The sequence below is a fragment of the Atractosteus spatula genome, chromosome 20, assembly GCF_055471065.1.
Source record: "Atractosteus spatula isolate fAtrSpa1 chromosome 20, fAtrSpa1.hap1, whole genome shotgun sequence".
Classification (NCBI taxonomy): Eukaryota; Metazoa; Chordata; class Actinopteri; order Semionotiformes; family Lepisosteidae; genus Atractosteus; species Atractosteus spatula.
The window spans coordinates 9,346,272-9,634,629 of record NC_142725.1 but is presented as its reverse complement, the minus strand read 5'-3'; the positions used below and the strand labels follow the sequence as shown (position 1 = coordinate 9,634,629).

The window sequence follows — 288,358 nt, the reverse complement described above, 5'->3', positions numbered from 1 at the left end:
ATGAAAAGCTTTACATCAAAACAAAATGAAAAAAAGCCTGTAGATTAGAGCACAAGGACTCAATCCAAGACAACTACTGATCTCCCACTGCTGAGCATATATTGATTGATTGCTTTTTAAGGCATAGCCACCTGTAGCTAGCTCTGTGTGCAGCTAGTTCCCACTTGCTGTAATATAATTACTCCAGCAGATCATTAGAAATATCAGGATAACTTTTATTGCTCTGCAAATTAAGCTCTTGCTCTTAATGTGTGGTTCTTAAGTGAAGTGATGTGTTCGAAGCCAGATAAATGTGGTGCCACTGTACAGTACATACAATTTCTGGATGTTCGTCCATCAGTGTTGCTGTTGCGTTTCTTGAATAGGAACCTTTGGAAATCCCAAATCCTCTGCTCTCCTGAACAATTCTCTTGCAAACCAGTAAACTGAAGTTGTGAATAAAGAAAGATATGGTGGCACAGGAGAGCAATGCTTTAAAAAAACATGCCTCAGCTGAGAAACTGTTTGGAAGTCATTGTGTGAATTCTGATCATGGTTGCAATGGCTAATTCTGTACAACAGCAAAATGTGCCACCAAAGCCTGAGGAAAAGTGCAAAGACCATGATCTTAAATGATTCCTGTCATGTTTCTTTTACTGTACATATTTTCTATCTGAAACACTGCAGTTCTTATGTCTTTAATGTTAGTAAAAGAACCTGTGAGATATATTTATTATCACATAGTAACTTTATAAATACATTTATAAATAAGTAAATTTTAAAAACACTAAACGAATTTCCATAGCAGTCAATGCTAAATGCAGCTGAATCTGCAAGCTACATTTACATTTCTTGCTTGAACTGCTTCTATCCAGCTATGCACAGCTATGGTACCAAATAGCACAAAATCTGGCATTCAAAGTCACTTACTCACAAAGCACTAAGAAGCTATTGCACAGCTATTTCTTTAACTTTGAGAAAAATGGGTTTGTGCACTCACTGAGCATAACATTCTTAACCCCTCTCAACAGTGTAAGCAACAAGAATACCTTGAAAGGCAGGAGTCACGCACAGTATTCCACAGCATTTTGAAATATGTGAGGCTAGTGCTATCCTGAGGTCCCAACAGGATGGCTTTCGGTTGAGGTTATAACGAAGGCAATGGTGTAATAGGCTGAACTGTGCATTCCACTGGGTTCACCAGCTTCCAATGGGAGTGCAGTTCTTCATGCGTCTCAGGGTATCCCACACTATGTCTGAAACTGAGCCCATTGTTTAATACTGGGACCCCTGTTGTTTTGGCAAGTAAGTGTGGCCTGCCTTTTTTGAATAAGACGGTCATTCATAAAAAGGTTTTTGGCATTTTTAATAAGAAAATTAATTGAGTTGGTTCCAGTTGTTGTTTTTTTTTCCCTAAATGAAATATTTTTTTTATTTTTAAGGATACCAATGTTACTCCCCTGCTTTTATCGTATGGCTTTGTGGTCTTTTGTGAAAAACTGCTATTCAAAATACAGTTAGTTCCTAATTTATGTAGGAGATGCTCTTCTGAAAACGCCTTGTAAATCAAAAATGGAAAAATGTAAAACTAATTCCCTATTGGAATGCATGTCAATAGAAAGATCGTCTTCCAGGTTCACATCCAACCAGGGGGTTTGACTCCCAGGTAAAAACTATTCACACAACTTTATTCATGTAATATGTTTTTTTATAGTTATTTAATATAAATAAAATGTGTTTTATTTATTGAATGTTCATGTTGCTGATCTTGTCTTGTTTCTTTTTTTTAGTAAAAACCCTATCTTTTTTTAATAGATTTTATTTTACATTTTATAAAATACATAGATAAGGTTCTGAGAAGGATTTCACCTATTGCTTTTCAAGGTAGGCTCCAGATTCTCCCATGACCCATTAAATGAAATTAGAAAATGGATAGAGGGACAAAGCCAAGATACCCACTAAGACAATAAAGACATAGTATGGATTTATTATACAAACATGAGACAATAAGAGATGAAGAAAACTGTTCAAGACATGGTATTCATCCCAGTGCATCGCTGTGTGAGTAGACTGCCTATTTTCTTGAACTCTCCCATAAGACAGTGGCTGCTGACCATAGCCAAGAAAATTCAAGTCAGAACTAATTCAAGAACTAAGTTCTGAGGGATGTGAAACCAAAAATGTGTAAGTTAAGTGCAGGTAAATTGTGAACCGCCTGCACTAAATGTAAATAGGGTGAATAAGAGTGTTTTTAAAACAACATCAAAACAGGATGCCATTTATAAATCTGACATAAGCTATATCTATTATGAGATTAAATTATTAGTTAAAATCCACAACAGCCCTTAGTTTGGCCTCAAGCGCTAAACATTAATTAAGCAAGAGAATATAACTTGGCAAACTGCCTCTAAAAATCCCCACTGATTGGCTTTCATTCAGACAAATTATAAATGCATTTAAATAATAGTTAATACATTACATACAATATTTTAATATTCAACCTCATAAAGTCCATACCAACACCACACGGGGCCAGATCTCGGCCTGGTTTCTGTAGTGTTAGAGCACATGATCCTCCCTGGACAGGACAGCAGTCCATCACAGAGTTACCCCCCAGCTGTGCTGCTCCCCACTTTCACAGTTGGGGAACAGTACCTCACTCAAGGCAGGACAGCAGAGCCCACGGCAGGGACTCGAACCTACAACCTGACAGTTATGAGTCCAAAGGCTTCACCACATTTGTATGTCTCTCTCAATACCTTAATGTGTATTAACTAAATATCTAATATTTAAATGATTACTGTTATTACAGTAGTTATCCCTTTGGCCATGTCCCATGACTCAATTCCTAAGCTCTGCAGGTCTTTTTTTGGCCCATGAAGGGCCCTCTGGGAATTCAAATGATCACTGGGGTGGAACTGTAACACAAGAAATGCACAAAACTACATAAATCACAATGTATGTGACAAAAGTACGGAGAAGGAACTACAGTACACCAGCCCTTCGCTTTAGGGTGCCAATTTGAAGTAGCCTGTTGTATAAAATAATTGGGTCACTAAGGTAGATATTAATTTTGCTTAATATACTATAGTAAGTAAGTTCATACTGTTCTGACTTTGACAGTCAGTAGCATATTGTGAACCTCTAAGCATCCACTAACCAAATAAGTCCCACAGTTTACAGATAAACTTAACAAAGCACTAGGCCTTTTTTCAGTAATTTGCAATGAAAATGGGAATGCATTGCTTTCCTGAAGTAAATTAATTTAGAAAATGGCCTTATTTCTGTCTCCTTGTTTGTATTAAAAAGGATCTCTGCTCTTGGTGTGATAACTCCATTTCTCCTGTGTATCTGTTACACCTCTGATGACTGCAGATACACATTTGTCAATGTGCATCAATGAAGCCTCTGCGGTTTTAACCTATTGATTATCCAGGATATTGTATACGAAGTTCAGTCATTTGCTCAAATTTTGTTTACCAATAGTTTTTTTTGTATGAATCCAAAAGTATGAGTCAGAATAATCATAGGGCATGCAGTAAACATAGGTTTCTATACCATTTGATGTTTGAGGGACTGATTTATTCACAATGTATTTGCTTCTTGTTTCACATTCTGCTGTGTGGAATGCACATTGAACCTATTATTTTATTTCTGCTGAAGTTGCTGCTACTGTATATGATCATTTCATGCTTTTGCTCAGTGAAAACTATGTTTTGAAAAGACTTATACAAGCTGCATAAGGGGAAGAACAATTACGCATGAAAAGGTATGGCAGTGTTGTGCAATCCTGTGTGTGAAATGTGTTACTGTTTGTGCACTACAGGGCAACCATCTTTCTGGAAAACAGTTCACAAGGCAAACAGCTGGCTCAGCTAGAAACAGCCATGGAAACTGAGCAAAACATTTTTCCACCAGCAAAACCGTCTGAATGGGGTGGATTTGTCTATAAGTTCACTGAATGGCTAAGTTTCTCAGGTCCTACACTGCAAATGGCAACAGCCTACTGATGAGTCAGACATGGGGCAAAATATGACCCCACTCCAGAAACAACAGCCGTGAAAAAGACAGGGTGACAAATCATGTTAGGTGAAATTGACTATCTGTTATCCATGGCAGTTCTGCACAGTAATACTGCAATGTGCCATTTGCTGTATGTTTATAGGTTTGTTTCATACTTTACTGGGTGCAGGAGGGAGGGCGATAAACTGAACTATCCTGTACAAAGTACTGCATGTCAGACAAACAATGAAGGGAACTATGAAAATCTGTGGCAAGTCATGAAAATTGCTGTCCATCAATGATTTCCAATCACCATGACAGAGCTGGAGAAAGTTTGCAACAGAGAATAAATGACAAATCGTGACCCATCGTGACAAAAATGACCCATTGTGCAACACTGGTAGAGACATTTCCAAAATGACTCACAGCTGTAATTACTGCCAAAGATCCTTTCACCACACTTTGCTCAGGGGGATGAATACTTAAATGAAATCAGTGTAATTAAAATGAGCCATTGATTTTTTTGCAGTTTATTGCTAACATTTAGTTTCTTTGAGACATGAAAGTGTTCAGTTTGTGTGAGTGAAGATTTTCTTAATAAGAGGGTAAAGATCAACTGTATTTCCTCTGCACCTTTCCCTTTACTGAGTGTACCATTTTGGACCATAAGGCTCAGCAGTTTTTTTGTAATAATTTTGGGAAATTTAGGAGGGTTACTGTTGAAATATCTCTGGAGTATGAACAATGTAAAGATACATTATGTACTTGATTGGTGCAGGGTTTATCTTCTTGTGTTGTCGGTTTACATATCATCACTGATTAGCCACTGAAGAGACCATCCTGCCTGGTTGTGGTCTAATGCACTTTCCAAAGTCCTTGTCAGAATTGAATATACTATTACTTAGAGCAAGCATCTTTGGGAACAGCTTTAGATGTATTCCTTGGTTCTATAGTCTTTATGTACTGTATTTACTTAAATAACTAATTGCTGTTTGCTGTATTCCAATAAATCATTTCTGCTTGTTTTCACTCTGTCCTCTACACAATTTTCCTTCCTTTGGTGTGTGCATTCAAGTTGTGATTAAAATTCACTTGAAAAAATGTGTAGACGTCATTTGGAATTCAACAAAATGCACCATTATTGGAAAGACATATGCAATGACTTACTAAACAAAATCTTAAACACATAAAAGTAATAGTCACATAGTTATTTGAATTTGTAATAGGAACATCAATTTTAAGGAAAAACTATTTTAGCTGTTTCTTTAGTTAGTTCAGTTCTAATTGAGTCGGAGGTTTACACAAGCTTCTGTTATTCTCCTTTTAGAAAAGTTAGTATATGATCGTCATCAGAACACTGCTACGTTTTGGCCAATGTAGTCTCTATTTCCAGTGGTTCAGAAACATATCTTAAAAAATAACCATGTGCCTCTGTCCTATTGTCTCTGCATGTCAAGTCCCTGTTAGGTATATACTGTACATGGAGTGTGACATGGGGAATGGTTATCTTTATTTTGTATTTTATTGTGCTTGCAAGAATAAAAATAAAAAAATGTAAAGAATGAAACTCTTACCCAAGTTTACTGCCTCATGGCAGATGTTCTGAAACCTTAGGTATTATAATAACAAAAAGTGAATATAACATTTTTAAAAACTGTAAAGAGGACTTAAATGCTAAATATCACTCATTGCATTTTATACAGAGAAACATTTCTAGAGTGGACCAGCTTACATTGGTACTCTTTCAGGATGTAGTAATCAAATTATTTTTGTTTACTGAGTAATCAACACTGATGAGGGTATTTTGTATGCTTCTAAATGTAGACATTGGGAATTTGCTTAGGGGCATTAAAAAATCAATGAATAATGTAGGTACCAATGGTCATTTGCTGCAGGTTAATGCATTTCCATATACTGTATTTGTGAGTGTTTGGTGAAGATATAAAATTATTGATAACTTCCAACAAATGCTGCCTTCTACAAGAATGAATGATTCTCTCCCATTTAATGCTAAGAAATTAATTTAATGTTGAAAGAATGCACTTTCATCAGAGCATGACTTAAAAAAACCCAGTGTGCTTGTTTCTGTACCTGTGTCATATTTTCAGACAGTATCTACTATCCATTAATCTTTCTGAAAATATTTTTTTCCTACATGCTGCATCATTAATGGTTTAAGTTGTTGATTGTAATGTATCATCTTCTATCCAGAATGGTGGTAAATATTTTCGATGGTGTTGGCCTTGTATGATGTATGCAATCCACTTCTTTATGTGCTCATACAAAGTACCTTTTATATATCCAAGCAGACCATCAGTTTAACTTGTTCAGAAACTCTCCTGTATTGTGTTTATCACTAGCGGAACAAAAAAAAAAGAAAAATGAACTCTAAATGCCTCAGAACCTAGAGGAAGAGGTCCCTCATATGATGAGAAGACTTAATTAAATCCCTTTATTATTGTTAATATCACCAGGCTAGTGAAAGAAAATGACTTGTTTTCAGGATGCTCATAGTGCAACACTGTCTCTAACTCAATGTTGCCATGAGCACATTTCCTTGACCTCCCTGTGGTCTGCCTAGAGGCATAACACTGGTGGGATTCAATCTGCCATTACTTAGCACCTTTGCCATGCAGCTGTGAGGTTCTGGGACTGATGTCATAGTAACCTTCTCATCAAGTGTATCTGCTGTTTCTGTAAAATTCACCCAGTTGTCTCTTAGTTTGGATAATATCCCCTACATGGTAAATAAAGAATCTTCTAATAAGAGCTTTTACTTTGCATTTGATTTTCTTTGCCCTGAATGTATTGTCTTATGCTAAGCCTAATGTTTCTAGGATAGACTCAGCTACCTTCACCAGGAATAAAGAACTTTTCTGATAATGGAAGATTACTGTTTACAGTATTTGGTTGATGCCCTTGTACAAGGCTTTTAAGTATGATGATAAAATCTAATGAATTATAAATGCAAGGAAGACCAGATTCAATTCTATGTGCAGTATGATCAGCAAAATTACTGACCAGAAAAGGGAAGGGTCTATATGTGTAATATGCAAACAGAATTTATGTACTCCAAAAAACAGTGTATTTCAGATGCTTTGGTGGCTGGTTCTGTCACACACACTTTCATTCATTGTATCACTTTTATCACTAAGGTACAGTATGCTGGATTATTTGTAATCAAATGTATTATTTGTATTTAAAGCTTGTAAGACAGTTTAATCGCGTTTACTGTAATCTTTTTTTGCATTTCCAATGGCCCACCATTCAGTGTAAACTTTGAGAGGGAGAACTAAACTAGTCATTGTAGCAATAATAAATTACTCAATTTTTTAGTAAGCAAAGTTGTTATTGTAACGCAACGGGGTACAGGGAAGGGCGCCACCTGAACCCCTTTGCGTTACATTGGTGTCAGAAGCGGGGTGGGATAGCCCTTCTCCGGGGACGGCGAGTTAAGCGGGGGAGAGTGTAACGCTTACGGCCGACAGGTACTGTGTAAGAGCCGGCGTACCAGAGCAGGTGACGTCACCGCCCTTCCCTGTGATAGCAGGACTACAGCTACTGGGCTGTAGAGAGATCTCTCTTTAGCTCACCGGGCTGGGTCCCTGTTGAGTGACGCGGGAGTCCCGGGTTTGAGCCCCCGATGGTGCGGGGCCGACCTAATGCAGCAAGGGCGCCCACCTGAACCCCGTTGCGTTACATTATACTGTATGACTGTAATGGTTTGAAGAATTTAGATTTGATGACACTAATTAAATGTATATACATGATGACTGTATTAATGGAGCTTACAGCAGACGTTTAGGAGAAAGGTCCAATACTAGTCTTGCCCACATTTGCTCTCTTATGTATCAATCCTTCCCTCTGGACTTCTCTTTGCACATTTCTTTCACATTCCTACCAGCACATTATCTACACTCTTGTAGCTGCTCCCTGGCTCATTCCTCACCAGGAAATAGTGAGGAGGGGAGTTCATCCTTGCAGCTAAGTGGACATTCCCTCAGCTAGGTAAGTCAGGCCAAATTCTCTCTACATATTTCATCCCTCCATCACATTTATTAGGATCTAACTGAACTATTGTAAGAGGAGTTTAGAAATTCCACTGGAATGGTCCCATGAATGGTACGGTATTGCTTTGTATCTGTATTCTGCTGAGTTGCTGCAGCACCTACAATACTTAGAATAAGCAGCTTAGATGAATGAAAGAATAGCAAATCCACAACATGTTTTTTATATTTGACTGCAGCCAGACTGGCTTGTTTAAACCAGGTCTATTCATTTACAACGATACAATAACACTGAAAAAAAGACTAGTTTGAGAGCAATTTTAGTTGTGAAGTATTGCATTCTACCGGTTACCAGCCAATTGTGTTTTGGATATTAAAAAAGCAATCTTTTTGAGTTTTCTGTTCCCTATTTTTATATAAAAGAAACTACAGACAACAAATAAAGATTTCGTTTTTTTAAACAATACATCTAACTGTGAGGAAACAGACATATATAAATTGAATGCATTTTAGTGCACAGCACTGGCATTTTACTGTTTTTAATGCTCACTGAAGCTGTCATCTGTGAGGGGGAATGGAGCTTTAATGATTAATCACAGTGTGGCCCATGGGGTTCACTAATAAACAGTGTAGCAGGTGAAAAGCAAATGTCTGAGAACAATATGCAATTATGACTCCAGCACAACTGTAGTACATCAAAACTACTGTGAAATCTTTATTAATAAACGAATAATGGTGGCACGTGTTTTCTCAGTGGTAGCATTTTTAATATTAAACCTTATGCTTTTATCCAGTATTTTTGTACTTCATGATTTATAACCGGTCAGAGTTTGGCTCAGTTAAAATAGTAGTTTACTGTAGCAGAATAAGCAGTCGTACAATTTGTGTGTCAAGTGGAGACCTGAAAACATTTCTTTTAAACATGAAATTAATGTCTAACAGTAAACTTTATTGCAATGGTCTAAGGCTTGCTAGAAATCCTCTTTTAAGGTATTTTGGTGTGAGATAAATTGTTTCCCAACTTCTAACTATTTTGCAACAACAGTATTAGTATCTGAAACGCATTTGTGTGCAATTGCCAGTGTTATGACAGCAATTTGGACAAGAATTCTTTGAATTCCTAAAGCAGACTTTCACCTGAGACGTAACCTTGTAGTCATTGCAGTGATGCTAAAATTAAACATACAGTGCATGTCAATTATTATAACTATTAAAGACGTATGTGAAAATCAGTGATGATCACAGCACAAGGTTATGTGTCAGGATCTTCAGAGGAGAAGAGAACACAGTAAAGTCCCATGAAACTGAAGGATTCACCTTCAGAGACAAACATCGAACCTCTAAACCAACATAACGATTTACTTGAATATTTAAGAATTGGTTTAAAGCTTAAAGCTTATTTTCCATAGTGTTTCTATACAAAGTTTTTTTTAAAGCATAAAATGTCATTCCTAGTAATATACCTAGAAATGCATAACTTTCGCAGGAAACTAAAAATCTGATGTTTCCAAAATCCAAATTTCCTTAATACATTTTAAATCTGTATACCTTTCTGCATTTCAAAAGAAAACAATCTTTCTGTGATATGACACTACTCTTCACTGTCCTAGTTGAGACCGGATAGTAGGTTTTTTAATGAAGTTTTTAATTGCTTTTAAAATATGACCTACTTTTCCTATATGATCAAAGAAAAATGCAGGCAAACCAGAAACAATTAAGATGTGTTATAACACAAAGTACAGTGTCTCATTGTGCTAAAGAGCTCTGAAGATGATTAGAATCAAACTCTTATTCTTAATGTGCAATTTCAAAGACACTTCTGAATGCACCAAGTTGAGCAATCAAAAGAATTTTGTTGCCGAGAAGGGACCATAAACATTAACAAACCACTTCCCTGAAGCTGCTGCTTCTAAACTGTATTGGCTTCTTTAGAATAATTTTTAAAAACTGAAGAGGCCCTTAGGCAACAAACATTTTTGAATAGGGAATGAATAATCAAACATGATAAAGTAAGGAAAGGAACGTAAAATTGTTTGAGCTATTCCAGTATACTATTATTTTTTATCATAAAAATGGGCAGCATGGTGGAGCAGTGGTTAGCATTGCTTCCTCGCAGTGCTGGGTGTCACGCCCGACATCCCTCCATAGAGGGCGCTCCACTGCTCTCCTGATTGTCCGTGTGATTAAGCTCCCCAGGTGTACCCTTTTAGCGTTATTATTTAAAGACCAGCTCCTCCAGTCCTCGGCGCTCATCATTAGGGTAAGATGTCGCGAGGCCCGCCTAGCACCAGGAAACCCTACGTCCGTCTCCTGAGGGCATAGGCCTCATCCCCGACACCTCCCGCTTCCTGAGCCCAGGGTCTGGAGGATCTCGCCCCGTCACCCTTGGACCTCCATGTTTTGTCTGTCCGTGTGCTCCCCCCTCCCGGGGATTTTAACTTTGTCGCGTCCCAGGATGGATTCCTGGTTGATGGACTCTCGGACTGTGCTTTGACCTGCCCTTGGACCCGTTTGGATTTGGATGCCGTTTTGTCTTCCCCGTACACTGTCTCACGGATTGTCACTATTATTTTTGTGCACTATTAAACCCCTGTGTGTTCCCTTTTACCACGCCTCCTGTTTTCTCCAGCTCTTACCGCATTGCATAGGGTCTTCTACAAGATCTGACACGGATTTCAGTCCGTGTTCCTGACACTGGGGACTATCTGCGTGGAGTTTGTTTGTAATATATCCCTGTATCTGCACGGGTTTCCTGCAGGTGCACTGGTTTCCTCACACAGTCCAAAAACCGGTAGGGCAATAGGCTTCTGGAAAAACTGGGCCTGGCCGCGAGTTCTGGCGATTAACTGGCGTCCCATCTAGAGTGTATCCTACATTCTGCCCAACGCTTCCTAGGATATGCAACTGTGACCCTGAATTAGATACGCGTTTACTAAAAAGTGTTGTGATTATAATGTGATGTTACGAAAACACCAACTTCTGCCATTGTTTTGGCTGGGGGTGCAGTAACTTGGGCTGCCATTAGGTCAAAATATTTGAGGATTAATTTCAAGAGCTCAGAGAACAGTAAACAGATCACCTGTTATGGATAATTACATGATTGGTAGTTTTAATGGAATATTGGACCTTATATAAACAAACCATTGTGTTTTTACTCTTCACCTTTTCTCAGGATTCGATTGAGCAGGTCTAGTATCAGTTGAACTGACCACTATGAATGTGTGTTGGTTGTAAGACCAGTGTAATTAGGTTGTACAAGCCACAGTTTGAGATTTTTGTGTCTGTTTTAGTTTTAATGTAGAGTTTATGGTCTCAATAACAAAGCAAGAAGCCCTGGAAGGTGAATCAGAAAAAGCCACGGAACATCAGTCATTTCTCGTGTTCTGCTGTAAATGGCCAGAATATCCTGGCAGTGGCCATTGTGTACTTTCAATGTCTAAACTTCAGGTAACACTGTTTTCTATTGTAACGAACACGTATTCATTATACTGTTTCCTGCAGATGTTGTTTGCAGTTAGTCCACCAGAAGTGGATACGTGGGACGGAGGGCACTATAAGAGAGATAAGACAAGATCACTTTATTGGCCATATACAATTTCTTGCATTAGGAATTTGTCTGTCCACGTACCCCAGCTTGCTCTCCATGAGACACACAGACAATGGAGTAGGATTCCTCTGCCTGCCACGGGATTTGAACCAGCCTTCCAGCCACAGGCACAGATCCTTAGCCCCAGAGACACCGCTCCGCCCCATCACCTATCCCTATTACCCATTTTCGGCGGCACAAACACATAATTTCACTACACTTATCCATTTTTCCCCAGTAATATTAGTTGGCTTACAGCAGGTGCACACGCAGATGACTAGGTTTTCATGCATTCATACACGCAACAGACTGCAGTACATGCATCCCACTTCTTGTTCACTCCCTACCCCTTTTATCCACAAGACATATTTCTTTTTATTTTATTTATCTGTTTGTGTAGGGGGTGCCTCTGTCTTTTCTTTCTGCGTTTGCTTATCGGATGTGTTTATGACTTGCGATTCTGTCTTCCTAGTCAAGGACAAGCAGAGCTGTGGCCATTCAGGCTGGTTTTATCGTGCCCGAATCAGTCACACATGCGCATTACCCTTAAGTATGGGACAAACCATGTGAAAGGTATGGTTAAACTGCACAATGTTTAAAAAAAGTTAAAATGAACTAGTAATAAAAACTAGTAGAAAAGGTAGTAAAATGGAAGGAGCACATATTGTTAATACCTATGTTAGTGAACTGTGTGTTATAATATCTTTATGATATACCCACAGTATGTGTTAATCGTTTTTGAACCTTTTTTATTATGGTCAAATCGGGAGGGGCCAAACGGAGCCAGAGTGGGTGTGTGTTATGTTGTAGTTTTGCCTGTGTAGTGCAGTGATGGTTTGTCTTATTTGTCATTGGACTGTATAGAGTTTTTGTGGTTATTTTACACAAATGATTTTTTTAGTATCAAGCATAAAAACCTTGCACTAAAATGCTTCCCCTTTTGGAGAAGGAGTGAAGGACCCACATAGGCAACATTACCTCACACTATGAATGAGCTTGACATTTTATGTGTTTCCCTACAACAGAAACCACTCAGGAATGAGGAGAAGCCCTGAACCATGGCAGGGTTTATCTGTACACTGATCACTCCAGGGGGCCAGAGATCTCTGCTGATTTAAATCTAAGAAGGAATTAGGATTTTTGTAGTTGCTGGAACAATATCAACGCCAATTTAGGAAGGAAAGAGTTACTCTGCCAATCTCTGAGATGCTTATCTTTCCACTACAGTAGCTGCAGAACATTGAAAAATCTGATTTCCCAAGATGCTGTAGATGTGTGAGGTTGTATATTTAGTCCCAATTTGACCCCCGTGGTTGATTCCTTTGACTTGGGGTCAATCCAGATCGTTAGAAGCAAAAACCTTTTTGTGCTTGTCCTGGTGTTGATTTACAAATCTCCCCGAGAGGCCTGAATATTTACTTTACCAGAAGTTGACTTAAATCTAAACATAATTGGATTCAGGAATTGGTTTTGTGTTTGTTTGCTTTCTTTTTTCCATTTTGTTTTAATCCAGCTCTTTCTCCCTGATAATGCTGCTGCAGCCGTAAACCAGGCTTTAATTTTGAAATCTACCACTTACAGCGATACGGGCATTTGTCTTCTTTATTGTTTAATTCGAATTTACAATGTTTTCAGATAACTCTTTTTTAGATAAGTAAACCTACTGTACCTAGTGTAGCTTTTTTGTTATCAAGAATAGTACATGGAATGTTTGACCGATGGTAAAACTTGTGAATCAATTTTAAACTAATAATAGAGGGGGCTGTATACGCAGTAGAAGTACAAGTAAACCAAACTATCTGGAATCGGACACTCAAAGTGCATAATAGACTAAGCTATGAAAATAGAATCTAAATGCACAAAGCTGCAACATTAAGAAGAGCTAGTGATTTGTGAATAGGGTTCAACCTTATAGCATGTGCCAAAGAAGTTTAACAATCTCAGACCCATTCCCTGTGTACTTTTAAGAAGTTTTTTTACTTTTTATCTCTTGGTAATATCCTAATAATGCTTTTAACATATTAATAACTCTGCAAGAAAAATTACTTATCAAATATTTGTGCAAAGCTGGCTCTGGTTATGTAACTACATTCTCCTCGTTGAAGGTAATTAATTTAGAGTTTATGGGATCTGCCTTACTTTTGCAATATATTGAATAGTTTTAACACAACCTTTTTTGACATTTATTTTAAATTAGTGAAAGAATGAAGCATCCTGTTTGCCTTTCTTGATATTTCTTTATATGATATTATCTAGATGCTAAGTATACTTTAGCCCTTATGTCCTGTTGTATATTATTGTGCACATTTGCTTTTTTACCATTTGCTTTCTAATTATACAACTGTGGTTCAATTTTGTCCTGTACAATATATATATTTACCAACACTGATTTTTATTTGTCATCTATCAGCACAGTTCTGAATCATGTTTGAATTTTCATCATCAGCATGTTTGACTAATTTGTTACTGACAAATGACATTGTTTCTGTTATGAGGAAGAGCAATGGTCCCAGGTGGTCCCAGGTGGTTAGCATTGCTGTCCTGTACTGCTGAGGCCCCGGGGTCAATTCCAGACTTGGGGTGCTATCTGGAGTTTGTGTTCTACATGTCTTTGTGGGGGTTTCCTCTAGGTGCTGCAGTTTTCTCCCAGAATCCAAAGGTATACTGGTAGGTTAATTGGCTTCTGGGAAAATTGGTTCTGGTGTGTATGTGTCTCTCAGCTCTGCAATGGACTGGAGTCCCATTCAGGGTGTGCCCTGCATTGTGTCCATTGCTTGGGTTATGCTCTGGCTCCCCTGCAACCCTGGAAAGGAAGACGGGGTTATAAAATGGAGGAGTGGTCCAAACATTGAGCCTTGCGGCACTCCACTTCAGACATTGCTAAACAAAGTCACAGCCCTTCTTACTATTATTCGGTTATCATTTTTTTCCTACTAAAACCCTGGAAAAACTAATTTAGTGATTAACAAACTGACTTGTCCCTCATTTCCTCAGCTAAAAACAGAATTTGCCTACTCAGATTTTCTGTAATTTTTCTGATAAAAAAATTAAGATGGTCTGCATATGCATATTATTATGTAAGCGTGTTAATTACTGTAGTTAACTGACAACACACTTGTGACATAAAGCCAAAAGATCACTCCAGGTCCAGATATGTAGTGTATTCCTAGATGATATCTGTGACAGCAGTCATCTCACTCCCAAACATTCTAGTGCACGAAGATTCCAAACCCAGTTTGCTGGTTGTCAAAAGCAGAGACACAAAAAAAGTATCTATCTACAGTATACTGTATATAAAACTCTTTAGTTATAAACAATATAACTACTAAGGCATATTTAAAAAAGAAAATGTGAATATAGAGCAAAAGCTATATAACTAAGAAAGAAAACAAATCTTTAAAGCCTCATAAGAGAATGAGGGTTATAATGTGGAATAGCAAGGTAATGGAAATATAGACCTCTATAGAACAGAATGCAAGAACATAGAGCACAAAGCATTGTAGTTGTATTGGTTATGCAAGCTTCACTTAATCACTTTACCATTTTGGACTCTGTGTACTTTCTAGCTCCTTGATAATGTCTCAAGACAGTCAAACAACGTTTCAGGTGTCAGACCCTTCCACTCTTTCTGTATCTCTAGTAACTTCTAAAACAAGAGCATTAAAAAGGCTGGACCTTTGTCCCTTGGTTAAAAATAGTGTTCAAGGGAATGTTTCCAGGTCTGAGTTCTACTTAATTTCAGTTCTATATCTACCATACCAGAATTTGCCTGTTTTTTGTGCATTTGCTTGCTTTGCCAACTAAGCTGGAATGCCACTTAAGCTAAATAGCTAAAAGCAGGTAAATAGCCTGGAACAGACATTTGCGAGCTAAAGGCAAACCCCTGCCACACAGTATAAACAGTGGTACAACACAATACTTTCCCAGCATCCACCGATATCCTATTATTGCCCTTAAAGCAGCTGCATGGCTTGTTTCATCTTTTATTATGAGGTTCAGATAACCTTATCCTTATGACCAAGCTGTTGCCTCTCAGCCAGCCAGCTTGAACCCAAGCCAAAGTTCTTACTTACTAAACCTCTCACTGCTAGGGTTAGCTTGAAAGCACCGAATCTTTATTTAATGTGAAATCCGAGTTCTTTACCAACAATATATTCTGCATGTCTCAAACAAGTGTATGAAGAAAAAATAATTTAACACCACTGCCTTATAAATTTAACTAATTCTCATACACAGTTAATGACTCAGAATAGCACAAACTCATCCCTGTAATAATGGAAAACCCTATTTGCTTAAGGAGTTCAGGATGTTTGTTATAAGATGCGAATATTCTTTTATCCTTTTTTTCCCTCAAGAGCCATCCACTGTAATGCATCATGATTCGACCGCAGCTTGTTTTTTTGTTTTCTACAACACCAATTTTACAGGCTCATCTTTGAAATGTTAGCAAGCAGGGGATTCACTTATACTGTAGATCTTGATGGTTACCGACATTGATGTTTGTGAGTTTAACACAAAAGTGTCATCTTTACCCCTTAAACAGTGGGAAAATGCAATCATCAAAGAGTGACTGTACTCCCCACCTTATAAATTGAAAGCAGCTGGTTGCCAAGTCTTTTTAAATACAAACGTTTGTGGAAAAATCTGGTGTTTGAAAAGTAATGATTGGATTAGCCTACATTTGTAAAGACAGTTGACATCTTTTGCATTTTTTTTCTTTTCATTGAGCTGCCTATTAATTTGTAGACTGAAAGGTGCTGTGTGAATGTTCCTCCTTCCCTAGAGCCTTTATACAGTACATGACATCTTTGGGCCTCATCCATAAAAAAAAAAAACGTTTGTAGCTTTAAGTGTAAAGTGAGTAATAGTACTAAGGGTGATTGCATTCATTATTGAGAATGTGTGGAACGCAGGGAAGATCGAATGTATCATTTCTGCCTCAATCTTACTTCTTAACAGATGCCATTTTGTCATAAATTTCCGTATCATTTTCCAACATGAAAACACGAGGACCCAATTTTTCATGCAAATGCCTAGGGGGTGGACAGATTAGCATTAATTTTTAATTGTGAACGTGGTGTCAAAAAGGGAAAGCAGATCCAAGAGGAGTCTCTGGTTGGAGCTTGAGAATAGAACATTTTAAACAAAATGTCGCAAAGATCGTTTTATAGAACCTTACTACCAAAGGCTTTTTTATACCCATATTTTTATATTTCCTGTTGAGGAATTATAAGCATTAGTTAAAGATCTGATTTATTTTGCTCCCGAATTACCTGCAGCAAGTCTAGAATACTGCGGGGGAACATTCTGTTTAAATTCTCAAGGTGTGATTCTCTCTTCATGCAACTGTTCTGTTTATTCACAGTACCTGTCATTTTCTCCTGGTTTCTTCCTGTCTCTTCCCGGGTGGAAAGAGGTGCATATGCATTAAAAGAGCTAATTAAATGATGCAAATGTATGCTCCTCCACAATGATAAGAAATCCAGAAATTCCCTAGGTCATTCGAAAAAGAGAATGTGTTACATGCACTAACTTTGTCATGGCCCAGTGAGACTTGTGTAAAATATTTAACAGGTATTAATGTGTGAATGTTAAAGCTGATCTGCCTGATGCATTCTATTTTTTGAAAGTCAGATCTCACCTCTGTGCTGGACTAAACAATACGTTTTCATCAAGGCACGGATTAAATTTTCAAGAACTGCTTCATGTATTTCTTATACTTGTCAATATAACTAGTTAGCTGGAGGTGTGATCCTATTCTCCATAATACATTTTATGTAACAAATGTCAATGTTTTCAGCAAACCAGCCTGCATCAAGGACAAATATGTGTGGCTAACCAAAGATTCATTATATAAAAGAGTTCCCTAACCATCGACATTCCAAAGTCCCCTTCTTTTTCAATCAGAAGAACAATTATTAAATGAATAATAAATCTGGTTTTATAAGTATCAATTAAGAGTTGTACTGTACATCAAACAACCAAACAACAAACATTATCCATAATAGATTATTCCTTTAGTAATATAGTAAAATCAGTATTAAAGTTAAGTCAATCGTACTAATGTTTTATGTATTTGTCCTCACAACTGAATATTTCAAATACATCACAGGAAAACTGAATTAAGCACCACCTAGGTGGGAATGTCTTGTGTTAACAATAGTATGTTCATTCTTTCTGCTTTTTGGGTGATTTTTGTCTGGTTTTTTATTCATATTATTTTTTTTTCTATTTTTTTCTGTCCATTAGCTTTTAAACATCCCTTGAGGTAATTCTTTCCATAGTTAGAAATGTATTACTTCTTTAATAAAATATGTGTTACACTTGCATAAGAGGTTATTTTTTTATTAATAACCGTTTGGATGAAATTGCTTTTTAAGCAGTCTTGTTATGTGGCTTTGTAACTATACCTACATAATACAAGTTACAATGACTGTTATTTTAAGAATAACATTAAATTAGTTGATGCTAATTTAAAAAAAAATGTAAGCTAAAGTTGTAACTTTAACAAATGCTTTATTTTTAAAATGCAGTCCTTTTCTGACACTGACTTATTAAACCAAATAGATGATGGGTAGGTATGAGACAATTTTGATTTTCCTATCAGGCCAAACTTGTGCCCAAAAAGAACAGAGCCACTCTGAGTGTAACAGAGCTCCATAGCTCTCATCTTATTCCTGTTTTAAATACAGCAATGCCCTGACATGACTGATTCTTTTGTACTGCAGTAAATCTAGACAATTTCAATGGTGTGGATCAAACTGTGTTACTTTTCGCACCCATGAAAACGTCACTTTTGCTCCTTATTCCCAAAGCTGAGCAACATCCTAGAGAAACAAAATTAATATCTGAGTGTAAAGCTGAAAAAATAAAGATTCCATAAGCTACAGCCTCTCCTCCAACTAAATATATGAAATAAGTACAACCCTCTAAACTATATTTGCTTACTTTTCTCTCACATGAGGCAGTCCAGATTGATTCCCCAATTCTGCATGTTGTGTTGACACAGTAGATGAAGACTACCTGAAGCATTTTTCTGTTAGTACAATGATGGATGGACATTATTCCCATGGAGGACCCACGATCGCTAAAGGTCCTCTTTTTATTTAAATCCAGCAGGAAATGACAGCATTTCAAGCCAGGATCAGAGAAAAAAAAATAGCTGTGATTCACAAATAGCAGGTACAGCCACACAGGGTTTTTCGAATGATTAATGATGCTTTTTCCTAATGAATGCAATGTAAAGCTATTGCATTCTGCACAGTAGCCACAGAGGAAACTGCAAGCATTACAAGTTGCCACAAAAAGAGAAGTCTGCCTTCTCTTGTGTTATTATATTAAACCTGCTGTTCAGCTAAGGGGAGTTGTGACTCCATTAGGACCGTCCATCACCTCTTGTAATTAGATGAGCATTTCTGCTCAGCATCACCTAGGAAATCCACTTTTTATTATCTCCCTGTTCATCTCATTACAGATTTGGCACGCAGATGTAGAGATGGGGAAGGTGTGCTTCGCATTTCTTTAAATAGGAATTCAATTCACGCTGGATACCTTTAATTAGAAACTGAAACACTAAGGTATTAATTTCACAACACAGTGTCAGAAATGAAGCAAATATTTGTGGGTTTTTTTTCCTTTTGAAACGTGCACGCCTGCTCGGCGACCACCCCGTCTCCTCGCTTAGGTGTCGGCTGAAGTAGAAATGGAAAAAAAAAAAACATCACCACCTCTACGTGCTCTGTATTTCACTGTGCACTGCCAGCTTTGCTACCTGTGATTGTGTGACTTACTACTGTTGCATCCGTTTAGATTTTGGGTATCACTGTCATTAAGAAACAATTCTACCAAAGTTAACTTGAGATTTTTGAAAACATGAGATGAAACCTGTGCAGGGAGGAAATAAAACTACACTTTGTGTTCTTGCAGCTAAGCTTTGCAGCACAATAATGTCAAAGTGCACGAAACCGTCTTGTAAGTCCATAAGGGCTTGCATTGCCATTTCACTTAGCGGCACATAAATATGGCTACCCAGTATGCTTAAAAATAGCTTTGAGAATCTTAGATCACATCAAGTATTTTCCTTTCTACAAGTCAGCTTGCCATTAAGAATTCTATGCCATGACTGGATTAGTAAGAACCATGACACTTCTTGAAATCGTTACACCATACATGCAATTTTTTCATTTTCTTTCAGAAATTTGAGACTTTTCTCATTCCTCATGTGTACAGAAATCTGAGATTGAAGACAGATCAAGATGGAAATCAAAGAGATGGCTGTGTAGATTTTTTTTATTCTTCGACCGGCACAGGGTATTGAAAACCAAAGGCTTCCAACCTGATTTTTAAAGTTCCTAAAAGGAGATCTGAATGTATCACGTCACTTCTTAAAATATGAAGATTTACAGAATGTTTGTTTTTCCAAACATTGTTCCATTTTTCCACAGCTTGTGGTTCTGGAAAAGGATGCACATCCCTTTTAATTTAATCAGGAATCATATTTAAAAACAGTTTACTTGTAATTCATCTGGAAGCTAGATTTAAAAGTGCAATCAGCACAAGAGAATGGCAAAACTGATCAATGTTCTGCAATATTGTTAAGACTAGTCAAAGACGTGTCACTAATACTGAAATATTATTAGCACTCATATAACAAAATTATATGAGTGCACTAATATCAAAAGGTGGGTATGAGCATTTTTTTTGTAATATGATCTTTGCTTTATGTTAAGTTTTCATTATTCTTGTAGTAATGAACTGAAGAAAGCAACCAGGATAACCTTATTCAAGTATTAATTGTATAGAAAGCCAAATTAAATATTATTGTTTTACATTTAAAAAAAATAGATACTGTATCTTCAATGCACATTGTATTGGGGAGCTCCTGAGTGGGTCAAAATGTTATGATAGGTTAAGCATTGAGACCCAGATATCACATGACTCCTGGGTCATTTTACTACCTAGGCTTAATCAGGCTCATCCAAAGCATTTTGAGAATTGTGAAGTAGAGGAAACAAATAATGCAGAAGCATAATTTCTTTTTACCATTGCAATTATTAAGGGTTTTACATGAAAGTCTAAAATGCAGCAGATGTAGATGAGTCTTGATTTCAAACTGCTGTCACAGACGTAGCACCTGTCCATACTGTACAAGGACAAAACCTTCTACTCCAGACGTGAAATCCTCTGTTGTGGGAGAAAACGTGTTGAGAGACCAAGGTGGTAGTCTCTCATTTTCAATGTGAGTACATCTCACTGGAGAAACAGTGCAGCCTACTGTACATACTGTAACTACAGTAGCTTAAATAAAATTTGATTCTTGCAGTGCTGCAATCAGACACAATTTAGAAAAAGTAATTTCTGATTAGTCAGCCATGGCTCTCTTCTTGTAGGTTCTGGAAAAACAGTTACTGTTGCTACTTCCCAAAGACCTGCAGCATTGCAGTGACATCAGTGAAAGACATGCCTGTCCTCCACTCAGCACAAACTCTCTTTTTAGGCACAGTGGAGCTTGCAGCTTGTCACAAAATGAATAGCACAGTGTGTGGGCAGGCTGCAGGAGCACATTGAGTTTTTCAACTTCATTCTCCTTGTGCAGTTTAAGAAGTGTTACCATGCCAGCCAGTTTCCAAAAGCTCTGTTAAAAACACCACGTAGACATACTGTAAGCATCAAGCTAAATTTATGATCACGGTCTGTGTGTCCAATTCACAATAAAAGCTTATAGTATAACATGCTACCCAATATCAATATTTGTTTTAGTATAATTATCTCTATTTTATTTTACTGTGCACATTACTGTAGTTAATGGCTGGATAGTGATCTCTTAGTCTTACATTAAAAACTATGTGAACCTTTGCCAGATTGCACCCAATTTCTCTTTTTCATGCTCTTAAGATGACTTATTAAAAGCGGAATGCCCTGGGCATTTCAGAAATAAGAATAAAGAGCAGGAGAGCTTTGCAAAACAATCAATTCCCTCACAATGAGACTAAAACATGCTCTTGGCTAGAGACACTCAAGCATTGGGTAGCTGATCAAAAGAGATAGGTCTGTAATGAAGATTCCATGTCAGGAAGAGAGCTGCAGGCCTCCCCTTGGCCAACAGAATAGTTCCTTAGAGAAGACAAAACTGACATAGATCCAAACTCACAAGGCGCTCGTATCCTACTATCACACAACAGGGGATGCAAGGACCAAAAATATTCTGGCACCTACAGGTAGGTCAATGTAAACAGATAGGAGGAACCGTTCCTATTGTAAAGTACGGTAATTGCAGGCTTACAACAGAGTAGGCCATGAGAGATGTACAGAATTGTAGCCTCAAGATTCTTGCCATCTTATCCCTCTCATATTTTGTAATAAGACCTAACGAGTTTCACTGCCTATAACTGAATAAGAAAGTTTAAAACATATACCCCATAATTATACCTACAGTATCTTATGCTTTTTCATTTTAAAAAGTAATGAGAATGAGATTGGATTTCTCAAAATGGGACTTATTTGGGTGTATTGAGGAGGAAAGTTTGTTTAAACCCTGCTGTTTTAACTTGTGATCCCACTGTTCTTTGACTATACTGTAAATATATGGAACAGGGAAAAAAGGAACCAATTAAACTGAGATCAGGGGTAAAGCAGAAGCCGTATGCACAAGCTGTTCCTGCTGTATATAGAGCCACTCTGTTCTTCAACTGAGGTCTGTTGGAGCTCCCTCAGGGAAAGCAATTTGGCAGGTTGGCCTTGTAAAAACAAATAAGTGCCAGAGCAGAACTGTCTTATAACAGACACCGAATCAAGTGAGCGGATGGAAGTCTTCTTGTCCATGTCCCAAAAACTGTAAATGTCTACCCAGTATATTTGGGGAAATTTGATTTCCTATTTGTGTAACTCAAGGTTTGAGACATCTCTCGATTAGTGATCCGTGGTTTGAAATAGGAGAATAATTCCCAGTTATTCTGCAATCTGTTTAAGAGCGATTTAGCCCTAGGAAAGATCCTTTTATTCCATAAAGCACACCTTCCCTCTTCATTTCTTCTTCACAGTATCTCTACTGCCAGGCAGAGTTCTGTGTTGTTCTATGCCTGCAGTGGGCAGGACTCTGGTACACACAGGACTGTAGCTGTGTATTTATTGAAAATATCACTTCACTACCACGCTGTGGCAGAGAAACCTAGGGAAGGCGGGCTGTGTGACACTCAGTATTCTCCGACTATATGAAACATGGGCAGCTCTCCCTGCCCCTGCTGGCATTCGATTTCGGTCGCTCGTGGGCTCAGAGTACACACAGCACCATAGAGCCAATTCCCCTGTGCCAGAAGACTAGATCCTCTGCACTATATGAATCCTGTTACATACTGTATGGGTGGTAAAATGATATGATTTTTATAATGTGGTGCAGCAGGCTTTATTTCAGGGATCTTCCCAGTTTGATAACCAGACAGCACTGCTCAGCAGCCAACCAGACAACTACCAATCACCCAACCTCAAACTAACACCATGAGGCCCCTTGGACACTCAAACATTTCATTCATCACACCCATGTAAGATTGTGCCCTTTTAACTCATCACCGATAATCTCATTAATTAACTAAGTACTACCCGCTGTGTACATCAAGTAATAGAAACCTGAACAACCTCTAGTGGCAGGTGAGCTGTTAAACAGTTCCCTCAAACACCAGCCTGCCACAGTTCCTTTCTGGCTCATTGGTTAGTTATAATAATGTGCAGTTTAGAGTATGTTTGAATATCATATCAGTGGAGATGAGAAGAGCGGTATAGACTGTTGTTTCTGATTGCAGCACAGCAAGAATCTAATTTTGAAGTGAGTTATGTACGCTGCACTGTTTTTTTTTTTTCAGTGAGATGTGTCACCAGATTGACACTGAGGGATTACTGCTGTGGTCTCTCAACAGATTTCAGATGTACAGTACCTGCATTCCCCTTTGTTTCCTATAATTAACGATTCCCAAAATGTTTACATTTAGAATGATCCTGGTTAGGGTGGATTCCTTATAAATTACAGAAATAATGTGTAGACTCTGCAGGAAATAAGCCTTGCAATGGGAATCTGTAATCCATTGCATTGGTTTTCCACAAAGCCCTCCACTTACAAGTTGATTTTATTCCTGCTGATATGCTCTTTAATCATTTACTGTAGCTGCTTGTAAAATATCAGTATCATGAAATTACCTGCAGACAATTTTTCACCTTTATCACCATTGTCCCAACATCTATTGGAAGAATTGGAAGCTGAAATACTGTATATTACAAGGAGTGTGAATAGCTTGGAGCCCTAGCAGGATCCTAGAAAGTTTTCTAAGCTTTTTGAGAATTCAGTTAAATGGAACGTTCTGCCTTTTCCCTTTTTGTTTCGATGTTCACTTGTTCCATCAGCTTTCACACCAGGAAAACACACATACAAACTCCTGAATTCCCATCGGCCTCTTCCTCTTTCTACTGAGGTTTTGAAGATATCGCATTTGGTTAAGACAGAGGGTTTTAAAATACCTGTGATGTTCATATTTTTTATATGTTTCACTGCCATGTTGTTCAAGTTTCTTTTTCCCTCCAAGATGAATATAGATAATACTGTTAGAAAGGCAGCACCGCTGCAGCTGGAGCAGTTAGGCATCCTGTGTGTTCCTGAGAGGGTAAAGGAAGCTATGGGCTTGAATTTTGTATAAGTTCTGTTTACAAGCTCTGCAGCTACAAACTGTCATTTTAAAGTGAAGCAAACCCTAAATAATACCGAAAGTTAAAATATAACTGAGTTTTGCAGGTCAAATGAAAGGCAAACAAGCTGTTGTCAGCTGAGATGACAAACAATGTGAATGTAAATGTCTACTGTAGCTGGATAAAGGCTAGATGCCTCAATGCCTTCACTGGAGGATTGTTTTCCTGAAACCTATGCATTTCTTAATCCTATAGCATCTTCACAAAGTTTGCACTCTCATTTTTTTTTTGGTTTTGCTAAGTATATAAGGCATATAATCCATTCTGTGACTTGTCAAAGAATAGGACAAATGATTCAAATAGTGGGGTAAAACACAAACAAATTTCTTCATAAATATTTCACATCAGTTTACTAAGATCCTAGATACAGTATAAGGGAATTATTGAAATTCTAATAATAGAAAAGCTGTATGCACTGCTGTCAACAAAAGTGACATTGATTATTATTTAATTACCTTTCACAGAGTCCATTACAGGTAATGGATATACGCACTCACCCTCATTAAGGAACTAAAAAAAGCTGAACCTCTTCAGACATTTATTTATAAAATTGGTTTAAAAGAGCTGCTCCCCTCACATTGGTTGTTTAAAATTCAATGCTCAAACTCCATTAGGATTCATCGCTACAGCAGCGAATATTTGCACCCTCATACTGTAATTCCAAGAGCATTCTGTAGAGTAGAAACACATTTAAAGGACAGACGCATGTGAACTGTAACTGAAAGAGAGAGTTGAGCTGCAGTGAGGTTCCCTGTTCCCTGTTGAGTGATGCCGGAGGCCCGGGTTAGTTCCCCCAGCTGGTAGGGAATTATTTTTAATTATTATTAATAATATCTTCCGTGTCACATTAGCATTGGAATGTTCTTTTTTTAAGTGTAAAAAGAGGCGATACACAACGTGTCTCCTCTGTAACTCTTCAGTTTACAGAGAAATTCCACCACAACATTGTCCAATAATACTCTTCTTGTGTCTAATTTTTAGTTTAGGAGGATTTTAGCTACAGTACATGAATATAATTATATCGTTATTAAGCTCTTTACATACACAATTCCATATTATATTTCGTATTAATCAAATTCTAAAAATGTCCATATAGTGTCCATAATATTTGCTATTTTAGTTTTTTCAAGGAAATGTGTATTTGTTAAAAGAAAACTCATGGTGACAGCTGGGTTTGAAGACCCAACCTCAGGCATGTAAGACACATGCCTAACCCATTACGCCACAGATGTAATCACGTGTGAAGGTGTGAAACTGATGGATACATTTCCAAAGAAAGTGTGCTACTGTGATCATTTAAGCTACAGTATATGAATATAATTATATTCTTTAGATACGCGATTCCATATAATATTCCCTATTAATCAAATTCTAAAAAGTATGCTTTTGTTTACTGCGATAACGAGCATATTCACAGAAAAGGTTAAAACATTATAACTTTTTACAAAGTATATAGACTTAATATAGTCAGAAGGAGCACGTAAAAACTTTTTCAAAATAACTACAGTATGTAACTGAATGCAAGACGTTGATGCTTAAAATATTTAGGAAGAAAGTGGAATACTGGTGTGTATTTTTTATTTAAACTACCAATACCAGCCATGTACAGTTTACATAATACAGTATGTTTATATTCCTAAATGAATATCGTTTATGACCTTCAGACGCGTTATACTCCTCTTCTTTTAGCTACTAAAATTTCCCTTTAGTTGTAAGATTCCATATAAATATTCAATACTAAGCGGATTAAAACATGCACAGTAAAGACATTAAATTATTAAATCGTTTCGCTAACAACCAATGCACCACGAGTGCCCCTTTCGGTCATTTTGGCCAGCCAAATCACGCAGAACAGGGTTATACCATGCATTTTGAATGGCTGCATCTGTAGCTCCCTTTTCCACCCTTTGCAAAAAACATTGGGAATATTGGTTTTATTTTGGGTATTCTGAGTACTGAGATATTGATATCACTTTCAACCACAGCAATTGGAAAATACAGGCCCAGAAGCATTTAAATACCTGTATGCTCAGAAAGGACTACATTTTTGCAACACACTTTTAAGGTGACCATACAGTATGTCTCACTTAGGAAAGTTTAGTTACAGTACACAAGAAATAGACTGTACCCCTTCTATATATAAAGGGTGCAGGTATTTTATGAGACCTGGGCTTGTATTTGTATCAGATAAAGAAATAAATGGAAAAGTTATGATAAAACAAAAGAAAAAATAAATATAAACTATGTACTAGCACACAAATTCTCAGCAAATTGTTTAGCCATCTGACATGGGTGAAATTATTCATTTTCTCATACAAAACTATGAGCCAACTACATCACATTCAAAGTTTCAAATGTATGCAGCTTAAGACTACCTAAGTAGTAATGCACTTTGAGGACACATTTCAGCATTAGCTGTGCATTAAATCTTCAGAAAAATGCTCAGGTTTATGACACAAGTGAGGATTTAGACCATACCCAGATTTCACAGTATGCAAGAAAACCATTTCCATCATCTTAGATTTCAGAAAAATAATAATATAGCATAAATGACTGTTTATGGACTAATTGTGCTTGCAAAAATGTTAATAGTAAATTACTAACATACAAGATGCATGGATTCCTCTGATTTTAACAAACTCCAGCAGTTAGAGCAAGAGCATAGCAACTCTGTAAATACAACTAGGTATGCTATTTGAGATAGCAAACTATTTAAGGGAATATATCCACTGAGTTATAGTAGAAAAATAATGGCTTTAGGTCATGCACAAACATACTGTATGAACTCAAATTGTTGAGTTCATAAGGAGTTCATATAATATTATAGAAAACAGCAGGTGTTTTGCAGCACCCAAATACTTGTTGAAATAAAAATTGCAGTTTTTAATAAATTTTTGTATATTTCATGAACTTGAATTGTTCAATTCTGTAAATTTGAGTAAAACAGTACAAAAAAAGTTGAAAATTGACCCAAGGAATTGTGTAATGTAGTACCCCAAAGCCACCATCACTTAAATTAAACAGAACGTTGGAATGTCCCTTGCACCAGTTACAGTATAAGCCTTTTACAGTGTTAAAAATATTATACCCCATTTGTTTTCTCTGTACACAGGAAGATATCTCAAGCATACAGTACCTATTAACATCACATACGAAAAGTTTTATTTGGTTTATTGTCTATTGATACATTAATATAAAGTCAACAGGTTACTCTCTCAGATGCCAGGGCAGAAGAGGAAAGAAGAAAAAAGTAATATCCAGCTGCAGTCCCTATCTGATTGCTTATTTATTGTTAGGATCTCATATCTACATATCACAATTGTTAATTTATGAAATAGTTCAATAGTGGAACAATGGTCATGCTCTGAAGCAGCTTACATAAATATTAAACTGTAGTCCTATAAAAGATTAAAATGATTTAAACTATTTACAAGGATCACTAGTCCTCAATATTGGCATAATTCTTTTCACTCATCTTCTGTAATTATTTTTCAGATTAGGAATGTCTTGATATTATTTTATCACCTTGTACTCTTCAGGCATACATAACAAAACATTTGCAGTTTAACTTATTTTCACATCAAATTTTGATGAAGGTACAGTAGTACCAATGAGAGAAGCCTTTGTAAATTAAATAGCACATTATCTAGTTATTACAAAGGTTAACAACATCATAAACTTCTCATTTTAGACACTTTACAGTAGGTGCATCATTTTATCTATCTGTATGTACTGCCTTATAAATGTGACATTTCTGTCACTAAATATTCTTGAATCAAGATTTTATCAAGCATTTTAATAAAATCTTGGGCTTTTTCCTTAATTTAGTCCCCTATTTCGGGAACAGGGAATAGCAGTCCTCAGCAGGAGCTGCAATTGAATGTAATTTTATTACACAGCTGGGGAATATCTAGTAGCTGTTCTTTCTTAGAAATTGGAACTAGCCTACTAATTATTTAAGTCCTAAAGTGTTAAGGATTATCCACAGTTATCCCTCTATCTTTTGTTCAAGATCACAGTCTTGAAGATAAATACTGGAACAGCAGTGTTTGAACAATTTCTGTTTGATTCTTTCTATGCATTGGAAAGTGGAAATCCAAGATCCTGGGGGCGGGGGAGGAAGCAACACACCATTCTCAATTCTTGATTATAATCAAGGATTTACCATAATTTTTCCCCACATAGCACTAAAAAGGTCTGTACTACCTTTATTCTGTACCATCCATATGTATGCATTGTTTTCCCCACAAGCCACTAGATCTACAGTAACTCTTCATTTCAGTATTTAACTCAACTAATTCGACATCACGCAATTCGCTAAGCACTTTAACAGAGCCAGGGACTAGAGTATTCAATTACAGTAACTGCATCAACTCATCTCAATTTTCATTAAAAAAAAAACTCAGTTCAACTTCTCTTTAGTTTTTCAGCAAGCACCAGATCTTCACTAACAACCAGTAACTTTTCTAGTCCCCATCTGATCCAATTTGGTCAGCGATGCCTGATCAACATTAACCAACATTAACCAGCTGTGCTGGTTTGTTGTTTTTTCACTCATCTCACACTCTGAGACTGCATGCACAGGGCTCACCCTGTGCCACCTAGACTCTTCTCTCCTAGCTGTGAGGAAAAAGTACACTGCCACCCAGCCAAGAAATACTGCACTCTTCCAGGTACTAATACCTCTGGTCAGACCTACTTCAGATGGCTAACCTTACCACAAAGAACCTACCACAAAGCCTACTTGGCCAGCACCTAAGAAGCCTAGTCACAGACTGAAACCGTTCCCCACCAAAATGTTCATATAACTCTCTGAATTAGCCCAGAGGTGTGGCTAATTCCACACTCAGCCTATCCTGTTCCTCACATGGAATATCATTCTTTCTGAGTCCTATAATTGTAAAGTTATTTTGATTTTATCATTCTCTTTTGTGTGCGATTTTGTTGGCATGTTAGTGATAAAGTAAAGGTTTGAAAAAAGTCAGAAATCAAAATAAACAAAATGCAAGTGTAATATCTCTATCTTGTGTGGTTATGAAGCTACTAAAGTTTAAAAAATGAAAGTCGAGCGAATATCAAACTACAGGCTTACTTTACTGCAATTGTTTTAACTACATGTCCCATGAACATTTGCAAGGCTCAAATTAAAAACAATAAACAACATATGATTGAACAAGCATAAGTTATATAATTACTTATAAATCACCCAGGCTGGGCAGGTCTTGCAGGACCTAAGGAGATGGAACTGTGGATTTCTGGAAGGAGTAAATTTTGTATTTATCTTCTAAATTGATCCATTGATGTGTTGTTTTTTGTCAATAGACTGCAGGAACAAATGCTGAGACACTTTAAAAAAGGTCAACAGACAATATTTCTTTAGAAACCCAGCTTCTTTCAGATAGACAAACTATTTTTACACTTTTCAGAAGTGTTAGTGACAAGTGGAACTTGGTTTGGCAACATCAGTATTTTTAATTGTAATGCATGTGACACACCCCCTCCACTGTAAATTTACACTACCCCCATATGAGAGACACCTCTGTTCCCCAGGTGTAAACTTTTCAAACCTGTACTAAACCGTTCTGTGGCTTGTTGCATCCCTACAGATTGTTATTCTGATTCAGGCAATCAATTTGTGAACTGTAAACATTGCTAGCCTTCCTGAAATTCAAAAGCGAATGAAAGTTAGTAAACTAGTCATGTTTGAAGATCATACCAATTTAGAAGGATTAGCCATTACTGTAGGAACAGGAAATGAAATTAAAGATTTTGATGAAATTCACATCTGGGCAAACAGCTGGCAAGTGATGTTTCATGTAGATAAGTGCAGGGGTTTGCATGTGGGTAGTAAAAACAGGAATTACAAATACTTAATGGTAAACTCAGTAGGAAGAGGATACTTATGAAAAAGACTGAATTTAAAGAAATAAGTGAAACTGTTTTGTGGCAGTAATTTAAAATAATAATGTTATTCTATGTTCAGCATTTTTTATTCATATTGTATTATTTTTGAAACACTTCTGGTTTGTTCTATTTCACTTCCTCTAAAAGCAATCATAATAACTGTTATGATTTTTTTGTTGTTTACATCTAATATTTATATATAATCCTTGATGCATGAAGAAGTACAGACCAAAAGCTTTTCTGCACTGCTTTGGAGCAGTTTGAAACTATTTATATTGTCTTTATAATGCCACGTTTAGGTGAAATGGAAATGGTCATTTAACACTAATGGTCTATAAAACGCCAGCTATAGAGAAACAAACCTAAAGCTCTTTCCAAACACCACATTTTTCACTCAGTTGTGCTGCATTTATATGTTCCTTGTTCTCCCTCCCACTTCCTGGTTCCCCGGTATGAGCGTCTATGTGTGCTGTACTACCAATCAAGACTTTTTGCTGGCTTTTTAAACCCCAGTTCATTTCACACAATGCATTGTACTGTAGATATCTGATGAATTCTAACAAAAAAATATGTTCTTCTCCGTTTAATAACTGATACGCCCACAATACAAAGGGATGTCGCACAATTGGGTGAAATGCTTCCGTAAACTGGGTAGGTACTAATTGATTCCAGTGCATTGCATTTGGTTGATAATTAATCAAAATGTAATATTTAATTAAATTGTTTGTCACTAGTACAGTATGCATACAGTCCGATTGATGCAGGAAACCAAACACGAATGGGTTAATAAATATTTATTGCTGCACGCAGCTACTGTAATTTAATAATGCACTGCGCCACCTGCAAGTTTTACAGAATAGTGCATCAGATTATTTAAAAATAATAAAAACAAAATGATGTGATACTGTCTGGGACACCACAGTACCTATAGCGGTATACTGACTAACCCCCGTACATTCTAGATGGCTGCATCTGTACCTCATATGGGGCCGAAAATATGCAGTAAATCCCTGGGTTATTTTTTGGAATATCGACATATTCTGTATTGCTGCTTTACTGATTTTAAATTAAAGGGAATTCTCTAAGGGAGTGCTTCCTGGCTCCAATAGGATGCTTTGAGATAGTTTACTTGAAGTCATCTTTATATTACAAATTGATTCATTTTAATCAGTCCATTTAGTGCTTTAGAGTAGCCTCTCTAAACCGATTTAATACTTTAATTGCTGAAAGTGTAAAATATGCCTTGGCAGCACCACAACGGAGCTCATTAAAAATCCTACAGACTTGGAAGTATATAGCGAGACTCATCAAACATCTGGCAATGGAACAAAGCAGATCCATATTCTAATGCTTCTGTCCACACCTTATTCTATATTAACATCATGGTACAGCAATACCTACAGATATAAAATCTTCAACAAAATAATAAAAGATAAGCAATGAGGGACATACTGTAATTTTCACAGGTATGTAGATCCTTTTGATGATTTAACAGAGGATCAAATATTGTTTCTGCAGCATTTTATAGGACTTTTTCCCCAAAAAGCTGCTTTTCTACAAGAAATGAAAAATTGATTTCTGGAAAGCACTCCATCATCCCAATCTGAAACAAACTAGTAACCTTCTGTATCATATAGAAAACGGATCCTGATTGAAGCTCATACCTGACATGATGTATACGTTCTCAGACCTTGAAGGACATGGGATTTCTTCATATACTGTACCATCCCAGGCTAACCTTGAGTCAGCTGATTGAATTATTTTCTTAAGAGGACCATAATAACACTTCTACAGTCACAAAAAAAGTTGTTGTTGCCTTAAAGATGGTAAGTGCAAGAACAATTTTGCCCCTTGACAATAAATTCAACAGAACAAAAAGTGTATTATAAAGGTTTTGAAAATTTGAATTAGCACTGGTATGCTTCAGTACACCTTGATTATCTACTATTGTGATACTGCTATTAAGATTACAAAAAGCAGTCTTAGCTGCACTCTGATTAGGAAGGTTACAATTTAAACAGTAAACTTATGCTCCTGTTATAACATTTGTGTTCTGTTGTGTGAAAGCAAAAGTTAACTGGACTGTCAAGGGATTTTATATTACCTAAGACTAGAATACCCACACTAAATCTATTTACATTTTTACTTCAGGAAGCTAATCATCCAGAAAACACGCTTCCACGTCACAGATAAATCAAACCATAGTCCCTAGTCTGGTACGGGGAAACTTCAGCATTTCAAAGACCCCCTCTGATTTTTTAATGAGGGGGTATGCTGTTTAATGACATTGAATCCAGGACTCAATCCCTCAATCCTTATTTTGTTTCCAAATCCCAGACAAATGCCTCCTCAAAATGTGTGAGCTAAGGCAGGCAGCTGCTCTTTTCACCAGCCAAGATGGCTGCTGCTCCCCAGGACTTCCTGGAGTGATTTAAAATAATAGCTCAATTAATGGAGAGGAAATGAGGAAAGAACAGGGGAAGGTGAGAAAGACCTAAAGGAGCTCAGTTCTGATTGACTGTGTTTAATAAAACCGATGATCTGGCCTGAAGCCCTGTTTCCACTCCACACAGATTGATGTCAGTCCCTTATCGCCTGTGGGCTCGAGCTGCACCAGAGTCTTTGTACTGCCAGGTTTCCTGCGAGATTCACAGCCCGGCTGCATCTTTCCATTAACTCTGCCTGGAGTGCAGCTGGGTCTTAGGCCTGGGGAAAAAGGTTAAGTGGAAGTTTCTAGGGGATGGGATCGAGTTTGATGAAATTTCTTGCTCCCATTTGCAAGCCAGTGTCTCCTGAGTACATGCATGTTAAGTGGGAATAGAAGAATCCTTTAGAGGCCTTTACTAAGTCCTCAGACATTTTTTTCTTTTTTGACTTCACTGTTTTAGTCACTCGGGCAATTTTATCAAATTAAGAAAACAGTTGGACAGTTAAAATAATAGGTTGTCTGACAAAAGTCTAGGGCAGCACAGTGGTGCAGTGATTAGTATCGCTGCCTATTGCTGCAGCACGGGGCCCTGGGTTCAACTATGGACCTGGGGTGCTATCTGGAGTTTTTGTGTTTGCTTATGTCTCCTCCAGGTGCTCACGTTTCCCCCCATTGTCCAAAGACATGCCAGGACTGTAGGTTAATTGGCTTCTGGAAAAACTGGCCCTGGTGTGAGTGTGTGTCTGCCCTGGTGCCCCATCCTGGTTGTATCCTGCCTTGCACATGTTGCTTGCTGAATAGGCTCTGGCTCTCCTGTGATCCTGTATTGCATAAAGAGGTTATAAAATGGACTGATAAAATACTATTTTTATGTAAAAACTTTTGCCTAAAGGATTTTTACTGCCATGTGACAATATGAACATTTCAGGTAAAGGGAAAAAAAGAAAAGGCAACATTTCATTATTATCACTTCATATATGTTAGTGATAGAGATAATAGAGTGATAATAGACAGTAGATTCACAAATAGCTACTGTGTATCACCCTACAACTGACTACAGGCAGCCCACTAAAGCTAAGCATGTGTGACAACTGCCAGTATCTGGATGGGAGACTCCTGGGAAAACTAAGGCTGCTGCTGGAAGAGATGTTAGTGGGGCCAGCAGGGGGTGCTCATCTTGCAGTCTGTGCGGATCCCAATGCCCCAGTATAGTGATGGGGACACTATACTGTAAAAAAACGCTGTCTTGCAGATGAGATATAAAACCAAGGTTCTGACTCTCCATGGTCATTAAAAATCCCAGGGCATTTCTTGAAAACAGTAGGGGTTAACCCCGCTGTTTTGGCAATTGTCTGTAAGGCAGCTGAATTAGAGCTCACACTATGTCACATCACAAGGGGTTCCACTGCTGGCTTCTCAAAAGATTATATACCAGGTCTTCATTCCCATGTGCTCTTCCAGATGTTATAGCTGCAAATTGTCAGTGGGGTTGACAGTCTACCATACCGCATTGGGGGGTATGAAGTTGAAAACAGGATTTCCAAAGTTAAAATTTCAACTCAGGGATTTTTCCCCTCTCTGACAGTCCGTTTCATCTTTGAGCTTATCCGTATCAGAAACAAGCTTATTCATCAGATTTGGCTGAACTGTCTCTCTCATTGGTAACATCCAAACACACATACTGAGCAGCAGGCAGAAGAAATGTATTCACTGTCTAAACAGAAAAACTTTAACAAACATAAACTTATTTCCCTGGTATCCTTCAAGAAATGTCCTAAGCTATAGCTAAAGCATACAGATGAGCAAGGTTAGAAGACTGTTCTACAAGCAGTTTTTTACACTGATAAACCAGCAATTGCACAAAAAAGTAAATTCACTTCCACCTCCTTCAACTGCGTGGTAGGATAAAATTAATAATTTAATCAGAATGAAACAGAAGTCATTTAAATGCCAGAGAGTCTCTATTAAGCTGGTGTAGATCCCTGGCCAGCATCTTGGTCTAAAGATGGAGAAGGACAGGCATTACGATGTCTGAGCAAGCAGCTTTTATCTGCATCTGCCTTAGCACTACCTTTACACCCGGAGTCGAAAAAAAACAAACAAATAATTGCTTCTTAACCAGAGCCTGCAGAGGGAAGAAATGCATTGCTTTGTAGTTACTGTTTAAATGTAAAATTAGTTCATTTATGGTTTGTCAGTAGTTTAATTTGTAGCCATTTCGATTACTGTATGCATGTGCACATTGAAAGGATAACCACTGAAAACCTGGATGGAAATCTGAGTACACTCATTCCAGACAGCGTAGTTCATTCAGCTTCAGCTGCGGATCAGGAGATGTAGCAGTTAACCACAGGTTTTATTATTCCTTGGGTAAATGTAGTTTAACCTGCTGCACTGCTAGAGCACCAAAAGCATATATTAACTTAACACAGTGAAAAAGTAGTAGTAAAAGGTGAAAAAAAAGCTCTTAATTTATGCTTCGGTGGCATTTTTACAGTGGCCCTCCCTATTCCCAAATTTCATCTGTATCCTATAACTGAAACCAGCCAGCATTAGGCCTTGGAGCCAAACACAGAGAGAGAAAGTGCCAGGACTTTTAAAATGTACTTTTGCTTTCCCCATACTGTGAAACTCCTGAGCTTATTGGTTTTATTCTTGGGAGAAATTCTTGGCCTTTGATCCCAGGACCTTGTGGGTGAAAGGATGGAGCTGTAAGCACAGCGCTTTGCTCTGACACCCTTATTAGGAAACATAAATGATTTATCAGTTCCTGCCTCACTGCAGGAAATGTTTATTAATTCATGCCCATGCATATTCAACCCACCATTAGTTGTGTGTTTCCCTTTCCATCTTCATTAAAAGGTTAATACGAGTATATGAAAGTTCATCGGCAAAGTATCATTTAATGCCATGGCACATACGGCATATTTTGTAATAAGCTTAATATGGCCCAGTATAAGTAGCTTTGGTGGTCGACATTTCACTTCTAGAGATCATAAGCACCAATCAAATCTATTGAAGCATGACCTGAAATCTGTTCAACCGAACCTGTGACTACTAATATTTTAAAGAGGAAATCTCACTTTTCTCTATCATTAAACATTTGATTTCCTTATTTATGAGCAAAATGTTGGAGACATGAAGAGGAAAAGAGGAACAGGAGTGATACTGTACATGAAGAAGCAAGATATGTTATACTGAGGAAGTTAACATACTGTAATTCTTCCAGCAGTTAGTATACATTGAGTGGAAAATGTATAAAACGGTACCCATTCATGAAGAGAATGACAAAGCAAGCTAAGTAATTAATTCTAGATAAATAAGTCTGTAGATCTATACATTTACAATAACCTGTTAGAGCTGAGGATTAGTACAGAACTAGAGGATCTGTTTGGCAATAAGATGATAGGTTACCATCTACATGGAAAGGTTTAGATAATATTTTTTTAGGTAAAAAGTTTAAAGATTGCTTTACTATCTCGCTTGACGTCTTTGAACAAGTTACTGCAGTAAAGGACACAACCCTGGTAGAAATTAAAGTCAATACTTTTCTTTGAAGTATTTGGATTGTGAACGGGATAGAGAACAGTGCAGAAAAGGGGTGAATGCTCAGATTGGTGTGATATTATTAGTAGAGTAATGTGACAATATATATTAGCTCTGCCCTTCCCAATTTAAATTAATCATCTAGATTCTGGGATATTTAGTAAAGGTGTCAAGAATGGATGGGTGATATATTCAGAGCATTAATCTACTAGAGAACACATATGCTAGGCAGACCAAATGGCCTTTTCTCATTCATGACTTTTCTTATGTAGATGTACTTTAATCAAAGAAAGTTATGAGGCAGCAGTGCTAACTACCACTCTGCTCATCTAACTTATGTACTGTATCTAAAATGTAACAGCAGCACATCAGGTTGTAGCAACTTTAAATATATCATGCTATGGAAGGCAGCTATTGATAGCTTCAATAACATCTCTGGAAATGGTTGTGACTGGGTTATAAAATATTATAGTGTCCGGAAAGGCATCTCTTGTATAACTGACTGCATGAAGGCAGTCAATTCAGTTCTAAATATCGCTTGTCAGATTGAAATATCACACATAAACCTACGAATCACCTTTCAAATTGCCAAACTATAATTTATCCTTTCACTTTGTTTTCTTCATGCGAGGTGTGGTGCTGGGGGGAAATGGAGAAGCCTACTTTAACATGTGCGACGTATCTCTGTAATGTATAACTTTCTATGCAGAGTAAAGAATTGGAAAGGTAATTATTTGTAATTTCTTTTAATTTGCAGAGATTGGCTTTTTACATTTTGTGACACCAGCAAAAAGAGGAGAGAAAATGAAAAATACAGAAAAGAAATCCCTGCCTCCTGTTAAAATAAAAGTAATAAAAAAACCTCCAGTAGGTGTTTTGAAAATAAGAAACCCATTAAGTAAACACTTCTTAACTACACAAGACAATATGAGGCATAATTAGAATTATACAGCAAATGCATAGTTGAACTTTTTGAATGCTGAAAGGCCTGACTATGGTTACAAATGGCACTAAATGAATCCTTGCATCAGACTCATTCTCTTTTTGCACAGCTTTTCCTTTCTTTTCATTTTACCTCTGTAGAGGGCAATTAAGTTTCCATCTTCATCTGAAAACATTAGGCATTACAAAAAAATACAGGCCTTGTAATTTCAAATTGCCCTACCACCAAATATGGAACTGTTCAATGTTCCCAACAGAAGAAATACTGTAGGAGCCAATATTTCCACTGGATTGCATTAGAGTCATCAGCCATGTTTGCACACTACAATCCTGCAAGTTTATAGGCACTTGTGACATTATCCTAACTGACTCTATCTAGCCCATCCAGGTCCAATGTCTTTCAACCAATTGTGCTCTATTGTCTGCAGATTACTCAGTCATAGTTGGCTAATGACAAAAGCCAAGCTAAAGTCAGCAAAGTCTGGACCACAGCTTACCTTGCCGAAGAGTTATGAGTTTGCAGAAGAGTTATAATTTGTTTAAGAGGAGTGGCACTCTGACACCACCTCACATCAGCAGACACAGGAAAAACTGACCGAAACAAAACTGCCCAGCTCTAGCAATGCTTGGCAATTGAGTGCCACCACCTGGGAAATAATGGTCACAGTCAGCTAATGACTTTGAGCAAACCTGAAGCAGAGTTGATTGGCCAGCAGTGCCCAGTCTGAATGAGCACCTCCACAGATAAGGCCACTGAGGATCCCCTAAATTTAACATTACACAAACTAGTGACAAAGGATAAAGATAATTGTTAGAAGAACAAGACAAGATTATCAGATTAATCATAATTTGTAAGTTGTCCTTTAAACTACAGTAGGTAAATACAAATTGTTAAGAAAAGGATCAGATCATTCTTTCAAGCCTGAGATAAAGGCAATATATAGTGTTATATTGCTACTCTCTATCCATGAGTGCTTAATTCTTCTCTGATTTTTGTGATTATGCTCTTGTCAAGTGAGAAAACCACTTTATCTTTCTAAGAACAGGGTCTTGGTATTCTGTGTACAAATCAAGAATGTAGAAATCAGGTGGAAACAGGAATCTACTCTACCTAGTCAATGAGAACTGTCACAGAAAGAAAATCATTCCTTTCAATAGAAAAGGGGTTTTATTGCACATAAATCATGTAAACCATTTCCTTGAACAAAACCCAGAGTTTGTGGTAGCATATTATTTGCCTTACGTTTCTATTCTGAGAGCTGACATTGAAGAATATCAAAATCCAGATGGATCTGAACTAGCTGATTGTATTTGCTTTAAGTCTTTTATATGGATTCTCTCTGGAGAACACACATTTATCCAGAACATTTGAAAAAAACTCTAAGACATCCTATTAATACATTTCTTCTGTGAGCCAGGAGACAGCGCTTTCCTGAGTTTGTTTTTTTTTAATTATAAAAAACGATGAACTTTGAAAAGAGCTTTAAATTAGAAAAAATATTTGCTTGTGCCTTTGTTTCCTTTTGGCTGCTTTTTCCAGACGAATATAAATGAAGGTGCTATTTGCATACCAGCATCTAATACATGCAATTCCACTTCACACTTGGAGAACTTGCTTAAAGATTTATTTGGCAGAAATTAGCTACTGATTTGATTCAATAAAGAAAATCAGCAAGAGACTAGAATCAAATGCATTTAGTTTGGAAAGAAATTCACAAATACATAATGTTCAACAAGGAGAACTCCAAAATTAGGTATTGACATACTGTATACATTTTAAAATTAATATTATATGCTATTCATTAATACATTTCCTTTAGTAAGTAATGTTTATTATACTGCACAACAATTATATATTCTCAAAGTCTGTCGATTCATCTAAGTGATTAATCATATTATGCACACAAATACAGTACATATTTCTGTGAGACCATGTACTCACATACAGTACATACTGTATACATCTTATATATAACCTGTTTTATTAGGTGTGTATAAATATATTACATATGCAATCACATATAGGATATATACTCTATGTACTGTATATAGAGATAGGTGAGATAATTAGTATATAGGACTATTTTGTCCTGAATATATGTTGTTTTGGTTATCATTTTTAATGTAATTTAACAAACCTAGCAGAACCAAATTGTCAAATCCCCTGACAAAGAGGAGTAAGCTTTCTACAAAAAAACTTGTTTTTAAACCTTCCAAAAGTGAAATTATAAAAAGAAACATCCTGTGTATTCTATGGTGAGATGAAATGCTTGGCTGTAGGATCAGATGAATGACACGTATTCTCATAGACAGAGGTGAAAAGGCAAAACCACTATCACACACAACTTTCCTGAGAGATAGTCTTTATTATCCCCAAGGGGTAATTTGTTTTGCACAGATGTGTCCATATGTATTCTTCTCATGATTACAACCCCATCCTTGTTCTTTTACACTTTAAAAAGTACACTTACAGTCTGTCACCCACAGCTTTCTGTCCTTAAAATAGAAATCCTTCTTTTTTGTTTTAAAGATTGACTCATGGGTTTTTCAACTGCTGTGAAGCAGCTTAATACTTATTGATAGCTATGCTGACTGACCGATTTCCACTGGCTCTCCATACCAATAACAACAACTGTGACAAATAATTGCACAGTTTGCTCTCCAAAGAAAAGTCACAGTAACATGGCTTACCAACATTCCATCAAGCAGGCACCAACCAGCTTGACCTTTAGATTTTGTTAGAGGTGTTAAATCATTCACTCTCATAGCAGTTTATGAAATAAGGTTAAATCTAACAATAGTTAAACACATTTCATATTTGGTTAGATAATGTTAAAATGATACTGTCTAGTTCCACATTAAAAAGAATATCTAATGTTCTGGCTCAGACTCTGATGAAGCCCTTCGTTCCAGACTACATCCCAGCATGAGCAATGGAAAAAAAGACAGTTTTGAGTGTGTACAACCTAGCACTATTAATCAGGGGCTGGCATTTAATCAGCATAGCCTTGGCTAATTAGAATGTTCTAATGACAAAGATGCTAAATTTTTAATTTACTGGCATTTTCATTGAATACAAAACTGGGGCAAGGACATGAGATTGTTATTGAAATTATGTGACAGCAGTTTCTTTAGCGGCCATGAGATTGAGCCGCTAAAGAACGGAAACATACTGCTGGGGCCAAGGCTGAGCCAAGGAAAACCAAGATGGAAGCACAGGAGAGGATAAATAGCCAGTGAAGCAGCAGGCAGACGTCCTCCTCACGGCGTCTCTAACGGTCCTCCTCCTGCTGAGAGACTGTTGTTAAAAGGGCAAAAGGTTGGCCCAACAAACAGCATCCAGAGGCCTCCCAGGGCAGGCTCAATTACTATGACAAGATTGGTCAGGTCGGCTCTCTGGAGCTTTGCAAAGTCAGTCGCCAGCAAGATTCTGTCTCGGGCAGCCCATTGTGAGCAAAGCCAGCCTCGTGATCAATAGTCTCTCTCTGGCACAAGCCAGACTGTGGGTACTCCTTTCATTCAGGCTTCAGACTCATGAAGTTCTAATTTTTCCCCCATTCTTATGATTTCTTTTTTATCTGTAGGGACTCAATGCATTTAAATAGGATATTTAAGTAGACTGCTTGTTCAGGTCTGCAGTCTGCTCTCCAGTAGCATCAGAGACTAACGCACAGACATTTTCACTTCTTAGATATAGTACAGTAGCACATGTGAAGAGCTGGTCTGAGGCATCAGAACACCAGAATTTTTTTTTTAAATACTGTGGCTATCTTTAAATTGTGTTTAAAGGTATACAATTTAGCTATATAATCTACTGTAGCTATGTTTTCTACTGTACCTTTCCTTTAAGATTCAAAGGGCTCATATAACCCGTGAAACATGAAACGATGTTTTATATAGTTTTATATAGATCTACATACTAATTGGAAATGTTCTTGTATTTTCTGGTATCCAGTTATAGGATTTTCCAGTAATGTAGCTTTTGAAGCACATGAAAACACTATCACCAGCATCATACAAGATAACACAAAGGCTAAAGTAATGTTCAGCCTGAGGAAATATATTGACATACATAAAGACAATATACCCCTCCCCAAGAAATTCAATTAACATTTGCAACATCTAACAAAGCGTTTAGATATTTTATGAATACATTTCGTTTGTGCATTAATACTCCGAATATTTCCAACAGAGCTGTGGTGTGATAGTAAGGGTCGTGGGTTTGATTGTGGCCTTGGGCTTTTTTCTGTGAGGAGCATGAGAATGATCTCTCCCTGCTCACATGACTTTTGAGGCAGCTGCTCCAGTGTCCTCCCAAGTCCTAAAGACATGCAGGTTTTATTAATTGGCTTTATCTTCATGAGGAATGTAGCTTGTTATACCACCTCATTATGCAGACACAAGCAGAGAATTGTTGGTGCCTCTCTTCTCTACTGATCAAACAATATTTTTTCTCTTCTTTGATACCTTGTAAAAATATGTAAGAGATAATATTTTTAAAAAAGCATACCACCAAAATACCTGAAAAACTCAAAAAGATATATTTTTACTGAAATATATATTTTTTCTCTAGCAAGGCAGCCAGCTGAAGGCCTGAGGTTTTAAACATTTGTGGGCAGGGCATTGCTGAGAAAGGAACATGCGAAATGGATTTTCAAGCCAGAGGTACTGTACTGTAGCAAACAGCATTCACCACCTATTAAAAACACAAATAAGGTGTTGACTTTCCACACTAACCATAACCAACCGGCTCTATAATCTTCCACACACCAAGATTCCTTAGTTTGTGATTTCAAGCTTCACACCACTAGTAAAGTGCAGGTCAGTTGTATTAAGAAAGACTAATTAAGCCCATAAATTCAGCCTGACCTTTCAACACAGTGTGACGGTCTGAACATCATTTTCCATTAACCAGCCAGCTCAAAGTGCTGGCCTCCCTATTAACTGTGTGCCACTCTGCCTCCTTATGTAAAATTAATCTGTAAACTCGTCTTCATTTTCAAAAACACTCAGGAGAAAATAAGATAGAGGGGGTTTCTTAGCTCAGAAATATTAAAATGCCAAAAAATCTGTGAACAGAATTTTTGTCCTTGCCCCTTGACTGCACCCTTCACCTCCATCTTGGGTTCAACAAAGTTTTTCATCTCTTGGTTAACTGTTTGGTTTGCCCTTCTGCATTGTATGTTTTCTAAGACAAACAGCAACCCTGTTTTCTAATGAGAACTTACGTTGTCTGGCATTTTCTGCTGTTCTCTCACTTTTGGTATTTGGCTATGTCAAAGTTCAATAAATTTAAGAAAGAAAACTACCACAGGAACCAAAGAAAATTGAGTTTATTATTCCTGACAAATGTTTTTTTTGTTCTTTGCAGTGTGATATAACATGTCTTAAGGTGTCAGGATTTTGAAGAGGATCCTAAAATTAACAGTAACTTTGAACTGTTTCATACCTTTGGTTGTTGTATACAAAGAATGGCCAGTTCTAAAGTTAAAATTAACCAAGCTATCATGTACTTCGTCCTTCGAAAAGAAGTTTGAGCGAGAAAAGCCTCGCATCAGGTGTTCACGACTACATGAAAAACATCACAGAAACCTGCACCTATAATGTATTGGAAAGGCTGAAGGTCATTAATACACCAACCAAAAGTCCTTTGGCAAAAAGATCAAAGGTGGCAGAAATTGACACCGCAAACTTAGCGATTTTGGAAGCGATACAAAATCTTACAAAACGTTTCGACTCTCAGTCCGTGAAGCTCCTAAATTTACATGACCAAACGAAAAATAACACCACGATTGTGGTTTCACTGTCCAGATCCCTTGAGCTCACTGCTGCGGAACTGAAAGACTAAATCGAAAATCTCAGATTTAGAAAAAAACGACTCCACCTACTTCAAAATGAAAACAGAGATTTAGAGAAAATATGTTTGGAACAGGAGAGATATAAACGTGGATGGGGTTTACGGCTAAAAGAAGAGAACTCTGAAAACACCAGGGAAAAGGTGATGGAGATACCAAGTTGGATTGCTCCAGAGTACTCTACAAAATTTCCAGTGGTGGACACAGGTTATTGGATCAGAAGAAGAGAGGACTACAAACAACGATAAGTCATTGTTCAATTCAGTATGCGTTTTTATCGTGATGTGGTATGGAAAGTCACAAAAAAGTCTGCAGTTTGCAAGGAGCTGGGCATTTGTTTTGTTGAGGACTTAACTAAATTAGACAGCGAAGCCAGAGCTAAACACTGGCCACAGGTGGAGCAGGCGAGGAGGAAAGGTGAGGCCCTACTTCTGTGGCCCTGTAGCTTATATCATTGGCCGCCCCGTTTCGGCTAAAGAATAATGTTACTCTCTTCATTATCGAATTTTATATAACTGAGGATGGTAAAAAAAAAGAGTCGGGGACACTTAATTCCGCTTTATTCTACTACCTTGTTATTTTAGGTGTACTTTTTTTTTGTTCTTTACTATTCAAATGGTTCTATGTTCTTTGTTCTTCATCCTAATGGAAACTCAATTATCTTTTATGTCCTTAACGTTAGGGGTTTACAAAATGCTATTAAACGTAAAGCCATGTTCCTGTTTGGCAAAGAATTAATCATAGATGACGTAACTATATCTTACCACAGACAAATTCTATTCAAAACTTTACAAATCGGAGTTCTCAGAAAATTTATCTGAGCTCTTTAACAAAATTGAGACAAAAGTACCAAAAATAACCACAGAATTCAGAGCTAGGTGTGATTCAGATTTAACAATTGAAAAAGTTGATCTGGCATTTAAGAGGATAGCTAAGGGCAAGGCTCCAGGCACAGACAGATTAACTGTTGAATTGTATTAATTCTTTTGGAAAGACTTAAGAGACTTTCTATACCAGACCTTTTTGGAGTGCATATCCAATAATACTTTGTCTATTACTATGAGACAAGGTGTCATTACATTAATCCCTAAAACAGGTAAAAATGTAAAATATTTTGACTACTGGAGGCCAATCTCATTCTTAAATATAGATTACAAGATTTTCCCACGTCTGTGCAAACAGATAAAAAAATGGATTATCGCAAGTAATAAGTGAGAATCAATCAGGATTTATAAAAGGAAGGAACAGCCATAATAATATACGTTTAGTGTTGGACTTATTAGATTATTGAAACTTAATATCGGATGACAGTTTAATATTATTCTTAGATTTCTACAAGGCTTTTGACAGACTGGAACATCCGTTTAATTGCTCAAAACTTACAAAATGTTGGTTTTGGTTCTAAATTTATTACAGTAATTCAATTACTATATAATAACATTAACAGTTCGGTTTCTCTCAGTAATGGAACGACACCATGATTCCTCATCAATCGGGGGGTTATTATTTATATTGGCTGCAGAAACATTAGCAATCCTAATCAAAAACAGTAACATCAAGCCATTGAATGCCATGGGCACTCCTATTATTATTGGCCAAATGGCAGATGATACAACATTATTTAAAAAAAAAAGATAAGGTATCATTGACAATTGAAACTATTAAAACATTTTCAAATGTTTCAGGATTATCTTTAAACATTATAAAATGTGAAATAATGGTGATTAAATCGTATGAAGAGGGTGGTACCAATATGATAGATTTTGATATCATGAATGGTACCCTAAAGATAAAATGGTTGCGTTCCTTTATGAAGGATACAGACAGCTTTTGGTTTGCTATTCCTTAGATTTAATGGGAGAATTAGGAGTCATTGACCTCCTGTTGAGATGTGATTGTGATATAAGCAAGCTCCCAATAAGACTATCGGTTTTCATCAACAAGTACTGCAACTGGTGCATCTATTAGAACAGTGGTTCTCAAACTGTGGTACTGAGCGCCGCCAGCTGGTACGCCACATGACCTTGGAACCTTGTTGTCTGCACTGAAAAATCGGGATGGGTTTTCATATTTTCTATTTTAAGATGTGTCGAATATGCAGCCTACATACTACGATACAGCGCGCGCTAATACTTGAGTGGACACAGAGCTACAATGTAATTCTATACCATTCTATAGGAATGCGTGCTATGAACGTAAATAACCAATTGTATTTAAAAAAAACTTATCTCCAGCAAATAGAGAGGTAGGAGAATGTGCGTGATTTTGGAACAATGCCAATGTTGCAAACACAGGAATGCATAGAAATGCGTGCTAGGAACGCTGGTAATCTTGTGAGCAAGGGAAAGCGTGATAGATAACAGAAAAATAATTAAGAACTGTTCTAGGTTAATTTGAGAAAAATGCACCGAGCGTCTCTGTGTTTCGCCCCCATGCGCATGAAATAAAAACTTCTTTTAACTTCTGAGACAGATTCCTGAAACAGAAACGGGGGAAAATGTGAGCTTGAGGATTGCTAAAGCAGGTAAGCCCCACAATATTTTTGAACCTTATTTACCGTTGGCAAAAGAGTTGACACGTATTATGTATGGAGAAAAAGCTGCTAAACAGCTCGACTTCCTGCACCCTCTGAAAGACACACTCATAGAATTATTGAAATGGTGGATGATATCAAAAGTACACTGATAGAGCGCATTAAGATGAGCAGATGCTTTTCACTGCAATTAGATGAGTCTGTTGTCGATTTGGCCAATTCGCTTGTTTACGTTAGATACGAGTTTGAGAGTACGTCCCATGAGGACTTTCTGTTCTGTAAACCGCTACCAACAGGAACTACAGGAAAGCACATATTTCAGCTTCTGAATGAATTTATCGAAGAGAATGGCATCGACTGGATAAAATGCGTCAGAGTTTGTACAGACGGTGCTAGAGCGATGACAAGCCGAAACAGCAGTGTAGTTGCATGAATTAGAGGGGTTGCTCCAGAAATGAATGGACGCATTGCAACATCCACCGCGAGACCTTTGCCATCAAGAAAATGCCTGAGGATTTAAAATCTGTTAGACTCTGTTGTGAATTGTATCAAGGCTCGAAAAACGAATTCACATCTGCTTTGCTCGACTAAACTGGCTCACCCCTCTCACTGAAATGGTGCTTTTTTATTATTTATTTTTATTTGTTGTTGTTCCTGTTTTTTTTTTCTGTAAAGCGCTTTGAGAAGCCACCTTTAAAGGTGCTATATCAAAGAAAGTTTATTATTATAATATTTATTATATGTGTGCGTGAGTGTGTGTGCACATGTGCGCTCATGTTGGTCATTGAGAATTTCTGGGGTTCCTATGAGAAGATGACTTGTAGGTGGAACTTGGATGCTTTGAGTTGATCAGGAGTGGTACTTGGTCCAAAAAGTTTGAGAACCACCGTATTAGAAGATATTGGAGATGTCTATGAAAATGCTGACTTATTCTTCTCTATCCGTAGTAATATCATTCCCCGACTACTAGAGATCAAAACTGGAACTTACAGTATAATATCTTGAAAAAAAAGTGCAATAATATACATCCATACTATTATGGCTGAGAGATTCTTCCCAGCTATCAAGGATAAAGTCATTTTAAATTATATGGATGAGGATTCTCTCATCTCTGCTAGAACCAAATACATTATTCTCCCCACGCCACCAAAAACCAAGGATATTCATATATCCCTCTAAGGACTTTCTGAGAAAACGGTTCAACTTTGACTGTAACACCTGAACCTTCTGTGAAGCAGATATTGAAACAACTGAACACATCTTTTTCTTATGTCACCATTCAACAACTTTCTGGCACTCTGTTTGTTCTTCGCTATACAATAGTAATAATCATGTACACCTGACTTTGAAAGATATTGTTCTTGATGTCTCGAATCCAGACAAAGAAGTCCATATAATGGTAAATGTTATTCTCTTGTTTGCAAAATTTTACATACACATGTGTAAAGTAAAAAAGAATCCTATAAGCTTTAAAGAATTTTCTAACTCATTCAAGCTATACTCTAAATCACTGAAAATATTGAAAAATAAGCCTGGCGAGTTGGTCTACAAAAGTATTTTCGCATATAAACTTATTTAATGTAACCCCTAACACCACATAACCTCTGTACTATGGACAAAGTGTTTTTTGTTTCCCCCCCCATTTCATTCACGTGCTGCTACCTTGTTGTGTCACATTGAGACATCTGTATATTTGTATGTATATATCCCTATTTGTTGTATTTTCCCTTTTTGTATTTAAATAAAAAAAATAAAAAGATGGAAAAAAAATAAAGCACCCCAGACTGTCACATTACCCCCCAGCTGGGATCTCAGGTGTGTCTTTCAATCTACTGCAAAAAAAACTAGTCTCACAAAGGTCTCTTCCTTTAGTTACTATTCAGACTACTAGTATGGGATAAGCTTCTAGCTTCTACTAAGGTCAGCAACAATTAGACCCAGCTCCACCTTTGGAAGCCTTAGCTTGCTTTCAACTCTCCATCTCTTTATTCTTTTATTTTTCCCCCTTTCCACAGCCACTTGAATCAGTGATTCAAATCTTGCAAACAAAAGATAAAGGGCTGTGCTTGCCATGTCCTTTTATACCTTGAGAGGCAAGCTAATCACCAACAGCTGAGCCTCATCACACAGGAATCCAACTAATCAGTGCTGCCTTTTGCTGCCTGAAAATGTAGTTTCCTCATTAGAAGCAGAAACTACAAACTTAAGCAGGCAAGGTTAAAGTGGGTAGAGGCTGCTTTAAAACTCTTGGTCAAAATATATTTCATCTATAGCCCTGCTCCACACTCTGAATTATCTTTAATGCAAGACTTGCTGCTCTCAACACACATGGTATGAAGTCTACCTAAATGTCCAGCAAACTGCAGTGTGTGACTTAGAATGTGTTCAATAAGCAGAGTCCTTTTGAAGTGCTACTTTCTACATAGAACACTTCAGAAAACAAAATAATTTATGAGCTGCCTTGGGGCATAGTGTGCTAACTATATATATACAGTACTGTATAAACAATATGAACTTATAATCTGTGCCTGGAATGGCTTGCAATTGTTTATTTTACATTGAGTTTTTTTATATTTCAGTTGTAGTACCTTGTAATAGTCCTGGTTTAGGAAGAAGGAGCCCTATAGAAGAAAGCTCTGCTCTTGAACAGTATGAGGAAAATGTGTTTGTTACTTAAGGACATGATTGTGTATTAATCAATATGCTATTTTCTAAGTAATACATGATTTGCAATCTGGATATCAGTGCTTGTATAGTAGTTATGGGTCCAAATTGTCTATTTTCTTAGTGTAGTTACTAAATTCTACACTTGCCATTCTGTTTGTGTGTAATGTGAATATAATGTTAAATTATTCACAAAAGAATTATGTTTTACATAATGACTATCAGATGATTTGATGATTGACATTGGTATTCCAGTATGAGCCGTGGAAGATGTGCACTGACTCTTTAAAGTGACTAGAGAAGTGAATGACACTGAAGCCATCTTACAGTAGTTAACATGCTGTGGAGGTAATGTCAGTTGGCCATTGCCGAATAATGACTTGCTGGTTTTTGTCGATGATCAGAGAGTCAGATGAGATGGTTGATTAGGAAGAAGGGAATAGTATGCAAAAAAAGATTTGTAAGGGCTGATGATGAAATTGGACTTGTAATGAACAAGAATACCTTGACCTGACTGATCAGTCTTGCCTGTTTAAAGGGGAACTGCAGTCTCAATTTCTCAGTCGGGCTATTAAATCTTGGTAACAAAATAAATTAATTGCTGGTATCGCAGACTTTTACAAATTCCAACTAAGCACAAAATCGTGACCTTTGTGAAAGAACTGGATAGTCACCGTGTTGTCAAGAAGCCCTGGTCCAGCAATGGGCGAGAGTGAGAGTTCACACGAATTGCGACATGAAGTGGCCCTTCCTGCTCACTAGTCACTGTAACGACTAATGCACTGTGATGTACGAATAGATACATGTTGTACAGCAGACATTTCACCGCAGAAATGTTCCAACATGATTTTGCATGCAGTTGTATTTGTTGGCAAAACCATCTCAAAGTCAAGAGCAATATTTCTATTGGATTTAAGGAGATGTACTCACATGCCTGCTTGTTTACAATGTAATAGGGCTGCTCCACATCACATTTTCTGAATCACAGAATAAGGTGCTACACATACCTGGAAACGTTGTCTATTTTGTGACGTAAATTTTTACAACTGACGTAACTAAGGCAACTAAGGTAAGCTGCTGCAACACACAGTGTGAGAGGGCTGTCTGTCTCAGACTGCAACACATCCGAGATGCAAGAGAGATACTTGAAGGCAATACTTGAGTGTGACACTTATATGCAAAGGAAAATGGGTGCAAGAATAGGATCTAACCTTCCCGATGAACCTGTATTATAAATTCCATTTACAGGCGACATTATTGGAGCCCACAGATCATCAAGAATAATATGGCCGAATGCCAGGAATAATTATCAAACATAGCTCAGAATACTGACCACTGTGCAGCAACAGGATGTTCTGAAACAATCTTGTGTTTGATATGCAAACATGTTCCCATTTTAATGGTACAGACATTGTTCTGTCTATGTCATGAAGCTTTCACAAAATAACAAAACAGGAAAAAAAATAGGTTCAGTGTGCTTTTATTTGCTTCTTAAAAAATCTGAATTTTAAACCCAAAAAGATAAGAACATGCAAAGATTTTCCTTGAGGTCTCTAAACATAAGGAATGCTTTGCTTGTATTTGCCTTGCATTGTGGTTTTTCTTCTGGTCTACTATAGGTTTTAATGTGAAAAGATGGCCGTGCACAAGATCCTTGATTACTGCAGTTTTCTGCCAATGGTTGTGCAGGGATTTTTCAAGGATTCAAAAGAAAAGTCATCATTTTCCATCCAACTGATATACTGGGTGTATTATCCTACAGATAACACCATTAATTATTATTTAAAACATATAGCTGCTTCTCCAAAATGACTTAACATGACATTATAGAAGAAGTTAATTAAAGTTTTAGAAGGTGCATGCACTTCTATGAATTTAATGACAAAATCATTAATAATACTGCCTTGGATTAATTCTTCAGAACACATTTGCATTCCAAAGTACCTTGTGACAACTCAAAAATGAGCACCTTATCTATCACCACAGTGAGGCATTTTCTTCTTGTTATCTACAGTATTATTGGAGAAGTTAGTTTTAGTTCATTTTAAACCCACTAATGGATGGGACTATGAGTTTCATTATGAGGTGTTTCGCATCCTGGGAAGCAGCACAAATCTCAAAAGCATGTACTGTATCTATAAACCAGCTTCAATTACTGTTATAAGAACAGAGTAAATCTAAGGGCACTCGGAGACTGCACAGCAACAGCGGGAGGGATAAACAACAAAAACTACTTTACATAACTATACATTTTCAATACCCATAAGTGTAATGTTTCCAAAAATTCCCTGTAATCATAAAATACATACCAACAGGATTGCTACAATTGACATTACTGCTTTGTATTGGCACTGGCTGTGTATGCTTGCTGTTATTCTTTTTCTTACTACAGTGTTTTATTTTTTCATTGCCACCTGATACCAGAAAGTATTTGGTCAATACAATTTGAATAAAATTCCTCTCTGGCTGTCAAGAGTCAGCGCACACACACTGATTACTGGGGTGTATTGACTCCATGCCAGTGTGTGACAAAGAGTTGTAAGGCACTCATTTATTCCTATAGTTCAAAATCAACAAAAGGACATCAGTATTCTCCTTTGTGTCAGCCCTTCTGGCAGAAGATGCTGCTCTCTTGCTCCTTGAGCTGCTCCTCTCCTGCTCACTGAATCTCACTCTGGGTAACAAGACTCATGCCATTTCCCCTGAGCTCTCGGGCCACACTCTGCAGAACCATACTCTGGAATTCACTTTTAGAATTGTGCACAAAGGTTCGGATGTTCCAGGACCCTAAATTGAATGTATTGTGTTGGACTACAGCACAGGTGAACTCACTGGCCATGGCTATCCAGACAGGAAAAGGTGAAATATACTACGCTACTGTATATAATATACTCTGTGTCAGGTGAGCAGAGAGGGTCCTAATGAGGGAGGCTCAGTTCCAATTAGAGCTGCAAAGATTTCAGCACTATAACATTGCCCTCTGGGGGAAACCGACTCAACTGGCTAACAACACAGCCCACATTTAAACCATCAGTCATGGACTTTCCTGACCCAACCTGTGCTACGTGTGAATGTTGAGCAACCCAAGAGCCCTCTAGAAAATTCTTTGTCAACAACCTTTGGTGTTCTGAATCATGAATCTTAATGTTCAGATTAAGTTTTATGTTAGTGTAATAACAGAGGAGATGATAGTTCCAAGACATTGTTGATAACCTTCTATTCTATAACCAATATTCTAGAGTTTTCTGTTGAAAATGCCATGTGAAGAACAGATACTAGCTTCTATTGTAAAAACATATACTCAGAGTGTCATGATCGTAAACCCCTCCTCTTAAGGACACTCCAGCCCTTCCTTGTTCAGTACTCATTCCCTGCACCTGCCCCCCGTCCTATAAAAGCCGGGCGCTCACTCTGTTCCTGGCTCTGCATTGGTTCCCGTACCAGGCGAGTCCGGGACCTGGAAGCACCTGGTCCCATCAGGGTTTTAAAGTTCCTGTTCCTGCCGGTTCCGACCCGGTTCCAGTTTTAAATCTGTTTCCGGATTTTGCCTTCTCTCAGATTCAGTTTTGGACAGTTTGCCTCAGTCACACCTTCCCCGGACACCAGCGCGCTATGGACACGCCCCTTGTTTTCATTCCCGACTCCTGCATGCCTTTTTCCCGTGTTTTCCTCGCTCTACCACAGATTGTGTTGTCTGCATAGGGTCCGGAAAGAACGCTTTCGTGACACAGAGTGACATACTGTAAACTGTATATATTTCATATGGAAAGACCGTTGGATTCTATGATTTCTTAGCTACTAGATTTATACACACTCAGGCTGAGATATATACAGTAACTTAACTGCATTAAACCTAGTGAGCACAGTATGCCTTTAATTAATGTCTACCATATAGTTAATTCCCTAGGGTAAAACATACTGTATTTGCATACTAAATGATATCAGTATACTATATCTACATTTTTTTAACAACAGGATATTGAAACAGAAAAAAAATGTTTTTTAATTTAATCAATAATAAGAAAAAAAGTCCTGTACATTGTATACTCCACATGATTGCTATCAGCATGATTCAACGATGAATCTCAGGGAGAGAATTTGCCTGGAAAACGAAACTGTCTGCATCAACAATCAACAAGATACGATACAGGTACTGTACTGATAAAAACAAACTTGCTGTCTGAGAAACAAGCCAAGTTGCTGTCTTCTGTTGGCCAGACACCTGATGTAGATGCACAGAGAGACAGAGTGTTTTAATAACTAATGAATACCATTTTGCTTTTGACGGATCTGATGAATAACAACATGTGTGATGACATCATGGTGATAATTGTGTTGAATTGTGTAAGTTAACCATTTGAGTGTTGGGTGTGTGGTGATTTGAGGAGGAATCTTCTTTAATACTAAAATGTCGATTAAGGGCAACCTTACTGTTCAGCGATTCAAAGTCCTAGAATCTTTATTGTTCCTGCAAGTCAATCTGGAAATGAGGAGTTTCCATTAAAACAAGACCACACAGTGAGGATTACAGTGGTTCAACTTCAAGAAAATAATGCTGTGGTCTTGCTGTGGCCAGGTTTTTCTTCTGACCTGAGTCCAACAGAACGTCTGTGATACCAGCTACACAATACCGTCTATAGGAGACGACTGTAATCATCCAGCCTTTAATAGCTGACTATAGCTGTTATTAGGTCGTACTGTATATAGATTTTCAGCACAATGAAGATATGAGGCATTCTGCCACAGGAAACCTGGCATAATAGCCTATGGCTGTCAATCTAGAACCTGTTCAGATCTATTCATCAGCACTGTCAGGATGCATTAATGCTCAGAATAATCATACCCCATACAAAATTTGTAATGTTTTAATTTCGACAGTGTGTGACATTCCATTCTCAAAACATATGAATCTCAGATATGTTTTTCTTCATCTCTTCTGTGATTGTTTTCAGTTCAGATTCTGAGATAACTTTAAATGAGATTTCCTCAGGCTATCCAAGCTAAGCAGTCTAATTAGCCTCTTAATTTCACATTAAGTATAAATATAGGCCTCATCCAGTACAGTACTCACCAAAGGCATCTATTCGTAATTCGATTAGAGCTAAAAGAGGATGATGTTCTGCCAACTGGTCTTCTCCACTAGAGCTGATCACTTTCCCCAGAGGAATCCCTCCCTCTCTTATTTAGCTGGATGCTGCTTTTGTCACCGAAAATTTGACTTGACAGCTCTGGCTTTTCCAATGCTGGGGCTACAATTCACATAGGATAGCCACAAGGAAACATTAATATACCTGTGAATTCTCTCCACTCTGTCTGCTTGGGTTTGCTGAAAGTAACTACTATCAACTGCACAGTTCGTCCTTTTCACCTGCAGCTGTGCACCTGAGCTGTGGTTGTATCTGTCTTCTGCTGAATATATTTTTTCTCTTTTATCCTTATGTGGTGGCATCCTGTGTATGTGTTTGTTTTTTCTAAGAAAAGTTTCTAAGAAAACTACTTTCCACGTTTTTTCACTTTACAGTACACACAGTGTAAAGTAGTCATCATATCTTCTGGTGTTTTAAGCAGCTTGCCCTTGTTCTATTTTATTTGTTCTATTTAGACTGCCTACAGGATCCTCAGTGTTTTATATACATATATATTTATATATAAAGACTGAGTTTACTCCTTCCAGTCTTCCCTGGTCTCTTCTCCTGTAGATACCTTCTGTCTCACACTCTCCCGGTCTTTTAGAAATGAGGCAATGGAGTTGTCATTCCCAGACAAGCTCTCAGCTCTTCACTAGGAATTATAGTTTTCAATCCAAATTACTCTTTGGCACCTAGTTGCTTTTCACTTATTACTCCTTTCTACTCTTCACTCCTTCGTCTTCCTTTCAGAACTCTTCTCCTGGCTGATCCTGTTTTGCTAGGGTCACTTTTCTAGAAAAATCCCTGCCATCCCTGACATGGCAACAGCCTGTTCTCTCTCACTTATCTGTCTGCAGCTCTTATGCCACAGTGTGTAGTTGTGCTCTAATGCCTGTTGTCAGCTCTGGGCCTGTAAGCCATCAATGTTCCTCTGCAACCTACTTTTTTTCCCCACCAGGTTTGGCAGACAGGCTCCCCACACAGCCTGCCTCTCCAGGACCTGTGATTAACCTCAATACAGCATTCGCTGGATGCACTTCCTGTCAGTTTAGCTTGCCCAGCTCCACAGGCCTGTTAGAAAGCCCAGTCCATTTCTATCAAGAGCGTCTAGCCTCAATCTCCACGATTCCCAGCTGCAGCCTTGACAAAAACTGAATATCTTTCTGTCCACCATTTACTCAGACTTGTGGCTAATTTCACAGTGAGCCCATCCCAAAGGCTCTTTCCCTCCTTTGGAGTTCCATTCTCTACAACTGCTCTAAATTTAATCAGCTCAGCTTTGTCTCATTCTGTAACAAATTTCAATAACATGGTGGCCATCTTGGCTCAAGGCCTTATCATTGAATGTAGGTTTTGAGCCAAGATGGTGACTTCCTCACAGAGCCACCATTCACTACCAGACATCACAAAGACAAAACTAATTAGAATGTTTTTTTTTATATTCCTTGCAGTAAATGTTTTAAACAGATTAATGAAACAGTGTAAAAATATTTTTTGTTGCTGTTTTACTGTTGTCCATAATGTTCAATGCATAATAATAAAACACCTGAAAGAAACAAAAGGCAATTTTTCTCCAAAGTAATAGTAAAACATATTCAAGGTAAGTATATTAATTTAACAAAAATCAGTATAATAATCTTATAGTACTTCATTCATAGTTAACACTGCCCAGATCTCTACACAACATAAATGAAATAAATTTATGCAGAATATTAAAGGGATCTGATAGATATTTGAATATCTAGACCATTTTGCACATGAAGTGGCTCTCATGAATGCTAACTGAGATGATTCAGTACAATTTACAGTCATATCTCCAACACATTCATGTAAACCTTTTAAATAAACTGAATCCATTCATGAACACAGCCAGGCCCATCCATCCATCCATTGCAAAAAACATAAAAAAGGAAACAAAAAAGGACCCACAAGCAGCAAATGGATGCCCCTCAGTGAACCACGGCCCCAAAACAGACGTTTATTGATTCCTGGATGCACACTGACAAGTCCGAGGACTCCATCACAAACAAAGACGCCCTGCTTCAAGGGAGCGAGACTGGGGAGAGGATTGAATCACAGGGCCGTAATTGAAATCAGTCTGTCTTTCTCCAGGCTGTCGCTTCTGATCCTTAACCGGATAATCTTAACATACTCCTGGTGTCTCTGCTGTTCCATCGCCTATAGCTTTCAGGCTCTCTTGAAACCTGTTGAAGCTGTTCCACTTGTGTCCACTGTAGGCCCCCTGCCAGGCCAGATATTGAATCATATCATAGCACTGCATTGCGCTCTGCAAAAATCCCTCATTGCCATGTGATAGATGGGATAATAGGGCTGCATGACACATTTCAGATTGGTTTAAATACTTGTGCGGGTAAGCTTTTCACTTTGAGGTGCCTGAATAAAGCGAAAGTATATCTTCCTGTGCTTTACCGGATGAGTTACGGAATATAATTGAAACTGAAACCCGACAAGCCCTAGCTAAAGAAAGAAAAAAAAAAGAGTGGAAATTATATTTTTGAAACAAAGCATACAGTAGTTCATATCATAGATCTGGAAAGATCTTTTTTAAGATTCTTTTGTGTTTCAGATTGTAGAAAAACACAAGCCGCCAGCTTTAGTACATCAGGCCTCAGAGTATACAATATACAGTACATTAATAGCAACAGTTAATGTTACTGTATAGCTCCAGATATTACAGTACATTCAGTTGTGGTCTCTCTTGTAATTTATAATTATTTCACTTTTGGATATGAACTGATGGCTGAAGAAAAAAATAGAAAAACTCTGAAGAAATTTAAAAAACTCAAGTAGTAGTCATGAAATATCTTGAAAGGCAATTTTAAAAGCCCCGTGGTCAGAAATAGTATAGTAGCATATCAACCTGTAGATTCGTTATTAGATATCTTTGCTAAGTGTCAGATAACGCAACTAAAAAATATCTGTGATTTTTTAAGCAAATATTATGGAAGATGGAACTAAGCATTTATTTGACACCTAAATAAAGGCACAAAAACTGCCTACTGTAATTGTGCTGTATAGAAACTTAAAATATTTTCTTAAAATGTGTATAATCTTAATTTTTGTGATTTTTTTTCTGGAAAGGTCCTATTACAATTAAATCAGCAGTCAAGAGATATAGAAAGTGATAATTTAATTAACAGTCTCACAACCTAAAGTGTCAATATCAACACTTGATATGGACGGCTGCAAAGATTGTTGCATTCATTCCCAAACAGGCAATATGATAAAAGCTCCTTTAAAAGACACTCAGTCATACTCAGACACACATCATTATCTTTATAGCCCATAACGTATTAATTTCTAATCGTTACCACTTCACATCCAAAAGCATTTTTAATTATTGATCTCTTCCTGTAAGTGCTGCTGTAAATTTTCTTTTTCGACTAAAATATCACTGTCATGATTCATGTCTCCCCATTAGCCAGTGACATTGTTGTCTTGGTGATAAGAGAGACAAATTGGTCTGCTCTTCAGGAAAAGAATAAGTGGAATCTTGTGACACTGGCTTGGTTAGTATATTCTGTATGCTCTGTGGTGCAGTTGACTTGAGTGCAGTCTGGACTATAGTGGTCAGTTTATTTGACTAATACTAGGTCCTGGTAGCAGTGTGGAAAGAAAGGAAAACATGACAGATAAACACTGCTATTGCTACAGCTGGTGAAATTTTGCACACATTTTACTCAAATCATGTAAGTTCATTTATAGAATGTATTGATGTCCGCTTGGGTAAAAGCAAACAGAACCTAGCAACTTTTTAAATCTCTAGAATCACTAATAAATGGTTCTAGTGCATCACCATACGATGGTAAGTTTCAGAAGTGCTAGGTTAATGGCTGTGGAAAATGTACCAAAATCCCTGTTCTTATCCATATGACATCAGCAAAGCAGAGTTGATCTTGAGCAAATAATCCATTACAGAACATCCTGGAATGTACTGTTGGGCTTTAAATAAAAAAAAATCACCTCTCACAGAAGCACACTTTTGTATGGTCTTTCCTAAACATTTTGTATGATATTTACCATCAATCTTTGCATTCTTTGTTTACATCATATTAACTGTCATTGTTTTTAATTGCTTTGATGCAAACTACTTAATGACACATCACCAGCATGATTCCCCTGCTGTGTGACTTCTGAGGCACGAAGAGGAGCTACAACAGATTGCACTGATCTCTAGATAAATCCTTGTTATCACTGCTATTTTCTTTTCATCCAGCAACAGAGAGAATAACGTGTAGTGAGAGCCAGAGTAAAACAGTGCCTTTTCAGTCGCTTCTCTGTGTCCTTGCAATTTATGGCATCCATCTGCTTGAGAAAGGATGTGCGGAGTTCCTGCAAAGGCCAAAAGTGGTTCAGTCAGGATCTGTGTCTGTCCTGGCCTGTTTGTTTGGACTGTCTGCATTACTCTAGTTCTAGTGCAACTAACTGCTTCCCACCATTCACAACAGCAGCAGGTCTCTGTCCATTCCAAAGTGAATCTGTCTATATCTCTCCTGGTTTATAGTCATTCATACTGACACTAAGTAATAGGCAATCTCTAGCTGAATCCTGTATAATTTGGTTCCACACATCTTTGTGGAGCCCACAATTAGTTTATCAGCGTGCTTGGAAGTGGTTGATTTCTTCCAAGAAGAATTGTGCTAAAAAATACACTGCTTTTACATATTGTTTCGCATGTGACATGCACCACCATACAAACCAATTCAAAGGTGAACATGTTTATGATTTCCAGCTTCCAAATCACTTAATCACAAAACCCCCATTTCCAGAATTCTACAGCCCCAATCAACACAGCACTGGTTAAAAAAATGACCTGCTCGCTTACTATCTACATTATTCATTTTCTTTTAAGGCACCTGAAGCGAGGGGTGAGCAGTGCATACTTTTAAACGCCAATTTGTAACTTAATTAATTTTTTTCTGTACAACGTCCCTTGATTGTGTGAATAATAGAATAAAAATTTGTATTGTGGATGGGCCGCGATCTTCAGATTGCAGCATTGTGTGCTCAACACACTTGAAAAGTAACAGCCCTGTAATTGAATGTAATTGATGTACTTTAATTTGTACAATTTCTTATCTATTATAACTCCCCAAAATGAGGGAACATTTCTGTGAAAGTGGAGTGTGACAGGAATTTATGGCAAAAACGGCATGCTTGATGTTTCGTATACAGCACCCACTGAAACAGCACAGTTTGAGCTTTAAAACCTGAGAAGCTTAGATGCAGGACCTGCAGGAGATAGAAAGGGTCAGAGGGACGTCCAGCATTGTTACCTTCCCTATGTCAGCTTTCATTTCCTGGGCCTGACCTTTCAGTCTAAATCCTTTGATACATTGTCATTAAAGCGGTTTTCAGTTCCTATTGAAAATCCATAAGACCTCTTATTGTTAGTACTGCACAGCACTTCACTGTAGAAAAAAATAAACCCTTATGACGGATCCGATCTTTTTTTTTTTCCTCACAGTGGAAAAGCACCATGATCCAAGTTGATGGTAAAAAATAATGATGTATCTAATCAAAAAATCTAACAATATTCCCTCATTTTTAATATATTGCCAAATCGTTGCTTGCTCTTTCTGGTAGGATTCTAAAGCTGCAGCATTATTGATGATTTACACTCTCCTTCTGAATTGACAAACGCATATGCTTTACAAATGTATATTGACTTTCCTACCTGCCTCTACCAGGTGCACCTTAACATTAACAGGTCTAAACTCTCATTAAACTCCAATGCAGCCATTCTCTAAATTATTCATAGAGTGACGTATTTGTCATTTGACAACATCATTGTGCAGTCTCACAGACCTTGATGGGCACCCCTTTTTTTCAAGCTTTAAAATGTAATTTCAGGTGTAGCTCAAATTAAGAAATGTTTTCATTTGATGGGAGAAATTTTAAAAATACTATGTTTGCGAGACGATGTGTGGGTCAATTTCCAGTGTCCCTGGGACTGGGCTTTACTTACTAGAAGTAGGAAAGGCCCCTTCCACTGTTTAAGATCGCCTGAACGTTCACGACCAGTATTCAAACAGTTTAGCCAATGCGGCCTGTGATAAATTGGAAGATATTGCCATTAACCATGCAATTAAAGCAAATCAGAGAACAATTGGTTCAATTTGTTTTGCTGCCCCATCACTCCCTTTCATTGCTGGGCTTCACAGATACTCATTGCTGGGTAATTATGATAAGCGGAAGAAGAAGACAGCGAGAAATTCTTCTACATTATTTCAGAGGTAAATGGATAAGGCATGTTTCCCTCCCGGCTGCACAGTATTCGGGCACATCAGACGCATTAAAGAAAAGAATCGAGCTGCCCATGAAGGCTACACATTTCCCCCCATAATCTCATTACTGCAAATAACCTTTCGAGCTGCTTCCAACAGCGACAAGGGGGGGGGACAAAGAGTGCCCGCTGCAAAGAGCAAAAAGCAAAAATTACTTATGCCTTTGTGATTTCAATGAATAAAAGCAGGAACCGTTGATTTACATATAAAGCACTTTTCGTGCCTGCTACTGTTCCACAGCTGTAGCCTGAAATCCGCTATGCCTGGCTAATGCTCATTTAGGTGTTGTACACACAAGGCTTAGGCTCTCTTGCTTACTCTGCAATTAAGCACAGTCAGCTCATGCTTTCCTTCCCCTTTGTTCTCATCGCGTGCTGAAGGCATAAATGGCAGCGCTCTGCGTTTGACTGGCACCCAGGCCGACACCAAGGAGAGGCCTGCCCCTCTTGACTGAAGATTTTGAGACCCAGGCAGCCCCTCCACGCACTGTAGGATCCTTCCTGCCTGGAGCTGTTCGAAAACTGGGGGATGTTCAACATGGTTTTAGTCTTTCATTGTGAGGATGACTACCAAAAAAGGACAGAACATAAAAGAATACTAGTCATTATGGTAAAGGGCACTGAAAGAGCAGCTGAGCCTGTGTTGTTTTAGTCTGAATCTAATTACATCAGCACCTAACATTGCATGAGAGATTTTTCCCACTATGTGAAGCTTAGAGCTTACAGTATATTGTAACTGTTTTGCCCTTGGTGAGGAGGAAGGGTTGTCAGCATATTTTTCCCATTTGTGAAAAAATGGCAATGAATTACGTGATTTCTCCTTCTCCGGTAAATCTGCCTCCCTTGTTAAACATCTGATTTTAAAAGCTAGAGCACAGGCTACATTTCATTTTCCTTGTTCACTCTACCTTCCTCCAGAAATGCCAGGAGAATTTTGATTGGGTCCATTAAAATGGGTTTGATTCTTGACTCCAGGGTTTGATTCTTGAATCTTGATCCTCATAAGGAAGGGAGCTCTCCATTTTTACTTTGTCCATCCAAGAGACTTTGGCGTCTCTCTGCCCTGCAATCATAACTGATGGTTTGGATGGATGGAAGGGTAGATATTTTTGTGAATTAGGGTCAGGTCCAAGAGTGGCAGACACAGTGAATCATGGGCATGGATATTAGCTTATCATCCAATGTACAGATCTGTTTTACAACTTCTGATTCTCCTTTTTTTTTACAAAGAATCTGATGGGTACTCATCCCTTTAACAGTAAAGTCCATCTTGGAAGAATTGGAAGCTGCATTATACCACTCCTGCACTACTGTACCTACAGCAGGCAACTCTTCCAATCTGAGCAGCTGGACAAACAGGAAGGGTGTTAGGGATGACACTGAGGCTCTAATAGTGACTTTTATAATGTATAACATTCTAAAGTATGTCTGTAATGACAGTATCCTGGTTCCTACACAGCACTGGCCTATATGAGCAAGTGGCAAGAAAGAAGCCTTTACTGAAAATGAATAATTTTAAATCTCATGTGAGATAGACTGCAGACATGTGACAGAAGCTTTTCTAACTGTATGAGACAAAATGGAACTTTGTGGTCTAAATGCAAACCTCTACATCTGACACAGGTGCAATACAGCACATCACCCAGTCAGCAGCAGTCACCACCTGTCATCACAGGGATTGGGATTCTTGTGAGCACAGAGGGAAAAAATTGCTGGTGCAAAGTTCAAACGAATTCTAGAGCAAAACCTGGCTGATATACCCCAAAATCTTAAAACCATGTTAAAAATAATTTGAATTTCAGGTGGAAAATGACCTAAAGAATTGGAAGGATAAAGCCACACTACATCAATCTGACAAGAAGGGAGTAAGTGGCCTTGAGTGTCCCAGTCTTGCCTTAAATCCAACAGGAAATTGATGGTGAGGCTTACAGTCTATCAGCTATCCCCAGACCTTGTCTCAGATGGAAAAAGTTTCCCTGGATGATTGGGGAAAAAAAGGTAGAACACATTATGCTAAACTGATACTGACCTATCCAAAAGCACTAACAGCAGAAATTGCTTTTAAAGGTGCTTCCACCAAAAACTAACTTACAAAGTAGTTCAGGTGGGTAGCTGCGTCAGCATGCGTAGGCTGCAAAGGAACAAGTAATAGGTTTATTCCATGCTGAAAAAAGAAGAAAGAAAACACAACGTTTCGGCCGTGGAGCCTTCTTCAGGTGTGAGGACTAACTTACAAAGTTGAATATGTATGAATATAATTTCAATGTCCTTTTGTATAGTATAATTTGCTGACATTTGCCTTCCTTCAGATATAAGAGGGTTCAGTTCGATCATTACGATGCATACATCACTTGAATTTTTGTACACAGTATGTACATGATACTACTGGCAAGAGGTGAATACTTTTGCATGGTATGCAAAACAGTATGCATTGACTGCAAGTCACTGTTAGCATTCAGACAGCTGCTTCATTGTTATTTGGGCTCATTAGTGTGTCATAGATATTTACTTATGATCATAAGTGCCCTAATTTACAGTTAAATCATTATGGCTAACTGCTTTTGTTCTATTTAGGTTGTAAGATACAACCTAAGCATACTGCTGTGATGGTATAATCATTTTCCAGGGTCTTGTTCTAAAGTGGACAGAACACACTGAAAGTGTGTTAATGTTTTCACTTTCCAGTAGCAGCTGATGTTAAGTGTGATGCTGTCGCATGTTGACCTGGTCTAAACTGTCTGTACCCTTTTGGTTTCCAAGCCTCCTTCACTAAAGCTGCATCAAAGGCAAATGTCCCCAAGCAGGAATGACATGAGACTGGGGAAGAGATGATTGAAAAACAGGAAGCAGGGAAGTTAAATGGACTGGGTGAATTCGACAGGCAGAGGACAGATGGATAAATAAAGACGGGAATAGATGGAATGATAAGGTCAGGTTAGTGCTGCAAGAAAAAAAGATGTTAGTGCATATAGAATTGTACACTTCAAAAATAATTTCCTCTTTTTCTTTGTCTCAATTAACTGAATTTCTCTTTTATGGTGTTCAATTAACAGTAACGAGACACTGGGTTTTTTCCCCTAAGTAATATCTGCCCCTCCTTTTCACCCTTGTCCAAGAATGATGACTAAAAGTATAAATTACAGATTTTAATGTCCCTTTTTATGTCTCAGTGATGTTTTTTTCCACCAGTTTTCAAAAAGAAATTAATTACTGTACTTCCCTTCAGTTTTTTTTTTGTGAACAGACATAAGAAAAAAGCCTCAATGATATTTTAGCATAATGCTTTCTCCATTCAGCTCTTTTGACCTTATTCAGTTGCCAAAGAACATTCAGGACGAATTAATTTCTCATCCACAAAAGAAAAGTATACAGTATGTAGACATTTCAAGATAATGTACTTTTTTTCAAGGAAAGAAAACACATTTTTAAATGTTAGGAGTGTTCTGATGAACAACATTGCATTTACATGCTACTCCTGCCAGATCAACAGGGTCACCCATATCATCATATCATTAAAGAAAACAACACAGAAGATGATGGACATACTGTATCAGCTCTTGCAAAACCTTTTAATGAACTTAAAAAAAAATCTAAAGTTTAAACCTGTTGCTCTTGTGGTACACTCTCCTAATGTTTTTGTGTCATCAACTAAAATGACAGACATCACTTTTCTGCAATGCATTTACAGTATTTGGTGAGATATTAAGAGTTTACGTGCATAATAATGGCATTTGATCCTGATCGGTATGAGCTCCCCAAGAGTGACATTTGTCTAATCTAGTAGTGTTTATACTGCCATTTGTGATCAGGATTAAATGCTGCTGATGTATTTTATCCTGATCAGATATGGTTTCGTAAATGCACTTATTACCATGTCCTGTGGAAATAGATATTTATGTGTAGCTGTAACAGGGCTTATGCAGTAAAATAAGATTGTTAATATCATACTTAATATCTCCCTTAGGTCAACAAATCTGCCATTCCTTTTGTCTTTGACAGGGTCTTAAATCACGTTCCAGCTGTATAAATACATATGTTTCTGGTGGATATACATATGTTTCTCATTTATTAATGCTACAAAATAATGTGGTGCTTTATTATATGACAACATTTTCTATGTTTGCAGCAATAATGTTAAAATGGAACCACACAAAAATAAATATGAATAAGTCAGTGTATTCATAACCAAGGTTCATCAAGGTGACAGAAGAATTTGCAACTTTCAGTTTCTCATATATATTCACATCTTCAAAATAACAGAAACAAATTGTTCTCATAATGCATTCCTTGACCACAGTGACAGCTTTTTTATGGCTTTCATTTTAGTAACATTGTGAGGTCAGTCTCCACAGTAAAACTGAAGGCAGGTTTCTGCTAATACGCGATTTGCATTGTTGTTTTATAAAAAGCAGTTTTGTTCACAGTTGACGCATTGCAGATGCATTACTTGCAATATGACATCCTGATTTACATTATAGAAGAGTAGATTGTGATTTGTTAAAAAATGCAGAGATATTAGTAAACCATTGATTAGAGTGATCCAATATGTTTAATTTTCTCCCGTTTTTATTGTCGCTTCCAAAATACAGGTGTATTTGAGAGAAACTGTTTTTCTGTCATGAAAGGTTCAAATCATTCTAAATAAGATGTCTGTAAATGTTATCTACAATCCGTGTTACCGCAGGTTATCCAAATTTATACAGATTTCATATACCTTAATAGAATGTTTGTTATTTTCTTTCAGAGCATTCAGGTTGCTTAAAGTTTTGAATAGAATTGCAGCATTTTTGCTTACTTCAGCCTTATCTGAGCTTGTACTGAAGATATTTTACCAGTTTGGGAAGAATCATATTCATGCATAATTTATCTTGTTCTTCAATCCGATGCTCACTGGAGATTTGAATGGGGGGGAAAAACATTTCCAGCTAGGACACTCTCACTGAGAGTTTAGCTCTGTGCAGATTTTAAAGTTTTAACTACAACTGTTTTTGACCCTTTGTTACAGTATGTAGAGTTTCACTAGAGTTCGCAAATTGAATATTGCACCCTTGCTCTCTATTTCTTTAATTGTGTATATATCATCCTTCAGGATGTTTAATTGCTTAATAGCCGCATGACATATTTTGAAATGATACAAAATGAGAGCTGTCACAGCATTTTAGTCAATCATAGTGAAAAAATATTGCTTGAAGTGCAGTCACATTGAACCTCACATAATAACATTGCTAACTATCAGTCCTTGTATAGGGTAGCCTGTGAGGGTGTGTAATATTAGCAAATATGCACATGTGAATGTAGAGATTGGTTTTAGCTGTGTTCAGCCACTTTACCTGTTTAAGAGCTAGGGAGTGATCCTGGTTAACTCAGGGGAGTCAAACCACTGGCCTGGGTTGTTCCCAGAAAGTGAAACATCTTGACCCCAGAAGGGGTAGGTTCCAGCAGCTACTCCGGAGGGGGACTGCCAATTAACAGATGTTTCAGTTGGCCTGTTATAAGTGGGTGAGAGGGAATGGGGCCGTCTGGGTGAGCAGTCTGTGTGAACTGTTTGAGAGTTTCCAAGAGAGTACCAGCCTCGTTCTGTTTTTGCCTCGGCTTGCCAGTAAAACAGGAAGATGGGAAAAGGGGAAAAGAGCAGGACAGGCCAAACGAAGAGGATTGTGATTAGGTGCTTGCCACTGTTGCTTAAATGTTGTGTGCAGAAAATGCAGGTGGGAGAAAAGGAACCCACAGTGCACAAATAACGAGTCTAAAACTCCAGTCAACCAGTTAAAAACAAACAGAGCTGCTCTGATCATGGTTTAATTTAAAGATCTTGTTACGCCATGACCCTCTTCCTACCACAAGCCTTCTTAAAGTAGGCAAGACCTCCCTACAAATCTGATACAAAGTAAAATATTTTACTACTAACAGTACATTCTTTTTTTTTGATTGAAAAATGATCAATCAAAAATGATGAAAAATGATTCTTTTTTTTTTATGAATCAGTGGTGGCGGCGGCCATCTTCTATGCTGTGGTGTGCTGGGGCAGCAGCATCATGACAAAAGATGCAAATAGGCTCAATAAACCCATCAAGAAGGCTGGCACTGTGCTGGGGATGAGCCTTGACCCCATGGAGGTGGTGGCTGAGAGGAGAATGCTGACCAAGCTCACAGCCATCATGAACGACACCTCTCATCTGCTTCAGGAGACTGTTACTGGGCAGCGGAGCACATTTAGCAATAGACTGCTCCAGCTACGGTGTTCAAGGGAACATTTCCGCAGGTCTTTCCTCCCGGCAGCTGTCAGGGTGTATAACGCTGCCCTAGGCTAGGACTTTTAGCCCTTCATTTGCTCCTCTATGGACAGCATGTTTACTCCATTGTACTTTTTGGACAATCAGTCTGTATAAACCTATGCACATTTTGCACATATTTTATTGTTTTTACAGTGACTATGATCAGCACATTTTGCACACACCTATGTATTTATTTTTATTTATCTTGTTTGTCTTTTGTTTTATAACTATTCTGATGTCTGTTTTGCTTGTCTTGGGCTGGACTGCTGTAACACATCAATTTCCCTACAGGATTAATAAAGTATTATCTATCTATCTTCTTATAAGACATATATTCAGAGAGAAAAGAAATATGGCTACATAACACCCTCTGCTGACGTTCTGTAATGTAGGAAAACTAGGGCTCCAACATTGTTCATATTTTGCAGTCTCTCTTATGCTTCAACACACATTGCAAAACGTCACCTGACATTGGAAGCACTTTTGGACAGAATAAAAGTGCAATGCTCAGTTTCTATGAAATACTGGATGTCTTAGCAGATCAGTGCACTGTCTGAAGAATGTTTAAGGGGAATTGTTCTAATGTACATTCACCTTTATGAAAGGTCAGAAATGTACTTCTTGACCTTTGACGTTCTTGCTGACCTTTGCAATTGCAATTGCAAACAAAACATTTTTGGAACTGTTGGGTTTAAATGCTTTCAATAGCACAAAGCTGACTTAAATGTTTCATTGACATGGAGCAGACGAGAAAAAGAAGATGTTTAGCCGATTGTTGTTGTTTTTTACATCACAGCAGAGATGTACTGTAGCAGGAAAAAGGCGAATGCACAGTTTTATACATGGTACAGAAAAGAATATTAGGACCAAATAGATCAGTTGTCACACCGAGACGTTCATGCTGTTTACAATATTATTTATTGGTTAGTTTCAGGATGACATACTCCCCATTAAACAGTCACTATCACTATTGCATCTGGGCCTAGCTAGTCAGGCCTCGTGCATCAGTTATCAAGCTGTGAAAGGAAATCACTTCTCTCCAAGGGCGTGCTGCAGGTGGAGAAACTATAACTGAAATCCTAGCCTCTGGGCACTTCAAAAAATGTCATCAAGCATGAAAGTCCACAGGACACAGTCTTTGTTGAGCTAATGCTGTAGTTCAGAGATGACCAGTCAAGGTTCAAAAAGAGTTTTATGGGTCACTCTCACGTCAGATTTTAAACATGTGGAACAATTTTGTTTGGATCATGGAAGTAGGGGATTTGTTCAATTTAATATTTTTGAGGAGATCTGAAAGTAAAACACTAACAACCTGTAGTTCTCAGGGACCACAAGTGGATATTGCTAATTTAATTGAACCAATTAGCTTAGTAAATTGATCTAACTTTAAGGCATTACAACTTGATGACTTATAACTTTACACTTGGAATGTGGTTCTACAGGGGAGCAACCAATGTGTATAATAAGTATAGTAGGTGCTGATCATGGAAGAATCATTACAAATAAAAAAAAGTATTTAAAATATTAAATTAAAATGTAAGAAAACTAAAAAAATAAGACAACACCCTTCTTGCAAGTCTATTGAGAAATGACAGACATAATCATGTAGTATACATAAGACTGCCATTTCCCTATTCCAGTAGTTTAATTTCCTCCTACATAAGGTCTTTCCATTATGTAGCAGAGCTGAGGAACAACATAACCTTGGCAAGCATTGCCTCCTTTAATGAAGAATGTCCAATCAGGCCCAAATTTGTCTACAGGCTGCGATTAACGAGGCTTAACTGATAAAAGTGATGATGCCCTTGCTACACTAATAGATACACATTTATTTTGGAACTATCACCCAACAGTGCATTTATTATCTCAGTTATTTCAGTCTGTAAAACAGACAAAGCAACCATTCATTTAATACATACCGTATAGTGTAGCACCTATGATCTAAACACAAACAGCAGTGTATATGTTTCTCCTGCTATATCTACAGCATCAGGTCAAAAGTGAGAAACACTAACCCACACAAAGCTTGTCATGCATCCTGTCTAACCAATCAATTAAACACTACCTGTTAAGGCAATGGTCTAAAACTCCTGAACAACTCCCTAAATAAGTGCAAAGTTGCATTTGAGATTGTTAGCTGTGGACGATATAAGGATAAAGGGGAGACATTTTTCCAGCTGGGGATTTTATTGTGTCTGGATTCCCTAACATAATAAAGGCTTATCTGAGAATTTAATGAGATCTTTAATTGAACAACACATGTATTGCTCATTAAAAGGACACATGGGGGATAGATTTTGCAGTCCTTGCGTCCTGTGGGTTTTACACTGCATTCACTAAGCTGGCTCTTTGATTCCAGTTTATTGATATGCTGAGGTCTGTACACAGGAGATAGCTGGAGCAGGGAAGTAATTGCCCATTTGATTTCAAGACACAGTAGAAGATAAAGTTTTTTCGCCTGTCTTAATTTTAGCACAAATGAGATTTCAATGCGTCTCTGCTACCAACTTCAAATTTCATATGTGGAATGAATGGTTTAGGGAGGAGGGGGGGCATGGACTGACCTGTTAAGGACAGGAAATGCAGGATTTTATCACTGGGTTTAAAGGACATTAATTGGGATAATACCTGACTTTCCTTCTTAAGTAGTTTAAGCACAAAAGATACCAGTTTAAAAACATTGTTCCATGATTCTTTGGGTCATTTCTGTATTATCTTAAGTTTAGGGAACACATTTTATACAGTAAAGTAATGCAGACAGCATCTTTTTAAACCCCAAAGGCATTTTTCCTTTTAAAATCACATAGTCACCAATCAATATGTACTCTATACACATGCACACTGTAAATCATACTTCATACCCAGTGCCCACCTGTGTTAAAAAGTGCTTCTTAGATGTATTTTCTCCTATCAAACATCCCTTCCACATGGAAGGTAATGTATTGGCTTGTGTCAGAGCAGAAATCGCAAGGAAATATCGAAGTTGTTCACTGTGGCTGGCTGCAGTCCTGGCCTGAGTAGCCACTTGGGCTAGGTGCCCTCTTGCCAGGAGGCCTGATTAAATGATGATAGGCCAGCATGAGACCATGACTCATTGCCTTGCGCTCAGTTCTTGGGAAATCATGCAATCCTTTGGCCAGGAGGTGCCTCCTGCCTCTGTAAAAGCCAACTGAGAATGCTGTCAGCTCAGTTTTGTTAAAGACCGTCTGATGCCGCATTTCCAGCATGTCATTAGGCCAACCTGAAGTATGTTTTTTTTTTTTTACTGTTTTCTGTTTGAGTTACTATGCTATTTGACTCTAATTTTATCTGTCATATTATTCTTAAAATACCAGTGTTTTGCTTATTTTGGTTTAAATGATGGATGCTGGTCTGCTTTGCCCCTGCCGAGATTCAATCACAGTCACTTGTGGGCTCATGGAATACATAGTCCAACACCTTAGACTGCAGCACACTAGATTACACTAGAAGACCAGGACTTTGTTGCAGAGGAATTCTGCATGTATATTGTGTAGGTTTCAATAGGGTGACATCACCCCTTTGAAGCATGCTCAGTGCCACCGAGCCCTGTTGCTTTTTAATTCATATGGAATAAAACACTTACGAATGAAGTGTACTGAAAGGGTTATGGAGTGTGTGGTCACAATCTGGCTTAACATGCTTGGCTGAGGGCTGACCTCCTGGCCAGGGGACGAGGAGGCTGGGACCCCACTGCAGAGCGAGGGGTGACCAAGGGGCAGCTGCAGAGGTGGAGATGGGGTGGAGCTGGGATGCAAAAACACACAGTATATGTGAGGGAGTGAAGGGGATCACAAACAGTATTAATAGTGCTTCAGGAGTGGAAATGTCAGGATTGATTGCTAATTACCGACATCCGAGTCTGGTTGAACTTGGTTGTTGTCATCCCTCCCAAACCTTCGTTCTAAACTCCATTACGAGCTTCCCATGCCGTCTTGACAGGACTAGCCCCTCTCTGTTTATGACACTCAAAAGGCATCTTTTGATAAGGATGTATTTGCATGGTCATATATCATACACAGTATGCAGGGGGCAGCAGATCTCTAAAGGGACACGTATCTGGTGAGAATACCCTCATCTCCATCCACACAAATGCATGTCAAAACTATGTTTTCAAAACAGGAGTTAAGAAAGACATTGACCTGAAGAATTCAGTTTTCCCCTCTTTTGTATAAGGCTAAAGGAATTTGTTCAGTTTGTTCTTCTATGTTATGTGTATGTTCTCCCGCACAGTGTGTCTTTCTCTCCTCTGTCACCCTGAAGGTGTTTATCTTAGTATTGCCTGGGTCTTCAGTCTCAGTCTCCAGGATGATCGTCCTGTGCTTTCAATCATACCAATTTCATCAAGATGTGTTGGGAATTGGTGTTGTGGGACGGAGACTAGATCTCTCCAATATATGAAGGTAAGCCCATTGCACCAAAAATGTGAATTTAATACTAAACAGAGTACCATTTAAAGATGCAAGCAGTTGTAAAGTAAATTGAATCCTTTTTTAAATGTAAGCTATCCAAAACAGAATCCTGTCCAAAATAGCCATTTACTTGGGGATTACTGGAATTGTTTAAACACTAGAAGCTCTTTCTTTCCTTGCTAATTATATCCTTCTGTTTCAACTGCTACACTGTCAGAGGAGTGACTGTCATGGCACCAGAGCACTGTCCAGAATGGAGCACTAAAATTGCTAGTGAGAATGAGAGATAAATAGCCACGTGAACAAAGGCATTTGAGGAGCAGGCTGTGTTTCATTCTAATTAAAAGATAACGAACACTGTGTTGAATATGATTTGTCTGACTATCTAATGTATGTAAGCTGCAGAGAGAAACTGATAACGGCAGAGAATGGTCCATTAGCACGGTAAACTTGACATTACAGCATGGCTTGTTTGGTATAAAGCATTATTTATGCATTATTAGATTTAAATTCCACCACAGTGCACCTCACTTCTAGCGAACTCGAAACGCAATGGAAAAATGTAGCCACTCCGTAAAACAAATAGGTAATGAATATTCATAGTGACTCTGATAACCAATGCATCTCAAAAACCCATGGGGCTTGTCATGCTGGCTAAATCAGGTAAAAATCCCTGCCTGAGCAGTCAAGTTTATATTTAATCATTCTTTCGGTGACAGATTTTGCAAAAGCAGAAAGAGGAGAATTACAGTAATTGCACTAATTACCAGCTTTGACACCTTGTCTGCACTTGCTTCTCAGATCTGATGAATTCTGAGGCCGAGTCAATAAAATTTCCTGGATTTCACTTCTGTGTGCGCCTCAGAACGCTGGGGTCTTGAAAAATAAATAACGGAAGTGCGAGCCTTAAAAAGCCATCAGGGTATGAATTTTTAATGTTAATCTTAATGCTGAATCTAGGGGATTAATCTCATTAACACTATCCCCTACCTGTGGACAAGGCCCATTGCATAATTATCCAAGGCAACAGATAAGCACCGCAATCCATTATCTTAATGCATGTTTGTGGAATGCTGGGGTGTTCTTATTCCGTTTTGATATCAGATGCAAAGTGTAAAATCTTTTATTTTCTTTGTACAGGAGGCCAAGGATTATTTCATGATATAAGCATGCATACTGGGACATGTGACCTTGATATTTTTAATTATATTGTGTTTTTAATAATTTAGGCACACTTGATTAAACAAATATTTATTAATAATGACAATACAAACACTACACTACACACAACATAATCATACATACGTTACTCTACGTGTACATTATGTACAGACAAGGTGTTCCAGAGGCCAGGTGTTACAGTACACATTCTATCTAAACTCTTCTTAGTCACTTATAGCTGTAACAATATGATCAATTGCACTCATGAAAAAATTATCAGCAATACATTTCCTAAATCTCTATTTTCTCAAGCCAAAATAAATTGTGCACACCCCTCTCTGTGAGCCTCTGCCTAGAAAGATGGCGGTGACTGTTCTTCACTGTTTTCGCACAACATGTCCACACTTCTAGTCTGTCATCTGTCCAGATCTTTATTCAAGAATCATCTCTCCTGTATGCTGTCTGCATGTCTTTTGAAGATGTTCAGTGCAGTTCTTCTCGATTCCATTGGTACACATCCTGCAACTGCTATTCTCCTTTCAGCAGCGCTGTCAAAAACATTCTTAGATCTTGTTAAAGATCTCTTCATGTGTTATTCAAACTCTCCAAGTTGCCTTTAAAGGTTGCAGTTGTAGCTTCTGTAGCATCATACAGTAGCTCAGATGCATTTATCCTTTGGTGTGTTACCTGGCCCAAGGTTCACCTTTCATCTGTAAAACTTAGTAGAGAACACATAGCCCACAAAGTATGACTCCATCATACTTTTCTAAGTTTCAAGTCTTTTTGTCCCCTCTCTTAAGTTTTTTGAACACCTGCACCTGTTATAATAATAAAGAGCACTGGTTTAATGCTCTACATTTGTAGCTGGAAGGTTGGGGGTCCATAGCAGGGCAGGGCACTGAATTTGTGCTCTTGAGCAAGATGCTTCATTCAGCTCGCTTCAGTAGATTGTTAAATGGGAGCAAATGTAAATTATCAGCAAAGTACAGTAAGTATTAAAGTAGGTGGGTCTTCAATTTGTCACATTTCCCTCCTTTATGTAGATTGACTTCCTATTTATTGTTAACTTAAGGCCTACGCCTACTACATTGCAACATCCCATATTTTTTGCATTGCTTCTTTTCCAGTTTGTCAGCATATTCTTTATATCTTCCTCAATTTCAGCTATCAGGCTAGTGCAGCAGGTTTGTCTAATTTCTGTGATGAAACTGCCAAGTATTTCTACTCCTCTAAGATCTTTTAGTGTCCCCGGTAGCAGGCATTCACTACATACTGTAGATCGAACAGTATAGATGGTAGTGTGTGCCCTTGTCTTCCTTGTCTCTTGACTCTAATCTTTCTTCACATTCCATCACTTAACTCACAACAGCTTGTGGGTTTTGATATAGATCTGCAAATAGGCAGATTTCAACGGATGGTGGTACAGCCTCTTCTATTAATTGCAATACTGTTTCATGGTTAATTCTTTCTTTATTGTTAATCTACAAAATGGAGAAAGGATCATATCCTTTCTCTTCTTTTTTTTAATTCACTCATAAAACAAGTGCATCAATAAAACATTCCATATTTGTTTTCCTTTGGAATTTCCAAACTAATTTCTGAAGATCTTTTCTGTTGCTACGTATCGGTACCTTTTTTTTTTTTTACTCCATCTTCATTTTTTTCTTTTCCAGAGTAGGTCAGTCCCATTGCACGTTTACCGGATAGAGTTAAAACACATTACTGTTTTCCTTCAGTATCAAATTTTGCTTTTTATTTCAGATCTCCCAGCTTAAATTACCCCCTTGGCAATCCATCCTTGGGGATGGATAAGGTGTTTTGAATTGAACTGAATTTTGAACTGAATTAACAGTCCTCTTCCTAATCCATTCCTACAATTTACATGCGGTAATACCTAACAATGTATATACTGCTTCACATTTAACTCTATGTTGCTCTGTGAGGAAATGCAATAGTTTATATACTGGTAATATATGGTGGGAATATGAATGTGTCATTTATTTAAGAAATAGAAGTATGCAGAGTTTTCTTTCTTATGGCCATTGTTAAAACAGTCACGAGAAAGAGAACAACAATCCTTTTTTTCCCCTCACACAGAAAATGAAGTAAAAGCAGCAACTTTGGTGATTTTCTGACAAGCAAAGAGAAAAACGTCTTTGGCAGGAGAGACAAACAGCTGGTGTATTGGCACCCATTTGTTCCACGAACATCCCTGACAACCGATATATCACATCCCCATCCTGATGTGTTCCGTGGCGCTGATTTTAACTGACTGAACAGATAATCATTCTTTCACAGAGCGGGCCAAGCTTGGAAGGAGTCTTCCGCACAGAGTGAGAGAGTCCCACAGGCTGGGAAAGTGAGAGCCAATGTTTCACACACAGGCGTTCACCGTTGATAACCCACTTTGCAAAAATGTATTTACAGCACACTTGGGCCTAAATGACAGGCGGACACCATCAAGCATGACTAACTTGATGTGCAGAGCTAACATAGCCTGCTGAGTGGCTAGCAATAAAAGAAAATCAGGACTAGCATAGAAACTGAAGGGTAACTTTGGCACCACCTCGCTGTGTGCATCAGCTTGCATTAGCACAAATGCTGTCCTTAAAATTATTGTTTGACACAGAGCTGGCAAACTAGCAGTTAGATTTGGGCTATGTTTTTTGCCCATAAAAGGCTGGTTTTACAGTTTCACAATTTCACAGCTGGACTTTCATGGAAATACAAGGCCATTGTTTTTTTTTTTAATGGTTTATGAGACACTCAAATATCATAACCTTAGATGGGCCCTTTTTACATTTTGTTTCTCCTTTTTTTCTTTTTTCCCCCTTTTATTTTATGATCTCTTGCTTTTCTGCTTTCTTTTCACTGGTTCTTTTTTGCTATATCTTGTTTAGTTTTCCTGTCTTTCTTCATGAGGACAAAAGCCTATCCTGACAGTTGAAAAAAGCTTTGCAACTCAGATGCTCAAAAACATTCTCTAAATTTAATTTTTCAGTGTAATCACTCTCAACCCTCCCAAGCAGCAATTTCCTGGTTGAAAAACTATTACCAACTGCTCCAGTAATCACTCAGCAGTCAGCTTCAAGGAAACCCATCTTCAACCTGTAAGCAATGTGGCACTGGTTTCATATTTTGCAACAGATGATAGTTACTGTCTGTCAGACAACTGTTTCAACCCACAGTCGCTATGCTTCTCTTGTGTTGTGATTTGGAGCATTGTTCTGCTCAACAGAACACCATGTGTCAACAACTCCCCTTGACTTTTGCAGATGGCTTTATAGCAAGGCCAACATATCAGCATAGTATTGGCTGACGATCAAAAAATGCCGTTCAAATTTTTTGAAAACATGATACACATTATCAGAGGGTTAGAGCTGAAATTCTAGCATGGCATGTGGTGTTGTTTAGTGAGTAATTTCAGATTGAACCTTCCACTAGCTTTCTCTTCAAAAAGTACCAAATCAAAATTAGCTTTCAGCTAGAAAAACAAGAGGTGGCTAAGTTTCAGACAGTATTTGCCCACAACCTGAGCACCTAAAATAATGCTTCCAGCATGTTGACACAACACATTATGAACATTGAAAGTTCCACACTCTTGTAATTCCAAACTATTTTATTTCCAGCAGCTTACTGCTTAATATCCATAAATGCCTCAGTGACAAAATTAATAAGATCTCAGACTTTCATACTGTAAGCAAAAGGCAGAGGCTCTCCCTCATAAAAAGGAATTCCCAGCTTCCATAAAATTCCAGAAAGTTCATTGAGCTAAAGTTAATGAGCTATTGAACCCTCTTCTTTCAGCATATGATGCTTTATAACTGGTACTGCCATCAGCCCAAGGGTTAACTTGAAGTGCCACTCGCTCAACACATGGATTGGCTCACTTCACAGCACAGAACATAATGCTTCAGATGCCTTTCCTAGTTGTTCAATGTAATTAATTTAAAAGAGTCCTACTTATCTCTTCAATTCACATGCATAATTGCAAAGAATGTGAGGAAAGTCAAAAAGTGCCATCTGACAGATTGAAGTTCCCCATTCTGAGCTCAAGAATCTGCTGCCAAGAAGATAATTAAACCCAAAACATCTGTAACATCTGTGTCTTTTTTACACATGATGTGACTCCAGGTGTTCACATACAACATGATGCAGCAAACAATTCCATGTTTCTTACTGTCATTGTTTCCTTTTTATTTCAGATTGCTGTAAGACATAACTGTATATGTCTGTATACTGACAAACATTAATTACCACTTATGATGTTTTGTAAATTTTCATTTGTATAGCTAGTATCAGTAAGCCACTTTCCTTAAACTCTTTTGAAAGCTGTCATAGGCCAGACATTTTGCCAGACGCACAGGGCACAAGGCATAACTGAGAGCCCACAAGTGCCACAGTCACACCTGGCAAACACTTGTGCAAACAAGTTCAAGATCAATACCTTATTGCCATAACAACTAGTTGCATAGAATTAGATTTGGAATTGGATCAAATTAAAAGCCTTACAATAAAAATTACCAACATGAAGCCAATAATAAACAGCATCCATCCAACACATCTTTACGTACCATCCTAAACACACACCAGTAATAAAATAAACAGTGAGACCTGATAAACAAAGATGACAAGATGCAAACAGATATACAGATATCAAGACTATAATCAAACCCAGGGTCCTGGAGCCCAGAGGGCACAATTCTAACCCCTTAACCACACTTTTACAAGCGTCACTGCCCAAAAAGACTGATGTGTAGGGCCTGTCAGAGGGGTGGCAGCAGTGCCATTTGATTGGGTCTTTACAAGATGAGGGCCTCAGATTTTAAAGAAAAAAAATATGATTTGTTTATTTTAAAAACTAGTTTCCCCCACAATTTTAAAGCCTAACAATTTATTCAGCTTTAGATCTAATTAATGAATGTATGTTGCTCAATTTGTTACTTTCCAGGTTAGCCTTACAAAACGTATATGCCAATTCAATCATTTCACTTGAAGAGGATGTTAGCGGCCTGACGTCAGGAACTAAAGACTAGCATGTGGTCATGCAATCATAGGTTGACACAAAAGTTTGATGTACATAAAAATTCAGCATCTAATAAACAAGCTAAATAAATTGACATGAAGAAACTGAGCGTCAGCTGCCGATACAATGAAGAAATGATTTGAACGTGGTGCAAGTATAACAGCCTAAATGACAGCTTAAAACCAATAACATCATTCTTTACAGAAAAGACTCCTGAACCAAAATACAGTGTTGTCAATACCTCTGACAACAAAACTCTTGAGACAGAAAGGAATGATGCTTCAGTTGTAGAGCTACAGGATCAGACAGTCTTTAGACTGGACATAGAAACTGCAACAGGTGCAGTACACACTGCCATTCCTTTAGAATACTTTGCCTGATTCCCAAACAAAACAGGAAGAAGAACAATGGATACAATTCTTGTTGAATCAAAAACAGTAGCCCAAAATACTGGCAATCATCTGAAATTCAACCAGTCGCAGCTTTCCAACTCAATCAGATGCTGAAAAATATAAATGTATAGAGTTAATGTATTCTTTGTTATAATTGACTCCATCCATCAAATCAGGTCTTGTACCTGATATGAGTCACCGAAACAGATTTGTGCCTCTTTGGCTTCCTTTTCAGAGAATTAAGCAATGAAAATCCACAATCAGTGGTGAGGCAGTTTCAGGAAACTATGGAGGTTTCAGGAAGCTATGTAAGATAAGATAAGATCACTTTATTGGCTGTATACTGTACAATTTCTTGTATTAGGAATTTGTCTTTTCGCATACCCCAACTTGCTCTCCATGAGACACACAGACAGGGAGAGAAGCTTGGGGTCAGAGCGCAGGGTCAGCCATTTATACAGCACCCCTGGAGCAGCTGGGGTTAAGGGCCTTTCTCAGGGGCCCAACAAAGTAGGATTCCTCTGCCAGCCATGGGATACGAACCTGCAACCTTCCAGCCATACTGTAGGTGCAGATCCTTACCCACAGAGCCACCTCACTGCTATGTAGACATAACTGATGAACTGGCCTTCCTCAAGGAGATACTGTATATCCCATAAACTTTAAATCAAAAAGAACTCCACAGAGAAATCCTGGACACTCTTCCGTTTTTCCTAATTTTGCAATTGTTATGTATTTTTGTTAGCCTGTCTGCGTCTGTGGCTTTGGGTGAACACGATTTGTTATTGCATGTACTTTCCAAGGTCTTGCCTAGGGACCCCAAAAAGCTAGGGCCAGCCCTGCATTAAAATATTTCAAATAGTTCCATCAGTCTTTATAGGGTGTCATCTTGCACTGGATAACATTAATATGGCTACAAATTAGCTGTCAACCACAAACTGCTCTTTTCCATTTTTTAAAATAAATACACTTTAACTTTGGTGGTATCAAAAGGCTTCAAAAGCCTCAAATATTTTATTACATCAGCATGTAGTTTTCTCACATCTTTGTTTCAAAATGAGTAGTGTGGCGACAATTTTCAGCCTCATCTACAAATATCTTGTCTGTCAGGGGAATGTGTACCTTGTGCTGTGTGTGCGCGCGTGCTCAGTGATAACCCAGGCTGTATCTATGTTAAACAGGTAGAGCTCATGCAGGGTCATTCACTCAGGCAGGTTACGGCCTACAGCAAATCAGATGTGTTGCTTAGAAACCGAGGATATCTTTGCCGAGCCATTTGTTATCTTGAGCGTTGTTCTAGGGAGAATGGATGATTAACAGCATTTTGACATCCATCACCAATAGTTGTTTGTTTTGTGTTTTTTTGTCTCAGCCAGCCCTTTTCACCCTTGAGATTAAGAACAGAATGTCATTGCTGAAGGTCAAAACTACATGCGCCTCCGATTTGTTTTCAGCTACAAGATAGGAAACCATATGGTTGACATTCAATGTGGCAATGTTAGTGCTCAGAGTAGTAGAAGCAGGCCTGGTGTTCATGCCATTCTTTTGAAATATGTGTTGCACCTACAGGAATCAGTTTCCAGTTAAATGTCTCATTTGTTAAAATCAATGTCATGTGGGTACTAGAGAACAATTTTCTTCACAAGTCATTACCAATGTATGGAATGGAGTAGGCAGCCAAGCTGTGAAGATGGAAACAATACTGTAGTTCTAAATTAAGCATGATTGTGATAGACTCACCCATACCTTGTATATATTTCATTCATTTTGTATTCTGCCATCATGGTGTACAAACAATCACCCCCATAAAAGCTCTTCGGAGCACATAACTGAAATGACAACAGCTGTGACCATGCTAACCCTAACCATCATCTTCAAAGTGTCAAAATGGAGACCGTTAATCATTTTGGTTTCTTTCAGCAATGATTTTCTGTTGCATTTTACATAGAAAAGTCACGGGTAAAAAAATAAAAAAATAAAAATACTCCATAAAACATGTACTCTCTCTTGGTTTGCTAAGTCTCTATTTGAATGTTGCTGCATAATTACTACATTATCCCTTCTTAGCTGCAATACAAGACATTATAGCCCCATGCACAATTCTTTATATGGGACATATGCAAATGACACAACTTGGTACTCCAAATTACTCCAGGAATTTTCTCCATGATGCCAGATCTGACTTTAAACGTCAGATATTTTTGGAAGAAGGTTTATGTTGCACAATTGATTTTATCAGTAAAACTGACAGTTTACTGGCAGGTTTCTGGACTCGCCTTTCTGAGGTGACTGCCTGGCCCAGAGCAACCACTAAGAGCCATCTTGTGCTATGGCAGAATTAGGAAACCAAATCCTGTCTCATTTCCATGATTTTCATAAAAAAGTCATGCCAAGGGGAATCACAGGGCCAACACTGTGCTACAGTGTAATTGAAATGTGATAAAGTAGACTGAAAATGTGATTTTTTTTTTTACTTGTACAGTACATTTTCCCAGTTTGTGAATTTACAATTGTGGTTATTTACATCATAATCACATACAGTACAATTATTAAGGGTTTGGAATTGATAGTGAACTTCATCACACTTTTGCAGCTGTAAATTGCAATGGCACCTCATATCGCATGTAAGCTTCATTTAAATCATGTTGCTACATGATTGCAAGCAGAATGTGGACCAAAGGCAAGACTGCATGCAGAGTTTTAATTGTTTCACCACGTATAATAGGTCAGCACTACAGAAACAAATTATGGAGTGTGGGGACAGTAGTGTTTGTTATTCTTTACTCTAGTCCCCCTGCATCTCTTGTATAAATATATCCAATAAGACATTTATGAGAACGTTGTCTGACAAGTATAACAATATTTCAACACATCATCCTTTTACATATAGTACAAGATTAGGCAAGTAACACAGATCCCATCTTCAGTTATACAGCCTTCCTAGTTAAAAAGTAGCACTTGTATACTTGAGAAAACGTCATCATGATCATCATTATGTACATTAGTGTAATGCAAGGTGAATTATATCTTATAAAGTTCAGACAGGTACAGTATTTCATATTGTTAACTAATACCAAATATACTAATTAGCCAACATTACCTCATGACTGGAGGCACAGGCAACATTAAAGAGAATTTCAAATATTCTTCTCTTTAAACACTTTTAAAGAGTTTATGAGTTAAAAACTAAATTAAGAGGACCCCGATGAAGATGGTAATTAGAAGATTGGGTTTCCTGCTGTGACATTCATTTGAAAGCTATGTGATGTGTTCAGTAGCAGACACTGATAAAAGCAAATTATCTCCTAACAATCAGAAACTTAAGTCATCACAAAGATTTGCTGTCACCATTTGTTTCCTCCAAACAGATTTCTTAACTGTGCCAATTTTTACACCGTACTGGGGCACTAGGAACTGTATCTCAGTATTTAAACAAAGGGATATACTGTAAATCCCTTGCCTCCACAACGAGGTATGTAGAGTATAACACCACATACAAACAATAAAAAAGGCTTTAATCCATAACACAGCTTCAGACTGGTTCAGATTGCGCTGGTTTAAGCTGATAAAGTGGCTTTTCTCCTCAATCATCTTTGATACTGAAACAACAAAGAGAATAGCAAAGGAAAAGGCAGGGAACACAACCTTGCAATTAAATGAAATCATCAGGTTGTGCAATGGACAGAAACCTGGAATCTACCTCAAATTAACCTTTCCATATGAAATGCCACTGAATCCAGGTATTACAGTGAATAGGAATGAACAATACCGTCCTACTGTATCATTATCCACAGTGCCTCTGTATGTCAGTGGTTCCAATCAATCAGTAGTGTAATTACCAGGAAACAGCACTGTGCTGCTTGGTGTTGTAATTTCAATTTAACTCGATACATATATGTCTGAGAAATTAACATATGAGACAGGATTGTGCAATCTCTGGAGTTAATACACATAGTCATTAGAAACTGAACAATATTTGTTGACAGAAGACTGAGCAAACCTTTGTTCCTTAAAAAGGGTTCTTTTCTCAGTTGTGAACAGCATTATGTAAAAATGCTGAAATTTGTCAGATTTAATACAGTTGATGTAGGGTTGCAAAAACCAGATTATATGCTTTATTGGGAGTCCAGTGGTTACACCCTTGTGGCTGACCGGTAACAGAAGTATCTGTTATATACTGTCATATATTATCATGCACATCACTGTATATCACCTCAATCTTTATTTACTTTTTGAAAACAGTAATTTTTAGTCACTCCACTATTCCCAAAATATTTATTCACTGAGTGCAAGAGATAAACTACGGTGCAACAATATTAAAGTAGTACTGTATGTTGACTAAAAATGTAAAGAATGAATTGTAATGGGACAGCCATAGGATATCATTGAAATGTACTCATTTTTGCTTCACCACCCTTAAACCAAAAGAACAGGAAAGGTTGTTGTTCAGTGACTTTGTATGATGCATAAACATTACTCAAGGACCACAAATCACAAAATAAGACTGTGCATCAAGAAACAGGCCTTGCATTTTATCTTTGAAGAGACATGTGCTATTTGTCTGGAATACCCGTCACGTTAAAAAATAGATACATTGATATTTGTCTTTGCTAGTTAAAGACACATGTTCACCATGATCTCAAGAGCATCAGACTGATGCCCTGAAAGGCTTATTTCTACCATAGACCTCAATTTAATTTCTGTCATTAGATTCATTAAACATATTTCCCACTGCTTTCTAGGATTTGCAGTATTTCAAAGAGTAATGCATTTTATTCTTATTTCTTTCTATATAAATGGAATAATTAATTATGTATTATTATATTATACCCACTATATTTGCCAACTGTGTCTTTACATCTATATGTCCAGATGAAGTGCACCGCCCATTAAGTTATTCATCTTTGGACACATTGCAAATTCTATAGCTGTTGTACAGTATGTACAGGAGCATCAGTGATCAATGTACAGGAGCACCAGCACTGATCAGAGGGAAGCATGCCCATTGCTAATGTCACAGTAGGTACTCCGGAAGTCACAGGCATTACTCACTGGGAATAAAGAGAGCTTTGGCCAACTAATAGTAACCGATGGCGATGCTGAGCCAGCAGTGATTCACAATCACTGAATGCCATTCACAGTCGGCTAGTGACACGACACTAGCCATTCACAGTCGGCTAGTGACACGACATTAGCCATTCACAGTCGGCTAGTGACACGACAAGGTTCAAATTTGCAAAATCTGGACAGCTACTGAGTGAGCCACTCGTGCATCTTTACTGTATCTTTGGAAAGCTTGAAAAATGATGGACATGTCCAATTGGTCAATGTATTAGATCAATCAAATAACTGAGTGATTACATTAGAACTACAGTACAATGTTAAGGATGGAATGAAGCACCCCTAGGTCTGAATCCTTCCTACTTAAGGACAAAGCTGCACATCTGGTTCTGTCATGAACAGCAATGCAGCAGATTGGCCAGGGTCAGTGTCTTTAGAACAGTTTCAGCTACAGTGTGCTAAGTGTGGAAGTCACTCTGCAAATAGACAAAGGTCATCAACTCTGAAAATCCAGCTCCAGAAAATGTGTTGTAATAAAGAATAATCCTGAAAAATGTTGGTCGGCCTTCTGACAAGGGCTTTGGGAGGATTCTTTTTATTTCCATGTTGTCCCTTGGGAAAAAGGGATGTCTACTTAGGAGATTATTGGACGAAAATCTGTCCTGAATTAAACCTTAAATATGACAAGGGAGTGACAGTTCATTTAGATCATGAAAATCGCTGCTGGGATATTGTGCAGGAGTGCCAGACTGCCGAGTTAATGCTGTTTCTGGTATCTCTTGACAAGAGGCCTTCTGGGATGCAGAATTTTGAAATGGGCTGTGAAGCGGGAGTTCGGTTAGTGAATGAAAATTTATATAACATACATATATAAAACTCCTTATTATCTGAAACAGAAAAGGCGCTTTCATCCGTTTTATTTCTAAGGCCCATTGTATAATCATTGAAGTCACTGCTTTTTCCATCTGTCTGTCATTCCCATAAATCAGGACACTAAAAAAAGGAAAGCTTAGCAAAACCCAGCCAACTGGATATTTCTTTAAATATAAATGATATTTTACCCTGTAAAGAAAACAAAACAGATTTAGTTTTCTGTAATAATGTACTGTACATATACATTACATTTTTTCATAATGACCAGGTATTTTATATAAATTAAATCATAACATAGCTTATGTAAGGAAAGGAGTTTGGGGAATTCTGTGGACATATTCATAGGAAAGAACTTAAAGAGCACTTGCAAACTAGGCTCAAGGGAAATTACTATATTTTGAAACTATTTCCGTTTTTATTGTGAGCTGCTGTTCTTGTTTTGCTAACATTTTTATATAAATTGTATTTTTTCCTCCCAATGGTTGCTTTCAGACTCATTCACATTCATATACTCAAATCCCCGGTGAGCACCGAGCCAAAGGAATTCTACAGGCATATGTTCTTAACCTTCAGAAATTCCATCAGAACACAGTGGGCATTTTCAGCATCATTATGGTCTGCCTTAGAAGCATAATAATATAGGAGTGAGAAAAAGGATATGAAGTATGCATATGAAAATAAGCTGTCACAACACCAACGGGTATCAGTGTTTCCATCTTATGAGCAGAACATTTCAAAAAACCTTAAGAAATGTGAACCAGATAGTTGTTCCTTTTTCTATTTCTGTACAATATAACAGGACATGAGATGCAAGTCCCTTCTTCAGATAGACAAGTTTATCTGAACAATTGCCTGACTCCTTAGTTGTAACAAGACACTTTCAAAAGATTAATAGACCAATTTATCCGTTACACACAGTCTCAACTATTCTAACTTTCAAACCTGACAAAACTCCAAATTTCTGTCTAGACAATGCTTTCTGGTTGACTTTATGAACCTTCCACTGATCTTTTAGCCATGTTGGAAATACCTTTTGTTTCTTGTTTGTCAATAGTGCTGCATCTGCCTTTAATAGATCTGACAGGTCACCCCTGCTTAAAGTGACTCATAGGTCAATGGTAAAGTACTTCCCAAATCCTATAGAACATATTGTGGTTAAAGGTCAGATGCCCTCAAGGAGCTGTATTTAAAAAATCTAATACAAAGTGAGCTCTTATATCCTCTATGTTCTGTCCTAGTACAAAGTCTCTTCTCAGCAAAGGTGCTTTGTAGAAGTAATTATTTGGATTTTTTTTTATATTTAATTTAAGGAAAATATACTGTCGGCTTTGACTTTGACTGTCGGGATGACTTTGGTTGGCTTTGTTGGTTTGTGTTCGTCTCTTTCTACTTTTGTTTGTTTGTGTGCTTATCCTTGTTTTGCCACTACCTTGCCCTAACGTGTTATATGTTCAACCTTTGTGTTCTTTTGTACCCTGTTCCTGATGACTACTCTCTATTTCCCTTATTTGTATTTCTAGTTCACTTGTGTATTTGTGTGAACTTTTGTGTATAGGGTTAGCTTAGGTTGTTGGGTACATTCTACACACTTACTGTAGTTGATTTTGTATTAGTAATGCTAGTTAGTACAGGTGAGTGCTGTTTGTCTTGTATGGTTTTGGGTAGTCAGTGAAGGTTAGCTAGGGCATTTGAAGATGCCGAAGACCACGTGTTTTGGGTTTTCTTTTGTAGCTAGGTCAGCTTCCCTCACTTTCTTAGCCAGTTCTATTTTGTTTGTTTTCTTTACTTTGGCACCACTCTTGTTCCTTTTCACTGTGTGTTATTGTGTCCTATTACGTACCAGTCACTTATTCACCTTAAAATAATCACTTTTGCCCCAACCCTTGTTGACATGCTTCCTAGTCCCTCACCAGAACCCACCTGCATCCAATATCTTAATTATTACACCCCTTTACCCCTAGACACGGGGTCGTAACACACTGTAATGGATTTGTCTAAAAGTGTTTGTTTTGTAATTCAGCAGTAATATTGTCTGTATTGCATTGCTGTTTGTTCATAATTTGGTAGTGACCGTGAATTATATAAATGTAATATACAGTATAGAGCAATATGATGTTATGATTTTCCCCGTAATTGTGGCATCTTTTGATGCAACAACCTTCTGTTATGTTATAATAAACATGCATCAGATACTGCATGTACAGTAGATGACAATGTAAGCATTCTGTTGGTTTGTATTTCATGTTTATAGTTAATAAGTTCAATTAGCAAGCTGTATTACCAGTTTAAGAATTAAGAACATTAGTGCAATTAGCGCAGTGCTGTGCAAGCATAATTGAAAGATGTAGGTGAAAGCTGAGAGATCACAGGTGTAGGTCCTGAAAGGAGGTATGAAATACATAGATTGTTGCCTGAACTTAGGAGCAATCACAGAGAATGAGCTCTGGAAGAGCGAGCATAAAGCCATCACAAAGGTTACTAATAAGAGGAGGACATTTGGTCCTTTTAACCCTATTTGGCAGTTAGTAGCTTCTTGATCAAAGGAACTCATCCAGCATTTCTTCCTTGAAAGAAATAGCTTCTAAAACATGGCGGAGTAGCAGAGTTTGAAAACTAGCAAAACACAGAGCAAAAAAACAGAGCAGGACCCATAAGTGGGAGAGACAGAGGATTAAAGAAGAGATAAGGGGAAGGGAGAGAGAAGAGACCGAAGACTAGGCAAAAGCAGGGTGGTTAAGACAATGACCAGGGCTTTGGATCAGCTGCATGAAGCAATAGGGAGATAAATAGAGGTTTTGGTGTAACACAGACACATGAGAAAAGACCGCGTGAAAAATTCGGGAAATGTTAGAGTTGGTGGGAAGCATTAGAAAGGAGTTACAATAATTTAGGCGGGGGGGGGGATCATGGCTTCGACTAGCAGTTGTGCGGAGAGATGGTAAATAAAGGGGAAGAATTTGAGAATACTGATGAACAAGAAGCAATAGCAAGAAGTTAAAAAATGTGTCTGAAGTAGGAAGGAGTAAAAAGACATACCTTACTAATCAATAATGATGCCTGAAGAAGCTGATATACAGTATCTGAATTGAAGCAGCAGGAGAAAAGAGATCTTTACCTTCGAGACGCGTATTAATACTTCATTACCAAAAAACTGTTTGTTGAATGCAAGTAAATGACTAGTACATACCATATAGCATAAACCTTGTCTGTGAATCATTTAGGGTGTATGTTAGTTATTTATTAGTTATAAGAGCTAATAAGTGCCTAGAGCTTTATACAGGATTTGTCTCTCTGTTATGTGCTATTACTATATTTATCCATCCATTTTTAACTGCTTCTTCCAAAGTAGGGTCACAGACCACCTTGATCCTACTGTATCTCAGTAAGGTACATGCTCAAGGCAGGGAACACCCTGAACGGTATGCATTGCCATCACAGGGCAGACACAGACAAAAACACGTACACATTCACACCTAGGCCAATTTTCTCAGAAGCCCAGAAGAATGTGGAAGGAAACTGGAGCACCCAGAGGAAACACCCAGGAGAACAGACAAATTCCATGCAATTAGCACCCCAGGCCCAAAATTCAACCCATGGGTAAGCACTAGGAGGCAGCAACGCTGACCACTGCACCGCCAAGCCATCCATGTGCTGTTATGTCTTTCATCATGAACTAACGCATGGCTTACTTTTAACTGCTTAATGAAAATTTAACTGCAAAACAAGTTTGAACAGTAATATTGTAGTTCATCTAAAGAAACTGACACATTTCAAATAGCAGCATACAAACTGAAATAGTCTGCAATCCTCTGGTACATTTTCAGTCAAAATAGCTGCATTGCATCTTATATGTTTCCAGCTATTTCTTAGTTTGTGCTCCCAGCACCTGCTGTCTTTGAACAGTACCAAATAAGAAAGGGTAGCTCTGACTTTCCTAAGTTACACAGAAAGTTGTAGATCTCCTTGAAGTAGCGTAATGTTGAACCAATAAAACTTTTATCAAGGAAGAGCAACCAAGCAACCAAACACTTTTAAAAACAAGTTTCACGTATCTACCAATGGATTTAAGAAAATGTTAATACCATCTGCTCCCTTTGGCATGCAACTACCAACTAAAACTTCTTAGATGTTCCCACAAAGACCGCTTCTGACAAACAAACAGTATGAAGTATGTATGTAAAATACTTGTGCAAAAAAACCCAGCAACTTCTATTATATGAGAAAGAAAAATATTCTCACTGGATGTGGAGTTCTACAGTATATGAGTGAGGTTTCGAATAGTTAATAGTTAGCTCTACTTTCTAGTCAATTCAAATCACAAAGAGCATAATACCTGCTGAGGAGCTAGTGTTGTCCACAGAGCCTTGTTGCCAATTCAGCATGGCTACATTGTGTAACAGCAGTTTGGCTCTGAAACGTATGTAGCAGTAAAAAGATGTGCATTGATTTGACCCCAACTGAATTCCTTATTGAGGGGCTAACTGATCCAGATATGCTCCAGAGGACTGTGAGGGCTATGTCTATTGATTTATAAGCACAGTTTGAGTCAGTCACAGTCTCTCTTAATCCCACCTTTGCCAGAGGTAAAGTTATAATCACTGTCTGATGGATGAAGCCATGCTTGAAGCTCAATGTTGCTCATTTGGAGTTGTATCTTTTAAAGCCCTATTGTAATCATTATAAATCAGATTGGTGCTTTTATTAGGTTACCCAGCTAAAAAAGGAAGATGCAACTACATTATACTGTATATTCTGGTGTTTAGAACCTTCTTTTCAGTATGTATTCAGAAGAAGACACTTTTGTACAGAAGGGACTTCATATTTGATTTTCTGAGAGATTATTTAACCCATAATAAAAAGGCTATATACTGTATATTCACAGGCATTAAAAAGACAACAAATTGCATTGGTTCGAATACTCATTTCTTGCAGTTTTATGTATCGTGTAACTGGTTTGTATCAGATGAGTATTTCTGAAGAAAAATCACATGTACTCGGAATTTCACAGGGGTTGGTATAAAGAGTCTGCATATGTGTACTGAACATGAAGAGGTTGTGCAAGCTGCAAAGGAGCTGGTAAGCTGGTAAGGTGTAATTCAATATTGCAAAAACTGAAGGAAAACACAGTCCCTGCTTGGTTCAAGCCATGAGGGAGAAAGACTGAGGAGGAATAAGAAATAAAGGGGTGGGCAAGGGGAACAAGAAAGAACGTGGCAGCTGAGAAGGAGTGTCAAAATGAAGGGAAATGTACAGTAGGAGATCCTGGGCTTGCAGGGGAGATCCTCAGGGATCTACAGTATGATGAAGAGTGTCCTAAAGACTGGACTCCTCTTGACCTTGATGAAGGAGGCACACTGGTCACACAAGTCAGTGCTTCATGATATAAGGGCTTTTAACTGCATACAGCAGTTCTGTAAATTGCTATTATGGCATCAAAACCCTAAATATGATAACTAAGTTGCTTTCCCAAACAAACAATTAAGTGTGTTCGACAATTGGGTGTGAAGAGGGAACAGAATTTTCCAATACATTGGAGGAAAAAATAGAAACGACTTGGAGTAAAGAGGCCAAATTGAATAAATCGCTTACAAAAAAAACATCCACCATCAGCAAATTTACATCCTAGTGAGATGCCTGTCCTGGAAGAACAGAGGTCAAGGGACCACACAAGGGGATGCCAGTCCAGCACAAGGCCACAGGGACACCGGGAGAACATGCAGACTCCACCCCTGAGGCCTTAATTGAAACCAGGGCCCTGTTAGAGTGATGAAGCACCTCTAAAACAACAGTTCCCGTAGTAGTAATAATAAAACTTAATTTTATACACCCACACCATTGCATTTCTTTTCAATATGGAATAAACCTTTACTCGTTTCTATTATTTCTATGCTGTGTATGCATTAATTGGGTACTTTACTAATAAGCAGTGAAACTACAAAATCCTAATTGAAAAATGAATACATTTTCATTCCATTGGTTGGCCTGTATTCTATGCCGATATTAATCTATTTTCTGCAGTTCTAACGATAAACGCCTTGAAAAGAAAATAAAGTATGCAGTGTACAAAACAGTTTTACTAGTCTTCTCTCTCAATTAGAGCTGCACTTAATTTGACTTTTTTTTCCTTCGAATTAATGGAATCTGAATTCTGTGTCCGACTCCATTTTCCTTCCCTTTTTGGCATTTTTGTAATTAAATTCTGTCCTTGGCTACAGGATTACTGTTGTGAGTTAGACAACGTTACCCAAAGTCCGCTGCTTCAGCTGCTTTATCAGTCAAAGGTGTAATTTCTTTTTTTTTTCACTTTCAGCTCAAAATGACTGGTTTGGCAGATATTAGCTCCTTCAGCACTCCCCCGTCTCTCCTGGCAGATAAAATTATAGTGAAAATTGGATGTGGTCACTGAGAGACAAGCAGACTGAGAAATCGGAATTATTCCTCATTTGTATGTAATTTAAATTCTTTCCATCGGTTTTGAAAAATGCCAGTTTTGTCCGTAATAAGAAGATTAAAAGCGTGTATAATTTTGTCAGGCTACTGCGGGAACCATGGACAGCGAGCTCTGTTCTGTGGCCTGTCAGCTCAAAGTCTGCACGTCACAATTAAAATCTGTCACCACACTTTGCAACCAGTGCAGCAGGGCTCCTTTCAAGACTATTGGTTCAGCTTCATCCACCTTATCTCTTATCCCTTTAGCCAATGCTATACACAGTACATTGTCCCAGTGGCATTGTACAGCAGGCTGATCTTTGAGTGGACTGTTAACCTGCAGACTTGCCACTAGAGGGAGTTATGTCCTCTGTTATATGTAAATAGGCACAGCGGGTGAAATTTATGAATCATATTAATGAGATTATTGGTGGTGGTTGATTTCACTTTCTGACAGGAGGTGTAATTTCCAATTATACCAAATTTCCCCCTGGCCTTTACCAATCACGGCCTCCTAATAATCCCCACCTATGAATTGGCTTCATCACTCTGTTCTCCTCCCCACTGATAGCTGGTGTGTGGTGAGTGTTCTGGTGCACTATGGCTGCCATCGCATCATCCAGTTGAGGCTGCACATTGGCGATAGTGGAGGGGAGTCCCCATTACCTGTAAAGTGCTTTGAGTGGAGTGTCCAGAAAAGCGCTATATAAATGTGAGGAATTATTAATTAGTAATGTTCAGTAACATCAACGGTTTCCATAGTGTTAGTTGATGGTTGGGAGTTCAGGTCCCTTGAGCAATCTTATTTAAGGGGTAACAAGATAAGTGTTGGGTGATCTCTAATTCTTTAAAGATTTTGGTTGCGAGGATTTGTCATCAGCTATGACCCAGTTCAGGGCTCAATATTGATCTACAACCAAGTTAGCCAGATCTTGACAGATCTAGAAACCTAAGCAATGCTGGGTCTGGTCAGTACTGCAATGGGGGAGCACCAAGGAAAAACAGGTTGCTGCTCTATAGGATGTTGGTAGAGCAGTAGATGTCACTCTTTCCTCTGTGTCAGAATTTCTACACCACGGCCACAGTATACTGACAAAGGATACTGTAGGACATTCTTTCTCTTGAATGACAAGACAAACCAAACCAAGAGTCCTGACTCTGTGGTCATTAAAGATTGCATGACAATGTTTGTAAGAGCAGGGGTGTTAACCCCGGTCTTTGCTACACTCCACGTTGGGAGTGTCACAAAGTGATGACATTTCTCACTTCACCTGATCTGCCTTGTAGTTTGGACACAGGTGCAGAAAGGCTGAACACTGCACTCAATTGTGGATGAAGTGGGTCTCGTCTATTTGCTCTATGACAGCAATTACTATTACACAAGTTCAAAGCTGGCATATGGAGTACTGAGAACAGCAATAGCACTGCCTGTGAAAGTTTCTTAAAAGACGTTAAAGAGTGCTCTACCCTTCTCTGTCCCAGATTCACTGCAGTCAGTAACACATGCCTTCACCTGTCCTGAAAAAATTTAATTTATTGCCAGTCTCAGTCCCATTGATTTCTGGGGCCTTTAGTTTCTTGCAAAGCTGTACTTTGTGAGGTCTGTCCTTTCAAAGCAACCTAGCCTATCAGTGAAGGCTTCCTCCTTACTAGAATTAATTTTGTGTTCTTGTCCAAAACTGCATGATTCTCATTCTTCTTTCTTTATGACTCATCCAATCATCCAAAATCATATGTGTTTGATCCTTTTAAATGTTTTTTTTCCTTTTATAAACATCTCAAGCTCCTATTCAGCTTACTCTATAAATTATATTTTTATTGTACTGTAATCTGAGCCTTGCATTTGGACTATATGTTTTGTTGTCGCTGACTGGTTGAGAGAGAAAAAAAGCATCTTTAATCTTTTCTGAAATGTTACCAGTCAGCCTCTATTAATGTCCTTTCAATTTTTTTACAAGCCACACGGATTAAAAAAATCAATTTCCTGGAACTCAGTTTTTTTAAAAATTGAAAAAAAGATGCATTACAATAAAAATAAGAAGAAATCTAAATTCCAATGCATATTTCATGTTTTTATTGACTGGCAGTATAATCAAATAACACAGCAGGAATTATCAAGTGTTTTCTCCCTCATCTTAACAGTCTGTTAATATTATCTGAGTCAGGCATTACAGCTCATTTATGATCCTCTGCTGATGCTCTGACCACATGGTAATGAAGATGTGTGTGTTACAGGAATGTGCTCAGTACCAATTCTCATCATCACACTTGTCCTTTGTTGATGGGTGAGTGACAGATCTCTAACAATGGTAAAAAGAAAACAAATAAAAAAATGACATTATAGGAAAGAGAAACATTTACTGCCCTGTGTTGATTTTACCCAGTACAGATGGCATTTAATTGAATTGCTTCAGTGGTTTTGTTTCTCTTATTAGGATTAAGAAAAATATCCTTTGGCTTTCCTTTTTTAAGAAAAATGTTTTTTTAGAGTGACTTAAGAAAAACTGTTGACCCGTCTTTTAAGTTGAATATATTGTGACAATATTGAATAGGAGAACAGTAGAAAAACATTTGAAAGACACTGAAAATGCCTTTGAAAATGGCCAAGTTGATCTTTAACAAGTTGAAGGGATACTGTAGCTTACCACCCAGAAGCTGCCTAGGTCAGGCTTTTCTTCCAAAATGTGCAAGAAAGGAGAAAGATGGCAAGGAATAATGGCTACTTTGAACAAGGTATAGAGTTCATTGGTTGAGAAGTGACAGGACAGTGTTCACAAACCAACATCCTATCACTCCACAAAGCAGATGTTCATGACAGAGTGATCAAAAGACAGAGAAAAAACATCTCAAACGTCACATGGAGTTTTCAACAAAGCATCTAAGTGATACTGCAAACATGTGACAAAATGTTTGTGGTCAGACAAGACAAAACTGAACCTTTTTGAATACAATGCAAAGCATTATGTTATGTAAAAATACCACACGCACACATCACCCAATCGACACCTTATTCTAATCATCACGTATATTGGTGATAACATTATCTTATGGTGCTGCTTCCTGTTAGCAGGAACAGGGAAGCTCATCAGGAATAAGAGAAAAATACACAGATCAATGTGCTGGCTCAGAGGTAAACCTGCTAAAAATAAGGTGAAAATTCGCCATTCAGCAGGACATTGACCCAAAAAACAAAACTGTACTGAACTGTTAAACTATACAGTTTAACAAGAAAGTAAGTGAATGTTCTAGAGTGGACCAGTAAAAGTGCTGAACTGAATTCAGACAATTTCTGTCCATCTATGAACCCCAGCCAACTAATTTGAAGCTATGTGATCACAAGGCATACACAGACATGCACACACCCTCAAAACCAAATTTTCCCAAAAACCAATGAACCCACCAGTATGTCTTTAAACTGTGAGAACTTACACATACAGCATAGCACCCCAGGAATTGAACCCAGAACCCCAGCACTGTAAAGTTGTGATTCTAATCACTGTGCTATCCATAAGTACTCCTAATTTAGTTTTGGATTTTTCTTTGCAGTGTTTCTGGCATTTAACTTCTTTCACCACTAAAAACACATGTTCAAAATATTCACATTAAGAACTGCACACATTTGTAATGAAGCAAAATGGGACATCATTAGACAGGTGGGAATACTTTTGCAAAGCACTGTATGAAAAAACAAGGTGCTGTTGTGTTTGCTTTCTCTCTGTGGATGTATACATACTGTAGGTATGTATTCTTTAGTGATAGACTATATAAATTGTAAAAGGAAAGTTTAGGAGGACGTCATACCTTCATCCTGCCCATTTGCACCTGCCAACATGTACAGTAAATGGCACTTACTCGCTTCAGCAATTCATTTTGAATTCCTCCCTTGTCCACATCTTTGTACTTACAGAAGCTCAACTCTCATTAAATGGGGGGGTTTGACAGTTGTCATTCTACTCAGGCAACCGATCAATGCCAATAAAAGCTCACCATTTAAATGGCACCTCATCTCTGCCTTTAATTAAGGTTTTCCGAGCTACTGAATTGCTATTAGGGCAGGTAACATTCACCTGGTTAGCCAAGCTGGAACCTGGCAGCAGTGATCTCTTGGGTGGGCTTGGTCATGAAGGGCATACTATGGACCTTGCATGACATACTCATGCAAACAAGTCCCAGGGAGAGTAGTGCTTAATACAGGAGATAGAATAGGTTATGCAATTTGAATATCAGCAGATACATGTAGGAGTATAGAATTAGACTGGGCTGCAAGTAGTCAACGCAGGAGGCTTTTTCAAAGTGAAAGCCTCATACTGTATTAAACACATTCCTTACTAAATTCAAAGTGCAAGAAAGGTACAGGCACTGCTCCAGTGATTGACATACCAGGAAAGTGCATAGGCCAAATTATTTTATAAATGCACAGTAAGACATGCTGTAATCTTTGCACTCCTTTAGTAGTTTCCTCCAGCTTTATTGACTTACTTTCTGAAACGTTTTCAGCAGATTCTGCTTTGCAGGAATAAACCTTGAGTCCATCCCAATTGAAGCCGGCTGTGGAGTTGCTTTTGATTATATTTAACGCCAGCTCTGTCATTCTTGCACAAGTCTTTAATTAAGAAGTGGAAAAACAACACAGAAAATGGATGGCTCTTAGACAAGCGGAGCAGAAGTGCATGTAGTGTTCTCACAGGAGTGTAAAGGTGTGTAATGTGTATGGTCAAAGGTCTGGTGGCCTTACAGTAGTTTAGTCCACTGACGGAGGAAAGGTGGAGTTCCTTAGTGCTGTTACCTCACAGCTCCAGGGTTGCGGTCTAGTCTTGGGATCCACAGTGGTATTTGTAGGTTCTCACTGTGTTTTCATGGGTCTGCTGGTTTTCTTCCACAAAAACATGAGGATTTGATTTGCTTGGCCTTTCAGTTCTGTCCCTTTCTCTGTGATTGTGCAATGGACTGGAATCCTATCCAGACGTGTGCAGCCTGCTATGCCCTCATCTGGATAAGCAGCTTTATGCTTGTGGATTATTCCACTTAGAATATGCACATCCTGTAGTCTCCAGTTCTTTTCCAGATTGGGAGACATGCTGCTGAGAAAGCTGCATTAGCCTCCAAGGTGTGACTATAGAGAGTGAGCATTTAGCTGTTCTTGTGTCAGACCGACATCAAAATTGTAAGAAGTGGACATGCCCGCCCTTCTTTATATTGTGTACAGTATGTGCACTGCTGTTGTTTGTGTATTGAAAATCAACAGTAAGTAATTCTGTGTTATATGTGTATATCAAGTGTTTGATCAGTTCTGTAGAAGGGAAGACGAGCACTTTATCAGATTGCAAATAGTATAGTATCTGGATTGATTATAAAATTTGGCTTGTCTGCTAGTACTGAATCTGCAAAGCAGAATTTCATATTCCGTCACAGAGCATTTTTCCTGAGGACAGTGAGATGTTGTGTATTGTACTACAAAATGAAAATCAGAGCAGTATGTACGATGTTAATCGATATTTTTCAACCCGCGGAATCAGGGCTTTTGTTATGTAAAAATACTGCCTAACAGAAAAAAAAATCTGCATTTAGTTTGTTCCACACATGAAGAAAAAAGCTTTGTTGTGCATGTCAGCAAAATGTATTCTATTCTATCCATTTTGTTAAGATTCAAGGAAATAATGTACAGTAGTAAAGACCCACACCATGGACCAACCTGTTTCACAGTTGATCAGACACACACATGACTTAGTAAAAATAACTAAAGTTGTCTTCATCCTTTGTTTCCTGTCTTTATCGTAACTCAACTCCTTTATAACTATTTCTGGTACTCAAAGCAATTGAACCGCTATGCTTGTGAGGAAGTGCAGGAAACCTACAGAAGTAAGGGAACCTACAGAAAGTAGATAAACTTAATTCAAAACAAGTGCAGCTGCTTCTGTTTTCAGCCTATTTTAAGGCCATGATGGTTTTTTTACTCATAGAAGGAATGCCGCACTTCTTAAATGCACCAAGGTGTGTATTTTCTGCCTTGCAGTTGTGTTTTATAGTAGTTTTTTCTAATTAAATATATTACAGCATTAACATAAGATGTCGCATTGCATCTGGACGATTATTTTTTCTTAATGTGTTATTTTATTATTGCTTCTCTTATTAGCCTACTTCCTAGTTATTTGTTACAAATTCCACCAAATCCAATATAGAGAATTTGAATTAAGGTGCTGCCCTAAAGGCACGAGCGATCTAAGGACATACAGCCATAATAGGCAAAGGGAGCAAGAACTACAAAATAAGGAGAGAATGCTCTGTAGACAGAGGAATGGAGATATTAAAAATACACAAGTGTTTTAAAGGGATTCAAACACAGCTGGCGGGGTATTTTATCTTCTAATAATTAACTAGTTTAAGAGCTCATTATCCTGCACCAAGTTTTTTTTTTTCCTACAGTGATGAGGAGAAATTGCTATAGTTGAAGAGGGAAGAAAAAGCCAGGGGCCAAATCCTGATTAATCACGTGGGTCTCAGGGCAAGGACTTTGATAGTGTAATTCAAGTCATTTGTGAGTGGCATGCTGCAGAGCATAAGCCAGGAGACTGTGGGCTCTCTGTGCCAGTGAGCAGGCATGAGCACCAGACCAATTCTTAAGCGGATCTGGTGCTGGCAGCCTGCAGAATTGGCTGCATCAGAAGCATTGTCCCAAGAAGGAGGCTCTGTGATCTACACGGATTGCAGCTGCTAATGTTGTAGTCAGCCTGTCAGTCAGTCAGGGCTGCTGTTTGGCTTGCAATACACGTCTTTTATACACCCCCACTCCCTTGTCAACAGTACAGCAGCAGCTTTTCCTCCAAAAGTAGCACACCGACAGTGATCTGGAAAATCAGCCATATAATATTTCACCTCAGCATGCATACCAAACATCACGCCCCCTGCAGACTTTGAATTTTATGTACGCTTTCACATCTCTCCTTTTTAATTATCTCACTAGGTTATTCTAATATTGCTTTTAAGAGATCTCTTTATTGGCCATATACAATTTCTTGTATTAGGAGTTTGTCTTTTCACAGACCCCAGCTTGCTCTCCATGAGACACACAGACAGAGAGAGAAGCTGGGGGTGAGAGCACAGGGTCAGCCATTTATACAGCACCCCTGGAGCAGCTGGGGTGAAGGGCCTTGCTCAGGGGAGTAGGAGTAGGATTCCTCTGCCGGCCACGGGATTCAAACCAGCAACCTTCCAGCTACAGGCACAGATCCTTAGCCACAGAGCCACCACTCTGCCCGACGCATTGATTTTGACTATTTTATATAATACAAATAGTCATAGCATTCATTCTTTAATTTTTTTTTTTGGTCCAGTGCTTGTAGCATATTTATAATGTGACAAAGACATTCAGGTGAGTAGCTGTGTCAGCATGCGTAGGCTGCAAAGGAACAAGTAATAGGTTTATTCCATTCTGAAAAGAGAAGAAAGAAAACACAACGTTGTGTTTTCTTTCTTCTCTTTTCAGCATGGAATAAGCCTTTGAAGACACAAACAATACCTTTAATTTTACTTCACACTTGTGGAGAACCTAAGTGTAATTCTGCCCTCATTATTAATAGAAATGTTGGACAACTTAGTTCAAGATCTTGATGTACATGAATTGTAATTGATTCACAGCTATACTAAACAGAGTTAGTGATGTGAGCAGTGTGGGAATTGTGGTCAGTGACAATACACATTAAAAACATCTTCTCTTTCACTCTCCTCGAATAATGCACCTCTGTTCTGACCTGAACATCACAGTTCCTTGTTCCTCCATCCCATGTTTGAAGCACTATGCCAAGATGTGTTGATTCTGTGGCAAGGATGATCCTATTCTCTTGTTAACTTGCTGAGAACCCTACCTTACAAAGGTAAACAGTCCAAAAGACTATATTGTTCAAACAACTTCTCTCTTACATTCAAGTAATTGTACAGTATAAGCTTTCCTAGTTTTATCAATGTAGACCATAATGCCTCATATACTGTACTGTTTCAAAAGTCTGAAACTCTTCATTAATAATATATTGGTGCTTCTAGTGCACATCACTTAGAGCAAAATAATCCACAATTCTTGTGTTTTCTTAAAAACAGCATTAGAGAGTTCAGTTGAAGAGTAGGGAACAGTGCAAAGAGACATCATTAAAGCTTCTGCTGGGCATGGTGATTTCTTATTTAAATGTATTCAAACTACATTTGTACACAGACCATTATGCAGACCTACTGCTGTAGAACAGTGTCTACATTAGTGCTTCACTGGCACTGTGATATGGGCTTCATTAACAAACCCTGGGATAACTACACTAACAGGCTCTCACAGAGATACAAACACAAGCTTGGAGCACTGATATGTGTCCTAAATATAGAGCTGTCAGCATCACGTCTTTCATCACAGTTAAGCATAATGTTATTCTAAATTAAACCATGAAATGACATATTTCTGCGTTCGTTAAGGTGCTTTGCTAGAGACTGCTGAATTCCCTGGAGACTTTTTTAACAAAGGAGTAAGTAAATGTAATTGTACATGTGAAATCATCTGTTTATTAAACTTATTACATTCCATAAAAACATTTCTTCCAATTAAGCACTGACCCAACAGGGACCTATATCAATCAAATTAAATACAATATTTTTTTTAAAATGCCCTGTTAATAAGATGGGATTGTGAAGATCTAAAATGCATTTGTATCATTAAATAAACAATGCTTTATTCACCTGAAATTTATAGGAAGAACAAAACAAAAACATTTTTTTTTTCATTTCATACCCTTAGGTAACGTATCATGTATAATTCTATCTTGATTCTGAAGCTGTGAAAATAATGAAAGCTAAGCATTTCAAAAATATGACACACTGTACTGTATATTGCCAGTTCAGCCCATTCTGTTTGGCTCATGTCTGTGCTTTATTGAGTACAGTACAGCTGTTTTTTTAATGCAACGTAATCAATAATTATCTTCAATAATGTGTTTTTTTAATTGACAATGTGTCAATTTGTTAGGTGTTGAATATATCGGCCACCAAGAAGACCTTGGTATTGTTGATGTAGTGACAGTGGTGGTGACGATGCCCTGTAAGTTAATATACTTAGATAATCAGCCAGTTATCTCCCGTTTGTACAAAAGGGAAGATTAGCAGGAGATGCCATTGAACCTTGGACTAGTCCTGTCACCCTGGTCAAACACCTCAGTTCAAATTTTTAACAAAAGCCTTATGATGGCAATATATATATTGACTATATTCAGCATATACTGTATAATGAATGTAAGGCTCTCTTTCATAGAAAATTGGCTTCAGTGCTTTGGTCAGATCCTAATAAATGCCATATACAGTATACATGTATAATAAGAGCTTGTTTGGCACAACTGGCCTAGATGATGAAATGGGATCCAAATTAGAAAGATGAGGTTGATCCACCCTCCCCTTGTTTCCACAAGGAAAGAGCTGTGGAGCAGCAGCAAGGATGGAGGTGATGTGGCAGGAGGGGAGGTAAGAGCAATGCACAGGGAAAAGCTAAGGAGACAAGATATATTGACATTGGAGTGCGGAAGTGGATGAGATTAGGATCTGACCTTCCTCCAGTTGACTGGCTGAAGTTCATATTAGCATTTAGTTCATTTCCATTAAAAGTTGTTTTAGCACAATATACTGTGTGCATACTTTGGAAAGACAGACAGTATGTCTACTGAAATGGATTTTCCATGTTATATTTATTTTAAATAAAACACAAAAAACAAATGCCTATACTCTTTTCCGTACCTGTCTATCAAGAATCTTTCCTGCATAGTAAAGAACAGATCCCATTGCTGTGAGATTCTGAATCTAGGTTGAGCCACCTATTAACTGTTGCCTGGAATCTGTAATGCTGAGATGAAATGACCTGAGATTGGATCAGAATGAGTCACATAGGCCCTAAGATCACCAAGGGCTCCTGAGGTTTACTGAAAACTATATGACTCCTCCAGCTAATACTTAAGCTCCTAGTAGCCATTTTCAGACTAGAATGTGAGAAAGTAAATCTGTCACAAGACATGTGTCTGCAGGTGCATAAATACAGTATGTGTTCATACCCTCAGTTCTTATTTGGATTGCTGCAGTGTATAAGGGTAAGTCTACTATGAAGAAGATTGGGTCCGAAGCATACTTTTGTAGGAAAAAGCTAGCAGTTTTTCAGCTTGTATGCTCGATATAATCATCATCCATCCATTTTCTCATTTCCTAACCTCTTTATCCAAGTGAGCTGGCGGAGCCTATCCAGGTACGCAGTGGGTGCAAGGTGGGTGCAAGGTGGGGCACACCCAAAATACCTCACAGGACACAGACACACTCGTACACACTCACATCAGGGCCAAATTTTCCCAGAAGCCAATTACCTGACCGATGTCTTTGGACTGTGGGAGGACACCGTAGCAACTGGAGGAAACTCAGACAAACATGGGGAGAAAATAAGCTCTACGCAGACAGCACCCCAACTACGAAATTGATCTAAAACTCCCAGTACATGAGACAGCAATGCCAACTGCTGAACAACAATGATTCATGATGATTTTGGCAATCCAAAAAGCGTAATAGCTGTATTTGTTTTGTCTTTCTTGGAAATTCCTTGAAATTGCATATTTCTGCCGTGTTCAGGTGTTGGTGCCTTCTTCTAGAGCTGACACTAATCTTTTAATAATGCTACAGTTTATGATTCTGCATTCAGCATTAGATCAATGCTAACATGTACCCTGGATCTCTGCAGTCATCCTGAATAGGAATTAATTGACCACATATCATTCCCACAGTGAAGTTCACCCATAGTTGCTTTTACCTATTATGAGATGTTCACTGAAGATCCGCCAAACCTAATTGGGTGCTTAAAAAGTTATTAACTTCTGAACTAAACCACTCGTCAGCTTTTTAGCATTTAATGTGTAATCCGAGACCAGTCTCAAATAATGTTCCTGCTAATGACAACTATAGGGATTTCAATTAAATTATGCTCCTTTTTGAATATGAAGACCCTGTGCTTCAAATGAAAAAAGTAGTTAGTAGTTAGTTGCTCAGCCAAACATGGATATTTGAATTGCAAGTTAATATAAATGATGCTGGGTGTAATTAGAGCTTTGTGTGTAGTCATTGCTAGTCAATAGGTGCCTTAGGCTGTTTTATAGTTTGCTTTGTCTACCTGTAAAACCTTCGGCAGTGTGTGTATTATTATGTAAATTGAACTTAATAATGTTGGTGGCTGAAGAGGATTTTTATATTAAATACTTTTCTTTTAATTAAGATGGGTGACATGGTGGCACAGTGGTTAGCATTGCTGTCTTACGGTGGTGTGGCCCTGGGCTCTATTTCAGAGGTGGGGTGCTGTCTGTGTGGTGTTCGGATGTTCTGTCCAGGTTCATGTGGGTTTCTGCCTGGTGCTGTCCAGGATGTTCCTTGCCTTGCACCTCTTACTTCCCGGGATAGACTCCAGCACCCCTGTGACCCTGAACTGGATAAAGCACTTAGGAAATGGATGGATGTGAGGATATTAGTGGGGATCATTGGTGGAGAGTGAGGGGAAGAAGGAACCACACAGACTAGTAATGTTTGCTGTTTTTTTTGTCTTCTCCAGTTTTGATCCAGGCGATACAGAAGACCAAGGCTCACCAGTAAAACATGTTTAAAGGGAAATTGGTGGGGACATGGAATGTAAGAGCTGGGAGCACAGCGGGAACGTAAACATTGATAACAAAATACAGGTACTGTAGTAGATTAGATGTAGTGTGAAGGTGGCAGCATGACAATCACACAAAGCAATTCAAACTGAGATGTCAGTGCACAGTGAAGACAGGAAGCGAATGGAGAGGGCTGAATTTCCTTACAAAAGGACTTAGAAGGTGGCCTGTTGAGGAGTAGATCAGATGCCTGCAATGGGCACATGTCATCACACATGTTGGTGTGTGCCTTTGTAGTGAGATTTTGTTAAAATGCAGTTATTTTCTTAAGGTATTCAATTCATCGATCCACTATCTAGTGCAAGTTCATCCAGTGATATTGGGAAAACAAGTAAACATGGGTGCCTGAATGATAGCCAAATTGGAGGATTTTTATGTTGTACAGTCGATCTAAAACAAAATGAAATGTCACTGGAATCAGTTTACTCATCTGTAGTGCCTAATTAAAAAGTCCAAACAATTTGCTCTGGAAACAACATACTGTTCTGTACTGTATATCATCAAAGGGCCATTAGATTTCTCACTTTAATCGACCTCCTCACACTGTTGCTGAAATTGTACGATAGGAAAAAGAGAGATTCTGCTCCTCGGTTAACAGCTTCAGAAAACAATGTAGAAAATATAACGTGCGACTACCTTGGAAAAGTAGAGGGGATGCACCGAGGGTAGGAGGTGGTATGGAGGGATTGGTACGGGTCTCACTGATGTATTAAAAGCTCAAATCATGCTTGCTTCAGAGCAGATAAGGCTTGTAGCCCAACAGAACCAGGATGGGCTTAAACAGTCCCACGCCGACTTTCATTTCACACTTCAATAAACCCAAAGACAAGACGAGAACAAAGACCTCAACAACAAAAGGCAGCGCTTTGTTTTGATTCATCTACCAAATAGATAGTAATAATGACTGCAATGATGCCCATTCACTGTAGACAAGCAGGGGTGGTGGCAGAGTAAGTGGATGGTGGAGCGGAATTAATCTGCAAACCCAGCACGATATCCCAGAAAGCAGAAGAGCAGAATGCCTGCTTAGGCTGTGATAACATTTCAGGCCTGCCCCAGGGTCTCCATCCCCCTGCCCCTGGGCACCAGTCGGGTGACACGGAGCTCTCTTCACGGGAATTTGCCAGCTTGTGATAAGATGGCCTGTATATGAGAACAGAGCAGGTATTAACCTGCCTTCCCATTACAAAGGAGCTCTGTGACATCACAGAGGGAACGGGAGAGAGAGGGAAATGGAAGCCGGGCATTTTCTGGAGAAGATGATAAGCATCCTATTCAGACGGAGCAACAGAAAGGGCAGAATCTATAGCTCAGGCAGATGATGAGAGTCCATCAAGACACAATGACAAGGTGGCATTTGTTTCATCTGTGGTGCTTTAACAAGTATCTAAGGTGGACTCTTTCTACTCATACTTTCACAGTGAAGACTTCATGTTTTAGAAGAATAATTTATTCTGACCCCCGCTACATTTCTCTGGAATAACTCCAAATTAGTAACTTCAGAATAATTTGAAACACCGACTGTTAAAGGTTTTTGATCATTAGTTCCAAAAACTAATTGCCATCCTTTCGCATAAATAATGGGAAGCTTTCTTTGATATTTGATTTCGAAATCATTATTTTAATTCCTTCAAGTTGCTTTCGGGGTGTTTTTTTTTCTAAGACCAAAAATCCTCTGTTTTTTTTTTTGATTCCCAAGAGTGATAAAACATTAGATGCTTCAAAAAGAAAAGACAAGAAAATCAAGGGGAAAGAACAGATCGATAGATTAAAGTGATGATGCGGAGATAGATAAAGAAATGAAGATGGAGACATAAACAGTGACAGACACCCAGCCCATTAGATTAAAAAACAGAGATAAGCACGGGGAATAGAGTGATGATTTGTCTCCGATAATCTCAGGCGTACTTGAAGGCCAACCTGGCTATGCAAAATTAAGCCAATGGAAAAAATAAAGGAATAATAGAAAAATCTATGCTCTCCAGCTTCATGAAATATTGCATGGTAATAATTTACCATGGTAATGTGACAAAGATTATTGTGCTACTTGTTCTTCACTGAATCATTACCCTCGGGAGCAATACTCTTGGATAATGTCCTATTATTTTTCTTGAAGTGGCAGCTGCAATGGAAGTCCTTTTAAAATTGATCAGCCATCTTTTTTGCTTCTCAACGAGTGAGCACTATCCTATGGGCCTTGGCCTGAAGATTAAAACAAGGCACAGTAAGAACTAAGTGAACAGCCATAATGCACTTCAGTACTGGGTGAGGTGAGTGCTCTACTACATACAGAATGTAAGTAATTCAATCAAAAGAAGTGCTGAAAAATAGTATGGTTCTTCCCATGCACATTTTGGATGTACAAAAAAAACTTCACCTGATGGAGAGATTGAACATTTTTTTTTTTTGCTGTACACTGGATGTTTGATGTACTGGCAGTGCCTTCATCAGTTCCATCAGAAATGTTATCTACTGTATACCTACAGTAGTAGAAAAAAGGGGAAACTTTGCAAAAGTCGGCAACAATGAGGACACCTTGTTTGTTTTGTAGCCAGTAGTTCATCAATCTGAGGATATCATTGAGCCTTAGAAGAACAGAAATGTGTTTGACGAGGTAATGACATCAGCTTCATAAACATGGCTGGGTTGCTTGGCCAGACCCCCACCAAGATTTCCGGGTTTCAGTTGCAGCATCGAGGTTTAACAGGATTACGAACATTTTTCCCAGTGAAATGTTAGCAACATCCCATCTTAAATGAAAGGGTATCTGAAGCATGTAGAATCCACCCAAGCAATCCTTATCTTTGTGCTCTTTTTGTCACTTGGATATTTTTTTATAATCCATTTCTAATCTACTGTATAAGCGACAGTAGCTCTATCCCCTGTCCCGCTATGCAAAAAATCTATCCACCTCTTCTCTCCCCATATGTAGCAGGGCTCGTGCACTGAGCCAGTTACAGAGACGTGATGTCACCCCCCTCTGAAATATTTCTTGTTTGAAAGTGTAACCGAAAAAAAGCTGTTGAACATTTTGGTATCTTTAAGATTAAGAATTTCACATTTTACCATGGTTTAACTACAGTTTGACCATGGCTTTTCTATGACATGCTATGCATTATGCTTTGCTTTTGATTTTTGTCCATGTACACACCTTCCTACAAGCAGGTCACCTCCACTGGTATATTTTCAATTGACTGTGGTATGAAATTCAGCTGCTTATGTGAGTTTATCAATTACAGGGAGTGAGAGGATTTCTAGCTCATCCAGAAACCATTGTGATGCTGCTCATGCTATTTTCCCCTCTATGCATACAGATGTTTCCTCTACATTAGAAATAATAAGAAGGTCGGGAGAATTGTCTTTTCTGCCCCTTTGATGCTGAAAGACTTAGCATGACAGATTCGCCGTAAACATGCTTAGAGCTCATCAGAAGATGATTTACAGAAATCAAGACCATCATCAACGTCTTCAGCTCCTGAGACTTCCTCTCTCCCACTTAGCTGTCAATAATCCAGCCCTGAAACTTCTCTGACTGACAGCCTCCTACAGATGCTCTCTGTCAAAACTCCTTCAAAGACTTATTACAGTATGAAAAAAATTAGGCACGGCTTTTAATTATTGACTTAGTTTATAAATAACCCAAGACAGATTGAGCCTTTTGCATTTATAAATACTGTACATAATATAATAACAAACCATCAAATGAAAGCAATCAATTTTCTAGAAACTGCATAGATAAAGATCTCAGACCATTTTGACCGGAGTCATGCTACACATGTACTGTACAAGATCAACTGTATAAAAATTATAACTGCAGTGTTCCCGGTTTCTGTTGGTAAGCTGATAATTTCAATTTATAGAAATTGTATAGAAACTGCATAGAAAACAGTGCAAACTAGTGTTTGTTCAAAAAGACCTACAGTATAACATAATAGGAGAGCTAATAATGTAGGTACAAAATTGAGATTTATTTCATTTTTTTAACGTAGGAAATACAACCATGTGATTGTGTGGCAGCAGTTCACCCCAGACTTGTTAATTTACAGCCCTCTACTCTGGGATACATAAATATCTTTTGCAATAGAAGAGATGGTGACAGGAACGCAGTGTCTCATTTAAAACCACCCTTTCCTGTCAACTTGTAATGTGGAGGCGTATATCACACTGGCCTCCTGCACTCCGGGATGCTGGAGAAGAGATTGCTGGGTTATCTGAGTGTAATACAATGTCCCAGTCCCTATGAGGAGAATATAAAACAAGACAAATACAGTATCCATCACCTCGAAATTGGTGGGCTTTAATGTACTGTATGTAGTGCAAACAAAGTTGGAGCCCAAATGGCATAAAAAGGATCTGGAACCTTGTTGAGATTCCAGAGATCAGGATCCTATTTTATCCATCTATTTTCTAACCACTTATCTAGTACAGGGTCACAGCAGAAGCCAGACCCTATCCCAGCAAGCAATGGGCATAAGGCAGGCTACACCCTGGATGGGACACCAGTTCATTGCTGGGCACACACAGACACAAACACACACAGTCACATCAGGGTAAAATTTTGCAGAACCTACCAGCATGTATTTGGATTAGGGTAGGAACCCAGAGCACCTGCCAGTAACCAACACAAGCCCCAGCACAGGGAGTCCATATAAACTCCATGCAGACAACACCCCAGGAATTGAACCTGGGGTCATAGCACTGTAAGGCAGCAATACTAACCACTGTGCTACCATGTCACCCAGATCATTTTTCATTCTAAATATACATTAACCCCATTGGTTCAGATTTTGTTCCCCATCAGAAGGAAAAAGTGCATCTCTGTATAAAGATACCTCAGATATTTGCTATTCTGAAGTGTTTCCTTTTTCTCTGTAGCCCTGCTGCCCCATCCAGTGAGGAGAGAAATCCTGTGCTCTCAGTCCACCTTGTGCCCAGTGTTTCTGGGATGGTCCTCGGCCTTCTGTAACCCAAATCAGGATATATCCCAAAAGTCCCCAATATCCGATTAATTTATTGGCAAGATACTGTACGTACTTGTTGCAAAACTAGAAAAGTCTGTGGTAGCACTGAATGGGGCTCCCTTGGACATTGTCAAGCAAATATGTTAGCTTGCACAGCTCATTCCTGACTCTTCAGCCTCTTAGAACTAAACAGATTCTTCTTAATGTTTCTGACTTTGTAACTTTTTTGAAGCCTTTGTAATGGATTTTCATGCATTTTGTGGTGAAAAAAAGAGAGATGTACAGTATATAGAAATCTTTTTATTTTAAAAACTGTTTGAAACTAAAGATGTTATACTTGACATTAATAAGGCAAGGTGACAAAGACAGAAAAAGAACAAACTAAATGAGTTTAAAGAAAGGACAAGGGAGGAGAGAAAGGAGAAAAAGAAATTTTCTAAATTCTAATGCTTCTTTTCTACCTGGTGTTTAAACAGACATTAACAGTTTTAATATTTTATCATGTTAAATGTCAGTGGAGCTGAAGATGTACTTTACAGTATGTCCCATATTGTCCCTGAATCTTAAAAATAGTGCATATTGAGAAAATAGTTGTTCAAAGCTGATATGAAAACAAATGGAATATAATCTGTATTTTCTGGATCCATCTCAAGCTATGAGGCTCTATAGAGACATTCTGAATAGGTCATTAGTGTAAAGAATATCCCAGATTAGTCTGAGAGGTTTTTCAGTGCTGAGGTAATCACCTACTATCTACAGGGTAAAGTGCTGTGGTTTTTCAGCCTATGACAGCCACAGCCTTCTGTTGCCGTAAGAGGAGTTTCTTAAATGTCACATTAATACACGACTGATGATTCTAATAGTACAGGGCACAAAAAAAGAGAACATACTGTACATGGTGGAATAGGTGTGAGTGAAAATTGTGATCACCAATGCAATGTCTGTCATCATGTTTGTGACAGATTGACAGAGATTGTGCTTGCTTCACTTGAGGAAGAGAAGGTGGGGATCAAGCCAGTGGTTTGTGATGTCTGCTTGTGGGTTCCCTTGAGAATATCCGTCGAATAAGTCTCAGTGAGCATTACCTTCCTAACCTATGAGAAAACCATGTCAAATACGTAGCTTTCATTTGGTGTCACGCCCGACATCCCTTCCTAGAGGGCGCTCCACTACTCCTATTATTGTTCCTGTGATTAAGCTCCCCAGGTGTACCTTCTTAGGTGTATTATTTAAAGACTAGCTCCTCCAATCCTCAGGGCTAATCATTAGGGTAAGGATGTCACGAGGCCCGCCTAGCACTAGTAAACCCTACGTCCATCTCCTGAGGGCACAGGCCTCATTCCCAACACCTCCCGCTTCCTGAGCCCGGGGTCTGGAGGATCTCGCCCCGTTACCCTTGGACCTCCATGTTCTGCCTGTCCGTGTGTTCCCCCCTCCCGGGGATTTTAATCTAGGATGGATCACTCGCCGCTGGACTCCTGGACTGAGCCCTGACCCGCCTTTGGACCTGTTTGGATTTGGATGCCATTCTTTGTCTCCCCTGTTCACTGTCTCACGGACTGTCACTATTATTTTGTGCACTATTAAACCCCTGTGTGTTTCCTTTTACCATACCTCCTGTCTTCTCCAGCTCTTACCGCATCGCATAGGGTCTACTACAAGACCCGACATGGATCCCAGTCCGTATCCATAACATTTGGTCGCTGTTGCAGTTGGAACTGGTCTGTGCAGCCATTGTTTCTCACTTCAGATGTGCTTGAAAAACTGCTTTTAATGCTACCAATAGATCACTTAAATATGCTTTTCAGAAAGACAAATTAGACTCCTTTGCATGGTAGCATAGAAGCATATTGAAGTTTCTTCAGGCTCTTGTATAAATTGCAATGGTGAAGCGGAAAAGCAATATATCTCAGTTTGTAACACCCCAAGGAACCACATAGTATATACATACTGTACATGTACATAAAGTAACAATTTTAAATTGGTCTTGGCTTTTGGAAAACATTCATGATGTGAAAAAGAACATTCATTTGGTCTTCCATGCTTTCAAATTCAACAAGTTAACTTTGCTTTCCTTTTAGGCTCTGTGTCGTCTACCTAATGTTGGTCACTAAAATTCCACCTCACCCTGCTGCTACCAGCAACAACATTGTACCCAGCTCTAGAGCTCCTGCAAAGTAGTGGGAAAGGTCTTCTAAACGCAGTGTTCATAATTGTAATGGGAATGACCTTGAGTTGCACACAGCACAATAAGCTGTGCAGTAATTGCCGCAGTCCTTGTTGTTTAGAGGAGTATAAAAAAGAAACACTGTACTGGGCAAAAACTACAAAGCCAGCACTTCAAGTTAAAAGGCTGTTTAGTGTTAGGTGCTCTATAATTGATAAGGTGTGGAGGGTTTGTATGCAAGTCATCAAAAAAGGCTGAAAGCTTTAAAATTAACAATCACAAGGACTTGCTAACCCATAAAAAGAGCTTTCAACTGGTTGATGAAAGGCTGATTTAAGCAGATCAATAGAGTTAAGGCAGCTCTGCCAATGTACACAAATACCTTAGCTTTATTATCAACTGCAGGTAGATGCTTAAATGTTCTTCAGTGGTACATTCTAAGCCTTGAAAGAATGTGCACTTATCTATTTTAAAGCGAATTCTGCTGAAGATCACTTTTTGCCTTACCGGTAGATAGAGCCAAATACTGAACTGTAGACTAAATGTAAAGAACTGCAAAATATTTTTTACTGAGCTGCACCCAAATCAGCAGCAGGACAACAAACTAATCAGTTAAATGCATTGACACATTTTGAAATTTGGGGCAACAGTTTCATGCCCAAAGTGCATGTGAGAGAGAGTATGGAAATCTCATTCTTTTCAGACATCTGAAAGATACAGTTTTAGCAACCTTGCAAAGCTGATGCTAAATAAAGAAGTCGCACGGGACACGTAGACGATAGAACCGCTTGGCGTTACAGCAAATTGGAGGGCTCTCTGTCAAGTTTTTCACCTGTGATTGCAGAAAAAAAAACAGCTGTGTAGATCAAGGTAGCTCCAGTGTTCCACTGCAATGGCCTAGAAAAGAGGCAATGCTTGTGCATTAATATCAAACAAAAGCCCCTGTGGAAGAGGTGAATAGATCTAACATCAGCCACTTCCTTGCCAATGATGACCAATCTAAGTGAGCAAATGCACAATCAAAATCTACCCCCCAACACCCACCTTCCTTTGTCTAGTAGCTGTTCCCTTTGTAAAACCCCCTTCATGTAGGCAGGCAGTGCTGAGGGATTCGTTAGTGACTGCCCCTCATGAAGAAGCTTGGGTAGTGCTTTCTCTGAGCCCAGAAATCTAAAAATCTAAAACCGAAAAGGGATTTTTTTGATAATGTTGGCAAACTCCTTTCCCACTGGGAAGCCAACATGATAAAACTGGAGATGGCTGTTTTTCCTCTTATTTCTTCCCCCATCTCTCTCTGTCATTGCCAGAGCTCTCTTTTTAGCCTAGTCCCAGAGAGGCAGTGCACACGGAGCTGAGAACGTTGAAACAGGGCCTCGCAGTGTGTGCATTGAATAGGAATGGCTTTCTCAGTCTCTGTGTGAAAATACAGATATTACATCTGAAAATACATCGTCATGAGGAGGATAAACTAATGCTTTATCTTGCGACTAAATGTTCATAAATAGTGAAGGAATTGTACTCCCAGCTTGAAAGCAAAGTTTTATGCCCGAGATAAAATTTTGTTTATTCCTACACCTATTATTATCTCTTTAATTGCCTGACAAAGAGGAAGAAGACCTCTTTTTTATGAGGTGGCCTTTACCATTAGAACTGAATTAAGACCAGGAACAGTATTTCCTTTGAATAACAATTTTAATCTTTAAAAATGTATTTCATGTAGACATCTCAAAGTGCTAACTGCATATACAATTGTATTTCAAAACCTTGTCAGTATTATACATAATTTCCATTCAGACGGCTCTTAGAGCACATAAAATATTTTTAGCTTAGATTTAAAACTGCTGATGAAGTCACAATTTCCTATATAACTAAGGACAGCATTCCGCAGTCTTGGTGCAGAGCAGTAGATTGCACACTCATTCCAAGCAGCCCAGAGTCTAGGTAACGTAAACTGCACGGCAAAGTGTTGTGACTAAGGAGGTGCTAGACTTTAAGAACCTTTAAAGTGCAAGTAATTTAAATTTGGAAATTATCTGTGAATTCCACAGGGAGCCAGTGCTGAGATGCTTTATAGTTGTACTGAGTTCTTCACATACTATAGCCAGGTGATAACACCCTTAAACACACCAGTACACACTGCAGTAGTGAAGCCTAGAAAAGATAATGTTGTGTTTACTGCACCCCTAGGGTGTGAAGCAGGTAGAAAGAGGCAGTGAACCGAGAAACACTTAGAGCTCCCAGAATTCAGAAAACATACCGTAGATTAACCTAGTCTTGACTGTGGCCAGTAGCACCAGCCAACGCTGAGAATCCTGATCCCAGTACATGACACCCTACAAAAAATGACTGGATGAGATCCTCACATTGAAACCTTCCTTATGGATTCAAATGAGGCATGTCATTGTATTAGACAATAAAGATTTTGTGACTTACAGTATCTTAGTATCTGTCTCTAACAACCTACCCGAATTTTATCTCAATGTCACACATTAATGTTTTCATGGATTTGACTTCCACACAGCAGATGTCCAGACAAGCACTAATCCACCTCCCTGTACATGATGCTCGCAGTGTGTGGTGCATCACGCTAGCAAGGAATCCGGGCTCTTCCATCAGATTCTCTTGTCACAGTTAAATGCATTCTTCAGAATTTGTAGTGTAGATCAAAAGTTCTCACAGCAGGGGTGTCTACTAACCCACACAGCTGTCTTTATTCTCCCTTCAGATGCAGTTTAACTTCATTGTAACAGCCTCCCACCATTGCAGAGTGCCTGTAAATGTCAGACTCTTTAATTTACTACACACATCTTGGGAGGGAGAAGGAAGTTCCATCCAGAGGCAGGCAGTCCAGAATCTCAAAGCACTGGGCAGCTCAAACATGCAGTTCCACTCAGCATTCCATTACAGTAAAGCACAAATAGTTCAGATCCACTGAAGCCACAAATGACCAAAACCACACTGTAACACATACAGTATGACCAAGAAAGCGCATCAAAATGAAAAATGAACAATAGGACAATAGTCTATAGGGATTTTCAAAAGGTTATTTGCACTAGAACAATTTGCTCAAAGTTTTCAGATTAAAAAAAAAGTTTTCTAACACATAATCCCAGAACAATACATTTAATACAGTTTGTTTTTTATTAAACTGAAATTTTCAAATTTAGTCTGGGAAGTAATGGAGAAAATCTGTCCTCCTTTAACATATTTCTAAACCATTAAGTGTCCTTTTAGAGATTCTTTGCAGAGTCCTTTTTTACAACACAATTGTGTTATACTTAAAGACAAGGAAGGGCTTGCTTTCTCATGTGTTTTTTTTCCAGAATGTGCACTGCACATAAATCAGAAGCCGAACTCCTGTTCTGTTATAAATGGAATAATCCAGTTAGCTCTGCACTCCTCATGAATCTTCTTTACCAAGAAACAGGAAAGGAAAGACAAAAAGGAAAGTGGGAAAGATTTATCAAGGATCTGGCACCAGTTTAATTTGTGCAATCCCTTTCAAGAAATGAAAAATATATACACGTATTGCTGCATCATGGTGTGACATGCTAAGATCTTCAATCTTAGATACCCCTTTCACACTAGAACATTACTTTAAAATGTTGGGGTTTTTTTCTATGTTAACACTTTGATTTTACCAGTACAGTCACATTCTGATGCAGTGGCCAGTTTGTCGTGGGTTATTCGATTAGTCCCAAATAACTGTAGAATAAGACTTATCAAAGGAGAGGACTTGGTAGAGAGGAACACATTCTACAGTTTCTTGTAATAGGGCATAAATGTTCATGTAAATGACTGTAGGTCAGTAGCAGTAAAACTTGCCCTGTGCTTACCACAGCATTTCAGGTATTTAATATGTATTGTGGCATGGCATGCCAGGATCTTTAATCTGTTTGCTGTGATCTAAAATCTGTTTACTTGGCGACATCCAATGGATAATCCAATAACAGCCCCTGCCAAGAGCTCAAATTTAGCCCTTGAACTCACTGGTTAGAATCCAGGCCTCAGTAATTTTGCTGCTATGTCTATAAGACAGTCTCAGTGACTGTATAGCAGGCTGCTGGGGGTGGAGAAGGGTTTCTCTGTTCACCAAACAATAACTTGACCATCAAATGTACAAGAATATGAAGCAGTCAGCCAAGCACAGGACCCAGTGAAATCTAAAATGTATGTGCATACTGTTCGTATTTTCCTTAATTCATACATTGAGGTATGCATTTTTTCCCCATCTTAAGGATGACCAATTAGGATTTAACACCATGAGGGCTGTTTCAAATGGATTTTGCCTAAGCATGTCCCAGGAGACTGTAGTCATTTATTATTCATTGAGAATTTTCTCCAGAAACTACATTTGCAGGTACATTTTTATCCACTCAAACTTTGCTGAAGTTAATTAGGCAGTACTCGCTAGGCACAGTGAGAAAGATGTTTTATTCCTAGGAAAACAAAGGCAAAAACCAATATGATCCCAAAAAGCCATGTACAGTATTTGCATGTTCATTCCTGTGTGAGCTCAGTGGGAAGAAAGATTTTTTCAGTGTTTCAGAACAATGCATTTTCAAACAAAACTTTCTTCAGCAAAATCTGTGAGATTTGATTAAAGAGCAAGTGTACTGTAGCAACTCTTGCAGTGTCTAATGAAAGAGTATTATGGTGATATCAACACCTAGCCCTCTTAAGAGCATTCAGACTCCCTGCTCACACTGACCTGCACTTCTTGAACCTGTACTAGGCTATACAAATTGGGAGGCATTTTCCAAGTCCATCATAAGATGCATACTCACACTTAAACACATGGGGGCAAATTAGACCCAAACAACAGGTAGAAAGTAGAAACTGGCACATTTCTCTTTGCTCAAAGCTGTGTTGAGTTATGTTTTTATTGGTAAACGGACATCAATGTTAAGAATACATTCAGCTTTCTACAAGGAGTAAATTCCTGAAACGCTTTACAGCTGAACGTCAGCCATCTTGCTGCAAAGTTGGAGCAAACCCAGACTAATCAGAAGTACGAAAGAGATACACATACAGGAAGTTAACTTTTTTGGTTATTTCAGAGAATTCTTCCATTTCAACCCTGTGTTTTAAAGATTTTCTCTAAAAGTGTATTGGAAGTTTGTTTCTGCAAGGCTCCTCGAGGCCTGCTCCTTTGTTCTAGAGAAATGAAGTGACACGCAGGAAAAGTGCCTGGGGCCCCAAACCCAAAGTCCCTCTGCCTCGGTCTTTTCCTACCAGGTGAGATGAAGGAAGACACAAATCCTGCGCCGCTCAGCGTCCGTTAGGCAATGAAACAATTTTGCAGCTCACAAAACAGCCGCGCCATGTATTATTTTCATCACTTTGCAGGGCTGAGCTATCAGATCCAAAGTGAGACCTGCTCTTTTCCACTGTGGTGCTGTCAGCAGTGTCTCTAGATTAAAAACCAATGCTGATAATCTCTGAGCACAACACATCAGGCTGCAGTGCTGAAGCCTGTTCTGTTACGATACTGTACTTTTCCCTAGTTATACATTGGCTGGCATTAGAATTAGCACCTTGAGTCTGAAGCTAGAGCATTCGCAGACTCACACATAAACAGCAATATTAAGCTTTCTTGCTTGACAATTTTTGTTGTGTACTCTTTTGTAAACTTTGTCTGACTTTTAAAAATTGAAATAATTCGTGGAAGAAAGCTGTTTTGTTGACAACCGTTGCTGGCACTTGCCAATTACTTAATTAAATAATCTAAAAAAAAGATGCTAGAAGATGTGATTGACATCATTAATATGAAAAATGTTTGCCACAGTACCATTTCAAAGCTCTTTTGTAGTTCAATGAATGGCCCTTCACTTTCCATCCTTGTTAATTGTATGGCTCTGTGGGAATATCAAAAGGGAAAACGTTAATTTTTTTCTGTGACTTAAATAGGTTTTCGGACTTTGCCAAGACAAGCTCCTGCTCTCCACAGTTATGGTCTTTAACAGTGAGCAAAAAAACAAAAGAATTGTTTCAGGTAGCAAGAGGCCTTTTAGCTCAGCTCCCTCTTCCCCATGTTAGTTGATAGGTTATTCAAAACCAACATTAAAGCTCTTTTTGAGATACCTGCTGTGCCTCAGCAACCATAGTTGCTTGATAGTTTGTTCGCCCCACAATCTTTTGTGAAACAAATGTCTCCTGTTCTAAACAAAATTAGTTACACAAAGAGGTGAGGTGTGGTTTTGGTTTTGTTGAGTCTCAGGTAATGTAATGTTTGGTAGGTTTTAGTTCAGCCTTAAGCTGTATTTGAATTACACGTGTCACTATCATTTGAAATGCCCACAATACCCTCAATCTAGCAGTCTTCATTCTTCATGGGGTTTGAATGATTTCTGCCTCCTTACAATGCCAGTAATACATTAGTAAAAAAAAACAAATCTTCCATTCCAGTTGTTGTTCTTCTGGCCTTTATCACCAAAGAGGCTGTAGTTTACACAGGCACATGCTACTCAGCTGTTGGCCAGCTGCCCTTTTCAATTAAGAACTTGCCTCCATGTTTATGCAATCGGGATAATGAAAAGACTTTCTATCTCGTCAGTATAATTGTTTGTCTTGCCATATCTTAAGAAAAAGGATGTCTTTGTACAGGAAGACTGCAATTTGTGAATCTGCAATCATTGTTTAAATTCTGCACCTTTTTATGTTAAAGCATACAGTCTGTATTCCAACATATTATCCCTGTGCTCCTAATGATCCTCAGAACCATTGACAAAAATCAATATACAGTATGCCTCAGTTCTTTACATTTCTTATCCCGGTCTGTTCTTTGCAAGCTACTGAAATTGAGGACTGCACTGGTAAAAAAAAATCCTTAGACTTATTACTGTTGTCCTTTTAAAATCTGCCTCTGTAGAAATGACCGAACAAAACAAATCGATTTGTTTAATGCGTTCCGTTTGTAGTGCTTTCATTGCATGAAAGACATTTGGTCACCAGCATCATGCATCTGTTTCAATTTCCCGATATCTGAAAATGGTTACAACTGATCTTGGGGCCAGAATCGTATTTGTGTGTGATAAGACACATACTTGCTCTTGAGGACACTCATGAAGACTTCTTTCTTCATGTGTTTAAACTATATGTCTTATATAAAAGAATGAGTAATAGGTTTATCCCATGCTGAAAAGAGAAGAAAGAAAACAACATTTCGGCTGTGGAGTCTTCTTTGGGTTTAAGCAATATTACATCAAAATTATTTCTCACGTTAAGTACTTGTATCCCTTCAAATGGGATCTCATCTTACCCACCTGCTTTGCTATTATATCGTGTAAAAAGCATTCTAAACAGAAGATGCAGTGAAAGTCACCCATCCTCTGAAAGTCCTGTAAGGAATGAAAGGAAGCAAATTAATTAGCAACCATTTTTGAGAGCAAGGTTTTATTGATCTCAGTTTCGAGTTGGCCCTGGGGGAGAGAGGGGAGGGGAGAAGATGAAGCTTTCTGAATTGATCCTTCGACATTTCCCTCATCTTGGAAAGAGCAGACAAGTAGCTCGTTCTCGTGTGCAGCAGCGGAAAGCCAGAAATTCTGAATAGTCTTCAGGGGGAGTTTTGAGGAAATTCTAATTACGTTTCTCACGTCAAAGAGCGAGGGCCTAAACAGCTCAATTAAGACCCACTCGGCTTTCTCATGTGGCGTCTGTAACATTGCTTTTGGGATTGCGACTGCTAATGAAATCAGATCGAGCGCCAAGCTGTAAATGCCCCATTCTCCTGCCCCACTGATCTATGAACTGCTGCCAATTGAGTTAAATAAGGCTACAACACATGGACATTTCAAAGTAAAGCTTCTCCATTGTAGCATAATCCCTCATTGTAGCCCCCTGAACACCAGTCTGCTTCCTACAGCATTTCTCATGTAAAAAAAACAATTTCACCTTTTATTCTCAAGCAGGGAGAGAGTGTTCTGTTGAGAGCCATTTCATTTTTAAAATCTTGATGTGTTTTTGGAGGACTTTTCTTCATTTCGTTTGGCTGAGTTTATCATCATTCTAGCTACTCCTGTATTATTTTCTGAACTGCTTGCCGTTTTACTGCTTGAGTATCCACTTTTGGTTTTACTATGTCAGCTGTACAGCCCTTGACATAATGAAATGTTACTAAAAGATGAACAGCTGTTTTTGCTGCTCACAGATACTGTATATTAATCTGCAAAATTGCGGTGATGTTTGAGGAAAGGAAAGTTTATAATGAAGGCTAATTAGATCCATTTATTTCTGTATATATATGAACTGCATATCTAAGGTTTTACAGTAGATTGAAAATCATGTCTGTACTACATATCTGTGTATAAATACATGACAGTTTTTATGTTGTACACAAGGTTTAAAGGATTAAAAATAAGTAATTTCATTTTTTTTTCAGAAAAAGGTTCCACTGATTAGAAAAAAATGTAACCACAGTACAGTAAAATTATCTTTTTAATACTGTCATTAAAGGTTCCATAGATACAGTATCACTATATTTCCATGTCTGTCAATAAAGTTACCTACAGTAGGTGTAAAGTATATTTTGGTGGTGTAGTAAAGTATATGTATTGTACTATTCAATTATTTTTATTCAGCTTAAGGCATTGCAGAAGCAATATTGTCATCCCTGTTTTCCCCATCAGTGCGTGTCAAAGTAAATATTTCTCCATAATCCCCTGAGGAATGCGAGTTTCTCTGCAGATTTTCTACTCACGCAGAGCTTCTTTAAGATTGCCCAGAGAGTTTTGTAATGGTTCTGAACCAGGATGCTGTTTCAGATGCAACCAGCAATCCTCTCAGTATCTGAGACCAAACACATTTCAGGTAAAGCACTGTTGGACTCACCCACTGTGCTACGTGTGCCCTCTGGCCTTTTCAGAATGAGCCAAATAGATGCCATCTTCTGGCCTTAAATATGTTGCATTGCAGTAGAAATCAGGGCAGAATAGGAAAAACAAACTTCTTACAGCATTTGCTCCAAGTGATTTTCTTTCTTACAAAGCATTTCCCTTTAGTCTTCATGGCTCTTCGGAAATGTGTTTTGTAGAACTGTTGTGCAATATTGTGAATTTAAGATTGTTTAAGCTAATAAGCAGGCAAGTCTTAATTAGCATACCTCATGTGGAAAAGAAGATAGTTACAACTGGATTTAATCTTATTTTATGTTTAAATATTTTATTAATATTGATTTTATATTTTATTTATATACTGTATAGTGTAATATCAGTAACCTAATAATTCTTATCCCTTCACTACAAGAAAAATGTTGTTGCTCTAGAAGCAGTTCAAAGAAAAGAAAAAGACAATTCCTGGTCTTTAGGGAATGTCCTACTCGAACAAACTAAAGGCACTTAAATCTTTTTAGCCAAGAACATAGAGGATTATAACTGGCTTTCAAATTGACTAAGACAGCTCAGTGGACATCTTCAAGATAAAAAGCAACATAAGAAATGTGATCCCATAAGAAAAGGGTAGATGGAATTCTTAGATCTGAGCTACTAGCTACCAAATGACCAAGACCCATTCAGAAAAAAGCTGAGTGGTCTCATATGGGTTTTTTTTTTTACAATTTCTTATTTTTTAGTCTGAGTTCCAAAAGGAAAGCATTGTAAAATGAAAAAGAGCATCATACGTGCAATTAAGAGGACCCAGCTCTGATTAAGCTTTTGCATAAGATTGTTATTATCACAAAATCATGGCTCTTCCCCCAGAGTCAATGACAAAAGTAATATTGCAAGCGGTGTGTTCTGACATTTTCAAGATTGCCATTTTCGAATTGGAAATTCAAGGCTGAAAGCCTATTACATTTTGACTTGGTGTTGGCCTGTTATTCACTGATGTAATGGACATTTTGTGCGATGTGATAAATGAAAATGAAGTCCTGCGGCCTTGTATTAGAGCTATAGAAGGATGTATTTTTAAATAGAGTTCTACCAATTCTTTTTGCCCAGCTTTGCCAAACCTTGTGAATTACTTCTTAGATGCCTCAGACGGCCACTCATGTTAGATGACTAAAACACTTGAACTCCATTACCCATTAAAATTGCTGAAGGCTGAAATATTTTATTCCATGAAGACTTGAATAGTGTTTTCATGAACAGACTGACAAATCCCTAAGTACTTTGACGTCAAAGTGAACAGTATCAACAGCACAGTGAACAGTACCAAAGCCCTTCAGGAAGGCTCGAACTATGAGTGATATAATTGTCTGAAAATAAATAAGTATTATAAGGTGCGTAATATTGCTTATGGATAAAAGTGTTAAAAAGTGTTAAAAGGCATCTGCCTTTTTCAGACTCTGAACATCCAGTTATATTGCAAGAAATTCTTTTTCATTTTTGACATGTATGGTCACAGGCTTTTCTGTTTGGTACCATTTTGCAGTACTGTACCTATATGATTTTTGTAGAGCAGTTTTTTTTGTTTACTTTACTTAAAACATGCTCTCTGTTCAAAATGGATTCTACACCTAAATGCTGAATTATTGTGCACGTTAAAGACAGGAAAGTGAATTGAAGGGAGAAAAATGGTGAGAAATACTAACTACGTGAGGTGAAGCAAAGCTTTCTATAATTAATGAAATGACTTTTAGAGCTTTTCGCTCCAGCGCAACAATGTCTCCACTATTTCTGGCTTCAAATAAGTTCCAGCTGATGTTTAATGTGCAAAAATAATAAAACGTTTATTTAATTTCCATTTTCATTGTCTAACAGGTCTCTTAAGGTATTTTCTATTTCACTTTTTAGCCCAAATACTAAAAGCAAAGTGGAGCAGACCAGAAAGCATTGAAATTCATCCGGCGCGTGTTGATCGTGAAGCTGTTGCCCGAATTTGACCTTCACCACAGTAGGGAAAGAAGTACCATTTCAGATGAGCAGGTTCTTGAGCTAATTTCAAGTTTGATTGGAGAGATCTTCTATAAGGAACATTCTATGCTACGACTATTCTTCATTCATGCTCTTTTCTGTCACTGCATGCCTTTTTGTTCTGTGATATTAGTTTTCTATATATAATTTCATAAAATTCAAGGCTTTGTTGAGATGTGAGCTGTGAGATATTCTGTTTCAATGCTCCAAGGCTTTCTGATATAAAGATGAAGCACCTATGCCCAATGTCCAAAGCTATTATGAACACAGCATAAATCCCTGAGAGCAGAGAGCAATCTTTAGAATCCCATGGGCAGCAAAATAATGAAGAGGAAAGTACTTCTCAGGTAGTTTTTGACTTTGTTCTGTGAATCCAGAAGAATTTAATGAGACTGAAGACGTCTTTCAAGAATCATGTTCCCAGGAGCTGAATTTTAACAAAAGTTGGAGAATCTTGATGAGAGTAGGCTGTGATCCTTTCAACAAAAGGAAAAGAAAAGCACTGCATGACACAATCCAGGTCTTCCCTTTTTTCATTATGAGCATTAATGAAGTAGCTGCTCATTAAGTCTAAAATCTGGAGTTTTTCCTCACCCATTCACTGATCTGACTATTTCTCATTGATCCCATTAATCTTTGTCCTAAACAGTCCTATTTCCCATGGTTGAAGAGCTCTGGGTTGGCTTCAGGAATTAGTTATTTGGAGTTTGCCAGATTTTATGTTCTTTGGATGAACTAAATCAACAGTATTCTTTATTGTTAAAAAAAAAACAATACTGCTTTTCCAAGACAAATGTTGAATTATGCACTTTTTTTTTTAAATGACAAGCCTGGAAGGAATTATGTTTTTTTAAAGAGTAATTTAATAAAATGTGCAATTTAGCCTCACCTTTTTAGATGTGTCAAATGTTGTGGTCTCATATTCAAGAGTAACCAAAGAAAGTTTAATATGAAGCAGTATTTGTCACACCCCAGCGGTAAGTATAATTTCTAGACAGATAGAGGAGTTAATTTACCATACTGTATGTACATACACAATTGGATTTTTATTTGCGCCGATCTCTCAGAGAATGCACAGTACAGAAGACAATACAGTACAACATAACGTCTCACAATGTAGGAAGTACATTACAAAATGAAGTAATGTAATTAGTACATAACATAAGTACATTAGTACAAAATTAGCCAATAATAGTGACAGTTCTGTACTGTAAGCATTGTTGGAACAAGCTACACAGCCATATTTTCGAAGCAGATATACTGACTCCTTTCGAAAAAATAGGTCAATTAACTCCTAGCAACCTAATGAGCCAAATGGCTGCTTTTGTTTGTAACCCTTTGCACGTTATGTTCTTCGGTATTTCTTTTGGAGACCTGGCAACCAATTCTCAAACACCTGTAATTTTAATGTCAGCCATTAGCACTTGAAGATAAATGCATTAGACTGGCCTCTAACTCTACTCCAACTACCTTTGATCCACAAAGATAATCAGCTGTTACAACCTTTGTAGAAGTCCAAGTTTTAATAATTGGAAAATTGTGAAAATGACATTTTCTGACCATTTAACGGTTCTTACTTTAGCATTTGTATCTTAATAAAGATATAATTTAATATAAATCTATGCTTAATTGTCTTGCTTTTTAAATTCCCAAATGGAAACATTCAAGTGTGAACTTCACATTGGCATTGCAATTCAAACACAAGCAAGGGGAATTCAGGGTATGTAAACAACTTTTTAAACAAGACAGAACTGGGACTGGGGAAACTCATCAGATAACGTATTTGACTTAACGAGACCTAAAAGGCAACTTCCAACTGTCCTTACTCAGTAACCCAGATATCTATAGACAGGTGACTTTAAATCAATTTTTATCCACCTTAGTGAACTCTTATGAACATAGTTACCAATTAAATGCTATAAAGAAGCCACTTACAGTGACTTGGCCTATCTGATCACCAATTAGCATTCAGATTGTGTGCTTCACATCACTGCCCTGAGAGAGTCAGATCACGCACTGCAGAGCTCTCTGACAGAGTGAGGTAGACTCTGGGAATTGTGAAAAACTCGAAAGGGTTCAGAAAACAGGTTTAATTGGAATTAGAAATATGAAAGCCAGGCTGGGCAGATATTATTAATATTTTTTTGGTCAGTCACTTAAGTCTATGTGATCAGAGCAGAGGTGATCACTATTGTCTGCAAACATTTAGTAGTACATAATCTGATTGGGAAAGAAACAGTGAAAAGTGGTATTGTTCAGTGTAACAAAAAAGTTGTCAGTGACAAGCAAATTAGTTTAGCTATTTTGTTAGTGATGAGTTAAGTGTAATTTTATAGCATATTTTATTTTTTTCATAATACCCCTATTATGGTTTTTATGATAATGATGATATACAGTATAGTTTAATAGTTTCTTCACTTCATAATTTTCATACACTGCAAACAAATAGTTTTATCATTCTAGAAATAAAAATGAATCCTTGGGGACTGTAATCAGCAAGCTTTTGTTTTATAAAGATGTCAGGGTATTGATGGAAGTGTCCTCTACTGTATGCAGGCTTCACAGCTATGCAGGTGAGTCATTCAACAAGCCTTGCTTAATATACATACAGCAGCTGCCTTCGAAGGTTTGCCTGGCAGAGCTCACACTAGGTCAACTGGTGCAGGAATAGCTCTGTCCGATCAAGACAATCAAAGGCACACTGCTCTCAAGAGACACTGAGCTTTTCTTCCACGCATTGCACCACATGGGATCTTCAAAAGCAGCTTTTCATTCTCAAAACTTACGTACACAAGAAACTGCCAGTGTTCTTCTGCAAGGTGGGGTAGGTTTTGTGTTATTTCTCCTATAACATTTTTAATAATGTGAAATGGAATTAACTATTGGCTTGATTTGGTGAATTTGAAGATTTTTCCTTTGGTCTTGACCTCCTAATGCCCACCCTACTTTAGGAGTACTGTAGGAGTCCTATAGGGTAAATGTGTTTTGAGTCCATGATACATCATATGCCAAAAGCGACCGCAATTCCCAATTGTCAGAGCACAAATTTTTGCTGCCTGCCCTTTCTTTCTTACACCAGAAGAAGGCCCCACAGCCAAAAAGTTGTTTCCTTTCTTCCCTTTTCAGCATGGAATAAACCTATTACTTGTTCCTTTGCAGCCTATGCATGCTGACACAGCTACCCACCTGAACTGCTGAAGTACAGTAGGGTGGGCATTAGGAGGTCTGCTTAGCAATCCCCTAGACTTGCCAGGTTTCTGCGAATGTGCAGCAATGTCAATGAGTGACACACTGCTACCCCACCCTCACAGACTGTCCTGTAAGGCTTTGTGAAGCTTGCACATGAAGACATGTATGGTTAGATAAGATAAGATCACTTTATTAGTCATGTACAATTTCTTGCATTAGGAATTTGTCTTTTCGCATACCCCAGCTTGCTCTCCATGAGACACACAGGCACACAGATAGGGAGAGAGAAGCTGGGGGTCAGAGCACAGGGTCACCCATTTATACGGCACCACTGGAGCAGCTGGGGTAAAGGCCCTTGCTCAGGGGCCCAATGGAGTAGGATTCCTCTGCTGGCCACAGGATTTGAACCAGCAACAGGCACAGATCCTTAGCCACAGAGCCACTGCTCTGCCCATAATTGAGGTTATGGCAAGGCGGTGTTTCTGAGCCAATCGTCAGCACATTTGCATTCCCCTCACAGCAAAAAAAAAAAAGGCATTTAATCAGTAATTCCAAACTAATGGTGTATGTAATCAAAATAAATATTTTACAAACACAAAAAGAATTACAGTGTGCCCATTTTTAGCACAATCAATTGATTTATACTGTAAGGACTCAGACAGTCTTCATCTACTGTGAATCCTCCTTCTCTGCTGGTAAATAAAGAGGAGGGAAGAAGCCATCCTTCCAGTGTTCCTCTCAAGCGCCAGTTCTTCATTTAAGGACAGCAAACAAACGAACGATCTGCCTAATGAATTAGCGCTGGAGCAGCTTCCGCATTTCCAAATGCAAACAACCTTTTACTGTTCAATCATCTTTAATAGCAATTACGTGCCACAGGTGCGGGCTGTAAAGCGTGCAGAATATTCCCTAATGTTAATATTTAAAAAATCAATTAATTTATCAACGCCACTCTAGTTATAAGCATCTGTTTACGCCAATTTCCACCTCTATCAATACCAACTATATTTTATGACATTAATCTGCTAATGACAATGTCACTTGCAAAGGGACATGCTGATTATCTGGAGCCCTGAAGATTGGTATTTGTGTTTAGCATGCCAGGCAGCAAAGGGAGTTCTTTTGAATGACCTTTACAAGTCATGCATTTCCTTTTCCAATCCAATTAGTTCGGTTGTACAGTGTTTGCTTTTCCAATCGAACCATTTTGCACAGTCCGTAATTAATTCAATTTGATAAAATGGCCGAGGTCACATCCACACCAGGTTATTGAGCAGAGCCCGTTTTCAAATTAATTAGGTGCCTTGAAACCTTTTCATTTCATGTGCAGAGACAAATAAAAGGTCTGGCCGCACTGCCAAACTTCATGGGCACTTAACTCCCAACTTTCTGAATAAACAAGGGATGCACATAGAATCATGTTGTGTGCTTTCGCAGAGAGGAACTGACTGAAAAAACATACTGTGGCACTGCAGAGGCTGAAGCCAGATTCCAGAGATGCAGAAATCAGCTGATTGAAGTTGCTGCTCAGCCCTGTGATGTCCCAGCATGTCTTTTAAAGTCTGTCATTTTAGAGCTGTACAGTAGTAATCAGGAAACTAGTCTGCCATAGTGGTTTTAACTTCTGTCTTCCTTCATTCTTACATTAGAAGAGAACAGAAAAGAAGTTTGCTTCAAAGTCTGTCATCCATCTATTTTCTAACCACTTTGTCCAGTACAGTATTGTGGGAAAACTGGAGCCTACCCCAGGAAGCAACAAGAACAAGGCGGGATACACCCTGGACAGGACCCCAGTCCATCACAGGGCACACACAAACACAGACACACTCACACCAGGGCCATTTTTCCCCAGAAGCCAGTAAGCTTACCACTACGTCTTGGGACTGTGGCATCGTGCAATCCTCCTCAACATCTTAATGCAGATAACACTTCAACAGTCCAGACACGCAACGGAAAAAATGCAGAATGTCCAATGAAAACAAGTAATATGAATGTTGCGAGCAGATACAATTTTGAGAAATTTATGACAGAAATAGATATAAATGGCAGTTTATTATTAATACTATTTTAACAAATTAATGTTTACTTTGTTTTTTTTTTCTGTGAATAATCCATAACTTTAAATTAAAAGAACAAAAATAGAGCCAACCTCGGATTCAGAAAGTCTTTGAAATGCTTTATATCTGTTATGTTCCCACAGTTTGTCTTTTTATACTGTGGGATATGGTTCAGACAGACTTTGCAGTCTGTAGGGGCCACACAGCATGTCAGTACTTTTTTACCATTACAGGAATGACGTGTCTTTGATGTTGCTGCGAAGCTGCAAATGTACTTGAATACACAAACACATCACTGCAGCCCTTCGGAGAGTCACACTTATTTTCTATGTATGAAACAATAACCCAGTGAGAGCAGGCCTATGGCAGGCAGCAATCACACTGTTACCTGCTGTTCCACTGCATGAAAACTGCTAATCTCCTAAAGCTGATATTAAGTTTAAACATAAATTTATCATCTGATGCTGCAAAATGCATTTACAATTCGTAAATGACATTTAGTGACACACATGATTACAGACAGCAGTTTTTGCTTTTTTTTGTTTTCTCTGTGTTCACAGTTGTAGAGGTCACTAGATCACAGATTTTTATTTAAGGTGATTGTCTTTTTTGTCATTTAAGCTCCCCAGCTATATAGTACATAATCAACACCCAGATCCTTAATACCACGCAGTATATCGGCAGTTCAGTGTGGTGATTTCTGCTCAGCTGAATACAATGGCTGTCTTCTTTTCCAAAGCCCAGACTACCAGTCAAGAGCTCGAACAGAAAAAAGCATTTTTTGCTCCTAAGGGATGAATTAGTAAAAAAATAAAATAAGGTACAACAATGGTTCTCAAATGCTTCTGGGCAGAGGGACCTTTTCTTTTGAAAGTTGTCACTTTCAGCAGGGGGAAAAAAAGTTATATTTAGAATCTTGACATTAACAACTGATCATTAAATACTCATCTGTATTGCCGCACTGCTTCAGTAATTCCGGACATCTAAATAACACATACATTGCTGCTCTGTGCACTTCAGCATAGCTTGTCCAGCTATCTCATTTTAGTTTTATAGAACATGTTCTTCCATTTCCATTGCAGAAGCAGGAAGACTAATTGTTTTAATAACATGTCAGTGTAATGAGGACTGAAGATCCTGTCAGACAAATACTCCATTTACGCTCCCCCGGCCACGATTTTACTGGCCTCTTTGTTACTTTTGTTTCCCCACAGAGATTTGAAGGCTTTTACACCAGAAGGTCGAAAGATGATCTGAACCTCTGATGTCTGAGACCCCAGTACACAATCACAAGCTAATTTATCAAACAGGTTGTTCATTTTAAAATCCTTCCATGGCTTGTATTCTGTCTCACTGTTTCTATGCTGTACATGAAACTCTTTTTCTTGTTATCTTTCCCCACCCCACTCATTCCTCTTAGTCCTGCTCACTTCCTTTTTCCTTTATACACCCAAGACTCCCAACAAGATCCGTTGTGTATTTTACTCAATGAGCTCTGAGAGCAGAAGTAACCTCTTGTTTTTCCATTGTAGCCTGCAGACAGATGCAGACTCTAGAGTGCCCTCACTCCAGCCTTAGCAACACATTTTCCCAAGTCTTTTGTCTGATCCCTTGCAACAGAAACACCGCAGCAGCCCAGGTGGCACAGTGGTTAGTACTTCTTGCCTCGCAGCTCTTGGGCACTGGGTTCAATTACAGGCCTGGGGTGCTATCTGTGTGGAGTTTGCATGTTCTCCCATGGGTTTCCTCCAGGTGCTCCAGTTTCCTTCACAGTCGGAAAATACGGGTAGGTTAATTGGCTTCTGGGAAAAGTGGCCCTGGCGTGAGCGTTTGTGGGTTTGTGTCTGGTCTTCCATCCAGGGTATATCAATGCCTTGCACTCGTTGCTTGCCAGGATAGACTCCAGCAGCACTGTGACCCTGAATTGGATGAAGTGGTTTAAAAATGTATGGATGGATGAGCCAATATTACAACATTGAATTATTCAAAAGTGCCCTGCGGGGAAAAATATCCTGTAATTAACTTAATTGATACATTTCCACATTTGTGAAGAAAATTATATCAAGTCCTAATCCTCAGGGAAAATGTTTAGCAGCTAGGTTTTCTGGAAAGCCTCTGGAATGTCTCAGCCCCCCATTTTAGTGTCCTGTGGTCTGTATGAATTAGAAGGTGGTGGCGGTGTTATTCCAAAGAGACATGTGTGAACAGACTGTAGGCTCTGGCACGAACAGAGCTACAGGGTACACTGTACCTGTCACCCTCTTGTTTAATTAGAATTTTCCATTACGCTAACTAAGTGGCTCCAGTGTAGCACAGCAGCCTTAACCATCTCATTATTGCCGGCAGTAATAGAAAAGTAACAATGCACTAATACTACCCTCTGTAAGCAATTACCTTTCAAAGCAATCATTCCAGGAGAGCGTCAACAATTATTATTAATATGTGTGAAATGATTTGCTGGGAAGCGAGTGCCATTTTCACACCTCAGTCCAGAGTGCTGCTGCAGAGGCAGCACAATCGCACAGATCAAATTCCCTTTAAAACCAAGCCACGTTGAAACCTCGGAGTCAGGCGAAACCTAGAGGCCTGCAAAATGTGCTGACAGTTTTTGTGCACCAAGAAGGTACTTTCTTTGCAAAATCAAAAGAACATGGGGGAGGGGGGAGGCAAAGTTTTTAGCATTGTGTCCTCACAGAGCTGGGGCTTCGGGTTCAATTCCAGGCCTGAGTGCTCTATCTGTGTGGAGTTTGTAGGTTCCCACTATGTTCACATGGATTTTCTTCAGGGAGCTCCAGTTTCCTTCCAAACTCCAAAAAGCCTAATGGTGTGTTGTTCAGGTAGGTAGCTGTGTCAGCATGTGTAGGCTGCAAAGGAACAATAATAGGTATATTCCATGCTGAAAAGAGGAGAAAGGAAACACAACGTTTCAGCTGTGGAGCCTTCTTCGGGTGCAAGGGTGAATGGTACATTGTTAATTTGCTTCTGGGAAAATTGGTCCTGTAAGTGTGAGTGTGTTTGTGTCTGTGTGTACCCTGTCTTGCTCCCGTTGCTTGCTGGGATAGGCTCCTGTTCCCCCTTGAGCCTGAATTGAAAGAAGTGGTTAGAAAATAGATGGATGGAAAAGAATATAAGAATAGTTACAAGTGAGATGAGGCCATTCAGATCAACTGTTTTTATAGATCTTTATATACACCAGGAATATGGCTATACTGTATATTCTTACTGTACATTGCCTTCACAATTGCTTCCTCACAATGTCTAGAAAACCAATCACACAGCCCAGCCTGCACACTGCACAGTCACCATCCAGTATATATAGTGTTTACCGGTCATTTCACTAGTGTGATAACCACAGCAGAATGCAGATGATTGGTATGAAGTAGGAAGAACAGCAGTTGTAGAACAGATCCTGTAATATTCCACTATTGACTCCAATTTGAACATTTTCCCCTTATCTGTACACTGTATTCTATTTACCAATTCTCAATCTATACACCCACATTTTCCCAATTGAACATTTAAATCATTACAAAGGCTGATTAACAAAAATAATCAATTATCTGACTAAACAAACACCTGGCAGATGATGTACTGTATAAGTACAAAAAAGAGCAAGAAGATGTACAGTACTGTAGCTCTTAGGTTTAAAAGGATGTCTTACACTAACAAATTGACAGAAATATTTTTTTAAAAAAGATTAATTTTGAGTTTGTTTTACTCTTGAATGGAGAAGACTATGGGACCTGATATAAAATCCTAAACTTCTTTGGTATCAACAGTGAATCTTGAGTACAAAATTTGGAGACTATGGGAAAGTGCATTTAAGTCTATGAAAAAGATAACGGTTTTTACACAATGAGTTGTGGTAGTCTGGAGCAAGTTACTTAGGAATGGTGTCAAGAAATGCTCAGATGAGATCATTTGAGAAGCTAGAGGTTTAAAAAAAGAGCTAAAAGGTCACTGTCACACAGATTTTTTTTTTAATTTCAGATTTTAATTTCCAGATAAGGTATCGTTATAAAATGAACATTATTAATATTGAGATAATAGGTATGTGACTCAAAGCACATCTAAGAATTGAGTGGAAAAATAGCACTTATCGTGGCATTGGACATGATTACACATAGCTCGTAAACACGTCAGAGAAGCAAAAATATTCCATTATATTTTAGTCCGTTGTTTTGAAGGAAGATTGATGCTTGTCCGATTCTTATAAAGGGCTTTGTATGTATATTATAACGTATATTAGCTTTTGTGTTCAAAATAAATTACACTAATAGTGGGATATGAACCACAGTTATTAGTAGAACAATGTCTGTGTTAATTAGTTTAGTTAATCAATTTGCAATTAGTATGCTGGATTAGAAATTTAAAATTGTCCCAACCACGCTCTGCATCAAATCATACTCAAGCTGTATGTCAAAGACCAAAACAATTTGGGTATGATTTATATGAACATGTATTTTATTTTTAATTTCAAATGTTTAAACACTGAATCAGATGTCAAGCAAAGAATGGGATCACCACAGCAGCAATTTGTTTTTATTGTAATTGAGAGCTAAAAAATGATGTTGAAATCAAGTGTCTCTGGTAGATGCATTTAATACTGTAGCACTCTCAGGTTCATGAGGGTATGCGTCCTCACCGCTGCCACCTCAAGTCAGCCCCCCAACCCATGGGGACTTGAACCCAGGCCTCCAGTGTCACTCAACAGGGACCCAGCCTGTTGAGCTAAAGGGAAATCTCCCTCACAACCTGCAATGTCGGCCGTATGCATTACAATATGTACACTACTGTACTTAATCTGGAAAACCTTGTTTACAAGGATGTCCATACAGTGCTGCTCTATTTTGGTTTCCTTTACCAGTGTAGAAGCCTTTCATATTCGAATCTAGTATCTAATTTACTAAATGCATGTGCATAATCAGTACACAACATAAAGGCTGAATGGTGTGCTCTCCTTTGGAACCTTCTTGTTTCATTCCTGCTAACGAATCCATCGAAGAATATGAAAAGGCAATGTTTAAAAGATGAATAACTATTCAGAGGAGCAAGAAAACTAGATAGAAATACCTATCACAAGCATATCCACCCATCATCACACTGCATGGATTCAATAATCTAAATAGAAGGCAAACACTCAATGCAGAGCCTGTGTGTTTTGATGGAAGCATGTTAGCCAGAGTTTTTCTCCAACAGTCCCAAATACCTTGTCAAATGCAGGATGTGCAGGAAAGCAAAATTCTCAGAGTTTTCTGAAATGAGAAGCAAACACCTTTAAACCTGAACAAATTTATTTTCTAGTCTTTGTATTCCTGATGTCTGCAAGCAACAACACTTCATTTTCTCTATCCTGCCTGTAGTTCCATTGTACACTTTTGTTCATACGAGTACAGTACTTCAGTCGTAGTACTTACATTTTTCCATTAAAAACATGTAGACCCTAGGCCTGAGAAGCTTTATATATTTGACACAAAGTCACTGCTGTTGAAATTGATATCCCATCACATTGCAAAGTTTAATCAAATTATTGATAATTTTAAGATTTGGTTGAATCAGTTTAATGATTTGAACAATTAGTTCCACTGAGTCCTTAAGAGCACAGGTGAAACCAAACTCCCCATGACACCTGATGGCTTTAAGGGGAACTGCAGTGCTATTTTTATATTTCGGAGTTAGAAAATATCAGCATTGATGAGTGCATTTCTGAACATAATAAAAGTAAAATGTACACAGTAACTTGTAAAACCTCCAATTTACTGTACATCACAAAGTAGATGAAATTTCCAGGTATGCACAGCGCCATATTCTACGATTCAGAACGAGGCAACAAAACTTCTGATGACATGCTGCAGCCCTACGACATTGTAAACAAGCAGACTTCATTCTAAATTTATTACACTGGGGATGTGTTTTATAAGTTAACATTCAAGGTTAGTCATACGTTGTGGTGCAAATTTAAAAACTGAAACCTGAGAGAAAGCAAGAAGTTTTTCCTCAGGGGAGAAGTTCATTTTAAAACTTGTCTGTGGTTCAGCAGTATACAGCAGTACGGCTGCCATCATTTTTTGAAGGTAATCTTCAGAAAACAACTCCGGGAGATGTGAGCATTGACAGTAGCCCACAGATAAACAAAGTTATCATGGCTGCCTCTTTTATGGTCTGCAAGATTTATTTTTCCCCCAATTTCTAAATGTGCAGTTCCAAAAATAGCTAAATGTGCTCCATCCTCTGTATTTTTTCTTGGGCTAACTGTATGCTAACTGCCTGTTTATCAAGAATGAATTAGATGGGTGATTTGCCCACAGTTTAGCCACTGGGAAAATCAGGCCCACATTTTTCAGAATTTCTAATTGAGACTGAAAAGATGAGAATTGAAACAAAAAGCACTCCTCCATTCATCGGTCATTAAGGTTAATTAAAATATAAGGTCACTTTACCTTGTCCTCCCATGCAGAAAGTAGACATTGATTCTCCATTTGTACAGCAAATTAATAATTCATTGGCTAAATTCAAAATCAATATTTTGCAGATTTTTTCTATTACTAGAAGCTGAATCACTAAAGACTTTGAGGTAAAGCCCAGCAGGTTATTAAGTGCATTAAATTAAACTTTTCACAATTTTCCAGGGTGACTTATCATATAAAGAGAGTAAGAAGAACTGTGAACAAATACATATCTTAGTATTGCAATATTACCACTGACTTCATTTAAATATGGTATTTTTATCGTACACAGCAGTGTAAACGGATTGCATGACACACTGAATGTAATGTCCTCTAAGCAACCTTTGGGACGAAACTCCTATTTTCACTTATAAACTTAATACTGTTCTATAAGGGTTTCATTATGAAAAAAGACAGCATGTAGTTCCGGATCTGGAATTAGTGTTTAAAAAGAACAAAAACGTAACAGGATGTTGGCAGAGAATACAAAAGGTTGTAGTAATACTCCATTATGAAAATGTATGCAGCACTCATGTTGCACTTCTGCATTGATTGCCATATTAATTTAATTTGTTTTTATTGCACTTGCTCACTATCATATCTGCCGTTTCCTTTCTACTTTTGCCTAACATTAACGTTACATTATACACCCCCTGTATAAGGGCCATCTGTTAAGGAAATTATGATTATGGTGACGATGCTACTAGGACGAATAACTTGTTATAAGGAATCGGTTATATTTGTTCAACGTTTTTCACCTGGCTCAATTAATAAGCTACCCCTGGTTTGAGAACACACGGAACTGAGAGTTGCTGGCATATCCATTATTGTGGAGAGGAAGAAAAGAACAGAGAAGTGAAACAGAATGACCGAAAGTCTGTTGTGTGAAAGCATGAATTGAGAGCTTCTCAGCAGAACTGCACAGATTTTACAGGGATCAATACACCCACTAAAGATATAAACTGTTCGGCAGCCTGAGACTATATCTCTCCCCCCCCCCCCCCACCATCTCCCTGCATCTCCACAGCTCAGTGGCTCAGAGCCCAGGTCATATTTGCATACTGCGCCTCACTGGAGTGGAACCCGCTGTCAGCATTCCTGTTTCTCCCCACCGCAGCAGCGAACACGTGCGACTAACTTTGATCTCGGATTATACACTTCAGAGCCTCCAGACTGCAGAAGCAGATCAAATGGCCATGTCTTATCCCATCCCCTGTCATGAGCATAGAACTGTACCTTTTTTTTTTCTTAATTTGTTGATAACTGTTCTATTATCCACCTCAAACAAAAATCTAATAACGAAGTCCACAGTGGGAAAACCTAGATCATTTTTTATCTTATGTTATTTCCTTCCTACATTTCTTCCTCTTCTAGGTCTTTGGGGCTGTAGAGTGCAGCACATTTTCACCGAGCTTTGAGAATGGGCATCTGAGCATTGCGCAACATCAATTAGTTTCCCTCTCTGTGTATTTTATGGTGGTTTTCCTGAAGCCAGTTTGGGTTGGAATGGATTATTAGAAGAGCAAATCATTTAAAATACACAACTTGAATGGGAAATGGGAAACAAGCAACAAGGTAAAAAAAACATTTCAATACCACTGAGGGAACATTTATGTTACACTGCCTCCCTTAGTCCCTGCACTGCTCCCGTGACAGTTCAGAGACTTGCGTTTCACTTCTATTGTCTATTGTTCGATCTATCGTCACGATCACTACTCCTCCTCTTAAGGGCGCTCCAGCCCTTCCTCGTTCTCTCCCATTACCCACACCTGTTCCCTATTTCAGTTCCTCCTTAAAAGCCAGACGCAGACGTCACTCGAAGTTCCTCATTGAATCCCGTTTTGTGGATCCTGCTGCGTCTGGCTCCGTCATGGTTTTAACCTTCTGTTCCTGATCCCCCCCGCCGGTCCCGACCCGGTTCACGGTTTTAATTCCCTCAGATGGATCTTCTGGCATTTGACTTACTCTCCTGTCTTGGATTACCCATTTGGATTTCTTCATGGATTGTTCGCCCCGGACTCACTCCCCCTGGACACCTGCACCCCTTGGACACGCCCCCCTGTCTCCATACCCTCTCCTGCATGACTTTTTCCCCAGTGTTTCCTCACAATTCTGGATTGTGTTGTCTGCATAGGGCCTGGAAAGAACTGTTTGTGACACCTATTTTATCCTTACTTTGTCCAACTCGGGGTCATGGAGGAACTGGAGCTCATCCCGGCAAGCAACGCATGCCAATGTGGACATGACGCTGGTACATGGCAGGGCAGGCAGGCACAGACACATCCACAAACGCTCACACACTCACACCAGGGCCAATTTTTCCCAGAAGACAATTAACCTACTGGTACATTTTTGGACTGTGGAAGGAAATTGTAGCACCCAGAGGAAACCCACCCAAACACAGGGAGAACATACAAACTCCACACAGATAGCCGCCCAGGTCTGGAGTCCAGGGCCCCTGGAAGCGAGGCAGCACAGTGGTTTCAGTGCTAACACCACCAAATGCTCTGGTTGCACATACGTACAGTAGGTAGATGGTTATTAGAATACCAGCTGCAAGCTCTGAAGGTTAACTCAATCACCAAAAGAACCAGATCCATCCCAAAAAAGAAAGCTGTCTGAACTATGTGAACCCCTAATGAGCTATTCCCATTACAATATTATACAGCACAAAATGCGCAGATGATATAAGACTCCTAACCTTGTAGGTTACTTATTCAGTAGGATTTTTTTATGATTCACAAAGACTCCAGTTTCCTGTTAAGTTTAACATTTTTTATTCTCTCATTGTGGTATAGTCAGATGGTTTTATAAGGGCCTTGCTGCAAGGCATAGATTATTCATTCAATATGCAATATACTGTATATATTAAAAGAAATCTGTAGGAATAATCACTCTTAAGCCTACGGTATGTGTGAATGACTAATAATCATTCAGAAGGGGTATTTGAAAGCTTTTATAAAACCATTTCTTAACAGTGCTCAAATCCTTAGTACAAGTGTCATTGTGACAGACTATACAGGGCTAGTAGCAGTTTCACAGCCTAATGAATCAAGGCCTTTCACGATTACTGCTTACTCAAAACTGAATATTGTAGTTATTGTCAGTCCTAACAATTGAATCCAGATTTCAGATTTATCTCCAAGTAGATACAGTACTTGACACTGTGTCCTGGGTAACCTATAGAGATCTTAGATGAGAAATCTAAGCCCAGAGAAGGAGACAGAAGAGAGGAATCTTACAAGTGCTAATTTCAGGAGGGAACTTTCTCTGTGTGCTTTTCATCCATTATAATGTTATCTGTTATTTTAAACACTGAGGGAGCAAAGGCAGAGGAGTTAGTGACTGAAAGCAAGGATATAGATTAAAAACTCAGAGCCCTTTAAGAAATGAAACTGATAAAAAAGCAGCTTTTGGGTCAAAATGGGTATAAATGTCAACACTGAGCTCTGTATGTTGTAGGAGCCGGAGGACATTACAGTAACCTCATCTGATTATAATACCAATTATTTCATATTCCTCCCAATCTTGGTTCTGTTAAGGAGAAAGAAGGTCACAGATTATCCTACCCCTGAGGCCTTTTTTTCTACCGATCCCCAGAAGATGGAAAATATTCTCTACTTATTCAAATAGTTATCTACACCTCCAACCCCACAACAGTTCCTCTGGCTCTTCTGAAACCACTTCCTCCCTCCGGAATTATTCCCTCCCTTGCAAGTGCTTAAGAAACACCTTCAACAGAAGACAAAACAAGTAATTAAAAATCGTAATGAAAATAAAGGATCCTAAACCAAACAAAGGAACTGGGCGAGCTAATTACTGAAGATCGCTTTTCCTTTTTGACACAAACAGAAATGCTTTCAGTGCCTTTCAGTGCATACCTTGGTAATTATTCATTTCTGAGTTAAAAAGAAAACTCGGGCAACCAAAAACAGTCTTCTTAATTTCCCAGTCCTTCATTTAACATAAAAGGGGAGAAGGAGGATACAAATAACAGGAGGCTATCGTAGTTCATTGATCTTTACCTAGTGTCTTGAAACATTCATTGAGGACCCACATTTATAACATGCCTTAATTTGTATCATATGCCTACCACTCCGTCAGAATTTTCAAACAAGCTTTTCCTAGTCATTAAGAATTTAAAGCCCATGGGAATGGGTGACTTTTGAAAGTTGTTTTGTTTTCATACCAGGATTGTCATACTGTATCTGCAGTTTCAAAGAACAATTATGGATTTTATTTTCACTAGAGTTGTCACTGTTTCCCTACCTACCTACTCAGTCGAGCAGCCCCATTTAACAATGCTCATAAGTCAATGTAATTACGCTCAGTTTAATTAAGGCCCACTTTACACATGCTTTTTTGGTTATGAATGCCGCTGCTGTGTCGCCGTAAGGATTTCTCACTTGTATAAATTAAGTCACTGTAGTAACTAGTTTTGGATCTTTTAATTTTGGGTTCTTGGGCTGAACATAATGGAAAGAGAAAAAATCTTTTCTGATATTAATTGAAAAAGTAATTAGGCTCAATTTCCTCTTATTTACTCTTCTCAAAAAGGGAAATAAACTTTGAAATGAGCTTTTGAGTGCCAAGGGACTGCCGCGCTAAATTAAATTAGAAAGTATGGCACAGACTCAACACATGGCATCACAAAGAAGGAAGCATGACAGCAATTCTCAGTGGACACCCCTGTGTTCCATTTTATTCTCTTTTACAAACAAGGAATTAATGCAGGCATTCGAAACCACCATTTTATAACAAAATCCCTCCTGATAAATGAATGTTTTGCAAATTAAGGGCAGTACTACATTATGCAGTAGTTTGTAATGACTTCTTTAACTTACAAAAAAAGACACTTGGCAACTGACTGTTTCATGCAAAGGGGAAATGAGGGGAAAAAAAGACACTGATCACAAAGTATGTGACATCTAAAAAATAAGTTAAATCTTCTCAACAGGTTTCCTTTATGGAGAAGTACAGTATGTGATTGCGTGCAGGAACTACTGCCTGTTCCTGATGTTTCTGTACTGTACTTTACAGTATTCTCACTTTTCATTGTAGACCTTTCATGTATATCTGTATATTTTGAAAATCGGGTTAGCTTTTTGACTCAAAGGTCCAACACATTTTCCCCTTCTCTTACAAACATGTACAAGTTCTTTCACTTGGCTCTTCACGTGTAGGTATAGAGTCCTGCTTGTACTGTACTTGTCCAGTAGTGGTTGAAGCTGCTGCTTTTGTGCACTACAAAACAAGACAATGTGCATAATCCTGTTTCGGTAGTACAGGCAAATCCTTAATAATGCAACACCATGTTGAAGTTTATTAGGATTACATCAAAAACATATTTGGTGTAACATGCATGACAGAGGAAATGGCAACTTGACCATAAGGAAGAGACTAGCAGGATCCCCTTCTCTTCACAAGGAATGAGCCAGGGAGCTGCTGCAAGGGAGAAGATGGGGAGGAGGGAGGGGTGTGAGAAAAGATTGTAAAGTGGAGCTCGGGAAGCAAGATATTTCTATGTAGGAGAGTGGAAATGAGCAATATTAGAATCCGACCACGTCCCAGACTTCAGCTTGAAATCTTCATTTCAGTAGTTTGGTCATGTCCCGGGAGGGGTTACGACAGGATCTGGAAACACAGTAGACATCTTGGCCATTTCTAGTTCTAATGCTATTAAGGCCATGAATTAGCGGTTTTTGATAAGTGAAAAATCAAAGCGTCTTCAATGTTGTAGCTGAGAAAGCACAGCAATGGCATTGTAGGGATACTAGTCCACAAAGGTTTTCCCAGCATGTCTTCAAACATTTTCCAAAATGTACAGTAGGTAGTGTCAGACAAGACCAGATCAAATGCATGACAGTCCTTGTGTGTTGATTATAATCCTGCAGCCGGCAGAGGAATCCTCCCCATTGGGCCCCTGAGCAAGGCCCATAACCCCAAATGCTCCAGGGGCGCCATGTACATGGCTAACCCTGTGCTCTGACCCTGAGCTTCTCTCCCTGTCTGTGAATCTCATGGAGAGCAAGTTGGGGTATGCAAGAAAACAAATTCCTAATACAAGAAATTGTATATGGCCAATAAAGTGATCTAACAAACTTGTAATATAAGATTTTTCACAGACATTGAAATGGAATGTGCATTTTCCATTTAATTTCCCAAATGAGTTTCAATGGAGTTGCAGAACCTCCATTATAGTGTGGTTTTGACCTTAAAGTCATACTGCATATTGATTGATTTTTATATCTCAACTTACTCAGGAAAGCAAAAACTTTTTTCCTGGTCTGTATGCGTTCATATATATTTGTGTGTCCGCAAATACTGCGAGTGAAAAAGAGAGGAAGAAGGAATGTTACATATCAAGTGAAAAGCTACTAGAAAAGGTCAAGGGACTTTGTACGTATGCTGTACAGCACATCGTTGCAGAATAGCTGAACATCCCCATGGCAGCATCTTTGGAAAAAAATACAATGCGAAAAAAACATGAGCTCCAATTTTCCGTTCTCACAATTGAGTTCAGGGCTGTAACACTGTCAGACGCATCGCAGAAATATGACTTTCTAAGTACATCTGTGGTAAAATGGAAAAGGAAGTGTTTGCAGGGAGCTTTTTGTGTTCTTGTGATTAGCTCTCAGGGTGGGCAGATACCATCTACCAGGAACTTCTGCCAGCCATACAGTACAGTGCTCGGCAGGTGCGAAATGGCTTAAATCTTTGGGTCGTTTATGAAGCTTAAATCAATTGAGTTGCGAATTAAAGTTTGGGAGAGATGACACCAGCTAAGTTCAATCAGCCTCCGCTGTCCTCGCTAGTAATCATTCCTGATGTCATTTCATTGAAAAACAATAAATAAATACTGTACAAAAGCTCCTTGACTCCTTCACATTCGACATTTGTATCCCCCTCCACCCCCATCGGCACCTCCGTAGCTACCACTTGGTCACTCCTCACTCCACATGGGAGTAACAGACTCCTCATCCTGTGGCCAGCAAGCTAAATTTACAACTTAGACACTCGAACAGTTTGAAGTCACTTACATTTTTGGATGTTGTTATTCTTAGTGATTTCCAACAATTGATTGAAACAAAAACTCTAACGGAATTGTTTGTTCCAGATCCAAACAGAGGTGCTTATTGATAGATGTGGCCACCGTGATAACACTTTTATACAGGCGACAAGTTATAATCCAACTTTGACTAATTACTAAGGAGCATATGTGTAAGAAAATACCACTTGTATTAAAGAGGTATAATTTAGGCACTTCATACGTTTGGAGATTTAGGCATTTTTCAGCATTTGGGAAGAGTCAATGTCACCCATCCATTTTCTAACCGCTTCATACAATTCAGAGTCCCAGGGCAGCAAACAGGAGCATGGCAGGATACAACCTGGATGGGAAGCCAGTCCATCTTTAGATACACACAGACATGCGTGCACATACTCACACCTACAGCCAATTTTCCCAGAAGCCAATTAACCTACTAGTATGTCTTTGGACTGTGGAATGAAACCAAAGCACTTGTAGGAAACCCACAAACACAGGGAGAACATCCCAGGTCCGGAATTATAAGGGCCCCAGCCCTGAGGGACAGCAATGGTAACCACTGCGCACACCATGCCATCTAGAGAATCTGACGTAATTAGTTGAGGTGTTAATGGCATCGCAATCATCAACCTAAAGATACAGAATAAATTTAGAATGCTCTACTTGATAGTTTTTTTTTTATTTTTTAAAATGAAAGAGCCTGACCTTAAGCCTTGACACAGGTGTCTTGCACTAGCAGGTATAATCAATATAAAATATTATTCGTGTCAATAAGAACTATCTCGGATATTAGACCATTTGGTCCTGCAAGACTGCCTCTGTAAAAGAGCAGGCACACCATTACTGGATATTATGATGTTGAATGACTGAAAGCAATGAAGAAATGTCATCCCATCGTTAACCCAATGGTATGTTAACAGATTGTAATAGTGCAGATACACTTTCTATTGACATTTTGCATGTTATAGAGGGAACAGATAATCTACTGTGCAATTATAACATGGGATCTATTATATCCTTATAGGAAATATATTATTTGGGGTTTTCAGTGTTCTAAAATATCGATTCAGACTGACTGACATTTAATCGGTTAGATTTTTTCCCTATAACTCTTGCATGAACATATCCACTGTCCTGTCCCATGCTGAAACACCAATGCCTTTTTTTTTTGCACTGGCTTCCTGTCAGGTTTCATGCCGTCTTCGAAATCCTCATGCTCGCCTATAATGGCTTGGCACCTCATAACCTGTCTGATTTATTACCTTCCTACTCCCCTCCTCACAGCCTTCATTCATCTGACTCTGGTCTCCTCTCTGTTCCAAAAGCTCATCTTCATAATATGGGTAGCAGGGCCTTCTCTTGTTATGCTGTGGAATTCTATCCCCAAGGAAATTAGAGATTCACTTTCCCTGAGTGCATTGAAATCCAGACTCAAAACTTTCCTCTTCAGAAAAACCTTTACTAAATTGATGTCTGTCTGCCCCTTTGCTTTTCCTACTCTGCACTCAAAACCCTTGTTTCTTTATTACATTAACTTTACAATTCCTGTCATTTTTTTTCTTACTGTAAAACACTCGAGGAGTTCAGTTCTGACAATTCCATGGCTTGCAAATTCAGAATTTTTTATATATATATACACACTGTACGCAAGTACTTGTAGGAAGTTTGTTTCTGTGCTTTAGAAAGCTCTTATGATTTCAACAGGCAGGGGGTTCAGCCCAGGACGTCAAGGGTGTAAAACATGCATGCGGATGGATGCCAGAATCAAGCCACCATCGCAGGCAGACTGCCTTTGCTGGATCTGCACAGGAGTACACAACCTGCTCTGCCACAAAACCTGTCCTTGGCATGTCGATCAAACAATCTTGAGGTATCTAGCAAAGGACAACAATTGTTCCCTCACTCTGTTTTAACCAAATTTCATGTTTGCGTTATAAAAAAAAAACACAGAATGCTACAGAAGGTTTAGCTTTAGATTTTGCCACCTTTCCTGGCATTTTTTCATACCCTGTTACAGAGCTAAATGTAGTGTGGCACAGATCACTTTGTGACATGAGCTCCCACACTTTGTGTTGGAAGCTGATTCCCTGTGATCCTTCAATACAAATAGCAACTAGTAAAAATTCACCAGATCACCCCTTTTTTTATTTGAAATGCTTTGAGAAAAAGATTAATCTGATGACTGATACTGTATATGTAATATCAATTAAATTCGTACAGTACTTATCACACCCTGTTTTGTGAAGTTGAGGTATCAAATCCAACTGCAGTAGGAGCACTGTGCTCAATCTGTGCACTGAAGCAGCACAAACCTACGACTTGCAATGCCAGTGAAGGAGCCAGGGAGCTTCCCTAGTAATTACTGTACAGATGATGATAGAAAGTTTAAAGGCTGCGTAATTCCCATTATACCCGAATCACTATGCATGTTTTTTAGTTCCTTGGCGTAATGCAGGTAAGGGGTGGCAAAATAGAAAGGCAGTCAGCACTGCTATCTCACAGCTCTTGGGTACTCCGATTCTGTGCTCGGACACCTTCAGTGTGGAGTTTGCATGTTCTCCCTGCAGGAGATCTCCTAGTACGTTGGTCTCTCCCCTCCTCCCAGAGATACACTGGCAGCTTGACTGACCATTGTTAAAGTGCCTGCTCCACAAGGAGACCCTCTCTCATCCATCCAGTGCTGATCTGGTCCTGGCTGGGTCACAGCACCAAAGAACAAAAATATCTAGTGTATTGAGGCAGAAGCAGAGCCCGCTAGTGTTTTGCTCTTGATTCAAAAATGAAAAGGACAGGACTCTTCTCATAAAGATGGGCGACATGTGGTGCTTGCAGGTGGAGGTCAAGCTCTAACCCCGCTCTTCCACTTCCCTACTTGGATAAGCTCCTTGGCAGGACATGTTTTCAAGCACTCCTCCCTTCACCCCAGCATGAACTGTGCAGCATTTTCTCCCTGGCTCCCTGTAAGAGCACTGATCTCCAACCAGCACTGCCTTTTCCTCAGCCAGGCTTAAGTACTGTGCACATGAAGTATGCATGTTTGGCGGCTTGTTTTGTCATGAGAATTTGATCCAACCTACGGAATTCAGATTGGCCAAGACAAGGTCTTATTACCCATGAGTCCAATGTACGTGAAAGTAAACTTCCGCATGCAATGTAAAACTGTTGCAATACTATAAGAATTTGGACTATAGGGCAATTATATGGCAGATAAAGTAAAAAGCGAGCTGCAGTATCACCTAGAGGTCGAAAGACCCATTATTGGGAATATTACCTAATATTTTAGTAGAGCATATTTACCGTTCAACAAACTATTGTACCACTGAGTAATTGAGACGTTAATATGCAATAAAAAACTCAGAGGCCCTAAAGCCCATGAGGACTGTAGATTAAGTAAATACTATTATTAAACTGGTGGAGACACATTTCAAATATGAGACAATATGCTAGCATAAATGGGATTCAATCCTCTGTTGCTCATACATTCATTGGGGTTTCACAAGGCTGGTATTCTGCCTATTTATTGTATGTACAAATGGTTGCAGAAACTGCCTGGAGGACGTTTTATTAGATCGGTTGAAGATAGAGATTTGATTAGACTTTTATCTGATTCTGAAATTAGCTATAAAAATGAAATCAATAAATTTGTGGAATGCTGTGAAGTGGTATTTGTGGTTTTGAACAGAAGGAGAGCTAAGAAAATGATTATTGATTTCAGAAATAAGAATTTATATTAGGAGGATATTGAAATTGTTTATGAGTATGAGTATCTTGGCACTAGTATTGATTACAAGTGTACACAAGATGCAAATAGAGATTCTAGTTATAAGAGATGAAGACTGGTGCATTGCCTCACAATGCTGGGAGGCTTGGTTCAGCTCCAGACCTAGGGTGCTGTCTGCATGGAGATTGTACAGTATGTTCTCCCCAAGTTCACGTGAATTACCTCCTAAAAGCCTACCAGCATGTTTTGGACAAGTGTATATCTGTACATCCTGTCCAATGTGTACCCTGCCTTGAACCTATTGCTTGCCAGGAAAGCACTTTGCCCAGAGAGTTGTGGGAGCATGGAACAAGGTACATTTTTAAGAAACAAATAGATTTTGTTCAGTCAGGATACAAAGGCAGAATGGCCTCCTCAGATCTAACATTTATATCATTACCAGACAGAATCTCACTCTCTTTGCTATCAAGTGGCATCCCCTTGCTCAGTTTTTAGACTAACTACAGGATTCTTAGTTTCTTAAAATTGTCAAGGCTGAATGGACTGTTTCTCACCTCCCCTAGTCTTTTCTACTTCAAATACCTTTGGTTTCACACTCTCAACCTTGCTCTCAAACTCTGTACACTAGGCAATAGTGCACCTACTCTAACTCCCTCTACAGTGCATGCGACTCTCTTTTCACTTAGGTTTAGATTTCTCATGACAACTTGTTCTGGACATGCAGCTATTTTCTGCTCACTGTTCTTCACTCTCTTATGTCCTTCACTATTGGTCCCTCTTAACTACTCTTCTCCCAGCTGATCCTGTTTGGCCAGGGGTGTGTTTCTTTAACAAATTCAAACATTTACACCCCTGACACAGCAGCAGCTGGTTTTTTGTTGACTTCTCTTTTGCTCTCCCTCTCTAACACTATCTATCTACAACTCTTAGAACATGGAGGTAGTCTCAGTCTTTACTGTCCAGAATCCACTCTACTTTCTGTAGGGAATAACTACCCTGCTAACTTGATAGACAATGCACTAATGCTGCCCTCTTCATCTAGAGCCTAGACATAGCCAAGCTCCCTTCCCCACTCCCTCTCCTTGGTGTTATAAGCCTCCTGAGGACTGAGAGGTGTGGCTAATTACACTGAGAACCTATCCGAACAGCTCTTTTTGCTCCTGTGGAATTTAATTCTCTCCAAGTGCTCTAGACTCAATCAGTGCAGCTGTGTCTCATTCTGCAGCAATTATCAGTTCTGCTGTGGCCATCTTGGTTTAATGCCCCAGCACTGGGCCTAGCAAAAGTAGGAAAGAGTTTCCTGAGCACAGAACTTGAACTGAATTCCAAACTTGTAGATTTAACTCTTGTTCAGATTTTTAACATCATTCACAATTTAATATTGGTTTTGAAGCATTATCTGTTGCCTTTTTGAACTACATTTTTCCCAGGAGAGGGTGTGTGAGTACCCTGAAGCACACTTCTGCTTCACAGAAAGAGAGGTCATCATTCATTTGAATGATTTTTGGCAAGTGGCATGACAGCAAATGCAGGATCACTTGCATGGAAGAATTTAGTTTTTTTTTTTACTTTCTAGTCCTGTGCAACAGAAATAGTAGATGGATTTTTGGGGGAGTTTTTTTTTAAATTACCATTCAAAATTCAATGTGGACATGAGAAAGATTGTGATGTAATGGCTTATTGATATTGATTCCTTAGAAGCATATACTCACCTTGTAAAATACTGTGCTCATTTCTTCAGTGTTGTTCATTGGAATGCTTCCCAAACACTGAGAGACGGTAAGAGTATTGGGGTTATTGGACCTGAATACTAACAGGTAAAAAAAAGTTGGTGAAAAGACAAGGCTGATGTTTTCGGATCCTAGTAAAGAAATTTATCAATCTCCCTGGAGGATATTTGGGTTTTACAGAGAAATTCATGCCAATTGGTACATGACATAAAGTGCATCCTTTTTACTTACTGTATGGATAAGAAAACCTAAGAATCAGTGAATGTGAATGAGAGAAAACTTTTGTGCACATCAAGGATTTTGTCTACTGCAGTAAATAACACAAAATCAAATCTCAAAAGATCCTTGAACAAGGATTGAGAAGTGGTTTGCACTTTTACTTATGTTACTTGCTCTGAGACCGTCAGCTCTGCTTAATGCATATTTTATACACGGTTCTTTTGAGATACCGTATGTCAGATCTGAAATTTCAAAACCTATTCCACAAGAAAGTCCTGCTTTCTATAACGCCTCTGATTTTAACCCTTTGTCTTTTTATTACAACGCCTGACAGGCATCTTAATTGATGCTGCAAAACAGCATTTTTTTGCTTTAGGAAAATCAAAAAAAGCATTTGGCCCTCCGATGGTTCAGCAGCTGCATCTTAAAATTAGTTCATAACTCTCATGTCTACATCTATAGGTTACAGCTGAAGGATTAACATAATGTGCATTATTCTTGCAACAAAGCATTAGCCTTATTATGATAATGCTATTGCACTGTGATTAAATATATATCAAGCTACAGTAAGTATAGACAGCAGGAGGGCATGGAGTGCTGTTTATTGTGCTGTGATGTAATGTTCATGTGACTTTTTCAATTTGTTTCATGATTTTTCTGATATAGTTGTTGCCCCAGCCCACTGATCCGCTTTATATTTCCAATAACAGAAAAAGCAAATAACCAATGAACAGGGGAAAGAGATCTTTAGTCACTTTGTCCATTCACTTCCATTTAGCCTTGAACAAATTGTGCAAATTACACAGGAGAAACAGGAAGATAGATGCCTAAAGCTGCTTATACAGGAAACTGCTGCTTCCAGAGATAGGAGAGGCATCCCTGCAGGTGGGTTAATTGGTAAAAATGCTTGGGGAAAGGGTTCATAATGGTTTGAGGAAAAAAATGCCTAAAATAGTTCGTTGATGGAAAAATGCATTGTAGAAGTCTGCCTTCCCTCAGCTAGCAGATTTTTAAAATTATGAGGCTGTCTGTTGTTCTGAATCCTGTTTTTTCTTTCTCTCTCTCTCTCTCTGATTTTGAATCCTTTTAGAACAGGCAGAAAGCAGTCTGGAGACACTTAAATGAATCCGTACTTCATCTGATCTGTAATTTTCTTTTTTTCCAAATAAAAAAAAAACAATGTCTTTAATGTATGATGGTTAGACTTTTGTGTCTTTTATTACACTATCTAGAACCAGTACTGTACACTGAACATGTAGGTGAGTTTTACATGGTCTGTGTGATTATTTTTTGTCTCAATGAACCAATTAGCCAGCCCATATGAAGGTGTTAAAGGAACTGAAGCTGGATGCATAAAATCATTATGTACTACTGTAAGTACTTTAATTATTATTGAAACCTTTTCCCTTAACTAAGGTATTGACGTCAGTGCATTCGATTGGTCTGTACAACATCCTTGATCTCAAGACAGTCTTTAAGTGTAGAAGGGAATATCATTGCGTAAAGATATTTTATGCAAATGTGTGATATGCCAGACTGCTACCAGAATAAGAGCATGAGTCCAGCAGGTAAATGAAGGAGACTATTAGGTGCTCCTCGGTATTATCCTCCAAAAAAAGTCAACACTACCTAAGAACAATGAGATACAGGATGGATGCATTGTTATCCCAAGAAAATTGCACAGCCTTCAGCATAAACTTAATAGATGTGTACACTGTGGAGAAATATTGCTACAGATTGCCTCTTTCTAGGATCAGCTGATGCTGAGAGCATCAATAGGAGGGATATGTTAATCAGAACTCTGGCACTGTTACCTTGGCTCCCTAGAGCTTTGCCTCACTGTTATTTACACATGCAATTCTGTGTTGAAGTGTAGCAGCTGGCGCCCTGTTAGTGTAGCTGTTAATACACAGTTCTCAGCTCATGGCCTGCCAGGAGAGGGAAGGGAAGGGTAGGGTGGGGAGTTGGGGGGACTACTGGGATGCGGTGTGCAAAGATTTAATTAACATGTCGCTCAAAGGGGACTAGCTCAAAATGAAATTATTTTCACTTGCAGAGGAGCAGGGAGGTAATTGTTCTGACTAGCAGATGGGTCTGTTACAACAGGAGATCATTCATAATATTAGCTGCTGTGTTCCTGAAAGAAATATTGTTCAGTCAGCCATTCTAAGCACTGAGTGTGGAGAAACACCTAGATGATGTGTGACTGAGGCACTATGATGGATTTTTCAAGAAGCAGCTTGATGATGTTCTTGGATCAATAAACTGCTGTCCTGATAAGTGAAGAAATGTGCTTTTTTCCAAATGTCTGTGTTGTTATCCTCCAGCTCCAGGCCTGGTAACAACATGATTATTTGCTCCTTGTTCTGTTTGAACCCCTGATTCCCTCACTGAGCTTGTTTAATTATTAATTTGGAGATGTTTAATCCATCTCTAAACCTTTTCAGTTATTGGTGATTAAATACTGATCTACGAAAGATTTGGATTGTGACACTCCTGGGAGAAAGGTGTGCACTCCTGTTTTGACCCATTTGAATTAATTGTGGTTTTGTTGAAAAAGGTCCCAGTACCAACTAAACGTTGATTTTATATTGTCTTGGTATGTAAAAAAATTTAGTGTGCCTCTATCTTGTTTAAAAATTATAACATAAAACTGTCCAAGTCTTCCTATCATACCAAATTCATAAGAGAAACCAAACCAGCATTTTATTCATTCTTAAATAGACCTGTCATACTATTTTATAATGAGCACGTTTTGACCAAACCCTCTGTTTTAATTACAAGATACAGAAATGTTTGTTTCTCCTTGATTTTAGGGTTAGTATTTTGTCTCAGCTATATGAATTCTAGGATCGCTTAGTTCATGTTATTGTTGCACATCTCTATAGTTTCTGTGACTTGTAGTTTAATGAACACTTCACAAAGATGCCCCAGAAACCAAGACTGCATTACATCACTTGCTCTGCAATATTTCTTGTGTCCAAAGGCATAATACTAGATAAAAGATCCTCCACTTTTCTTCCTCCCTTCCCTCCTTTCAAGTTTTTTATTATGGAAAACTGTGTTTGAGTTTATTGTACTGTGGTATGATAAGCGGAACAGTAGTGAAAGCTATCTCTGATATCACTGTGCCTCATCCCTTCATAATTTCCTTTTTCCATAAGATTACTAGAACACATTATTGTTTTTCGAAATAAAGACACAAGTGACAGGCCAAAACAGCCTCACTTCACAAAAGCTTAATGTGGTAGCCTAGTCAAATAACTTAACCTAATAATCTTTTTGTAATTCCTTTAGACAACAGTCAGTGCCCTGATTAACATAAAGCCTATCCCATCAAGTAACGGGTGCAAGGAAGGATACATCATGGACAGGATGGATAGAACCAACACACAAACAGGTGTTAACAGGTAGGTTAATTGGGCAGTTTTCCCAAAAGACAATTAACCTACCTGTATGTCTCTGGACTGTGGGAGGAAACTGGAGCACCTGGAAGAAACCCACATGAACATGAACAGTACAAACTCCACACAGACAGCACCCCAGGAATTGAACCAAGGGTCCTACTGCTACGAGGCAGCAATGCTGACCACTCCACCACCATGCTGCCCCTCTGTCCCTCCCCTCAAATCTGATGCTTTGTTTCATAATGATTACCTGTACTGCAGATTTTGGAGGATGCATTACCTTTCTTGTAGAAATGGAGTTTGTAACAAACGTTTGGGAGGCATGACAACAGTTCAATCAGACTCGGCTAGCAGTCATCAGCAATGACTCCCGATGTCATTTCCTCTCCTGAAACACTATTAATACTGTATGTGATCCCCCTCTCACCCTCGAGTATGTCTTTGGCATCCTCCCCATCCATCCCCATCCCCCACCTCTGCAGCTGCCCCTTGGTCACTCCTCACTCTGCAGGGGGGTCCCAGCCTCCTCGTCCCCTGGCCAGGAGGTCAGCCCTCAGCCAAGAAGGTTAAGCCAAATTTTCACTAAACACTCCATAACCCTTTCAGTACACTTTGGTCTTGGGTGTTGTTATTCCTAGTGAAATGAGGACAGTGGCAGCGAGCGGAGACGATTAAGTGTCAGGGCCATAAAAAGAACATGCATCCTGTTTGTGGTTCTTATCAGTGATTATCTGACATGAAAAACATTCCTGTAGGCACAACAAGAAGAAAGCTGTATTGGAGGATACAAATATGGATGGAATCTTATTTAATGGGAAAAATAATTAAATAAAAGTTAAAAAAATCCCCCTCAGTCATTCTTTTATGCTCAGGTGCCTGACCTGGGATTTTCTGCCTGCAGTCCAATAAGGTGCTGGATTCAAACATTGATCAATATACAGTAGATGCTGATAGTGAAGTGATTAACCTGAGTAAACTACTGTCAACAATGAAGCTGTATTAAGACATATTTAAAAAATAAATGAGCCATACTGCAAAGTTCTGTTTTTGGATAGCATACATCATATACTTTATGAATATGGGTTTAATATAATTTTTGGAAAGTGTAGCAGTATTTTATATATAGTAACGGCTTGACATCTGTAAATTTAACATTTGAGAAGCTGCTTTTTTCTTCTGTCTGGCTGAGAGGGTCTTGGATAAAAGAGGAGCAGAGTAGGATGAAACATAGCGAAAAGGTTGTCAAGAGGGACTTTCAAATTAGCCCCACAAAAGACTAAGATCGTGTTAGACAAATCCACAGTACTAGTGAGCGAGCCTGTCCCTGCCTCCTGCCCAAGCATCCACTTCCCAGCATCCGCAGCTCAGCCTGGTCTGACTTTTGTATTGTAGTGAAGACTCCAGGTTCTGTGTCAGCAGCATGGGAAATGACAGGCTGGAGACGACTTTACAGGCTCACTAGCAGTTTTATTGCCCTTTACGTTACAGTGGGGTGTGATGATCATGGAGCAGGGAAATAGCAATAAAGGCAGAAAGAGAAAGTGCAGGCATCCACTGGATATCGTGTAGGGATTAATGTTATTTTAACTGATTACTGTAATATAAGTCTTTGATTACTGTACTGTAGTTTGTTTAAGTTGAGCAACATAATTTTAATTAACATGAAGTCAATACATTAGTATTTTAATTATCATATGAGGGAGTGTTACTTATATCTTTTAACCATACATACCATATACTGTAGTACTTTATGCAACAGTATAGGGGCGGACTTTGTTACTGTATGTGTGAATTTGGCTATTTATGATAGTTCCCTGCACTGAACACTCACAAATGTCGAGACCCTACTGTACTTTTCTTCTACACTTTGATAGCTAACATGTCTAGCTGTCCGAAAAAGAAGAACATCAAAATATCACGCAGAACCTATGAAAAGGGGTTCAACAATAAGAAAGATCATTTTCCTGTTGAGATAATGAGATATAAGATTGCTGTATACTGGCCACACAGTAGCGTGATCAGTATTAGCTTCATGTATTGATGAATGCAAGAGCAGGCATGGCTAATGCATCTATTCAGACAGACTTAATGGTGTCCAGATAGTAGCAGGTGGATTAAAAAAATACTAGTAGGAAGAGACAGGAAGTTAGTGAACCACATCTCATACAAACTCTATCAGCTACTGATGCCTTAGAGAACCTATATAATATTCTGGCAGGACAGTACAAAACCTGCTCCTTAGAGATCTCACAGCACTTTCTGAATTGCCTATTCATTTTCCTACTGAATGAGTTGAAAACATTTAGTTTCTGAGTAATTGTTCGTGACAAAAGCTCTTTTCTCATTTTTATAGTACTGTTTTATTCTATAACCCAGAACACAACCTTTCCTTGATGTTTATAAAGCTTGATTACCAAACATCAAAGTTTAGTTTTCATAGACATACTGTATGTGACCTGCTGTTCCTGGAACATGCTGTGTACAGAGAATTCTCCATAATGCCTTACTTTCTTCTATTGAAGCTCTGAAAAGCATCTTAAAGTCTCCAGTCCAATTTTATCATGTTTACAGATCTTAAAAAGAGCCTGCTGTTTCAAGAGCAGGTCACAGATTTCAGTAACTTTGGAGTAGCTGTGGGGAAAAGAGTCAAAAGAGAGATGGGGCAAAGTTATAAGGGCTTACGTGTAATTGGTGTTGGTGACTTTTCCCAGCATTTACTTTTGCCAGCAATCTAGTTGTTAAAGCAAGTCATGTCTAGACATTTGTAAAAGTGTGATGAACTCTATGCTCGACACTCTTGTTGAAACTTGGCAGCACGAAGCAGTTTCAGAAGCTTTGAAAGATAAGTGTTTTCCTTTGTTGGCAATCTTGAGCATAAGGAATGGGTTGAAAGGGCTTGATGGAAGCCAGGAATGACTGAAGAAGCTCATACCCTACATCTCAGCCATTTGCTGACAGTTAGAGAAAGGGTTCCATAGCGTCTTACCAGAGAAGTACTGCCTGAGAGTGAGAGGCTCGGTGCTTTGACTGACTGGGGTTCTTTTGCACAATGAAGATTGTTAGTTTAAATTCCAGTCCAGCCCTGTCAAGGCTGAATTTTAAATGGTATTTACGGACAGATGCAGCATTTGTTTTCAAGGTAGAAAAAAGACTCTCAAAAATACCATTTCATTTTCTCATGATTTGTTGGTAAAAGTCAGAATTAAAAAAAAAAACACTGGATAAAAAAGATTTTCTGCAGTTTGGAAAAATGAAACTTTGTTTAAGCCTTTGTGTGTTGCAATTACTTTTGACATTTTAAAGAAATTTCAAAACGTTTTTTTTAACTTCTAAGTGCGAAGCAACATGGTAAAAGCAGAAAATCTCAATTTTTAATCAACATTTCAACATCTGTCTTGTTCAGTTTTAGGCCATAGTTGATTCTATTTCCTTAATCTCCATATTCTTTTTTAGGACTTTTTGAAACATTTAAAGCTCATATTTTAGAAGGTTTCAACACACAATACAGCATGTGTCATTATAAAAGTTTAAGTACCTTCTTGCAGTTCTTGCTGACAGCTTTTCTACAAAGTCTGACTGTAGATGCCTATTGAAATGTATTAAAATAACCATCCTTTAAGCCGAAGCTGTGTAAATGCAACCACTGATTTTTGGCAACACGTCACCCATGCCTCCTGTTAAATATATAAAAACTTTTCATAGGGATGACACAACTGCACCTGCAGAGAAGTTTCTGGGCAACAAGACCTAGGAATACCTGGAAGAAAATAGGAATGTCATCCCTTGTCATGCACACTAAAGGAAACAGACTGCAGCAGCAGAAGCGATATGCCTTCCCAATCCAGGAGAGTTAGAAGCTTTCTTCTCTAATTGTTCCCTTTGGAAAACTCATATTTATGGGTGTTTGAGATCTATATCCAAGCCTCAGTCTGAATTCCTGGTGGATTCTCGTCATATTCATCAGAAGTGTTGTGCAGTGTGCTGTCAAATAGGAGAAATATAGTTTTCCAGACTACAATTTCTCCATTATGGAAGAGCCTCCATGATACAGTTTGACAGCCAGGGGCTGCTGCAGCTTATTTTACATTGTTCATTCGGTCATTCACTTCCTTTCCATGGCTTTTGCTATGCATGTATCACGATTTAAAATGTTTTACCATTTACCAATGCTTGCCATAGTGAAAAGGTTTTTTTCAGCCTAACCACTTAAGCCAAAAGACACATCAACAGGTTTTGGAATACAGAACTTTTGGGGGACAGGGTATTCAAAGCCACACATGTATGCTCTACTGTTGCAGAAACTGTACACAACTCCTAAATATTGCTCTCTTAGTCTCGTAGAGCTTTAATGAAGTTCTCATCTACTTACAGCTGTTAGGACTTGAACAGTACTTTGACAACACCAAAGATGAGTATGTTCATAAACCAATTTAGATTTATTTTACAGTGAAAAGCACATACAGACAAAAGAGACATTCTGTTAGAGTAAGCTTTATGGAATGTACAATAGAACACAATACAGCATATCTGTACAGTACAAATTCATTTAAGAATCGGTGTAAGTCTACAAGTCCACAGTTGAAATAAAAGGCTTATTTTTCAAAAAAAACATTTTTAAGTCACATTCTACCAGACAAAGCAAAATTCTACACTTTGTCCAGGAGGAACAGAATAATCCATATTGTGGCACTCCATACATTACAGTCTCAGTGCTTGGGTTGAAACTGCAGCCTTTATACAATATTTCGCCTTAGCTCCCATCTATATAAACACTCTCCCACGGTCCAAATTGCATTGCTTCATGATGTAGTTTTCAAGCTACAGTTCTTTGAATAGACCAACTTTACAAGAATACTGTAGGTATGATAGAGCACAAACTTATAAAACCACACAGTCCCTGGAGGATTAGCAGGACTGCTGGGATTTTCCTATAAAAGGGATCACACATCTACAGGATCCTGTATTTCAGATAGAGCACGAAAAGTTATTACAGTACAGCCAGCCTCTGGTCCAATATAATCATGATCACCTTCCCTCATGAAACACTTCATCCCAACTGCAACCAAAATGCTGTGCTTGTTGCAAACTTAATTAGCAAAACTTCAAAGGTTACAAACAGCATGAGCCCATCTAGCCCATGACTGAGCGCATGACACAAGGATCTCATGCAGGTGCTGTTTGAAAGAAGTCAAGGTGCCACTTCAGCAATGTGGGTGACTAGTGTGAATCTAGCCCACAGTCTCCAGCTTAATACGTTTTGCAACATTGCCTTGTCTTCCATACCTTGTCCTTTACCTGAGCTGTGAATTGTTCTCTAAATGAATCTGCATATTTGTAAAATAAATAGACTGTTAATGGAACTGTTGGTTCAGTCAATTCAACTGAATAAACAGCTTTTAAAATTCTGTAGACTGCCTGTGAGTGAATTCACCGAGGCAGTCTTAGTTTCTCTATGGTGCAAAAAGTCCATAAAACCCATTTACTGATACAATTTCTGAACACAAATACATTACATTACAAGAATGGGTTCAGATGCCCTGCTAATTTGTTAATATTGCATTTATGCTGTTTATACTGTTTTGGTTTTTGTCTTGCTTTTTGTGATTGCTTGATTTTAGTGATTTAAAATCATTTTACAACAAAGTGAGCAAAATTTCAGATATAGGTCCATGTGTTCACATTCCTAGTGATCACTGAGAGAATGCAAATCCACCTTTGACAATTTAATCCCAGATATTAATGTTGTGACCAAGCAGGTCAAGTAATACAGTGCCAGCAATTTAAATTCCTATTACTATTAAACCAGTTATAAACAACCACTTTGTTCATTCAACAATACCTCAGCATCACCCAACCCCCAGATCATTTTAGGATTTTGTGCATGTTTTCAATTCTTTCTAGGGCACTGCTTATTAATGGAAGATAGTTTCTGAATAGGCTTCGGACAGACCTCTGGACATTTCCCTGTACTACAAATATGTACATTTTCTACTTGCTTTCCCATGGTTATCTTTAGTATTTATTTGGCTTTGTTATGGCTGTCCATTGTTTGGATCACACATTTTTTTCATGCCTCTGCATGCTTTACTGCTCTTTACCCAACTTTCCCCTGTGCTTTAACCAACAACTAATGTTTACAATACACTCTTCTAGCATCAAAATGTATCCTAATTATTGCTATCATTTTTTTACCAATGAATGATCAGTAAACAAAATGTAATTTTAATTCACATGTATTTCAAATAATGTAAATACTGTACCTTGAGAATGTATTAACTGCAGAGGGGAGGACGCTGCAGGGTTAGTTTACTGGAGTCTGTGTTCCCAGTACAGGACATGCACTCTAGGTCCTACAATTTAATGAACAACCTGATTAATAGGGGTAAGGCCGGCAACTCCTAACAATGTAGAAAAGGAGTATGCATTTATGAATGGCAAAATCTTTCACAGGCAAAGTGAAATGGCAGAATACCATGATGTGTGGTACGGGGGGTTTATAAGAACAACACTGTGATCTCAGTAAATTGAGAAGCGCATTTCAGAACTAAAGAGGCAGTCACATGCATTCTAACTCAGTTTGGAACTTTATCAGTCAGGACTGGAAGGCTAAGATGTTGACGGTTTTCTTCGACATGTGTGTAGGTCTCACATACTGTACAGTACTGTATGTATTATTTGGTTAAAGTCATGACTTCCTTTGGTCAATTTCTCTGAAATGTTCTCTGCAATATGAACAACAGATTAAAGGAGAGGAGAGTTATGTTATGTTATGTTATGTTAGTTGGGTGATAAGTTGTCACAGCAGAAAGCCATTCGAACCTGTCATCTTCGAAAACTGCCATTTATCTTCTAATTAGTTTAATCATTAATAAGCATTGCTGTTTATACAGAAAACTGCATTTCTGTTGTCCATTTACTGCATGCATAAAGAAGGATTGAACAAACGGTTATTCTGCAAAATATCATTACTGTTATTATTCTTAATCAAATCAAGATACATTTACTGTTAGATAACTGGATTTAGAAAATCTCATGTATTTGGATTTACACATTTATTGGTAGCTTGGTTTATTGGTTCTGTTGTTGATTTGGTTAAAGTTCCTTGTTTTGAAAGATATTTGTATGATCATTCAAATTGCTCTGGAAGACCCCGCTCAATGATTCTTGCAGGGAAATGAAATCGAGACCAAAGTGCTGAGGTTAAAGAAGACCCTGTTACATCAGTAAGTGTCAAAAACTATTACTATCAAAACTATTTCTGTTCATTCTTGCAGTTTCAGAATTTAAGAAAAAAACATGTACTTTGATATTAGCTAGGAGAGAGAACAGTACTATTAATCTTTCTTTACTCTGATTCCTAAATGTATTAATATTTGCTTCTAGGAACACACAACTTTCACTAGGACAGCCATACAACTATGGAGGGTGCTATGGTATATGACAACCAGCCTTCTTCAATACTTAGGATACTTATTATATTAAATATGTTGATTTTTTAATACACAAAGATACTTTCTTCTAATTACAGCAAATGTTCAAACCACACTATTTCCCCAGAATTTCTGCAGTGGTTAAAATATGTACCTTATTCTAATTTATCAATACACATACTTTCCCAGGAGGGCAATTTGAAGTCTGTCATGAAACCAAAGGGGGAAACATCCTAATTAATGTTTAAAACAAATTATTAAAGACAAGATACTCAGCTATACAGGCGTGTAAAGGTACTGTAATAGGACTTTTTCAAACCCTTACAATAATTAGAAGAATAAGATAACTTTTCTTAGAGAAAAAATATATTTATTGCACAGGTATCCCTTGTTGGTCAGGCAAAACACACACCCTCCCTACTGTACAGCTTTCCTGGTGAAGTAATACATATACTGTAGAGAGAGAAGTAGATACATACTGTCGAAGGTGACAGTGTTCTGTTCTGGGATGCAAAGTGAAATAAAAATGAACAATACTTTTCTCTCCGTCAGTTTCTCAGTAAATGGTGTTTTGCTTAAACAGATGCTTACTCTGAACAGCAATGTATTTTTAAAAGGAATAGAGACTCCTGTGGAACACACATAATATCACCCGAGACACAGAATTAACTAGCAGAAAAATGCACGTGATTTGAGCATTTCACAAGTTGGTTTGGAACTTTGGGGAGTAAGTGTTTTAAAAAACATCCATAGTGCTTTATGTGAAATTTCACTTTACAAACTGAAATGTTAAAGAACTAATAGCAGGGAGTTTTGTGATAAAAAAAATGAAAAGTATACCATCTATTCGAAATGTTCACAGGGAATTTAAGATTTTTTTATGTGAAGCTGGATTAGTGCCCAGACAAAGCTCAGCAATAGCCTCGTCTTCCTGGAAAAGACCATTATTGTCCTGTTTTCTCTCTGCTGGTTTCCAATTAAAATAAAAGTGCAAGAGATTGCAGGTCAGTAGCTGATCTCTAGAAAGACAATCATATTGACTTGCTTTACCAAAGATAAACGTTAACAGTTTCAATTATACATTTTACAGAGAACACTTTGTTGGAACAGCCAAAGCAATCATTGTTTTGTTAATGCTTTTAGACCAGCATTGTTCATACTGTATCTTTAAGGGCATTTTCAGATGTTGGTTTTTTTGTATACAACATGTTGTTCAAACTTATCTTAGGGAACTAAAAAAACTGCAGCCAAAAAGCTAAATTCAAACCACATTGCAACCAAGAGATATGTATTCTTAGCTTGGCGGAATGAGTCCAAAGTGCAAAAATAATAGATTATTTTTAAGACACACAGTACCATTAAACCTGATTTGCTTTGTGTTTGCTTTCTTCCAGAGATGTTGGCTTTGCAAAACGAATGACAAAAAGGGATTTAACTATAGTATCACATCGTGCTGGCTTTCACAGACTGACAGGTCCGTGATCCAACAAAATCAGAAGAGAAAAAGGATAGGATACCTGGAGAAGATTCCCAAAAGATGGAGGCTCAGAATGTCGGAATTCAGAAAGTCTGAATTGCCATTGGAGGTCAGGATGGAATTCTCATAAATAGTTTCTGAGCAGAGCAATTCTTGTTTTATCGTGACGCTGTTTAAAAGTTGAGATACATTGATAACGTTGGCCATTCTTTTGCATTGCTCTTTAACCTCTTGCACCATGACATCATTATAAAAGGCATAATATCTCTTACTCTTCCGGTACAGGGTGGGGTGTGTGCCTTCTCTTCAACATGAAGCATTTCTTTTACCGCACACAGGAGTGGAGCGGGGTGTAACATATTGATGCTTTGACAGCAGTTAAGCCCCTGGACAACCTGTGCATGACCCTCAGTGGGATATCATTTCCCTTGCTGACAGTCTCCTGACTGGATAATGACTCCACTGCCACACTGGGAACAGCAGAGATACTGTAACTCTACCCACTCTTACCCAATGTAGAATGCTCTCTCTGATTGTTTAATGGAGGAAGTGCTGGAAATCAGGGCCCAGCACGATTTGGCCACTCTCAAGCTGCGACTCGCAGATGCCACCTTGTCCTTCTCGACTCAGACAGTGAGCGGGAGCTGCCAAACCATAAGCGTGCTCTCAGATGACTCAGTGCTGGAGGCCGCTGTCCCTCCGCCCGCCAGCCGGCGGAACCCCCTCCCGCCGGAGATGACGGCGGCCGAGGTGACTTTCTCCTTCCTCCCGCCTTCCCGGGCCGAGGACCGTCCCCGCACCCACACCTCGGGGTCGTCCGTCAGCTCGTAGATGGAGCCGTCTTCCAGGCTGTGCTCCAGGGACTCCAGCGAGGAGTCGGAGGCCCCCTCGGCCTTGGCTGTCAGTGGCTTGCCGGGCAGCTGGGAGGTGGAGCGTAAGCGGTACCGCAAGAGGAGACCCCTGCCCCTGGCCTCCCTGAAAGAGGAGGAGTGGCCCTGGTGCAGGGACTCCTGGGAAGAGGAGTCGCTCTTGTCCTCTGCTCCGCTGGCCGCATCTTGGCCGTCCTCCACGGAGTCCTTTTTGAGCAGCTCTGGCGACAGCGTGCTGGAGGTGGCCACCAGGAAGTCCACAGGTCCACAGTGTGCATTCAGAGAGGTCATCCCTTTGCCTGCAGGGGTGACAGCAGAGATGAGGGGGTTTCACACATGGCCCCCATTGCATCAACACACAGCCGTCTGAAGGCCAGCTCATTATCATCTATTAGCAGCACAAGGCACCAGGTAATCCATCCATCCACAGCTACAGTATTTCATCCTAATAAGGATTACAGTAAAAGTAACATTATTTTCTACCAAGAGAGCCTATGATGCCGAGATGTTCTGTGTTTAGCTACATCCATCCATTTTCTAAGCCAATCATCCAATACGTGGTCACGGGGGAGCTGAAGCCTATCGCAGAAAGCAATGTCCTGGATGGGATGCCAGTCCACCACAGGGCTACACAAACACGCACCCACTCACACCAGGGCCAATTTCCCTAGAAACCATTTAACATACCAGTATATCTTTGAACTGTGGGAGTTGACTGCTAGGACAATATTGCACAATACTGCACATAGGACACTATAGCAGAGTGTTTTTGCTTCAGTTTCCGAAAGCTTCCAGCAAGGGTCACGTTTTACCTGTTATTTTGGGAATACCCTCCAATTTGGGCACAGGCAGCGTGATGATGATGCCCTGGGTAGTACCCACCCACAGCAGACCCTGGCAGATCAGGAGGCTGGTGACACGCACACTTCTCTGGCCTGCAGGTTAGAGGGGCAAAGTCATAGTTAGTTTTATATATCAGGTGTGTGCCATTCACTTCTTCCGCCCACTGTTATTTCATTTGTTACTCATTACATATCCAATTGCTTGTGTGCTCATCAATTCCTATCAACTGTTCCTGCTCGGATTGATGGTTTCCAAAACAATCACGAAAACGCTTGATAAAATCATGCTATATTGCATTGTTTATTTCATGTAACTACACTGAGCATTTTTTGCCTCCTAAAACATCGTGCTGATTACACTTCTGAGAGCATTCTGAATTCTTTTCACTTCAGTGGATTGACATCATTTAACAAAGCAATTACAGTAGGGCCGTTTTTCCGTTTCTTTTTTTTATTTTATGCACAAGAAAAAAAGCAATTAGTGCTCTCTAAGGCTGAGGAACCATTTGATTACACATCAACAGCATGTCTGTACTGCAGAAGGGTCACAAGGGGTTTCTTGTTGAGCGTTTTGAATTCTTACCCTTCACACATTACATTCCACAATCTCCTGAGGTCTGAATAATGTGAATGTCTGAAAACTAGCCAGCATTCTGAGATTCTGTGCAGCTCTGAGGCAAATTTCAAGACAGGAAACCCGACCAGGGCAAAATGCTGGTTCATGCATGGATGCAAATTACACAGTCACATGTTACATGATTTGTTTGCAAAATTAATGTTTATCTAATTGATTTATGTGAACACATTCGTTAATTTCAGAGCGATGCACATGGGGAATTGCACCTTGTATGCCAACTGAATGACTGAATCTTTGTTAGTGGCAATAGGCAATGAAACACCTGCTATACTCTGCCCAGAAGGGGAAATGGTCAATGCAGAGAACTAGAAGTGCTAGGATGGTTCTGAAACATGATGAATGCCATTCTGTTTCTTCGTGGCTGGCACGAGTCACCACAAAGTGAAAACAGTGCAGTCAAGGTGCTCACAATAAATGCCTGCACATGAATCCTTGCATGAGAATCACAGGATTGACAAGATAAATACTGTTTCTTTTTCACCTTTGCTTTCTTCCCTCTCCAATGGGAAGACCTGAAGATGTTTTGTTTGAAATAAAATTCTAGATATGGCTCAAAAGATATTACACACACTGTTGATCAAGTTATATTCAGATCAAACAGTTATCAAACCTATTAGCTATTGAAATTGGCTTTCTATACCCCTAAAAGTTTTTAGAGGTTTACTGACTATACAAAAGCCTGCATGTTTTACAAGGCACATTATTGGTGGCTAAAATGTATATTGTATGGAACTTCTTTGCCCAAAAACTAAGAATGTTAGATTATCTTTGAAACATTAGCAGTTTATGATATTGAAGTATGTCAGAAGACTAAGTGAAAGCCTCTGCTTCATATATTTTTTATTCCACTCTAAAATATTTTCCATACAATGTTAGGCTAAAGTTTTGTTTTTGATATTTTCTTCCCTTATCTTATAAATGTAAACAAAGCCAGTAGTTACAATTTTCTTTGACCTCCAAATTCAGAGGAACATGCCTACAGGGTCACTTCTGCCAGCAGTTCTTATATTTTTACTGCATTGTCTCCCTCCCATAAAGTAGATATTATAAAAATTCAGTCTGGCAAGGAAGGAATTGCTGCTGCCTGCTAGTTCTTGGCACGCATTCAAGCGCACTGTACAGTCTAGGTCAGCTGTGGTCCCTGTGGTCCAAAGCTGAATGATTATCTAATTATCTAAAGAGAAGGTACAGCTTTGCACCACTCTGGCTCACAGTCATGTGCTTGGGGAAACAATTTGTGGTGATTAACAATAATCTAAATTCACTTTCAACATCATGCAAGCAGTAACTTCTGCTGTTGTCAATGGATTTATTTCATCTCTCTACAGTGGATGTTTTTTGCAACATCTATTGGTTCATCTTTACATGACACCTTGAGTTCCAAACATATTCCTAAAACCAAGGAATTCATATTCCTATTTTATTTGGCTCTTTATGTATGCATGGTTTCTTTAGCTGTCCCTGTATACAGTAGTAGTCAAAACCCTCAAGTGCCAGGTTGTTCTTTCACTTTCTTTAGAGTTTTTTTAGAGGGAACAAACAGTTAATGGCACACTTTAAGAGCACAGGAGCAGTCCTGTAGTTCATTAAATTGTTACAGGGCTTGAAGCTTGTACCACTGACGAGGTCTGTCTCTTTGTATACTCTATTTAATAATAATAATAATAATAATAATAATAATAATAATAATAATAATAATAATACTTAACTTTATTTATAGAGCACCTTTCATACAAAGATCAGCTCAAAATGCTTTACAAACCAAGCATAAAAATAAAATCTTAAAATTAAGAGATATACTTTGAGCTGTAAAGGAAAACACAGTAAAACAACATAAACATCAATGTACTGTATGCTTGAAAAAGAAACTAAATAAAAATGAGGAAAGTCGTAATAAAATATAAACCATAAAAGATCAATAAAAAAGAAAGATAAACAGAAAGAACAAAGAACCATTTAAACTAAAAGCTAAATTAAAAAATATATGTTTTCTAAAACAATGTACCGAGCTTGACTGCCTAATAAAGTGGTAATGAGTTCCATAATTTCTCAAAAGCACCACTGGGCTGAGGTGCCAGTTCAGGGGTTTCAAGCCTGCTGCAGTTTGAGGTCTGTAGCTCACGATTTCTCTGACAATCCTGATTCCCCCATTCTGCCTCAGCTATAACATCCCTGCTCTTCTCTTCCTGATCCACACCCCTTGTGACAGGCTGTTAATGCCTCTTTTCTGGAGGGAGAAAATCAAGAATGACCCTAATCAAACTGAGACATACTTACAGAGGTATTTAGATAAACAACCACATTTGAATTCAAGTTCTTTGAGTCCAAATGTCCTGAGGTGGAAGGTTTAAGTTAAGATTTTCTTTGAAATGTTCTGAAGCCATAGTAAAAGTCTGTCACATTAATTATTCTGCTATAGTAAGAATGCTGGAAAGTTCTGTAAAACTGACCAAAGGAAAGAAATACTTTGGCTGGATCAAAGCTTGTCAGAGTTGGTTCCTTGAAATAATAAGTGAAATATAGAAAAAACGAGAGTGCTAAAGATATACTTTACAGCTTCTATATAAAGTTAAGCTATTAAATGATCATTTTCAAACTTTCAGTGGAGTTGCTTCTATCTCTAGAGACTAAGATGATAGAAATTATAGATCACTTGATCTCTAATCTATAAATCTGTGATTTATGCAGCAGTGAAATTCCCACTGTTGTACAGCACCTGCATTCACAACTTTAGAGCATCAAAAATCTATAGAAAGCATATTTTAAACCTGGAAATGAAATTAACACCATTCCCATCCCTCTGTAAGTGTCCAGATTATAGTGAGATGTTTGACTACCAGAACACACTTTTTCAGCATCCATACAGACAAAGAAACTAGAGAACCCACGATACAGAGGTCAGTTTGCCTCTAAAATATTTATGATCAGCTGTAAAATGTACGGGGTGGAGGAAGTGTCTATTGACGTTGTGCTGGCACCAGGTACACCTGCTTACGAGGTGAGGCAACCAAAAAAAAAGACAGTTTCCATAGCAACCCGGTCTTCAAACCCCTCGACTGATACAACCTTTCTCCTGTGTCTTGTCACTCCTTCAAGGCTTCTCTCTTTACTAATTAATCTCGCTACCCTTATATGTTCATTACCGGGGTCATGAGCAGTTGTTAGATTCATACAGTACTTATTCTCGTCAAATCCCTCAGCTCTGACCGCAGGGACCAGCTTGAACAGGAAAAGCAGAGCCGTCCTGTGAAGGAGGATGTATGCCTTAATTGCTGGCCTGGTGCAGCTCTCATTAAAAAGTATGTGTGTCCTGCTAATTTGTGTGATACCTTTTGTCCAACTCCTCACTGTAGCCACAGGGTTACCCTTACACATTTGCACATGCAATGAGCCAGGTCTGACTTAATGGTAAGATGTAAGTATGACTCCTAGAACATGCAGAGAATGCAGAAGCAATGCTGAAAGGTGTCAGGACTGCCTTAGCAGCACAGGGAATTACAAAGTGATAGTAGAGACTCTTATACACCTCACGCTGAAGTACTAATGTTCTCCTTCAACACAATGGGGCATGAGACCTGCCACTCCTAGCTGCTAACTTCACTGATGTGTCCAAATGTTGGATCACCTATACTTCCAATCCATAGTACTTATCAATCACTTATCCTTTTTGTTGTACTAAAAAATGTACAATAGGCAGATTTTGCAAAAATCCTGAGTAAAGAGGAAAGCAAATCACAAAACCTTTTTTCTTTTTTTGATGGATTTTGCAGATTTCTTCCTTCAAATTAATTTACTATTACCTGCTTTCTTGCATATAAATTTTAGAGGCTGACTGAATTTTGCCAGATGATTCTGTGCAAAACTTTGCAGCACTGTCCTCACATGGAAGCTCTGTCTAGAGAAGAACATTGTCACAATCCCCACTCCGGGAAAACATCATCAATCCACATCTTTTCAGAAACAAAAGATTTCGTTCACCACAGATGATATTTTCATATACATGTACATGTATCCACGATGCCTTTAAGAGTTGACTTTACTTGCTTTCACTGTCTCTGAGATTCACAAAACGTGATACAGTAAAGGGCTGTGATGACACGGTCAGTTTTTACAAATAAGCATGTCCACAGGCACGCACTCAATCCAGCTGCAGGAGCTCGGTAATTTCTGGAGGCTGACCGAGTTTGTCGGAAAAAAAGGACAGGGAAGATTTGGAGAATAAGAGGATAGGACTGGATTCGACAGCAGAGGACACCACAGGGAGGTAGCGGCAGGACAGGGGTCAGGCAAGTTCTGGAAGTCAGGATCAAGACACAGAGACGGGGTTTTCTCTTCTCAATAATCTGGTTGCAGGTAGTGTGTCAGAAGGCTAGGCTAAGCACAGCAGTGGCTCGGCAGCCCACACAACAGAGCACCTTCCCCATGGCGGTTCTGGTCTTATATAGGGAATTTGGTCTGATTAATCAGATGATGGAGAACAGACGTGGTCTCCTGTGGCCACCATGGGCCGGGAGTTCCTGCCAGTCTGGGCGTGACAAGGGACAGACAGGATCACACCAGACAGTGGGGCTTCATTTATTGGGAAGATCAAGTTTTAAGAATAAAAAAATGACTTTAATGGGTAAGAGTTGCATCTGCAGTTTAATTTTAAAAGCCAGAGTGTGGCAGCAAAGCTTGTGTGCGACCGTGACTTGTGAATCTCTTTACAGAGCTGTAGATTGACAAATTCCACTGTATAACAAAGTACTTGAGAGTGCAGGACAATGAATAAAGGCATGATAATCACGGGATTATGTGGGATCGTGTCTGTATTGTGCTGAACTGCAGGTCTGCTGCGGGGCCTGATCAGAAATGGACTTGCCTGGACTGAGGAAAGTGGAGCGGGTTGAGATGTTGATGTCCTGGAGGTGCTCCAGAGTCTCAGTGTGAAACAGACGGATGAATGAGCCCTCGGAGAACGCCATCCACACGCCGCCACCTGCCCGCACCATGTGAGCAACGCTCACCGTCTTGTCGTGGTGGGTTTCGAAGCTCTGGCCAAGGAGAGAGTGGTGAGCAGACGAAATGGTGACCAGCAGAAAACAAATGGAAATGCAGTTCATTTCGATTACATGGAATAGATGTATTAATTGCATGGAATCATCTAGCAGGAGATGCTGTGGAAATGCACTTGCCTGGGCTCCTTTAAGGTACTATCATCAATCAGACAAGCAAGACATGGATCACCTCCTGCAGGGCCCTTGAGATTTTAGTACAATTTTCAACTGTGTTTTATAACATCCGTCTCTTAAATAATCAGAAATCTGACTATTCACTGCACATGTAAAATCCATATTCAGTGTTCTTTCAACCATGTTCTTACAGAAAGAAGGCAAGAAGTTCTATAAAAATATCATTAATACTGTTGTACATTGTTGCAGCTATTATACATATAGTAAACTTTTTTAAACACTTTGCACAGGTATAAATAGGCCCCTTTTTTAAGCACTATAATACAGAGCTCAGAGTTTCATCCCACACACAGCTAAAAACAGACTGAAGTTCAAGCAAAAGGCACTCAAGAAACTCTGATTGTTTCCTTGGTGACAATGAAGAAAGACCAACTCAAAGAAAACATCTGAAAAATCATCAGGTAACTGCAGAGAGCCCTTTTGCGACACACATAAAAATCTATTCTGTTACTAATTGTTTCCAGCAATTAGCAATGAGGTATTAAAACTAAAGTGTCCAAACAATAAAGTAATAAGCCATCTCTAACTTCATTTCCATTATTTTATTTTTGAGATAATCCACTGGAATACACCCTATTATTATTCTGGTCCAAATTGTACTTAAGATTTCTCGTTCTTGGTAATAATTGGAAAAAACACAGGGCAAGCCCAATGTCTTAATGTGAAAATGGCCTAGCTGGGATTTGATCCAAGGATCTTTTGATGCTTTAAGTTTACTCCACACATTGCACTTTAACTTTCTGGTTTTTGGACAACCAGGTCCCAATAAAATCAACATCATTTGGGAAGAAGAAACTGCAGCAGTAAATTATCTCTTACTTATTTCAGAACTGCTGAATCTCCCACTTTGACTTTTCTGAGTCAGTAGCAGGTAATTTGTGTCTGAACATGAAATTCTTGAGTTAGTTCTTTTATCTTCTCAAAAATGCCACCAGCCTAAAAGTGTTTAAAACAAACATCCCAACTAAAAACCAGCAGATTGCTCTCATTTAAAGTCAGTTAAATGACTTTTTCAGCACTCACAGTTCTTCAACCGTCATTTTCTTTTGGGTACAATGAAGTGGTAGCCATTGATAATGGTCAAAAATCGCATGTCATTCTTTACAAAAACAGCTAATGGCTTTTCACCGTAAGATGTTTTTCAAATGCTCTTCCTCGAATCACATTCATTTCACCCCTACATCCATTCACCACAAAGAGACAGGCGTTTCTTAAGTGTCACTAAAATCTTTGCTGGGTGAAAAGCTCAGGCAGTTAAACCAGTTGACCAACAGGCTGCCTGAAAGCCAATTAATTTGATATCCACTGCAAGTCAAGATCAAATCAGATTTGCTGAGTTCAGAGTATACTGTATATTGAAACAAATATGTTTTTATTAACATTACACAATACACCACAGAAATAGAGCAGACACTAACAAATCTGCACCTTTTACAGTAGTTTGATCTTGTACTTCTTTTTCGGACTGATGTCACATTTTCAGTTCACTTATACCCTAGATACAGTATAAATGACCAGTAGAATAACTTAAAAATTCCATTATTTTTAGTAGTACTGTGTGTTTATTAAAATTATTAGGTTGTGTGGTGGATGTCTCATGTTATTTCTATATTAAATGTTATTTGGACATCTTTAGCATTACTGCAAGAAGCAACTATTGTTTAAATGCGACTGTAAAATATGATCTGTAAAGAAATGCCCTGATATTGTATACCACAGCAATTATTTATCTTTCCCAATACTAATTTTTCTGATGGAATTTCTATGTAAATCAAAGCATGAATAATATCAACTTAACTCTTAACTTTGTATTGAGGGGGAAAATACTTTGCAATTCAAAAATTGTATACAGATCCTCCTGTTATGTCTAGGTGTTGTATCAAAATACTCCCTGTGGCTTAAATGCTTTTCTCATGTACTGTTGGAATCATGATATATTGTGTATTAGTTGTACAGTATATAAGCACTGCACAATTAGTAAAGAAACAAAGGCTTGCATTGCTGAATCAATGCAATGCCTGTTTTATAGTAAAGTATACCCATTTTTCATCATCAATCTCCCACACAGAAATGCATTTGTCCTAGCATGCTAGAATTTTCCATGTTCCTGCAGCACATGGATTCCTTCACATCTACACTGTCATAGAAACAAAAACATCATGACCTTTATCGCTGAACATTCATGCTCAGACTTCTTTGTTACTGAGGAATTAAGAGGTTTGCCTTCCAAGCTTTGTCATTTGCTCCATGGTTTGCAGTGTAAGATACTGGATTTGCATCACATCACTATGATAATGATAATGATAAAACGATAATGCCCTCCAATGAGGGGATATAATCTGCCTGTTTCGTATTTTCAGTGAGCATCAGGAGCCCTGTTGTGTTGCTTGTCCATTGGACAGTTCTCTAAAGGTGTCGCAGAGCTTTAATATTTACAGTGCCCCCTGTGTGGGATCTCTGCCAGTTCCTGCAGAATTTAAAATCCCCAAGTAGCAATCTCATGCAAAAGAAAATAACCTTGACAATGAAAGTGATGGAAATAGTAAGTTAAAGGAAATAGTTTATATATCGAACTACCCTCATACATTATGATGGAAAGGCAACTCAGTCAAATGTCATCAGCAAAGTGTCACCACTTCACACACATGCTGTAACTCCATAAAACACATTGAGTATATACTTCTATGTTTTTAGAGATTTTGTGGGATATGAGGACAAAAACTCACAATACACAACATAAAAAAACTGGTGCAAATCATGGACCACAGGGGCATTTACTCTATTGTTTCCAGCTGCGTCTACACTACTCGTTTGTGACTTTCACAGTACAACCCCGATGATGACAAACGTTGATCAGTATCATGAATTTACCTACAGTATGTCATGTCTGTTCAATAACACGTCAGCTACTGTAAAGTTTTAACCATTACCCTGATAATATCTTTGTTAATTTGTTATTGTTATAAGGTGCTTAATTTGTACCGGAGCTCATTGACTGCTTGTTTTAATTTATGCAAAAGAACTTTGCTCACTTCTCCTGAATACCTTAAAAATTGACTTGAGTAACACAAAACAGAACAAGACATAGAGTCTTGTGCTCTGCTGCACTGAACACTGTACTGTAATCTAACACTGTAGATTGTCAGGAACTGAATGGGACAGATAGCGAATGGATATTGCATTCCATTGTTGCATGCTCAAATATTCAACAACATATTTCCTCAGAAACAATGAGCAAACTGTTTGAAAAGATAATATAGTGCACTCCTAAAAGCTAATGCTAGATGAGGCTAAAAAAAGTGCCTCGATCGAGTTACACAGCTTTCAGTATTTTTTTAAACCAACAATGTTTTAAAATATGGCTTTATAAAAAGAATGAAAAATACTAATAAAATTCTATAAACTTAAATTAAAAAGATAACATTGTAATAAAAAATAATATGTTAATGCCAATATGGTTGCCAATAGCCTATATACGTAATGCATGTCTCATTGATCTGCCCCTCCTGGGATTTGATCACGGTCGTTGGCAAGCACAAACACAGGCCCATTCCCTAGACCATAGATGTGTGGTTGAGCAGAGATATGAGGCCATTTATCATGATCATGGGTCACTAAAATGTGTTCTATTTGTTTTTTTGGTTTTGCCTTTCACGTATTGAAGGCATTTGTCATGTGATCTCAACAAGTTCACAACAGGCCAAGATTACAAGATTAACTATAGTAAATAAAATACTGCAGCCACTTGAGGTTGTTGCTGATGTAGGGACCAGGCCTATTATTTCACTTAGAATAAAATGTTATTAAAGATTTTTAATAATCTTTGCGTGCCTTGACCAAGATAGCTTGGGCTTCTGTCTAAATGCAGAGGAATGTGGCTAAGAGGACACTCTGATAAGAGAAATCGTAAAGCTGTATCAAAGCTGAACAGTGTAATGTTATATAGCGCAGTTAGCCTCTAGCCAGTGTACAAGTACTGTACATCTGGGCATTATCTTAAAGTCACAGGCCATAGTCAATCATACAAAGGTAGATCCTCCAATGAGTGATAAACAGGATATGTACAAGAATTATACCTGATAGGATCTCAGCAAATCGCCATATTGTATCTTAAATGTAAGGGCCCAACTCATTTTTTGCTTGTTAGCCTACTGACTCTTCTAATCTTTCCAACTAAATTGGCTATCTGACTTTTCTAACCACGTAACTGCAAGCAGTCCAAGTCAAGACTTTTCTCCAAGAAGCCAGAACAAGAGAGTGAGTCAGTAAAGTACAGAATTCTGTCGGAGATATTCTCTCTGAAAAAGAAGAAATCTTCTGTTCGCAAACCCATTGTTATTTTCGCCTGACCAACAAAATAAGACAGTTAGATTCTTTCTTTTTGTTAACATCCAGAATATCCAAGCATATTCTGAACACAGCTACAGCTAGGACGAACCAAGTTCCCGTTTTGTCTACTTTTGTAGACAAACTGTGCACAGACTGAAGTCAGGAATGTGCTACTTCGGCAGAACTGTGTAATTCCAACACAAGATGCTTAGCAAAGCAAGGCAAAACTCCTTCTCTCTCCTCCGTCTGCACCAGGACTCTCCCGCACAGAACATCTGCAAATCAGACCACAGATCAATTCAACCAAGCTCTGTCTTAGCAGCGGGACATTTAACTCACTGAGGACATGTTGTCAATGGATTTTTTTAGTATAAACCTCATTAATCATATTATAATTCTCAACAGTTCAAGTGTTATTCCAAATGCACGTTTGATGTTTAGTTCACAATAGTAAATGCATATTTACTCGTATCTGAGAATAAAGTGATTTAATCATATGAGACTAATAGAACCTACGAACTAGACTGTAACATGTTATAGTGGATGTGTATTTCAGCTCTGAAGTTATTACTGTAGCTCTGATCTTTGTAGTTCCTGAGCAAACAATCAGACATTTGTTTCACAGCTGATTGTTTCATTGATATATATTCAATTACATTTGTTGTTTACTATGTCTGTTTTGGTTTTATATCAATAAATAATATATTGTATATTTAGAATCTGTGCATGTGACTGTAAATGATTTGATTGGTTACTAAAAGTCATCAATAACTCTCACAATTTACTGTTACAATATGTGATTGTTATAGTAAATTAAAATCTCATTTCATCTAAACTGACAAGGTTCAGGGAGATAAGTAATCACTGTGATCTGATCACAGTTACAGTATTACATGTGTCATCCATATCAAGCTGTGGCACATTAAATGAAAACTAACACCAGGACTTAATAATCATAATAACCATTTCTTTCTTGTAGAAATGTCTTCTCAAGGATGAGGCACTGCAGCATTTCCAGACGGACAAGAATTTCTGATTGCATTGATGCGTGAATGAATAGACACAATGTATCAGGCAACTTAAGTAACAGGGTTTCCAAGAGTAGCTGTGATGGCAAGGGATTCGAACCCTGCCTTCAATAAAAGAAGTTTAAGACTTATTTTCATGACCTGCCACTCCACACCAACCAGGGTAAGTGAGGTGAGCAGATTTTGATGAAACCACCAGTCACTTAAACCAACCAAACCTGCCAGAAGATGCTGATCCTCCAGCATTCTGGAAGGAATAACAAATCAAGTTCCACCTCTTAGGCCAACTGGTCTCCAAGTATTTCACCAAAACTGCTTGATCAGCTCCTGTATTCTTTTACTGTGACAGCAAAATATTAAGGCCTCTGTGGTGTAATCTGAGAGGCGCAAAAACCTAACAACTTGGAATTATCCAGTATACTTCTGATAATGTTCATGGAGGAATGTATAATAAGACTCAGTACAAATAGTACAAAGTAATATTTCAATATGGTAAACTGTATACAAAATATATATTTTCTAAGACAAGCAAGGTAAATCTGTCATTGATGTATTCATATTGCTTAGGTATCACTTGTATATTGTACCATTGAATATACTGACAACGTTATTTTTGTACTATCTTGTTCCATAGTATTATCTCAGATACACAAATATACATTGTCAAATGAATTATGGGAATTAATACTGATTTCCTATTACTGAAAGGTTGAACAATAAAAACAGACTTCTAATCTGCTTTTTTCAAATGTAAAGTCAAAGACACCAATCCCACAGACATTTGTCTCACCTATGATTATTAGGGCTTATCGTTGTGAGTTTAGGACATTATTGCTAACTCTTGTCAGTAAAATGGGCATATAATGTATGTCTTACAAGGAACGTCTTTCAGGGTCATGGTATACACCAAAAGAAGAATTAAAAGTTATTTGAGACAGTTCACACTGGTCTGCACTGTGAAACACCAAGAGATAATTAAAAATATGTTTTATTATGCACAGAGAGTACAATATGAATAATATAATGTAAATTATCATACCGCTGTGTGAGAAGAGCTGCAATAATAGGAAGAACATACACATTTTATGAACGTGAGTTATTTTATTTACTTAAATAATTTCAAAGGCAGGAATTGCATTTCAGTCTTTACGAGAAGACATTCTGCGCTGTTACTGTGAATCCTTTGCAAGATTATAGCCTTTCAGACACAAACTTTTGGTTCAATAAACTCAATAATAAATTTGATGAAAAATATTCTAAGCAAGAAACACTGCAGGGCCAAAAAAAATAAAGACCTTAAACTTTAGCGCATCTTGCTTTTCTAACGCATGAGCGCATATTGTATTGAAAATGGTGACGCAACCAGGGGAAATATCTTTCCCAAAAGGGGCACCAATTTCCTGCCTTATCCCCACACCAATAGCTACAGTGCTTTCAATCCACTTTTTGCTGTTGTCAGCCCCTGGAACTTTCTGTACTGCACCCACTTTCTGCAAAGTACAGAAAAAATGTTCTGGGCTTTATGCACTGTAACGTCTGCATCTCAGCAGGCTGCATGCCTCATTTGCTTCGAATTATATTTCCTGGTGAGAAGCCTGTGTGCTTAAGAGTAATTCTGTCTAAATGGCACTGTTAGTGTAGGGATAGGAGAGTTTTCTTTTTGCTAACAAAAAGGAGAAGTAGACTAACTGTCAATGGTGATCAAAGGTTGCTATCTGGAGATATCGTGACTTATAAAGCTTTTGAAGGTAGATTAAACGCCTTTGTGTGCAGATCTGCTTTTCAGGATGCTTTGTCATACTGCAATACACTGGGTGCAAGTGTCTTTTTTTTCTCAGATCACTTAAAACAAGCAAAAATGCTTAACAAATACTGTATATCAAAGCCAATTGCCACTGTGATGTATTAAGTCCTTGCACCACACTGTCACTCTGTGCACACAAACTACTAAAGCAATGCTTTATTTACGTTCCCTTACTGCAGGGGATTGGGCTGGCACACAGAGTCAATACCAGCCTGTTGTTTTAAGTGATGTTTATTGATTGAAGTTTTAGCTAAGCACACAGTAGTACTACCTGGAAATCAAGGATAACAGTGGAAGGAGTAGCACAGGTGAAACAGAAACACAGTGATTCTCTTCAGAATTTTAACAAGCCCTAGTCTCCCCCTGCTTAGTCCTTATCACACGCCCCTACAGACAGACATTAAAAACCACCTCACTCAGTGCCTGCTGAACCAATGCAAAACAACAAGCCTCTAAGAGATAAGATCACTTTATTAGCCATATACAATTTCTTGCATTAGGAATTTGTCTTTTCACATACCCCAGCTTGCTCTCCATGAGACACACCATTTATACAGTGCCCCTGGAGCAGCTGGGGTTAAGGGCCTTGCTCAGGGGCCCAACGGAGTAGGATTCCTCTGCCAGCCGCAGGATTTGAACCAGCAACCTTCCAGCCACAGGCGCAGATCCTTAGCCACAGTGCCACCGCTCTACCACTGCCTTGAATGAATTCATAAGAAAGTTTGGCTAACTTTACTTGCTGCCCTAACATCACCAATCCCAAAGACAATTCCTTATCTTGTAACAAAATAATTGCAAAAACATTTCTGAATCCATCAAGGAAGGGATACTTCTGTCAGATGCAATTTTCACCACTCAATATTTAAAGATTTTGGTTGTGCTTTAAAGTAAAAGGGCAACAATATTGTATAACAATTGACAATGATGTGCCTGTCAACAGATTGTTTCTTGTTCTTTGATTACTTATTGAAAAATTATGTGTCAAATGTTTCCTGCCTGTTCCTGTTTCTTTTTTATTTTTCATACTTTTTACTGTGTGAGTAAAAATAGCTTCTGTGAAGGTACAGTATCTGAGACATCTAATGATTGGGAAACTTGGAAACAAAATAGTGTTGTGCAAAGCTGGGAAAAAAATCTTTTGAAGACAGTGACAGTGAAAATGTGTCAAGTAGGGAAGTTGCATTCCATGTGATAATTTTAATTTTTATAATTGATTTGATATAATTTAATCTGTGTTGTTTTGTGACTTTGATGTATATTCAATGAGGATTCAAAAAGCAGCAAGTACAAAAGTTTAGACATTTTAAAACATCTGATGTCTAGCCGTCAGACCATTGTAAAAACATTCAAAACCACAACCCAGAAGACCCTAAAGCAGTTAAGTTAAAATTAAACTAGCAAATGGGGGTTTTACAATAAGCTAGCAGTTAGTAATACCAATTACTGTTCCAATCACTCTCTTACTAACCAGCACTTTAATGTTCTAGTTTACCTGGATCCCATAGTTGTGTTTAAAAACACAGCCTGCTTATTCCTTAGTAAACCATCATCATGTCCTGATTCTACAAACACAACACTATCATCGAACATAGCCTGCAGGTTTACTCATTCTGCAATTGTGTTTCTTTAACACCAGCACACACTGAAATAATAACAGTGCATTCTGTGTCTCTGGTTCTTTCATCTTCTTTGTTTGTCAGTTAAGATCCCCTTCTGTATTTCCCTTTAAATCAATTCTAATCTGTTTTATTATGAGCCTGTGCTCATTTAACATTCACATTTCTCCTTTTTTTGGAAACAAAGTAAAACAAAGTTCTTCACTCCTTCAGCTGCCTCACTCCTTCAGATTTATCTGTAGGTGGATTGGCCTCAAACTAAGTTTGTTGTTTTTATTTTTGCAAATAGTACAGTATTTCAATTTTGTCCCATGGCAAGTGTGAACAATCAAGGCTTCTAGGGAAGCATTAGTACAAGGTATATGCATTCACTTCCATTTTGAGGCAACTTTAAAAAGTGATTTTGTTTCAAAGCATCTGGTGCACAAGGGGCCATCTGGAGACCTGAGTGGAGTTGAGTGCGTGTTGGTGAGCCTGTGCATTTGTGAGGGGCTGAGTGACATTAGTGCTTATGTACTGCTTCAGGATGTTTGAATTGATACAATATTCCTCACAAATCCCACAGCATCTGAGTTGAAATTCAACCTGATGCGAACACTGCAAGTCTTCTCAACTCCTATCACCTGATAGCTTCTCAAGCCCTCAATCATGCATTATTCAGACTCTAACGCACATACAGTATGCAGTCCAATCTTCACTCCAGAAGGGCCTTTGCAAAAACACAGCTTCACCACCCCCAAGCGATCAGCATGCTTGCAAGTCACCCATTATTTTCAACTCTGGTACAGTATCTCCGCAGATGGCATTTTATAGCCACTCTGTCATTCTGGGACCCTGGGAGAGCTGATACTGCATTAAGAGAGTCAGTGAGGTAAAGACAGGTTCTCGACTCAGTATGCACAACATGCTTGCAGAACTATATGGCACCGGCAGTCACTGAGCTACCAATGAATTTTTCCCCAAAATGGAAAGAGCACTGAGAGGAGATGAGAGCTAAGAATGATATCGACCCAGTCATCAAATCCAACCTTACAAATGATCAAAAAAGCAAAAATAAAAAATTCTCTAGCATTATCAAGGTGTACAACTTAACATACAACAAAATTAAGTCTACTATATAATCCGTATATCTATCAGCCCCTGTCCCAGAAGGCCACTGTATTCACCTCTGTGTGTGCAGTTGTACACAGAAATTCACACAGATGAAGCACGTCAATCTGCCAGCTGTCAGGAACAGTTACAATATATTTTATGACACGAGTTACAATTGAGAGCAGACCCCCAGGCAGGCTGATTTCAGAAGCTGATCAAGCCATTTCTTGAAAGAACATGGGGAGGCAGTACCCACGACCACTGCTCCGTGTGTAATTCCATTTCTGCTACTGTGCTAAATCCTTTCCTTCTAAGTGCCATTCCCCTGCGGGGACAGAGCTGCTTGACAGGTGCCCATGTGGCAAGGCTCGCTTCCTGGGGTGTTAGTGCTGCAGTGGTGCCTACCTGCGTGCTCAGGCTGGCGCCTTCGATGACAGTGACCCTGTTGCCACAGCTGGCCCACACTGAGTCCTCCAAGGCCAGCAGGGTGCGAATGGGCTCCGTACCAACGCTCACCTGTCGACAGGACCCTGGGTCCCACAGCTCCTCTGCACACAAACCAAAGATAAAACGACATTCATTCATCTGGAGATTTACGGTTCAAGATACAGTACTTTATTGTACAAGTGCCCTGGGATTTCCAAATTTTTGTTTCTCCTACCAAATTAAATTTAAAAAATGAAAGGAGTTGTCCTTACTGAACAATCACCAAAGCAATAGGTGATATTTTAGGGTGCCCAAGTGGCATACTGTATAACCCTCCCAGTACTGTGATTCAGGAGAAGATTGAAAGGCACCATTAAAATAAGACAATTGAGCTTGTAAATTGCTCACATCCTGATTGTCATCACTTAATTAATGTGTGCAGCAAACAAGTCACACTGATCAGCTCAGGTGGGTAGCTGCGTCAGCATGCGTAGTCTGCAAAGGAACAAGTAATAGGTTTATTCCATGCTGAAAAAAGAGAGAAAAACACAATGTTTCGGCTGTGAAGCCTTCTTCAGGTGTGAGCTAATCAGCTGTTCACTTTTCCTACCACTGATCGCACCAAACTAACAGTTGATCACTGTGACTCATTAATTCCTTAGGTCAGTTTATTGATGAATGATTATTAATGAACAGAAGATAAATTCCAGCTCTCAAGTAATACTGCAGAATACAGCAGAAAGAAAACTTTAATACCTACTGTACAAATCAATTTGACCCTGTATGATCATTTGTATTCCATAACCCAAATACTTCAGAGTGATTTTGTGCCACATCATTAAGTAAAAATGCAAATTTTAGTGAAGATGTAGTAGTTAATGTACAGTATGTTCTTGTTGCTTTCCTTTTAAGAGCAAGTTTAATATCTCCTCCTGTTTCAAAGTTTCCTGGGGATTGTGTGGCCATATGCTCCCCCTGCAAATGCTGAGTGACTGACTGACTAGATGCCCACGCCTTCACCTTCATGGCAGTCTGCACATGCAGGTTTCTGAACAATGCAATCAAGGTGTGGAGGAAAAGGGTTTTCATGTTCTGTGTATAGATATACAGCTCCCTGGCTCTCTGAGAATTGCTAGGGTATACATTAAGGAAGTAGATGTCCATATGAAAGTTACCTTGCACTATGTACTGTAAGGAGGGCTGAAGCATTTCAGAAAAATGAAAACTGGGAAAAACATTGAATATAATGCCATCTTACCAAACCAGAATCATTTTTACCACACTCTTTTATCCTGATAAAAATAGGCTCCCATATAGGCCAATACAAAACGCTGTTACCTACTAAACAGGATATCTGTTTGTTTAATTAGAAAACCTGCATTCTGCAGTACTTTGCAACATTATTCTATTTTTCTACATTGAAATGAAAATAAAGCCCTCCGACAGTGCCCTCGTAGAATTTTTTTAAGTTGTCTTTGTATAAATTATTTTGTTCAGTGTCAGAAAATGAAAATGACCTTTTTCTACTCTTTTTTAAACGATAGTCACTGGGCAAAAAACATTGTGAGGTACATTACATAAGCCTTTGCTTCACAACGTGTTAATGGAACAGAATTAGGAAGGAAGTGCAGTGAGCCTTTTAATTAACATTTTGAGTTGTTTACTTCTGCTTTTGAAACATTAATAGCTTTCCACTGCTTTGTGATTTTCCCATGTTAATTGCCCAGCCTAATTTAAATGTCAGTCTTCTTTCCTTTAAAATTGCAAGTTGTACAAACTGGCTCCTACAATTCACGCTTCAAAAACTTCTATCAGACTGACTATAGAGATTTCCTATAATGTTCCCAACAAGGCAAACCAGGCTCAATTGCCTTTTAAAATACTAAAACAAAAACTGTAAACTTTGGATACAATTCAAGTCACCCTGGATAAGGGTATTTACAAAAAAAAATAAACAAATACATGCATGAATACAAAAGGGTGTCATAATAATAACAACAGGATTAATATCTAATCCTACATCTTGAATACCATTTAATCAAAGAACATATGATTGTGTGATCACATTTGTACTCACAGTTTTATGGGTAAAATGCATGGGGGGAATAGCGCACAATATAATTTTACTAACAACTTAATTGAACAAGGAAAACGGTTCATGCAAATTGTTGTCTTCTTTGAGGTGGGCACAGTTGGTATAATTCACTGCTGTCAAGTATGGGCAGGCTGTGCTTAGCTTTCTGGGGCTGCTATTCATGACAGACTCTGTTTTCATTTGAAAGACATTGGTGTGAGTGCACAAATCAGGTATCCTCAGTTCAACAGGCAGTTTGAAAGGGATCGTTGTTAGACTGGATTATGTTTCACACAGCAGGTGATACTTGATTATTGTCTGATGTTTGAACATGTTTCACTTTATATAAAATAAGAAATAAAAATCCCATCAATGACATTGCCTACTGTACATAATAGAGCCAGGTGCTCTTCAAATCAGATTTTAAAGGGCCCACATTTATTTATTGCTTATGTTTTGTTAATAATACTTCACAGGGTGATTAAAAATAATAAAGGCAAAAATATTTCTAAGAAACATTTTTTATAAAAATTCTCATATATTTTATATCGCATTTACTCTAAGCAATTATAACAAATTGTATACAAAACCTAATTTGCAAAGACATGCAATGGAGAAATTTAGATGTGAAATTTGGGAAAAAAAACCCTGTGAAGCCAGGTATGGAAGACTTGCATCATTTTTCAGTTTCATTTTCATAATTCTCTGATGCAGGTCATTCTGTTCCACTCTATCTGAGATATGTTTACTGATATATCACTAAATTTATAAAGGGAATATTTAGCTACCATTGTATGTTGTTTTCCCATGCTTTTGTAAGTGTATTCATTTTATGATTTTTCTGTGAAGGACTGAAAACCCACTTTTACAGCACTCAATACAGTCCTGTCACGGACTTTGGGATGTACTCTGGGATTCCCTACCACCTACGCCTGATTATATGAAAAATACCATCGCTGTGATTCTCTTTCCCTTTAATATTTTTCCTGGGCACCATGTAAGAGCTAAGCATTAACCTGTTTGACATTGCGCCAGAATCAATCTGAGATTATGTTGTAAGATAACCAGCAGCCAAGTGAAGTGAAAATTATTGATATGGCACTCTTTCACGTTCTGAACCTCTCATTCTGAATCAATCCCAGATCAACTCAAAAATGCTATAGCTGCTTTACATCCCCCCAAGCCAACAAACTGCTATGAATAAACTCCCACCATAAGTGAGAAGTAACACCAGACTCACTTTATCATGAATGAAGATATTCTAGTGCTCCAGCTTACTTCTCTTGCCTAGAGATGTGGCAGCTCAATTGGAAAACCATTTCACAAAGCACTTCTTTAAAAATCCATCTACAGTAGTTTAGACTGAAGACAAGTTCATACACATCAACACCTAGATAAACTTCACGACAAAAGTTCCTAAACCCTGTAACATTGGAAGGATTACCGGTTAAATCAGAATATTACAGGCGGCACTGAGGCGCAGGGGTTGGTATAACTGCCTCACAGCGCTGGGGCCCTGGGTTCAATTCCTGGGGTGCTATCTCTGTGGAGTTTGTATGTTCTCCCTGTGTTCGTGTGGGTGTCCTCTGGGGGCTCCAGTTTCCTCCTCCAGCCCAAAGACTGGTGGCTGGAAAAACTAGCTGTGGTGTGAGTGTGTGCATGTCTGTTTCCGTGTGTGCCCTGCGACTGGAAGAGATCGCTGTCTCGTCCAGGGTGTACCCTGCCTTGCGCCTGTTGCTGGCTGGCATAGGGTCCAGCTCTCCTGTCTTGGATAAAGCAGTTAGAAAATAAATGGAGAACTGGAAAACCCAAAATAAAAAGAGACAAACTCACCACCACTCTTACGGCTATAAACAGCTACCGTCCCATCTATCAGCCCAGCAAACAGGAAGTTGGCAGAATGTTTCAGGCACAGAACTGGACACCTCTCTGGGCTATGGAAGATCAGCAAGCACTGGGCGGCTGTGTCCACACTGCCATAAATGAGGATGCTGGGAATAGGAATTTCAAAGAAGACTGTTGAAGAGGCATGTTTCTGCATGACTAAACTACTTTAGTTAGCAAAACTAACTGAAACATGAGAAACGTTTAGGGTACCACATTCTCAGTCTTCACTAAAACAAAGTATCAGCTTGTTTGGATGTTTTAATTTGAAGAGTTAATGAAAATGAAATTGTTATTTCCATTGATTTTAAAAAGATATATGTTATTTATATTAATGAGGTAAGCTTTCTTAAGATATTTTCCAAAAAAACATTTCAAGGCAGTGCTTGATGAGGCAAAGCTTCATTATGCCATAATTTATAAGATTCATTGATTAACAATTGCTTAAAAACTCCCTCTACTTCCATATACTCCAAATCATATTTCAGTGCTGAATATATTTCAAATAAATGTTAACACGAAGTAGAATAACTTGCCAACAAACATTATTAATGTTGTATTTTTTGTATTCAGCATATGGGTTTGTGAACAGAACGGCTATTGGCAGCGATTTGTTTTTTTCTGTGCTTGCAGTTTCAATTTTTCTACTTCTGGCAGCGGTTTTTGCCTCTCGCTAAGCTTTTAAAATACATAACTCGGCAAGATATTGTCAGAACAACTTCATAATGCTTCAAAGTGATTATTGATGAATCTGCAATGTAGACAGTTTCTTCAGTCTTTCTCCTCTGCAACCCTGGCTGCCATCATGCTAACTTAGATTAACATGTGCTGGCTGCACGCATGCAGAAATCGGAAATATCTGGCAGTCCAACAAGATACAGTGCGTTTTATCTGTGAAAGCTGACAGCTTTAGAAAGCAAGCTTGATTGCTTCTGTTTCGCTCAAATATTGAGAATCGCGCTGTTGCCGAGTGCCCTCTGGTTGTTGTAACTGAAGTGTTAGCAGTGTTAATGACACAAATACCATTACAGTCCTGCTCCCTTTCATGCTGAAACAGTAATGTAAAAAAAACAGTAAAAAGTAACGGCTTTTAAGGTACAGTTCTTTGTTATTCATTCATGAAGTCTATATTTGGTATATGTATTTTGTATCTTTGGTCCTTTGTGATTTGTGACGATGAGCTTCAAGCTCATGCTTAGTTGCTACTGGTTATGTGCTATATACAGTAAAAAGACATATGGAAAACAAGCTTGCATGTCAGTCCCTTGGCAGGCCGTGCCCAGGTTAGAGTAGGAATGCAAGCCTGGGAGGTGGGAGTGAGGAGCAGATGTTCTGCAGCGAGAGGTTTGTAAGATCGCTCACCTGCCATCCCTCAGGCCTGTGCAGATGGTGTTTCCCACCCCGCTCATCCGCTCGCCGGCCCCGGGCTCAGCGTCCTCCGGAGGGCTGGGCTCAGTCACGTACTCCAGGCACAGGACCGGCGCCCCCACCTGGAAGGACTTGACCGCCCGCGGCGTGGGTCTGTTCAGGGAGAAGATGTCCACCTGGCCTTGATTCGAGTCACTCCCACTGGCCACCTGCATGCAGGGAGAGAGAGAGGGGGGGGAAACACACTGCACTTATGATCTGTTAAACACTGCCACTAGCAGGTTTTAGCATCTGATACTGTGCACTTTACTGCTGCAATTTAATTTACAGTATGCTTGGAACACAATTATCTTCCATTTTATTGCAATTTTGTTTCCTATGTGCTGCTGTTTTTCCTTTCTAATTCATAGTTCTAGCTATAACTACTTCCTAAGAAAACACTTTGTTGGACAGTAAATGAGAAAAAGCTGAAATGCCTAAGTCCAGCCACCAGACAAATTGTAACATGAGATGCAACAGATTAAGCACATAACCCATTGCTTCAAATGTTTTTTTTACTTGTGATCATCCATCAAAGAAGACATTAAAGAGTAAATCATTTCCATTCTGATTTGATTATCACGCGTATGACATCGTGGCTGTTGTGGAGTTTGTATGTACATAGAATGAGAAACCCAGTTTAAAAGTATTAAGGTCTGAGTCCAGCCCTGGGCAAAAGGGAGCACTTTTGTCATCAATAGTGTATTTCTAGTGCATGTACACAATACAGTGGCAAGAGAAGAGAATATACACTGTAGGCTGAAAGCATCTTAATATTCAGGCTAGAAAAGTGATTTGCAGAAATCAAGGCTTCAGGGCATCAATATTGCTTTTCCAAGACACTTTTCAGATCATTCAGATTCAATTATGTTACAAGAAAAAGATGGATTTTTGAATTTGCCATAAAATACAATGCAACATTACTTTTGTTACCTGTGACCTACAGAAATATAATAATTGGAGTACAAAGGAAATAAGTGCAAAGGTACAGGTTTAAAACTTCTTCAATATTCAAAAAGACCAAAAGACTCTTATAAAGTATGACGTAGTTTGCAATACCAACATCTCTTAGAACTTATGTCAATATCATGCCATGTGGACCACAGAAAGGGGTTGTACCCAATATCTTCGTAAACTATGTTTTTTGAAAGGGACTGACTGATACATTCATATTGGCAAACTAAAATAAAATATTGTTAATATTTAGAGAACAGTACTAAATTCAGCAGAGTTGGGGAACAGGTCCCAGAAACCCCATTACTAAGAGCTGAGAGAGGATTTTAATTCTGTGCTTATCTTTGGTGAGATGTGTTCAGGCCTTCCAAGGATTTTCTCTCTGGACTCAGGCTCTCCTCAGACCTCAGTCTGGGATTCACTGCTATACAAGACGAGCAATTTTCTAGGCCACATAAATTATTTCAGAATCTGAGTGTATTGTGTTAGCGCTGGGTGAATTTGACATGGGAGGCAGGTCCGTTGAATGAAGAAGCTTCCAAATATAGTCACTGCTCTGTCATCATTTACATGTGATCATGCACTAGCTTCGCAAACTGTCAATGCACAGGGTCAGGGATTATTGAAGGTATCAGATACAAAGGGATTTACAGGCAGGGTGACGCCTCTGCAGGGAGTCACAGGTAGAACCAGACAAGTCTTGTAGTGGCTGAGTTTGAACAGAGAACATGAAAACCCTTTTTTCCCTCCCTGTTGCACATTGTTGCTCAATGACAACATTCTCTCACAGAGGCGCAGACAGGACGGTATCATCACTGCATGTTACAGAAGATTTCTGCTGCTCAGAGAGGTTTACCATCATCATCAGCATGGCTGGTGGTTTTATCCAACCATATACAGTATATGGAGGGTTTAATTACTTATTTGTCATTTTATATGCAAATTTGGATAACCACTTACAGTATACTGTTATGTTTTCTGGATATTGATTCTGGCAATATGGGTAATGTAACTTGCTGAAGAGTACAGCAGCAGAGTCCACCCTGGGATTTTAAGTGCTCTACACTGCCACTTTGGTATGTTAGAAATTGTCAGAATTTCTTACTAACTCAGATTCTGTAATTGATCCATCTGATCATTTAAGCAGGTCCTCCCAAGATTAATATTGCCATACTACAGCCAGCCAGTCTGAAGATTAAAAAATCTATTCACCAGGTACAATCTTTCATATGCCTGGTGTACTGTGCTGTAGCGCAGGAGATGAGCCACAAATCCACCATCAGCTCGTGCTGTAGTGAGTCATCACCCTGCACAGTTTTACATTAAAAAATAAAAAAAATTCACATGATAAATAAAAGTGATCCATAGCTTCTCCAGTCTATTTTGAGGTTTAATAAAACTAGAATCAAGCATTAATCTTTATCCTTGCAAAAAACAAGACAGTAGGCTCATTGCATTTTGATACAATTCCCATTGGAATGGACTTTTTACAGTGCTTCTCAAATCATGACATTTATGTAATCACCCTTTTTGTAGGAAATGGCATTTTTACATTTCTCGATTACTCCAGATGGCAGCACAGTAGTGCAGTGGTTAGCATTGCTGCCTTGCAGTGCTGGAGCCCTGGGTTCAATTTGTGGGGTGCTGTCTGTGTGGAGTTTGTATGAGCTTTCTGAGTTCATGTGGGTTTCCTCCAAGTGATTCAGTTTCCACCCACAGTCAGAAGACATACTGGTAGGTTAAGTGGGTTCTAGGAAAATTGGCCCTGGTGCCAGTGTGTGCCCTGCATTGGACTGGCGTCCCATCCAGGTTGTACCCTGACTTGTGCCCATTGCTTGCGGGGTTAGGCTCAGGCTCCCCCATGTCCACGTTTTGGATAAAGTGGACAGAAAATAGATGAGCAAACTGGATGGATGAATTACTCCAGATTCCAGAATCTCCAGTTACAGCTATCTGCATTTTTTTTTATTCAAAAGTGCTAGCTACACTAGATAGCTGTAATTTTAATGGCTAAGGGATTCCTGCTGTCTCCACTTACTGAGCTGTGCAGCCTTATGAGAAACCCAGACACCTTCATATGTGTAATAGTAAGTATGTATTGTAGGCTGATGTTGGTACCAAGCACAATGCACTTGAGCCTCTGCTGCTTTCTAAAGAGCCGCTCTGTCAAGTTTGTTCTTCTGTTGGCAAAGGAATGAAGGCTTTCCTGCAAACATATTTATCTTCTAAAAGATGCTGTTGCAAATCCATCCATTTTCTAACTGCTTCATGCATTTCAGGGTCTCAGCAGAGCTGGGATCTATCCCAGAAAGCAACAGGTGCAAAGTGAGATACATCCTGGGCAGGACGCTGGTCAATTGCAGGGCACACACACACTCACGCTGTATGCTCTACCAGTACGTCTTTGGGATGTGGGAGTAAACCAAAGTAACCAGGGGAAACCCATGTAAACAAGGGGAAAACAAACAAATGTCAGGCAGATAGCACCCCAGCTCTGGAGTTGAACCCAGTGCCCCAAAACTGTGAAGCAGCATGCTAACCACTGCACCACTGTTACCATAAGCCTGTAGTTTCTATTCTACAGAAGGAAAGAAATAACTTTTTTTTTTCTGAAACTGAAAACATGAAAAGTGTGTGTCATATTTGGTAAAGAAAGGTTAAAATAAAGCTGATGAAAACAGAAAAACAGAACTGAAACGGCATTGTAGAGACTGGGAAGGGAAGTACATGTGTGTGAGTACAGTATGTGCTTTTCAGTCCGATTAAAACACAATGTCACCATTCTAATCAAAAGAAATGGTTATCTCACTAGCTGAACACAGTAACGTGATTAGTGTCATCAAAGATTTGAGAAGCTTGTCATTTGGGCTCATTCTTTGAAGATGGTGCAACAAGAACCAGAAATTATTTTCTTTCTTGTGGGTTTTCCATTTATGACAAAGAACTTTCTAACAGTTTTCTGTCTTGTGAACATGAAGTTTGATGTGTAGAACCAATTGTCTATCATCGGTTTAAGAGAAGGACAGAATATGGTTCTACAAACAACATCCGTATTTCTATATAACTTCACAACCCTTAGCTTCAAGTACAGTACATGATATTACTTTAATACTGTCATTTTATTTAGATCATTTTATCATTATTAGGTTCATACACAATAATTTCTCTGGCGAATGATAAAAACAAAGCATCTTAAAGTTTTTTTGCTTGTGTCTTTCCCCATAAAGGCAACATACTGTAATTACAATTAGCAGTCATTTAAAAAGATGCATAACAAGATTTGCCAAGATGACAACTGGGAAGAGATAGGGAGCAAAATTAATTTGGTGGCCAGTTTTTATCATGTTCATCTGGTAATGGAATTGTAACAGTTATTCTGTTGATCATTAAGGTATTACACATTGAGGTCCTATAGAATGGCAATATGCAATCTTCAAATATTAAATACTTATGAGGTTAGGTTACTGTTAGGATTAGTTTTAGTGTTCAAATAGTGTTCTCAATTACCAAATATCAATTTAACATTTATTTTTAAAACTTAAGAGTCATTAAATGCACAAATACTGTGAAGCAAACTTTGATGTAAACTTTCCCTGTGTAACTCTTTTACAACTTGAGAGTTTTAATTTCCAACCTACAACCAACAGCATTTATACATTGTTGTCAGCTTTTATAAATAGGAACATCCTCAAGTCTTCCTGTCACATTTAAAACCTTTTTTATCTTTTACAACCACACTGGACAAAAATCTTTATTACAGAACTCACTCAGTGTAGCAGTCTAGGTGACCAACAAATCCCACTAAAGCACCTAACAACTCTCCAGGTCATTACTTCTCTCAGCCGATGGACAGCAACTTACTAAATAAGGGATTCAAAGAAAAAGTTGAAAGAAGAAAGATGGACTCACCCAGAGGTAGCCTTGGGGCAGGGAGGTGCTGGCCGCTGAGAAGCCCAGCAGAGCGCACTGGACTGGGTTGTGAAGAGCAGCTTCCAGCTAAAAATGGAAGAGAAACAAACCATTGACCTGGCATTAATTTGAATGTGAAACTAATCTGAATTAATGTGTGAGTGTGAAAGCTGCTCTGATGTGATCTGAGCAAGCTGGCGACTCGGGTAGCTAGAAAATGAAAAAAGGAGAAGCCTAGCATTCCCCCCTTAATCAAAAGCCTTGCGAATGTAGCTGGGATCACCAGATCAACTCTAGATTTAGCCTGTGGTGGTCCGGGTTCAGATCTCTTCTCAAGCACAGCTAGAGTTGGTCTGGTTTTGGAGCAGCTCTAAAAGTTAAAAGACAGTACCTACAGATCCATCACCAAGTCTGTCAGGAAGATGTTTGCACTGAAAATCGGGAAATATACAGGTCAAGGGACTGAGCTAACCTTCTTTTCACAAAGGGCCATGTGCACAGAGCTTTTCCTCCAGGCTCAGACAGACATATTTGTTTCAAAAAAGGGCAGAAAAAGGCTCCTAGTGACACACATCCCAGAAGGCACAATTAAATCGCCAACTGGGAGAATCAAGAAAACATTAAACAACTTGTTCCAACTTCATATAAATGCAATTAATTCATTTATTGTTCTTGTTTAAGACGGTGGTAGATAGGGGACAGATGGTGAGAAATGGCTCTAACTGCACCATATCCTGGAGGAGGCTAGCTAATTGAAATCCCCTCACAGCTTCAGACTGAGCTCAGGATCTGGGATCAAAAGGCATGCCTAGATAATCAGAGAAACCAATCACATTAAGGACAGAAGGCTTTACACAAAGACTGCTGTATCTGTTGCTTTTGCCTAGCCCATGTGCCAGATCTTTCTACAAATCAGAAAGATGGCAGACAGTCTGCTGACCAACAAGATGAGTGTGGTGGACCCAGTGGCCTTCCTCTCACTCTGACAAGGACAGAACCAAACACCTTCCTCACCCCACTGACTGGCTGGAAACCCGCCCAAGTGAAGGCAGTGTGACAGCTGACCGGCTGGTGGAGGCAGCATGGTGTTTGGTGATGAGGAAGGAAGGGAGGGTGTTGTGGTAGACAGACGGTAAATTTAATTGCTCAGCAGGGGGCAACAGCCTTCTGCCCTTTAATGCTGCTCCCAAGTAAACGGAGTATAAATCAGAAACAATTAATTGCTGCACCCCCCCACCTCCACCCCCTTAAGACCTATACACAAACACAAGCATACAAATACCAGCCAGATGATGACTTCATCCCATCTGTCCAGCCCGAGTCTCACTCCCCCACCCTCGCCCCTGCCACGAGTTTTATATTTATTTAAATTTATGGAGCAGATGCACTGACTGTTCTGCCTCTCTATCTCTCTCTTTTTTAGTTTTTCTTTATCCACCCTCCACCTCTAACAACAACAGCAATTTCTAATTGGTAATTAAACGGCAGCCATAAACGGACGCGTATGGAGGTCTTGAAGGTTTGTAGGAAAGGCAGGATAATGGATCGCTTGGCTCTCGGCCTAATTATGAGGAGGAGATGTCTTATTTTTTCACACACAAAAAAAGAAAAAGACAGTTTACTCCTCTGATTCAATGGCTGGTCCCTCTGCTTCGAAGGCAGTCCAGAACATACTGTAGGTACCAACCCACTGTGCAGGTGACATCTATAGTGGACTGTGACCCAAACAATTTACCTTCACCAAAGCATCACTGCTTTAATCATCCGTAATATTGACAGATTTGGATTTCATCTTTTTGATGGGCATAATGCAATACGAAATACTGAACAGCTTTTCTCCATAGTGCATAGACAGATGTACTGGGAGTTAGCTTGTGAAAACAACTGAAGAATATGACCCTAACATTAGCCCCTACTTTCCACACATACTTAGATGTTATGAAAGACCTTGAATAGCACTTTAATCTAGTGCCGTTTTGAGTAGGAGTATTCTTTCAATCTCATTTAACACAGCAATTTTGATTACTACCTGGCAGTAATATTACATTTTCCTACTGCTGAGACGCAGGGAAAAAAGGCATTTACAATGTCTTTGCAGGTTTAGTTTGAAATCATACTTATTTGCTCTCACCTGCAAATTGTTTTCTTGAATGAGAAAGCAGCCATATACAATACATCCTTAAATCGCAAACTGTGTTGTCAAAACTAATCTGAAAGTATTTTTTTTTTATTTGGCAATTGGTAATCATTTCACTGTATAGGTATTTTTTAACAGCTGCCAGTTTTAACCAATCCTAGATGTAAGACTTAAAACCAAGGAGACGGTTTTAGTTGTGTTGCAATGTAAGTGAAATATCTTACGTATGGTACTATTGTACTACTGTACAGAAAGAATAAATTATGTCAAAACCCCTCAGATGGGAAAAGGACAAATAAAAAAGAGTTTGTATGAAGAGGCAGGTAAATTAACTAAAAACTGAAAAGTAAATTTCTCAACACTGTCAAATAGGAAACTTACTGTATCTCTACCTTTCTATGACAGTTCAACCTGGGTGGGCTGAGCTGTTGACATCCTCCAGGCCACTAGGTGGCGATGAATATATCTGTGGGGCTGCTACAGATGGGTACACAGCAGAAGGCACCCTGATCAATGCACAGTGCACAGTGCACAGTTGGCAAAGCAAGGGAACCATATGTATCAAACAGTGACAAAAGCCATTCGATGACTGGATACATGTACTTTTTCATATAGCTAGATAGCTTCAAACTCACCAGTTCTCTTGTTACAATGTTGAACTGTCAGCATAGTTCTGGATATATTTATACAGAAGCAGTGAAATGGTTTTGAATTTTGCAGACCTGTTGGTGTTCATTCACTCTGTGATTCAATCTTTTTAATTATTCATTTTATTCCTGAATGTACTTCAGAAATGATTCATAAAATGTTCGTTTTAATTACAGTTATTACTAGATAATACTTTAATCTTTATTTTAGAGTTCCATTCATAAAAATGCACAAGCAAGTAACAATTAATCTGTTTTCAATAAATGAATAACGGTACAAGAGCCATAATTATGCATTAAGCAAGAATTTGTGGGCAATTATATTTTGAATTTCAAGATGACGTTTTCCATAATGGATAAACTTTTATCTTGTGCTTTAAAGTACCAAGACAAAGACCTAGTCAGCAATTGTCCTTTAATAATAATAGGATCTTTTCATTTTGTCTTACATGTTTGATGATTCATTAATTTGTTCTGTTCAGTATGTGCAGAGAAGTAAAATGTATTTTCTCCTCTTTTACATTATGGCACACCAGTTAATCTGTACTCAGGGCATTCAAACTTTTGCAACCCAGATACTACAAAACAGCATTTTCACCACTTCATTCTTTGAAGTAATCACCATTCAAATAATCGCCATGTGCCACCAACTTGCACTTCAAACTAGCAATTCCCTGATCACTGGACTCTTCAGTGGTATCATTACATAGTTACAAAGTTGTGTTGTAGTGTAGATGAAATCTTCACTCCCAAATGTTGGTCTGACTAACTTTGGTCTTGATAATTGCCACAATCCCATACAGTACAGCACTAGAACACCACATATCAATACCCCTGCTATTTTTCATGGGCAGGGTGGCAAGCCATTATACGCTTGATTACTGTGACTTATTTGAAAGTAATCAATTAGCAGTAGCCCTTAATCTTTCAATAATCTTTGCACTGGGGAATGTCTTCAAAGCTGAAGATTTTGGGGTCTTCTACTGAATTGATTCAGAGTCCAAGTGTCCTCATCAGCAACCAAACAAGATGCAAACTTCTCTTAAGTGTTGTTAAAGAGCTCCAGCTTTCATCTGGCAGAAATTGTTGGGCAAATCAAGTGCTTCCATGGGCTATATCAAATTCTTCTGCAAATTCTGTTAATTCAGTGATCAAATGTGTTCATACTTTCAGAAGGAACTTCAGGACTGGTCAGCTGTGATGGTCACCTGTTCTGAGATCATCTTTGATCAATTCTTGGTTGCACTGGCTATTCCTATCATCTAGAAAATAGTAATTACAGTATATTCTTATAATTTCAATTACATTAGAAAGAAATGGAAACAGTTAATGTGATGGTACAATATTTACAACTCCATATGAACCATCTTCTCTAACATAATTAAACTGCTTCCACGTTACTCACCTAGTCAACATATCAGCACTGATGAAATATTACATTTCAAATCTTTAATAAAAAAAGAGATTAAGGAACTGAATCTGTAGCTTGTCCTTGGCGTGAGAGTAGCTGAAGGCAGATAAGTTGCAAGATTGAGTTATCCTTTCATTTTCTCTCTCTCAGACTGACTGTCACTTTATTGATTAATTTGGCGGAGTGTCACTTAATTTAAAGAAAATATCAAACAAACCAGCATAATAATACATAGACACTGGGATTAAGTGGCAAGAACTGGCGGCAGAATCAATCTTTCTGTCAGCTCAAAGCTAACTAGGCGAGGTAGCCTTACAACCATTAACACACAGCCGGATGCAGACAGACCACTGTTTCAAGACTGACAATCACAGGAAAGCCCCAGTTTGACTCTTTGAAAATGCTTAGATGTACAAAAAAACAATGCAGCCAAAAAAGGCTCAAAACGTATTATTAAATGGCATTCACAAAATGCTATCTACTCCAATGTACTAGCATTGACATAGTACATCAGAATAAATTTGAGCACTAACACTAAGCCTTCACCTAAACCAAAAATAACAGTGCATATACAGTATGCTTGGATGTAGCTTATAAAGTACAAAGAATCTCTTCTCTAAGGCTCCTGAGTGGCTCAAACAATAAAAACCTCAACTACGACTTTATCAGTTTAGCCTTAAGGTCAAGACAGCACTGGTCTGAAACTGGGTTATGTCATTAGTAGAGTGCCAGTGGGAGTCCCAAGGCAGCCATGCACAATTAGCTGAATTAGCCAGGGCTTTGTTAGTTTACTGCACAGCAATGACCCCAGTGGCTTGCTAGGCACCTCGATCTTTGCAGCATTGTCAATGAGAGCTGTGTCTGTCCTTCACCTGATGTCCATGCAGTAACCCAGCTGTTTTGTGCTATTGGGGGGCAGGGGCGATGTGGAGTGATGATCCTGACACGGCATGCTTGTGAGTCTGTATACATCTCCACATCTTTCCCAGATATCTAGGTCACAGGTCTAATTAACAATTGGTCATTCTAAAATCAATGTGCACAAAAGGAAAAACACAGGGATCCTACATTTATAAAAAAAAACAGTAGGTACATAAAACCAATATCATTACATTTCATGGAGTGTTTGCCTCAAAGTGGATTTTTAAAAAGCCATACCAGAAGGACTTGCTGATCTACGCACTGTGCTGTTCCATAAGTAGCTGATTTGTATTTTTATCCTCACATCACACTCAATTGTCCCCAAGCTCTTCTCAAAAGGGCTTCAGTCACATTGCTATACCATGCCACAGTGCGGGCCACCTCTGAGGTTCAGAAAGGCAGACCTGCAGAGTCGACCCACACTGTGAAACAGTCTCATGCGTTGCAGGAAGAGGCACTTTGCTCAGTCATCAATCAGAATAGCCTGTACTGATGCACTGTGTTCTCCACAGTTTAGTTTTAGTTTACAGAAAGCTGCCTCAGTTCATTAAAACATAATTGACTATTTTTTTTACCAGTCTCTGCTTTTCAGAAATGGGACTACCAAAAGTTAAGAAATTGAAATCTCATAACAACTAGCCTTACTGTAGTAAAGTAACAGACTTTGGATTGTAACTTCCAGGCATTTCAGACATTTCTACTTCAAAGGCAGGTGTCAGTTTTTCAGCTGATGAGAAGCACAAGTGTTTATTGTGGTACAGTCTCTGGTTGGGTTAAATACTGGAGGCTCTGAGGAGAAGAAGGAGCCATGAAAAACGGAGAGATAAAGTAATGCTTTGTATTCTGAGTCACACAAGGATTAGCAGGACATAACACAGGGTGGATTAGTTAATGGGAATTCAATAATGGCAGAGGGGAGATGTGTAAAAACTCTGGGCCGATTGAAACAGGACTGTAACACCAATCAAAATTAGTGGCTTTTATTTTATCTGAAAACACTTCAATGTGAGGGCTGAGTAATGGTCGTTACTAGAAATGGTGTGGGTCATTTCACTTCACTTTTTCTGTAGCCTTAACAGCTCAAGTTAACACCCCCAAGCAACACTCAAAGGAAAGCTTCCAATCTCAAACTTCAGAAACAATATTAGCAACATACTGAATAAAGGTTATTTGACATGGGGCCCCTGACAGGACATATAAATGCCTATGGATTAGGAAAGGTTTTTCCAATTCACAATTGCTCAACCAGATCAGGGTTCTGAAAATTGGCAATTCAAATCCCAGGTGAGACACTGCTGTTCCACCCTTGAGCAAGGTACAGTACAAAACTACCCAGTATTATACAGTAAATGGCTGCAAATGTAAGTTGCTTTGGATAAAAGTGCCAGAAAAAAAAAATGCAGGACGATTTTCCAAATAGAATGGTTTCTAATTAACGATTAGTTTCCAAAGGAATAGTGGGCTTGTGCGTGAAGATAACATTTACTGTACTTATGGTTTTGTGAGAATCCCAACCCAAATCCAAGGGTCACAACCATCACTCCCATGTCTAGGACCAGCACTGTGCATTTCAGAGAAAGCTGTCGTTGTGTGCATACAAATACATCTGAGCCCTACAAAGCTTCAGCAAATATCAGCCACTATTGTCATTGGAGACAAACATTAAATCAAAGGCTGGTTTGTTTTTTTAGTGTGAAAGAACTAGATTCTAGAATCCATGTACTATAACTCATTTTCCTTTTGTCAATGTACATACTATACTGTATATTCACTCCCCTGTGGCCCTGTACTGGAAAAAGATGGTCAGAAAATGGATGGATATATTGTATATATCTGTGCCATGATGTTCACTACATAATCTCACAGGCAGTTTCAGACTGTTTTGTGTTACCATTCCAGCACATGAATGCAGCTCTCAACTGCGTGGAATCTTAGCACTGCTGCTGTAGTCGATGCATGAAGTAAAAACAACACGTGTGCCATTGGCCAGGAGTGTTGGGAGAGCAAATTTGTAGGAGGCCCGGAAGGCACTTGTCCAGATCCAACAGTGACAGAAGGAAGCCAGCTATCCTGGATAAAGAAAATATCCCTCTACCTCTGGATAGGTCTTCTGATACAGACCACTGCACCACGCCTGGCAATAACTGCAACATTCTCTAGATCAGATGACAGAAATAAGAATGAGAACACAATCTGTGTCTAAACCATAAGTCGATGGCAGTTTCTAGGTGACCAAAGTAGATCAATAGAACCTGGGACCAGATGCACGCTTACTGTACATTCTTTTTTTTTGCTGCTCTTATAGAATAGAATATTTCCATTTGTGGCTCATATCTGGTGTTGGAAAAGCGTTGTTTCAAAATACTGCAGACGATGACAAACCACCCACGCTAAAAGGATTTCAAAAGAGGAAAGTGATGCATTTTGTCCTGATCGATATGCTCTAAAGTTTAAATCCTGTCTCCTGAATGCTATTCTCTCAAAACAACACTTTCCAGTTTCAGCACTCTAAAGCTGTGTGCCATTGAAAAAACATGTTGTTACCTGCTGTATGTAGGAAGGACAGAGCACAGAGCAGGGGATGAGTCTTTGGACTCATAACTGACAGGTTGTGGGTTCGAGTGACTGCTGCAGGGACTGATAGTGTCCTTTGAGTGAGGTACTGTACCCTGGTTGCTCCAGTCCACCCAGCTATAGAACTATAGAACCAATGTGCCATGCAGATAGAGGAGGCTCAAACACTTAATTTAGTTTCTGCTACAGAAACATGGATGTGCTCTGGCCTCATAAGTACAGAACATGTGTTCTGCTGTGGCCATATTTTGTTAAGGGAAGGGTCAAGGCTCAGACAAAGATATGCTTTTTATTGATAGTGCAGCTCACAGGCAGTCTTAATTGTGCCTTTGCAAATGTGATGTTTTGGTAAATTTAAGTTGTCATCTCGAAGTCGCTTTAGCAGAAGTAGAGAGACTGAAAAGCCTGACAGAGTACAGAAAAGGCTGACAGAAGGCATTCTGTATAATAAGCATGAGAAACACTAGGAAAAGCCAACAAAGTAAAGCAACTGGCTAATGATATCAATAGGAGAAAAAGAACACAAGTAGTCAGTTTTTTTATTAAATTACTGTGAGAACTGAGGTGGTGTTCTCAAACTCTGTGTGTCCAACACCCTGCCCCCCAGTAATTTGTACTGGAAAGGTATCAGAAAGGATCCAGTGTAGTTCAGGCTCCTACATGCAGCATGCTGGGTTCCAGACATTATACAGGCAAGCTTCAAGATAAGCTCGTCCCAGACATAACACAAGCTAACAGGATGACACATACTGTATGCTGCTGCTTTCATCAGATAACCCTCTGTTGTACGATGCTTTTCCATTCCAACTAGATGAGCTGCCCATATACTGTATTTAAGAGATCTAGCACTGCTCTTCCAAATCTAAAGCACCCTAACGTAGGGAGTTTTACAATCAGAAATCACAGGCTACATCAGCTATGTCTTGTTACTCTTCATCTCCTTACTGAAGAATCTCTCCATTCTACTAACCCCAGTACACAACGACCACGGTTCCCTGTAATTAGCATATAACTGCAGATGACCACATAATCAGGCTGTGGCTTTGGTGCTCTGACACCTTTGCCATCTGAAAGCAAAGGATACAGTGCCCCCTAGTGTGATGCAGTGGAAACAGCTAGATAGGCATTGCAGCCACTATGAATGAGACGCTGATTAAAACATAAAAGGCTAATTTTATTTAGTTAAAAAGCAATCCTAAATTAATGTTATGGAATGCTCGAAAGGTTAAGGAATTCAGGGAACTGAAAATGGAGTACTGTTCAAAAAAGCCTCAATTGTCTTGAGACACTGTATTAACAGCTGTGGAAAGGGGTCCCTGAAGCATGAGTACAATTATAATACAAAATGCATCCTATAAATGCATCTTAAACCTATTTTACTACATCTTGTTTTAAGATAATACAAAGCATTTGGTTGAGGTTACTGCCAATAAAGGAGGTTCCATTAGTTACTAAATATAAGGGTTCACATATTTTTTCCATCAATGACCTTGATTGTTTAAACCATTTGTTCATTAAAGATATGACAATGTAAAATGTTGTGTGTGTTGTTTGTTCAATAAGACTGTCTTTATTATTATGATGTCGATGAAGATTTTAGGAGCCATTCATGCAGAAATTCCAAAGGGTTCACAAACGTTTTCTCACAACTGTACAGTATATAAACATAGATATAATTGGTGTTTTGCACTGAAACCTAACTTTTGTATGATGAATGGATGAAAAAAATGAGTATAACTGGGTTGTATTTATGCATCTATAGAAATAATACATTTCTATACTTCTGAAAACATATTAACAACAGTAAGACTTACTTCTTAATAGTTTACAGTATGTGATAGTTTTCTTAGTTTATATGAGAGCTACTGCTAGCCATCCTCCAGTATCTTATTTTTTATATTTGTTTTTTATTACCATTTAATATTTTCCAATATTATAATTTACATAATACACAAAAAGTTATATAACAGGAAATATACACAAAATAGATCCCCCTTCACCACTTCATGACCCACCCCCAAAAAGGCAGAGTTTAACTACATAATAATACATAATCAATACATCTGTAAATATGTATTCATATTTACATTTATGCATTATTTTATATGTATATTTCTTGGAATGAGAATATCCTTTATTACTGAATGACAATGACAACTGTAAACTTCACCAGAAAAAGCATGCATCTGTGGCAGATATTAATGGGACAGATGAAAATTCACAGGAAGACTGAAAACTCTTTATATATTCAATTTAAATGAGAGAAAATCAGTTTTTACAATGGCACATTGCATGAGGAGAGGTTAATTTGGAGTGCTTGCAAATGCTCCTACACTATTACTGTCAGGCTGTTTCTTCTTTTCTGGAATTTGTTCTGATTGAGTGTGGGACCTGAGGTGCTGTAAAAATTCTACAATTGTAAAAATAAAGTTCATTCTGCACAAGTCTGTATACTCTACACAGTATATTTTTATGCTGAAATTAAGATTCAAAAGCAAACATCAGCCATGAACTGTGATGTGTGTAAAGTTTACAGAAAAAACAGAACTATGGAGGAAATTATAGGAAATCCTACAGGATTATGGTATCCTAAAAATAAAATAAATCAAAGCCCCAAAAGATAATCTATTGAAGGTATAAAGTAATCATTAAGTCAGGGGTTTTAGTGGGCCTCTTACATGTTTTAGTGGGCCTTGATGACACACAGACAAACTTGACTGCACTAAAATAACTGATACTTCAAGCTTAGACACAAAGACGCATGAAATCCAGGTCATATCTCAAGACAGCCAGCTGTGTAATCCTCAGCACTGCAGGAGAAAGCTCTCACAGCTGGGGCCTGACTTGTTCTGCAGGGAGACACCTCATCTTAGAACACCTCAGCTCACCTTGTAAAGAGTTCTCGACTTAATCAGAAAGTTTGACTGAAAAGACAGAGGGAATAGTGTAGGCTAATATCTCACTGATGCCCCTAACAGTACGACTGCAATGCGTCAAAGAGAATTTACAACAGGTAATATTGAAATTCTAGCATAAAACCGCACTGTTTATTCAAAAACACACTATAATTATTATTTATGCAATTGTTGGTAGCTGTAAAATTGAAGTCAATCTGTTCTCAGTAGTGAAGCTTATTCAACAGAGATCAATAATTTTATATTATCTGTTATTGTTGTCTCTCTTCATTTTTATTTACTAGACAATGGGCTTTTCGAGATGAATAGAATCTCAAAGTTTCTTTCAAATATTTATATTACAACAGGGCATAAATAATATGCTGGGCACGTTAACATTTTATTTTGTCATGTCTTTCTAAATCTCTATTTATCCAGCATCCTGCTGTTTGAATTGACTTGACATCTTCCCAAGGGAGTGTATGTTCAGAAGCCTACAGAAGAGGTGTGTAATTCATGGTTGTGATTATGAAAGAATCTAAAATATATATGCTCCTCTATGTTGCAATGTCTTACTTTATATAACCCAGGGCGCAAATTATGGCTTCATCAGAACAAGATCTGAATTCAAACAAACCTCACTAATCATAAATGAGATACATGACACCATCAGAGGTCTCTTGTTTCTGATCATAATCTTCAACCACAAGCTTCAACCACATGACTGGGTAGCTTGATCCATTCTCCCACAAGCTTCCGAGTAAAGGTCCCCATTCTCAGTTTCAAATATCATTCCCAGTAGCGTCCATTGTTGATTGTGAAGGCTCAACTAATACCGGTGACTACTGGGCTTGTAATTGCCAACTGATTGATTGGTATGTTTTGGTTTAATGCATGCCTCTGTTAACACATTGTTTTCTTAAATATGAGGGTTTGTCAAGCTGATGAAAATTAGATGGAGTCTTTATGTCTGTACGCTTGACTCACTCTCAGGCAAGTTTTACTCCTGCCCTAAATTCACAAATCCATTCACAGGTCTTGCAGTTAGATGAAATCATGGAGACAGCAGAAGACAAACGGTCAATCTGTCCTTTTGTTCTGGACAAGCTGAGAGCTTAGACTAGCCTGACAGGTTGATACTGATGAGTAGTAAGTTAGATCAGATCGACACATTTCCAACATCGTTTATTTTCATTTCCAGTGCTTGTTCTCTCACCCCATTTGGTCTCCAGGCTGTGTCTGTTTGTTCAGTAAATCATTTTTACACTGATGCTCCTTGACAATCACCAAAATGCAGCTCGCACTCAGAGAGGGAAAGAATAAACATCCAGGGCTTTCAGAATTTACATATATCTACATCTATACCATCTAAATTAATTATTAAAGACCTCAGAGATGGAAGGGGGGCATTATGGTGTTAACAATTAATAAAGTCTAAGTAAACATGCAGAAATGTGGCAGGAGGAATACTACAAGATTTTCAAATGGACACAAGCACTTTAGCTCCCTGCTGAATACTGTTGGAGGGCAAAAAGGGAAAGCAGCCCCCCACCAACAGCATGGAAAATTTCTATGTGAAGCTTTTAATCCAGGCAGCAGCATCTGCCTCACAAAAAATAACATGAAGAGGATATGTGTTTCTTCAGAGTGACTTCCAAATCACAGAGACAGCTGTTTAAGAGATTTAAGTCATTAAACTGCGAATCAAGATATGTTAGGAACATCACATACCGTATAGCTGATGGAATATAGAAACAAGCCTGAAAATGGACCACATAATGCTTTAGGTTATCATGGTATTGATGCTATGATCACATATTTGGTACCCAGACTACAGACAGAGGTTAAGTTGTCTCAGAGTAAGCCCTGTTTACTTTGTTCAAGAAGAATTCTGCCAAACGGGCAAGTGACAAATTTCTCCAGACAGTCATGCTCAATGCATATATGCAGTATGCTGAATATCTCTGATCATCCAGTTAGTACTACGGTAACCACATACAGTAACACATACTAAGTGTGATACACAGGTACAAACTAAATGCACCATTCAAATGACTGAATATAATTTGATTCTATTTATTCAATGCATGGATTACAATCAGACTGCTAATAGTCTAGACTAGAAGGTCTATATCTATCAGTTTGTCAAATGATATCCTGTTCTACCAATATTGCCAAAAGATGGTCATGGCAGAATTATGGATTCCAAAATTTCTCCAATAAGCGGATCTTCCATCCCATTCCAGTGTGTGACACCACTAATAGAAATATTTAACATTTCCTCCTCTAGAGTGTTCATCTCCTGTCTTTTTCCAAAAAACAGAAGCACTTCTATAGCAGAGATACATTACAGAAGTAAGAAGAGATAAAGTCAGAAAATAAAGACAAGCTGTACAAAGATGTCTAAAGCAGTTATCCTATCACTAACACAGCCAAACCCTCTGATACTGTATTACATTCTTGCCTTGGGGAGCTTCATAATCTCTGATGTGTTTTATCGGCTAAAGTTAACTGACAAAAATATTCCTGGTAAATCATTATATACAGTCCTGCAGAGAATATATTACAGAGATGACAGAAGCCTGTAAATGCATTATTGATTAAAAAGTGCACAGTAATGACCTTGGACAATGCAGTGATTTTTAGACTAATTGAGTGTATTAATGAAAATAGAACAGCTGAACTGGGAAACAGCCTGTGACACCAAAGCTTATCCAAAAGCTTAATACCATCCACATTCTTTTAGTTAGTACGGCTCCCTCTGCCCTCGGCAGTACAGCAGCCTGAACCTCTGGAAAGGGCTGTGGTGCCTACGATGAGCTAACATATGTTCATCTTGAAAGTGGACATGTTCAGGGAATCTACAGTCCACTGGGCAGTTTCGGGGTTCATAGCTGCAAGTCGAGACAGCTTCAGGGTTCATAGCTGCAAGTCGAGACATGAAAATGCACAACTGGAACTGGGTGGGGATAGGAAAAACAATCGATCAAGCCTGTCATTTTTCACATGCCGCTACAGAACACAGCGATGCTCCTACAGCAGACTGACCACTTCCCTGCTGACATCACTGGATCCTTGCAAGTGCCTTCGAAGTCACAGGAGTCACGGTTTTACCAGAGAGCCAAAAGAGCCCTGGCTGCCTTATTCCCACTCTGTTACTGGCAGTGCTGAGCCAATGGTGCACCAACACATGGTCAGCTTAATCCCATAACCAGGGTCTGAACCTGCAAACTCTAGATCATAAAGCTCAGCCTGCCCCCTTAAGCGAGAGCCATTACCAGTTCTCACTTACAGCTCTGGTTTTTAACCGGCTTTCTCACCTTCAGGGTTTAATAATCTAAATCACTCAAAAATGATTATTTCATGCATCCAAATAAAGAATACGACCTAATCTTGTAGCCCTTGTGATTCACGGTCGTGTTACTTGTGTATTTACAGGGTGAAATCAATATGAAAAACAGCACAAACTGATATTTTCAATACTGATATTTTAATAGTATATGTCCCTAGGTTATAGGTGTAGTTTTAGCTCAACTCAGAAAGTAAAACACTCCTTGTCTTGGGTGGGGGGGGGGGGGGGCTTCAACACTTTGTTTTTCAAAGCGTGAATCATTCCGCATTCTTTGTGATCCACGCTGTGATCCAGCACCAATGTGAAGAATGATTTGTATCATTCTGGTTAAATATCTGTTTATCTTCCAAGGGCTCCCTGCAGTTTATTTTTTTCCCACTAAAAAAAAGAACAGAATTTCTTCTTTGAGTCTGAGTCCAGAAAATCCCATCAGAAGCTGACAAACTGAGCCTTAAGGGGTTTGGGGGTGGGGGCTGGTACAATTGCACTGATCTGAGGACTCTGATAATCTTTATCTATAAAGGATAACAAGTGCACCCACCAGCTACTGTCATTCCAGAACCTAGCATGCAGAATAGCAGGTAAAGACCCTTGGGTAAAATGGGGATGTTATTCATTCTATGCTCATTTAAAACTTCCTTTCTTCGGTTTTGCGGTTTTCGTTCAGTTGCCTCTAGCTGCGTCACTTTTTCATCTAATTCTTAGAACAACTCATTTGCCGAGTGGTTTCTCCCGAGTACAAAGAATGGGATTCTGGGGAGCATGGCAGCAAAGCAGCTCGGATTTCTACAGCTAGCTGTACAAGGTACGGCGGCAAGGGACTGTGTCTGGCAGCAGCTGCGGATCAGAGTTAAATACCTCCTATCCTTGTGTTACTTTCGCACAATCTGTAAATTGTATTGTAAATTGCAATTGTGTAATTTATTGTATCCTAATGTTAATCTAATCCCTATAAATTCCTGTCCTTCTACTCTTCTATCCCTCTTAACGAGCTCGCAGACAAAGCACTTCATTGCAGACAACACCGTTGTATGCTGTACTGTTCGTGCTTTGATTAATAAACCTTGATTGATTGATTGATTGAAGTCTGTAATTGTGTTGGTAGTTTTGCAATGACCTCTCTAGTGATAGAGACATGTGACTCTCTGCATGGCCCAGCCAAGCCTCCAACAGACCAGGTCCAATAGACCTTTTTCAGCAGATAGGGGGCTGTTGGTATTAAGTTTGACAAATGAAACAGAAAGGAAATACACTCAGGAGCTAGCCTTTTGTTGTATACAGACAACACAACACAGGAAAACCTCCATTGTACCCCAAGCCTTGACATAAAACTATGGGCAGCAATGAAGCATTTTTTATCTATTGGACTGCATAAATTAACCCAATGTGGAAACATTGATTTGTGCTATGATATCTTTCAGTCATAAGGTAATAGCATAATCACTTTATAGTGCTCATCGCTTGAGGTTACTGTAATTTGGTACCCAGATACATATAATACACAGCTGAGTGTTTGTAAACCAAATTACCCCAGGAAAAGCATGTTCATTATATCAGTTTCCAGACATAACATTGATTTTATTCCTCTTAACTTAACACAAAAAACCTTTCAGACTGTCTCACACCTAATCTCCCTGTTGTGATTCTTAAATGGCAGCCCATCTTAAATAGCTCCATCGACTGTTTCCATTAGGTACCGTCTTCACCAGCACACAGGCTGCATGTCTCCTTGTAATGGAATTCTGTTTGTAGAGCATTTTGCTGCTGTTGATAGGCTGTATATCTCTGCTGTGGTCACTACAGTTTGAGTTCCCTTTCAAAATAAGTTTGGTAACTTCTTTAAACACTTCTTATCATAGCTAGCAGACATCAGCTTTCATATGTACACTTAAATAAAAGCATCACTTGCTCTGTCAGTGGTGTTCAAGTCTATGCTGAGTTTGGTAGTGATGGCTGATCTGTGATGGCCTGTGGTTTCAGCCATATTTGCTTAAATTCAGCCAATCTGGAGCATGCATACAGCACAGTTAGGTTCAGCTAGTTTGCAGAATGTTGCAGACAGCCTGGTGAGATAAAACATGTTTCTGACATCAAAAACAATTGTGAGTTCCAGCTGGGGGGCACTGGTGTACACTTCACACAGTGACACACATTGGTACAATTTTTCAGGGCAGCATCAAAAACCTTTGATTATTTTAAGAATTATTTGATTATTTTCTGGTGTTTCTTTTAAGGAGCAGCTGGAATCAAAAGCAAAATGACATCTATCCATCTATCCATCAATATTTAAAAGCTTCTTTCAATTCAGGGTCAAGGGGGAGCCTATCCCAGCAAGCAATGGGTGCAAGGCAGGGTGCACCCTGGACAGGTCAACAGTCCTTTGCAGAAACAAACAGAAACACAAACTCACACCAGGAGCAATATACCCACCACTATGTTTTGGGACTGTGAGAGAATACTACAGCAGCTGGAGGAAACCCACGCAAACACAGGGAGAACATACAAACTCCACACAGATAGTACCTACAGTAGATAACCCTAACCACTGCACCACCGTGTAGCTAGCAACATACCCATTTTATCATAATATGGGTCTATTTGGACAGGTTATTGTTCATACCATTTTTTATGAGATGTAGTGTTAATACTCCTTGACACTGACTTCATTCTTTATTCTTAGAAAAAATGGCACTTATCACACTAAGGAAACAGATTTGTGAATTTCCAATTGAACCTCAAAAACATTACATAAAGAGAGGCAGGATAGGAATGACTTTTCTTACCTTCATTTCCTGAGCTTTCGAGGGGAAAACCGGCACACGACAGGCAAGCAGCGGACACCAAAATCGGGCCTTGGTCTTCCCATCATCCTCTGCACAGAACCAGCCCGGCATGTTTTCTTCCCCTGGAGAGAAGCAGTGAGATTGAAATTTCCTGCCCTGTACACTTCTCAGCCATGTTCAGTAGTACTGGCATTCGAATCCAGCTGTGAATCAATCAGTTTACTTTGCTGCTGTATTTGTAGTGATGTTTATTCCTTGTTTTCAGCTTGAAAATATTATCTTATGGACCACCTCACCACATGTGATAGAATATATCCACCCTCAAGGGCATGCTGTGGAAAACCACACACTATACAGTATATATAACTCTTTTTTCATGGATAATCCTTTTTGGTCCAAACATAAATAAATATACTGTAGGTGTCATTCTCAATATCATAACTCCTCCTCAGTACGTTAAAGACAAGTTCAATTGTACAACCAATTGCTGTCCTATTCCTTGCACAAAACTATGCCTTGCCCCTTTCTGCCATTAAATAAGGAAAAAAACTAAAAAAGACATTTTGCAAATCTGTAATTCTGAATTGCTCCAGGTTGTTCTATTCAATATCCATAACTGAATTGTGTTACTTGGCACAAAGGATTGACTGTCTGGAAATTTGGAAATCAGCATCACAGGCTAGAAGCTACCTGGCACATCTCATATCAACCACCTCCATAAGAATAAAACACTTTGTGGGTGGCAACTCTAAACAGCTTTAGTACCGTCTTAAAGGTGATCATGCAGGGTCATATTTCAATCAATCAATCGATCAAAGTTTATTTAGCAAATGCTAAAAATACAGCATGCACAACAATACAGCATGCAGCAGTAGTTGTTTCTACAAGCTTATTGGGGGGGGGTTACAAATCACACAATTAAGGTTACAAAATAAGATTACATATTATATATTTATATTTAACTCCCTGGTACAAGCAAATTCCTAGGGGATTTGAGTAGATGGGGGAGGCACTGAAATGATGGGGATATACAGGAAAATGATGAAGTAGTCTGGCACAGGCTGAGTACAGAGGAAACTAGAACCTCAAAACAGCGGGGCTCAGCCAAGTATGAAAAACATCCAGCCAGCAGGCCACAGAAATTAACCTAAATGTAACTGTTAGCAGCTTTTCAATTTTGCCCCATGAAGCAACAAAAACAGGGGATTCATTTGCTAAGTACAACGCAAATAGTTATTTCCTTCAGCTCTGCAATTACTATGCGTGACCCACTATAATGCAATTTTCTGTTCAAATACCTTGTTTAAAGATTTCATCCAGCGTTGTGCCTACATTAATGTCCAGTAGAATGAAAACATTACTGTTTGATCTTTTGCAAAAAAAAAAACTAAATGAGCCTTTTCATTTCGAATAAGTAAGCTTTTTTGTCAAGATACAGGTGCCATTCATTTCCACTGAGGTTTTGCTGTGAGTGAGTGGATCGAAGGTGGGAGAAAGACTGAAGGGTGATTAATCTGCTGCCCATCTCTAATATTCCAGATAGTTTTTATTTAATGAGCAGAGAACACTGATGAAGAATGTCATGTTAGAGATGGTACCGTACCTCTTTGTCAAAAAGCACTTAATGATAACATGCACTTTAAATGCATTGAACAGTCTAAAGAAAAACACTTTTCTCTCACTTTAATGCATCACTGATAAAGTATATCCAGGGCTTGCAAATCAAAGACAATCTGCATTCCCAATAACCTCACACCTCAAAATATAATTGAATGTCTGCATTCCTTCATTTTTCTAAAGCTTTCAAACTCCCAATTTAGATATCAGGTTTATCCCACTTGTTTCACTGCTAGTCTGCCACTGCTGTTTGGCACTTACATACTGCACTTATCAGAGATAAAACACAAGGTGAATAATGGCAAGCTTGAGTATACCACTAATTCAGAAATACTTTAGCTCTTTTCAAACACTGGACAGAGTTTTGCCAGGCATTCTGTGTCATCGCAAAGATGAATTTAGAGCGGCTTTCATTAGGGAAGTAAAAGCCTGCGCAAGTTGTTTCTTTTTGGTAAAATTATTTTCTTGTACTTCCACACGGCAAGGAATACTGTTGGAGGCACTGGTAACGACCTTAAAGTCCATGGTTTCCACTGTGAGCAGGCAAACGCATTGATGCTTGATTCTTTGGTGTTTTATTCTTCAGAGGAGATGTTGAAATGCAGTCGAGTCCTAATGAGGAGTAAGGATCCAGATTTACGGATCTCCATTACTGTCCAGTGATGCCGTAGAGCAGCAATGGCCAACTGAGGTTTCCCACGATGCTCTAGTTTTGGTTAGATTTGCCGTCTCACAGCACTAGGGCCCCAGGTTCAATTCCAGGTGCTGTCTGTGTGGAGTTTATATGTTCTCCCCTTGATTACATGGGTTTCCTCCAGGTGCTCCAGTGTCTTCCACAGTCAAAAGATTTACTGGTACGTTGATGAGCTTCTGGGAAAATGGGCCCTGGTGTGTCAGTGTCTGTATCCTGCAATCGACTGGTTTCCCATCCAGGGTGAATCCTGCCTTGTGCCTCTTGCTTGCCTGGATGGGGACTGGCAGCCCCGCGATCCTGGATTGGATGAAGTGGTCAGAAAACAGATGGACAGAAGAATTCATAGCGCCAGTTTTATTCAGTAGCTTAGCTACCCATGCCTGGCAGAAAACACTTCGGAAAACAAACCAGTTAACGTTGGTGCAACAATGACATAATGGTGCACTGGCTCGGGAAAAATTAGATGCTTTTATTTCTCGTGTACTGCAATTGTCACTACCAGCAGTAATTTTGGTTCATGCTGAACAAATACCTTTAACTATTTTCAAGCTAACACTTCTTCATTTAATGTATTGTACTGTGTATTAATATTGTCTGGGTTTTTTATGTTTTTTAATAAAGTGCCTTAAAACTGCCAAACCCATTCATTATTAACACTTATGAATCATTCTTTTCATTCTGTGAATTAAATACTCTACATAGTGTGTTTGGCTATATATAATGCTCTATCAGTAAAATACATTTAAAACATTCCCATACCTATTTCATTTCTTATTATGAGACCTCAGCAGCAATATACATAATTTTCCCATCCTAAAGCTCTTATATTGTTAGGCAGCATACTGAGACTGGAATAATACACTGAAACTCTTCACAAAAACAAGAAAATTAATATATATATATCAAGTGTCTTCCTGAGTTCAGCTTGGTATGTGCCTGACAGCACTTAGTTTTTTTTTGTTAGTTTTCTTAAAAACAAAAACCCTGCAGACAAGTCTGATGAAGCGTTCACAATTTTTCTGTTGTTATTAGTGCAGAAACATAAAAAAGACTAATATGCTGATAGGGCTCTCTGAACCTCTTGCCTTTGCAAAACTGCTGACACCCCCCAAGCCTGCAGCCCTTAATTATGGGAGACGTGCTCAGCTAGGGCTCACGAGCAGTGTAAGGGATTCGATTACAGCATCACCATCGAACTGCTCAACAGCCGCAGGCTTGTCTGGTATTCTTTTCACCTCATCGCTCATTTCCCAAATTCCACTTAATTATTTGATTAGTTAGAGCAATTTAATTAAGTTTTTTTTTTTTTTACAGGTCTCAGGCCTGTTGCGGTTGCAGTCCTGTTACACAGCTTCTCTGTCTGAATTCAGGGTACATTTAAATCACCTGGGGAACGTGGCCCAAGGAATATCTGCCCGGTTTAGGAAATGCCAACCCAACCTGCTTCCAAAGCGTTTGGCTCCAGTGCAAAATTGGATCCTTTCCTCTCTCGCACATTAGTCAAATCCCCAAATTATGTTTGAGGGATAACCGTTCGTTTCATTTTGTCTTCAGCTGTATTTCGGATAATGGATAGCATTCCATGATAGCACTGTTTCAGAAAAGTACTTCACATCTAAATGTGAAGTCACTTATTAAGTCATTTAATGTGAAGTCACTTATTGTGCTCTCATAATAAGTGAAGTCGCTTATTAAGTCACTAATTAAGTTCCTTTTAAGCCTTCGTGTTACCAGAGGGTAGCCTGAATTTGTCAGATCTCAGAACCTGAGCAAGGCTGGGCCTGGACAGTACTTGGGTCACAGAACTCTAAGAATAAAAACAGGGTGTGCCTGTAAATGGTTTAGGTGAACTAGTAAGCAATGCTCTTCTTTCTAGATTAGAATTCCCAATATAATGACCAGGTTACTAAAGTTGCCATTGCGCTTATTTTGAAAAAAGACAGGGGTATTAACACCAATGTCCTAGCTAAATTCGACTTTGGCTTTGTATTATCTGGCCTTCCTAAAGTTGCCCCTTAGTTTAGGTGAAAAATATCTTACTTCCTCTGCTGATCTACACTGTAGTGGGACAGCTGGTGCATAATCACTCCCACTCATCCCCCCTGCAGATGTTGCAGTTCTGTAGTGGATTAAGTGGGTCTCCTCCTGCAGCAGAGTGCGTTGAGATCTTTTGGATTATATTTTGGAATATTATTATAGTCTATTAAGACCTCAATATATGGGAATCTCTTCCAAGGTAGTCTAGTAGAGATCACTAATGCTTGCAATTACACTTTATAGTGTGGAATGCTGTCAAAGTGGAAACACCAGTAACTGTTAGGTCTATTGAGGTCCACCATAAAGGGTTTGGTTTTGATGGTTTGTGCTTTGAAAACTCACTGGTCTAACTCATATGGAAGAGTCTTCTTTATACAGTAGCTTTGCAGTCATGCATCATCCAGGTGGGGCTAGAGAGGAGGCCCAATTGCCTGTAAAGTGCTTTGAGTGGAGTGTCCAGAAAGGCACTATATAACTGTAAGGAATTATTAGTGGTATTATTATGCCAATATAAAAAGGGAATTTTGCTAGAAGCCATGTCAGATGAGAAGGAAAGCTCTCTTTTGGCCTGAGACAAAGGTGTACTGCAGGTTTTCTGAAAGACCCCTTGCATTAATGTGAACGTCCTGTACAGCAGCTAATACTTTTGTCTCACCCTCATCTTCTTGCCTTCACTCATACCTCCAAGGAGAACTTCGCTCACATTGCACATTTGCAAAAGTGCAGACAGGAGCGTGCACCACTGAGAATGAGACCTGAGCAGGAACACTGAGCACTGAGCAAGGACACAATAACGTGGTACAGCTAATGTGAAAAAAGCTTCCACAAGATGCCTTAGTTATTAAGCAAGGCTGACCGCTTCACATTCCAATCTGCATGTAAATGTTTGTCAAAGTGCGGCAGAGGATCCTGGTTAAGTCATCCTTGTAGAATTAAGCTTGATGACATCCTCCTTCATGCTATGATAGGCTGCCCTAAATTCTTGTTTGATTACACAGATCCCAAACAGAAAATGCACATATTGTCATCTTTACTTACGAGGCCAAAATATCTTACCGGTGCTAAATAATGCAAAGTAGGTAATCCAGATTTTATCTTTTGAAATAGCAGCTAGTACATTAAATATTTTTAATAGCAATATCACCCAGCAACTCACAAGTGGCAACCCACAGAAGCTAAGGCTGTGGCTGGAAGAGGTGCTAGTGGAGCCAGTAGGGGGCGCTCACCCTGTGGTCTGTGCAGCTCTTAATGCCCCAGTATAGTGATGGGGACACTATACTGTAAAAAGGCGCCGTCCTTCAGATGAGATGCAAAACTGAGGTCCTGACTCTCTGTGGTCATTAAAAATCCCAGGGTGTTTCTTGAAAAAAGTAAGGGTGTTACCCTGGTGTCCTGGCCAAATTTCCCTCTGGTTTTTACCAATCATGGCTTCCTAACAATCCTCATCTCTGAACTGGCTTCATCACTCTCTTCTTCTCCCCACTGAGAGCTGGTGTGTGGGGAGCGTTCTGGCGCACTCTGGCTGCCATCGCATCATCCAGGTGGGGCTGCACACTGGTGGTGGTGGAGGGGAGTCAAAGCTGTAAGCTGTGAAGCATCTAGAAAAGTGCCATGTAAGTGTAAGTTAAATTATTATTTTTGTTGTTATTATTATTTATAATGATAAGAATATCTTTATTTTTTAAAGACGTTTCCCAAATCCCTTTTAAATGTTACACCGTTTCAGTTTTCTCAAGTTCAGTTTTCTCCCCATTACATATAAATATTTGAAATGAGGATGAAGGGTACTATTTCTTACTTTTTACTATCTTAGGTTTTATTTAAAACAATTCACAACAGAGGACATAACTTCTTTATAGGATGCTAAGTCATATTAGTCTGTTGGGACTTTGCTGTGCTCAACAGTAAAGCTTCAATGGACAAAACAGCTGATAATGTGTGTCTGAATTTATGTTTTATACACACCACACAACAGCATATGGCACAACTAAAAAGACATCAAGTCCTCATTTTATTTCTCTGTTCTCTCTTACCGTCTTTTGTATTCCTGAACATGTTTATAATGTCATACTGTTCTGGCTTATTTCCTCTGATAGCAATCTGTATGATTCTTAAGTGCAATTTCTTCTACAACCACATTTTCATTTCAGAACTCAGCCACAGAATGATGTTCCTTTGGGCATGACTTGAGCACTGAAAGTAGAACAAAAGTACTAATGTATCTCTGTATGCATTTATTTCTTTAAGGTACAGTGCATAGATAACTGAATTAATTTATCCAGGTTACTTAAATCTGTCCTGTGCCTCTGAGGTGTGTAATTATAAAACAGACACTTTGTTTATACACAACATTAGGCAGCATTGTCTAACCTTCCATACAGGTAGAGGAAATATCGGATACAATTCTTTTGCAATGAAATACTAGCTTGACATTTATTTTGAGAGACACTTTTTTGGGATGGCGCCACCTTTGGAAGACAGTAATAAAAAAAGAGATGTTAGACACATCCAATCATCCAAGTCAGGCCCCTCTCCTTAACACATGCTATCAGCCATGGATACTGTAGATTCGCACACAAACTGTTTGGTGTTTGTTGTTGTCTCAGCTGTACAATCTCTGTGTCACAGTTCATGCTGCTTTCTATGTTATTGATTTAGAAAATTATGTAGGGTTAATACACCTCACCCAACTAAGCAGAAGGATATAAAACCACAAACTAAAAATCAATCCACCATATTTCTCTATACTGATCCAGGCCCCAAGGGGTGTGAGCTAAAGACACAATGGGAGATTTTACCTTCAATACTGCAAATGCTGTCTTAGTTAATTGAAACTGAAACAATGAAGAGGATTAGGAACCTATCTGGGAATACCCTGCTGAGATCAATTGTGAGGTTGAGCGCATGTGGTACACCTGCCAGACTCCTGCATGCTTTATTCAAACCACCTCCATCTCCAAAGAGATGGACCTGGTATTTGATGTTGTCTCTGATCTGTAGGAGATCAGGGTGTAATAACAAGTGAGCAGGACCAATAGGTTTGATTAACTGCCACAAATTCAGGTCCTGCTGTTCCACAATGCTGTATTGACACAACTGTTTCTTAACACATTCCTGCATAGCACATACAGTACATGCTGCAGTATGCCATAACAAAAACATCACATACAGTATACTGTATGAAAAGCAGAAGATTGAATTTTCTTTAATGCATTTTTGTTGTTATTGAGTCACGAATTGTGTCACGTAATCAACAGGATTATTCTCGCCCATTATTATTCTCACCTACAGTATTATCAGCAGTTTAGTCCTGATTAAAGGTGACTTCAAACACAGCGTCTGTTCCAGGCTGGAGCTAGTAAAATAAAAACAGCAGGCAGAATCCCGGCTGGCGTAATTCCGAATACCCCTGATGGACTTGTGTAGCCCATCTTTGTAGGTGTCCCTAGAGATGTATTTTAAGACATTGTCTTTCAAATTCTCTTAATGGATTCCATGTGCCACTAGACCTATAGGTTGCTGTGTAGTCAGGAGTAAAATGTGTGCAGGTTATAAAATAGCAATTTAAGGGCCAATTGCACCACAGTGGATTAAAGAAAGAATCAGTGCACACTTCAGTATTGTTTAATTACAAGTCTTGTTTTTATATTGATTGTTTCACAATGTCAATTGAGAAAGCCGTTTTAATTAGTCTGTGCCTGTCCTGTTGTGTCAGAGGGTTGATAGACTGGCTTAGACTGCATTAATCAGCGCCATAAGATTAAAACTGAAAGCAACGAAGCTGTAATCACCACTTTGATTTTAATACCCCCTCAAAACTAGTAGGCATTCAGAAATGATATATTAGCTTCTATAGAGGGCAGCATTTGGAACAAAATCATAAAGGTAGACATAGTCACTGACATGAAACTGAAATTGTAGACATGGATAACGATTACTTTCCTACTCAGTTTGTCAGACCACCTACTAGAGGGAATGCCAATATTGATGTAGTCTTACGAAACCATCCACACTGAGTGTGGAAAACAGAGCTGAGAGAAGCATTAGGGGAACTGTGATCATACAATGGCATGCTTTCAAGTGCATTTTGAATCTGTAAGTCTGAAACAAAGTTTTGGATGTTTAGAAAAGCAGTCTATGAAGGAATGAGACAGCTTGAAAGAAGTAAAATAGGTTAGATATAGAATCGGTAGAAAATGGACAGCAGAGCTTTCGAAATATTCTGCTTGAAGAGAAGAGATTAATTCCAAGAGGAAGGAAAACAAAGTCTACAAAGCCAAGGCCCAGATGCTTCAAGAAATCGATTACAAAAAGATCTAAGGAGAAATAAAGGGCTTTATAAAATAATTAAAGCTGAGCAGGATTTAGTTAAAGAACAGAATATCAAAAGGGCTGGGAGAAAAAATATTGCAATCTATCAAAAATATTTAAACACAATTCAAGGCTGGGTATATACCTGGTGGATTACATTTAATGTTAAGTGTGTAGACTGCTTAATACTGTTTAGAATAAACAAACAACAAATATAAAATAGGGAACACAGGGTGTCACAAAGCTACCTGCAAGCTGGGGTCTGCGAAAAGACACATCTAGATCAGGTCCGTGCGTCTCGGTTTGTGTAGAAACTGAAGAGAGGCTGTTCTTGAACTTAGCCCTGCACGTCTTCCGCTATGCACACAGTAATAAAAGTCTTAAGCGACGCTCCCTGCTTCTCCGATTCCCCCTTGCAAAGGGAGTTTGCAGGGCAATAGGTGTCTTTTGTGGGACTGTTGGGGCTGCTCCCTAAGGATTTATTACTGCCTGTGTTCTCATCGATTAAAGAAAAGCCATTTGACACCGCAGGTCATGAATGCCACAGCTGCCTCTGATTGCGTTGTGGTGGAGCAGGACCCTCAATCACAGTGTTATCACTCAGGCCTCCGCACGACCTCTCCCACCTCTCTCTTGTGGTGTGTGCTGCTAATGTTGTCAACAACAACAGCTCTGTTTCGTCTGCGCACTGCAGAGAGGTTGCCTGGCTAATCTCCCTAATCTCGGCTTCTAGACCGTCCAGCTTTTTTTTTTGAGAAAAAAGGACTCAATGAGTCACATCAAGCACAAAGATGATTCTGGCTCTCTTCATAAGAGATTAGTTTGCAACAGATATGATGTATGCATGATGGTGCCTTCATTTGTATCGCAGTTAAAAAAAAACACTGAGCGTGTACGCTCATCACACACCAGCTATCCGTGGGGAGGAGAGCAGAGTAATGAAGCCAGTTCAGAGATGGGGATTATTAGGAGGTCATGACCGGTAAAGACCAGGAGGAAATTTGCCAGGACACTGGGGTAACACCCTTTCATGACTTGGAATGATCCAGGAAGCTGCAGGAAAAGGGGTAATTTATATATAAGAGATATAAGATCACTTTATTGACCATATACAATTTCTTGTACTAGGAATTTGTCTTTTTTGGCATACCCCAACTTGCTCTCCATGAGGACAGGGAGACAGGGAGAGAAGCTTGGGGTCAGAGCACAGGATCAGCCATCTATACGGCGCCCCTGGAGCGGATGGGGTTAAGGGCCTTGCTCAGGGGCCCAAAGCAGTAGGATTCCTCTGCCGGCCGCGGGATACAAACCGGCAACCTTCCAGCCACAGGCGCAGATCCTGAGCCACAGAGCCACCGCACCGCCATCCATACTTAACTTAGATTAAGTATGGAAGCAAGGCATTAAATGCTTATACAGAGTTATACTTTGGTGGTCTTTGTCATCACTCCACTAATTTCATTCAGAGCTTGGTTACTCTTGAAGGGTTTCTATGACTTATAATAGTGATTGTAATAAAGTATTCTTCAAGATAAGCCTTACCTACCCCACACACTTTTCTACGTATGACACTATATATGACATTATGTCTAATGAGCGTCTTTAGCAGAACACATAAATATAATGACATTTATTTAGCACTTTTATTTTGACTTATCCATTTCGATTTTATTTAGCACATATTTACAATGACCTATTCTCAAGCTAATACCTCTGAATAGGATCGATCGCTGCCGATCAAACTGCACCACAGCCATTTTTGCGAAGATATGAGAGAAACCAAAAAACCTTAATGTCAGGGGATTTGCATGCAAAATAGCATCTATAAAAACCCCACACTGTTTCTCAGACTCAGTACTCCGACATACTGTATTTCAAGAGTGAACAGACATATGTCTGCTACAAGCAAATCTAGGAGACCCTAGACAGTTCATTAATTAAAATAATGTGCGTGGAATAGTACCTGAGGGAGAGGGCCACTGGCATTACGAACGGAACCCTGCACCTTGCTCTTAAATGAAGATGAATGAGGGAGAATATTAATTCTGTATCCTCGACTTACCAGCTTCCCACTGGGCAAAAAGAGTTTCATTCCGTTTTCTCCCAAATTCACAGTAAGAAACATGAAAAATACATCAATTTTACAAATGGTAAAAAAAAAATGGAAACTTGCAGAAGTCATAGTAAACTTTCGACTTGAAAAACTGACTGAAACTTATTGTGCCAGACATTAAAGTACGTTACAGTGCAAGCAGCCAGGAAGACTGTATTGACACCTTACTTAATAGAATGAACTAAATACATTGACAAAGGCTACTGTAGTTGATTCATGGAAATAATGTAAAGAAAATATAATTAAAATGCCTGGCAGGTGGCAGAGTTACCCTTTTAAACATCAGTTCTTATAACACAGAGGTTGGTCTTGAGGAAGAGGAAGTGCTGAAAATGTGAATCTTTAAAGTTTAACTTTTTGGGGGGAATTTTTTGAGAATTTTGGGAATTTTCAGTTGGGACGACTGCCCCCTGTGGATGTCAGTTCTGAGGAGATGGTACTTGAAGATGACAACAAAGGCTCAGATGAGGTTAACAGTATAATGGTTAAGTGCATTGGTGTGTCTGAATGTACAAATGGATTAAAGAATCCATTGGCATTCTTAAGAAATCCTCAGAACACAAATATAATGGCAATAATAAAAGTAATAAAAAACAATTACATAAACCTCACCTACAAAACAGTACTTCTTAAAAGTTTTCATGAAACTATGAAAATATATACAGTATATACTGTTTTATATATATTTAATCACTCAGGCACCCTGGGGATTGTCACTGAGTTTATTTCCATCTTTCACTGATTTCTCTCAGTATCTGTACTTTCAGAAAAACTTTAAAAACATGTAATATGAAACTTAAAGAAAGGGGTTTATGAACCAAGACTAATGTTGCTTAATGTTGGCATTCAAATGTTCTTTGTGATTTTTTTTTTCATTCTTTTAGGTTTAGATTTTCACTGAAAAATAAAACATGAAAAATGGATTTCAAGCATTATGGCGTATGTTAATGTATGAATGTGACCTATATTGATATTTATCAATATATTAATAATATCTCGATATTTGTCATACTGGACACTTGTCTTCACTATAGTTTGTGTGCTTATGCTGCTCAGTTTCTTGAGAAGACACACACTGGATCTTAACACAGAACAGCAATGAAGAAACATACCTTTTATCGTCAAGGAAGTGAAAATCAGAATAAAGTAACTACAGCAGATCCCTGAGATCCTTTCCAGAAGCAGGCATTTTTAAACCGTGAGAGCGAAGCACAGATTTCCTCAATAGGATCAAGGCACTTTGAATGTCATAATACTGTGGCATATTCAGGGTCCTGGGAGACAGTCCAGGGTCTATGGAGGTTAAATGCACATCAAACTAATGAACAAGAGAAGGAAATTCACCGTGGAGACAGTGCTTGACCATTTTTATTCTCTTACTGACCTTTTCTCTTCAAGTCATTTCACCCAAGATTGTACTCACACTGTATTCAAAGCACAACTTGAGAACTCACTTTCTAACTCCTCCTGCTCTGAGAGGGGGTGCCACAGTCCATGACCTGCTGGTGTTAAAAGCCCATGTTTAAAAGTAAGAAAACATAGAATGTCAATTTACAAAGCCCCTTTGGCAAAATCTCTGCCCAGCCTTTTCTGCTACGTGTTTATAGAAGTTCATAGGACAGATCTTACCATAAATTCCAAATAATATTCCTGCTGGACTTGTGTCTGGACTGCTCTTAGGTCAGCCCCGTGTTTGTTTCTGCTAATGCGAGGAAACAGTTTGAAAATCCGGCTCCAGGCTACTGTTTTTGTATCGGTATCCAAAGAAAGTCAAGGCCAGATATTTCCACCTGTCTCCTTCTCTAGCTCACTCAAAGTTTCACACATACCTGTTCTCTGTCATTAGAAAAGGGGGGGGGTTAGATTCAGCACATGTCACTTTTAGGCCATATATATATTTTGCTAGTGTTTAATCTAGTTCCTCTTCCTTTGAAACATTTGTACAGATTGGCACGGGGAGGCTTAGTGGAATATATCCTTGGGAGCAAGACGTCCACTGGGATTAAAGAGTTTATCAAGAGAATGAGCCGGTGTGTCAGCAAGGGTTTAAAGCAGAACATGTCCATAATGGGGCTACTGAAAGGGGGTGCTGACAGCAGAGCAACAGCACACTCATCAGGGTCTTAGTGCAATATTGATTCCTTACATCGACGCTTTTCATCCCCAAGTGCACCCTTTATACACCCCTGCAGTCCGGTTACCCCAGTGTCCTGGCCAAATTTCCCCATGGAAATAATGATAATCCCTATGTATGAATCGGCTTAATTACTCTGTTATCTCCCCTCTGTTTATTATTATTATTATTATTATTATTATTGTTGTTGTTGTTATTATTATTATTAATAATAACAATAATAATAACGAACCACATAGCAGTTCAAGATATATTAGAACAGTATAGTTATACACAATTTTATTACAGTACATACAGTAAAAATAGAGATCTTTAAAAATGATGTCAGCAGTTTGGGGAGTTTTAAGTGGGATGTTTAAATACCAGATTGTGCCAGCCTAGAGCGGAATTTAGCCACTGGGTTAAAACCCTCTGCCCTTCTTAACTGTGCCATGATCTTTAATGGCCACGTGGTCAGGACCTATATATCAATGTTTCATTTGAATGATGAGACGTGCTTCACCACAGGTCAGCATCCTGGGATACAAGATTAGAAATTATGGTCTGGAGGAAGAAGTTCACCTACTGTTTCCACCAACATCACAAGCAGCAGCAACCTGGGTTTCAGAGGAGGTCTCCCAGCCCAGTACTGACCAGGCTCCACCGTGCTAACGTCTGAGATCTGACCAGATCAGGCTACAAACCGGTAAAGCTGATGTCTCAGTAGGAAGGGGGGGAGACAGCAGAGCAGTGTTAAGACTCAAGTCTTCATCTTTTTGTCCACACCAGGGTGGACCACTCTCCTGACTTTTGCAGCACACTTGCCTGTAACTGCCTTCTTCCACATACCACAGCCCAGCTACCTTTGGCTTTGCCGGAACACACTCAAGAGCAGCTGTAGCAAAAGTAAGTTAAGCCTTTTATTTTGTTAAATAATAACAGTGCTGCCCCCTCCTGGAAACTTGAATAGAATCCTTTGTCTAGTAATTTTAAAATCCCAAATCCTTTATATACAACCTTCATATAACCTCAGCTCTACCTTAAGCAATGATGGCATTACAAACCCTTTGTTTGCCTTTTTTCTCGTTTTTGCCCGTCTTCTTCCTAGGCCCGAGCTGGCTACAGCGTGACCACATGTCCTTCCTTTTATAGCCAGACTCCTGTGGACAGCTGGGTGGTGTAAGGAGAGGCATACTCACTCTGCGCAATTTTGGCCAGGTGCAGGCGATTGACCCAGGAGATCTTGCTGAGGGGGTTGGGGGTATTGAACACCACCATGAAGCTGACGGGCCGTCCCGACCTAGAGAGAAGCACATTACAAAGCGATTTCAGCTAAAATGTTTTGTTGATCTACAGCAAAGTGTGGGATTCTAACTGACCTGGGTAGGCATGCCTTGTTTGACTCTGGCTATAACTAGTTTAGCTATCAAGCTGACTCTGTGATTTTCTCAGACAGCTGGACATGAGAATACACATTCTGTGACTGGTATGAAGGCACTTTTACATTCTGTGGTTAAATACAAGTTCTGTGCTTGTCTTGACATTTATGGTAACACAAGAGATTGGCCAGCGATGTACTTAACTTATAAAAAAGAGCATTGAGAATGACTGTATTTAGAACATAACGGGAGAAGATCCACTTTTGTGTGTCTCTGTCCTTGTCTCTAAAAATGGCCTTTCCGTACGAAATAAACGCATTTCAAAACACAATTTGCATTGTGACTTGACGTCTTGCATCCCTGCAAAAGTCCTGACACCGTCTACTGTAGGTCAAAATATTTGTAAATAGATTGGCTGCACACTTGGAGCTATTTTAGGAATGGGTTGGTACTGGTTTGCTGCTGTATGTCAGTGCAGAGATGTGAACACTGGTGAGTCTGTTGTGTTACTTTGTCTCCTGTGCTGCACACTGCTGCACCTTAGGTTCAACTGAGGTGGATCTCTGGGTCCAAAGTGCACAGTGCTCACTAGTCAACACCATGGTTTGAGGGCAAAACACGCCCAATTTTATATCCTCCTTTAAATTCCAAAGAAGACTAAAAACTACTATCATGGGGAAAAATAACCTTTTCCAAATTAATTTTTCCACATTTGAAGTGTTGTTTTTTTAAATCTCTTACAGAAGATCAGGAAAATCAGCTTTGGCTACAGAGAAGAACTCCTTGAGAATTGCCCTGTGTGTTTCTTGCAATCCACTGCTGGCATTTGAAGTGCACTTAAGACGCTGACACAGGTTTTGAATCTGATGTCATATAGTCATATGCGAGAAAAGGAAACAGCATATATATTAAAACCAAGTGTCATATTAATACACTGAATGAAGTGCCCATCATACAAGTACTGAAGTCAAAGCAGACAAAATAACTAATGTGGCCTTTTCCCAAGCACAGAGCAGTATAAACATCCTGTAAGTCAATGGTGTCCTTACTTTAATTGCTCAAAAGTGCACATGCATACTAGGCAGCTGATTTAGACTTTGGCAAGTCAATTTATTGATTATTACAGTTTCTGTTTACGCATGTGGTAAAAGCATTTACTAAGGATATGCTTTCAATGAAACAAAAAAAAAACCTCAGGGATCTCAGACTGTTGCCATTTGACCTTGAGCATAATGGAGTTACCCCAGAAAAGAATATGCTGAAATGAAGTGTCACCTTTGTGAAGTGTTGCATCTCTCACTCATCCACAGTGTCCTTTTCCCCAGATTCCCTGGCCAGACCCATAGATTTCTATTAGAGCGTCTAGCTACTCACATCTGCCCATTTGTCACTCTACCTAATGCCGTTACTGCTAAAGAGGCTCTTCGCATCCAGGCAAACGCAGGCAATTCACATTCAGGCATCATTAGAGGGTAATTGACTGGAGAATGGTGCTCGGCAGAGAATGCACTTCTGTCATCCCTGCTCACAGCCTGTTTTGCATTCATTTTACTGCGAGAGAGAGAGATCAAGATGGTCATGTTGCTTATTTAATTTGGTTTCTCAGGAATAATGTGTGCTCTCTTCTCCTTCCACATTCTCTTATCCTGCAACTGAAATACACAGGAACGGGCTATGCACCAAAGGAGTGAGGATCAGCAATTAGTACCAAGCGAATTCAGAGGACTTCAAATTCCCTGTACGCACAACGTGTACTTGACAGAAACAGTGATTCTGATTCTGAGGGGTAGTAAGGGCCTCTAGGTCTGTTGCACAGCAACTCTAAAATCCCACAGTGCGCTAACGAAAGAAAAAGAGACACAACATTTCTCAATAATCACACTGCAAGGAGGAAACATGGGCTATATTATATTGTACAAAAGTAGAAGCTCATGTAATGTCAATGGACAATGCATCACAAGAATATGCAGACAGATTAAATGTTGCCTGTTTCTTCATTCCACAACTCATCTAATTGCGTGTTATTTGAGTTTTTTGTCTCAGAATGGTTTGATTATTGCAATGATATTAGAGTGTCTCGCAACTGAATGGCGTCACAAGAGATCCCGTATGATGAAAGCATTTTATTTGCCTTTGTCGTGCTTTGGACAATAAAGGTAGGCAGAACAGTGTGGGTTCCAAGATGCTGCCCACTGGTTTTAATCTGTAACTGAGATTAAAACTGTAATGATTAAAACTGTAACTGTAAATGAAACAGAATGGCATCTGTGAATAGTGCCATTCTCAGCCTCAGTTCTGCTTTGCAGTCTCACAATCCTGAAGGTGAAGCATTGAAACATTTGAATGAATTGTGCAAAGTTTAGAACTGAGTGGTATAATAATAATAACAGTTAAGTGTAATTGCATAGCAATCATAGACCCTGACAGTTCATAAGAGACCATTTTATTTAGATCACTCAGGCAGCCTATTGTGACTCCCTTGTGCTACAGGCAAATAGAATATTTCCTTTCCTGGCATTTATAACACCAAAGAAGAGCTTTTCATTTCCCTCAGAACATGCACAAGACAGGGGCCGTGAAACCTGTCTGACCTCAGTGAACACCTAGGGCATACAGGGATAAAGCTTTTACACAGGGTTTCATGGCTGGTTTGCTCCAAGTAGGAATTCAAACACGAGGAAGTTAAGTGTTAGATGAATCTTGGGAGGATTTCTTAAAAGTTTAATGTTTCTTTTTCATTCTGCAACATGAAGGGCTGGCTTTTCCTTCTTCAAGAAACAGGACAGCAAACCCGATAGAACGACTTTGAGCCCTTGTCTAGAGTCCTCTGGCCTAGCTGGCTGTAGTCTGCTGTGTAAGGAGTACTGTAAGAGGAGGGGAGGCTACCCGAGTGATGGATGAACAAGCATTTCCTTTTTCCTTCGACAAGCCCTAGCAGACGCTCCTTGTATCCATTAATCCTGCCTACTACACCATAATGATCCCACTTTCTTGCTCCATTGCTTCCTAAATGTTAGGAAAAAGTTTGCAGAGTCACTCTCAGTTTTTATAACACTCTTTAACTGTAACAGGCCAGTATCTTTGTATTTTTTTAGTGGAAATTTCTAGTGAGCCCTGGATGCATGCTTGTCCTGCTGTTTTGGGGGCTGCCCATCGTCCAACCTCAAAGGTTAAATATTCTTAGGCTAAATAAAGAGCACATCAGGGGTGAGGGAAGCATGTGGCTCAATATCTCGGCCCCTGCTGTTCTGAGGCAGGTGAGTGCTGTAACACAAGCCAAGTGCCCTCGTCGAGCGGCTGGTCAGAGCCGCGCTGCGCCCCGCGGTCTGCTGCGTTAACCTCGGGCCAAGACAGGCAGCGGGGGCACCAGCTGCACTGCCACAGTGCCACCTGCTCACCCAACCCAAGGCAAGCACACTGCCACCACATGGCACATCAAGGAGCCCTGAAAGGCAGAAGTAATTAAACTAATAGCAGGATCACTACAGCCCTGCTCATCTCCAGAACTCAAAGAGACGTACCGCATCTGCCTGCAGACCTGCTTGTTTATAGAATCAGCTACCTGGTGTTGGTTGACGACTGTCTTCAATTCCCACTTTTCTGCATTTTCAGAGAGGAGAAAGTCTGCTAGTATAAAGCGTGTTTTTCTATTCCCGATAAATTGGGAAGACGTCTAAACTCGAAGAACCTGTATGGCAATCTCATGGCACCAGGCCTGAGCTATGCTGAGGCTTGTCACTGAGACAGTTTTTGAAGTTGTTCATGTTTGCTCCTGTGAAAATGGCATCTTCCAATGAACAGATTCAGCCCACGCATGGAGGCATGGAGGCTTCAAGAATTATGGCAGTTTCGATGGTGTTGTGTGTCGCACCTGGCTGTGACCGACAGCTGATAGACCAGATTGTTCCTTTGATACTGGTGAATATGTAGTGATTATTTCACGGTATTTGCAAAGACGCTGGCAGCAATGCCACTGCTAGTTGAGCAGATCTGCTGCCCAGCCTGTTGGTGTCGGATCAGACTGATGTGAACTGCTGCCAGCCACTCGGCTATATCTGACCCCCTCTGGTTCAGTCTATAAACAATCCTTTTTGGGTGTCCTCTGTTCTAACTTAACCCAGTTCAGGGTATCAGACAGTATCCTGTCTTGTAAGTTGAACACAGCACAAGATCAAACAGCACCATGATTTATAATACTTCATAATATCCCATGTGCTAGGTGGGACATATTTGACTGTTCCAGAAGACAACACTTAACATGTATATTAACAGCCTGCAGCACCTGGAACTTTTTACCAGAAGCTAAGAGCCCTGACCAAATGACCAAATCCCTGACATAATCAGCTCGTGACATTGTATATTGCTTCACAGTTCTTGGTTAGTACATTTTAAAGTTTTTCCTCGACTTTCTACTGTAATAATAATTTGAAGATCAGCATTCAGAAGAAGCAGATATAATAAGCTTTTGATCCCAGTGCATTAAAAGGTAATGTGCTTTGTACCAGCTAAATCTGTGTGGCCTAACACAATGAATCCATCCTCTCTATAAGGCTAGTTCATCATCAGAACACTAAGGCACAGAGACATAAAAATGTTCACAGCCTACTATTTACTTTAAGTGTTTGATTACAGACTGTTTCAAGTTATGGATGAGGCACGTCTATCAAGAGCTACAGTAGATTCTAGAAATTGCGGCATGCATCAAAACAGTCCATTCCAGCTTCAGTATAGGTCAGATTGTTGTTAAATCCAAAAGTTATGCTTTGTGACTTTTCCAAAGCAGGCACAAAGTTTTCATAATTATCCTGCGTTTGGGCTTGCAACACAGTGGGTCTGATAGTGTGAGCATAGAGACCAGTGTATTGCAAAAACTATACCACCTTGAAGCTTAATCTCAGTAGCTAAATCCTGGTCAGCAGCTAGATGAGAGCTTTCTAAAGCAACTGTATTTCTTGCTTTAGATTATTGCAATTAGTACTGGCACTGGTGTTGTGAAAGCAGGTGACATTTGTTCATCTTGATAACAGATTCTAAACTCATACCCCAGTATAGCAATAGGGTTGCAGAACTTGCTAAACTGTAGGTTAAAGGGTGGTACATATACATTGTAAAATAGATTTCTGTCCGAAGAATGAAAATGAAAGGCCTCATGGCATTTTTCACAGAAGAAGCAGTTATCATGAAAATGACACTGGATTTTTAAGGGCTTCTTTTTAGGAATTGAACAATGCATAGATAATTCACAGCATTTGTTACTTTAACAGCTGTAACAACACTGTGCTTTTTGTTTCTTATAGTGTGTATGTTGTCAGATTCAAAGTGAGTAAAAAGGTTAAAAGAATAGCAAACACAGACTCACAGAGGCAAATTAATCTTTTTAGTCTTAAACAAAGGATGAGACTTGATACAAGTATTCATAAATCTGGTAGACAAAATCAGGTACAGCCACAGCCAGCAAAGAGAGCTATTGACAGCTGTGGAAACATGAAAGTGTGGCCAAAAGTGGGAATTCACAGAAGGGCTGTGAAAGTCTGGAACAAACTACATAACCACATTACTAAGACTGATTCCCAGGGATCACAATAGGGTTGCATAAAATCCTCAATCAGCTATTAGCAACAAAGAAAGTAGTATTTCTGAATTATTTAGGTGAGGCTTTTTTCTATCCTCCCCCAGACACAATCAGGCCCTCAGGATACTCACTTATCAGGTTTGCCTGGAACCAGCAAGCGCAGACGGCACTTGTTAGCACACTGGATCTCATCCTCTTTGATGCGGATGAGCCTCTGTAGGGCCAGACACCAGTCCTGAGCCACTGTTGAGTTTAGGTTCTGCATAGAAACACACCAACATAAGTCTGCAGAAAACTGAAAGCAGCCTCCTCTACAGCCGGATTGAGAGGAAGAGAGAGACAGAGTGTTAGAGAATAGAACAAGCGGGGCTTCTGTGCAGCTCAGCCGCAAGAGGGGTTTTCTCAAACAACAGCTTGAGATGTTTAGTCCAGTCATCATTGGTTCAAGCTGCCGTTATCCGACTGTGACAGGGATTATGATGACCCAATTTACAGAAGAGCAAGAGAAGGAGAAAAAGAGAGTTACAGAGAGAAGGTGGAACAGCGACTCACAGAACACCACAAACTGAGTGCGACAGGGTGTGAGAGAAGGAGGTCAGTCGTCCAGCTCACCTGGTAAGAACCCTGCAGTGTGCCAATCAGCTGGGAGACGTCTTCCACCACAGCCAGGTCATGCTGCAGCTCCTGCAGTTCCTGGTAGAGCCTGGGTGGACCCAGGAACACTTTGCCTGCATCACAAGACACAGCAGTCACGTAGAAATCCATTGGAGTTACAGCATCTGCATGGCTACCTTCTTTGGAAAGTCGAGCTTCAGCCCCCAGATTTCATTCCTATTGTTACGAGTACACATAGTACCTAAGTAAGGAACTGTGTCAGCATGCGTAGGCTGCAAAGGAACAAGTAAAGTTGTATTCCTGCTGAAAAGAGAAGGAAAGAAACACAACGTTTCGGCTGCGGAGCCTTCTTCAGGTGTGACAGGCTGTGGAAGGCTCCACAGCCGAAACATTGTGTTTCTTTTCTTCTCTTTTCAGCATGGAATAAACCTTTACTTGTTCCTTAGTACCTAAGTATGCTGCCTAGGGAATTGAACAGAGTTTGTTAATCCATCTATCAAAAGTTTACATAAAGTGTGCCTTGTAGGATCCCAGTAGTTTCATAAGGCAGTAGCGAGCATCTACCTTATTATATACATAGTGAACGTCTGCCTTTATTTACCGTTGACTTACTGCCTGTGATGACAGACCAGAACAATCATGCCTAAAGTAGTAATATTTTAGTACTGTCACCTTATTGGATGGCTTCTAATCAAGAAAGTTTTGAAGAGCAGTAGGATTTAAAAGAGCATTCCACTTTCAAACTACTGTAGGCCATACTTTCATTGATCTTTGAGAAATTGTGAAAACCTAAATTCATCAGTTAGATGAACTATTAACATTAGTGATCGATACTTGATGGACTGATCCCATTGTTTGTTGAGCTACGGCAGCGCAATTCAATACAGCAAAATGAAGAACGTTTCAAATCACACGGCCACATTGCTTAGAAAAGGCAGCACGGGGTGTCTCATTAAAAATAAAATGCTTCATCGAATCAAATCAAAGTTCCTTTGTGTGCATTCTCTCTGACCTTACATCCGCCTCATAGGGAATCGATAGCTTGTTTGCTTTCTGCAATTTTTGCTTTCCTGCATTTCGGCAGCGCAAAATGAATTGTGTAATTTAATTGAGACAGGAGATGTGGCTTCTAGGTTATCTTACTATTTTTCTATTGACAGATAATAAAGTATGGTCACATGCTATACCATTTACTACAGTCTTCACAGAGTGTCTGTTGGTCTTAGAGCTAGGTAATATCAGCAAAGACGATCCCAAGGATTGTCATCTTCAAGGGGCACCATAACCTTTTAATTTAATGGGATTTTTAATGTAGCCAGCAGACATATGTAATCCATACACTGGAATCAATATCCACTCAATCTGAATACCAAACCTGTCCAAGACCTATGGGGATCTCTGTCAGAGTTGTATGTTTTATTCTCCATAAATAAATTTGGAAACTTCAGAGTGGTACTTCAGCCACCCAAATTCCTGTGACTTTTAATCTGACATTTCAATTCCCCCAAAATAGCCTTCACTTGGTCATCTCTAAGGCTGCCACAGGAGTCCAGCCACACGTGACTGAGCCAGATAGTTCTTGCACCCATCAACAGCTGATAAAGAGCTGTAAAGCAGAGTCTCAGCCTGCACAAACCCATCCTGCACCTGTAAAGAAGGTACCTGTTAAAGAGTCAAAGTGCTGGGGACTTAGTCACTTTTGCAAACTGCCCTAGGGAAACAAAACACAGCATGTTCTCGTGCTCACTCTTCATAAACCCCCAGCTGCAGAAAAGAGCTTTATCTCTGATCTTTATACAAGGCTGAAAATAAGATCACTGAAAAACTGTCACGCTTCTACAACAGCCAAACCAATACAGAGACAAACATACACTGCAATTGTAAATTCACAGCCATTTAAAATACCTGTTTACAGCCACATTGGCTGGATTATATTTATTTAACCTCTTTACCTCAATAAAACTAGCACTGTGTTACATCCTGTCCTGCATCTATTACAGCCCCGTCTAAGGCACAGAGTGCAGCACTGGAACATTAGGGTGAAAAGCAAGACTGAGAATACAAATCTTATTTAATTTCTTCCAACCCAGTTCCAGACCTTGGGGGGAAAGTAAAGAGATCTCTGGAGATTCAAAGCAGACTGTCCTATTTCATCCATGAATTAGGGCACTCAGACCTTCAGGAAATGAAAAATGAGTCCATTTAGGGCAGGAGCTAGGGAGTGTACCATCTGATACTCCGCAGATTGACAGCAGCGACTGAGAGAGCTGTGGCTGTCTCTCCATCTCTATAAATAAACAGCAGTGACGATTCATTCCTGCAGTAAATGGGAGATTCGGACAATTTAGGAAGAAGCGGCATCAGGAACCACTGATTAAAGCTGTTGCCACCGTTGCATAACTAAGCACTGCTTTTTAAGCAGGTCATTACTGCTTTACCGATCCATTGAGACGGTCTCGTTCTCTGAGTTTTAATGATGCTGTCACTCGGCATAGCCTTTCGACGTTTTCTTATGTGCTCAGCTAAACGCTGCTGCACTAATTCACCTGGCAACCTTAATATTTCTCATAATGCCCAGATTTATGAGCTTATGTTTGAACAGCCTCACAGGGTGTTGATTCCAAGTTGTCTCCTAAAAGGAACGATATGCAAAACACCAGTTTCTTCTGTTTCTTTCATTATTCCGCTTTGTGTAGCAGATAAATACATTTTGCATTTTTCCCCTCACTGATTTCCAAATACTAATTATTTTCCATTGGAAGAAGCTGAGATTTCCCTAAGTTTTGGAGCTCAGAAAAATGCTGGGGAAAGCATTCTAGTACAGAAGTCTGCTTCCTGGAGCCCAGAACAAGGCCTTGTAGACCTCTTAGCACTCTTGTTTCATAACCCAGGGTCATGGACTCAGTTCTGGCCTTGGGTGCCGGTGTGTGGATAGAGAGCATGTTTCCCATAGTTTTAGAGGGTACTGACCGAGTCCTCTTACCAGCAGCTACTGTATATCACCCTGCAACTCAAAGCTGGAAACCTACTGAAGCTTGGCAGGTGTGAGCCTGGCCAGTACTTGGATGGGAGACTCCTGAGAAAGCTAAGGCTGCTGCTGGAAGAGGTGTTAGTGGGACAAGTAGGTAGGGGGCCGCTCACACTGCTGTCTGTATGGGTCCTAATGCCCCAGTATAGTGACGGGGACACTATACTGTAAAAAGGTGCTGTCCTTTGGAAGAGATGTAAAACCAAGGTCCTGACTCTTGGAGGTCATTAAAAATCCCAGGGTGTTTCTCGAAATAGTAGGAGTGTTACCCCGGCGTCCTGCCCAAATTTCGCCGTGGCCTTTACCAATCATGGCCTCCTGATAATCCCCCTCTCTGAATTGGCTTCATCACTCTGTTCTCCTCCCCACTGATAGCTGGTGTTTAGGGAGCGTACTGGCGTACTCTGGCTCCTGTCGCATCATCATTGGTGGTGGAGGGGAGTTCCCCTTACCTTTTCTACTACTATGCTCTCCTTCTAATAACTCCTATTAATTGGCTACTTTAAATTACTAAAAAAATGCTACCTTCTTATCTTGCTATGACCAAATATTTGGAGTTACTTCCTCCTACACCCCATTCGCCATGTGTGGTATGTCTCAGACTGGCAGACACTTGGTTATATACTTACTATATACAGTATTCTGTGTCCATACATGTGTAGGAGGGCTTCAAATTTAGCTACTCTATAATCAATAAAGAAAATTGACCTTCTCATATCTGTTTTTAGTTCAGTAAGAAGCACATAGTTACGCACTTAAGTCTAAAAGTAATCCACTTTGAATACTTATTATTATATTTCAAAAATAAAAGGACTATTTTCCATTTACAGCTTGATGCGCTTTGTGGGTACCTGGAACACTGGCACTGCCCGGTCTCTTGAAGCCACTGTGTTGAAAAAGGGTTTCTTTGTTCTGGGTAGTGCCCTCTTGCCCAACCTCCACTACCTGCACCAGCAGCAGGGGGGCGCTCCACTTCATGGCATACTTTGGGCCAACTGGAACAAGGCTGCTGAGGTCAGGTTGCCCCCTAGTGAAGAAACAAGAGATATACTAGCGACGTCGGGACAGACGATCTGCTTTCTACAGTGCAGGTTCCAACAAAAATGCTGAAAGATACATTTAATCAACATGAAAAGTGTCAGGCATAAAAAATGAAATTTTAAAACCTTCTGATCAATTCCATTAAACATAAGTGTGAGACCCCCAATGGTTATATGGCATCATTACTATTCATGTATTCCCCTAATCAAGAGCTATCAGTGTTCTGATCAGTTCTCCAAGATTTTTAAACTGAGGACAAACTTGGTACCAGGGGAATACAATTGTACAAAATAATGAAACATATTTCAGTGCAGTAATTATTTTTTAAGCTTAAATGAAATGCTTTGAAAGATCACTCACTGTGATTAGAAATTAGCTAGGAAAGGTACAAATTACATGCACACTTTTCCTTTTATCCAATACTCAGTGCCAGTACGTTTCATTGTTGATATCGCTGATGGGGATAAAGAGTGAAGTGGGTATTCTTTTAAGGTAGTGATCTTTCAAGACAGTTCTTCTAAGCGTGTAAAGGAGTTATATCTGGGTATCTTGAGAAGCACCACTAAGCATGGTATATACTGTACTGTTCTAACTCGATTTCTGCTTTTGATGTAGAGGTGATATTTTGACACATTATTATCACAAGGCAGTAAGAAGCTGTGGAGGGCCGAGATGTGAAACTGACTTGACGTTGATGTTGGCGCAGATGAGCGTGTCGTTGAGGAGGAAGACCTTGCGCTCCTTGGACTTGAGGACCTGCCCCTTGTCTCCGTACACCGTCTCAATCAGCGTCTCGCACAGGATCAGCTGCCTCTGGTCCGAGCTCAGCAGCTGCACGGGGACAGAGACACACAGCTCCATCAATCCACGGCAAAAGGCTGCCACAGTGGCTTAAAATTGCTCGGGTCTGGTGTCTTATCATTCCATCCATCTATCATCTATCCATCCATCCATCCATACATCCAGTTCCTAAACAGTTTTTCCCAGATGGAGTCAAGGGGCAGCCAGTGAGCTACGGCCTCAAGGCAGGGTTACCAAGATCATGGGACGCCAGTCCATCACAGTGCACACCCACAGACGCAAACACACACGCACTCACACCAGGGCCAATTTTCTTAGACGCCATTTAACCCGCCAGTATGTTTTGGGACTGCGGAAGGAAACCTGAGCGCCTGGAGGAAACTAATGTGTGCACAGGGGAAAACACACAACCTCCACACAGACGGCACCCCAGGGATGGACTCCTAGAGCCCTAGAGATCTGAGGCTCCAATGCTTACCACTGCAGCACTGTACTGCCTTGTATTATTTTTAGGAAGCCTAGATAAATGGAGCAGCTCCACAAAAGAGTGAACTCACACGTTACAATGCCTGGCAAAATCGTGCATCCCAAACTTCTGTCCCACCTGGGCAGTCTGCATGCATAAAAGGTTTCAGCTTTTAAAAGCCTTTCCTGTCCTGGTCCCATGAACCTATTTCTGAGCAATCCATAACGCGAGGAAAAGAATATGTAAAAAAAGGACTTTTGCCTATTTAACTGAATCTCAGAGATGTAGATTTAACAGGTCTGCCGTAGTTCATTTCCACTCAGATCAGCTCATGCCAAATCTGTCATTGTTTCTGGGCTTCACCACTTTCTTTCTCCTACATTCAGAGTGCCCTCTAGGGGAAATAACAGGCTGAATCACGCGGCGCTGGGTATTGCCAAACACGAAGACGTACCTCTCTGTTAATGCTTCCTGACATTCCCTGATAACTGACAAATCAGCCCCAGTCAAAGCGTCTAGAATTGTTATTATTTCAGTTTTATTTTTAGAAGGCTTTTGTGCACCATGGAGCTCCTGTGACACCGCGCTTTTTCTGCAGTCTTTGGAATGCCCTTTTCTACTGTGGCATGCAGCTGAAATTGACAAACTCATTTCTGAAGGAGTTGAACTTTTTGACAGTTTGTGACCAGTGGTTGAGGGGTGTCCTGCTTCCACTCCCCAGGGGATCTCTGCTACCTGCAGTGCAGAGAAGTCCTCAAATAACATTCTACTGTCATAAGTGGGGTGGCTCATGTAACAATAGAGGATATGGGAGCAGCTGACTTGTTGATTGCACCAACAAGATTGTAATTCAAAGCAATTCAAGGGTAAAACATTTCCCTTTACAAATAAACAACATATCACAAATCAATACCCTTAACCACATACAAGCACTCACCATTACAGAGTATAACAAATACATAATGTTACATTACGCAGTGAATAGACAAAGAATATGTGTGTACCACTTCAAAGATACTGTACAAATCTGACTTTCAGTTTGCTACTCTCATTTTTGTTGTCTCATTATTAATCAATTTCAATTTCTTCATAGTGAGAGAAGAAACACCAAACCTCCTGGAAAACCATCCAGAAGAGTTCTCCTTGTGTCTCATTCTTTCACCGAGGTCTTCTGGTAACATTACGACTGTGTGTTGAGTAATGGCATATGAAAAGAAATGAACAGAATGAATAGAAATGGATGACATAGGGTTTTTTAAATAAGCAATGATGTTCTTTCAGAATGTTGGCTTGTCTTGCAGAAAGATAACCACTCCATTCACTCTGCCAGTTGATCAAGATCAAGTGTTGCAGCTGAAATGGTTAGGACAGACTCTACAACATGTCCATTTTGAGCTTAAGCCAATCAGTTTTCGCTCCCGCCAGGATATTACCGTGAGTATGCATGGTGACACACTAAGTCATACTGCTGAAGGACCCAACAAGGAATGGGACAGCTGCTTCTCCAAAATGTGAAAGACAAGCCAAAAGAAACTAGCCTAGGAATCCCCACTGAAAGCCCTGTCAAAACCATTTCAAGACTACCACAAACATTTTGTTTTGAAAAATAACAATGTACTACCGCTGTTTTAACTAAAAAACAGCTGATGTCATGGTGCTGTACTGCATTTTCTATACTGAGCATTTAATCCTGCAATAATGTTTTAATCACTGCCAAATGATTATCTTCTCCCTGAGAGGGGAAATTTCAATGAAGTAGGGTTGACCAATTAAATTAAATCATGCCTTTAATCTTGACCAAAGCTAGCTGTGTAAAGCAACAAATTTGCCCTCTACAACTCAAAGGCAGTCTTTTCTTCAGCCATCAAACCACAGTCAGTGTTAGATACCAACTCTATACTCCAAAATAGATTATATTTAACAATTGAAATTAGTATTGAGCAGATTCCCAGGAATTATAGTTTTTTTTTCTGAACAACACCTCCAAGATTTCTGGATGTGTGTTCTTTAATCTTCATTTGCATGCAGACACAAATGCAATGTCAGATGTCCAGCAGCCAGAAGTCTTTGTATGGACATTTGAACCCTGTCTTCCTGACTGCCTAGCAGTGTCTGATTCATGTGGAGAACAGACTTTGAACCTGGATCATTGTGATGTGATCCACATTAGAATTGTCCCACAAAGCACCAGTGAGCTAAAGGCATTTGATCAAACAGCTGCAATTAAAACAGACACTAAACAAAATCCTAGTTTTAGATATCGGCAATGGTCTTAATCACCTCATCATAAAGGCCTTCCAAATCATTCACGTTTACAATAAAATGTTTCATTTATCTCCTGATTATCTTATTTAAAAATATATTAGGATTTCCTAAAGCTCCATTATATTAATGGAAAAATAATGTTCAGAAGCAAGCTCTACTGCACTGTTCAGTCAGGCAGTGATCAGCAGTATTGAATGAGACTAGTAAACAACATTATCCCCAGTTGCGGCTTACAGAACACTTACAGTTACAGAACAATGCATATAACTGATGTACAGTGTATAAAATTTGTTTGTACATAGGCACATACGGTGTTGTTGGATTTTATTGAACAAAAACTCAGCATAAGAGGGCAAGCACAATTCTAAATCGTCCGGATCGATACAGGTTAAAGAGCATTTTTATTCATTCCAACAGGTGAAATCTTTCCTAAAATGAGGACTACAGAAAGAGCAAGAGCATCATTATAGCACCATTTAAGCCAATGATTTTTCAAAATTATTTTCTCTCCTTGTTGCAGAAAATGGGTTTCTTGTCTGTGTTGTGTTGTCTTAAAGCGATTAAAGAACTGCTGGATTAAATGACTTTGACTACAGCCCTTTCCTTCTTATTTAAACCAACACATTCTGGACTTATAACCATGATTTTGTGATTTTATTCTTCATTACGGATGAACATTTTTGGTTGATGTGAAAGATTTGCTGCAGGGTTACATTGTTTCAGACAGACACACCTGAGAAGGTGAAGGAGAGGGCAGGAAGAGAGGCTAACAGACCTGCCCATGAAAGGACAAGACAGGTGCTCTGATCCACCACCAAACCAACAAGTACCAGCTGATCAGGCACAAAAGCTGCACTGGTGATCAGACAGAAAGACAGAAAGACAGTTGCTAGCCAGGTCCAAGCTGCTACCTTGTTGAGGGTGCGGTCACTGATACTCTTGGCCAGCTGCTGGATCTCGGTGATCTGGTCTGCCACGCGTTTCTGCTCGTTGAGCTTCTCCGCCAGCGTCTCCAGTTCAGTGAGGGCCAGCTGCAGATGTAAGCGGTCTGGGTGCCCCTTGGACGTGTTCTTCAGCATGTCCTTCAGAGACACAGAGCACATGGTGTCTGTGAGAAACTGCCCCTAACTAGCCGCCCTCCTGTATAACAAGCTGATAGGAGGAACTCCACCATTGATATCTGTGGTATTATTTGTATGATCAGCTGTTTTATGGCAGTTCGTCTTTTTTAATTTAATTAGGCTGTTAAAATCCAATTTGTATAAAGCATTGTTCATTTTTAAGACATTTTTGTTTTACAGCAACCTGTTGCTCTACATTATTCAGAGAGTCTTGGGCACAATTTAGGCACCCTTTACTTGAAATAATATTACTCATTATATTGTTTTGTTTAATGACTACTGCTTCTTAAAACGGCAATAATAATAATAATATCTTCACAAAATTATTGAACAATGACATGTTTGTTCATCTAAAACTGTGTGTTCAGTTCAGGTTCTTCTGAGATCCTTCAGTTAGGGAGACTCATTCGATCTTAATAAGTAAGTTTTATTTTTTTTAAGTTTTTAAGCATCACTCACCAGATTATGTATGAAAAGAAGCACTTTTAAGTCTAATTAATAGAAGAGTTGTGGCTTATTTGTAAATACCCTGTGGAATGACAACTAAACCTACAGAAAATGTGAAATAAAAGACCTTGTAATTTTATGTACCTTAATATTTGACTTAATAAAGTGTTTATGTATTAGAACAATCTGGCTCAGACATCTGAAATATTTGACTGGAGCCTGGTGATGCCCAGTCTGCTGGTGTGTGAGTAACTGATAGCTCCATGTCCTGCATATCTGTGCTGTAAATGTCTGTGCGCCGCTGGACGGACCTGCAGCAGAAGGATGAATTGAGGGAATCTTTGGATGGGCTTCACCATCAGGCCATACAGCGTGATCCGGTCAGCACTGGAGGCCTGCTTCTTCTGAGGGACAGGGCGAGAACAACAGCACACACAGCACAGCTCAGCAGAGCACAACTGCGCAAACAGGCAACTTCAGAAAAAAAAACTTCACATGTCCAACTAGAGAAAAATAAAAAGCTCTAGAAGGTTATGTATTTCTCAAAATCATTCAAAACACAAGGCTCTGAAATCATCTCTGCTGGGGAGCATACAAGACCAACACTCGTCATTGGCACTCACTTGTCTCCTGTCACCTTTATCATGTATTTCGGGATGAGAGAGGATGGACCGTCCACCAGCTGAGCTGCCTCACCTTAAGAAAATCCAGGAATGCAGGTTTGGAAATGCAAGCCTTTTTAATGAGAGCCATAGCGTTGGTGAAGTTATTGACATAATCGCTGTAGACGTCCAGCACCATTGACTTGGAAAACTGAAAAAAGCAACAGGAGAAAATCGTTTTATTTTTTGAAAAAGTGCCTACTGTATGCATGTACAGTTTTTATTAGTTGTGTTCCATGTAGATTTGCCTTTAACTTTGACTTCAATGGTCATCCCAGGTTCTGCTGTATTGATACTTTGAGGTACATTATAATACTTTCCGGGTCTGGGGATAGAGAGGTCCAAAGTACTGTATATGAATGCGTCTTCTACTCCATTCAAAGTGATCAGTTCTCCATGTTATGCAATTGGAAGCAGATAACCTCAAAAACACAAAGGAGTTCGCCAACGTGCGCATTCCAATATTAAGCAGAGAAAATACTCATTTAAGAATATCTATTTATTTCACTTGAATGAAACACAGCTTTCAGGATGATGCTGATCATGGCAATTTGGGTGCGAAGGCGGAAGTGAATCAGTAAATCACATTTCCAGACTTGAGAACTGGAAATGAGGAAGTTTCACTATTTCCCCATCTCCTAGCAAATGGCTAGAAGCCAAAATGCAGAGAAGTAGTATTCGATTATGAGCCAGTATGGCATTTAGGCTTTTGGTGATTAATACACCCGTTATAAAATCAATCGCGAGATGTTCTGCCTTTCCGATGGAGCTTTGTAACGGGTGCCGAGCATATCAGCCACAGCCGGTCGTATTAACACTCAGACATCTTCATATTGCCGGAGGGAATCAAAAGGAGATCAATGTAATTACACAATATATAAGGTCAAGCAGCGTATGATGCCCTTTTAAAGGCTAAACAATGCGTACACAGAATAACTGGGTTAAAACAGCAAATCAATTCATTAGTTCTGTAATTGACTGTGAGAACATAATTCATACAGATGCCTCATTAATGTGGCACTGAGGTAGGATTTATTATCCTCATAATTGAATGCACAATTGAAGTGTGCCGCTGTACTTGCGAGCACCGTACATAAATTACATGCAAGCATTCCTTTTCCAGAGTGCATGGGAGGTGACTGGAGTGGTGCCACTATCATTCCATAAACAAATTGAAATGATAGCGACTAAGGGTCATGGGTAACTAGGAATGTCTGCACTAGAAAAGTGTAACTTTCCTGGAGGACCAGGACGAGGACTTTCAGCCCGTCTTACTCATTTGGCTTCTTATTTTTTATTGGTCTCTCAACCAGCCATTTATTAAGATCACAGGAAATCATTGTCAACCTTACAACCACACCTGCCCCCCTACCTAAATAGCGGTTCTCAGTCTCAGTCTACACTCCCCACTGAGCACCAAGTGCTCTAAATTCATTTTTAAAACACTGGAAATGCTAGCCCTTCTGAACTACTAGTAGTGCTTTCAATGTATGCGCAGGACTTTGGGAACAGTTTCCTTCGACACAGCTCCTGTTACTCTGAAAGCATTGCCATACATACTGAATATACTAACCTGTTTATAGTTTGTTAGAATGGGGTGGATGGTTATACTGTAAATTAGTGTAAGCCAGAACATACCGTACAGTACATTAGATTCATTTTAGCAAACATCAAGGCAAAGGGGAATTTTCTTATGGAATCGGCATAAGGGTCTCTTTTTCCCCCTGTTTTCAACCCCGGCAGAAAGCGCTACCACAGTGTGTGAAGGAAGCAGCCTTCCAGAAAGGGCCCTGCGCCCGAGCTCACCGAAGCCACAAAGAGATCCCCGATCTTCTCCGAGGTGTCCCACTCGGCCACCCGCGAAGCCAGCGCGATCTGGAACATGGAGTGGCACTGCAGGATCTCCCGCAGGCGGTAGAAAATGAGGTGGATCTTCCTGGGGCTCAGAATGCGTGGCTCAGCCTCCAGCAAGGGTTTCTGGTACTCCTGAGTGGACGAGAGTTTGAAGAAACCGAAGGAATATTCCATGCTGTCTTCCAACAAGAGTGAGAGATTTTAGTTACGACTTTTGGCAAAGGAAGGGGAACAGCAATAAGGAAGTGATCAAGGTGGAATGGCATTTTCCAGCAAACAAGATGCTCTACATACTGTACAGTATCTACTGCAGGTTGCCGCACTGCCTTCAGAGAACAAGAGAACAAGCCCTGCAATCCCTCCTGTATCCTTCATGGCTTCCATGTGGGACAAATGCATCTATATGGACATTCTTACTTAGATGCTCCTTTTGATCACCTGATGTTTTACGCTAATGTGGACGATTTTTATTTTCACTTCTGATAACTGCTGTTATGTGAAACGGTGTCCTTTCTCTAAAAGCAATTTAATTTGCATGAAGAATTAGATTCACTTTTTCCCTCCCCTGCATCACTGCAGCCTTGATGTTTAAGATTTTAGCCTATAAAACACACTTCTCCCTATTTTTGTGTTTCTTAAACTCATTAGAATGTTTTACATTTACAATATAACCCCTGTGTCTCTATGCCAAAAGCTTCTGCAGCCAAATAAATTGAAAGCTACTGAAGAAGAGAAACATGCCTGAATATATTCCTACTCCATTTTAGTAACCTCTGTTATGGAATGCAAATGAAGCCCTGTCAACATCAAATCAGCTTATAACCCAAAAGAAAATGACCAATGGTATTGCACTTCAAAGACACTGGTATGCATGTGCAGCTACAGCTTGGTTTGTCTTGAGCCCATTAAGAATCTAAAGGCACTGGGGCTGAGTCCCTGCATTGCCTGACACAAATTAAGTACTGGTTGTTTCAAATCAATTTGAAATGCAAATGATGGTGAAATGGAGTTACTTGATTTTTATTTCACCAAGCTCTTAATGGATCTTCTTATTCCAACCCAATCTGGAACCGCAAAATTGTTCACATTTCGGCTCACAGCTGCAACTGATGTCCTGCACAGGGAGAAAAGGGACCACCTACCAGGCCACTTACAGGAGCATTTGACATGCTGCAGGCAGCCAGCAGGAGGGTCAGTGCCAACCGGAGGAGTGGCGAGTCCCTCACTGACATCACTGTAAGCCTGCAGGCAACTGTAGCTCCTGAGAAGTCAGAGAGCTCTCACCAGCCACCTGCCCTATACACTGAATTACCTAGAAAAATGTGCACCACCACTTTGGGAAGCACAGTCAAAGACAGTATCATAGAGCTCAGCCTGTGCTTGGTGCCAGACTTTTTTACTGCTTGAGCCACTCAGAAGCCCTAACACCTGGAGGTATAACTATTTTGAGAAGAAGAGTATAGCGGAAGAACACAACTATGTAAAATAAACATCAAAACCACTATCACAGTCACAGATCTCCACCATTGGGACTATTTCTTTTTTTTTGAATGTTTAAAACTAGATGTGTGAACAGTCAACAGAGGAAGTAAGTCTAGTGTGCCTTTCTTTACTGGAAGTATTCTTTGATTGGAAACCTCTGAAGGCTGCGTAGCTCTGGCTACATTAAGTTGGCTCACAAGGGGAATTCTGTGTATTTTTAAAGCCCAGACAGCAATGATTCATCAAAGCAAAAGGCAGAAATAAGAAGCAATAATCTTTGTACACACAGAATTAGTTGGATAGCAATAAGAGTACACCATCAGCAATGAATACTGACGGTGCGTGTTTTTAACAAAAAGGAAATGTTCTTAAATGAACTTTTGCTGCCGTTTAGTCGTAAGCTGTGCCAATTAAGAAGTGAAAGGATTGACGACAATCATCTATTATTATTCCTGATTTAGGGGCAGTTTCCATTTGCAGCTGGAGTGAAGACAGCCAGCAGAATTCCAGCAGGAGTAAGTTATAGAAAGGAATTTAATCTACATCTGACAAGAGCGCATATTCTAAAAATAAACTGCTTTAGCAGCCCTGGTTGTCACACCATCAACCTTCACTGTGTACTGTGTTCAAGAAGCAGAACTGGGAAATGAATATTTCACAGCACATTACATGCTCCTATAATATCTTCTGCAGCCATTAACACGGAAACAATTTCTCCCCCTTCAGTAAAACAACTGAACTCCTTTCATTCTGAACGAAACACTACACCTAGCAGAAGATCAAAAGCCACCTAAGGATCACTTTCCATAAAACAAAAAGGGGTTGGTTTTCTCCAGATTCTCCAATTTGCAATGACACACTGCCCTCACAATGCTCAAAGGCTTGTTGGTGCACTTTATGCCTTCAATGTTTATCAGATTTTGCGGTTGCCCAGCAATTTCATGCCTGTTTTGGCTAGGACAAAGCATCGGCTGTTAAAATTAGCACATTAAAGGCCCTTAGATTAACCCTAGCAGAAGATACCAATATAACAGACGTCCTATACATTTCAGTTGCTACTATTTTTATGTTGCTAAAGTCATTTTTCACCATAATGACATCCTGCAGAAAGATTGTGCATCTGCCCACTTTATAAAGCAAAGCAAATATAACTAAGAAGATCAAAATAAGTCAACAGGTAAGGTACGGTACTACATACATCATCTTGCAGTTTGGTTACAAAACAATGCACTAATTGGTCTGTTTAGCCTTGTGGTCCTTTAGTCATATTTTACATCAGATGCCTGAATATATGATCATTCCACAGTGCAATTGATTCCTTGCGCTTGCTTATGAGGCCAGCTGTGAATGGGTGGGATCCAGATTGACCACAGACCCACAGACTGACATTCACTTTCTAAAGTGGGACAAGGCAATATACGGCCATAGTCACGCAAAAGCAAACGATGACAGCAGGGAAACACACCGGAGAACACAGGGGACAGCTGGGCTTCACTCGGTGATTTGACAAATGCAATTACTACTCTCAGCATTGATTAGGTGCTTTTCTACATTGACCACATCACTCAGAACAGCACATGTACTGTATTGTGATATGTGCACTCTCTGGAGAAAAACAAATGAGGTGCAAATACATACATGGGAGCGTATACAGCGTTCAGAACTGAGTGAGCAGACTCCATTAAGATTACCAGTGCCGACTAGATTTCATCAACTAGAAATGATGCATTCTGGCATGTACTCTATTCCATGGAAATGAGGTAGTCTTGATCCCATTCAGATGAGCACCAACGTTCACTGTTGCAAACATCCACAGTTTTCAAAATACACCTCATGAAATAGGCCAACAAATGGTATAAGCCCCCTTTATAAGCACCCAATTTTATACAAACCCAAGATTAGGGAATCTGAATATTTTCATGCATGCTGATCGAAAGATAATTTAAGACAGAAGTTTTAGGTTTTGTCAGCAAAGGCTGTGACCAGTGGTCTCTTTTTAGCGTCTAACCTGGAGGATTCTCTTCAGGGACTCGAGGTAGCTACATTCGCTCTGGACAATGGATCCCAGGATGTGACGTCGAACAATCTGTGGAAGAACAAGAAAATGGGCTGATAGATTCTCTCAAGCACAGGTAAGATCTGTTTTATTCTGTATTTGCTACTGGTAAATTATAAGATTTGTTTTCCTAAATATACAGAGAGTTTTCTTTTCCTAATATTTTGTTCAGACAATTTTTCCTTCTGCTGTGTTTTTCTTCAAATATTGCACCATATATATATATAGAACTCAAAAAATGTATTTTTTTTTACATTAAACACCCAAAACCAGATATAGTGTTATGGTCAATGCTAATGGTTTCCAGTCTTAGTCCTGGGTAAGCTGGACTTCTGGTTTTTGTTGGTTTCTGCTCCACAAGAGTTCTAAATAGAATATTTGAGGCCTTTTTAGGATTGACTTTCAGCTCCTGAAAAGCTGAGTGACATCAGTAATTGGTATGAACCTTGTGCTGCTTAGTGTACTATCCTATTCCAATGTGCTGGCTAAAATATAACCAACAGTAAAAACACTGACTCGCTTTGGAAGTTATGTTGTACAATGTCACTCCCACCCATGTTGCCCAGGCATTCAACCGTTCACTAGATAGAAGCTGTTTAGTCAGAACTAAGGGAGTAAACTCTTAATGACCAAACTGAGCATGACATTCTGCGCACGAAGGTGGAAATAATGTACTTTAAGTAGGATATTTTTGAAACCGAGGAGTGAGGGCTGAAATAAGTCAAAACCAGCAAGCAGATCAATTACAGGGACCAATTAGCACTGGCAATTAAGGGACCAGCTGGAAAAAAAACAGCAGACACACAGCAATTAGAAGACTAATATACTATAGGCAATATGTACAGTGTGCTACTCAATAAGTGTGGGTACATTAGAATGACACTCATTACGCCAGGGGAGCAGGGAGAGCAGTTGAGAAGCAGACCTGCTGGCTACTCAGACCCTCTGGCATGGGGGCTAGTTCGGGGGGAGGGTGTTTGCTCTCTGAGAATATGACATCAAGGTATCCCACTTCATCTTCCAAGTCATCTAAAGGAAAAGCAGAGGCACAAAGTGGTAGCCAATAACAACAGCTGCAGTACGGCTTGCTCATTAAAACAGTAGAGTACATAATTCACAACAATACTACAGTTATGTTATAAGCACACCAGGTGATGATGCATACACTGGAAAGGAGTGGGTTGGACTACTGAGTAATTAAGTAATTATACTCAGTATTTGGAGCTTTTATGTTAAAATATGAAAATATAACATTCTGTCTTTGATATTAACCATTCATATAAATGGAAATGTATTCAGAACTGATTAATGGTCACCCGTATTTGAAAGACTTTCCACGTGCATGTTAAACACTTATCTGATGGCAAGGAATTCCCATCAAAATGTTCTAATCAGACACCCATCTATCCCCAGACAAATTAGAATGGCTTCCTCTACTGTAATTAGTTTGTGTATTTTGTGTACGTGATGGTTATAGTTTCAGGGAAATAAGCATGAAACATGGAGGTTTTATGGCATCCAAACTACAGTACCTTGTTCAGGTTTTTCCCTATGTCTAACCTCACAGATCCATCACATATAGTTCTATATTAGAACTCCAACTAATATCAAATACCATCCACGCAGATGACCACAGAATGGCAAAAAAGTACATTCGGTGTAATAAATAAATGTGAACAGCAACATCACACATTCTGAAATTCCCCTAACACAAAACACACGTTGAGCAAAAGAAATGCCCCAAGACTCCTACAGTCCGAATTTGCTTCCATACCTGGACAATCCTTCCTGTGAAGAAAGGACACCTTGCGCATGACAGCTATTTTGGTCTTTTCCAGTCCATCTTTTGTCCCATTTTTGGCCGCTTTCATGAACTGCTGCACCTGTTTCGGACAGGAGAGGAGGGAGAGAAGGAAGGGAGAGCATATGTTTCTCCTCCATTATCAGTAACAGAAATCAGCTGTGGTCTTCAACTGTGTTCTCATCACAGCCAGGAATCCAACAGAAAAAAAAAAAGGCACAACAGCCTTTCCGGAAGAGTTTTTTTTGGCAAAAAGCAATGTGTTAAGATTAGAAAATAATCACGTTTTGAGCAAAGCAGAGTCTGCTTGGTGTTCCAACAGCCCTATATGGAGCACCTTCTTCAGCCAGCAGTAAAAAAAAAGAAAAATAAATTAACTTTAAAATCTGCCTCTTCAAGAATACAGCACTTTAATCCGAGCCCTTTCGGCCATCTTGTGTATTTCTTTCCGTGTTGCTGTTTTTTTTCCCTGATAAACAGCAAGCGACACCCTTAAAGGAGTCACCTTTCACACACAGTACCACAGTATGCCCATCTCACATATTGAGGGTGAAGGTTTTGGAACCAGCAACAGTGGCTTTTTAAGTGACTGACAGAAGAGAAACGCGTGTACAAGAACCCAAAGGGCATTTTACATCCCACTGTTTTAAACATTCCCCTATGTGTGCTGCTCACACTCACTCACACAGCCTTCTTTAGCAGCTTTGACTGCAAGTTTGTAATCTTGTTTCTCTGAAAAGACCAGAGTATCGGAACTAAAAGTCACAGAGCATCCACATTTCCATGCATTATTTAGGGCATTTCGACTGCATGGTAACCTGCTTGTTCATGAGCTGAGTCAGTTCCACAGTGCTGTGTTACACTGCTACTCTCAAATTGCCCCCTTGGGGATAAATGAAGTATTTTGAGTTAAGTTAAATTTTGCCCTCACTGTCCCGACATTTTACACAGTACAAGATTAAGCTAGACCAGTGGCTTCCAGTCCTGGTCTTGGTAACCCACACACATGATGGGCTTCATTCCACCCCAATTTCATCAGATAACTGAAGCCTTACTTCGTCTACGAACTTGCGTCACTGGAATATTTATTTTTGTTTTCTAGGCACATGTTCGGGATTTTATTTTACGCACAAAATAAAACGGTTAAAGCGCCAACATGTTTAAGAGCTGAGAACAAACAGTTCAAAGTAATCTTGTGGTTATTACGTCAATGAAGGGTTTTACTGTGTCACTGAGGGTTCAGCTGGAACAAACACCAAGAGGTCAGTGGGTCACCAGGGCCAGGATTGGGAACCACTAAACTGTAGACTCGTACCATGGTCCTGGAGAGCTACTGTACCTTCTGGTTTCTATCTCTATATTGAAACAATTATTCATATAATGTCATCCAGCCAACCTGATCTATAACCAAAGGTTGAGATCAAGAATTAACAGACACTAAGGAAATACTGAGGAAGAAGTAAGCAAAAAAGTCTATTAATTATGACCTAAGAACCAATTAAGACCTATTAAAGCAAGTAATTTGACTTCTTCTTCAAATAACTCGTTCACTGAAGTAATAAGAGTCATAGTTTGAAATTTAATCCGGACTTATCTTTGCTGGAGATTATTAAACCAAAAAATAAATTCTCAGGATTAGTTTTCAGAAAAAAATGCCATATTTCTCCTTTAAGTCTGATGTCTGCATTAGAAGATAAAATAAATTTGAACACAAGGAGAAGAGGATTTTCCTGATCATCCCCATGCTGGTTGATATTATCTCCTTCATTCAGAAAAATCAGAGCCTGTCTTTAGAAACTTCCATGTGACTCAGTACACATCACCTAACGTGACTATTTGCTGCAATGTCCTCAAAGAGAGTATTCACGTGCTGCCAAAAATCTCTTTGTGTGGGTCTATCTGTGTATCTTTCTCCCAGCTCCATACCCTCAGGAGCATAAACTCCTGGATTTCGAGTCAGCCAGCCTCTAATCGTTAATTTAAAATCCACAAGGCTTTGAATTTCATCTAAAAGAAGCACAAGCTTGAGATTTCACAGTAAGAGTCTGATAACGCGGTTGACAGAATTGATTAGATCCACTGGGTGTGGAGATGGGAGAGACTGGTCTAGACTCCCAGCCCCCGTGAGGTACCTTCGTGTCATAGCTCTGTTTGATCTGGGTGACATCGCGGCCCCCCAGCCTCACGGCCAGCAGCTCCCGCTTGGTCCGAGCGCAACGCTCCTTCAGCCGACGCACATCCGGGGAGAGCTATGGGCATCGCCACAGCACCCCACAGCCGGGTGAGGGGGGGGATGGGGGGGCAGGGAGGTGGAAGAGAGGGAGATCAAAGAGAGAGGGAGGGAGATGGAGAGAAAGAGGAAAGAATCAAGGCGGGGCAGCAAAGCCGCAGGATTCACGGGCGACCCAAAGAGAGAGAGAGAGAGAGAGAGCTCAGGCGGTGCATGCAGGGAAAATGAAACTGAGGAGAGCGCCTGAATTTGAGTTTCTTTGAAGCAGCTTGATTGGACTGATGTACTCGTAAGGAGGCTGTCTGTATGCTGGGAAAACATTCTCTTATTTAAAGACCAGTTTAATTCAAGTTATGCCTGTGCTGCTAGGAATACACAATGTGTTTTCACACATCCTACAAACTGATTTCAAAAACCCGTTTTACAGGATGCCTTTAAACCTGTTTTAAGGGAACACCGTGTTCTGCACGGTACCAACCTGTACCCACCTTAAAACTGGAGTTGCACCCTGCCTCTTACACTGTCCTTGTTATAGCACTTTGTGAACATGGAAAAGGACACAGCTTTAACCCAATATTTCAAAATTCTTATTTCAAAATATATGCTCCTGCCTTTACACTGTTCTAACTAAGAACTTTTGGTTGTACTGGTGAAGCTGCAAAGGAACAAGCAGAGGTACATTCTGCACTGAAAAGCAACGTTTCAGCTTTGGAATTTCTTTAGGAGTGTATGTGTCTTCAGGTATGTTTGACAAACCTGAAAATGGCTTCACCTTTAAACCATTGTGTTTTTCCTTCTTTTCCTCTTATTTTTAATAAAGAATTGACCTGATCATTTTTTTTACATCAGTACCAAAAACTTTGGTTTCCTTTTTTTAACAACCAACACAAGCTTCAAAGAATTGATGGAAGCGAGGCAGCAGTAAAACACTTCTTCTGAACAACCAAAAGCAAAAGCAAAATCCCAGAAGTAGAAGAAAAAAAAGAGAAGTTCTAATATGCAGTCAAGGAAAACAATTCTCACTAAATAGAATACTAAAAACTATCCCGGCACCCAAACAAGAACCCCCAACGTTACCTTTAAATTCCTACAGAATTTGACTTCAGAGAATAAAAACTCAAGCAGTCTGATCAGCATCACTAACAGTGCTCCTCGTATCTGTCTGCTTGGGTACTACAACCCCAGCTGCCTCACTCACAGAATGGAAGAAAGTGACACCACTGTTTTTCAGAAAGAAATCTCTGTCGCGTTTTTGAAATCCCACTGCAGTTCAAAGCCAACAGATAGCCCTGTACCTGGCTCAGACTGAGTGCAGGTGCTGTTGAGTAAGAGGAATACCTTGGCGGACTGAGTGCCGGCTCACAGGAAGTTCAGGTTTCCAGGAGGAAAGGTCACAGACGCACAGACAAGCCCACACTTGGACAACAGCATGAAGAAGGGAAACTCCTTGAAGCAAGAGGAACTGAGAGGAGCTACACTAGCTCCAAGACACCCTTTCCCTGCCTGACTGCACCTCAGCCCCAAGCGCCACAATCCTGTTGCCACCCCCTGTCCTGTACTTACCCACACCTGTAAGGAAAGAAAACCTCCAGAAAGTCACATTGCTAAAAAATCGTCACCAGTAAAGAACAAACTTGCCTGAGCCAAAGGTTTGTAGTAGCCTGTGTCAGCTGTCACGCTGAAGATAAATATCTGTTTCGGGGCATATTTTTAAAACTAAAAAAGGAAGAATTACGACACTGCAACTGAGACATCATTATTAAATCTCAAGTTATGAGCCACAAAAACAATAACAGTCTTGGTTTTGTCACACTTAATCTTGCTGAGCTGCTGACTCATCTCTTGCTGTTTGGGTTCAACTGAAAGCGTTTTAAATATTATCACATTCTCGAGAGAAAAAAAGAAAATCTCTATATTAGGCTTGAGAATATCTTTGAGTGCTATGACATTTTTGTTTTAAAAGCATTTGCTGATCTTTGAAGAGCTGAGTCACACAACTCAACTTTAAAAAGGCTAACTGAGAGAAAGCCTTCTCTGCAATTTCCTGCTGTTCACTTTCTTCACCCAAAATGAAGTAGCATGTATGTAAACTATGAAACCACAAATTACGCGAATTAGTGCAAAGCAACACAAAAATCTTCCTTTTAAAAGCAGTTCTACAGCTTTTAGGGAGTAGCTGTTAAAAATGCATGCTGATATGAGGTACGGTGTGTTGATGATCATTCTATTATCAAGCGACCCAAGTCACAGCCCTGGAATATGAGGAGACATCGCCACCTTGTGGAATATATGCAAACAACTCTGATGTTCGGTTCAAAAAGACGAGTTACACTTCAATGTTTTTCAAATAGTCAAAGTAACTTATTTTAGGCATTTTAGTTTTGGTTAACCAACCATTAAATTTTACACAGCAAATGTCTGGATTTATAACATATACTATACCAGAAACCACAAGTGCAATGTCTCTCCACAGTCCACACCATCTCTGCTGAAGGAGAAATGAAGGAATGAAGGAGGTCATTTCCATTCAGTCATGGGAAAAACCTTCAAAAGAATGAAGGAGGTCCAATGGAGCAGAGGTAGATCTCCATCATTCTTTTGACTGTTTTCTATTCAGTCATGCTATATCCCAGCATTCCCAGCATCGGGGGAATTCGTTCTGGGAACTTGCGCCCTCGAGCCTCAACACAGTTCAAGCTGGCTCTCGGCTACTTTCGAGGTTGAGCGTTTGTTCTTTTATACAGGACAGTGAGAGAGAAATGAACAAGCCAAGCGCTCCAGTTCAGTGCTACAAACCGACACAGCCCACACTATTAACACACCTCTTGTGCCAACACCCAGACCCCTGCAGTTCCAGCTCCACACCCTAAGAGACTCGCCCACCTCAGCACATCCAGCTGCTTCTGTGCCTGTCTCATGGTGTAGATTCCAAAGCACAATCCAGCCGCTTTTACAGACCCTGACTATTACTAATGGAGGTACATCTAGGTAACTATAGGTACATTTTGGTTAATTTGGGACAACCACTTTGGGACTATTCCTAATCAGAGCCCATGAAACCGCCTCTTAATGTTGCAGTACTGCTCACAACTTGTGTGTACCATCTATTTTAATATCACAGATTACATGCATGCACGCACACTACTGCATTTCTATTTTTCTGTGACCACTTTTATATCCATGACCAATTAGTAGGTATTGTTCTCCACACAAAAGCCCTGATGTACATCATGTTGGGCATTTTAGCTCCTTCTTCACACTCAGGCATCCTCATGACCGAACCATGCGGTAAGCCCACTCCCCCTTCCTCTTCCTCTCTCCCACCCATGTTGCAGCTTCATCTTGGCACAGCACAGCTCACAGCAAGCCCCTCGCCCCAGACAAGCATTTTAGTCAAGCCCCACGCTCAGCCCCCTCTTCTTTTAGTCAGCCACTGTATGATTACTGACTCAATCGCCTAGGTTAAAAATGGATTTGCCACCAATATGGTCAGAAAAGTGGTACAGTAAGTGAGACTTTGAGGAGTTGTAGTCCACTCATTTAAGGATGTCTGGTTAAAAATGTAGACCAAAGTAATACTCGGTTGAGTCCCGGCTTGGCACCCCTGCAGCCTGATTACCTTGCTGCGGGCGGGCAGTTTGCTCTCGCTGTCGGACTGCTCGTCGTAACTCTCGAACTCACTGGAGCTCCACCCTTCGTGATCCGCCAGGTCTTCCTCCCTGTTCACGTCCTCGTAAATCAGGTCATCTGCCGGACATAACCCAGAAAAAAAAAACAAGTCAGCACCAGGAGGCAGCCCGGGGCCACAACCTGACCATCCCGAGACTACAGCACCTTCCTGCAACAGAAAACCTCCATAAAAAAGATGGTGTTGAGGCAGCTGTTGGGCTAAATGGTACTTAAACCTACAGTAGTCTGCAGGCTGTGCTCAATTGTCTTTGGAAGAACTAAAATCTATCAGGGGACACGGTGACACAGTGGTTAGAATTGCTGCTTCGCAGTGCAGGTGCCCTGGGTTCAATTCATGGGGTGGGTGGGGTTGCGTGGAGTTTGCATGTCTGTGTTTGTTTCCTCCAGTTACTCTGGTTCCCTCCCACAGTCCAAAGACATGCTGGCCAGTTAATTGGCTTCTGGGCAAATTGGCCCTGGTGTGAGTGTGTGCATGTTTGTGTCTGGTTGTATTCCCTGCTGTGGACTGGTGTCCCATCCAGGGTGTACCCTGCCTTGTGCCCTTGGCTTGCCGGGACAGGCTCCAGCTCTCCTGCAACCCTATATTGGATAAAGCGGTTCGAAGATGGATAGATAGTAGGCTATCTACAGTAGCTCATCATGTGCTTCACACCTCATGTCACATGGCACCATACAACAACAAACATTTCTCTGCAGTAACAATCCTCGATTTTTCCAGTGAAATTACTTTGCCCTTTTTACCGCATTATCACAATTAACAAAGAAGTGCATTAACACAGCTATTGGTTTAAAATTGTTCTGTATCAAACTAAATATCAATCATGAAAATAACAACTGCAACTGTTAACAATTCAACGTGTAATTCACTCTGAGGATGTAAACACATACAAGAAACCCTTAATACTCTGTACATTCTGATGTCACCTTTTAATGCCAGTTTGATTAGGAGAGGTGTAGACACCGAAGATACTGTATATAATTTATATTTATGTCTTGGGGGGCAGTACAGACAAATATTAATCTATGAAAAAGAGCCCAGTTACTGATACTGCTTTAAATAAAAAACAAAATAAAAAGCAAATGAAACATTCTCACATTTCGTTTAATGTTCTGCAACATTAAAAACTATTTGCGATTTGCGTACCAGTAGCATAACGGTAAAGACTTACTGATTTGTTAAGTTGAAAATTCTGTTATGTCCGTTACAAAACTTATACAGGTCATGATGGGCATTGCCACATAACCTTTCTAACAGGCATGTCAGGCAGGTTGGTTTAGAGTCAGAACATCAGCAGAGACGTACATCTGATAGGAGATAACCTAAGGCAGACTATGTCTCTAATGAAATTGTAGTGAACTTCAGGAGGAGGAAATTCTAAAGGGAGTAATTTAACTTGACTCCAGCTGTTAATTCAAAGGACACTTTCCTAAAGAGCAACTGTAGTATTGGAAATGACTGTTTTACACATAGAATCATTACTGGATGGAATCAACTGTCAAACCACATACTTCAGTTCTGATTTGTGATCGGCTAGGAAAACAGCAAATCCTGATGCACAGAGTAGCCTGTTGTCGAGATCCTAGGTAAAGCCAGAGTTTCGCCAGTCGCTCTGCAGTCTTTCTACAGCTCACCTTGTGTCGGAGCTGGAAGATTTTCACAGGGGACGTCATCGTAAATCACCTCGGGGCTCTCGCGCTCCGGTTCTGCAGCTGGCTGGGCTGAAATGAGATTCAACAACTAGCTGTTAGCCCTTCAGACAGTGGCTCTGCTGCACGGGAGCAGGCAGGTGAGATCGCTGCGCCACTCGTTTGCTGGGCAGCTCAAAGCACATTGGGGCACCAGTGCCCATGTCCCCTGTTCAGCTGTGAGCCTCCTGGCTATGGCAATTTGTCTTGTCATTCCTGCACAAGCTGGACATGTAGAAAGAAAGACAGCAAACTATTTTAGAAATTGCATCAGCACACAGGAGTTGTTTAGCAGTGTCTCTGCCTTTCTGAGCCCTCTATGACAAACTGAAGCATGCATTTCTTTTGCACAATATCAGTGATAAGCTGGTTACAGGCACTTAGACTTTCACCATTATATTCAAGGGTTAATTGGTCATGACTGTCTTCATTTCACCTGCGTGCAATATCATCCACAGCTATTTCATATCATATAAAATACTCATGCTGAGTATCATAATGTGCTCTGAAGAAAAGAGGAATTGAAGTCTTGTTTCATTTCAGTTAAGACCTACTCTAAAAGCAGTAAAAGTACTTTTACAGCATTTTAGGTGGATTTACCTTGGTATGACCCTGAATAATGATTGGATAGCAAAGTAAAAACATTAATTTAAAGGGTATCATAGAACTTTTTGATTTGATATTCAACCAGTGTTCCACTATTACAACTCTTTCACACAAGTACTATGAACTGGTTAAATTTAGCCACAGAGTTGCCTCTTACTGTATACCCATAAATACAAGAACATCTGTCAACATTGTAAAAAGGCTTCTACTTACCTCCCACAACTCTCTCTGTGGTTGTTATATAATCACGAACACAGTTAGTTTTATTGAAGCTTGGAAAAACTGTACAGCAGAAAGTTACCAAATTAAGTAATACAACATATTGTAGGCACACCACACAAGATATTAATTTTGGAACAGCTTTGTCTTGTTTTTAGGAGGCATTCACATGCAGTATTTTTTTATACTTCATTAAGAAACAAAGCAAGCTTTTGATAACAGCTCAGGCTCTGCAGACTTTTTTATGCCTTTTTAAACCCGAGATAAAATGAAGGAATGGGCTTTGATTGGTGTGCAATTTGTGACACAACAGGAAAAAAAAAACAAGCTGTATTTCAAAAGCTCCCTAAAGCACAGAGTTACTGTAAATTATTTCATGATCAGCACAGAAATGCAATGGAGTATTACCCAACACCCCTTCATTTAAATTTTCAGTACAATAAAATTATACTTCGTTTGAAAATTTTATGAAAGCTTTAAAAACCTACTTATGAACATTTTAAAATACAGCAGTGAACTGCAGAGTGAACTGCACTTTCAGCTTTATCAGGAAGATTGTGAGTAGAGAATAGAGCATTTTATTCTCTTCTGCCAGTTCTAAGCTTTTCCCAGTAGGTCACACCTTGCAATGGCTCAGCGAAAAATTCATGAAATAAATGAATGAATAAAGATCGCAAACCCGCTGCTCAAATAGACTGAAGATCAGGCACTGCTAAAACAAGTAAATGTTATTAGAATAGAAGCATTTGCAATATAGAGAGAGCTGGAAAAGCGCAAAGCTAAAAGCAAACAGCAGGACATAAAGAGATTATAAGGATAATCTAGCTATTGAAGGATTGGTTAGGTCTAGTGTTCATACAGCTGTTCTACAGAAGCAGATTCTAAGGGTAAAAAGCAAATGTGTGGTTTTCAGAATATAGGTATACTGTATATTGATTATGCCATCTTGGTTTTTGAACAATTGATTTCTAAAATGTCTAATTATGTACTGATCCTAACCACCCAGCCTGGTTGTTGCTGTTGTATTGCGATCTTTATTTCTAGTTATGTTGCTTTCTATAACTAGAAATAATGATGAAAATTTAAAAAGACAGGAAATGTTACCAACAAGCTTTCCTTTTATGGCTCATTTCTAAAAAGAAAATTTAAAAAGAAGGCATGAATAAGATATTAGTCTGTCAATTTGAATCTAATATTGCTGAAGAGGAACATGCTGACTTCCTCCTGTGTCAGCAAATTTGATTTGATGATTTTGGCCATACAGAAGCGTGGATAAATCATATGGAAAGACATTAAATGCTTTCCTGAGTGGGACTCAAAGACATTGCCAAATGCAAAGATGGGTATAAACATAGCCAGGGCAATCCAGTCATAGGCACTGCACAGCACTTTGAAGCACAGCTCTGTAGCACAATATTGTCATGTACAAAATCACCAATGTGCTCAGAACAGCGCATTCACCTCACCTCAGCTGTATGTTTTTCCATTCCTTCTTCTACTTTACCCATCACATGTAGTGCCCTGTTCCCTCTACCTACACTGCTTAATAGACGGTACAATTGCTTGCTCCTATCTAAATCTGCACTAGTGTTCCTACCTGTGAATTCTGCTGCATAATCACAACCCACTGGCATCTTTACTGATGTGCGCAGCCTAACCTAACCCTGGTAGTGCCTGGTAGTGCCCCGAGCAGGCACTGCATCCTTTAAGAAATTTTGAGAACGATAAATGCTTATAAAGCTTCAAAACAACTTAACACATTATTATCGTGTTTTCTGTATCAACATATGAAACAAAAGATTTTCTGTCCCTCTGTAGCTGGAATTGTTTAAATAACATATCATACAGTACAATGCATCACTACTATGATCACCTAGTACATAAATAGACACTTAATACTAACACGAACAAAGTAATTGAGCTGCATTCCCAAAGCTGTATCTGAAAAACCTCTGGAGTATTCAGGCAAAACGATTTATTTAAGGTTAATTTAAGGTTAGACTTTCAACCAAAAGGCTCATAACAGAAGTCAGACATTACATCCGAAACGTGTCCAACAACCTTTGGGAATAATTCACCATGAAAGAGAATTCCTCTGAATGGAAAATTATGAGGCTGTAATTCTCACAGCTGATTCAGGGCTGTGGGGCTGCTGTGTGGTTTTTGGGGTTTCTGAGACACACTGGTGATGCTGATGGAGAAGCAGGGGTGGCATTGGGGAGGAGGCCAGGATTGCCTTTGAGCTACAAATGGTGCAGCTATCGCAGACAGCTGGCCTGGGCAGGATGGTACCTTTGTGCAGGAAGGCAGAGAGCTCTGATACCACACTGAACCACTCATCCCGGGCTCTGGCCTTGCCTGGGCAGACAACAGAACGGACAGCGTCAATGCGAGAGCCCTGTCCTCCAAGCTGATTCCCTGGGATCCTTCAAGAAAGTGCTTGATGAGATTCTTGGATCAATAAGAAAAAGGGTCATACTGTAGCATCCCCATTAAACAAGCTGCTGTGACATCAGCTGCCAATGGAGAACCTCGTCCGAACACTTAGTGATTTTACACATATTGCTTTTTTGTTTTTCATTGGAAATTAAAAATCTTGTTTCTTGTATATCATCTAAGATCAGTATGTAACTATACTTGATTTTTAAACGTGAATATACAAAGCTGCCAGCAGAGAGACACTGACCAGAGCTGGATCTATTGCATTTTAGGGTATTTGGCGATGTTCTGATGATACAGGGACTCATGGACTTTAGAAAGACAGCAATTGTTTTGCAACAGTTCGCCAATTTCAATATCGCATGACAAGGTAGATTAAAGGTCTGGCACAATAGGGAGGCATTACTGCATAAATACTGATCTTCATATTTAGATTTTTATTTAGATGAGGAGCAATTAAGCTATAAGCTTTATTGAGACTTATTTTCTAGTTAGTAACCATGTATATGTAAAATATTCCATCTCTCCATAGTTACAAGTTTATTTCCACTTAAGAGCATTAAAAATCCATGAAATATTACAATGTTTCAATCAAAACCGAGAGCATTCCTTTTGTACTTTCATCTAAGATGTATATAATTAATCTTGGTTTTTATTCAAATTACTTTCTAGTAGCAGAAAATTGTCAAGAGCTATACAGAAAGACTAGCACCACCCATGAAAGATGAGAATAGATCTTTCCCACAGAACACTGAGCAGCAGAAGTTTAAGATAATGATGTTGTGGTTCAAAGTATCAAAGTTTCTACCTTTTATTGTTTTTTTCCTAAGTATAATGGTCATCCTGTTGTTTGCTCCTTTTCTGATGAGAAAAGCAACTGCTTTGCAGTCTGAGAAAAAAGTTTACAAGCATTCAAGATGAACTGAGGGTGGATTTTGTGTCACAATGAGAAGAATAGACTTGGTGAGGCAACACCCCAAGTAGAAACGCATCCTGAATGAATATACATCTCTTTTAGGGTGTGCAAAAGGACACAACACAGTATATAAAACAACAAAGTGTCACAACCCATTTTTACAAAAAAAAATGCATTCTCTCTCTGAAAAGCAGATGAGAAGGCTTTAACCACATGGACAGAATGAGCACTAGATTAAAAACATTTCAGCTGTGGGATTTGTGTACCTGTAAAATCTAGACATTTCTTAAATCTATACTACACAAAGCTAAGAGACTGTTATGCCTAGTTTGTAAAACTGGCAGGCCTCTGAACAGCTTTGTTCTTTTCCTGTATTATTGTAGCAACAAGTTAAAAAGCAATTGTTTCCCAAAACTAACAGAAGAGTTCTGAAGAGTTATTAGAGTTGGATCTGTCTCAGCAATGCAGCAATAGCTAAACCACTAAGACACGGACCAATTTTATAATTAGAAACCATATACGCTAGCAGAGAGCAGCTTTCTGAATTGCACTCAGAGGCCCCTTCAGTCACTCATAACTGCCCTTGAGAAGGTCTTTTAAATGTCATAGCTTCACTTCTGCTTCAAAGGCTTTTTTAAATTAGATAAAAGAAGGCTATGATGTGATACATTTGAGATTAATTAAATCTTAGATGAAATGAGATTACTTGGAGAGAGAAACCCTGGTAAGAACCAGCAAGGGACTGTATATGCTGTGCATCTGTCCTTCCTCTTCAGATGACCCTGTTGCAGTATTCCCAGTGAAGCAGGCACATTCAGTGCTACAAGATCACTGAGCTAGGAGTGTGAAAAAACTTAAATTATCCCCGTATGAGCTCCTGAGTGGTTTAACAGTAAAGATCTGACCAGTTGAATGTGACCGAGATTAGTGGTTTCTGTAACTTGCCTTCCATCTCTGACACCTGCAAACTTGCAGTGATATCAGCAAGAGACAGGCTGCTACTTCACTTGGATCTCTTTCTCCTGTAAGACACAGTGGAGCTTGTAACAGATGAATGGCTCCATACATGTGAATGTGTCAAATAAAAAATGTCCGTGTACAGCATCTTCATTCTTCTTGTGCAGCAAGAACACAACTGGTGATCCTAGTTTGGGTTGGTATATAATGATAAGATAACTGGTATTTGGAGAACAGATGTAATCCTATAGTCCAGGTATTTTAGGTTTGAGTGCAGACTACAGTATGTTATAAATTAACTCTGCCCAGGATTCTCCTTGCACGGGCACACAACTGTCCACAGAGTCCCAGTTGGTAGCCCTGAGTTGGCCTTAGCTTGTCACAGAACAGTCTTTCTGAGATGAAGTGCTACAGCAATCAATGTGGAATCTCATTGTGTCAGATTCCTCTGAAGACTCCTGCATAGCCCGTATCTCTCCCAGACCTGTCTAAGGGTCACAGAGTTTAACTAAGACTGATTGGCAACATGGGCTTTTGTGAGGTGGGAAAAAAAAACAATTAGCTATTGAATATTTTTTTAAATACAAAATTGAAAAACTTCAAGCAGCCATAACCTGGATCAGGTTTTCTAACACTGATGGATTCAAAAGGACTCCTGAGCTGTAAATCAATGCCAGAAATACCTCAACAACAGAGATGAGATAGATAACAATAATTTTTTTAAATACATTTTGGATGGTCAACAACAGTCATGAATATTTTGGATTATATGATGTGTCACCCTTAAACCAGTAACTTAATTTGTGTTTTTAATCAAGTCATAAAGTTAATTCATTTAAGTCACAAAAGGTCAACTGCTAAGCACTCTATTATAATCAGAGAGAATTTAATTTTAATCTCTCAAATACTTTAATTAATCATTACTTTAATAATCACATTATTAAATGGTGAAAAAGACATTGTACCAAATATTTCGAAAACTGTAGGTGGTGCTTCAGCTGTCAAGGTTAATCTTTAACAATTATGGCTGATTACTTAAATCACTTTGTCTTTAGGGACTGCTTATCACATTATAATTACCACTGAGTATTACAGCACTTTGCAATAGGAATAACACACACAGTCCTCCAGCCGAAAAGGCTGGTGAACTGTATGCCACTCACGTTTCACAGGCAATAACACTTTTGAAGTGTAGATTTCTGCAAAACTCAGATCATCTAAACCTGTTCTTCTACGGATCCTGCCCTAGTTTCTTCACCATTGGGCAGCTTCTGACCAGGAAACCTAAGTCCAGCTAAGGCTGTTTGGACATGTGGACCGTGTGCTGAAGCAGGCAGGCAGCAGACCAGGTCAAGCCTGTGAGATCCACTGCTTTACCAACACCTGGAGGAAGAGCTTCAGTACTGACTGCCTTCTCCATAATAGAAGCCCAAGTCTGAGCTGACAGATTTTACAATATATAGCTAAAAACTCTTCCATCAAAGCTATTGTCCTGCACTTAAAAAACAACATCACCACATGCCCAACTCAACAACCTCCCGGCTTTCACCTCCCAAGAAAAGAGTGGTCCCTTTGAACTGCTTAAGGACTGGTCAGGGTCCATGTCCCGCCAGCCTCCACAGATCTACAGGGCATCAGGGCAGCTCTCTTTACTCCTGTGAGATGGAGCAAACTACGCAGCACATCCTAGAGACCGGCCCACTCCACAGAGTCAATGTAGTCCCCACACACCCTCAGGCGAGAAGTTATTGCTGGTCTCAGGCACTTTGCAATTGCTAAATAAATCAATCTTGAGCAATTAGCAAAATGCAAAATCACAGTTATTTTAGAATATTGAAAAATGGCAACCATACATGGAGACAAAGTATAACGTTTGAAATTAAATTATCTATTATATATTTGAATATGAATATATTGAGTTAATTAACATAATAATAATAGCTTACACTTATATAGCGCTTTTCTGGACAGTCCACTCAAACCGCTTTACAGGTAATGGGGACTCCCCTCCACCACCACCATACTGTTTATGATGTTCTCTTACTGACAAAGAACATGTTTTAGACACTAGCTGTTATACAGCTAGTACAACAACATGCCATTATTAGATTTTCTGCACACCTTATGAACTAAGTGTACGTTGGAGGCTCATTAAAAAAGCCCGATTTTAAAATATGTATAGACCTTTTACGAATATTCAACAAAAATTCAAATTATTCTGTGTTGAGCGGAAATAGTCTGGAATGAATGTTTGAAACCTTTATGATGGGGTGGGAATCCATCTTTTACTGGAAACATACACTTCCAGTGGGTTTCCTGGGTTTACATCTACACTATCTGAGCTGTGAATGACTTAACTCAGGTTAGTCCAGTTCTGGGTCTGGAGAGCGAGTCTGTTTGCAGGGTTAATTCTAGCTCTTCTATGACCTGCATTAGCTCGTTAATGGCCTATCTGGACCAATTTACTAGTTTCCCCAGCTCTTCAGGTGCTTTTGCAGACACTGCAGACACATCAGTCTTCAAGGACAGGAGTTGGACTTGTGCCATTAGTTTCCACAACTTTACCCATGGGGGCGAATCAGAGGAACTGTAGCTCTCCGCGACTAGAAGGAAAGAAAATAGCTGTGCTTTCGGACAGCAGCCACCAGCCTTATCGTGGTAAAGCAAAGTTCTTGCACGTAAGCCGACACCTGGTCTCCCATTGCTAAGCGCATTTATAACCCACTCCCAGATCTACGCCACTTGCCACTGCCACCAGGATTCCCAGTCATGAGTGAGCTTGCGATTAAAGGCAGCGCGGACTGGCCACAAACCTGCGCGTCCCGGTGTGGAGCCAGCCCCCTTTACCACGGGAAAGAATCTGTAGTAACACTCGGTCGGAGACTGCAAACCTGTGGGTGTCACGGACAAAAACAGAGCTGGGATTCAGGACACTTCTGGGTGGGAGAGCCTCAGACAGCTAGGAAACCTTGTCGTAGACGACAAGGAAATCTTGTTGATTTCCCTGGATCGCTGAAGTAGCATCTTTTTGACAGCAGAGCTCTCCCACGGGGTCTCTATTTAGGTTACCGTTTCGGTGGGATGGACTGCAACGACTGGTTCTTGATAGGATCGACCTGACAGGCTAAACACTTACCTCTGGCTCTCATAACGTTAAATGGGTACCGTACGTTGGACGATAAAAATGAAAAAATATTTTCATACTAAAAACAGGAATATTTCCCAAAAAAGAAGATGTTCAGATCAATGAATTCATGGAGACCTGAGCTTGGAATGACACGAAAGTGCCTGAGGCACTCGGGGACTGCAGTCTGAAATTCATTGCTCTGCCATTTCGACAACAAAAACAAAGAAAAATCAGCAGATTATTAGTAATACTTTGGGAGCATCTTAAGTTTCTGAGGGGAAATCAGAACTTCAATGAGTGTAGTTTTTAAAAACAATTTAAAAACCAATATATCTTGAATTTAGAATTGAACAATGGGTTCATGTGGGCGCGTCATTTTCTTCTTCTAAACAATGTGGGAAACAAATAAAAAGGCAAACAGAATATTAGGATTTGTAGTTGAAAGTCCAGAATTTAAATCCATAATATCAGAAAAATATTGTGTATTATTGTTGCAAAAAAGAAAATTGTTGTTCTAGAATCAAGAGAAGAGTCAACATACTATATATATTATTGGGCTCAAAGGAATGTCCTTCTCTGACAGGCTATAAGAGCTGAGTTTTTAGTCTTGAACAAGTCTAAGAGCAGACATTATTCAAATATCCGAAACCAAAGATATTACCAAAGTTCTTCAGAATCAACAGTGAACTACAAATCAAAAAACACAAATGGAAACTACAAGGACGTACAGTACATTTTAAACTGAAACCAGGAGGTGTTTTTTGTTACAGAAGTGTGTAGAAGAAGCTTTCCAGGTTGTCAAAGACAGTAACCTGTCTACGTTCAAGAAACAGCCAGAAGAGAATCTTGGACCATGCCACTAGTAGCCAACCAAGCTAGATGGGCCCAGTGGCTTCATCTCATTTGCAAACATTCTTATGTTTAAATACCTTAAACAATGTCAGAATGCCTTTGTGAGATCCAGAAATCTACAAATGTGTTGTGAACTGGCACATTTCACATCAACAACAGATGTCTGATTGGAACATTTCCAGGTCTGGAACGGCCTTATGAAGAGTGACAAATGCCGTGGTGATATACAGTAAGTGAAATGAAACAGATTCAGTTAATTTAGATAATCTGATTCTTAGTGCTGTTACATTTTGTGATCAAAGCTTTCTCTATGAACAAGAATGGATAGAGAAGTCTGAGTTATTGACTCTACCATTCCAACAATAAATAGTATCTTAGCTTTCTATTAGAAAACACAAATATCAAATAGTCAGACTATTGAATGTTCATCTCCTTTTCGAACTTTGAAACACAGACAGTGCCAATCAGATTAAGGAAAATTAAATATTTAAACTTTAGCACCTTTACTCCAGTCCATCCATTATACTGGGAGCTCCTACACATTTGCCACAGAGGGTGAGAATCATTAAGAAGCCAAGACATGCCTTACCTTCGTAAATGCTGTTCCTCTTCCAGGATGTCTGTACGACATTGTCACTAGACAGCACTGAGTACACCGGTGCGCTCGGCTCAGCAGAAGCAGATACCCTGGAACACGAAGGGAGTAGCTGTTAGAAGATGCCACACTTGGGGAGGCTTGATTTGAGCAATCACCACCTGTCATGGACATCAGAGCAGAGGCTTTCTATGAGCTGTTTATTCCCAGATGAAATAAACAGAAATAAAGCAGGTCAGTACAGAATGCTCCCCACTGTAGATGTGTACAGCAGCTATCTGATAAAAACAGTACAGAATATAGCACAAGAACTGATCATATAAAAAGCAAGACCATGCCCTCCCACACAGCTGTGTTCACTGATTCCTTCTAATTAAAATCATTCTGACATACAGAAACACCCTCCTTTAATTTGCTGGACTATTTTGCCATGGTAATTTCATATTGTACATTTCCTATACTTTTACCACACTTTTGCCCTGATTCATTATGTTATTAGATGTTCTGTAATGTCTCTGACATAACTGAATAAGCTTTCACTTTGCTTGACTTCACTGCAAAAAGCTTTTCTAATATTTCTGGATCGTCTTTTTAACCTGCAGATATGTAGCAACAGATTTTAATCAAACATAGTCTGAAGATGAAAGGAAGCATCTGACTGCACTCTCGGGTTTTGCACTAAAGTGAAAGGTAATCTCACTGTACATAATTTCCTCTCATTTCTTGAGCCAAATCATTCTGCTGTAAACAAAGCATTTTCGTGGCTGTTCTAAATATTCTTATTCCACATTTTGCAGATATCTTGGTGAGGCTCGATTACCAAGTACTAGCTCATTAGAACATATTACTTTCTTGTTCTTCTGGTAGTGTCTCCCACTTTGTATATTTTATTATGTGTTCAAATCTATTTTTATAAATTGTTTCTACAGTGGCTGACTGATTGTGTTCAGTCATGCTAATCGTCAATGAAACGAATTGGTTTCAGAAGAGAAGTGGATTGGCCCAGATACTGTGATCACAGAATGAATTACAGTAGCTTGTACATTATGTTTGTAAATTATGCACATGAAGTAATACCTGGTAGTTTCATTTCAAAGCTGGGTCTCTAATGTAAATATTTCATTTTGTATATTTATTTTAGCATAATTAGAAATGACCAAATTAACTTTATAGTCCATTTTCTTAACTGCCGAACCCTTTTGTCCACGACAATTTGGATATGGGCATGGGTGAGTCCTCACAGACTCTTTAAACCTTCGGGTTTTGAGATACCATGCAAGAAAAAATGTGGTTATACTACACTGCAAGTCAAAACAACTACGGTGACTATTTCCTGCTGTCTGAGGTAACATGACCTGACAAAAGAGCCTCATCCTGAACAGCTTCTCTGCTTGGAACCAGATACCCTGTCAGGAAACAGCTGTGTTATTGGTGATGCCAAGGATGATATTCAAATTATTTCACCTTAACTCAAGGGAACACAGACTGACTGCTGACAATGTGCAACTGCAAGGACCACCAGCCCTTTTTAAAACACATTTAAGTGGCACGGCCAATGCTACGCTTTTAAAAATGGACTTGACTCCAGCATCACACCTTCTCTCAGTCACCTTATTCTTTGCAAGATTATCATTTAATGCACAAGAAATTCATTAAAGAATAACAATGATACATAAACAAAAGCAAACAAAAAGGCTGATTCAAATCAGTCACCTACAATGACACTTACTCCACTGACAGTAGTTATCTGTAGCATTATCTCTTACTAATTCACCTCTTCACAGATTTTTTTAAATTAATTACAGGCGGTCCGTCAAGATGCAGCCTAACTGCAATACAATGACAATACTAATTGTAGGGCCCCTCAACATGCAAAATAATCATATGATAGACTCATTGTAAGAAATAAAAAAGCTGAAAGAAAAAAAAACATCCTGGTTGTTGAGCTTTCTTTGGGTGTTTTTTTTTTCTATTTTTCTGTGTGGAATTAACACCCATTTGTTTCTTTGCAGCTCATACGCTACTGATCTACAGTTGCTCCCCACTCAGATCATAATATGACATGAGGCTAAACGTGGGTAAAGTAATTGAATTTGTGCTTCATGTTGCAGGGAAGGAGGCAAAACAAACCAGCAGGTTCAGTGAAGAGAGTGTTGTCAGCACTTTTTAAAAATATGAAAGCCAGGGTATATTAGTATGCTAGTATACAGGGTAAAAAGTATATAAGTGCAGGGATTCGACTCTCTTCTTGAATTTATGGACAGTTCATTCTGACATTGTCCCACATGGAACTACTGGTGATTGCAATGGAGGTGGAAAGGTCTGTAATGTCTTTGCGATGTGTATTTGTCATAAAAGAAAATATCTGCTGCTTTTCTTCAACTTCCATCCTAAAACCGTATAAAAGATCACTTTATTGGCCACATACAATTTCTTGTATTAGGAATCTGTCTTTTCGCATACCCCAACTTGCTCTCCATGAGACACACAGACAGGGAGAGAAGCTTGGGGTCAGAGTGCAGGGTCAGCCATTTATACAGCGCCCCTGGAGCAGTTGGGGTTAAGGGCCCTTGCTCAGGGGCCCAACGGAGTAGGATTCCTCTGCCGGCCGTGGCATACGAACCAGCAACCTTCCAGCCACAGGCGCAGATCCTTAGCCTCAGAGCCACCTCACCACCCTATGCTTCATAAAGAAAAGCATACTGTAGCTTCTGGCACTAATGTTATCTTAATGGAATTCCAATGATAAAGGCTGCCTGGGCTGGCTCAGGGGACAGAGCCCAGTAAGACAAACTGACTGTACTGTATGCTCTGATACAGTGAGCCGGATAAGAGCAGACCTCCACTGTGACAAATCAGTGAACCACGTATCAGGTAGGGAGTTTTTGGCATACAAGCCAATACTCCCACACCCTTTCTATAGTATTCCTTATCTGACCACATCCTTGCAATTAAGGAACATATCCGAATTTGTAATAATAATGCACTTGGAAAGGGAAGGGGGTGCAGTCAGTCAGACACGTTTTCTGGAAAATCTAAGACATTAAGAAGCTGTCTGAATATGCAACATAAAACCTGCTTCGTCTTTTACCCCCCTGTAAACCTCAATATTTTATCAGATATCGATCTGTTCACTAAGAATCAGACACTACTGGCACTTTACACACAGCCTTGGTGGCCTGACATCAAGCAGCAATGGTCTTCGAACTGCTGATTATGTACAGATGACAGCTACTTGTCCTTAAGCTTCTATAGTACTCTTACAGTCTATATACATGTATGTATATGTTGAATATCATAAATATACCAAATTTTATATCCATCCATCCATCCGTTTTCCAACCACTTCTTGCAATTCAGGGTCACAGGGGAATCAGAGCCTATCCCAGCGAGCAACACGCACAAGGTGGGGTTACACCTTGAACAGGGCTCCAGTCCGTCACAGGGCGCACGGCCACAAACACACACACTCACTCCAGAAGCCAACTAACCTACCAGCATGGTTTGACTGCGGGAGGAAACTGAGACGCCTGAAGGAAACTGATGCAAAGAGGAGGAGAACATACAATCTCCCCACAGACAGCATCCCAGGCCTGGAATTGAACCCGAGGGCACAGCTTTGCAAGGCAGGAATGATAAATACTGTGCCACCCACCCTTTTTTACACATTGCTAAGGTTTGTTTTGTATTTTCCTCTTCCCTTTTTCTGGGATTTAGATAGTCTTAAATTAATTTGCAAAGAAACATGGAAATATATTAAAACTGATCACAGGTACGCTGACAGAACCTATTAAAAACAATTAGGTGTAGATTGCGTGTCATCAGCACAATTACCAACAGTGTGTTTACTGTGAGGCAAGGAGCCATCTGTCCCATGAGCTTAGAGATAATTTATCAGCACCACAGTTACAACACAACTGCAGCTAAAAAAATGAAAAAAATTTAACTGCACCACAGATGACACCCCATTTGATTTGTGACCACTTTCTGAGAGCTCCAGTCACTCAGCACCTGATACACGCATATTCAGCTTCCACTACGATGCACGGGCAACAAAACACGATGACAAAATTTCCCCTATCAGAAAAGTTACTTTGTTAGGGCCTCTGGTCTGCCGAGCTCTGACAGTAGCACAAGCTAGGAGTGACCACAGACCCCTCCCGGGAAACCTGTTCCCCCCAGGCCAGTCATTTACCTGCCTCTCCAGGCATGCCTCCAGTACATGCTGTTTTCATGACGGGGGGGGGGGGGTTAATAGTCCACAGGTGAGGAGGGTCTGCAGGTTCCTAGGTCATAATCTTGTATTTGGCTCCCAGCGTTCGGCCCAATAACACAGAACCGTGTTATTAGTCAGGAGTGCTTGTGTGTTTGCTGTGGCAGGCAAGGCGAACCACAGAGATCTTATGAATATTTAACAGCACCATGGGAAGGGCCGGGGCAAAGAGGAGTATGTGAGCATGTGAGTTAACCCCTGACGTGCCGAACCCCTAGGAGAGAACTGATCCTTATAACAATTATGGTATCGATAGGTTTCCCTGATGTCACAAGACACAATTCTTCTGGGAAGACAGAGCTCATCGGGGAAAACAAAGAAAGAAAGTGAGAAAGAAGCGTTATGTTTTTCTGCCTGCGGAGCGTTTAAAATGTCACACATCTGGCCAAACCACTCTCCTCCCCGTATTCGAGGAGTTTCGTTAAATCCTTTTTTTTTCTTTCCACCCATACCACTGGACAGAGCTGAGGAGGGGAAGCAGCTCCAAGGGTCTGCCTTCAGACCCTGCCAGCATTCCTACTGTGGTGCCAGACTGGCAAGATGATTTAAAAGGTTGATGCGGAATTTACAGGTTTCAATAAAACCTTCCCTTTCTTTATGCACTTTATGACTCACAGAAGACATTCAAAATTGGTCTCCAGGTGAAATTTGTACAGTATATTTACATGTTTCCAATTTCACATTTTTCTAATGCTAATTTCAGAAGAGAGAGAAATGTTTTACTTTTGGGTCACCTGCAGATCTGTGCACTGGATACCCATATTGAATATCGGCTACCAGACTTTAAAAATGCTCACAGAACACAAAATGAAAACTGCACTTCCACTAACTATACATATACAGTACCTGCTTACTCCATTGTGTTCAAGTGGTTCATCAGAGCCCGATATCTTACCGAACGTTTTACTGTGAATTGAACTTGATTTCTCTTTAAAGTTGCACAAGAATGTTTATCGCCCTAAGTAAATTGTGATATTTTAATAATAGTAATTATTTAAAGCAAGTTTCTTTGGGTAAAGGCATTTGCTAAACATCTGACAGATTAAATCAATGTCAGAGGTATTAGAAATATCTTCACCATTTTTTTATTTATGAAACTTACTTTATAAGTTTTATATTTATACTTTATATACATTACTTTATTTGAATATTTGGCAATATTTAATAGCATTTTCATTCACTTCCAAAGCTTTGCCATCCAGGTGTTGATCATGCAGGAGTGCAGAGATAAAGGGACAGTCACCACTAGGATTCTCCCAGGAGTGGCTGTGTCTCAGCTTGTCCTGGCCTGTGGGACAGCTCTGAGCCTGACACCCTCTTGCCAAAGGGCTCACGCACATCAGAAAAACAGGTCTGGGCTCTGTCACTTACAGCTCGAGTTCAGCTGCCACTCTGGCAAGACAAAACCCTCTTAATGTCTTATTCATTTAACACATTGCGCCACCTGGCAGCTAAATGACGCAAATGTACAATGAGGGCAAACCCCCTGGTATTGTTTTTAATTGCACTGCAGCCCAAAATGAAGAGGTCTTAATAAGAGGTCGGCAGGCTCAATAGACTTTGGAAAGGCTGGATTGTAAAATTAGATTTTCTATATGGGGGCCCAGAGAATGTCTGAAAAAATGGGTTTCAGGCTTTTGATTTATTTAAAGTATTAATAATGCATGAATCAATAAAATATGGAGAGGATTCACATGGTATTTAATTTCCTTTTCCTTTTCTGTGGCTTAAAAATCACTGATACGTGATACTAATAGAGTAGCTGCCAGAGAACAGTTGCGCAATAAAAAAAATCAGCAAATCCAGATTGGGTCAGCATATAACGAAAAAGACTCCAAAAGGTGTGAAGAAACACGCTTAAACTCTAAAGTAGTTCAGCAGTTTCAGTAGAGTTTGAAACTCTAAAGAACTGAGCAGAAGAAGCACTTGATTTTCAGGAGCAACCCGACTGCCCTCTTAAAATCAGTTCAAACTGCTGGAAGTGAAGTTGTTTGAGAATTGTCTTATTAACAGGTCTCCTGTGACTGTGTGGATCCTTGCTTTCTGGCACAAAGCCAAAGCAGAGTGGTAGGCTTCTAAGGTGTCACGTGGCCCGTACTGTGAGGTATTTTATTTGTGTTACGGCATGTTCAGACAGCTTGACCCCTGTCCACTGAATCCGCGTGAAGGTGGAAAATACACTCGGCAGAAATTCTGGAGGCAGATCTGAAATACCAAAGGCACAGAGAGCCTCTTCACAGAGCTGCCAAGTGCAGGAAAGCCCACAGAAAAAATGATATTCCCCCACTGGCATGTACTGTACTGAGCATGGCAAACCTGAAGGGAACAGTTTCAGCCCCAGCCCATCAGCATGACTGCCCTGAGACACACTGCACCACTGGACACAGAAGCTGCTTAGAAACCCTTTAGGGTTTCTCCTCCTGAGAAACACGCTAACTGCCCCTACCGGCACATCAGTCTGGAGTGCCGAAATGCATCATTTTAATTCCTAGACTTTTAATTAAAAGTGCACCCCAAAAGCTAGGAAAAAAAACGCTTCTAGCATCTCCAATGTTGGCCACTGTGGAACAGGAGTATCTTGTGAAAATAACTACCTTTATGACTACAGCAACTGCCATTTTAGCCATGTTACGATTACAAGTTTGTGTTTTGGCCTTCATGACAGCATCCAATCTCTAGTCATAAAAAGCTGACACCACTCCAGTGACACCACCAATGTATAATTCTGCCACTTCAGTATCTACAGTATGTATGACTTTTCAAGGTAATTTCCTTGCCATTGAGTTAAGCACAAATGCTGGCACAGTAACAGGATGGCTTATTACTGCTGTCCCACAGATCTTGGTTGTCCTGGGTTCAATTGCAGGCTAGGGCTCTTATGTGTGAAGTATGAAACGCCTGCCTCCGCAACACATGCTGCCTACATTAATTAATGTTTCTAAATCATCTGTGTGTGAGAGCAACCTGCTACAGACTATCCAGTCTGGTGTATAGTGCCTGCCGGGTCGTATACTTGCCACACATTCACCAGGACTAAGCAGTTTTCTGTTAATGTATAGGTAGATGGAGACGAGTACAGTACAAATGAATCAGTATGCAAAGTGTCAGGAACTGGCATTTCCATGATTTTTCTTTAAGCTCACTCCAGCAGTGTGGTATGTCTTTTATCATAATATAAGACTCATTCTTTAATATCAGAGGACAGATTCAAAGTGCAAAATGGCCTGGATGTCATGCACTTCCAATCTTGTCCTGTTTGTGAACATCAGACAGCGCTTTTTAGTGCCATTCAATGGATCTAGCAGCATTGTCCCTTTCGCTGATGTCAGGCAAAACAAGAAATACAAATAATAATAATACAGAGATAAAAATGTCTTACCCTTGTGGTGCCTCACTGCCAGTCAAACCTGTGAAGCAGACCGCAGAAAGCAAGAGTGAGCAGACATTTGGGATTTTTTTTTTACAAATAATACACTTTAACAAATGAGTACAGTATGTAATGGATACATGAAAACCTGGAAAACATTGAACTCCTAAAATCTCAGCCCTTTAAAACAGTTCAGTCACCCAGTGAGTTTTGAAAAACTGTGGATAAAATTCACAAGTTTTATTTTAAATCATGATTACATGGAGAAACATTATTCATTTAAAGTAGCAGAAGCAGCATTTCATCTAGTGGGCAGAGGACAAATTTAAAATAAACTACTTGGCAATACCGTTTTTGGACATCTCAGTTTTTGGAAACAAAATACCCCGACAGTTTGACATTAAGGCTCACTGAAATTCAGTCCTGCAGTACGGACCATGATCAAATAGTAAGTACTGAAGACTTAAGGCTGACAGCCTTTTGAAATGCAAGATTTCATGCATGCTGTTAGTAAGTCTGCAAATACACAACGTGCAAAGTCAATCTCCCACAGAGTTGCCCAAAGATAAAAACAATGTGTGTTAATAAAGTTTCTTAAGCAGGAAAAATGGTTTGTAGAAAGAAGGAAATATCCATAAAACTGGTTCTCCATCCAGCCACGTTTCTAGGTCTCTCCAAGTGATCAGCAGATTGAGACCTGAAGAACAGGATTAATCTGGTCCAAATTATACTTAGCTGAGCAAATATTACCCTATAGGTGAGGTCAAACTTTTACCAAGAAAATATTCACCCTCAAAGACTCCCACTGTGACTCTAGAGGCTTTTGAAATGTACAACAGCTGTTAAATATTTTGAACTGAAGGTGTGCTGAAAGATTATTAGATTCTTCAATTTCCAGGGTCCTGCGTTGGTCAGTCAAGCACTTCACGTTTATAACTGTTGTTTTAGTATGAACTGATTTCCTTGTACATACGGTACATTATGAAATCATTTCAGATACTGTATAACACTGTGATGTTTTCAGCGCCTTTAAAAAATGTTTTTGGAACACAATTTTGTTGTTTTGATGTGCTAGTAAGTTTACTTCCTTAGTTTCTGCTGATGAAGTGGCATTAGTGTAAATAATTGCACCCAAGATTAACTCTTGAACCTCAAAAATATCAAATATAGGTTATTCTATCTGTTTCCTCATCTGGTTTCATTGTTACAGATCACATATTTAAATGAATATATTAATACACAAATTCATTTCACTCTTTCAAATATAAAACATCAAGTTTAGTCACTGTTGAAAGACATCAGCTGAACTGATCACATTCACATTGACCTACATGATCAAGGGGGCACTAAAAGGACTTTTGAAATTTCTTGCTAAACATGAGACAAATATATTGGAAAATCTGTAAAATTGCTCAAAATCGCGCCCGATGTCTGGAAAATGGCATCAAATGATACAAAAATAAATCAGAAAACTGGAGTGTCAGTAATGATATTTGACTTGAGCTATAAACTTTAAAATCTAAAATGTGTCCCTAGTCATCACTTTTCTAACCCTTCATCACCCAATTCAGCAAGAACAATTCATTATACCATAACTCACATGTACAGTAACTGTTGTCATAAAAGTCTTTACCTGATTTCACTGGCTGAAGAGATAATGTAGGTTCACCTAGGTCCTCCTGTCCAGCAGGGGGAGCACCTCTGGATTCCTGGTGCAAGACTGTTGAGGGGATTTCCAGCCCTTGCTCTCTAGGAGCATCTCCAGTGGCCTTGTCTTTCTGAGGAGGGGGTATGGAGGGAACAGTCGGGTTTCCTTCCCCAGCTATGTCTTCTTGAGTCGGGGCACTGCCCTGGGCAGGCTCTTCACTGCCTTCCCTCAACAGGGGATCCTCCAGCGTGTCCTCCTCGTCCAAGCTATCCTCAAACTCAAATCCCCCCCCCTGTTCTTCATCGTCTTCTTCCTCCTTCTCCTGCTCTTCCCTCAACTCTTCAATATTGTCCTTGGACATGGGATCTGAAAGAGAGGCAGGGGTCCATTAATGTTGTTTGGTCACGATCAGCACACTGGAGATGGCTGTCATTTCCACTTGATACTTCTCCAAGCTCATGAATGGTCAGCCATTTACAAACCTACAGACGTAATTCTGACTCAGGAGTAACAGGAGTGCTGTCACTCAAAATAGGTCCTGGCCAAAATTACACTGTCCTGCGATTATTCCATAGCTAGGAAACATAGTAAAGTACTTGCATTTAAATATTTCTCTCATGCAGACAAAACAGCCTGTGATCTGCAAAAATTGATAAACCTCATCACTTAATAACTAGGTTGATGGAAAAAGTAGCATGATTAATCACTAGTTCAACAGCCACTGAGTCTGCTCTCTTTTATATCCCAGTTCTACCCCCTTGTATTACCCCTCGTTACCACAGATTGCTGGTAGAAATTTAAAAAGCTCCCAGGTATCAGTTTCCATGAAAGAGATGGTTAACACAGGACGCTCAAGCTTTTACAGTTCTTTTACAGTGTCCTTCTATTTCCTTTTGTCGGTTATTTAGATTATCCCTTTCCCTGGTCTGTGACGGACTGGTGTCCCATCAAGTGGGAGAAGTGGTCACGGCACTTCAGTCCCACCTTGCCCTTTCTGTGACCGGCTCCCACTTACCGCAACCATCACCAGGGAGGATAAGTGACTTCCTGCTAATAGATGGATTGACAGTGGCAATCAGGGCAATGCCATCATCTGATGTACTAAGCATATTAAGAATAAATACATTTGCTCCTCTGTATGAGAAACGAATATATGGTTTGCGAATTCAAGGGATATGCCACTGACAAATGTAGATCAGTCACAACAAGCTTTTTAAATAAACCACCAAACGAGGATGGGGAAGCGGTTCTTCTGAAATCCTTCAAGAAACAGCTGGATGAGAGTCTCATGTTAAGCCGCCAGTAACCCAATGAGAAAAGATAGCCCACACAGCCTCCTGTGACTTCAACCCTGTTCAACCCTGACAAGAGCTGATGTCAGTGGACTGTAACATAACACAGAAAGATTTTTCAAAAGTTGTTGCCCCAGAAAATTAGGATTAATAGTTCACAGAAATGTATTAGAATTAAAATTTTAAGGTCATAAACTGTATTGCTGACCACTAATGTGCAAAGTAACAGCTCTTCAAATATAAATACTGCAGCCTTGTAATAATGGGCAGAATGGTGATGTGCTCTCTTTGACGCTGATGTATGGTAATGTCTTACAATTAATGCATCTCTTGCAGATCTTTAAAATGTTTACATGTTGTTCTGTAACAAAAAGTTCTTACATTCTATCAGCTTACCACTTTTGTATATTGAGTTCACTATTGATTTAAAGAGCATTTGGTTTGAAAAGCATTTGAGCTCATTCAGTCATCAACAGAGATCTGTGAGTTAATGTCACAAATTAAAACTAGTAAAGGTCAAAAATGAACATTAAAGCTGGCATTAGGAGTTCACCACAAGCTTGTTATAAAGTCATTAAACTTTGATTCACCATGCCACAAACGACCACACATCTTTCAAGTTATAAGATAAAAGCCATTAAACAATTAAATGCTTTCATTCATTTAGAAAATTCCACAAGTCCTCCAGAATCACTTCAGGCTCTTGATTACTGTGGTAAATCCTTCCACTTAAGCTATTAAATAATTAGGCAGAAATCAGTGAATGTCACTCATACTGGTAATCTCTATTTATTAGCATGTCCTTGCTGTAAACCTGACTTAATTGATTCAATTTAAAATTCCCCTAAAAGCAAAAACATTCTGTCAAGATTAAATTAAGCGTTTTATTGCTGTTATATTAGCTCATTCGTTTGGACTTTTCTGTCCACAGAAAAACAGGCAGCATATTTAATTAGGCCCCATTTATACACTTGAAACGCATTAAAAATACAAAAAAATGTATTTTGGTACCAACAGCATTGTTTATTAATAATGCCCTCAGTATGTTTGAAGTACTTTTGTCCAGCAAGTATTTTTATATTATTGAACTGATATGACGTAGCTCGAATTCTGTATGCTGATTAATATTTGTCAGTAACAGGATTGATCAACAGGCTGGTAGTGTGTGTGGCCAGTACTAGCTGTACATCTGTGACCTAGCTGCAGAAGCTGTCCTTGTGGGATTCTGCACCACTCCTTTCAATCAACCTGGACAAACCCCTATCTTTTCACTGCTCTCTGGGCCTTAACTGCCATACCCCATCCCAAGCTCATGCTACAAATAGTAAACAGGGTATAAATCAGATGATTTGAAAGACATTTCTGTCAAATGTCTTCGCAAGAGTGCCATGAGGGCAGACGTTTTCCTGCTGAGTTTTATTAATAAAGCCACAGTTTGCACTTAACAGTAGGACGTTTGAGAGTCACAGATGAAAGCTGTATACAAAGCAATTTTTGCATTTTTGACTTTTTAGAGTGGTTTTCTAATTTGGTTTCTTAGAATGAAAGAGTTTTGTACTATGTATTTGAATTACGCTCTTACATACAGTTTTCATTTAGCTATTTATATAAGTACTGTACTCTGCTGAGCGTCTCTGCTTTTGTTTTGTAGATGCAAGCTGCAATAACAGAAGACATGACCATGCTGACGTGAGGCTGGAGATTATGACTGGGGAAAATGAAGAGAAAGCACTTTATAATACAGGTAGAATACACGAGTGTTTTCAGAGAAGGCTTGTGCAGAAAGAATAATTTCAGAGACAAACAATATCCAACGTTCTGTACCTACAATTGTCAGTGCTATTATTTTAGTACTCTCATAGAATTCATGGATGTCTTATTTTATAGACAGCAACATCTTCTGTGTGGGGGTAATGTAGATTAGAGTAAACTGAAAATAAGAAATCAGAAAATACATTACAAATAATTTCAGGAACCAGCCCTGAAAGGCTTGTGTTTTCTTTGGGGGCACATATCAAAAACTAGGTCAGCTGAACATCATTTGCATGATCCAACCCATTTTCCATTTCCATGGAAAGCTATTTGGGAAAAAAAAAATCATAAATAAGTTATCACTTCCAGGAAACTCAAACTGCAGCTCTCATCAAATAGGCTTCACTCCCTAAACCATAGCAAAGACGCCATGGACCACAGATGTGCAGTTATTTGTCTGACAAAGCTCAAAAGCATCTCTTTCTTGTGGTATATTATCCTTTAGGCTATGTGTGTAACAACAACAACAGAAGACAATTCTTGACACCAGCATGAGATTATCGGAGAAATCGGAGTCAAATCAAATACATAAAATATGTAAAATAAATCACCAAATAATCAGTGAAGAAACTGTGTAGTCTCATTCTCACTTCACCAGCCTTCTGAGCTCAAAACAAAAAAACTGATTTCCCAGCTCATCCCAACCGCACTGCTGTGATCAATTATGTGAATTCTCAATTCATTAAGCAATTAAGAGTAGATTGGCATTCGAAAAAAACTGTACACCAGCGCTCACTGATTAACAGGTAAGAAAAAGACATTGGCATGACACCGTACACCATAGTTGTCAGCAGATCTTAAAAAGCAAACGGAATTTTATTCAGGTTCAAAATATTTGCCAAGAAAAATCAACTGTCTTGAATCCTATGATGCTGTTATTAGGCATATTTAACTTTACTTAAGAGCGTAAGCCCACTATCCTTTTTTATGCATCAGCACTAATGCTGCAGCTTGTAAATCTTTGGTGGAAATGTGAATCTGCAAGGTATTCAATGTGTTTCATTTTAATAACAACAGAATCTCTTCATCTTGCCTCACCCAGTTCCAGAGCCTCTAATCCGCCTTTGGAGTTCAGAATGTTTCGCACTTGTAGTTATAAACAGATGTGAACATCAGTACTACCTCTGAAATATACTGTAATTAAAGCTGGATTGTTTCAAACTTTTTTTTAAAACCAGATTCTTTACATAGCTGTCCTGTGCTTCATCGGATGTTCCAGAAAAAACAGGTCATCCCTTCAGATGAAAAGGTCTGGATGTGGTTTTGAAAACGTCAGATTTTCCAGAAAGCAAAATCTCTGGTGCAAAGACAAGATCGCATAAAGGATATTTTCAATTATTTAATTTACATTAGCACTCTGGTCAGAACTGTTAAGATGAGTACAAACACAGGAATTTCTGAATTTGAATCCTCAAATGGATTGGACTGGGAAAAAAATCAAGGCTGATGCTTCATTAAAATGTCTTTCCCTGAGCACATTATATATTCCTGCACTGCACTACTGTAAATTAAGTCAGGCTTCAGCTATAAAACATTGATCTAAAAACATTACCAGAATTTTAATCCACAAACTAAGAAACATGTGGCCAACAGCAAGGATAAAACCTTTGTACCTGAAGAAGTCATTGCATCTGACACTATTTTATACAGTAGAGAAAATATATTACTTAATAATACAGTACTTGTCCCATAGTGCTGGCGTGCTGTAGCGGACTGACAGCAACACATACTGTACAGTTTGCACAATAGAATTACATCACTGGGTGTGTTTGGTAGAACACCCTATAATTAGCCCACACTGAAAGGACCCAGGCAGAGCTACACCCTTTAGCTGGCTGGGACACAGTGTGGTCAGGAGCACTGTGGGTCACAAAGCACGGTTAGACTCAGGCCTGGTCTCTACCACTGCCACCTGGAGTCTACAAGGGCCTCACAGATGGTGCTCGGTGCAGATTGGTGCTCTTGGCTCCTTACTATACAGTAGTTTAATGATTCACAATACGGTATTACAAAAGAACTGTTACATATAGTTTCATGATATATGAATTACAACAGAAAAGTGTTCTGATTTACCCTGGTCCAATCCTTTAGTGTTTAGTTGGTTTTATCTTAAGATAACAACTGACTGTTTTAGGTAGTTAAGAATACAGTCGGTGAGCCAAGAACTTCAAAAAAAAAGTATGCACTCAAACTGCAGCCTTTATAAATATCAGCAGGATTGTCAGGGTATTGAATCATGTTTTGTTTTCTAAAAACGAGAACATTCCCATAGGTGTCTTAAAATATCTTAGACCACCCATGACCACTGCAACACAGAGCAATCCCAAATCATTCACTCTGCTCTTACTCAAATAATGAAATAACTAAAAGAAAAAAAACAGTGCTTGCTTATTTCCAGCATGAGAGTTATGCTTTCTATACATCTGAATGGCAGGTGGAGGGGTTTGCTCTGAGGCGGAGAAAAATCATCAGCAAAAAGACAAATTAAAGAAAGATATTTGTTTTTATCTGTGAAGGTTCTAGTTAGGTCTGTCATCTGACTTCTACACGTTACTTATGAAGGAATGGATACACATAAAAAAGAGCAAGATGGCAAAAACTGATTTTGTTCTCCTCTGGCAAACCAACTTGGATCTCATCCATGATAGAAGTTGGACTTCACAACACAAAAACAGGCCTTTTTAGAATTTCAGGCCAGCTTTAATACAGCACGGGTGCCAGTAGACAGAAAGCTACAACAGCATTCGTTTGCTTTCTCAAGTTTGCAATCCGCAAAAGAAGCTGAGTGTGCTGTATGAACAAAAGGCAGAGACACAGAGGCAGCTCTGTGAAAGGATTACAGAGTAAACAAGTGTGCGTGAAGCTGTTCGAGGGTTAGGTGATCTTATGTAGGTTACTAAGACAAACAGCAGAATTTCAAGCTCTGGTGCTGTCTGCGTGATACCAAGTACTTTTCCAAAACACGGCAAAATTAAATGATCCTCAAACAATTTCACAGAAAAGTTTTAGTCATATTTAATATTTCAGGAGGCACCACACATCGTGAGTCATATTATACTGCAATTCATATTTCATAACCACCAACAACTAAGGGACCAATTCAGAAACAATGCATAACACTTCCATTATTTTACAGCAGAAATAGTGGGTGTGGATGGTACATTCAGAGGTTTATCAAGTTTTATCAGTACATCCTTAAGCACGATCTACGCTACACTGCTCATGGACTAATTCCTGTGAAAGAGGATGAAAGAAATTCCAGGAGAGGTTTCGACTTTAGCAGCATCAAATTCTTGATTTTGGTCACTTACATTCGGGAAACGCTGGCCCACATAATCACTGGGTTTAAGAACATACTAATGCAGCTTAGCATTTTTAGATTTAACAGGAACCATAACAGTATCATCTTGTATTTTATATTTTTAGCATATAAAAAAAGTAGATTACAAACAAGAGGTGGATATTCTGCTCACGTTGCTTGTTCAGCTGCTAAAAGCTTATTGACCTGAGAATTGCATCCAGCTGTTTCTAAAAATGATTTTAAGAAATCTGCTTCAGATATTAAAGCTGGGTGCCACTTCTCAGCATTTTCCTTTGTTTCAAGAGTTTAATTTCCACATGTATCATTAGATTCTGGATTCAGTGCTGGCCCAGAAGTGTTCCCCTGGGTTGTTCGTCTATGCTTCCTAAGTAGCCAAGTCCTTTTTATAATGTGACAACCGCAGCTCAGCTCGAAAGCAGATCTCCCCAGTGTGATGTATAATATTGTAGCATGAAGCGTGCAGAGAATCAAATTTGAATGCCCTTAACTATTTACATGCGAGGCAGAGCCCACACAAGCTGAGAACTGACGTGCTGATTTAAACAGGAACTCAGGTGCCAATCCTTCCCTGACAATAGCTGAAGACCTCACAGTTCTGCCCCTGGGGACCCGTCAGGGGATTCCTGAGGTCTGCCACTCCAGCCCCAGGGTGTCTCCCTGCCGAGCATCCGCTGGGGAAGCAATATTACCATATCTCTACTTCAGTGCTTCTGAGATTTGACAGTCAGCACTAAGCCCAGATGGTAACTAATTCCAATCTAAATCGTGACCTCTCGTAATGAGATCTTTGCCGGCGTATACCATTATCAATAACGTCAAATCAGCTGAAGATGACACACAAATACGCTACAACTGCTGTTCTGAAGAAGACGTACTGAAGTCATGGCTGCATCTCAAGAGTACCCATTCACACAAGTAGCTGTAGAGATGAATGCGAAGCCTCTGCTTTACTTTAACAATTTAACCTGACATTAGTGGCCAAGGGGCGCAACACAGGGCACAGTGGTTAGAATTGCTGCCTCACAGCTTTGGGGCCCTGGATTCAATTCATGGGGTGCTGTCTGTGTGGAGTTTGTATGTTCTCCCCCTGTTCGCATGGGTTTCCTTCAAGTGCTCTGGTTTCCTCCCACAGTCCAAAGATACAGTATATTGGTAGGTTAAATGGCTTCTGGGAAAAGTTGTCCTGGCGAGACTATGTGTGTGTCTGTGTCCGAGTATGACCTGTGATGGACTGGTGTCCCATTCAGGGTGTATCTTGCCACGCATCAGTTGCTTGCTGGGATAGGCTCTGCCCCCCCCCCAGTGACCCTGAATTCGATTAAAGGGTTAGAAAATGGATGGATGCATTTGTGGATAAAAGGAATAGTATGCATGACACCGCTCAGTTTCCAGAGCATATCTGGTTTCTTACTACCTCCCTGCAGTTATTGATTTCCTTTTGTGTTCGGCCCGTAGCAAGTGCAACAAAAAGCAGTTAGCTTCCATTTTAAAATTGAGAGCAGTGAATGCTCTGCAGCATGGTCACTTGTAAAAGCCCATGTGGTACTGGCCCGGCTCATCTTCTGGCTGAGCTCTATTTGTGGACATGTGTCAAGAGCATATGGACTAATGGCAGCATCTTGTCAGAGCAGCTGGTCTGCTGGCGAACGCACTGCAAGAGCTCTCCCCTCTTCCTGTCCTCCTGCATTTTCAAGTGCCTCAATGCTTTGCACAGCCAAGGAGTGAAATGTGTTTTTTTAAATGAGTCTGCAGCGAAATATTAAATAAATGAGAAGGGTATGTGTTTGAGCCATATTACCCTACACTAGCAATAAAACCGAGCACAACTGCCTTCTTTTTGACATAATGTTTTTTTCAATTAAAAATTCATAAGCGAAGACTGAGACACCACAGGTACGAGGTGAGGGAATCAAAGCAAAGCACCCAAGAAAGATGCTGTCTCATCAGGGTGCAGCCTTCCCACTGCACCTTAAACACAGGCTAAGGACAGTGTCGTAGTATTAGTGCAGGAGTGATATGAAGGTAACGGTGTACAACTTGCCTGTGCCTTGTTCTCCAACAGCAAGAAAACAGCTCCAAATATTTTTATGTATCGTTGTGAGTGATCATAAATGACTATGTAAAGAAAAACAAATCATACACAAAATGAAAAGCACACATGAAAAAGATGCAGACCAGATAATGTTAACTGCATTGATGGCCATTGATTGCATAGTACCTTCTCTCTGTGTTATCAAAGGGTTTGAGAAACCTGCTTTGCATACCAGAACACCCTTACCCTTCTTCAGCTAATACAGAGTTACAGTGGCTTGCAACCAAATCCAACCCTGTCCAATGACATCCCGTTTTTCTCGATTACAAGTAATGCATGCACCTTTTTTAGAGTGAATATTTTCAATCGAAGCGTTTTGATTGAAAAGTGTTTTGATCAAGCCCTTCAACCGATGAAAGAAGTCAAAACCTGCAAAGAAAAATCAAAAACTAAAATAGCCCCAAAAAATAAAATGTAGCAATTAGTCGTACTGGATAAGTCTGTGTGCAAAATAATAATTATAATACTTCTTACACTTATATAGAGGTTTTCTGACACTCCATTCAAAACACTTTACAGGAAATGTGCAGCCCTACCTGGATGATGAGATGGCAGCCATAGGGCACCAGAACGCTCCCCACACATCAGCTATCAGTGGGGAGAAGAGCAGAGTGATGAACCCAATTCTTAGATGAGGATTATTAGGAGGCCATGACTGGTAAAGGCTGGGGCAAATTTGGCCAGGACATCGGGGTAACACCCCTACTCTTTTCAAGAAATGCCCTGGGATTTTTAACAATCAGGGAGAAACAAGACAAGTTTTATGTCTCATCCGAAGAACAGCATGTTTTTTACAGTATAGTGTTCCTGTTACTGTACTGGGCATTAGGACTCACACAGACCGCAGGGTGAGGACCCCATGCTTGCCCCACTAACACCTCTTCCAGCAGGAACCTTAGCTCACACCTGCTCAGCTTCAGGGGGCTGCCAGTTGTGAGCTGCAGCGTGATACGGCTGCTGGCAAGCCACTGGATATAGCTGTGTGCAAGTGTGCTGCTTGACACAACAGAGGCTTTGGCTTGATATACACAGACAACACATCCAGCTTTGGGATGGATGATCCTCAATCCATCCGTATTACTTTCTCATTGTCTACAATATAAACATCGGGACCCTAGTGCCACCCATCCAAGCTGCTGCCCAGTGTGGGGCTTAAGAGTGAGGATCTTAGAAACAGGGCCTAAGACATTCTGTGGAGACTGGATCATTTTCCCAAATGAGCTGTGTGAAATCCACTATATCCACTGCTAATGGGTGCCTGATTCCAAATGCAAATCCATTCTCTCTTGAGCGGCTCAGATAGTGAAGGAACAGACTACATGGTCCAGAAATCACAAGATCAGTCCTGTGCAATATCACTAGTTATCTGTGACCAGGATTCCCTGAGTGTCCGAATACAATTTGGCAGCGTGCCCTCGGGAGTGTGGCTGGAATTAGTTAGACGGGGCTCTTTCGGCTCTCTGCAAAACTGTGACTCCAGCAAGTCAGAGAGGCTTCACAGTGAGAGATAACACTAACACTGGGGCCATGAACTCTCCTATTAGACACTGTGGAACCTGCAGCATGTCAGTGGATAAAGGAGTTATTGTTGTCAGGCCAAGACCTAAAGAGCCAATTGGCTCCTTACAGGTTCCAGTCCAACATGTCTTTAGAACCAACCTTAAGATACCAGGAATATTAAATTGTGCATACCATCAAACTTTAAGTTTACCAGTTACAGCTCTTTCCCCTAGTTATAGAATATAATATACTTTAGAGATGCACGTCATTCTATGGATACCCCCATTAACAGCAAAAATCCAGTTAATATACGTTTAGTAAACCATGGCACTGAAGTCAGTTTATATGATGTGACAGTGCAGATTTATTTTAAGTTAATTTTCCGTAAGTCGCTGCTTTTGTCAATCAGATACTTTCCTTTCGATCTGTAAATCTTTCACATTCAAAATAACTGAGACAGTGTGTCTTTACACACAAGGCAATTGTTCCCACGATAAATTGATTCAAACTATTTAAATGTCAGGTATCCCTCTGAAACATAATTACAGCAACAGACATCTGTTCCCTTCTCGTATTCTGTACTTAAATGGGAAAATGGAACAATGTTCTTATATCAATGTGTGATGTTCAAGGTTGGTGGCTGAAGAAAAAGTGATGTGAATAATAAAACCAAACTGCTCTGTATACAGTATTTTTAATCAGTATTTTAAATAGTAAGTAGGGCTCATCCGCATTCTCTCACCTCTTGTTACTCTGTGGCATAACAAAACAGAGTATTTCCCAGTATAACTCTCTTACTGAAAAGAAATGTGAACAGTGACACTAGTTAATTAATATCGATGCCCCAGCTTTCTTTCAGCATTGTTTTTCTCAATAGCAGTCTCTAAACACAACAACCGCGCATGCATTTGCCCTTGTACTCACTCTTCCCTGGAACAACTCTTTTTCTCTCTCTCTTTCTCTACAGCTGAGCATCTGCTTCAAATTTCCAAGTGTTGCGCAATCATTTCCTGTGCAGGATGCTCCTGGCCCTGATTGGTTGTTGAGGGGCCCCACGGGGAATGACAGCATTAGCGCAGAGCGGGAACACAGGAGGGTCACGCCGCTGGAGAAGGGGCTGCCCTCGGGACAGCCCCAAACCGGGGATCAGGAAAGAAAACGCTGGAATCGCCCGCCCGAGTGTGGCATAACGTGAAACTTGGTAAATAAGTGACCCTTCCTGCTGATCTCCGTGCAAACTGCTTCGAGTTTTTGTAAGCTCTCAAAGCGCTGCCTGCTATAATCACTGTACCAGACCGCCCCCCAGTCCCTCAACTCTACCCTTTAGACAGCACTGCAGGGGTGGAAAACAGCCTCAAACATGTCCAAAGTGTAACTAACAATCCCACGGTGACTTACCTTGATCCTGGAAAAACAGTCACTTCTACATCACTCTTTCATCATTAGTTTGTAAAAACTTGGAACACATACCAGTTTTAAACAATTCTATAACCTTATCAGTCTAACGGAGTCCGAAATGGCCAACTGTGGTCCTTGAGAGCTAGAAGGTGTTGGTATTTACATTTTCAATAACTGCTGAACTACAGTATAGAACTGAACAAATTGCCTGCTTCAGGGCTCAAAAAATTGTCTTTAGAAAAAGGCTTTAAAGTCTTTAGAAGCTCAGGATTCAAGGGTAACTCAGTAAACACCCTCTGGACTGTGACTGCCCAGGACCAGGGTTGGCCACCCCTGTGTAACGAGGAGGGGAAAAGCACACAGCTGTCAAGAACCGCCTCTCTCTGTCCTTCACTTCAAGTGCTTCTTTTACTCCCAGAAAAGTGGAGTAACTGCAGCGCTGCATATCCTGCTGTGAGCGTGCCAGAAACAACAGCTTCCAATGAAATAAAACAAAATTTCAAGATATTTATGAGCCATGTTGGTGGTAGTAGGGAGTGGGTGGGAGAACTATTCATATGTTCTGTGAAGTGTTTCTAACCTACATTCCAAAACTGCAGCTCTTCCAGTGACTAATTCAGACACAAATGGCAAGTGGAGCATTAGTGTGTGAGCACTGTGTTATACACATATCATTTTGTATTTGGTTCTGCACTTTAATTGTGGGACAGTATATTTTCCTGATTAGTAGTGTAAAACTAGATGGTCTGCATGTTAATTAGTTCTCTAGGGTGATATGAGAGGTACTGGAGAGAATCAGAGACGTCAGAAACCAGCAAGCAGACCCCCACGCTCCTCCCCCACCCTGCTCCTCCCTCATTCTGCTGTACAGAAGCACATGAGGAGGTGGGAGGGGCAGTGAGGAACTCAGAGTGCATAGTTTTAAAAAAATAGGAACGTCCTATAGGTATATTCTTACAAGCCCCACAGGGAATTTTTATCTGCCTTGGTCATGGCAGGCAATGCAATTTTCAAATACTGTACCACACTGCCTCCCTGGCTATCTGGTATAATCCCTTGGAAATCTGTATCTGCGATTGTATTCATTCATCCATTTTCTGTCCCCTTTATCCAATACAGGGTTGCGGGCAAGCCGGAGACACAGACACAAACACAAACACAAACACAAACACATACACTCACACCAGAGCCAATTTCCCTAGAAGGCAATTAATATACCAGTGTGGCTTTAGACTGTGGGAGGAAACTGGAGCATCTGAAGGAAACCCACAAGAGAACATGCACACACAGATAGCACCCCAAGTCTGTAATTGAACCCAGGGTCCCAACACTGTGAGACAGCAATGCTAACCACTGCAATATTTATGTTATATATGTATTATTGATTATTTATTTATGCTTCTGTATTAGAACACTTAAATTTCAGGACAGAATAATTTACTGATTAGTAAAACTAGATGGTCCGCATGTTAATTAGCTGAATGCACTAGATTTTAGTTGCAAGTTGTGCTGCCCATTCTGCAGACATGTTCAGCTGTGTTGCCGATGTACTGTACCACTGTAAATGAGAACGAGGGTGAGTACATACCATTGATGGAGGGGGAGATGGGGTCTGGGGATGCCATCAGTCCTGTCTGAAGTCACATCAGTCCCTTTAACTGGAAAAGAGAGGCACGGTTAGGTGAAGAAATCTTTCAAAGAGACCCATATGAAAACACGTACTCTATGCTGACTCAATCACCTACTTTGAACAAATGAGATTTACAGGGAATTCTGTCACTGTCACACAGAAAATGAGTGATAATCGGGTGTCTTTATACCTATGACTGTCCACTAGTGTTTTGCTTAACAAGCTGGACCATGTATATCAACATTTGTTTGCTGGTCTGTAGCATTCTTTTCTTGATTAAGGACAATTTTAGTCTTGGGTTCAATTTAGGGCTGGGGCACCTTCTGTGAGTTTGCATGTTCCTCCCCATGTTCACATGAGTTTTCTCTTTCTTCTCGAGAAATGACGCCCAACAGTTAAAAAGTGCCGGCAGCCCCACTGCACAGTGGACCAGGTGGAGACATCAGTCATGACTCCACCGGTTGTATTGAAGGGTCCTCCAGAAAGGCCATACTGTACAGGCCCCGAGTGGAAATCCACCAGTTACACATACAGTACTACTCCATTGAAAAGTGCTATGGGAGCTTTAATGATCAAGACCTCAGGACCTTGGTTTAACGCTCACCCAAAGCACAACACCTCCCACGACACAGGGTTCCCAGCCACCATCCTGGGACACTGGTCTGGAATTTCTGGAGGAAAGAGTACCACCTCCTGGGGCACTAACACCACTTGAAACATCAGTCTGGGTTTCACAGAAGTCTCCCACTGCAGAAAGGCCCAGCCTTCCTTGGCTTCTGAAATCTGAGGAGATCAGCCTACAGAGTGAAAACACTCTTGTGCAATTCAGTTTAGAGGTCTCAAACAGAGTTTATAGAGGACTGTCTTATGTCATTAATAATGAACACCTATACTACCTTTTTTTCCCTAATATCTACCACAAATCCAAAAAGTCTTCTGCATTAGCATCGTTAAAAGGATAAATTGCATACCAAGAGGTAGATTACATATTCTGTTGGCTTTCCTTGTGTTTATAATTGGATGGTTACAGCATCTCCTGATTTTACAATATCAAACAACTCTGACAAATTTTTATCAGGTCACAAATACACAATACACAAATAACTTGATGTGTCCACCATCCTACAACCTGCAGCCATGCTCTCAAGCAGTCGAGTTAACTTTGCTGGAGTTATGGAGACAACTGAAAATCTCAAAGTGAAGTGTCTATTTGGAAAAACTGCTTTCCATTTCTACTACTGACACCTCACCTGCCTGAGTGAATACTGTTTGCTCATAAATTTCATGGAGTCACCAAGATCTCAGTCTTAGACCAGTTTGTCTTTATCTTGAAAAACAAATTAAAAGCACTGATTATATCAATATAAAAGTTAATATGATCACGTGTCACAGAAGTGGCCAGACTTAGTTTCAAAACTACAGTAAGACACACCACATTTATTTTTTAAAATATACCAATGTTTGTCCTTTACATTCATTGTGAGTTTGAGATTAAGGTAAAATCTGAAAAACCTTGAGCATGGCATCCCTTAATAAAGCAATATGAGCAAAATTCCCTGCCTTGTTCTGACGTATCCAGTTGCACGTCATCACATGGGTTGTATCAGTCAGGTGAGGAATTAGATGGATGTTCTAAATCTAAATAGCAACAAATAAATCTGACAACAAAATGAAAAGCAAGTAAATGAGAATAACTGGAAATCTATGGGTTAAATACCACCGTTGGTAGACACAATAAGGCACAAAGCACTCTAATCAGTGAGCTGTAATAGGCAGCAACTATGAGGCAATCCCTAGTGAAAAGAATAGTCCTTATTCATTCCCCGGGAACCCATTTCTACATGGCAACTCATAACATACTATACTCTCTCTCTGTCTTCCTCTGTTAATACAGAACAGCACTACAGAGTTTGCCAAGGTCACAGCTTCTAAAGCACAAATACATTTTCTAAAAACTGACCAATGCAGCAGGGAAACAAAGACTGTTTTGTAGGACTAACCTTTGGTTTGGTACCAAAACACATTGTTGCAGAGTTTTTCATTGAAAAAGCCAAGTTATTCATTAAATCACAGTCGTGAAGGTTAATGGCACGTCTAACTGGCCTCATTCTTGTGTCACATAACTCTCTAATAAAGAAGAATTTTTATGGGCTGAATTACCACCAGATGCATTGGGAGATGAAAGGGTGTTGTCTGGCTAGATTTGTCAAAAAGGATAACAAAACAAACAAATATATAACTGTCATCATCATCATTATAAGGGATGGGCACCTCTGGGTGGTATTTTTAAGTCATTTACCTGCCTTCTAGTGTCTCATGAACTAGCACTGTTTTTAAAAAGGAGCAGCCTGCATTCTACACTACAGAAAATGATGCTCAGACAAAATTAACTTAGTTACCATATGTCCTCACCTTAGTAAGTGGCTGAATAAATCCATCCAATTTGAACTGAAGCATCAAGGATATTGAATCCACATTCTATGTACACATAAAGAAGAAACCACTAATCTGCTGTATCTTGTTGAATAGTTCCAAGTTACGCTTATTTTGTCAATAAGATTATCTGCACTTCAATTTCAATTTGGGTTGTAGGAGTGTGGAAGAAGCTGTCCAGCCATGTTGTTGAAGCCAAAACCCTGGCTTCTTCCAAGAAATGTCTTGGAGGAGATCCCCGGATCAATTAGCTACTAACTACCAAAGAGCTTCTTTACATTTGTAGCCTTTCTTATGTTATTAATTAAGAAATACAACCATCTAAACAACAGTATTTGTATCTCTAAAGGCAGGAAGACCTGTCCATAGATAAATTGTTGGCATTTTGTTGGTATTACAAATATTTAAAATACCAGCAACATTTTCAGCCACCTCTAAATAACTTACATCACAGCACGTAATGAAATTTCCTAAAGAACACTAACTGGACATGACAAGCCCAAGAGGTCCCAGACAAATGAACAGCAAGGTGTGACTTGGGATAGGAAACTGCATGATAATGAATGAGAAAATCTATTAACTGAAGCCTGGGTCTGATCATTTCATGCCTGCATCAAGCCTGGTTGAAAACTAGCAGAGACCGTGAACTTGCACCAGACTTCCATCTGGCAGCTTGCAACTACCTTTGCTGTCGCACAAGGGCTGTGATCCTGAGAGCTTGGGAAAAGTAACTGTGCCTGGTCAAGTCATTGCTGCCAGTGGCTGTGAGGAAATGTGGAATTCCTTGGCTGTGTGCAACAGATCCTAACAAGCTCGCAGACTTCAGCCTAACCCTGGGGCAAGGTAGAGATGACAGAGCAAAGGCATTGCAGTTCACTCCTCAGGAATGAACCAGGCCTAACAGAGGAGGGGCAAGAGCAAATAAACGGAGGATTTCACATTTGCATTAAATACTCTTATCCGGGGCGTAACAGTGCATCACACTTCGGTGAATCAGGATTATTCACTGCGCTGCACTGCCAACATGGACAAGCAAAAGAGTACAGGCTACTGTTGAAAACACAGAAAGAGCTGCAGCACGCCCCGTGTGAGGAACAGTTGAGAAACAGAGAGTGCCAAGACAGATGGCCTCAACTACTACAGACCCTGTGACAGCAAAAACGATAATGCTGTCTTTAAACAAGATCCTGCTGTCAAAGGTCATTTTATTTAATGAAACGTCAGCGGGTATCAATGTATGTTTGGAGAAGGATGCGATATAGTGATCTATCTCACGACAGCCTTAAATATTAGTATAAAAGAAAAGTACTGATCTGTATGTACTAGATCAGTATTGGCTTTTTTGCAAATAAACAGATTTAAAAGAACTAGCACTAATGATTTTTGCTATTGGAGTCATCAGTCATAAATCTCTTTGCAAAGAAGTGCCCCTGTTCTCAGTCTTACAATGACTTTGAACACAAAGCACTTTTAATTCTGTCTTCTATTACAAACAGTATTCTACCACATCCTGTGCTCAGTTCATCCTCTTTGTGTATTTACACTGATCTGCATTTACTGCGAATCTTGAGACCCTTGTATATATGAAGTTGTTCCCCTCTCAGAAAACTGTAGTGGTTTCAGATCCCATTTCTCCCAACAAAATGCTGTCATACTAAGAAACAAAAATCAGGCAGGTGCAATAGTAGTTACCTGTGTGAGAATGTTGCAGGTTGTCCAGAGAGATGGACTAGCAGTTATGTCACAGCAGGTATTCTAATTGCATTTCATTCCTCAAGCATTAACATGCATCAAAATGTTGAAGAAGAAAAAACTAAAAACAGCCCTCACAGACAATCTGACTTTTCAGTGTGAAAGAATGTTTGGGCTTAACTTTGAGTTACTCTTATTAGTAATTTTAGGAAATCTACAGCTCTCTCTTCATTCTCTATCAATTCTCTATTTTCCTGGAAAAAAGAGTCCAGTGCATTGCTTTCACTGAAGCAGGAGCCATGATTCAGGGTTTGAAACAGAAAGAAAACCCAGAAACTGGCACTGCAGCAGCTGCTCACTGCACATATTGACTATACAGTATACTGCACATATTGACTATACAGTATACTGTACAGCCATGTCCCGACATTCAACATCACGGTTTCCCAATCTTAGATACCAGAGACTTCTGTATGTTCTAATTTGTGTTCCAAATGGTCTTGATTGAATCCTTAATTGAACCTATAGCTTCCTTAATTAGACTTTCAAATATGCCAGTACAAACAACTGGATATCTCAAAGAACCACTACTCCCGATCACTGTTTGTTAATTATTCTGTCTTTCACAGATAGACCATAATGGATGCCGAAAATTCAAAACAGTATAGGCCTTTTTCACTGAATTTTTAATGATGTTAGAGGACACTTACAACACGTTCATGAATTTCCTTTTGTTCAGAGTGTTCCCTATGCTCACAAATGCTCAAAACAGAATGCAGGGTAGATTATGCTGGTAAACTCAATACAGAATATAAGTATATGCAACAGGAATGGTCGTTGGGGCTTAATTCTATCAAAGAAGCCCATTTGTAAGTATGGGTATTGTACATACACATTCCCTCTTAAAGAAGAGTCGCTTTCTAACCTTGGTCTTCCCCTGAGCACAGAGGTCAGTCTGCATGAATTATTCACAAGCCTGCTGTTGGCTGTGGGGAAAAAGAGGCAGCGAACATCAATAGACAATAGCAGAAAGCATTCGGAGACGTGTATGGTAGTGGTGGCTGGGAACAGAATAACCTATCTGAATCTAACTAATGCAAAGGGGACAGATAACAGTGGTGGTTCTTTGTAATTTATACATACTGTATAGGTCACACTTTAGTTTAGGTCTCTGTTGTAACTATCTGGCAACAGACTCTTAACATATTATTAAAGATACTGAAACGTGAAATGGTCAGGATTAAGATTTTGTTGTCAACATGCTATAAAATTAGAGCACAGGATGGGTTATTATCACATCTATGTCACTCTATTCATACTTTATAAATATATCATTAGACATACCGTGTGCAGCTTCTAATTTAGAGTGTTTCCCAAATACAGTATGTGCACCATGTCATCCAGTAATGTGAAAGTTACCAGCCATCGGTGTAAATAGAAAAATATTAATGTATACTACTTTTAAAAATACTAATGTATACTAATACTAATACTCCTCTCTCCCCTGCTCCCACCTCCTCCACTCTCCCAGCTTTTGTTCTCCTATGCTAGTTAATCTTTGCTGTCTGCCCTGTCTTTCTCACACCCGAAGAAGGCTCCACAGCCAAAACGTTGCGTTTTCTTTCTTCTCTTTTCAGCATGGAATAAACCTATAACTTGTTCCTTTACAGACTATGCATGCTGACACAGCTACCCACCTGAACTACTAATACTAATACTAATACTGATCAATTCTTTGGTTTTTCAGTTTTAAAAAGTATTTTTCTTTTAAAAACCTGTGTAATATTCACAATAAGTGTTTCTTCTCTATGTCAAATGTAGAAAATAAACCAAGTGAGAGTAGAGACATCACCTTTTTCTCCAAACTGACATTATGTCACTTTTTCTGCAAACTGACATCATCCAAGTGGGGCTACACACTGGTGGTGGTGGAGGGGAGTCCCCATTACCTGTAAAGCGCTTTGAGTGGAGTGAAAGCGCTACATAAATGTAAGCAATTATTAATTATTATTAGTAGTAGTAGCAGCAGTAGTCGTAATACCAGCTTTTAACTGAATAATCCATTGGTGACTCTTGTTTTCCAGGTTAAAGCCACTTTTGAAAATACAGTTTTACTTAAAAGTAAATTTAAAAAAAAAACAAAGGGATTACTGAAAAAACTCAGGCTCAGGCCCAGCACTGTCCTACATGTTCAAAAACATCTCTCAACAGGTTAAAATGGGTTGCGAGATCCTTCTTCTAACCTGTGCCCCGGCTTGTGATATATGATGACATTGTGATAAAAGTCTGTATCCTGTGCTGTTCCTGCCCCATGTCTGACTGCCCTGTGAAAGGCTCTCACCGAGAACTGCAACAGTTTCCAGGGACTATCGCCGTAGAGACACAGCCAAGAAACTGCAGCTCACGGAAATACCTCAGCAAGATTCCTGGACACAGCAAACAAGCTACCACAGACACACAACCCTTTTCCACTTGAAGGCACTTTAATGACACCCAGTTCAGCTTCACAGCTTCACTTTAACGAAAGTCGACTGTAGGAAACCTGCACAGGAATTGTACACATTTTCCAGATTTTTCCATCTGCTTGGGCGGTTTTTTTTTGCTATGATTTCCAAATGCTTGCGTTAATCTTTTACTTTTACAATGATCTGCCATCATGTAATAACGGGAACTTCAATATTACTCTTACAAAATACAGTAAAGATCTGCTTTACTACAGTATGTTCCACATTCTCATTCATGCTCTCATAAATCACTCTTCCTTATCTGTTCCTAAATGCAGGAGAAAAGACATAGCAGTCTACACAGCAGAAGAAAAAAAACTACCTATCATCGGTGACCTTTCAGGCTTATACATCAATGGCGTCACATTCATTACATTTTGTTATATGTGAGATGTTTAATCATCTGAAGGCACTAAGGCACTAAGAATCTATTGCGCCACTTTAAACTTCATCAAAACCTTTAGGTGTGTTTTAAAGTGTGGGTACTAATCCAGGTTTTAATCCACTGCCTACACAGAACATAAACCAGAGATATGAAAAAGTATGTTCAATATTTCCTTGCTTCTGGCCGAATGAGAACATCTACACCATTTAGGAAGTGTTCTGCAGGCATTGTGTTGTCATAGGATGATCACAAAAATAAAGACCAGTAACTTATAAATTGTAATTCCTAAAGTGCTCTTCCCTAGCAAACATTTCAGCTTTTATTAATTAATATTACAAGATACGTACATTCTGCCAGAATCAAAAACCAAGGGAGTTGGAAGTTAAACTGGGAATGAAAAGGATAGTTTTGGGGAAGACACTATGAGTCTAAGGCGGGGTTTTCCTTTCCTGGGTCTGGAGATCCACAGTCCAGCAGAGCCTATAGGTGAGCAATTTCTAAAGACATGGAACAATTCAAATGTGATCAATGAAAGAAATAGCATTCCATTTTATAAATTAGAGGTCATTTTTTATAAATACCAGAACCTTTCATCTGTTCAGGACCTGGGGTTCTTTTTTTGAACAGATATCTCACTTAATTGATCAACAGCTTCTGGATGCTCCCAATATATCAGATCACCTATAAAACTAACTGGACTGGGACTCCCTAGACACTCAGGGTGTGAGGAGAGCACATTATAGAAAATAAACTTTTCAAATTTAAATACTGAAAAAGAAAATTTCATATCAATATTGTCGTAGGCATACATTTGAGATTTAGTAAACCACATTCTGCCCTATCTAATGTGAGCAGTCAAAAACCAATCTGTAAAAAATGTAATAAAATTCTGGTCACGGTTACCACAAATATCATAGTCTGTTTGATTTGTATACCTGAAATTAGCTCATTTTTAAAAGGACATGTAAAAATGACCTGACAGAAATGTCAGAATCATTAATGTTTTGGTTTTTGGTTTGGTATACATATTTGAACTAACTTTCTTCTGTTATTAAAAAAGCCTTTTAAGGCAGCTTTTACAAGTATAAAATAATTTTGTTTTCACAGCGTGGCATGAATATAATGGCATGTTGTCCAATTTGTGTCAAATTCCATTATAAATCCTTATTTTGAATGCATTCAAGAAGATAGCACTACAGTCTATTTTTAAAAGCAAATAAGGAAATTGCTGATCAGCATCATAAAAGCATTTAAAGCTGAAGAGGGAAAAGCTGACCTCAGTGAGTCTGAATGGTCTCTGCTAAATAAATCTGTGTGAAATGCAGCTAAGTCACTCACTGCAGCCAAAAACTGACCAAAACCATTTTATTTCTGGAACAGTAACTAGACAACTTGTCCATTATACTTAGCTAACATTACAAATCATCATCATTGCAGTACAGTGTAGTACAACCCAGTAAAAACACAGATTCCTGTACAGTATAAGCATGACAAAAACATGCCGAGAGTGCAAAGTAATTTCTTAAACGAAGATTCACAACGGCAAACTGTGCGAACATGCACATGAATGTATTCAAGCCTTTTCCAATTCACAAACAACGCTGCCGAGGTACAACTCGAGGTACAACCGAGCTGGCCTGAGTGATCTTGAGTGTAGCAGCTCACTGCATCAATTAATTCCCAACATGCTCATCTATTCATGCCCTTACAGCAAGCCCGCCTTCGCAGATAGCTGCTTGACCCAACTGAAGCTCGGGAAAAACAAGAAGGGCACCCTGTGCTTCTCAAATATAGTTACAAAATCCCCTGGTTTTATTTAACTAAAGAAGACTCCCACAGGTCTTTACTCATCATTATCTGGGCTTTGGAATGAATGCCAGAAGTAAAAAATGTATCATTTCCCAGTTTTAACTGTTTGTATTTAATTGAATAAAAGTTGGGGAAAGACTGTACCCAGACACTGCTTCCTTAGAAGATCACAAACTCCGAAGAGACGGGTTTTGTGCCAAACCCCACAGAGTTCCACTCACTCCCTCCCTCAAAAAACTTTAAATGCCAAAGTTCACCGGACAAGTGCTTTTACCCTTTTGATTAGCGCTCATCCAATAAGAGCTGAGAAGGGGGTGGGGGGGGAGAGAAAGTTTGAATGGGTCTTTAAGAATACAGCACAGCTTGAGAGGGGCCCAAGGGAGTGTGGGCAATGTGGGGCAGAAAAAAGGATTGTTTTCTTTACTGAGCATCTGAAATTCTCAATAAGGAAAAGCAGATCTGAACACCCCGTTTTTCCCGAATTCTCAAATGCCAAAGGGGAGGCCTTAGACCCGGTCCGTATTAAGTTCTCGCCCATTGCAGATGCGGAGCAGAACTGCTTCTTTCTTAAAATCAGCTTTGCACGACACACTAGTGTGAAGAAGGTCTGGATGCGTCACGTTGTTCGGTAACGATGAGGAATGACTCCACATGAAACACCTGCAAGCTCTACTTTCACACAGACAATCAAGATAAAATGCAATTCACTGCTCTGAGCTGAAGCCCAGAACTGGCTTCAGCTACTGGGTGTATGTAAAAAAACATGCAATTGTTTAGTTTTGAAATCACTTTTTCTGCACTCGTTTTCATTCCGGGTGGGAAAAACAAGCAGAAAAGCCAAACAAGAGGCTGAAACAGCACCCAGGCAGCACAGGCCTGGGCTTCTTTAAGAACAATGCATCACTCAAGGACTTCACTGTATGCAGCATGTCCACTGCCGTGCTGCAGGATGCAGCAGCCAAGCTGAAACACAGCAGGCTAGTCTCTAAGCCAGTCAACCGAGCCGTGTCCCCACGTGACTGAAATTTCTAAAGCCTGCTGGTCACCAAGAGAGTTAATCTTGGGAATCGTTGTTTAAATCACCGGTTATTAGGCTCCTCCAGTCACTTTCCTGCATCTCAGCGCTGGAGTTCACTGCATGTTCTCCCAAATCCTCGAGCACTGACCAAACAGCGAAATCTCATTACCCATTCCCTTCCCCAAGGCCTTTGTCGCTGTGCACAGACGGACAATACAAAGAATGGACACTCACCTCCCACTCCTCAACAGGATTGCAGCACCACCTTAGACTTTAATCTCAGGAATCCCCTGAGCGCTCCCGGTTGTTAAGCTGACATGACCCACACATTCGCCATCCCTCTGCAGCAGAGTACCTTTAGACCACCAACTCCCCAGTCTCACCCCTCCCAGCCCCTCTCCGGTTCCAACCAGTGGAGGGAGCTGAAAATATCCTCCGTTGTTTACTTTCCCACAAGAAGGAAGGAGTTCTCATCCACACTGTCCGGGCTGTTGCAGCTCTTAGGATGAAGAAACTCCACTCTCTCTCTCTCTATCCCTCTTTCCCCATTGCTCTGGCCCCTCCCTCCCCTGCTGCTGGAGATCAACAGACACAGCCCCAGTGCTGGCAGCACAAAAGCCTGCAGCCTCTCCCAGCCAATGGCGTCGCTCAAAAGACTGCTTTCCAGCCAATCAGAGCGTCGCCTGGAGAGCACTGCATATTCAAGACAAGTATGGGCGGTAGGCAGGGAGAGCATGAGAGCAGGAGGGACAGAGAGGAGAATCCCACTGAACGTCCACATCCCTGGGACAGGCTCCAGCTGGATGGATAACGTTCGGAAGTTCCCAGCAGCAACCCAGCCGAGGCACAATCAAAGGACACACAGATAAAGGAAATCAGAAGGACGGTCATTTTTTCCCCTCCCTGATGCT

At 39.3% G+C, this 288,358-nt stretch overlaps 1 protein-coding gene across 6 annotated transcripts; it reads right to left on the bottom strand.

Moving 5' to 3' along the window:
• Positions 1–151,165: 151,165 nt before the first annotated feature.
• LOC148817499 (rho guanine nucleotide exchange factor 10-like protein) lies at positions 151,166–287,958 on the bottom strand. 6 transcript variants are annotated; one of them, XM_088937852.1, is made up of 29 exons: positions 287,682–287,938; positions 277,565–277,634; positions 264,546–264,926; positions 262,925–262,952; positions 255,267–255,364; positions 253,512–253,589; positions 245,508–245,594; positions 243,805–243,932; positions 240,088–240,204; positions 237,929–238,037; positions 237,080–237,183; positions 236,107–236,184; positions 232,569–232,748; positions 230,797–230,913; positions 230,412–230,504; positions 229,444–229,614; positions 225,686–225,831; positions 224,811–224,986; positions 220,929–221,044; positions 220,448–220,575; positions 214,565–214,665; positions 200,481–200,602; positions 183,762–183,848; positions 178,854–179,068; positions 177,441–177,598; positions 173,513–173,655; positions 162,869–163,040; positions 157,341–157,463; positions 151,166–156,827 (listed from the first exon to the last, which is right to left on the bottom strand). In XM_088937852.1, the coding sequence occupies exons 2-29, from the start codon at positions 277,599–277,601 to the stop codon at positions 156,286–156,288; spliced, it is 4,035 nt and encodes a 1,344-aa protein (XP_088793978.1). In that variant the 5' UTR covers positions 277,602–277,634; positions 287,682–287,938; the 3' UTR covers positions 151,166–156,285. The 6 variants fall into 6 exon arrangements, with proteins under 6 accessions (XP_088793978.1, XP_088793979.1, XP_088793980.1 ...); XM_088937853.1 differs by lacking the exon at positions 253,512–253,589 and having other exon boundaries at positions 287,682–287,958; XM_088937854.1 differs by lacking the exons at positions 240,088–240,204; positions 253,512–253,589.
• Positions 287,959–288,358: the final 400 nt, after the last annotated feature.

Bases quoted from the DNA above. Each gene is read 5' to 3' on its own strand.
- LOC148817499 (XM_088937852.1), bottom strand. From the start codon at position 277,601: ATGGCATCCCCAGACCCCATCTCCCCCTCCATCAATG. The intron at 230,505-230,796 runs GTGAGGCAGCTC...CCTGTCCCTCAG, and splicing joins CATTCCTGGATTTTCTTAAG to AAGAAGCAGGCCTCCAGTGC. The intron at 179,069-183,761 runs GTGAGTCCATCT...CCCTGCATGCAG, and splicing joins TGCCCCAAGGCTACCTCTGG to GTGGCCAGTGGGAGTGACTC.